Source organism: Aotus nancymaae, unplaced genomic scaffold (genome assembly GCF_030222135.1).
Source record: "Aotus nancymaae isolate 86718 unplaced genomic scaffold, 86718_ANA_hifiasm-v0.15.2.pri h1tg000015l_0, whole genome shotgun sequence".
NCBI lineage: Eukaryota > Metazoa > Chordata > Mammalia > Primates > Aotidae > Aotus > Aotus nancymaae.
In genome coordinates this window covers 10,586-270,922 of record NW_026988426.1, presented here as the reverse complement: position 1 = coordinate 270,922, position 260,337 = coordinate 10,586, and the positions used below count along the sequence as shown (strand labels likewise).

The window sequence follows — 260,337 nt, the reverse complement described above, 5'->3', positions numbered from 1 at the left end:
GAGCCCCGGGCCGCCTGGGAACGCAGTGCGCGGCTGCAGCGGCGAGTTAGGGGGCTAGCCGGCGTCGAGGGCTGGAAGGGAGTTGAGCGACTGCTAGAGGCCAGTGCGCTGGCAGTTGTCGCAGCTGAAGGGACGGGGGGACCTCCGGCTGTGGAGGCTCTGCAGGGGGTCTCAGGACCCCCAGGCTGGGGCGGGCGGGGGCTTCCCAGAGCCTGAAGACGCCCAGCTGGAGGAGGGAGGGTGTAGGTGCATCGTTACACGGTCTGCCGTCTGTCCCGAGGAGCTCCCCTGGACAGGAATGGAGAAGGGACTAGACCTGGGGATTTTAGAGGCTTAGAAAGGATATCAACGCCTAGAACACACCCTTGGTGCTACGAATGCAGAAACTGAGGCAGAGGGAAGTTGATGCGTTAGCAAGAGCGAACAGCAAATCCTGACAGCTGGCCATAGAAACCAGGTCTCTGGAACCTCCACGCACAGCCCTTTCCCCCTCCCTCAGTTTTCACAAAGGATTTTTTTTTTTACCTCGCTCCCTCCCTTCCTCCCTTCCTTCCTCCCTTCCTTCCTCCTCCCTCCCTCTTCCTTCTTTCCTTTCTTCTCTTCCTTTTCTTCTGTCTTTTTTTAAATTAAAAAGGTCTGGTTCTGTTGCCCAGGGTAGAGTGCAGTCGTGCAATGATGGTTCATTGCAGCCTTGAATTCCTGGGCTCAAGGGATCCTCCCGCCTCAGCCTCCCAAGTAGCTGGGATCACGGACGGCACCACCGCGCCTGGCTAATTTATTTTTATTTTTTGTAGAGATGGGGTACCGCTATGTTACCCAGGCTGGTCTCAAACTCTTGGCCTCAAGCGATCTCCTGCCTCTGCCTCCCAAAGTACTGGGATCACAAGCGTGAGCCACCACACCCGGCCCTCAGTGGGCTTTTTGTTTCTTTTGAGACAGAGTTGCTCTGTTGCCCAGGCTGGAGTGCAATGGCTCGATCATGGCTCACTGCAGTCTCAATCTCCCACCTCAGCCTCTGAGTAACTGGGACTACAGACATGCACCACCATGCTGGCTAATTTTTGTATTTTTTGTAGAGACAGGGTCCTACTATGTTGCCCAGGCTGGTCTCAAACTCCTGGGCTTAAGCAGTCCTCCCACCTCGGCTTCCCAAAGTGCTGGGATTATAGGCGTGAGCCACCACACCTGGCCCACAGTGGCCTTTTTCTGTTCACAACCTCTCGTTTGCCTCCTGGGGTGAAATGGAGTGGATAAAGGGGACCTAAACACAAGAGGAATGAAAAATACCTTTCTGTCTACTTGGAGATCTTAACTTCCTTTCTAGTGGCATAAGTTCCTAATGCAGTCCCCTTCCTATGTGGTGGGTTGCCCAGAAACAAGTCACTGAAGTTGCTTTCTCCTACATTTATATCTCAGAGGTTGATATTCCTGAATAGTTGTTATTTAAATTCCATTTTAGGCATCCCAGCCTAGCTATGGCTAGGCACCATACATAAGGGAATTTGGGTGGTCAGTCTGGTGCAGTCAGTGAATGGGTCTGTGACACTGTGCAGTGAGGGCTGGTGGTGTGGCAGGACAGGACTGCTTTGAGACCCTGCAAGAGCCAGCCACTCCTTGGACTTTTTGGTGTAGATCTGACCCAATCTGGACAGACACAACCCCAACCCCTGCAGTTTCTCCTCATAAATGTCACCTCACATAAGACAAAGCTAGTATCAGAGACCCTGGGAGAAATCCTAAGCTTTCAGTGGAAATCCATCCCTTTCTCCCACCTTAATAGGTTGTTCTTTATACATGCAATGATGTTACTGTCCCCACGAAAGCAAAAGCAGTCTGCTTTTCTTTGTTTCTTTTCTTTTTTGAGATGGAGTTTTGCACTTGTTGGCCAAGCTGGAGTGCAATAGCACGATCTTGGCCCACTGCAACCTCCGCCTCCTGGATTCAAGCAATTTTCCTGCCTCAGCCTCCCTAGTACCTGGGATTACAGGCATGCACCACCATGCCCGGCTAATTTTATATTTTTAGTAGAGACAGGGTTTCTCCAAGTTGGTCAGGCTGGTCTTGAACTCCTGACCTCAGGTGATCCACCTGTCTCAGCCTCCCAAAGTGCTGGGATTACAGGCGTGAGCCACTGTACCAGGCCTTTTTTTTTGTATTTTTGTTTTGAAACTGGGTCTCATTCTCACCCAGGCTAGAGCACGGTGGTGCTATCCTAGCTCACTGCTGCCTTGAACTCCTGGGCTCAAGCAATCCTCCTGCCTCAGCCTCCTGAGTAGCTGGAACTACAGTGGTGCACCACCATGCCTGGCTAATTTTTAAGTTGTTGTTGTTTTAATAGAGATAGGGTCTCTCTATGTTGCCCAGACTGGTCTTGAACCCCTGGCCTCAAGCCATCATCGCACTGTGGCCATCTAAAAGTGCTGGAATTTCAGGCATGAGCCACTGGCACCCAGCCATGGTCTCCTTTTGAATGTGTTTTTCAGGAGACTAAAAATTCTGCTGAATCATTTGTGAGCTAAGCAATTAGCAGAGTCACCTCTCCATCTCACCTGTCAAACTGAGTTTATAGTTTTTTGAGTTTATACTCTTGAGCTACCGACCAATCCCTGGAGGCCTTGGCCTGCTGAGATGTGAAGAATTCTCCAGTGTTTCTCTACAGAGTTAGTACTAAAAGGGCCTCAAGTGGGAAAACCTCTTGCACCCTGAAATAAACATGTCATCTACCAATAATTCACACTTTATTTCTCCAGTAAAATGCATTTCCCTTGAGCCATTGATGGTTAGAACTGAGCTAGAACCCAGGAGCTGTTAAGAGATGGGCCCTGGGCAAGATTAAGGGGAATAGGTCACAGTGGCTGAACAGTGATGTCACACAGAGGTTTGTTGGCCACAGACTTCATGGGGGAGGGGCCTAGGAGGCAGAGGGGCCCCAGAGGTCACCCAAGCCTAGGCAGGGGACATGGTATGGGAAAGCCAGCAGGAACAGGGGGCCAAGGGCCTAGGAGACAGGAGGGCAGGAGCAGGGAGAGGGCAGCCAGGATGATGAGGAGAAGCCAGAGACGGAAGCTGCAAAAATTCACCGGGCTATGCAGATGGGAGGAGGGGCTCTGGGTGAGGGGGGCTGGCTGCAGGAGATGGGGAGGTTTTATTTGGAGAAGTTAGGGATGGGTCTGGGGAGAGACGAGGACATGACTGCACCGAGCTGGAGTCAGATGAGCCCCAAGATAGGCGGAGAGAAGGGAGAAAAAGATGTGGGAACCCTATGCACCCCTTCTCGGGTAGGTGAAGAGAAGCTGCCCTTCTTGTGGCCCGGAGCTTGGGGGTGAAGAGAAGAAGGGACGAGGGAATCCGATTTCTGTCCAGTTGTTCTCCCCAGAGCTGGTGAGTCCTTGGGGAGGTGGGTTGAGAATAATAGGACTGGGGACCAGACCACCAAGGGGCCACCGATGACCCCCCCACTTCTTCCCTCCTCCCTCCCAGGTGGAACATATCATCTCATTCCTCCCAGTCAGAGACCTTGTCGCCCTCGGCCAGACCTGCCGCTACTTCCACAAAGTGTGCGATGCGGAGGGGGTGTGGAGAGTCGTCTGTCACAGGCTGAGTCCGCGCCTCCGAGATCAGGGTTCTGGAGTCCGGCCCTGGAAGAGAGCTGCCATTCTGAACTGTACACCTTCCCCAGAACCTCCCATTCTCCTTGCCTCTGTCCTGCCTTAGCCCTCCTACTCTTAAAGTCCCCTGATGACCTCCACACTCCTAACAGTGCTTCCGGGGCTCCTTTCTCCGGAAGAAACGGGTCCAATTCAAACATTTTCCCTTGAGTACGTCCTCCAAGTCTTCAGAATCCACCCACAGTTCCCATTAGCGGCCTTCCTGCCAAGTCTCTCTCTATACAGACACTTCCCGCTCTTTCCCTAGAGGCATCCTCACTCCCCAAACCTGGAGTATTCTCTTCTCTAACCCAAGGCTTCGGAACTCACTATTGATATTTTGGGCAAAATAATTCCTTGTTGTGGGGGCTCTCCTCTGCATTGTAGGATGTTTAAGCAGGAACCCTGGCCTCCACCCACCAGATGACCAGCAGCACCCCCCTTAATTGTGACAACCAATGTTCCTGAAGGACAGAATCGCCCCCAGCCTGAGAACCATGCCCTAGACCCTATTCCCCTCCAGGGATCCTCTATGCAGTTACTTCTTACATCCACTAGGAGATTAGGGGGACCCAGAAAGCAGATCCAAAGCTGGGGTGAGGGAGGGTGACCGGCCTTCATCCATCATGCCTTTTCACTCCTTTTTCTGCCTCTTTTCTTTTGTTCCTTCCTTTCTTGAGACAAGGTCTTGCTTTGTCACCCACGTTGGAGCACCCATGTGATCTTGGCTCACTGCAACCTCTGCCTCCCGGGTTCAAGTGATTCTCATGCCTCAGCCTCCCAAGTACCCAAGTAGCCGGGATTATAGGCGCCCGCACCCACACCCAGCTTATTTTTGTATTTTTAGTAGGGTTGGGTTTTTGTCATATTGCCCAGGCTGGTCTCAAATTCCTGGGCTCAAGCGAACCACCCACCTCAGCCTCCCAAAGTGCTGGGATTACAGGCATGCAAAAATTCACAGGGCTGTGAGGATGGGAGGAAGGGCTCAAGGTGAGGGGGATGCTGCACCCGTCCTCTGTGTCTTTATTCTTATAGTTTTCCTTGACATCACTGATGCAAGGTTGTGCCAAAGAATTACTCATTAAGAAGCACATGTTTGACCCTGGGCTGAGGTGGGGTGGAGACTGAAGTTCACATGTCTGGTATAATCTAAGCTTATTTTCCACATCTCCTTTATAAGGGGTCTGTTCCCCTATCCTGGGGATAGGGAGGAGCTACAAACCAGGGTGTCTGAGAAATCTACACAAGCTCTGACTCATCACCCTGGTGTCATCCCATCCCTTGAACCTTCAATCTCCTTCCCTCCTCCAGACACGAAGGGCCTGTATTTCCAGGCATTTGGAGGCCGCCGCCGATGTCTCAGCAAGAGCATAGCCCCCCACCTAGCCCATGGCTACCGCCGCTTCTTGCCCACCAAAGACCATGTCTTCATTCTTGACTACGTGGGGACCCTCTTCTTCCTCAAAAATGCCCTGGTCTCCTCCACCCTCGGCCAGATGCAGTGGAAGCGGGCCTGTCGCTGTGTTGTGTTATGTTGTGGAGCCAAGGATGTGAGTAGCAGAACCCTGGTAGGGCCACCTGTATTCCATTTTCATGCTGCTATAAAGATGTACCTGAGGCCAGGTGCAGTGGCTCATGCCTGTAATCCCAGCAGTTTGGGAGACGGAGGTGGGAGGATCACCTGAGGCCAGGAGTTTGAGACCAGCCTGGCCAACATTGCGAAACCCGTCTCTACTAAAAATACAAAAAATTAGCTGGGTATGGTGGCGGATGCCTATAATCCCAGCTACTTGGGAGGCTGAGGCAGGAGAATCACTTGACCCTGGGAGGTGGAGTCTGCAGTGAGTTGAGATCACGCCATTGCAGTCCAGCCTGGGCAAGAAGAGCAAAACTCCGTCTCAAAAAAAAGACATACCTGAGACAGGGTAATTTATAAAGCAGAGGTTTAATTGACTCATAGTTCTGCATAACTGGGAGGTCTCAGGAAACTTGCACTCATGGCCGAAGGAGAAGAGGCACGTCTTACATGGCAGCAGGCAGGAGCGCACAAGCAAGAGCAGGGAAAACTGTCTTAATAAACCCATAAGACCTCATGAGAACTCACTATCATGAGAAGAGCATGTGGGAAACCGCCCCCATGATCCAATCACCTCCCACCTGGGGATGACAATTCCAGATGAGATTTGGGTGGGGACACACAGCCTAACCATATCGCCACCCCTCTTTTGGGGGCCTAGGGCCCCATCAGTCCCTAGGCATCTTTCCTATGACCTCTGCCCTTCCACATAGGAACTTTAAAGCAGGGGCTCATTTCACAACCCTGGATCCAAGCATCTCACCTCCCACTCCAGGATCCAGCTGCCCCAGCGTCATCCGTTTTTGAAATCCTAGATCCCATACACCCTTCATCTTTTTCCCCAGTTTGCCTCGGACCCAAGGTGTGACACAGCTTACCGAAAATACCTCTATGTCTTGGCCACTCGGGAGCAGCAGGGAGTGGTGGGTGCCACCAGCAGCCGGGCCTGTGACTGCGTGGAGGTCTACCTGCAGTCTAGTGGGCAGCGGGTCTTCAAGATGACATTCCACCACTCCATGAGCTTCAAGCAGATCGTGCTGGTTGGTCAGGAGACCCAGCGGGCTCTACTGCTCCTCACAGGTGTGGTCCAAAGCAGTGGCTTTTGCAAACTGTTTCCTGCAGACTCCCCAGGCCCTGCTGCAGGGGAGGAGGAGGGAGGCCCCTCAGAGCCGGTTCCATATGCCACCTTATCCTAGTCTCCATCTAAACAGCTCTGCTTTTTTCTGTCTCCCAGTCTAGGATTCTGCTTAATATTTTACATGAATAAAAGGCCCAGTCTGGATGCAGTGGCTCATGCCTGTAATCCCAGCACTTTGGGAGGCTGAGGCAGGCAAATCACCTGAGGTCTGGAGTTCGAGACCAGCCTGGCCAACATGATGAAACCCCATCTCTACTAAAAATACAGAAATTAGGTTGGGTATGGTGGCTCACACCTGTAATCCTAGCACTTTAGGACACCAAGGTGGGAGGATGACGAGTTCAAGAGATTGAGACCAACATAGTGAAACCCCATCTCTACTTAAAAAAATACAAAAATCAGGCTGGGTGCAGTGGCTCACGCCTGTAATCCTAGCACTTTGGGAGGCCGAGGCAGGTGGATCACCTGAGGTCATAAGTTTGAGATCAGCCAGGCCAACATGGCGAAACCCCTAGTAAAAATACAACTATTACCCAGGTGTGGTGGTGTGCACCTGTAATCCTAGTTACTCAGAAGGCTGAGGCAGGAGAATCACTTGAACCCAGGAGGTGCGGAGGTTGCAGTGAACTGAGACTGTGCCATTGCACTCCAGCCTGGGAGACAGAGTGAGACTCTGTCTCAAAAAAAAAAAAAAAAAGAATAGCCAGGTTGGTGGCACATGCCTGTAGTCCCAGCTACTTGGTAACCTGAGGCAGGAGAATCGCTTAAACCCAGGAAGTGGAGGTTTCAGTGAGCCGAGATCGTGACACTGCCTTCCAGCCTGGGGGACAGAGCGAGACTCTGTCTCCAATACAAGAAAAAGGCCCTGCTGCCAAAAACCAGTTTGCAAACCACTATTCTAGTGAACACCTGATTTTAAAAAGTTTGATCTTGGGCCGGGCACAGTGGCTCATGCCTGTAATCCCAGCACTTTGGGAGGCTGAGGCAGGTGGATCATGAGGTTCGGAGATTGAGACCATTCTGGCTAACATGGTGAAACCCCGTCTCTACTAAAAATACAAAAATTAGCTGGGTGTGGTGGTAGGTGCCTGTAATCCCAGCTATTTGGGAGGCTGAGGCAGGAGAATGGCTTGAACCCAGGAGGTGGAGATTGCAGTGAGCTGAGATCGTACCATTGCACTCCAGCCTAACGACAGAGTGAGACTCCATGTCAAATAAAACAAAACAAAAGAAAAACAGAGTCTGATCTTGGCAGGGCATGGTGGCTCACGCCTGTAATCCCAGCACTTTGGGAGGCTGAGACGGGCAGATCACTTGAGGTCAGGAGTTCAAGACCAGACTCGCCATGATGGTGAAACCCCATCTCTACTAAAAAAAAATATATATATATATATATATATATATATATATATATATATATATATATATATATATAAATTAGCCGGGCATGGTGGTGGGCACCTATAGTCCCAGCTACTCAGGAGGCTAAGGACTGAGGGCTGAGACAGGAGAATCACTTGAACCTGGGAGGCAGCGGTTGCAATGAACTGAGATTGTGCCACTGCACTCCAGACATGGGTGATAGAGCCAGACTCCATCTCAAAAAACAAAAAAAGGCAGGGCGCGGTGGCTCACGCCTGTAATCCCAGCACTTTGGGAGGCCAAGGCAGGCAGATCATGAGGTCAAGAGATCGAGACCATGTGGCCAACATGGTGAGATCCCCATCTCTACTAAAAATACAAAAATTAGCTGGGCATCGTGGCACATGCCTGTAGTCCCAGCTACTCAGAAGGCTGAGGCAGGAGAACTGCTTGAACGCAGGAGGTGGAGGTTACAGTGAGCCAAGATTGTGCCACTTCACTCCAGTCTGGCGACAGAGTAAGACTCCCTCTCAAAAAAAAAGAAAAAGAAAGAAAGAAAGAAAAATCTGATCTCTCCAGCTTCCATGCCAAGCACCTCATTATACTCCAAACTGCTCCCTACTTTCCCAGTGTCCTCTATACTTAAGCCCTAGGCCTGAGACCCTCTAGACTTTTTCTTTCTTTTTTTTTTTTTTGAGGCGGGGAGGGGACTGAGCCTGACAAGGCTGCAGGGCTTCAAAGCCGCGCCCCACAAGACTTTTTCTTAAATAAATTTTTTTGGAGGTGGGTAGAAATTGGGTCTTGCTATGTGGCCCAGGCTGGTCTCAAACTCCCAGCCTTAAGTGATCCTCCTTGGCCTTCCAAAGTGCTGGGATTATAGGTGTGAGCCACCACACTTGACCACTTCTAAACTTCTGAATGCCAGGCAGGACTCTCAATCACCAGACCTCTCACTCAAATTGGATTCTACCAAATCTGCTAGATTTTTCTCTCCACTTGTCTCTCATGCTGAAGTACTTCCCTGACTTATTGTGGAGGCTGGAGTCTGGGGGACTTGGGGTCTCTCTTCCCTTATTTCTTTCTTGCCCTTTTTCTCCCAGCCCCACTCTAGGGCAGTAAATGTGTCACCTGTATGGTTTAGGGAGTCTCTTGGGACATTTATGCGGCTATTGGAGAATCCTCTCCCCAGCTAACTGTCTCCCTCCCCTACCCCCAGAGGAAGGAAAGATCTACTCTTTGGTAGTGAATGAGACCCAGCTGGACCAGCCACGCTCCTACACAGTTCAGCTGGCCCTGAGGAAGGTGTCCCACTGCCTGCCTCACCTGCGCGTGGCCTGCATGAGTTCCAACCAAAGCAGCACGCTCTACATCACTGGTATGGATCCCCACCGCACCGCAAGCCCCCAACCTTGGTTAGACCCTCCAAACACCAACACCCCTCACCCTTACTCCAGCTAGATGATGAACCCCTGAGGGCATCCTAGTGAAAAGATGTGTTTAGGGCTGGGTGCGGTGGCTCACACCTGTAATCTCAGCACTTCGGGAAGCTGAGGCGGGCAGATCATCTGAGGCCCAGAGTTCGAAACCAGCCTGGCCAACATGGCGAAACCTCTTCTCTACTAAAAATACAAAAATTAGCTGGGTGTGGTGGCAGGTGCCTGTAATCCCAGCTACACCAGAGGCTGAGGCAGGAGAATCACTTGAACCGGGAGGTAGAGGTTGCAGTGACCTGAGATCATATCACTTTGCTCCAGCCTGGGCAACTGAGCGAGACTCGGTCTCAAAAATAAAAGATGTTTTCGGTTCCCAGACATCATGGCTGATGCATTCCTAGTGGGTGTGAGGACTCCCAGGCTCCTGTAGCTTTCATCCAGGTGGGGCCTTATCCCTAGGAAATGGGTGCCCAAAGCTGCTGAGCTGAAGGCTCCTGACCCCCCAGAACAGGGGGGAGTATATTTTGAGGTGCATACCCCAGGGGTGTATCGTGATCTCTTTGGGACCCTTCAAGCCTTTGACCCCCTGGACCAGCAGATGCCGCTTGCTCTCTCACTGCCTGCCAAGGTAGGCTCTTGGAGGGATGGGGCAAACCAGAGGGGTGGGGCCATAGGGACTGGAAGGTCTGAAACATGAGCAGGAATCAAATGATTGATCCAGAGGGACAGGGGATCCCCAGGGAGAGGGCCATGCAAAAAGAGATAGCTTGGGGCTGGGCACAGAGGGAGGCTGAGGAGGGAGGATCACTTGAGCCCAGGAGTTCAAGGCAGCCTGGGCAACATAGCGAGACCCCATCTCTTAGACAGATAGATAGATAGATAGATCAGCTGGGGATGCCAGGTTAGTGGTTGGGAGACTCTGGAGCTCAGAGTTCCTCTGGAGAGAACAGAATGCCTATCTCCCCTTTCTGTCTTGCACTCTAGATCCTGTTCTGTGCTCTTGGCTACAATCACCTTGGCCTGGTGGATGAATTTGGCCGAATCTTTATGCAAGGAAATAACAGATATGGGCAGCTAGGAACAGGGGACAAAATGGACCGAGGGGAACCCACACAGGTGAGATTGTTTTCCAGCAATTCTTCCCAACCCCCTTCCTCCAATCCCTGAACCCCCAGATCTGTCCACTTCTCCAACTTCCATAGAATCCAGTTTCTGTTCCTCTGAGAAATTAAGCCTATCAGTATGTAATGCCAGTGGTGGTACTGGCCCATGTCTTACCTAGGGTTGACACTATGAGGTCGATTCTCTGCAGTGAACACTGCAAATGTAATAGAAATTTAGTGAAGGGGTAGAGTGGGTGACCTGAGTGAGCTAGAGTAACTTCTAGAAGAGGTATAAGCAGGGGCCGGGTGTGGTGGCTCATACCTGTAATCCCAGCACTTAGGGAGGCTGAGGTGGGTAGATCACTTGAGGTCAGGAGTTCGAGAACAGCCTGGGCAACATGGTGAAACCCTGTCTCTACTAAAAATATAAAAATTATCTGGGTGTCAAGGTTTGGTGGTGGCCCATACCTATAATCCCAGCAGTTTGGGAGGCCAAGATGGGTGGATCACTTGAGGTCAGGAATTCAAGACCGGCCTGGCCAAGATGGTGAAACCCTATCTCTACTAAAAATGCAAAAATTAGCTGGGTGTGGTGGCAGGCACCTGTAATCCCAGTTACTCAGGAGGCTGAGGCAGAGAATTGCTTGAACCCAGGAGGCGGAGGTTGCAGTGAGCTGAGATCATACCATATCACTCCAGCCTGGGTGACAGACAAGATTCTGTCTAAAAAAAAAAAGAAAGAAAAAAAAATTAGCTGGTACGTGCTTGTAATCCCAGCTACTCGGGAGGCTGAGGCAGGAGAATCTCTTAAACCTGGGAGGCCGAGGTTGCAGTGAGCCAAAATCATGCCACTGCACTCTAGCCTGAACATCAGAACGAGACTCCGTCTCAAAAAAAAAAACAACGATGTGAGCAGGGCCTCGTAGGTTACATAAGACTTAGGTATGGGTAGAGAAGGCATTCTGTGTGATGAGGTGGGGGATAGGCACACAACTTGCACATACCTGGGACAGTGACAAGATGAGTCTCACTAAAGCACAGAAGGCATTGGGAATCACTGAGGTATGAGGTGGTACAGGTGGGCAAGAGTCTGGAGAGGTGTGGATTTGGGGAAGAGTCACTGCAGGTTCTGGAATGGGAAAAGGCAACCCGTAAGAGCTAATAGAACATGTCAGCCAGCCTTGTGCAGAGGAGGCCAAGGTGGGGAGCCTGCCAGGAGGCTGTTGAGTGACAAGGGCCTCGCGCTGCCGCGAGAATGGGAAGGAATGGATATAGGAGATACTTGGGAAGAAAATGAATAGGCCCTCGAAACTGTTTAGATGTAGAAGAGTGAGGTATAAGACAGAGGTGGCTCTGGAAGAAAGGTAATATCTCCCACCTGTAATTCCAGCACTTTGGGAGGCGGATGCGGGCAGATCACTTAAGCCCAGGAGCACGAGATCCGCCAGGATAACATGGTGAAATCCTGTCTCTAGAAAAAATACAGAAATTAACCGGGCCTGGTGGCATGCACCTGTAGTCCCAGCTACCTGGAAGGCTATGGGGTGGGAGGATCGCTTGAGCCCAAGTAGAGATTGCAGGGAGCTGAGATTATGCCATGGCACTCCAGCCTGGCCAACAGAGAGACCCTGTCTCAAAAAGAAAAAGAAAAAAAGAAAAGAAAGAAAGATGGTATTACCAACAAAGTGAGAGTTAAAAAGGAATACTGGTTTAAGGAAGAAGAGAGTGTGAACCTAGACCTCTTGCAGTGAGAGTAGAACACTCAACTGGAGGCTGGGCAGGGAGGCTCATGCCTGGAATTCCAGCACTTTGGGAGGCCAAGGTGAGCTGATCACTTGAGGTCAGGAGTTTGAGACCAGCCTGGTCAACATGGTGAAACCCTGTCTCTACTAAAAATATAAAAAAATTAGCCAGGTGTGGTGGCTTGTGCCTATAATCCCAGCTACTTGGGAGGCAGAGGCATAAGAATTGCTTGAACCTGGGAGGCGGAGGTTGTAGTGAGCCAAGACTGCACCACTGCACTCCAGCCTGGGCGACAGAGTGAGACTCAGTCTCAGAAACAAAACAAAACAAAAACCCACACTCAATTGGAAACGTCTAGCTGGCAATTACATTCTACCTGGGAACATGGTTGAATGTACAGAAGTAGAAACTGAAAAGCATCTCTAGAAAGCAGGCCCCGTGGTAGGCAGTGGTTGAAGAAGAGATGCCTCTGAGACAGGCCATGCACCCTTCTAACACCTGTCCCAGAAGCCACGGGAGAAGGAAGTTTCATATGGGATGGGTGGCAGGGTGGTTAATGGTGATGGTGTGACAATGTAAGATACAATATAAGTACTGACATGGAAAAGACAGTCATGCCATATTTTTAGGTTAAAAAAATTTATGAAATAGTTTACATCGTACCATTTATTTTTATTTTTATTTTCAAGACACAGTCTCTCTCCATCTCCCAGGCTGGAGTGCAGTGGCACGTCTTGGCCCACTGCAACCTCTGCCTCTCTCAGGTTCCAGTGATTTTCCTGCCTCAGCCTCCCAAGTTGCTGAGACTACAGGTGCATGCCACCACGCCTAGTTAATTTTTGTTTTTTTAGTAGGGACAGGGTTTCGCCATGTTGGCCAGGCTGGTCTCGAACTCCTGACCTCAGGTAAGCCACCTGCCTCCGCCTCCCAAAGTGCTGGGATTACAGGCATGAGCCACCGCACCCAGCCCCTTTTTATGTTTATTATTACGTTTTTGAGATGGGGTCTCACTGCTTCCCAAGCTGAAGTGCAGTGGCATGATCATAGCTCACTGCAGCTTCCAACTCCCCCGCCTCAACCTCCCAAGTAGCTAGGACTACAGGAATATGCCACTACGCCTGGATAATTTTTTTTTTTTTAATAGACAAGGTCTTGCTCTGTTGCCCAGGCTTATATTGAATTAATGGCTTTAAGCAGTCCTCCTACCTCAGACTCCCAAAGTTCTGGGATTACAGACGTGAGCCACCACACCTAGCACTATCTCATTTTTTGTTTAAAAATACACAACTTGCCCGTTCTGGTGGCTAGCATCTGTAATCCCAGCTACTAAGGATGCTGAGGCAAGGGGACTGCTTGAGGCCAGGAGTTAGAGGCTGCAGTGAGCTGTGATCGCACCACTGTACTACAGCCTGGGTGACACTGAGACCCTCTCCCTAAAAAAAATATACAACTTATGTATATTTATTTGTTTAGCCAACAGTAAAGAATATCTAGCAAGATGTTAATAGTGGGTGGTGGGATTTCCAGTGATTTTAAAACTAATTTTTGCTTGCCAATGTTTCATAATTTTTCTAGGATGACCATAAATTACTTACCAGTGTCTTTAGAATTAAAGCGCTAACAGGCTCAGGAGAAGGAGCAGGCAGAAGAGGCCCTGGGATTTAGCTGCTGAGAGGCCAAGTGCCTTTAGAGACAGCATGTCAGTAGTGTAATAGAGAGAAAAGCCAGATCCCTGGGAGTTGCTGGAAAGACTCGTTGTGGGAAGGAACAACAGTGTGGTCAAGCTCAGATCGGTCATGTAACCAACTCTGCTGCTTGAGAGAGAGAGGCAGGAAGCAGCAGGAAGCAAGTAGAAGCGTTTTTTTCAAAAACAGGGTGGCCATTTTGGAAGAGAACTATGTGATAAGTTGAAAATACTAGGCCGGGCGCAGAGACTCATGCCTGTAATCTTTCACTTTGGGAGGCCGTGAAGACCAGCCTGGCCAACATGGTGAAACCTTGTCTCCACTAAAAATACAAAAATTAGCTGAGCATGGTGGTGCACGCCTGTAATCCCAGCTACTTGGGAGGCTGAGGCAGGAGAATCACTTGAACCTGGGAGACGGAGGTTGCAGTGAGCCGAGATTGCGCCACTGCATTCCAGCCTGGGCATCAGAGTGAGAGTCCATCTCAAAAAAAAGGAAATGAAAATGCTAGAATGCTGGTGGGGCATGGTAGCCCACGCCTGTAATCCCAGCACTTTGGGAGGTTAAGGCAGGTGGATCACCTGAGGTCAGGAGTCTGAGACCAGCCTGGTCAACATGGTGAAACCCTGTCTCCACTAAAAATACAAAAATTAGCTGGGCGTGGTGGCAGGGACCTGTAGCCCCAGCTACTTGGGAGGCTGAGGTGGGAGGATCATTTGAACCCAGGAGATCGTGTCATTGCACTCCAGCCTGAGCAACAGAGTCAGACTCCATCTCAAAAAAAGAAGAAAGAGAAAAAAGAAAATACTAGAGCAGAAGGGAGGGACAGTGGAAGGAAAGTCCTTCCTTGGGGTGGCGTGGCGGGCTACCCTGGAATTGCACAAGGAGCAAGTCTCCCCGAGGTTGGACTGGCACAGACGTGTGGGCTGACAATGAGGGGTACATAGCAGGCCCAGGGCTCAGGCAAGGAGCTGGTTTGCTGGGGGGCATAGATGAGGTACTAACAGAAGAACAGGACCCCATGTGACCAGTTAGAGTATGGGGGCTGCAGGGGTCAGCAGGGCAGACCTAGGGTGCAGGGCAGTGCTGGCTCCCATTTCATCACCCCCATTTCACATCCTCCCGGAGCCTTCCAGTCAACCTTTTCCCACCCGGCCCCCCAGTCCCTTGGTGCTCCCCGCTCAGGGCCCCTGGCCGTGTGTCCCCAGGTTCGTTACCTGCAGCGGCCCATCGCCCTGTGGTGCGGCCTCAACCACTCCCTAGTGCTGAGCCAGAGCTCGGACTTCAGCAAGGAGCTGCTGGGCTGCGGCTGCGGAGCTGGGGGCCGCCTCCCCGGCTGGCCCAAGGGGAGTGCCTCCTTCGTCAAGCTCCAAGTCAAGGTCAGATCGGGGTCAGGGGAGCGGGTACCCAGGGAGGACGAGAGCCCTGAGCCAGGAAGCCCACAAGAGTGTAGCTGGAGCTCCTGTAGGGACATAGGGAGTCCCATTTCCCCAGCACCACCCCACCTACTTCCTCTGCCACATAACATGCACTCTGCTCTGTCCCTTAGCAGACTGTGCTGGCCACAACGCCCCTGGGACTTAGCAGGCTCAGGGCTGGTGTGAGAGAGAAGAACACAGATTAGCCCAGGCTCCCTGGGAACCCCTGCAAGGAAAGTACCACTCAGCCCCACCCCTTTCTCACCTCCTCCAAGGTCCCTCTGTGTGCCTGTGCCCTCTGCGCCACCAGGGACTGTCTCTACATGTTAACCAGCCATGACATTGAGGAGCACACCTCCTATCGCGACCTGCCGGCCAGCAGGGTGGTGGGGACTCTGGAGCCCAGCCTAGGGGCCGGAGCACCCCAGGACCCCGGGGGGATGGCCCGGGCCTGCGAGGAGTACCTCAGCCAGATCCACAGTTGCCACACGTTGCAGGACCGCATGGAGAAGATGAAGGAGATCATAGGGTGGATGCCCCTGATGGCCGCACAGAAGGACTTCTTCTGGGAGGCCCTGGACATGCTGCAGAGGGATGTGGGAGGTGGGGGTGGTGGCCCCCAGCCCCTGAGAGCTAATCCCCCTCATGCTAGCCCGACCCCTGGAGGGAGTCTGCCCCAGCCAGGGGCTAAGGAGCAATGACCACTATGCGCATGTGTGTGCGATGGGGTTGCTAGGGGCTGGGGACCACCAGCCAGGGTAGGGCAGGGAATTGTTTTGTAAAATGTTCAGGGGGCTGTCCAGGAGGGGCCCCCAACCTGACTATCATGGACAAGAAATTTGATGGATAGAATAAAAGGCTGCAGCGAGGCCTGGTGTGGAAGCCTGGGGGGTTGGAGGGCCAGGGGCAGGGATGGAGGCCTGCTGCCCGGCTTAGTGGGTGTGGGAGGGCAGGAGCCCAGGCAGGGGCAGGCAGCACAAGCAGCTCCAGGTCTCAGGTGCTGCAGAGCTGATGGCGTCTGAAGCCATCACGTTGCTGTCCACTCCCTGCTCCTGAGAGCCTACCCGGTTGTTGGAACTGGGAAGTCCCAGCCCACCTTCTGGAACAACTCTATGCACAGATGCTCTTGGCTACCCCACTGGGATTCCCTGTCTACCAAACTTATCTCCATCCTGAGGCAGCAGGTTCCTCCTGATGCTCGAAAGCTTCCCACCCATATCCCTTTGACCTGAAGCCAGCCCCTCCTCTCTTCCTGCTGTTTACCTACTGGGTCTGGGCTCATTCGTCCTTTTCCCTCTATTTTCTACTCCTTGCACCTCTTCCTCAGTAATAGAGACACTCCCTTTGTCCACACCCCACACCTCCTGTCTCGTTTCCTGTACCTTCAAGTATTTGGAAGAGGTCATTTGGAAAAATTCCTCCTCCTTGGCCTAGCCTGGCCTAGGTCTGGAGAGAAGGCAGTAGAGAGTTGAAGTGAAGGCCGGGCGCAGTGGCTATGCCTATAATCCCAGCACTTTGGGAGGCTGAGGCAGGTGGATCACGAGATCAGGAGTTCGAGACCAGCCTGACCAAGATGGTAAAACATCGTCTCTACTAAAAATATAAAAATTAGCTGGGCACAGAGACGGGTGCCTGTAATCCCAGATACCTGGGAGGCTGAGGCTGGAGAATCGCTTGAACCCAGGAGGCAGAGGTTGCAGTAAGCCTAGATCGCACCACTGCACTCTAGCCTGGGCACAGAGCAAGACTCTGTCTCAAAAAAAAAAAAAAAAAAAATACAAAAATACAAAAATACAAAAATTAGCCAGACGTGGTGGCATGCCCCTGTAATCCCAGCTACTTGGGAGGCTGAGGCACAAGAACTGCTTGAACCAAGGAGGTGGAGGTTGCAGTGACCCAAGATCGCACCACTGCACTCTAGCCTAGGTCACGGAATAAGACTCTGTCTTAAAAAAACAAACAAACAAAAAAAAACACAAAAAACAAAATTTTAAGTGGAAAATGAGCTAGCAGGGGTGGTCAGGCAGGGGGTGAGCAACGAGGGATCCTGAGCTGAGGAAGCAGGGGCTAGGGGTTGATGGGGGATAGGGAATCCTCAGAAGGTCCCCAAGATGCTCCCTCACTGGATAGAGTGGGATTCCTGATGGCATTACTTGAGGCCTGGGTGATGGCCTCTGCCCCTCACTACTGCTCCTCCTTCTTAGGTCAATATTTATGTGTCCTAGACCTAGAGAGGTCCCAGGACGCTTCAGTGTCCCGCCTTCCCCACCGCCCGCCCCACTGGCCAGTCCCCACGCCCACACACCCGAGGCTGCCCCATCTGGCGCTGATCATCCTGCTGCTGCTGCCGCCGCCACTGCTGCTCTGCAAAATTCAGCTGCTGCTTCCGTCTTGAGGACCCCACCGCCTTTCCCCCGGGCCATGCTGCCTGCAGCCACAGCCTCCCTCCTGGGGCCCCTCCTCACTGCCTGTGCCCTGCTGCCTTTTGCCCAGGGCCAGACCCCCAACTACACCAGGTAGGTCTCTTGGCATCTTCCAGCAGCTCCAATGAACTTCAGACTCCCGATTCCTGGGGGTTATGCCTGGGCATATTTTGGGTTCTGTGGCTGACACACCACTCCCCAGATTCCCCACCACCTCACTCTTCTCTGGCCCCCAACTGCTCCACATCTGCTTCAAGACCTTGGTCTCTCACAGGCCATCACTGCTCCCATTCCCCCACTTTCATCCCCTGGTCTCTTAAGTCTCCCCACCCATCCAGATCCTTGGCTCCCCATAGAACCCAAGAGAGAGCCCAGTTCCTGAACTTGCCTGGTAGCTGGATTCCAGGAAGGAATTAGAGAGGTATTGTAGGGGGAGGAGTGGGCAGCGAGTGGAGACGTGGGAGTCAGATTCTGAAGTAGTTAGGAACAGGGGCAGGGCTAAGGTGAGGAGCTCGGGGAGCCTGGCCTCCAGGCTCACTGTGAGGGCCATCGCCACTGCCGCTTCCTCCATCTCCCCCCCCATCGCTTCGTGGCTGTGTCCACATCTGGAAGTAGTTAGGCGGCTCCTGTCCCTGGACTGCCAGGCAGAATGAGCGGGGGAGTCAGGAAGGGGGGCGGAGGAGGATTCCGGGAATTCCTGTTGGGGTGGGGGTGGGGTTGCAGGGATGGTCGAGTTACCAGGCCCACTTTGCCCTTATCTTCTGTTGGAGTCTGGGACACCCCAGCCCTGTCCTGGCTGGTGGAAGCTGCCCAGGTCTCTCAAGGCTTTCCATTTCATCCTCTGGCTTCCCTCCCTGGAGTTTCATCCTCATGACACCATCCCCTCTCGTTCCCACCTTTCCCTGCTTTTTTTTTTTGAGACGGAGTCTTGGAGTCTCTCTCTGTCGCCCAAGCAGGAGTGGTGAGTGGCGCAATCTCAGCTCACTGCAACCTCCACCTCCCAGGTTCAAGCAATTCTTCCAACCTCAGCCTCCTGAGTAGCTGGGACTACAGGTGTGCACCACCACACCAGGCTAATTTTTGTATTTTTAGCCAGGCACAGTGGTTCACGCCTGTAATCCCAGCACTTTGGGAGGCTGAGGCAGGTGGATCGCCTGAGGTCGGAGTTCGAGACCATCCTGACCAACATGGCAAAAACCCTGTCTCTACTAAAAATACAAAAAATTAATCAGGCGTGGTGGCAGGTGCCTGTAGTCTCAGCTACTCAGGAGGCTGAGGCAGAAGAATTGCTTGAACCCAGGAGGTGGAGGTTCCAGTGAGCCAACTGCACTCCAGCCTGGGCGACAGAGTGAGACTATGTCTCCAAAATTTTTAGTAAGAGATGGGGTTTCACCATGTTGGCCAGGATGGACTTGAACTCCTGACCTCAGGTGATCTGCCCACCTCAGCCTCCCAAAGTACTGAGATTATAGGCGTGATCCACCTTGACCGGCCCTGCCCCAGGTCTCTTAAGGCCTTTCCATTTCATTCCCTGGCTTCCCTCCCTCCTCATCACCCCATTCCCATCTTGCCATTGCTCCCCCACCCCACCTGTCCCTGCTCTTTTCTGACCTCTCCTCTGTTCTCCAGACCTGTGTTCCTGTGCGGAGGGGATGTGAAGGGGGAATCAGGTTACGTGGCAAGTGAGGGGTTCCCCAACCTCTACCCACCTAATAAGGAGTGCATCTGGACCATAACGGTGAGAAGCCCTTCTGGGCACTATCCCTTGTCAAAGAGGCAAAGGCCTGACTGTGAAGGGACCCCCACCTCCCCCAGCACCACCTTCTCAACCTGGGGCAGCTCCTTTCCCTCTGTCACTGAAGGCATCATTCCCAAGCAACAAGCACTCTCTTAACTATTCCCTCAAATTATTCTCCAGCCCCCAATCCTCCCTCCTCTTCCAAAGCCTCAGCTCTTGTCCCCTGCACAGGCCACCAGCAGAGCTGCAGAGACCAGGCCCTCTGCCCTGCACTCACATGCAGGTCCCTTCCTGTTCAGTCCGTTTCTGCAAGAAACGCTTGGGCAGGGGAGCTGCCCTCTGGCTGGGTTGTGTGGGGCCTGACTCTGTGGGTCCCCACCTCTGTCCCCGCCATCAGGTCCCTGAGGGCCAGACTGTGTCCCTCTCATTCCGAGTCTTCGACCTGGAGCTACACCCTGCCTGCCGCTACGATGCTCTGGAGGTCTTCGCTGGGTCTGGGACTTCGGGCCAGCGGCTCGGACGCTTTTGCGGGACCTTCCGGCCTGCTCCCCTAGTCGCCCCCGGCAACCAGGTGACCCTGAGGATGATGGCAGACGAGGGCACAGGAGGACGAGGCTTCCTGCTCTGGTACAGCGGGCGGGCCACCTCGGGCACTGGTGAGACCTCCCTCACCTCCGCCTTCCCCCCTCCAGGCCCCGCCCCGGGCGCAGCCCTGCCCCCAGCCCTAACCTCCGTCCCGCCCACCCCGCGCCCCAGCGCCTAGGGCCCCTTACCTCCCTGACCCATTTTCCTCACTAACCGCCCCTTCAGTCCCTCCTCCCCGTCTTCTCTCCCCCCCTCCCGCACCCACCCGTCCCCTCTTCCAGGGCCCCCCCCAGGCGCGAGGCGGAAATGGGTCACCGACCCGCGGGTGGAATGGGCGGCCTGGGGTTACTGGGACGGTGAGTAACTGCCCGCCCCCGTCCGCAATCGGGCTCCCTCCGACGGGCGCGAGGGGGCACCCCAGGGCTGGGGGACTAGGTTCCTCCGACTCGAGGGGGGGCCCCCTCTACACCCAGCCCTGGGCTCCCGATTGCGGTCCCATCACCCACTCCTGGCGGCAGAAGTTTCCCTTGCAATGTTTCAGGCGGGACCTCCGCAAAGGGGGCCTCGGGGGCTGTGTCCCAAGTCGAGGACACCCTCTTCAGCCTGAAAGGGGACTCTGCTGCCTGGCCGGGGAGATGGGATCTCCTAGGGGAAGAGGCGCGGCGCGGCCGCGGGTCGGGGAGGGGCCAGAAGGGGGCGTCCAGCCAGTTCCTCCTACCGCTTCCACCGCTCGCCTGTGCGCCCTGCGGCCCCAACTTTCCCCGAGCCGCGCTCCTCCCGGTCACTCTCTGCTAACCTGCCCCCATCTTACCTCCCCTTCTTCTCGTCCCCTCATCCTGAGCCCCAGACATTCAAGCTGCCTGCCAGGGCTCCCAGCCTGGAGCTCTCCTAGAGCTGACCGAGGGTCTCCACTGCCCCCCACCCCCGCTCCTCTCTCCCCTCCCCAGAGCACCAATTTTGCGGGGGGCGGCTGGAGAAGGCCCAGGGAACCCTGACCACGCCCAACTGGCCCGAGTCCGATTACCCCCCGGGCATCAGCTGTTCCTGGCACATCATCGCGCCCCGGGACCAGGTACCGACCCTCCTCCCCGGGCTGCCCTCGGGGACCCAGACGGCGCCCACCGGCTTGCAGCCAGCAAAGATTTATTGAACTGCGCTTGCGCTGGTGGGATCCCCAAACTGCCTCAGCCCCTGCATGCACGCAAACAAAAATATAAAAATTGCAACTGAGATAAGTCTCAGGGGAGGGAGGTACAGGGTGCTGGTATAACACACGGGTCTGTCCCTTGTGAGTGCGCCAGGACTTGACCTTGCCAACGACGACGACCGACGCCCTTGCAGGGTCCCATGGGTGTGTGGTCCTCCTTGCTGTGGTGTGAACGCCTTCAGGAGGGGGCCCAGGGGACGCGGGAATGGGGGCTGCTGCAGGCACCCAGTAGGAGGTGAGGTGCCGGCGCCCAGGGGTGTCCCGCCGCACAGCCCCCGCCTCCACCCGCCACCAGGTCATCGCGCTAACCTTCGAGAAGTTTGACCTGGAGCCGGACACCTACTGCCGCTACGACTCGGTCAGCGTGTTCAACGGAGCCGTGAGCGACGACGCCCGGAGGCTGGGGAAGTTCTGCGGCGACGCGGTCCCGGGGTGAGGGGCGGGACCAGGGTGGACGGCGAATCCGGGTGAGAGAGTGGGGGGGATCGCGCACGCGGCTGTTTGGAGGGGGCGGGGCTCACCTAAAGGGATGGGATCTGAACCCCAGGGCTCCAAACCTGCGAGGGAAGCAGTTTCGAGGCCAAAGAGGAGGTTTGACCCTGGATCTAGGGTCTGCGGATAGAAAGGCGAGTCAGGCTCTGCCAAGTTGGGATGAAGTTAAAAGGCTACCGGGCCAGGTGTAGTGGCTTATGCCTGTAATCATAGCACTTTGGAAGGATGAAACGGGAGGATCGACTGATCTTAGGAGTTCGAAACCAGCCTGGGCAAAATGGCGCAACCCTGTCTCTACTAAAAATACAAAATAATTAGCTGGGCAATGGTGGTGTGCCTGTAGTTCCAGCAACTTGGGGAGCTGAGGCAGAAGGATTGCTTAAATCCAGGAGGTTGAGGCCACAGTGAGCCTAGATCGAGCCACTGCACTCAAGCCTTGGGGGACAAAGTGAGACCCTGTCTCAAACAAGATCACGGGGCTGGGTAGGGAGTGTGATGCACACCCTGTCCTGACATTGTTGGTGGCCGCCTGCAGCTCCATCTCCTCCGAAGGGAATGAACTCCTCGTCCAGTTTGTCTCAGATCTCAGCGTCACCGCTGACGGCTTCTCAGCCTCCTACAAGACCCTGCCTCGGGGCGCTGCCAAAGAAGGGTCAGGCACCAGCCCCAAACCAGGAACTGAGCCCAAAGTCAAGCCACCTCCCAAGCCCCAACCTCCAGAGAAAACTCCCATTGCCCCTGGTGAGTCTGGGATGGGGGAGAAGGGGAAACAGACGAAAGGACCCATTTCAAAAAGTTCTGACCTGTGCTGGGGCTCACGCCTATAATCTCAGCATTTTGGGAGGCCCAGGCAGGAGGATTGATTAAGTCTGGGAATTCAAAATAAAAAAGTAGGACGGGCTGGTGGCTCACACCTGTAATCCCAGCACTTTAGGAGGCCAAGGTGGGTGGATCACCTGAGGTCAGGAGTTTGAAACCAGCCTGGCCAACATGGTGAAACCCCATCTCTACTAAAAATACAAAATTCTTTGTCGCCAGGGCTGGAGTGCAATGGCACGATCTCGGCTCACTGCAACCTCCACCTACTGGGTTCAAGTGATGCTCCTGACTCAGTCTCCTGAGTGGCTGGGACTACAGGTGCCCACCACCAGGCCTGGCTAATTTTTTTGTATTTTTAGTACAGACGGGGTTTCACTATGTTGGTCAGGCTGGTCTCAAACTCCTGACCTCGTGATCCACCCACCTCAGCCTCCCAAAGAGCTGGGATTATAGGCATGAGCAAAAAATTAGCCAGGCATGGTGGTGCACACCTGTAATCCCAACTACTTGGGAGGCTGAGGCAGGAGAATCAATTGAACCTGGGAGGCGGAGGTTGCAGTGAGCCGAGATTGCACCTGGGCAACTAAGTGAGATTGTCTCAAAAAAAAAAAAAAAAAAAGAAAAAAGAAAGAAAATTAGCCAGGCATGTGGTCATAGCTACTTGTGAGGCTGAGGTGGGAGGATCACTTGTGCTGGGGAGGTTGAGGCCTCAGTGAGCCATGACAGTGCCGCCGCATTCCAGCCTGGGCAACAGAGCAACACTCCATCTTACACAAACAAACAACTTCTTCCTTGGCTGCATTCACTTATTGATTCATCTGGTACTCACTGGTGCCTCCTTTCTGCCAATGGCCCTTACTGGGTGCTGGGACCAGAAGCCGACAGAGCTCTGAACAGTTCAAGTCAATGAGACTGTTATGGGGACAATGCTCCCTCCTACCTGCTGAACAGGTCACCCTCAACCCCCCTTCCTCCTAGATGCACCCACTGTCACCTGCCCAAAGCAGTGCCGCCGGACAGGCACGTTGCAGAGCAACTTCTGTGCCAGCAGCCTGGGTAAGAACACCCCCTCACCCCGGTCCAGCTCCTCAAACCACCTTCTGGTTCCAGTCCTGTCATCTGGAACCTCCCATCTCCTCATCTCTCACTCCCATTCTCCCACAGTGGTGACTGCAACAGTGAAATCCATGGTTCGGGGCCCAGGAGAGGGCCTCACCGTCACTGTTAGTCTTATTGGTGCTTATAAAACTGGAGGACTAGACCTACCTTCTCCACCCACTGGTGCCTCCCTGAAGTTTTACGTGCCTTGCAAGCAGTGCCCCCCCATGAAGAAAGGTAACAGAGATGTGGGGAAATGGGGATGGGACGAGCTAAGCCACACTGAAATGATCAAGTGTGGAATCTGAGTGAGAGGGTGTGCTGACAGGTGTCAAGAATATGAGATCTTAACCCCTCCCTCCCCTCCCTGTTCCAGGAGCCAGTTATCTGCTGATGGGCCAGGTGGAAGAGAACAGAGGTCCCGTCCTTCCTCCAGAGAGCTTCGTGGTTCTCCACCGGCCCAACCAGGACCAGATCCTCACCAACCTAAGCAAGAGGAAGTGCCTCTCTCAACCTGTGCAGGCTGCCGAGTCCCAGGCCTGAGACACAGGCCAGCCCCGGCCCCCAGCCCTCAGGCCTTCTTTCTTATCCAAATAAATGTTTCTTAACTGAGGAAGGGGTCAGATCTCCATGCTTACGGTATTGGGTCCATCTTGAGGATTTCTTTTCATTCATTCATTCATTCAACACATATTTACTATACAGAATAATCTTTTAAGAATGTACCAGTTGTAGTGACTCACAACTGTAATCAGGACTTTGGGAGGCTGAGTCAGGAGGACTGCAGAGCTCAGGAGTTCAAGACCAGCCTGGGCAACATGGTAAAACCCCCTCTCTACAACAAATACAAAAATTAGCTGGACGTGGTGGTGCACACCTGTAGTCCCAGCTACTTAGGTTGAGGTGGGAGGATTGCTTGATCCTGGGGAGGTAGAGACTGCAGTGAGCTGTGATCATGCCACTGTACTCCATCCAAGGAACAGAGTAAGACCCTGTCTCAAAAAAAAAAAGATGTAAGTCACAGGTCAGGCACAATGGCTGATACCTGTAATCCCAGCACTTTTTTTTTTGAGACAGAGTCTTGCTCTGTCACCAGGTGCCAGGCTGCAGTGCAGTTGCGTGATCTCGGCTTACTGCAACCTCCGCCTCCTGGGTTCAAGCAATTCTCCTGCCTCACCTTCCTGAGTAGCTGGGACTACAGGCACCTGCCACCATGCCTAGCTAATTTTTGTATTGTTTAGTACAGACGGGGTTTCACCATGTTGGCCAGGATGGTCTCAATCTCTTGAACTCGTGATCTGCCCGCCTCAGCCTCCCAAAGTGCTGGGATTACAGGCGTGAGCCACTGTGCCCAGCAGTCACAGCACTTGAGGTCAGAAGTTTGAGACCAGCCTGGGCAACATGGCCAAATTCTGTCTGTACAGAAAATAATTAGCTGAGCATGGTGGTACTCACCTGTGGACCCAGCTACTCAGGAGGCTGATGTGGGAGGCTTGCTTGAGCCCAGGAGTCTGAGGCTGCAGTGAGCTTTGATCACACCATTGTAATCTAGCCTGGACAACAGAGTAAGACCCTGTCTCTAAAAAAGTAAAAAGAAAATATGTCACATCTTGGCTGGGCACAATGGCTCATGCCTGTAATCCCAGCACTTTGAGAGGCCGGGGCAGATCGTTTGAGGTCAGGAGTTTGAGACCAGCCTGGCCAACATGGTGAAACCCTGTCTCTACTAAAAATACAAAAAAATTAGCTGGGTGTGGTAGTGGGTGCCTGTAATCCCAGCTACGTGGGAGGCTGAGGCAGGAGAATCTCTTGAACTCAAGAGGTGGAGATTGCAGTGAGCCGAGATTGTGCCACTGCACTCCAGCCTAGGCAACAGAGCAAGACTCTGTCTCAAAACATAATATAAAAAAGAAAAGAAAATATGTCACATCTTTGTTTTTTGAGACGGAGTTTTGCTCTTGTTGCGCAGGCTGAAGGGCAATGGCACAATCTTGGCTCGTGACAACCTCCACCTGCTGGATTCAAGTGATTCTCCTGCCTCAGTCTCTTGAATAGCTGGGATTACAGGCATGTACCACCACACCTGGCTAATTTTGTATTTTTAGTAGAGACTGGGTTTCTCCATGTTGGTCAGGGTGGTCTTGAACTCCTGACCTCAGGTGATCTGCCCACCTCTGCCTTCCAAAGTGCTGGGATTACAGGCGTTGAGCCACCATGACCAACTGATATGTCACATCTTGTCCTTTACTCAAAACTTTCCTGTAGTTTCCCAAGTCTTACCAAGGGTTCAAGACTGTACATCATCTACATTCTCTCTCCTGCCTCGTAGCTTCATGTCTACTGTCTCCCACGTACCATCGGTTCCAGTCACATTGGCAGCTTGTTGCCCATTTCTAGTGCACTTCTGTTTTAGGCCTTTGCTGTCTCCTCTACCCAGAATTCTCTCCCATAGATATATCTCACGGCTCACTTCCTAAATCCAGTCAGATCTCTGCTCAAAGTTCATCCTAGTCACTCATTCATTTGTTCATTCCAAATGGCAGGCACTGTCATAAGTGCTAAATATACAACAGAAAACTAAACAAAGTCCCTGCTCTTGTGAAAAGGAAAGAACATTCTATTGGAGGAGAGAGAAACAATAAAGTAGGAGGCCAAGTATCACTATAAGTGCTATAAAAAAAACAAATGCAATTTGCCGGGTGTGGAGGTGCGTACCTGTGGCCCCAGCTACTCAGAAGGCTGAGGCAGGAGGATTGCTTGAGCCCAATCAAGCAGGTGGAGGCTGCAGTGAGCTATGATTGAACCACTGCCCTCCAGCCTGGGTGACAGAGCAAGACTGTCTCCAGGAAAAAAAAAAAAAAAATGTACAGGGGGATTCTATGTAAGATGTTCAGAGGAGAGTTTCAGAAAAGATCGACTTTGTCTTTGCTCCATTGCTAACAGGGAGCCCTAAGATAAGATTCTTCACCTTATCCAGGCTGTAAAAGGAGTTGGAGATTCAATGCATTTAAAGTGGCAGGGTTTAGCAAATCCTTTTTGAAAATATATAATTACTCGAACAACGTGGGTTTGAAATTAGCAAATCTTAATTCCCTATGCAAATGTGAGTGATTTCCCACGTCCCTTACAGGAAAGTAAGAAACAGGAGGCGAGACTCAGGCTGGAGTCCCAGATGGGTGGAACCTCCAACCAGTGCCATAGAAAACGGACTTTGGGCCTGGGGGAGGGACAGTGGCTCTTGCACTTTCGGAGGCTTAAGTGGGAGGATCGCTTGAGCCCAGGAGTTCCAGACCAGCCTGCACAACACAGCGAGATCGTCTCTACAAAAAGTTACAAAACTTAGCCAGGCATGGTGGTGCATGCCTGTAATCCCAGGTACTCGGGAGGCTGAGGCAGGAGGCTAGCTTGAACCCAGGAGTTGGAGGCTGCAGTGAGCAATGACCACACCATTGCACTCCAGCCTGGGCAACAGAGTGAGACTCTCTCTTTTTAAAAAAGCAAAAAAGAGGCTGGGCATGGTGGCTCACGCCTGTTATCTCAGCATTTTGGGAGGCTGAGGCGAGTACGGTCAGGAGTTCGAGACCACCCTGACCAACAAGGTGAAACCGTGTCTCTACTAAAAATACAAAGAATTAGCCGGGCGTGGTTGCGCACGCTTGTAATCCCAGCTACTCGGGAGGCTGAGACGGGAGAATCGCTTGAACGCGGGAGGCGGAGGTTGCAGTGAGTTGAGATCCGTGCCATTGCACTCTAGCCTGGGCGACAGAGCGAGACTTAAGTCTCAAAAAAAGAAAAAGCAGAAAAGAAAACAGGCTTTGATTCCTGCAGAGGCTTCTAAGGTAGCCTGGAATTGAAGAGGAGGAAAAGAACTTCCCGGTGGGAGATTGACTTTGACGGTCTCAGAACAGGGAGAAGAAACAAAGCCCAGTTCGAAGCCCCGCCCCCGTTTCTCTGAATTACTTCAGGGCTCGAGGTCGAGCCAGTAAAATTGTTACGTTACCGGAATCCAGCCAATCGCAGGCGACAGAAGGAGGGCGTTCTGTTTGGTCTTTCAACGCACCAATCGGCGTATAGTTATGGCGGAAACAAAGACGCTCTGGCCAATAACAGAAGTCGTACGGCGGAAGTGCAAAAAGGGACTCTTGGGAACATGGCATCCTTAGTGTGACCACAATCTGACTGGCAGGTGCTTCGAACACAAGGCGGGCAGCCTAGCGCGAGCGGCCGTTTCTAGGCAGAAGCCCCATCGGGCCCGTGTCCGACTTTAGGGAGGGGCCGGAGACACAAACACAGGTCTCCCGGGAAGCAGGAGGCGTCAGAGGTTGCTCCGCAGGCGGCCGCTGCAGTGGGCGAAGTCTGGCCGGAGAGAGGAGGCAGGCGTCCGGGAACGCCCGGAAAGGGCGAGGCCAGCGGCGGGGCGGGGCTTATGGAGATCGCGAGCCGGGCCTGTGGAGAAGGCCGGGTTGGGAACTGTGAGGGGCCGGGTTTAGTGGGGTGGGCGTGGCTGTCGAGGTGGGGCTTCGCAGGTCCAAAGGAACCTGGGGCAGAGCTGGAAGAGGGAAGGGCTTGGGGACCCTGGGCCTGGATCTGCGGGAGCCCCATCTAGCGGGGTTTCGAGGCGGCAGCGGCGGCGTCAGTCCAGGCCCTGCCCCGGGAGCTCATCTTGTCCCCTTTCACCCCTCACGCCCCCCAGCTCTCGACTCCAGGCCCTGTCCCCTGAGCTCTGCCCTCGGATGTCCAACCGCCCAGAGCCTGCATGCGCCGTGGGGCGCCCCAGGACCAGGAGCTGGTGGGTCTGGGGTCCCCTGGGCGGGGGTCCCGGGGCGCCCCTCCTCCCTTGGGACCCGTTGTCCCGGTCCTGGTCTTTCCCCCGGATCTAGTATTCAGGGCGGACCAGCGGAGCGGACCCAGACAGCTGCTGACCCTCTATAACCCCACAGGAACAGCGCTTCGCTTCCGAGGTAAAGGGATCGGCGCCTCGTGCAAGGGATCTGGGGGCTGGCGGCCGGACACTGGGGGGCTGTGTTGGCTGGAGGAGTCAGATGGGTAGGGTCGGACGTCCAGCTTTGGCGGATTGGGAAAGTCATGTCCAGCCTCCGGGGCAGAAGGTAGAGGGGACCCAAATGACCCACATGGCAAGGATTGTCTGTGTGTGTCTCTATCCCCCAGTCCTGTGCACAGCACCTGCCAAATACACGGTGTTTGACGCAGAGGGATATGTGAAGCCTCAGTCTTGCATTGACATGTGAGTGAGCTGGGAGGGTGAGGATGCTGATGGAAGCCAGGGATCGCTGCCACCTGTTGTCTTAGGTCTGAGACCTTGCCCTCTTTAACCTGTTTTCCCTACCCTCTGTCTGTGCCCCTAAGGGAGAGACTTCTGGGGGGAGGCCCGGATTTCCTTGGATTACTGCCTCTCACTCACTTCACCCCAATGGGCTTCTGTCTTACCTTGGGACCAGTGTGATTCGCCACGTGGCACCCATTCCCAGCCACTATGATGTCCAGGACCGCTTCCGCATTGAGCTGTCTGAGGAAGGAGCTGAGGGCCGAGTGGTGGGACGCAAGGACATTACCTCAGTTCTGAGAGCCCCAGCGTACCCCCTTGAGCTTCAGGGACAGCCGGACCCACCGCCCCACCCCGGGCCTCCTACTGGGACACCACCACCTACGGCCAGACACTTCCAGGAGCGTGAGTTGGGAGATAGGGATCTTGAGTTCTGCAGGGAGGGAGGAAGTAGCATTTCCCTAGAGATGAGCTAAATTGGATTTGAAGAAGTCTCCTGGTTCAGTCTTTTGCCTTTTGGTGGAAGCATTCCTAGGAGTTGAGATTTTATATCAGATGAGAGGGAAAAAAGACTACAAGTTTCCTGGTTTCTGACTTCTACTTAGAGGAAAAAGTTCTTCCTTGACTCTAACCGCAGTACTTCCTATCATGTGGTAGCTCAGTTCAGTTCAATAAGAAACCTGTATTGAGCAATTAACCCTGTACCAAGTTGCGTGCTGGGTATGGAAGGAAGAGAGGTCCCTACCTGTCAGATAGGTCCACAGAAGAGAGAAAATGAATGCTGAGGGACTGGAGAAGAGAGTTTCTTTTTTTTTTTTTGAGACAGAGTTTCATGCTTGTTGCCTAGGCTGAAGTGGAATGGCAGGATCTCAGCTCAGCACAACCTCCTCCTCACAGGTTCAAGCAATTCTCCTGCCTCAGCCTCCTGAGAAGCTGGGATTATAGGAATGCACCAACACGCCCTGCTAATCTTGTAGTTTTAGTAGAGACGGGGTTTCTCCATGTTCATCAGGCTGGTCTCAAACTCCCAACCTCAGGTGATCCTCCTGTCTCAGCCTTCCAAAGTGTTGGGATTACAGGTGTGAGCCACCGCGCCTGGCCTGAGAGTTTCTTGTGGTGGTGGGGACAGAGGCTCTGGGAAGAAGACACTTGCAGTGTAGCCCTGGAGGGCAATATAAAGTAGATACAGGGCGCAGTGGCTCACGCCTGTAATCCAAGTGCTTTGGGAGGCTGAGATGGGCAGATCACCTGAGGCCAGGAGTTCAAGACCAGCCTGGCCAACATGGTGAAACCCTGTCTCTACTATACGTGGTGGCCCACACCTGTAATCCAAGCTATTTGGGAGGCTAGGGCAGGAGAAATACTTGAATCCAGGAGGTGGAGGCTGCAGTGAGTCAGGATCATGTGGCTGCACTCCAGCCTGGGCAAGACAGAGCGAGACTCTGTCTCAAAAAAAAGTAGATGTAGATACAGGGTGTGGTGGCTCACGCCTATAATTCCAGTGCTTTGGGAGGCTGAGGTGGTGGGAGGATTGCTTGAGACCAAGAGTTCAGGATCAGCTTGGATGGGCAACATAACGAGACCCTCTACAAACAATTTAAAAATTAGCCAGGCGTGGTAGCATGAACCCATAGTCCCAGCTACTCAGGAGGCTGAGGCAGGAGAATCACTTGAGGCCAGGAGTTCCAGAACAGCCTGGGCAACGTAGTGAGACTCCATTTCTACAAAAAATAAAAAATGGCCGGGCGCAGTGGTTCACACCTGTAATCCCAGCACTTTGGGAGGCCGAGGCAGGCGGATCACAAGGTCAGGAGATCAAGACCAGCCTGGCTGACATGGTGAAATCCCTGTCTCTACTAAAAATGCAAAAATTAGCTGGGCATGGTGGCCCCCGAGTAATCCCAGCTACTCGGGGGGCTGAGGCAGGAGAATCGCTTGAACCCAGGAGGCGGAGGTTGCAGTGAGCTGAGATCGTGCCATTGCACTCCAGCCTGGGCAACTAGAGCAAAAACTCTGTCTCAAAAAAAGAAAAAAAATAATAATAATAAATAAAAATAAAAAATAATTAAAAAATAAAAGTAGATACATCTCCTGTGTTCAGGCTTCTCCCTGGAGGACCTGGGCTGGGCAGGAGTTGGGGCTGCAGCATCTGACAAGTCTTGTTTCTCAGACCCCCGCCAGCAACTGGCCACCAGCTCCTTCCTCCTCTTCTTGCTGACGGGGATTGTCTCTGTGGCCTTCCTGCTGCTCCCACTCCAGGACGAGCTTGGCAGCCAACTGCCTCAAGTCCTGCACGTCTCCCTGGGACAAAAGTTGGTGGCCGCCTACGTCTTGGGTGAGGACACTAGTGGCCAGAGATCCAGGCCCCAGGAAAAAGGGAAAAGGGACGGGAGGAAAGCTAACAGAGCCCCAGGGCTGCTCATGCGACTCTGTTCTTTCTTTGTCCCCTCTCCAGGCCTCCTCACCATGGTGTTCCTCCGTACCTGAGCTCCCTGCTCAACCCCCAGCCCACCCCACCCTCCCTGGGCAGGGTCTTGAGGCAGCCACTGTGATGCTCATACCTTACCTTGCCTCCTACCCTCTTCTCTTTCCTGCCTATTCTCCCCTCCTCCCCGCCAAAAAAATACCCAGGGATTTGTACTCATTTTCCAAGTCAAATAAAATAAATTTTTAAAATGAAAATGAGAGATGTAGGGTGCTTGCCCCTGTCTTCCCACTTCTTTCTTGGTACTCAAGACATCATCCAGTTCCTCCTGCCCCTGTTCCCAGGGGACCTGGGCCCTTGGGGAGTGATGAGGCCCAGAGAGGATTTAGAAGACCTGGGTCACTCCTGGTGCTTGCGTCGAAAAACCGTGACCATGAGCAAGTCATTTAATTTCTCTGAGCGGCAGGTTCGACCTACAAAAGGAGGGATTGGGCAAGTTGACTCTTAAGATACACTTTAGCCCTGGAATAAGATCTTTTCTTGTTTGTTTGTTTGTTTGTTTTTGTTATTGTTGTTGGAATAAGATCTTGTCCCTAAGCCAATGTACCCAACCTAAAAAGAAGTGAACAAAAATACTACCTAATCCTGCCTGCAGTTGAACTCCTGTCTCATCATCTGGAGGCAACAAAGCCTCTTGCCAGGGTTGCCTGGGTGTTTACAACCCCTAGAATCCTTTTCTGCCTTTTGGACCCTCTGTTTTCCTCTGTTTCTTCTTTATGACTTTAACTCCTTTGGCCGGGTGTGGTGGCTCAGGCCTGTAATCACAGCACTTTGGGAGGCCGAGGCAGGTGGATCACTTAAGGCCAGGAGTTTGAGACCAGCCTGGCCAACATGGTGAAACTCTGTCTCTACTAAAAATACAAAAAGTAGCCGGATATGGTAGTGGGCACCTGTAATCCCAGCTACTCAGGAGGCTGAGGTAAGAGAATTGTTTTAACCTGTGAGGCAGAGGCTGCAGTGAGCCAAGATTGTGCCACTGCACTCCAGCCTGGGAAACAGAGCAAGACTCCAGCAAAAAAAAAAAAAAAAAAAGGCTTTGCCTGACACAACCTCATCTTACCAGGCAAAGAGCTAGGGCACAGGAAAAGAATAACTTCATAAAACACAGGGAGAGTGGTTCGGCTCAGCGGCTCGCATCTGTAATCCCAGTGCTTTGAGAGGCCAAGGTGGGAGGATCACTTGAGCTAAAGAGTTCAAGACCAGCCTGGACAACATAGCAAGACCCTTCTACAAAAAAATTAAAATGAAGAGTGAGAGCCAGTGACACTGGGCAGATGTTTGACTGGGAACAAAGATCAGTAAGATAATATTAAGACGGGCGCGCAGTCTTCAGCCCCAATTTCTACATGCACCAGAAGATGGAGGTCCTCTTTCCTTGCCTAATGCAGCCATGGTTGGTGGTCCCAAGAAGCATCTGAAGTGGGTGGCAGCTCCAAAGCACTGGATGCTGGATAAATGGACCAGTGTGCTTGTTCCTCGTCCATCCGCCAGTCCCCACAAGTTGAGAGTGTCCCCATCATCAATTTCCTAAGGAACAGACTGAAGTATGCCCTGACGATGAAGTAAAGGAGGAGATGAAGTGAAGATTTGCATGCAGCGGTTCATTAAGATCACGGGCAAGGTCCAAACTGATATAACCTACCCTGCCAGATTCATGGATGTCATCTGCATTGACAAGACGGGAGAGAATTTCCGTCTGATCTATGACACCAAGGGTTGCTTTGCCGTACATCTTATTACACCTGAGGAGGCCAAGTACAAGTTGTGCAAAGTGAGAAAAATCTTTGTGGGCACAAAAGGAATCCCTTATCTGGTGACTCATGATGCTCTCACCATCCGATACCCTGATCCCCTCATCGGGGTGAAGGATAGCACTCAGATTGTTTTGGAAACTGGCAAGATTACTGATTTCAGCAAGTTTGACACTGGTAACTTGTGTATGGTGACTGGAGGTGCTAATCTGGGAAGAACTGGTGTCATTACCAACAGGTAAGTCTCGTAGGATCCAGAGAGGAGCACCCTGGATCTTTTGATGTGGTTCACAAGAAAGATGCTAATGGCAACAGCTTTGCCACTTGACTTTCCAACATTTTGTTATTGGCAAGGGCAGCAAACCATGGATTTCTCTTCCCCTAGGAAAGGGTATTTGCCTTACCAATGCTGAAGACAGAGACTAAAGACTAGTGGCCAAACAGCAGTGGGTGAAATGGGTGCTGGGTGACGTTAAATCTTTGTACGTAATTAAAAATAATGTGTCCAGGCACGGTAGCTCACACTTGTAATCCCAGTACTTTGGGAGGCCGAGGTGGGCAGATCACCTGAGGTTGACGGTTTGAGACCAGCCTGACCTACATGGAGAAACGCCATCTCTACTAAAAATACAAAATTAGCTGGGCGTGGCGACGCATGCCTGCAATGTCGGCTACTTTGGGAGGCTGAGACAGGAGAATTGCTTGAACCTGGGCAGAGGCAGAGATTGCGGTGAACCCAGATCACGCCATTCCACTCCAACCTGGGCAACAAGAGTGAAACTCTGTCTCCAAAAAAAAAGTAGCATGATTAATAGCAACCACAACCACAACAACAACAACAACAAAAGACAGACCTGGTCTGTCACAGCACTGGAAGGTTATTGGTTGTTCCAGCTTTACTTTGGGGGCATTTGGACCTGCTCCACTACCCTGGGAGTCTTCTCCCTCTCATACCCAGAGCTGGCCCCAGTGGGGTGTGGCCCTGATATTGCATGGAGAGTGACTGTGTAGTTTGTGTCCAGGAGTCTGGGGACAGCTCTTGCCACAGCCCGGGAAACCCCTTTTGCCAAATGACATATGTATGAAGGATAACCATTCACAGCTGGATGCACCCAGGTCCCCAAAAGGAATTTCAGATGCCACATAGGTTAATGGTCCTGTGAGTACTTGTGAAAAGACCTCGTTACTGGTGTGGTCAAGAAGGCTTTCTGAGGGGCTAGGTGCAGGGGCCCAGTGCTTGTAGAGGCCAGAGCAGGAGAAGAGCTTGAGGCCAGAAGTTCAACACTAGCCTGGACAATATCGAAAGATCCTGTCTCTAAAAATTTTTTTTTTTTTTTTTTTTGAGACGGAGTTTCACTCCTGTTACCCAGGCTGGAGTGCAATGGTGTGATCTCAGCTCACTGCAACCTCCACCTCCCAGGTTCAAGCGATTCTGCCTCAGCCTCCCTTGTAGTTGGGACTACAGATATGCACCACCATGCCTGGCTTATTTTTATATTATTAGTAGAGACAGGGTTTCGCCATGTTGGCCAGGCCGATCTCAAACTCCTGACCTCGGGCCTGCCTCGGCCTCCCAAAGTGCTGGGATTACAGGCATGAGCCACCGTGCCCAGCAAAAAATTTTTTTTAATTAGCTGGGCATGGTGGCTCACACTTGCAGTCCCAGCTACTCAGGAGGCTGAGGTGGGAGGATCTCTCAAGCCCAGGAGTTTGAGGCTGCAATAAGCTATGATTGCAGCACTACAGACATGCCTGAGCCACATATCGAGACTCTGTCTCTACAAAACACAAACTTAGCTGGGCATGGTGGCTCCCATCTGCAGTCCCAGCTACTCTGGAGGCTGAAGAAGGATCTATTGCTTGAGCCTAGGAGTTGGAGGCTGCAGTGAGCCGTGATCACGTTAGTGGGCCACAGAGCAAGACCCTGACTCAAAAAAAAAAAGATTCTTTTTTTAAAAAGCTTAAATGCAAATTTAAAATTTCCCATAAGTAAGGAAACAAACAAAAAGATGCTTAATTTACCCATGTCAAGATCACATCTGCAATGTGTGTTTTGGGGACATGATTCACAGGTTTCAGGGATTAGGATGTGGACATCTTTGTCCAGATCATTATTCTGTCTACCACAGGGAGCAACGGACAGAGCAAAAAAGGGTTGAGAAGGTGTTTTAGGACACTCGTCTGGACTGTATGTCAGGGAAGCAAATGGCTCAGGAGGTTTCTGACTCTAATTCAGAGTTCTGAGAACCCAACAAGTTAAGCTTAGGGGGCTGAGGAGGGGACAGTTTCATCCTGAAACCCAGGGCCCTGTGGCATCCCAAGCCTTAAACCAAGAGGCTTTTACTTCTCCGTATCTTGAAGAGCTGTCAGGACCACAGCCTCCTGAGGCTGTGATTAAAGGTACATGGTGCCAGCAGCACTTAGAATTCCCTGCCTCAGGTAGCTTACGCTTCAGTGTCTCTACCCTCACTGGACAAAGACTGGTAAAAGGGGATCCTGAAGAATGTTCCAGGCAGGGCCAATCTAATGTGTGTAACCATTGTTGCAGTCTTACAGGGCCCCAAGCTCAGGAAGGGGCTCTGTGCTTGGGGTTTAATGCTCCGAGGTTGTCATTTTGAAATTCTTTTTCTGTTTTTTTTTTTTTTGAGACAGGATCCCACTCTCCCACTCTGTCACCCACGCTGGAGTGCAGTGGCATGATCTTGGCTCACTGTAACTTCCCAGGCTCAAGTGATTCTTCTACCTCAGCCCCCTGGAGTAGCTTGGACTACAGGTGTGTGCCACCATACCCGGCTAATTTTTTTAACTTTTTATAGAGGCAAGGTTTCTGCATATTGCCCAGGCTGCTCTGGAACTCCTGTGCTCAAGCAATCTGCCTTCCTTGGCTTCCCAAAGTATTGGGATTACAGGCGTGAGCCACTGCGCCGGCCTTGAAATTCTTAATAATTTTTTTTTTTCTCCAAGACAGAGTCTTGCTCTGTCACCTAGACTGGAGGGCAATGGTGCAATCTCGGCTCACTGCAACCTCTGCCTCCCAAGTTCAAGCATGAATTTATGTTTCGAAAGTGTGTACCCATGCCCAAGGGAGTGCAATATTAAATAGCAAATAAAAGAATACCACAACAGGTTGAGAAATTGTAGCAAACAAAAACAAAAAAAGCTTTGTTCCTGCCTTTTTTTTTTTTTTTTTGACGGAGTCTCACTCTGTTGCCCAGGCTGGAGTGCAGTGGCATGATCTCAGCTCACTGCAACCTCTGCCTCCCAGGTTCAAGCGATTCTCTGCCTCAGCCTCCCGAGTAGCTGGGATTACAGGCACACGCCACCACACCTGGCTAATTTTTGTATTTTTAGTAGAGACGGGGTTTCACCATCTTGGCCAGGCTGGTCTTGAACTCCTGACGTCGTGATCCACCTGCCTCAACCTCCCAAAGTGCTGGGATTACAGGCGTGAGCCACCGCACCTGGCCCCCTGCCTTTTTTTTTTTGTTTTTTGAGACAAGGTCTCATTCTGTCACACAGACTGGAGTGCAGTGGCTCGATCATAGCTCACTGCAGCCTGAAACTCCTGGGCTCAAACGATCCCTGCCTTGACTCAGCCTCCTGAGTAGCTGGGACTACAGGTACACACTACCATGCCCAGCTAAAGTTTTTCACTATTTGTAGAGACAGGGTCTCACTATGTTGTCCCGGCTGGTCTTAAACTCCTGGCTTTGAATGACTTTTCCACCTCAGCCTCCCAAAGCACTGTGATTATAGGCATGAGCTACCAAGATCCGCTTGTTTCTGCTTTTGAACAAGGGCACTGCATTTTCATTTTGCAGCAGGACTTGCAAATTATGTAGTCATTCCTCATCCCAGGATAAGATATGGGTTGGGTGTGGTGGCTTACACCTGTAATCCCAGCACTTTGGGAGGTCAAGGCAGGCAGATCACCTGAGCTCAGGAGTTTGAGACCAACCTGAGCAACATGGTGAAACCCCCATCTCTATTAAAATACAAAAAAATTTAGCTGGCCGTGGCGGCATGTGCCTATAGTCCCAGCTACTCAGGAGGCTGAGGCAGGAGAATCTTTTGAGCCTGGGAGGCAGATGTTGCAGTGAGCTGAGATTGCACCACTGCACTCCAACTTGAGTTACAGAGTGAGACTCCATCTCAAAAAAACCCAAAAAACAAAACAAACTCACCTGCTTTATGGTGGTCTTTGGAGAATGGGCCTTCAGTATGTTCTTAGGCAGTTTCCTTAGGTGATAAAAACAGCCCAGTTTTCCCCGTGGAGAGAGCATTCCTGTGAGCATCCTCTCTGATCCCTTCTCTCCAATCCTTCCCTAGGTCTCCAGGAAGGGATGATGGGATGGGATTGGGATGAGGATGAGGAAGAAGCATAAAGGCGCTTATTGACAACAGATGTCACCAGGTGGTTTATTGACATCAGGTGGTTTATTGACATTGAAACTCCATGCTCCTTCCACCACAGACCACCTGTTGGCCATAAGGCTCTGGTGCCAGCGATCTCTCTCACTAAGAGAGCTGGCCAGGCCCCACAGCCTAGCAAACCTCCCTGAGTGGTCTCTAGGTATACAGGGCCCCAGAAAGGGGAGGTGGCTGTGATTTACTGAAAGGATGCAGCTGTCTGATTGACAGTATGACCGTCACATTAGGGTCAGCTACACTGCAGGGCTGGGGTGTGTGGATATCTGTTCTAGGGTCTGGGCCCCATGGAGAGATGTGTAGGGGTAATGAGAAATCGATCAGCAATAAGACGTGGACTCTGAGCCACCTCCCTGACCCTGAATCATTCAAGCGAGGAGCAGAGGAGTTCCCGACAAGGGGACGGGGCATGTGAGGGTCCCCAGGGCCTCAGAAGTTGTTATCAATGTTCCAAACGTCCCCACTAAGCGCATTGGCCGCCCCCTGCAGCGTCCAGGTGAGCAGGGCTAGCTGGCGCCGGAAGCGGCTCTCCTGGAAGCCGGAGGAGGAGGGGGCCCCGGGGGTCCGGGAGCTGTTGGAGCGTAGCAGCCGCAGGTGGTCCAGCAGGGCGCCCAGCGTGTGGTCTCCGCGGCCCAAGAAGATGTGGCGGAACGGGGAGTCGGCTGGCGACACGTACTGGGAAAGGAAGTAGAACTCCACCTGCTCGGAGAGGGGGATCAGGTCAGGGTTGGGGGGGCTCTGGCTCAGGAGCAAATGCCCGGATCATCCTTGGCGCCTACCGGCCTTTTTCTTTTCCTTTTTTTTTTTTTTTTTTTTTTGAGACGGAGTCTCGCTCTGTCACCCTGGCTGGAGTGCAGTGGCGCAATCTCGGCTCACTGCAACCTACGCCTCCCGGATTCAAGCGATTCTCCTGCCTCAGCCTCCCAAGTAGCTGGGACTGCAGGCGCGTGCCACCACATCCGGCTAATTTTTGCATTTTTAGTAGAGACGGTGTTTCACCATGTTGGCCAGAATGGTCATGGTCTCGATATCTTGGCCTCGTGATACGCCCGCCTACAGGCGATTTTCTAATCCAGCTTGAGACCTACTACCTGCTCCATAAATACGAGTTGGAAGCTCCCTGAAGTCCCACCTCCCTTTGGTTGCCCAATCAGGAATAGCCATCCTGTGACGTCAGGAGTAGCTGGGTAGGATACGTTCACCAGCTGTGCCTCTGTTTTTCTTTTTGTGTTTGCTTTATTTGCATAATTACTATGCCAGTAACAAAACTGCACCAGCTATACTTCTTTTTTTTTTGAGACAGAGTCTCGCTCTGTCGCCCAGGCTGGAGAGCAGTGGTGTGATCATGGCTCACTACAACCTCCACCTCCCGGGTGCAAGCGATTCTCTGCCTCAGCCTCCAGAGTAGCTGGGATTACAGAGGTGCACCACCACGCTCAGCTAATTTTTGCATTTTTAGTAGAGAAGGGATTTTACCATGTTGCCCAGGCTGGTCTCAAACTCCCAACCTCAGGTGATGCACCTGCCTCAGCCTCCCAAAGTGCTGGAATTCCAGGCATGAGCCACCACGCCCGGCCTCCCCTTCTTTATATCTCTAGAATCTGCAAGCCTGCATCTAGGTCTCCCCAGTCTTCCTTCCTCACCCATTCAGAGAATGCCCAAAGCCTCAAAGAACAATCTACTGCCCTGCTATCCCTCTTCTTCATACCACACCTCCCTACACCGAGTCATTCTCCTCCACCTCTGCCAATGTCCACAGCCCAGAGACAAAGGTCAGGGGACAGGCCCGTCCTCATGAAGAGCCTGGTTCTCTTCCTTCTGACGCAGCTGCTGTTCCTTCTTTCCTGAGACAGCTTTGCTCCTGACCTAGTTTCCTCCCTCCTTTCTGCCAGCCTCTCTGATTTCTTCTGCATCCACCTGTGGGCAGGTCTCAAAGTTCCACCTCCCTTTTCTCAGTACCTATTAAATTATCATTACCTGGGCACCACCCCAGTAAAATCAAAATCTCTAGGGGTAGTCTCAGATGCTCACTTCTTTTTAGAGACAAGTTCTCACTGTCACCCAGGCTGGAGTGCAGTGGTGCAATCGCAGCTCACTGCAGCCCAAACCCCCGAGGTCAAGTGATCCTCCTGCCTCAGCCTCCTGAGTAGCTGAGAGTGCAGGCACGTGCCACCATGCCCAGCTAATTTTCAGATGCTCACATCTTTTTAAGGCCTCCATCATTCACTCACAGAGCTCATCTGGGCTCCTGATGTCAACAGGATCTCTTTGGGGAAAGACGCCAAATCTCCTTACCCAATGACCCACTGGATTCCTGCCCTCCAGCCATCTGGACCTCCCTACTGGGTTTGGGAGCGCCTGGACATGTCAGTACCAATCTATTCCCAAGCCTGGGCTTTGGGCCCACACTCATGAGGCCCATGACCTTCTGCAGGTGCCAAGCTGTCATCCTCAAAGGGCAGTGAGCATGGGGTGAGTATAGGCTTTGAGGGTAGACTACCTGGTCTCTAATTTCGGCCCTTCCACTTATTAACTATATGATTTCAGGTAAGTTACTTAGCCTCTCCTAGCCCCAGTTTCTGCAGATAATATAGCAACTTCACAGCGCTGGGGGGAGTCCTATCAGAGCAAATGAAGTAAGTTCCCTAGCACATGGTAGCCTTCTATAAATGGCAACTGCAGCCGGGCACGGTGGCTCATGCCTGTAATCCCAGCATTTTGGGAGGCTGAGGTGGGTGGATCACCTGAGGTTAGGAGTTCAAGACCAGCCTGGGCAACATGGTGAAAACCTGTCTCTACTATAAATACAAAATATTTAGCCAAGGTGTGGTGGTGTGCCCCTGTAGTCCCAGCTACTCAGGAGGCTGAGGCACAAGAATCGCTTAAACTTGAGAGGCAGACGGTTGCAGTGAGTCAAGATGATGCCACTGCACTCCAGCCTGGGCGACAGAGCGAGACACCATCTCAAAAAAAAAAAAAAAAAAAAAAAAAACACAACTGCCATTTTATTATTCTTCTGTGACAACTATCATTATTATTCTCCTCCTCTTCCCTCAAACTCAAACACACACACACACACACACACGGCAACTGCTATTTTATTCTTCTTCTATTCTATGACAACTATCATTATTATTCGCCTCCTCCTCCCTCAACACCAAATCTGTCCATTTCTCTTCCAAATGCCTAACATTGGTCCAGTCCCCACCTACAAGCCTCTGCTGCTACCTGCCACTCTGAAGACATTTGCAATCTAACCAAAATCACTCCTAAAAACTCCACTTTGTTATCGAGCATGGTAGCTCATTGCGTGTAATCCCAGCACATTGGGAGGCCAAAGGTAGGAGGGTCACTTGAGCTCAGGAGTTCGAGACCAGCTTGGGGAACATAGGGAGACCCTTGTCTCTATGAAAATAAGAATAAAAATTTACTGGGTGTGGTGGTGTGTGCCTATAGTCCCAGCTACTCAGGAGGCCAAGGTGGGAGGATCACTTGAGCCCAGGAGTTCAACACCATTCTGGGTAACACAGTGAGACCCCATTTCAAAAACGCAAACTCCCAGCCGGGCACAGTGACTCACGCCTGTAATCCCAGCACTTTGGGAGGCTGAGGTCAGCAGATCAGTTGAAGTCAGGAGTTTGAGACCAGCCTGGCCAACATGATGAAACCTCTTCTCTACCAAAAAAAAAAAAAAAAAAAAAAAAAAATTAGCCAGGCATGGTTGTGGGCACCTATAGTCTCAGCTACTCAGGAGGCTGAAATGGGAGAATCACTTGAACCCAACAGGCAGAGGTTGCAGTGAGCCTGGATCGCACCACTGTACTCCAGTCTGGGTGACAGTGAGACCCTGTCTCCAAAAAATAAATAAATAAAAATAACTCCCCTTTGCTTACATCACCTCTCTGCTCAAAAACCTCCCTAATTTCCTTGATGCCAAGACTCTCTTTTTTTTAAAGATGGGGTTTCACCATATTGGTCAGGCTGGTCTCGAACTCCTGACCTCAGGTGATCCACCTGCCTCAGCCTCCCAAAGAGCTGGGATTACAGGCGTGAGCCACTGCGCCCAGATGCCAAGGATTTTAACATCCAAACTTCTAGTCCTGGTGTTCAAGGTTCCCCATGGCTGATTGATAACCCCCTTTGGTGCTCCCCTCCCCTCTGCCTCTCCATGGGGCCCCTATTCTGGCTCTGCTGGTCCACACCCTGCTTCCAAGTAAAACCAGACTGATTTCACTACCACACCCGAATTCCGGGTCTCTCCACCCTGAAACATCCTCTTTACTTTGCATTAACCCACGTCCTGCCTGTTCTTCAAGATCCAAGTCACAATCTAAAGCAGAGGTCAGCCAACTTTTTCTGTGAAATGCCAGATAGTAAATATTTTAGGTTTTGCCGGCCATGCTGCTTTTATTGCAACTACTTAATGCTGCTATTACACAAAAGCAGCCATAGAGAGCATGAAAACCAATGAGCATGGCTGTGTTCCAATAAAACTTAATTTACAAAAACAGGCAGCAGCCAGGTGCAGTGACTCAAGCCGTAGTCCCAGCACTTTGGGAGGCAGAGGCAGGCAGATCACAATGTCAGGAGTTCAAGACCAGCCTGGCCAGCATGGTGAAACCGCATCTTTACTAATACAAAAAATTAGCTGGGCATGGTGGCGTATGCCTGTAGTCCCAGCTACTCGGGAGGCTGAGGCCAGAGAATTGCTTGAACCTGGCAGGTGGAGGTTGCGTTGAGCCGAGCCACTGCACCCCAGTCTGGGCGACATAGCAAGACTCCGTCTCAACAAAACAAAACAAAACAAAACGACAGGCATCAGAGCCTCATGCCTGTAATTCCAGCACTTTGGGAAGCTGAGGTGGGAAAGTCACTTGAACCCAGGATTTCAAGACTAGCCTGGACAATATAGTGAGATCCCATCTCTACAAAAAATTTTAAAATCAGCCAAGTGTGGTGGTGTGTCCTCGTAGTCCCAGCTACTCGGGAGGCTGAGGTGAGGCGAGAGGATTGCTTGAGCCTGGGAAGTGGAGGTGGCAGTGAGCCCAGATCATGCTATTGCACTCCAGCCTGGGCAACAGAGCGAGACCCTGTCAAAAAAAGAAAGAAAGAAAAGAAAAGAAAAAACAGAAACAACAAACAAACGACAGTTTGAATTTGGCCCATGGGCATTAGTTCACCTCTGCTCTAGAGCCACAAAATTCACTGGGTCTGGCCCAACCCTGTATTGCAGGCTCTGAAGTCCCGTCTTTCCCTCTCCATCCCTGAGCCTGAGTCATGCATCTTACACACAGGTCCCTTTTATCCCTGGTGGGGACAGGGGTGTGGCAACTTTGAAAGTGTCTTTACATTCTGAACCCTGACTGACATAGCTGAGGTTAAACCAAGATCCATGAATGAGAATGAACCGTGCCCAACCTATTGCCTCACCCCAGTCACCCGTGTCCCAGTAGAGAAGACAAAGGGAAAAGGAGAATGAACAGGGAAAGAGAAATGAGAAGGAGAGGAGAAGGCTGGGTGCAGTGGCTCACGTCTGTAATCCCAGCAATTTGGGAGGCCAAGGCGAGAGGATCACTTGAGCCCAGGAGTTTGAGACCAGCCTGGGCAACATGGAAAACACTGTCTCTACAAAAAATACAAAAATTAGGAGAGAGATCCAAGATGGCTGATCACCAGCAGCTCAGGATTGTAGCTCCCAGTGAAAGCGCAGAGAACGAGAGGACGCCACACTTTCAGACGAATTTTTGTTGCTCACGGACCAGGAGATTCCCAGCGGAGGAGCCCCACGGGTCACCAGCGCGACTCTTGTGGCTGGTGCAGTGGTTTCGCCAGCGCCTCGGCACGGCGGTTCTTGGTGCAGAGTAAGCGGGACTGGGTCCCCTTTTGGCTGACGTTTGGAGCTCTGGGAAGGCAGAGTCGCCTATTCAGCTGATTGAAGGACGGACTCAAGAAGGGAGCCAGACCAGAGATTCCTGGGCAGAAAAGCACCATCAATCTTAACACTGCTGTTTTGGCAGGTGCAGTGGATTGCTCAGATTTCGGTGCTGGGAATCAACAAGTTGGATGTCCACTCAGAGACCTAATTAGAAAGTCGGTAATTACAAAGACGACAGATGGATAGATTTATAATGAAGGGAAGAAACCAGCCTAAAAAGGCAGAGAATACCCAAAATCAAAATGCCTCTCCCTCTACAGGGGATCACAGTTCCTCATCAGCAACGGAACAAGGCCTGATGGAGAACGAGTGTGTTCCATTAACAGAAGTAGGCTTCAGAAGGTGGATGATAAGAAACTTCTGTGAATTAAAAGAATTTCTTCTAACCCAATGCAAAGAAACTAAGAACTTTGGAAAAAGGTTTGATGAAATGCTAACGAGAATGAACAATTTAGAGAGGAATATATGTGAATTGATGGAGCTTGAAAAACACAACACGAGAACATCGTGAAGTATGCACAAGTTTTAACAGTTGAATTGATCAAGCAGAAGAAAGGATATCAGAGGTCGAAGATCAACTTAATGAAATAAAACGAGAAGACAAGATTAGAGAAAAAAGGATAAAAAGGAATGAGCAAAGTTTCCAAGAAATATGGGACTATGTGAAAAGACCTAATCTACGTTTGATAGGTGTACCTGAATGTGATGAAGAGAATGAATCCAAGTTGGAAAATACTCTTCAGGATATTATTCAGGAAAACTCCCAACCTAGTAAGGCAGGACAATATTCAACTCCGGGTAGTACAGAGAACACCACAAAGATACATTGTGCTTAACAATGGAGACAGGAAGGAATAAGGGAAGAAAATAACAATCAGGCATATAATCGCCAGATTCATTAGGGTTGAAATGAAGGAGAAAATAGTAAGGGCAGCCAGAGAGAAAGGTCAGGTTACCCACAAAGGGAAGCCTAACAGACTTACAGCAGATTTCTCAGCAGAAACCCTACAAGCCAGAAAAGAGTGGGGGCCAATATTCAACACGCTTAAAGAAAAGAACTTTCAACCCAGAATTTCATATCCAGCCAAACTAAGCTTTACAAGCAAAGGAAAAATAAAATCTTTTGCGAACAAGCAAGTACTTAGAGATTTCACCACCACCAGGCCTGCTTTACAAGAGCTTCTGAAAGAAGCACTACACATATAAAGGAACAACCAGTATCAGCCTTTCCAAAAATATATCAAAAAGCAAAGAACATTAACATAATGAAGAATTTACATCAACTAATGGGCAAAACAGCCAGCTAGCATCAAATGGCAGTATTAAACTAACATATATTATTATTAATCCTAAATCTAAATCGAGTACATCCCCCAATCAAAAGATGCAGACAGGCAAACTGGATAGAAAGCCAAAACCCATCGGTATGCTGCATCCAGACCCATCTCGCATGCAACGATACACAAAGACTCAAAACAAAGGGATGGAGGAAGATTTACCAACCAAACGGAGAGCAAAAATAAATAAATAAATAAAAAGCAGGAGTTGCGATTTTCGCCTCTGATAAAATAGATTTTAAAGCAACAAAGATCAAAACAGGCAAAGAAGGACGTTACATAATGGTGAAAGGATCAATGCAACAAGAAGAGCTAACAATCCTAAATATATACGCACCCAATACACGAGCACCCAGATACATAAGACAAGTTCTTAATGACTTATAAAGAGACTTAGACTCCCACACAATAATAGTGGGAGACTGTAACATCACATTGTCAATATTAGACTGATCAACAAGACAGAAAATTAACAAGGATATCCAGGACTTGAACTCAGACCCGGAACAAGTAAACTTAATAAACATTTATAGAACTCTCCACTTCAAATACACAAAACATACATTCTTATCAGTACCACATCACACTTATTCCAAAAGTGACTACATAATTGCAAGTAAATCACTCCTCAGTAATTGCATAGCATTTCATAGGTTTAAATGAAATATTGGTTGGCTGCTTGTTTGTTATTTTCTTCCCTTATTCCTTCCTGTCTCCATTGTTAAGCACAATTATTGGCATAAAAGAGGTTTTCAATTCCCATTTTTAGACTGCATTCTAGGCTGGGCAATAAAGCAATACTCCCGTTCTCGCTCCCTCTTTCTCTTCCTTTTTCTTCTTCTCCTTCATTAAAAAAAAAAAAATTAGCCGGGCGAGGTGGCACATGCCTGTACTCCCAGCTACTAGGGAGGTTGAGGTGGGAGGCTGGCTTGGGCCCAGGAGGTGGAAGTTGCAGTGAGCAGAGATGGAGCCACTGCACTCTAGTCTGGGTGAGGGAGAAAGAGCAAGAGCAACAGGTTTGGAAATGGAAAGAAGGAACGAGTAATACCAAGGAGGACAGGCAGAGGGCGCAAGCAGGAAAATGCAAGGAGGAGGAAGAACATGAGCCTCTAAGGGATAACCATGCTCACTCTGAAAACCATGAGAGTGTGTGCACACGTGGCTCTGTGTACATTGCAGTTCCCAGCTCACCCCACACTCACTGAGGACGATCTTGTTTACTATTTTGCCCTGCAGACCTTTTCCCATGGCCACAGTCCCTACTCACCCATTTCCTGAGATCAAAGGGTTGAGGGGTAGAGTTCTTGGAGTGAGGAAATGGAAGGAAGAGGAGTTGGAACTGGAGGTGGGGTACGGGCTGCAGCTGCAAAGATTTCGAAGCTAAGCAGAAAGGATTGGTGAGGGAATAAGCTCTTGTTTTTCACGTGACAACCCCTCCAGGCAGCCTTCCTAGATTTCACCCATTTCATTACCAGAAGGAAAACACTTCTTTATACTCTGAATATCTTTAGCCTTTTGAACTTCCCAGGCTGTAACCTTGTACGGTGGACCAGTGTGGACATGCTTTTTCTTTCCAGAAGTGTTGGGGAGGCAGTGGAAGCTATAGGAGGGGAGCCAGCAGGGAGGGGCAGAGGAGGGTGGGTTGTCCCAGTTCTGCCAGGTGTAAGCCAGGCGACTGTGGCCAAGGGGCTGGCCTTCACTGTCCATGTCATCACTTTGATCGCTCGGGTCCTCCAGCCCGACCAATCTATGAGCATCGTGTGTCCAGGACTGGAAAGAGAGCACCCAGAGGACTGGGACTGTGTAGGCGGGGAGAGAGAGGAGCGCGCAGGTGGGGCCAGGGCCAAGGGGCAGATCGCCGGGGGCGAGGCGGGGTACCAGGGGCGGGGCCTCACCCGCATGATGCGCACGTTGTACATGCGTGTCAGTCGCTCATCTCTCTCCTCTGAGCTGTAGATCTCCTGCCGCAGCTTCTCCGCCGCCCGGATGTAGTCCCCCCGTGCCGAGTACACCCACTGCAGGGTCAGCCCACGGGCCTGGGGGTGGAGGCGTGGGCTGGGGCCGGTGGCAGGGGCCAGGACCCCTGCCTACTATGGGGAGAAGGGCCCTGCCTAGAAGACCCTGCACCTGCCAGGTTGGGAGATGGCATGTACTGGGGGCTTGGGAGGGTACGAGCTGGGTCTTGGGGGCTTAGGAGACTGGAGGCAGGGGGGTCAAAAGGCTGGATTGCCAGAGAGGACCTAGATCCCAGGGATTGCGGAGAGACGGGGCCGGACCCCCTGGCCTGGGCAGCACCCCCCACTCCCAGAGGCCAACAGCCGGGTGGGCCTCTTGAACCTTGAGTTCCCCAGAGAACTCATTGAGGTTCCCGATGTGCCTGAGGACGACGTCCCCGTAGCGGCCAAAGTCAAGGGGCAGCAGGCGATCGTGGCTGAGCCGGATGAGGAGCTGTCCCGCGAGCTGGGCCACAGCCTGGACCACGGCGGGCAGGCGGCCTTGCAGCACCTTGTGCAGTTTCTCGTAAGTGTCCTCCTTTGTGTGCAGGAACGGGTAGGCCTGGTCCTCCTGCCGGGACAGGGTGGGTGCTGGGGCGAGGACAGACAGGCTGAGGGACTAGCGCTGTGTCTGGGGCAGGGGGAGGACGTCTCACCTCCATAAAGGAGAACTCAACAGCAGGGACCCCCGCAAAGGCGGTGAAGGAATAGGCACTGCTGTCCATGGGTAGGGGCCGAATCCTGGGGGCAGACGGATTGGAGGGATCTGTGGGTTCAGGCCCACCCATATCCCTCCCCAACTCTCCTCATCCCCCCAACTTACACCTCAGCATCCCAGATGGGATTGGTGAACACCACCTGTTCATAGAGCGTCTGCCCACTGTGGTTGGGTGAATCCACCTGGGGGCAGGGTGGGGGGCACTGATCAGGCTCTGCTCCTCCCCCTACTTACTCCCTTGCACCCCCTATTCCTGGGGTGCTCTTGCCTGCTTCAGGACACTCTCAATGAGGCTGGTCAGAAGGGGGCTGGTCTTGGCATGAAACTTGTCATCCCCTGGAAAAAGGGGAAGGGAGGGATGGCAGGTTCAGGGCTTAGCCCCAGAGGCAAGGGTGGATCCCAGGCGGCCAGCTGGTGGCACTGCCCCGGCTCACCCAGCACTGCGTTGTCCAGGCTCACGTAGACTACAGCTTTGAGGTGCAGCACGCTGAGGTAGCCCTGCGTGACCAGGGTGGAGTGAGAACCCCCTGCCCTCACCTCTCCCCACTGCCTAACGACCTGCCCAGGACCCCACATCACCTCTAGCCACTCCGTGGAGCCCACACTCCCAAAGTCACCGCCATCCCAGCTGATGAAGAGGAGACTTCTGCGGGGCCGGAAGCCTGGGGACAGAGGGGAAGGAGGACAGGCTCAGCAGGGGCCAAGCAAAGACCCTCCCCTTGTCTTCCTCTGCCCTGGTCCCCCAGGGTCTCTGCTTCTCTCTCTCTCTCCCACTCTGAGACAGGGTCTTGCTCTCTCACCCAGGCTGGAGTACAGTGGTGCAATCATAGCTCCATGCAGCCTTGACCTCTCAGGTTCAAGCAGTCCTCCTGCCTCAGCCTCCCACGTTGTTGGGATTACAGGCATGCACTGCTAAGTCCAGCCAAATTTTTTATTTTTTGTAGAGACGGAGTCTCCCTATGTTGCCCAGGCTGGTCTCAAACTTTTGGCCTCCAGCGATTCTCCTGCCTTGGCTTCCCAAAGTGCTGGGATTACAGGTTTGAGCCATCACGTCCAACCCAACCTGCTTAATCTTGACACAGACCCATGGACTACGATTATCATACCACTTTCTTTTCTTTTCTTTTCTTTTTGGTTTTTTTTTTTTGAGGTAGAGTCTCATTCTGTCGCCCATGCTGGAGTGCAGTGGTGTGATCTTGGCTCACTGCAACCTCCGCCTCCTGGATTCAAGCAATTCTCCTGCCTCAGCCTCCCTAGAAGCTGGGATTACAGGTACCCTCCACCACACCCAGCTGATTTTTGTATTTTTGGTAGAGATGGGGTTTCACCATGTTGGCCAGGCTGGTCTCCAACTCCTGACCTCAGGTGGTCCACCCGCCTCGGCCTCCCAAAGTGCTGGGATTACAGGTGTGAGCCACCACGCCCGGCATCACTTTCATTTTTGGTGAGGAAATAGAGGTGAAGTGACTGGCCCAGGGCCACTCAGGTACGATGTGGATGCCAAGGTCCAAGTGACCACTGGTCAGTCTGTTCCTCACTGCCTCTCTGCCCTATCCTCCTCGGGCCACAGGGCCAACACTGCCTAGCCCAGGCCCAGGCCCTGACCTTACCATTGTTCACCATGGAGGCAAAGGTCCGGACCAGCTCCAGGAGTATGGCTGTCCCCACAGCAGACTTAGCTGCTCCTGGGCCCCACGCATCCCTCTGGGCTCCGATGACAACGTAGTGATCTGGGGAGGGGATGTTTGGGACCCACTTCTGACACTAGCAGTCCCCAAAGTCTCCCCCCTGCACCCTGGGGCAGCCTCCATCAGCCTCTATCTCTCAGCCCTTCACACTGGGGCAACCCCACCCCTGTAGTCCCTCCTGTCCCTAAAGAGAGCTCCCCTCCCCGCTTGGCTCTCCCTGGATGACGCGCTCCTTCAGCTAGGTGCCTGGGGTCATTCTGGACTTACAGGGTTTCTGTCACTCAGGCTGGAGTGTACAGTGGTGCGTTCATAGCTCACTGCAGCCTCAAACTCCCCGGCTCAAGCCATCCTCTTGCCTCAGCCTCCCAAGTAGCTGGGACCACAGATGTGTGGCACAATACTCAGCTAATTTCTTTTATTTTTAAATTTTTTGTAGAGACAGAGTCTTGCTATGTTGCCCCACCTGTCAATTACCTACTTTGATTCCCCACTGCCATCCATGTCTAGCTATGCTTGAAAAAGGGCCATTTATCTATCTATCTAATCCGATCTCTCGCTCATGCTTCAGTTTCTTTCTCTTTTTTTTTTTTTTTTTTTTTTGAGACTAAGTCTTGCTCTGTTGCCCAGGCTGGAGTGCAATGGCACTATCTTGGCTCACTGCAACCTCCACCTCCCGGATTGAAGCAAGTCTCCTGTCTAAATCTCCCGAGTAGCTGGGATTACAGGCATGTGCCACTACTCCCAACTAATTTTTGTATTTTTAGTAGAGACGCGGTTTCTCATGTTGGCCAAGCTGTTCTCAAACTCCTGACCTCAAATGATCTATCTGCCTCGGCCTCCCAAAGTGCTGGGATTACAGGCGTGAGCCACCACTCCAGGCCCATGCTTGAGTTTCTATTACAACACCATCCAACATAGGCTTGCTCACCTCCAGTGCTGGGGAACTCACTACTGGGTAACAACCCCCTTCCGTCACTGGATAGGCTGGAAGATGAGGTCTCTTCACTGCTGCCACCATCAGACCCAGTTCAGCCTCAACTTGCCAGCCTCCCTCCTCTGGGCACCACTCCTGTCCCCTCTCTGGGGCCTCCTGCACGAGCCTCCTATCTTCCCAGGGTGTATGGGCAGAAACTCCTCCGCATCCACCACAAGCTGTGAGTGATACTGGACACACAGCCCACCTGGCTCTGAGCGGCCTTCGATGCAGCCAAAGATGTTGTTGATGGGGGTGGAGGTCCTGTGGTTGTTGACCTCTAGCCTCATGCCTGGCCCAGGGCCCAGGTGATAAGGGGAGCCTAGGAGGAGCCCCTGCCATTCCTGGGGGGCCATGGGGCCTTTGAGCTTCCTGGTGAGAAGGAAGATAGATAGGGTTAGAAGTTGCAGAGAGACACAGAAGAGCCCAAATCACTCTCTTCCTTCTTTCTTTCCCTCCCACCATTTCTGGCTCCAGATTGCTGCCTCTGTAGCCCCTGCCTAGGTGGGGCAGTGCAGTCAGGGCTGCCTTGGATGGTTGTGCTGGTTGTATACTGCTCAAAGGTTCTCAGCTGAGGTAGGTGTGCAATCCGATCACCAAACAGTGGACCCTGGAGAGAGCCTATGTCCACCCAGAAGAGTCACTTTTTATTTTTTTTGAGATAGATTCTCACTCTGTCGCCCAGGCTGGAGTGCAGTGGCTACATCTCAGCTCACTGCAACCTCTGCCTCCTGGGTTCAAGCAATTCTCCTGCCTCAGCCTCCCAAGTTGCTGGGACTACAAGCACCCGCCGCCACACCCAGCTAATTTTTGTATTTTTAGTAGAGACAGGATTTCACTGTGTTAGCCAAGATGGTCTTGATCTCCTGACCTTGTGATCCACCCGTCTTGGCCTTCCAAAGTGCTGGGATTACAGGTGTGAGCCGCTGTGCCGGCCTTTTTGTTTGTTTTAATACAGAGTCTTGTTCTGTTGCCAGGTGCCAGGCTGGAGTGCCGTGGTGCGATCCTGGCTCACTGCAACCTCCTCCTCCCGGGTTCAAGCAATTCTCCTGCCTCAGCCTCCCCAGTGGCCAGGACTACAGGAGCATGCCACCACACCCAGCTAATTTTTGTATTTTTTAGTAGAGATGGAGTTTCACCATGTTGGCCAGGATGGTCTTGATCTCTTGACCTTGTGATCCACCTGCCTCGGCCTCCCAAAGTGCCGGGATTACAAGCGTGAGCCACGGTGCCCGACCCTCCCTTTTTTTTAAGACAGGTCTCGGTCAGGCAGGTGGCTTCCACCTGCAATCCCAGCACTTTTGATGCCAAGGTGGGCAGATCATGAAGTCAGAAATTCAAGACCAGTCTGACCAACATGGTGAAACCCTGTCTCTACTAAAAATACAAAACTTAGGCTGGATGAAGTGACTCACCCCTGTAATCCCAGCACTTTGGAAGGCCAAGGTGGGCAGATCACGAAGTCAGGAGATTGAGACCATCCTGGCCAACATGGTGAAACCCTGTCTCTACTAAAATATAAAAAATTAGCCAGGTGTGGTGTCCTGTGCCTGTAGTCCCAGCTACTTGGGAGGCTGAGGCAGGGGAATTGCTTCAACTGGGAGGTGGAAGTTGCAGTGAGCCGAGATCACATCACTGTACGCCATCCCAGTGACAGAGCAAGACTCCATCATCTCAAAACAAAAGAAAACAAAAATTAGTTGGGTGTGGTGGCGGACACCTGTGGTCCTAGCTATTTGGGAGGCTGAGGCAGAAGAATCACTTGAACCTGGGAGGTTGCAGTAAGTTGAGATGGAACCGCTGCACTCCAGCCTGGGTGAGAGAGCAAGACTCTGTCTCAAGGGAAAAAAAAAAAAACAAAAAAACGAGTCAGGGTCTCTCTCTGTCTCCCAGGCTGGAGTGCAGTGGTGTGATCATGGCTCACTGCAGCCTTAAACAAGAGTCACCATTTTCTAGTTCACCCACAGGCACCTTGTGGCCTCGCTGCAGCCTCCCTCTCTCTGCCTCCTCTTCTCCTGGTCCCCAACACTTCCCTCACCTCAGCAGGCGGGAGGCAATGTCTGCACTGATGGGCTGGGCTGGGATGCTGGGGAGGCCTGATGATGCGACTGGAGGGAACTGGGTTTGATTGAAGGAAGGGAAGCCAGGCGTGTAGGGGTCTCCAGTTCCCAGGTGCACCTTCGGGGAAAGTGGTGCCCACATGAAGCTGCAAGCTGGGCTTCCAGGAAAAACGTGCCAGCCCCAACTGAGCAAGACGGTGTGGCCCTGGGACCTGGGAATGGCATGGCCAGCCTCCCCGGACTCACGTGTCCATACACAGCCTGCTGGCTGGACAGGCTCGGCTTGTGTGGGTCCTGGGAGAAGTCCGCTGGCTCCGGGTATATGAGCACTCCTCGAGCCCCGAAGTCCTGAGCATTGGTCACCTGGGGACGAAAGTGACTAGAGGACTCCTCCCAGAAAAAAGAAAAACCGATTCATAAGGGCAGGAGAAACCAGGAAAAGTGAAATGGCAAGTCCTTTGCTTGCAACTGTCCATCCCACGGAGAGGGTGTGGGGGCACCACCTGGCCTGTTTCTTCCCAACCTCAGCAGCTCCTGGGCAGCCCTCAAACCCCACCGAGCCCCATGGTACCCCATGTTTCTGTTCTGTGGCCCAGGCTGGAGTGCAGTGGTGCGATCATAGCTCACTGCAGCCTGGAACTCCTGGGCTCAAGCAATCCTCCTACCTGAGCCTCTGGAGTAGCTGGGATCACAGGTGCATGCCATTAGCCCAACTAACTTAATTTTTTTTTTTTTTTTTTTTTTTTTTTTTTTTTAGTAGAGAGGTGATCTCACTATGTTACCCTTTAACTCTTGGCTTCAGGAGATCCTCCTGTCTTGGCCTCCAAGTGGTGGGATTGCGGGTGAGAGCCATTGTGCCTAGCTTATATTTTCTTACCATCCACAGGGATCTTTGCTGTCTTCCTCTCACAGCCCCTGGACGATTCCTACTGGCAGTTCGACCCTCCGGTTCCCCAGCCCACGCCCTCCCTCTATCCAGGGGCACTTACCTTCTGGGCAAAGCTGATCACCCCCACGCGCACCAGCAGCAGGAGGCCCGCCGGGTCCACGCCCCTGGCCCGCAGCTCCTGCAGGTCTTCAGGCCGCCCGTAGTGGGCGTACACCAGCTCTCCCTGGGGACACGAGGACGGTGAGGCGCACTCCCCGCGTCTGTCCTCCGAGACCCAAGAAAGGGCTCGTGCCTCGCCTCATCCTAGGAGCGGGCAGGGGGCGCTCACCGTGACGTTGCCGATGGCGCTGTAGGGGCAGTAGACGTCGGGGTCCTCCAGCGGCAGCTGCTCTCCGACCTTCCCGGCCTCATCGACCCAGTGCAGGGTGTTGGGGTGAGCACTGGGAAGCGGGGCTGGTGAGCACCCCAAGCCGCGCCCCCCGCCCCGCGAGGCCCCCGGGATCCCCGCCCGAGCGCTCACTCACAGGTCCGGGAACTGCAGCCCCACGTAGTGCGTGTCGGTCCACACGTGGTCCAACTTCTGGCGGGAGAACGCCACGCGGATGTCCTGAGTTAGAGCGGCCATCCCGGCCGAGCCTGCCACTCGTTCCCGAAGGCTGGTTTGCCTGAGCGGGAAGAGGTGGAGATTTTTCTGGGTGCTCCCCCCAAAAAAGGATACCAAACACCTGGGGTCGCCCGCGGCAGGGGCAGCTTGCTCCCCGTGGACTTTTTTTTTTTTTTTTTTTTTTTTTTGATACAGCGTCTCGCTTTGTCGCCCAGGCTGGAGTGCAGTGGCTCGATCTCAGCTCACTGCAACCACTGTCTCCCAGGTTCAAGCGATTCTCCTGCCTCGGCCTCCTGCGTAGCTGGGATTACAGTCGGGTGCCACCATGCCCGGCTAATTTTTATATTTTTAGTAGAGACAGGGTTTCACCATGACACCAGGCTGGTGTCAAACTCCTGACCTCAGGTGATCCGCCCGTCTCGGCCTCCCAAAGTACTAGGATTATAGGCCTGAGCCACCATGCTCTGCCCTCCGTGGACTCATTTTCTCCCATCACCACCAGGGCGGTGCCCGAGGGTCTCAGGACCTCCCTCTGCTTAAAACCTGAGTTTGCATTGCTGGGGGTCCTGCCCATCATCCTGTAGGTTCTTCCTGGCTCAAGCCAAACTCTCTCCCGCTAACCCCATTCCCCCGACGTCAACACACACACACACATCAGGCATCCAAACACTTTTCTTCCAAAGAGCTAACTGGGCAGGCAGCAGACCCTCCTCATCTCCCCCATCCTCCACGTGGGCCTCCTGGAGACACTTTACACCAAGGTACCCAGGGGAATCGCTGGTTCCTGGGCTCAAGCCATCCTCCCGCCTCAGCCTCCTGAGCAGCTGGGGCTATAGGTGTACGCCACCAACTGGTGATGTTTTAAAATGTTTTTTGTAGAGAGGAAGTCTCCATATATTGCCCAAGTGGGTCTTGAATCTTGGCCTGAAGCGATTCTCCTGCCTTGGCCTCTCAAACTGCTGGCACTACAGGCATGAACCACAGTGACCTGCCCTATATGTGTATTTAAAGGCACACATCAAAAGCATGAGATGAGGTGCTTATAGGGAGGGAAGTGGGGAGGATCACTCAGAGATGACAGGAAAATTAAATGGGAAAGGAAGGTACTCTCACTGACCCATGAGTACACTGTACTATGGTCTCAGGAGTATGATCAACTCCATTCTTTACACCTAACCTTAAAAAAAAGTCCCCCCAATCTAATCATGATACTCTATTGTTCAAAACACTCCAGGCTTCTCTTTTCCCTCTTACAATGAAATTCAAGTGGCCAGGTACAGTGAGTGGCTCACGCCTGTAATCCCAGCACTTTGGGAGGCTGAGGCTGGCAGATCACGAGGTCAAGAGATCGAGACCATCCTGGCCAACATGAGGAAACCCCGTCTCTACTAAAAATACAAAAATTAGCGGAGTGTGGTGGCATGTGCCTGTAATCCTAGCTACTCGAGAGGCTGAGGCAGGAGAATCGCTTGAACCTGGGAGGCGGAGGTTGCAATGAGCCAAGATCGTGCCACTGCACTCCAGCCTGGGGACAGAGCAAGAGTCTGTCTCAAAAAAAAAAAAAAAAAAAAAAAAAAGAGAGAGAATGAAATTCAAAATAGTTAAAGTAGCCAGTAAGGCCCTTTAGGGTCTGAGCTACATCCACCTCACAGGCCACATGGACCATCTTTCCCTTCCTCCAAGAGGCTACTATCTTCACATTTCAGACCCTTCTCAAGTGGTGACTCCTGGCCTGAAGGCTTTTCCTCAGTCTCTTTGCCTGGCAGTCTTGACTTGTCAGTTCCTCAAGGAAGACTTCCCTGAACTGCAATCTAAATCAGGCCCTCTGGTTATAGTCTTTCTTTGCACCCTTTCTTTTCTTTTCTTTTCTTTTCCCTCCCCTCCCCTCCCTCTCTCCTTCCTTTCCTTCCTTTCTTTCTTTTCTCTCTCTCTCTCTCTCTTTTTTTTTGATGGAGTCTTCCTCTGTCGCCTAGGCTGGAATGAAGTGGTGCAATCTCAGCTCACTGCAACCTCTGCCTCCTGGGTTCAAGTGATTCTCCTGCCTCAGCCTCCCAAGTAGCTGGGACAACAGGTGCCCGCCACCGTCCTCAGCTAGTTTTTCTATTTTCTTTTTTTCTTTTTAGCAGAGACAGCGTTTCACTGTGTTGGCCAGGCTGGTCTGCAACTCTGGGCCTCAAGCGATCTGCCCACCTCAGCCTCCCAAAATCCTGGGATTACAGGTGTGAGCCATGGTGCCTGGACCCTTTTTTCTTTTTTTTTTTTTTAGAGATAGGGACTTGCTCTGTCACCCAGCCTAGAGTGCAGTGGCATGACCATAGCTCACTGCATGCAACCTTCAACTCCTGGGCTCAAGTCATCTTCCTGCCTCAGCCTCCTGAATAGCTAGGACTCTAGGCAACGCACCACCACACCAGGCTAATTTTTTATTTTTATTTTTTAAAATTATTGTTATTATTTTTGACGTGGAGTTTCAATCTTGTTGCCCAAGCTGGAGTGCAATGGCACAATCTCATCTCACTGCAACCTCTGCCTCCCAGGTTCAAGCGATTCTCCTACCTCAGCCTGCTGAGTAGCTGGGATTATAGGTGCCTGCCACCATGCCCAGCTATTTTTTTTGTATTTTTAGTAGAGACGGGGTTTCACCATGTTGACCAGGCTGGTCTCAAACTCCTGTCTGCAGGTGATCCACGCGCCTTGGCCTCTGTGGCATGGATTACAGGCATGAGCCACTGTGCTCAGCCAAATTATTATTATTTTTTAAAAAGACAGGATCTCTCTATGTTTCCCAGGCTGGTCTCACACTTGGCTCAAGCAATCCTCCTGCCTCTGCCTCCCAAAGTGCTGGGCTTACAGGTGTGAGCCACCACACTGAGCCTTACATCCTTTGCTTTTCTTTCTTTCTTTTTTTTTTTAATTTATTTTTTATTTTTTTTTAAGACGGGGTTTCACCATGTAGGTCAGGCTGGTCTTGAACTCCCGACCTCAGGTGATCCGCCCGCCTTGGCCAAAGTGCTTGGATTACAGGTGTGAGCCACCGCACCCGGCCTGCTTTTCTTTCAAAGCAATGATTTCGGTCGTAATTACATAGTCATGAATGATTGTTAGTTTAGTATCCGTTTTCTCCAGTGGATTGTAAGCACCATGAGAACAAAGTTAATGTGTTAGTCTCTGCTATCTCACCACCACCTGCTTAGCTTGGTACCTGCCACATAGTAGGTGCCCCAAAACATTTGTTGGATTAATGAATTAATTACCTCATCATTGTCACTTCCAGTCCAGCCACTCCACTTCCCTGGTCACACCCTGTATTTTTTTTTTTTTTGAGACGGAGTCTCTGTTGCCCAGGCTGGAGTGCATCGGCACAATCTCAGCTCACTGCAATCTCCGCCTCCCAGGTTCAAACAATTCTCCTGCCTCAGCCTCCCAAGTAGCTGGGATTACAGGTGCTCGCCACCAGGCCCAGTTAATTTTTGTATTTTTAGTAGAGATGGGGTTTCACCATATTGGCCAGGCTAGTCTCGAACTTTTGACCTCAGGTGATCCACCCACCTCGGCCTCCCATAGTGCTGGGATTACCAGCTCCCAAAGTGTGCCAGCCCACATCCTGCAAGCTGTGATTACCCGCACTCCATCTCTGGAATACTTATCCATTGAGGATCTATTGAACATCTAGTAAGTGGCAGGCACTGTGGTAGGTGCTGGAGACTCTGAGATAGATAAGACTTATGTATCAGGAAGTTTTTGAGATTCCAGAATCCCACTCTCTGAGTAGACCTTGTCAGGTCCCAACTCCCCCAGTTACCCTTGCTGTACCTGCTCTTCAACCCCATTGAACATGACAAATGTCCTATAACTCCACGTCTGTCATCTCTCCCCGCTTTCTCTTCCCTCTCCATCCCATCTAGAGCCACGTATTCATTCCTTGCTCTCGCCCCAAAACTGCTACCTGTCTCGCCTCAGTGTCACACCTGGCTTCTAGACCTGTCAAACTACCTGTACCCAGACGACCAGGTACTGCTCAAAAAATAAATAAATAAATAAATAAAGGCCTGAACAGCCCGGGCACGGTGGTCATGCCTGTAATTACAACACTTTGGGAGGCCAAGGCGAGTGGATCACGAGGTCAGGAATTCGAGACCAGCCTGACCAACATAGGGAAATCTCATCTCTACTAAAAATAGAAAAACTTAGCTGGGCGTGGTGGCAGGTGCCTATAATCCCAGCTACTCAGGAGGCTGAGGCATGAGAATCACTTGAACCTGGGAGGCAGAGGTTACAGTGAGCTAAGATCACAGCAGTGTACTCTAGCCTGGCAACAAAGTGAGAATCAGTTGCAAAAAATAATAATAATAAAAATTAAATAAAAAATAAAAAATCCTGTCTCTAAAAAAAAATAATTTTGAAAAAAGAAAAATTAGCTGGGACTGGTGGCACCTGCCTGTAGTCCCAGCTACTTGGGAGGCTGAGATGGGAGAATCACCTGAGCCTGGGAAATCGAGGCTGCAGTGAGCCCAGATTGCCTTATTGCATTCTAGCCTGAGTGACAGAGCAAGGCCCTGTCTCAAAAAGTATTAATGTAATTTAGTTTAAAAGCCCTGAACAGGCTGGGTGTGGTGCCTCATGCCTGTAATCCCAGTATTTTGGAAGGCTGAGGTGGGAGGATTGTTTGAGGCCAGGAGTTTGAGACCATCCTGGACAACATAGGGAGACCTCATTTCTACTAAAACATAAAAAAATTATGCTGAACTCGGTGGCTCACACTGTAATCCCTGCACTTTGGGAAGCCAAAGTGGGTGGATCACCTGAGGTCAGGAGTTTGAGACCAGCTTGACCAACATGAAGAAACCCTGTCTGTACTAAAAATAGAAAATTAGCTGGTGGTGGTTACCTGTAATCCCAGCTACTTGTGAGGCTGAGTCAGGGGAATCGCTTGAACCTGGGAAGTGGAGGCTGCGGTGACCCGAGATTGCACCACTGCACTCCAGCCTGGCAACAAGAGTGAAACTCCGTCTCAAATAATAATAATAATAATAATAATAATAATTAGTTGGGCACAGTGGTGCACATCAGTAGTCCCAGCTACTTAAAAGGCTAAGACGGGAGGATCACTTGAGTCCAGGAGTTGGAGGCTGCAGTGAGGTATCATCTCTCCATTGTCTGAGTGACAGAGTGAAGCCCTATCTCAAAAAAATAAAGAGCTGGCCGGGAGAGGTGGCTCACATCTGTGATCCCAGCACTTTGGGAGGCTGAGGTGGGTGGATCATGAGGTCAGGAGTTTGAGACCAGCCTGGCCAAAATAGTGAAACCCTATCTCTAATAAAAATACAAAAATTAGCTGGGCATGACGGCGTATGCCTGTAATCACAGCTACTTGGGAGGCTGAGGCAGAAGAATCGCTTGAACCCGGAAGGCAGAGGTTGCAGTGAGCTGAGATTGTGCCACTGCACTCCAGCCTGGATGACAGAGTGAGGCTTCGTCTAAAATAATAATAATAATAATAATAAAGCACTAAACCTTGTTGATTCCACAGATTTAAGGTCTTTCAGCAGGTGAACCAGCAACATATCAAAAGAGTAATCATACACCTTGATCAAGGCTGGCGTTGAGCTCATGAAGATAAGGAAATCTATTAACACAAATTAGTATATAAACATTAAAGAAGAGGCCAGGCTCAGTGGCTCAGGCCTGTAATCCCAGCACTTTGGGAAGCAGAAGTGGGCAGATCGCTTGAGCTCACGAGTTGGAGACCAGCCTGGGCAACATGGCGAAACCCTGTCTCTACTAAAAATACAAAAATTAGCTAAGCATGACAGCGCACGCCTGTAATCCCAGCTACTCAGGTGGCTGAGGCAGGAGAATTGCTTGAACCCGGGAGGCGAAGCCTGTCGTGAGCCAAGATTGCACCATTGCACTCTAGCCTGGGCGACAGAGCAAGACTCTATCTCAAAAAATAAATAAATAAATTTTAAAAAGTCTCAGTAAGCTAGGAATAGAAGGAAACTTCCTTAATTCAATTTGGAAAAGCTGTTTGAAGCATAGCAAAGTTCATTTAATCGCAAACTATTATAAAAGAATTGCTATTAAAGTCAGGACATAGGCAAGGATACCTACTGCTACTGTTACCTTAAGTTCATGCACTCTCAGATGCAATAAGAAATGAAAAAAAAAAAAAAAACTTAGAAGGTATAAGCATTGGAAAAAAGACTCTCCAACTCCTACTATCTGTAGCTTAGCTGATTGCCTACTTAGAAAAGCCAGGCGAATCCACTGAAAAACTACTCCTGTCCCAAAAGAGGGCTATGGGTGGACCTAGCTTCTGGACAGGTCTGAGCAGCTTCTCCCCAGTAGAAGGTGACTTCAGCAGGATGACAGACGCAAGCCTGTGTGTGTCTAGCTAGCATCCTCATGATGCAGATGTGTGTGTGTGTGTGTGGGGGGCGTTCTGCACCCACAAAGCATTTGCTTGCTTGTTTTTCTTTTTCTTTTGTTTTTGAGACAGGGTCTTGCTCTGTCTCCCAGGCTGGAGTGCAGTGGCATAATCTCAGCTCACAGAAACCTCTGCCTCCCAAAGTAACTGGGTGATCCTCCCCTGTGAATCTACCAAGTAACTGGGACTACAGGTGCTCGCCATCATGCCCAGCTAATATATATATATATTTTTGAGACAGTCTCGCTCTGTCGCCAGGCTGGAGTGCAGTGGCCCGGCTCACTGCAACCTCTGCCTCCCGGGTTCAAGCAATTCTCCTGCCTCAACCTCCCAAGTAGTTGGGACTACAGGTGTGCACCACCACGCCCAGCTAATTTTTATAGTTTTTAGTAGAGACGGGGTTTCACCATGTTGGCCAGGATGGTCTTGATCTCTTGACCTCGTGATCTGCCCGCCTCAGCCTCCCAAAGTGCTGGGATTACAGGCGTGAGCCACCGCACCCGGCCCTGTATTTTCTTTAGTAGAGACAGAGTTTTGCTGTGTTGCCCAGGCTTGCTTGCTTGTTTTTCTTCCCTAGAATGTGCCTTCTCAGAACCCCTCAGCGCGCTCCCTGCTGCTGGCCCAGGTCCAGATGTAGGCGCCTGGGTGCGGCATTCAAGGCTTTTCTGGGTCTACTGTTGGATGCTGGACCCCTCTAATCTCAGTCAATTCCATCACGTCCCAACTATGCCACCCTCAGAGCCTCAGTCTCCTGGAACCTCAGCTCCGAATGCTTGCCACCCTTCCCAGGACCGCTGAACAGGGGGTTCAGGAAGGCAGGTGGGAGGACTCACGAGGGGGACCTGAACACCACCAGCCTGGGCGAGGAGGCAGGGAGGCCCAGTCTGAGCAGATTAGGGGAGGGACACTTGAGGCCAGGATAGGAGCAGGGCTGTCCCTACCTGATGGTGTCTTCCAGGCGCCCCTCCCCCAGGAACCGCAGGAACATGGCCTGGAGGTCGTTCCAGTACAGTGTGCCCCCGTGGGAATCCAGGCCAGTCTCATAGTTGACGTCCTCACTGACCACCAACACGGAGTCCCCGCACGTCTGGCAGGACCCTCGGAAGGCGACATAGCCCAGAAGGAAGGCTGGCGGGTGGCAAGATGGGGATTCTCTTTGTGCCCACCTCTGGACCCCAGAAATCTCCCCCAGCCCAGGCCCTTCGCTCTGAGGGAGGGGAAGACTCTTACCCCCAGTGAAGATCAGCAGGGCCGTCAGGAGCAGGTAGGGGGCAGCCCTCCGTCCTGCTGCCGCCCAGGGAATGAGGTTTGGCTGCCCAGGTCTAGAGCCCAGGGACTCAGGGCCCTTCAACTCCATGGGGCAGAAGTGGGCCAGTGTCTCCGCTCCCTCCTCCCTGTCTTCCTCTTCCTCCTCCAGGCGCCCCTTCTGGGGGCCTTCCACACGCTGGTAGACGGTCTGAGAGGATCTTGGGGACAGTTGTTGCTGTGCAGGAGGGGTGGGCATGAGATTAGGGCAAGAGGCCTGGGGGGCGGGGAGGCATCTGGCAATAATGAGGTCAGTGACTTGGGGGTGTCAAGTGAGCATGGGGGTGGGGATGTGGGGGAGGGACTGGGGGGCAGGTTGGAGGGGACAAGCAGGGGTGGGAAGAGGTGAGGTCAGGACATGGGCCAGGAGGGGCCAGCCTCAGGGGCTTGGGAGGGGGCTGAGGGACTTGGAGAGAAAGCCTAAGGGGTCCTCCCAATCCCACTGGTCTTACCGCTCTCTGGAGTAGACCCCAAAGCCGCTCCATGCTTGCGCCCCCTCCTGAAGCCTGCAGGCTGTCCCCCAGAGATAAACCGTTTGTGGGAGCCCCAGGAGGGCCCCTTATCATCCCAGACAGGCAGCCTGAGCCCAGGCTGGTCCTCACCACCCCCAAGGGTCGGGGCACAGTCCTGGCCTCAGTCCAGCCTTCCAGACGTGGCCCCCCCCAGCCCAGTCCAGAGCACAAGGAAGTGCTCTCCCCTGCCAGTCCCTCCGCAGCCCCACACCTGCCTCCTCCCTGCAAAACAATCAGTTTTTTGACCTTGGGGTGGACTTTGGCCTCCTAGTTCCCATCAGGAGTGGGGGAAGGGGACCGATAGTGGGGGAGGGCAGAGACACGGTGCCCCCTCCCCTCTCCTGCTTCTACCCCTCCCTGCATCCTGGGGACCTCTTCCTAAGTCCCCCACACCCAGGTGGAAGATTCAACCTTAAGACACCTGGCTTTCACTCCTCCTCATCTGGCTTTCAGAGTCCCCAAATGCCCAGGTCCTATGACATATCAGCTTTCCTCCCTGCCCTGACACTTGCCCCAGCAAGATTCTAAGCTGGAGGTGCCACAGTGGTGTGACGTGGGGGTTTGGTCTGGTGGTGTGCATGTGTGTCTCTTTTGAAAGGTGGTTCTCAGACTGCCGCTGGCTGCTGGAGAGGTAGGGGCACGGGTGGAAGAACAGGTTCAGATGAGGCCAGCGAGTGCTCCCTGATAGGGGTCCTGGGATCAGGGATCTGTGTGGGTCAGGAATCTATGGGTCAGTGGGGAGGAGTGATCAGAGTCCCTGCCAAGGTGTGGGCAGAGCTAGGCGACCTTGGACAAAGGCATGGTCCTCCCTGGGCACTGGTACCTGTCTGGTCACCAAAGGACTTGGATTATGTGATTTTCTATTTCTTTGGGGTCTGAGGCCCTCTGAGAGTCTGATGAAAAGCCAGTTAGCCTCACCCCAGAAACACATCACAGGCATAAACTGCTGAACAGGCAGGGGGGTGCAGGTTCCCAAGCCCTTCCGAGGGGCCCAGGACAAGTAGCTCTGAAGAGGAGGGTTCACGGTCCCACCAAGTTCCCCTTTGGGAGTCTCCCCTGGGAAACCTCAGCTTCTACTCAGGTCCAGAGAAGTTCTGAGCTGCTGGGATGCACCAGTGTCCTAGTCCTTGCCCCATGCCTGTCACCACCAAGAGCCCCAGGAAGGAAGGCATAGCGCAGCTCACCTGAGCGCAGGTCCTGGGGTGCTCGGGCGCGCTCCTCCCCTGAGACCTGAGGCCCACGCTGAGGCCCCGCCCACCAAGCCCCACCTCCTGCCCCGCTCACCCAGGCTCCACCCCCTGCTCCGCCCAACTTCTGCCCCACTCACCCTAGGCTCCGCCCCTCCGCTGCACCCTGCAGCTCCTCCCAACTCCCACCACAACTCTGTTTCCCCCTAGCAACTCCCCATCGCCCCTGGTCTTCGTCGCGTGGTCCTCCCTGGATCACAACCCCTCGGAAACCTGAGGAATCGATGGCACCTGGGGCTGTGTCCCGGCGCCCATTGTGGGATCGGCGTAAGTGTAGAAGTAACCCTCCCTTCCCTCACCTCCCTCCAGACCCCTGCGCCCACTCCCCACCCCATGGAGGCCAAACTCTTTTTTTCTTAAAACGTTTTTACTTCTTTCAACCCAGAAACATCACCATTTACGAGGACAAGAGGGAAGGAGGAGGGGAGTGATGTGGCAATGGGGGTTAAGGGACTGAGCTTGGGAGCAGGTGCGTAGGGAGGGTTGCCATCAGGGGCACTTTCGCTCCACGCATTGCTTTCCGCCCTCCTCATATTCCTGCTTGGAGATCCACATCTGCTGGAAAGTGCCCTGGGTGGAGGAGGCAACATGAGGATCAGGGTGACCTTGGAGGGAGGTGTGGACGGGCAGGTGCAGCCCCTGGGAACCCTCCAACAGGCCCCAACGGCCCCTTGGGTCCACATCCCTCTGAAACCCCTCCCCATCTCAGAGGGAGAGTATCCTCTTCATACCATTCAATCAATCATTCATTCATTCAAGTATTTATTGAACAGCAGTCTTTGCCTTGAGCTAAGCCCTGTTCCTGAGCTGGGGGGGTGGCACATACAGCCCCAGGCCAGCCAACCTGCACGCAGCACCCAACACTCACTACGCACACACAGTCCTCCCCCCAGGTGTCCTCTCCCCACTCCCTCGGGGCTACCAAACACAGCAAGTCTCCCTTCTTTTGCAGGAGGATGTTCCCTCCACCTCACCATTCCAACGCTGTGGCACCCCATCTGCAGCCTTCACCATTACAACATGCCTGTGAGTATTCCTGCAATGAGCAAGTCAATGTCCCTTCTCTCTCTCTCTCTCTTTTTTGAGATGGAGTCTCACTCTGTCACCCAGACTGGAGGGCTGGAGTGCAGTGGTGCCATCTTGGCTCACTGCAACCTCCACTTCCCAGGTTCAAGCAATTCTCCTGCCTCAGCCTCCCAAGTAGCTGGGACTACAGGTGCCTGTAACCATGCCTGGCTAATTTTTATTTTTTATTTTTAGTAGAGACAGGGTTTCACTATGTTGGCCAGGTTGGTTTTCAACTCTTGACCTCGTGATCCACCTGCCTCGGCCTCCCAAAGTGCTGGGATTACAGGCGTAAGCCACAGCTCCCAGCCCTCTCTATTTTTTTAATCTTTATTTTTCGTAGAGATAGGGGTCTCGCTATGTTGCCCAGGCTGGTATCAAACTCCTGGGCTTAAGTGATCATTCCACCTTGGCCTCCCACAATGTTGGGATTACAGGCGTAAGCCACCACTCCTGGGCTTCTTTGATCTTTCTCACCCTGTACACATGTGCTGTCCAATGTAGTGGCCACTGGCCTCCTGTGGCTCACCAGTCCTGCTCCAAATTGAGATGTGCTCTAAGTGGAAAACAGACATCGATTTTTTTTCTTTTTTGAGACAGGATCTCCCTCTGTCACCCTGGTTGGAGTGCGGTGGCACAGCTCACTGTAGCCTCAACCTTCCAGGCTCAAGTGATTCTCCAACCTTGGCCTCCTGAGTAGATGGAACTATGTGCATGCACCACATTGCCAGCTGCTTTTTAATTTTTTTGTAGAGACAAGGTCTCGCTTTGTTGCCCAGGCTGGTCTAGAAATTTTGGGCTCAAGTGATCCTCCTACCTCGGCCTCCCAAAGTGCTGGGATTACAGGCATGAGCCACTCCACTTGGCCAGGATATATTATTAATACTTAATTTTGAGCTGGGTGCGGTGGCTCATGCCTGTAATCCCAGCACTTTGGGAGGCCAAGATGAGCGGGTCACTTGAGGTCAGGAGTTTGAGACCAGCCTGGCCAACATGGCGAAACCCCATCTCTACTAAAAATCCAAAAATTAGCCAGGCATGGTGGTGCATGTATGTAATCCCAGCTAGTCGGGAGGCTGATGCAGAAGAATCACTTAAACCCAGGAGGTGGAGCCAAGATTGCTCCACTGCACTCTAGCCTGGGCAACAGAGTGAGACTCTCTCTCTCAAAAAAAAAAAAAAACTGTGTGGCTGACATGCTCCAGCCCTGAGCTAAGTTCCAACTGCCAGCCTCTGTCTTTCTGATCCTGGTTTCTGTCTCCCCGGAGGACTTCCCTTCTCGTGAATGTCCTCCTTGTCTGTCATGGCCCCACTGTCCCCTCTGTGTGGCTGATACCCTCCAGATGCAGTTTGCAACTCCAGCTCCCTGCTCAGTACCTTCCTTTGACCCCGGCAACAGATCCAGACTGAACTCACCACCTCCTTCCCCAGAGCCAATCTGCCTGCCTCTTTTGCTAGTTATCCCTTGCTGTCCATCCAATCCCCACTGCTATCCATGCTATGACTCCAGGACAATTGAAACAGCCTCCTTGCAAGGTCCCCATGACCCCAGCTCACACGCTGATCCCAAAGACTCATGCCTGGCAGTGTTCCCAATGCCTGCATTACCACATCACTCCCTTGCCCCAAACCATCAGGGTCTCTCCTGTGATGACTAAGCACAGTAGATGTCTCGCCAAAATCTCATCCTGACCTCATGTCTCCAGCTACCTGTCCCCCTACTCCCAATTGTTTTTTGAGAGAGAGAGTCTCGCTCTGTCACCCAAGCTGGAGTGCCGTGGTGTGATCTTGGCTCACTGCAATTGCTGTCTCCTGGGTTCAAGAGATTCTCATGCCTCAGCCTCCTGAGTAGCTGGGATTACAGGCATGTGCCACCATGCCTGGCTAATTTTTGTATTTTTAGTAGAGACGGGGTTTTACCATGTCGACCAGGCGGGTCTTGAACTCCTGACCTCAAGTAATCCGCCCACCTAGGCCTCCCAAAGTGCAGGGATTACAGGTGTGAGCCACCGTGCCCAGCCTCTTCTCTCCAATTTGTAAAAGTAGAGATGGGTCTTGCTATGTTTCCCTGCTGGGTCTCGAACTCCTGTCCTCAAGTTATCTTCCTACTTTAGGTTCCCAAAGTGGTGGGATGACAGGTATGGGCCACCGTACTGGGCCCCTGCTCCCCGATTTGTGTCCTGTTCATCCTTCTGGGAACACTTATTGACCTTTCTCAAAAATAAATGTTGAATGAATGAATAAGTGAGTGAATGAATGAATGAATGAAGCAGGCAAAATGGTGGGCGCTGTCTGGGTCTCCCGTCTCCCCCACAGTCAGTGCTAGGCCAGGTCCCCTTCCTCTCACCAGTGAGGCGAGGATGGAACCTCCGATCCAGGGGCTGAACTTGCGCTCCATGGTGCTGTTGCTGGCGATGAGTTTCAGACGCATGCTCTGGGGGTAAAAAGGGGCTGGGGGAAGCAGACACCTAGGTTCTGGGAAAGGACAGGGCTTGGGGGGGGACAAGGGAAGACTTGGGAAGCCACAGGGGCAGGGGTGCTGCTCTGGTGGCCAGAACAGAAGGAAGGATGTGGGAAGGATGAAGGGACTCAGTCCTGGGCAGCTGAGCCAGGATGGGCGTCCAGGGCCCTGGGTTAGGGGTGGTCTCCTACCGGTGGGGTCTTCTGGGAAAGCTCTCGATTGAGCCTGTCAGTGAAGCCCTGCAGCAGTGTGTTCCCACCGGTGACAATGACACTCCCATACAGGCCCTGAGAGCAGGGAGAAGGAGTGAGCCGGCAGGGGACAGCCCCCTCATCCCACCTCCCCACTTTTCCTGGGCCCCTTTGCCCAGCCTCAGCCCCGGCCTGGCCTCACCGGGCGAATGTCAATGTCACACATGCCGATGCTGGTGGTTACCACGTGGCCCACGCCCAACATGGTGTTCCCCGACAGGCCCTGCAGAGAGAGGTGACTGGGCTGTGGGATCTCTGCCCCTTCCCCCTAGACCCTTGCAATCCTTCCCAGCCTACCCCATGCCCCAGGATCCAGGGACTCCAGTCAGCACCCGCCCCAGTCCTTGCCGCCTGGCCAAACCTTGACGTTTGAGGGATCAAACAGGCCCTCGGGGATGCGGAGTCGCTCGGCACCGTAGTCTGTGTTGTAGCCATTGGGCATCTCGTAGTGCACTGTGGGCATTTGCGCAGCCACCCTGCCCAGAAGGGAACAGGGCTCTTCTTGGGGTGCTCAAGAAGGATCAGTGGGTGGCCAGCACCAGAACCCCTCAGCCCACCCCCAGAGTCCTGGTTCTGCCCTCTCTCCCACCCCCCAGCCCCGAGCCACACTCACTGTTCATCGTAGGGGGAGTCCGAGACCTGGAGCACGGAGGCCTGGAAGTCCTGGATCACCTCCTAAAATTCCAGCGGGGGTGGTGAGGGCCTGGCTTCCTCCTGAGCAACACCTCCCCCACCCACTCCCCCTCACATGCAGGGCCTCTGCCCGCCCCCATTCATGGCAGGGGAGGGTGGTTTCAGGGGGTCCTCCCCAGAGGCTCACGTTACACATGTAGTTATGCCAGGACTTGGAGACCTGGGGTAGCTTCTCCTTCTTCTTCCAGTTTGGGGGTGCGCCCTCCCGGACAGGCTCCTGTAGGGGCACAGCATAGGAACACCCTTTCCCAGCCCACCCTAGCCACCCCCCGACCTTCCTGGCATTGTTCCTGGCTCTGTAGCTAACTGGAACTGGACGCTGTGCTGTGCTGCCTGCAAGAGGGGTTTCTCACCCTTCCCTGGTGGAGAGGAGAGAGAATGGGGCATGCCTCTCTCCCTATGTGCCCTTCATGTGGTGGGTGCGGCTGATCTGAAGACTACGGGGAATACAGTAGAGACAGAACCTCAAGGGAATGGCCTTCTAGGGGGCCACGCTCCGTATGAGGGCCCAGGACAGAGCTGAGCACGCAGTGTCACTTCATACTCACAGCACCCTGGCTACTGCCTACTGCTGTTCCACTTTACAGAAGAGGAAACTGAGGCCCAGGGAGTTTTGATATCATGCTGTTACTCACACAACTCTTTTTTTTTTAAACGTAGTCTCGCTCTGTCACCCAGGCTGGAGTGCAGTGGCGCAATCTCAGCTCACTGCAACCTCTGCCTCCCGGGTTCAGGCGATTCTCCAGTCTCAGCCTCCCAAATAGCTGGGACTACAGGCATGCACCACCACGCTCGGCTAGTTTTTGTATTTTTAGTAGAGACATGATTTCACCATGTTACCCAGGCTGATCTTGAAGTGAGCTCAAAGTGATCTGCCTGCTTCAGCCTCCTAAAGTGCTGGGATTATAGGCGTGAGCCACCTGCCTACTGGTCGGTCCCACAGCTCTTAGATGGCAGAGGCAGAACTTGAACCTGGGTCTATATTGGACCTCAGAACCCACCACACTGGCCCTTACACATCCCACTGTCTGCCAGCTGGTTCCATGACCTCAGTGTATCCCTCAGCCTGTCTGGATTTTGAATGCCTCAATTATAAAAGGAGAAACTGGGGCCGGGCACAGTGGCTCATGCCTGTAATACCAGGACTTTGGGAGGCCAAGGTGGGCAGATCGTGAGGTCAGGAATTCGAGACTAGCCTGGCCAATATGGTGAAACCCCATCCCTACTAAAAATACAAAAATTAGCCAGGCACCTGGTGGCATGCACCTGTTATCACAGCTACTCAGGAGACTGAGGCAGAAGAATCACTTGAACCTGGGAGGTGGAGGTTGCAGAGAGCCAAGATCACACCACTACACTCCAGCTTGGGTGACAGAGTGAGACTCTGTCTCAAAAAAAAAGAGGAGGAACTGAAGCCAGGATCCACTGGGGAGCCTGCTGCTCTCTGCTCTGATATCTCATGTGTCAGTGCGTTGAAGGCCATGGGGCGAGTGGCCAGGACTCTAGTGGCAGCTCCATATCCTCAGAGACCCCACCTTGGCTGCAATCATGTAAGGTGGGATGATGTCGATGGCCATCTCCTGGAACAGCTCCCGGCACTGCATGGAGATGAAGTCCCCTGCCAGAGGGGACTTGACGATGCCTGGAAAGGGAGGCACTGTCAGGACCTGGTCCTCCTGGGGTGCCCCCGCCCCCTGCTGAGGCCCCACCTTGCTGCAGGACATAGCCATCATGTACTGGAATGGCCGTAGTGTGGGTGGCCCCGCTATCCAGCACGAGGCCCGTGGAGCGCCCATTTGCAAAGCTGGCATCGGATGAGTAAGTCAAAGAGACAGCAGTGGCAAGTGAGGGGCCTGGGACTCCCTCTGCTCTGGCCACTCTCTGCTCTGCCATCTCCAGTCTGCAAATCTCTCCTTCTGGTGAGGACCCATGTATATTCTTTACTAATATACACTTTTTGAAACGGAGTCTCGCGCTGTCACCTAGGCTGAAGTGCAATCACGTGATCTCAGCTCACTGCAACCTCCACCTCCGGGTTCAAGGGATTCTCCTGCCTCAGCTTCCCAAGTATTTGGGACTACAGGCGCGCACCACCATGCCAGGCTAATTGTATTTTTAGTAGAGATGGGGTTTTGCCACATTGGCCAGACTAATCTCGAACTCCTGACTTCAAGTGATCTGCCCACCTCGGCCTCCCAAAGTGTTGGGATTACAGGCGTGAGTCACTGTGCTTGGCCAGCCACAGTGCCCAGTCCCTATATTTTTGGTTGTGTCTTACAGACTCCCTGAAATTAGGGGTTGCTATCACTCCACTGCGTAGCACAGGGTTCAATGTAAGGCAGATCCTTTAAAAAGTCAGTGTTTAAAGGGGTTCTTGGGAAGGGACTGCCGCAGCGTTCTACACGTCTCCCTCCTCTGTCCAGCTCCAGCCCCTGGCCCAGCTCACTGTCTGCTCAGCCTGATCCAGGGAATGGAAAGGGGCCACTGATCTGGCCACCCCAGGGTCAGAGGTGTTCAGCCCACTGGGCCCTCTGCACTAGTGGGGTGGAGGGAGGTGTCTGCCCATTCGGATACTGATCTTCAAAGAACCAGGCCTGGGCCCCCCAGCTGAGCTCAGCTGTGCTCATCACAGGCCCCACCCGGGGCCCTCCACCCAGTCAGAGCAGCTCAGCCCAGAGGATACGCGGTGAGCACGGCCGTCTTGCATAAGAAGAAAGCAGGAATGTTGTACTGCTCGAACATCAGCTCTGTCAGTTTCTCCCGCTTGGCCCGTGTGTTCCACTGTGGGGAAAGTGCAGGAGGGGAGGATTCAGGGAGAGGCACAGACCCACACACATGCAACACAAACACACATACACTCACGGTTGCACACACATGCATTCAAATACTTGCACACACACAAACACGCTCAAAAACACATATGCTCATACAGATACACACATAAACACACACACTCATACATTCACACTATGCATATATTCAGTCACACATACATGCATTCAAACACACTTTGACACTCACAAAATCACACTCACACATACATACACACACAAACTCACACTTTCACATACACAAATATTCACACTCATAGTCACACACATATGCATTCAAAACACTTGCACAGGCCGGGCACCATTGCTCATGCCTATAATCCCAGCACATTGGGAGGCTGAAGTGGGAGGATTGCTTGAGCCTAGGAGTTTGAAACTAGCCCGGACAGCATAGTGAGATGCTGTCTCATTAAAAAAAAAAAAATTTTAAGTAAAGAGCTTGTGGGAATTAAAACTACGTGAACAGAAATTAAAAACTCAGTAGAAGGACTGGAACATAAAGTGGAGGGAATATCTTGGAAATGATATTTCCAAGTGTGAGACTCTATCTCAAAGGAAAAAAAATATGAACACAGGTTTGTTTTTTTTTTCCAGTTCTAGGAAAACAAAAAGTTGCACAAGAAAGGAAAAGTAATAATAGTGTATCTCCTGTGTCAGGCCTGATTAGTGTACATAGTAATAAGAGTGTAAATATTGGGCTGGGTACAGTGACTCATGCCTGTAATTCCAGCAATTTGTAAATTGAGGTAGAAGGATCGCTTAAGCACAGGAGTTTGAAGCCAGCCTGGGCAATATAACGAGATCCCATCTTTACAAACTATTCTCTTAAAATTATTTCTAATTTAAAAAGAGTCTAAATACTGAATACTGATTTCTTTTAAAGTCTAAAATACAACTGGTCTGGATGCAGTGGATCTCACCTGTAATCTCAGCAATTTGGGAGGCTGAGGCAGGCAGGTTGCTTGAATTCAAGACCCAGGAATTCAAGACCAGCCTGGACAACATGGTGAAGCCCTGCCTCTACAAAAAATTTAAAAATCAGCTGGGCGTGGTGGCTCATGCCTGTAGTTCCAGCTGCTCCCGAGGCTGAAATGAGAGGGTCACTTGAACCCAGGAGGTCAAGGCTGCAGAATCGTGCTGCTGCACTCCAGCCTGGGTGACAAAGTGAGAGCCTGTCTCAAAAACAAACAACAAAACCCCAAACAACCACAACAGAACCCACTGTACTTAAAGGTGGGCGATGAGAAATATGTGTGGTATAGGCTGGGGAGGAAAAGAGAGCTAAGTGATCATTTTCTAAAGTGGAAAATTCAAAGATAATACCTAAAACAAAAAACTCCACAGGCTGCAATTTAAGCATGATATTAGAGATATGGAAGAAAATACTCCAAAAATTAGCTAAAAAGGGAGGAAAAACAGTTGCTTTTATACAGGGGGAAATATAAGGAGGCAGGTAAGAACATTTTTTAAAATGCAGTTGTTTTTGTTGTTGTTGTTTTGAGATGGAGTCTCGCTTTGTCTCCCAGGCTGGAGTGCAGTGGCACGATCTCAGCTCACCACAACCTCTGCCTCCCGGGTTCAAGTAACTCTTCTGCCTCAGCCTCCTGAGTAGCTGGGATTACAGGTGCACACCACCACACCCAGCTAATTTTTGTATTTTTAATAGAGATGGGATTTCACCACATTGGTCAGGCTGGTCTAGAACTCTTGACCTTGTGATCCATCTGCCTTGGCCTCCCAAAGTGCTGGGACTGAAGACGTGAGCCACTGTGCCCGGCCTAAACTGCAGTTTTTAAAATTTTTATTGTTTTAATAAAAGAGATGGAGTCTTGCCATATTGCCTAGGGTGGTCTCAAACTCCTGGGCTCAAGTGATCCTCCCATCTTGGCCTCCCAAAGTGCTGGGATTACAGATGTGAGCCCACATCCCTAGCCTACCAATGTTGATCCAAATAATAAGTTAAAAGGTCAAAAAAGGACTTGGAGGCTGGGTGCAGTGGATCATGCTTGTAATCTCAGCACTTCGGAAGGCCAAGGCAGGTGGATCACCTGAGGTCAGGAGTTCCAGACCAGCCTGGCCAACATGACGAAACCCCATCTCTACCGGCACCCGCCATCAAGCCTGGCAATTTTTTTGTAAAAATACAAAAAATTAGGCATGGTGGCAGGTGCTGGTAATCCCAGCCACTTGGCAGGCTGAGGCAAGAGAATTCCTTGAACCTAGGAGACAGAGGCTGAGATCTCACGATTGCACTCCAGCCTGGGCAGCAGAGCGAGACTCTGTCTCAAAAGATTAAAAAATTAAAAAGGACTTGGAGACAGAGAAGAGCAGCAGAGTAGATAGAGCAGGAAGAGAGCAGGAGGGCTGGAGACTTAGCCATGAAGGAAAGAAAGTGGTGAAGATGGATGAGGTGAGTCTGAAAAGGGTCAAGTGGCTGAAAGTGGTGGCTTGAGGGGAGAGGAGGAGAGGTGGATGGTGGGAATGAGGTTCGGTGGAGATCAGGGCTGGACGTGGAGGTATGGAGTAGGCACTCACCGGAGCCTCGGACATGAGCACTGGGTGCAGGTTTGGCTCAGACTTGACGTGTTTGCTGTAGGTGTGATCCAGGATGGCTCGGAAGCACTCCCAGTCCTCGACTGGGGCCAGAAGAGCAGCACGGAGACGCAAGAGGGCAGGCAGGGGTCAGGGACAGGAGGAAAAGGAGGGAGGAAGGCCAAGCCCAAAGGAGGGTCAGTGAGTCCAGCTCCAGGGGAACACCCTCCTTCCCAGAAACCTGATGGGACCCTGGGCTGGGAACAAGGCAGCTCGGGGAGGCAGTGAGAAGAACCCTGGGACTGCAAGGAAGAATCCGTGGGGAGTTGGGGCTGCTATGTCCCAGATCGTGGAGAGTGAGCTCCCTGTCTGTGTCAGGAGGTGATGAGTGAGGGCCCCTTACTCATGCCATTCTTCAGGGGCGACATGACCTCCGCTCCATCCCGAGGCACGTGCAGGGCATTGGTGTCGATGTGAAAGATCTTCCCTTTCTTCTCTTTGTCCCCCTCCAGCTCCAGCCCGCCCCCCTCCTCCGCGGCCAGCAGCCCCACCGTGGTGGGGAAGTCAGCCTGGTGGGGAAGGGTTGGGGGAGGATCGGCAGGGAGAGGGGTCACCTTCTTGCCCCTGTCCAGCCCCACAGCAGGGTCCTCAGCCCGCCCCTGGGTTTATTCCCACATTTCAGCTCAGCAGAGCTTCTGGGCGATCTGGGAGAGCCCTGGGTCACTGGAAAGGCTGAAGAAGGGTTCAGAGCCCCTAGGATTTGGGGAGGAGACTGAAAGGCTCACCTTGGGGCAGTCCTCCCCAGCGTACCCAGCTCGGACTGAGAAGGAGCCAATGTCAAAGACCAGCGCCCCCACCTCATCTGTGCGGGGAGACAGGCCTGTAAGGGGACTTCCCCCGAACTCTCTCCCGCTAGGTAGCTACGAGAGGAAGTCAGGGCAGAGCCACAGTCTCACTACTTTCATCACCAGTCTGGGGCAGGTGGGACTGGAGTCCGAGGTCCTGGGACTGGGGGCAGGGGCATCACACCGCCAGGATCCCTGCTTGCCCAGTGGCCTTGCTCAGGTCGCTCTCCCGACGGGAAAGGAAGGGGCCGGGGATCAGGTGGAGGTGGGTTGCAAGGTAGAGAGGTTGGGCCCTGTGCGCGCGAGGCGTGCAGGGAGGACCGAGCGCAGGAGTGGCGGGAGACCCAAGCCTGGGACCGGACCCATTCGTGCACGGAGGTGACAGGCCCCGGGGTGCCCAGAGCTCGGATCGATGGCGCGGGTTCGGAACGCAGGGCTGCGGGAGCCCGGGGCCCAAGGCTCGCTCACCTCCGCCGTAGACGCCCCCGCTCATAGTGCCCTCTGCGCGGCTCGAGGCCCGTGGGCAGCGGCGGGATCAGCACCGAGGCGGCCGGACAGCTCCCGGGATCCCGGGAGGGGCGGGGCACGAGGCGGCCAATCGGGAGGCCGGATCCCCCGCCCCCAACGGCGCCTCCGATTGGCTGCCAGGAGAGACAATGACCCAGACGGGGGCCGCTGCTTTAAAGGGAAAGACGTCCCCGGTTAGGCGGCCGGGAAGAGATGGGGCAGGGGGCGCTCAGCAGGGACTTAACCGTCCCTAAGGAACGCGTGGCAGAGAGGAGAGCAAGAAAGAGGAGGAGACCAGGACTCTGTAGGACGACTGATGAGGTCCTTACCCCCTTGCTTTATAGTTTTATTATTTTAATTTTTTTGGTAGAGATGGAGGTCTTGTTATTTCGCCCAGGCTGGTCTCGATCTCCTGAGCTCAAGCGATCTTCCTCAGCCTCCCAAGTAGCTGGGATTACAGGCAGGTGCCAGCACGCCTGGCTAATTAATATATATATATATATATTTTGTAGAGATGGGGTCTTGCTCTGTTGCCCAGGTTGATCTCTAACTCCTGGCCTCAAGCGATCCTCCTATCTCAGCCTCCCAAAGTGCTGGAATTACAGTCATGAGCCACCTCGCCGCTCCTCTATCCCCTTACCTTTTAAAGCAGGGTTGGGGAGAGAGCTCCAGTACCCAGAAGGGTCATCTATCTTCAGGCTGCTCTGAGCCCGGTTCTGCCAAACCCAGGCCTAAATGGAATCACTGAGAGAGGGAGGGAAGGGAAGATTGAGAGAGGGACCAGAGGGGGTGTGTCTCCCTCTCTCCCTGTTTTTTCCCTCTTTTTTTTTTTTTTTTTTTTTTTTTTTTTGAGACAGACTTTGGCTGTGTCGCCCAGGCTGGAGTGCAGTGGCGCGATCTCGGCTCACTGCAACCTCCGCCTCCTGGGTGTTCACGTGACTCTCCTGTCTCAGCCTCCTAAGTAGCTGGGTCTACAGGCGCGTGCCACCACGCCCGGCTAATTTTTTGTATTTTTAGTAGACACGGGGTTTCACCGTGTTAGCCAGGATGGTCTTGATCTCCTGACCTCGTGATTCACCCACCTCGGCCTCTCAAACTTCAAAGTGCTTGGATTACAGGCGTGAGCCACTCAGCCCGGCCCCTCTTTTTTTTTTTTTTTTTTAGGAGATTGAGTCTTGCTGCATCGCCCAGGCTGGTCTTGAACTCCTGGCCTCAACATCTCAAAGTGCTGGGATTAAAAGCATGAGCCACCACGCCCAATTGCCCTCCTTTGTCTTTCTCCTGGCCCCTCTTGCTCCGCACCCCCCCACCCCAGTACCTGGGCCTTATACATGTGTCTCATGCTTACACACGTGTACATATATTCACACAGCAGCATTCAGCTCACCTTGCTTCAGCTTCCTTTCTCCATCTCTCTCTCTCTCTTCAGCCCCTGTTCTCCTGAGGAGGCATTTATCAACAAGAGGGTTTTCGTTTCTTATCTTTTTGAGTTGGGGTCTTCTATGATCATGCAGTGGCATGACCATAGCTCACTGTAACCTCGAACTCCTGTAATCTGCAACATCCTGGCCTCAAGCGATCCTCCCACCTTGGCTTCCTGAGTCATTGGGATTACAGGTGTCAGCCACAGTGCCGGACTAACAAAAGATTTTCTACTGCTTGGATCCAAGGTTCTTCTGGGCTCCTAGGACCACAGTTTTGGTAGCAAAGACGAAGAAGCAGCTCTGACACCTTGGGGTAGCTGAGGGACCCTTCTGTGAGGGTGTGTGTGTCTGTATGTATGTGTCTATGTGTGTTGGCATGTATGTACATGTGCACATCTGAATGCTTGTGTGTGTTGACTATGTGCCCGTCTACTTGTTTGGGGGTGAGGGAGCTTTGAGACCAGAGATGGTACAGGAAGAGGGTACTTTGTGAGGTCAACATGCCCCTGAAGCTTCTCTGCTCACCACATGCCCACCCTGGAAGAGACTCCACCCCTCCCCGGCCAAAGGACAGATGGCTTGAGCTGGCTCATGGATTACCTACTGATGATCATGACATTTCAATGCCTAGGACTGGTTCTGAGTTCAGACTTCGCTTCTAAGACGGAAAGGGTCCAGGTTTCAGCAGGAGGGGTGAGCTGTAGGGGAAAGGGCTGACTCAGGAGGTGGGAGAGTGAGATTTTCCAGAGTGACCCTAGGTCAGTCCATTTGAGGCTGGAGGAATTGAGTGGATCTCTTAAAGTGCTTACATTTCTTTTTTTTTTCCTTCTTCTTTTTATTTATTTATTATATATTTTTTTAATTGCATTTTAGGTTTTGGGGTACATGTGAAGAACATGTAAGAAGGTTGCATAGGTACACACATGGCAGTGTGGTTTGCTGCCTTCCTCCCCATCACCTGTATCTGGCATTTCTCCCCATGTTATCCCTCCCCAACTCCCCGCCCCCCGCTCTCCTTCCTCTATTTCCCCCCTACAGACCCTGGTGTGTGATACTCCCATTCCTGTGTCCATGTGTGCTCATTGTTCAACACTTTCTTATGAGTGAGAATATGCGGTGTTTGATTTTCTGTTCTTTTTTTTTCTTTTTGAGCTAGAGTTTCACTCTGTTGCCCAGGCTGGAGTACAACGGCACAATCTTGACTCACTGCAACATCCGCCTCCAGGTTCAAGCAATTATTCTGCCTCAGCCTCCTGAGTAGCTGGGGTTACAGGCATATGCCACCACTCCTGGCTAATTTTTTTTGTATGATTATTTTATTATTATTATTATTTTCAGATGGAATCTTACTCTGTCACTCAGGCTGGAGTGCAGTGGCGCGATCTCGGCTCACTGCAACCTCCGCCTCCCAGGTTTGAGCAATTCACCTGCCTCTGCCTCCTGAGTAGCTGGGATTACAGGCATGCACCACCACGCCGGGCTAATCTTGGCTCAATCACTCTGCCTCCTGGGTTCGAGTGATTCTCCTGCCTCAGCCTCCTGAGTAGCAACTACAGGCACCTGCCACCACGCCCGGCGAATGTTTTGTATTTTTAGTAGAGACAGGGTTTCATCGTATTAGCCAAGATGGTCTTGATCTCCTGCCCTTGTGATCTGCCTGCCTTGGCCTCCCAAAGTGCTGAGATTACAGACTTGAACCACCATACCTTGCCTTGTATTATTTTTAGTAGAGACGGGGTTTCACCATGTTGGCTAGGCTGGAACTTCTGACCTCAGGTGATCTGCCTGCCTCAGCCTCCCAAAGTGTTGGGATTACAGGCATGAGCCACCATGCCCAGCCAAGTGCTTGCATTTCTTGTTGTTTAAAATGCTGAGGTGAGGATGAAAAGAATGCTGGGGTGGAAAGTGAGTCTATTCATGTTATCCCTCTCCTTTTGTTGACATTTAGTAATGTTGCCTCACTTACTCTGAAGTTCACCTTGCCAATTCCTACTACCCCTTCTTTCCTCCCCACCACCCCAACCATCTCAGATTTAGAAGACTTGCCCAGGCAGGGCATGCAGTGGCTCATGCCTATAATTGCAGCACTGTGGGAGGCCAAGGTGGGAGGATCGCTTGAGGCCAGGAGTTTGAGACCAGCCTGGGCAACAGAGAGACCCCATCTCTCAGAATAAGAAGAAGGAGAAGGAAGGAACAAGACGAAGAAGAAGAAGAAGGAAGAGGAGGAGGAAGAAGAAGAAAGAAGAAGAGGAAGAAGAAGAAGAAGAAAGAGGACTGGGTCTTGCTACATTGCGTCAGGAGTTCAAGACCAGCCTGACCAATATGGTGAAACCCCATCTCTACTAAAAACACAAAAAATTAGCTGGGTGTGGCGGCATGCACCTGTAATCCCAGCTACTCAGGAGGCTGAGGCATGATAATTGGTTGAACCCAGGAGGCGGTGAGCTGAGATCATGCCACTGCACTCCTGCCTGAGTGACAGAGTGAGACTCTGTCTCAAAAAAAAAAAAAAGGCCTGGAGAAGGCAGGGCCTACCCATCTCAGAATCCAGGAAGGCTTCTAGAAGTGAAGTTGGAGCTAAACTGTGAAGGATGAGGCCAGGTACTGTGGCTCACGCCTGTAATCGCAGCACTTTGGGAGCCCAAGACAGGTGGATCATCTGATGTCAGAGTTCAAGACCAGCCTGGCCAACATGGCGAAACCCTATCTCTACCAAAAATACAAAAAGTTAGCTGGGCGTAACGGTGGGCGCCTGTAGTCCCAGCTACTTGGGAGGCTGAGGCAGGTGAATCACTTCAATTCGGGAGGCAGAGGTTGCAGTGAGCTGAGATCGTGCCACTGCACTCCAGCCTGGGCAACAAGAGTGGAGCTCTGTCTCAAAAACAAACGAACAAACAAAAACTGTGAAGGCGGAATAAGAGCTTATAGGTGAAGAAGGTGGGAAAGATAGTCCACAAAGAGAACAGCATGGACAGAGGTCTAGGGACACAAAAACTGGAATATGTAAAAACAGGAGTTCAGTTTAGAAGGAGGGTTGGACATGAGCTGCTGACAGGGGTCAGTGTCAGCAGGAGATGAGACTGGAAGTAATTAATGACCAACTGGAGGAGGCTGAGGCTGCAGTGAGCTGTGATCACACCACTGCAGCCTAGGAGACAGAGAAACACTGTCTCTTAAAAATAAAATAAAATAAGACCAATGGGTTCATGCCTATAACTGTTTTTGTTTGTTTTTCTTTCTTTTTAGAGAGAGAGTCTTGCTTTGTCACCCAGGCTGGAGTGCAGTGATGCACCACTGCAACCTCAAACTCCTAGGCTCAGATGACCCTCCCACTTTGGCTTCCTGAGTAGCTGGGACCACAGGCAAGTGCCACCATGACTGGCTAATTTCTTTTTTCTTTTTTTTTTTTTTTGGTAGAAACGGTCTTGCTTTGCCCAGGCTGTTTATTTTTTTGAGACGGAGTCTTGCTTTGTCTCCCAGGCTGTAGGACAGTGGTGCAATCTCGGCTCACTGCAACCTCTATCTCCTGGGTTCAAGTGATTCTCCTGCCTCAGTCTCCTGAGTAGCTGGGATTACAGGCATACACCACCGTGCCCAGCTAATTTTTTGTATTTTTAGTAGAGACAGGGTTTCACCATGTTGGCCATGCTGGTCTTGAACTCCTGACCTCTCTCCTCTCTCTCTGTCTCTCTCCCTCTCCCTCTCCCTCTCCTGTCTCTCTCTCTGTCTCTCTCCTCCTTCTCTCCCCGTCTCTCCTCTCTCTCTGTCTCTGTCTCTCTGTCTCTCTCTCTTACCCACCTCGGCTTCCCAAAGTGCTGGGATTACAGGCATGAGCCACTGGGCCCGGCCTCAAACTGTCTTTTTTTTTTTGAGACAGAGTCTCACTCTGTCACCCAGGCTGTAGTGCAGTGGCACGATCTCAGCTTACCGCAATGTCCACCTCCTGTATTCAAGCAATTCAATGTCTACTTCCTGTATTCAGGCAATTCAACGTCCACTCCTGTATTCAAGCAAATCCCTGCCTCAGCCTCCCGAGTAGCTGGGATTACAGGTACCCACCACCACACCCGGCTAATTTTTGTATTTATAGTAGAGACGGGGTTTCACTATATTTGCCAAGCTGGTCTTGAACTCCTGACCTCAGGTGATCCGCCTGCTTCGGCCTCCCAAAGAGCTGGGATTACAGGCATGAGCCACCGCATCTGGCCTCAAACTGTCTATTTTTATTTAACAGACCCAAAGTGTCTACTGTGTGCCAGGCACTATTATGAATGCTTTACATACATCACCTCATTTAGTCCTTCTAACAACTGGATTATTATCCCCATTTTGCAGGGGAAACAAAGGCATCGACAGATTGAGAAACTTGCCCAAAGTCACTCAGCTGATAAATGACAGAGCTGAGATTTGAACCAAAGTATGTGAAAAGTGCTGATCCTGGGGCAAATGTCAAGTTTTCATTCATTCCGAAAATGTTCTCTATGTGCCTGATAGACACTGGGAATAATGGCTCACAGAACTTGATGCGACTCTCACAGAATTTAATATCTATCACAGAAGACGGATGATTAAACAATTCATTCAATAAAGTGATCTGGAGAGCCTCACATTTCATGGCCACGTTCAGGTTGGCCAAACTTGAGCCTGGTGGTGATGTCCGAGGTGCTAGGGCCAGGCCTAGGCACCACAGACCCCACATCTTAGAAATGATTTGGCATTTTGTGAGGGTCTGTTCCTTGGTCCTGTTCTCAGCCTTCTTTTTTTTTTGAGACAGAGTTTTGCACTGTTGCTGGGAGTTAATGCAATGGCGCGATCTCGGCTCACTGCATCCTCTGCCTTCTGAGTTCACATGATTCTCCTGCCTCAGCCTCCCGAGTAGCTGGGATTACAGGTGCACACCATCACACCCAGCTAATTTTCTGAATTTTCAGTAGAGACAGGCTTTCACTATGTTGGCCAGACTGGTCTCAAACTCCTGACCTAGTGATCCGCCTGCCTCGGTCTCCCAAAGTGCCGTGATTACAGGCATGAGCCACCTTACCTAGCCTCAGCCTTCTTTTAATTGTTCTCTTTTCTTTCGTTTTTTTTTTTTTTTTTTTTTTTTGAGACAGGATTTCACTCTGTCATGCTGGCTGGAATGCAGTGGCTTGATCACAGCTCACTGCAGCCTCAACCTATCGAAGTCAAGCAATGCTTTTGCCTCAGTCTCCTGAGCATCTGGTACCACAGGCACATGTCACCACACTCAACTGATTTATTTTTTTTCTGAGATATAGTCTTGCTCTGTTGCCCATGCTGGAATGAGGCGGCATGATCTTGGCTCACTGCATCCACTGCCTTCCAGGTTTAAGCGATTCTCCTGTCTCAGCCTCCTGAGTAGCTGGGACTATAGGCAGGCACGACCACGCCCAGCTAATTTTTTATATTTTTAGCAGAGATGGGGTTTTGCCATGTTGGCCAGCCTGGTCTCCAACTCCTGACCTCAGGTGATCCACCCACCTTGGCCTCCCAAAGTGAGCCACCACGTCTGGCCTTTTTTTTGTTTTTTTTGCAGAGATGAGGCTTCGCCACGTTGCCCAGGCTAGTCTCAAACTCCTGGCCTCAAGCAATCCTCCTGCCTCAGCCTTGAAAGGTGCTGGGATCATCTTCTGCCAGATAAACCAAGTGCCTTGGCTTCACAGGGAGCCCTGGGTCCAGGGTGGATGGCAAGTGCCCAGAAATACACAGTCCAGTGAAGGCTTCAACAGGAATGGAGCCAGCACTGCAGTGGGGCACAAACAACGTTGTGGTCAGGGAAGCAATATTTAAACTAAGCCCCAGGAAATGGCCTGGATTTTTCTGGCAGACAAGGAAGTAGAGCTGGAGGAGGGGTGAAAGGCATTCTGATTTGAGGGGACAAGACCTGGCCTTTTCGTCATGCAAAGAAATTGGCTCTTCTCCTGGAGTCCACTGCGAGCTACTGCAAGATTTCGAACAGGAGGGTTATTGATCCAATTGACATTTTAGAAAGATGTCTCTGGCAGCCATTTAGTAGACTGATTAGAAAGGAACTAAGCTAGAGGCCAGGAAATGAGCAGGAATCAAGGTAATAGTAATTGGCACACCGTAGAAGGGCTGGATTTAAGCAGTATTCAACAGATAGCATTGGGCTGGACATGGTGGCTCATGCCTGTAATCCCAGCACTTTGGGAAGCTGAGGCAGGAGGATCACTTGAGGCCAGTGTTGGAGACCACTCTAGGCCACGTGTTGAGACCCCATATCTAAAAAAATGTATACATATATATTTTTTAATTAGCCAGTTGTGGTGGTGCATGCCTATAGTTCCAGCTTCTCAGGAGGCTGAGGCAGGAGGATCACTTGATCCCAGGAGGTTGAGGCTGTCAAGAAAATAAAAAGAAAAAATAGAGATATTGACACAATGGATACACCAGGCATGGATTGATACTCTCAGACCACTTCTCATTGCCTTGCTTTATTATTATCATCATCAATTATTTTTTATTTTTTTGAGACAGAGTCTTACTGTCACCCAGGCTGGAGTGTAGTGGTGCAATCAGAGCTCACTGCAGCTTCAATCCCCTGGGCTCAGAGAATCATCCCCCCTCAGCCTCTTGAGTTGCTGGGACTACAGTCACCAACCACCGCATATGGCTAATTATTTATTTTTATTTTTCGTAAAGACGAAGTCTTGCTATGTTGCCCAGGCTGGTTTCAAATTCCGGAGCTCAAGCAATCTTTCTCCCTGGGCCTCCCAGAGTGCTGAGATTACAGGTGTGAGTCACCATCCCCAGCCTATTTTATTATTTTTTGTTTTTTATAGAGACAAGTTCTCACTATGTTGCCCAGGTTGGTCTCGAACTCCTCCTGCCTCGGCTTCCTAAATTGCCTTCTTTGTTTATTAATAGTGTTTTAGGCCGGCACTTTGGGAGGCTGAGGCAGGCAGATCATGAGGTGAGGAGATCAAGACCATCTTGGCTAACATGGTGAAACCCTGTCTCTACTAAAAATATACAGAATTAGCCTGGCGTGGTGGCAGGAGCCTGTAGTCCCAGCTACTCAGGAGGCTGAGGCAGGAGAATCACTTGAACCTGGGAGGTGGAGGTTGCAGTGAGCCGAGGTCACACCACTGCACTCCAGCCTGAACACAGAGCAAGACTTCATCTAATAATAATAATAATAATAATGTTTTAGGTGGGTACATGGATAGAAACTACATTTCCCTGCCTTCCTTGCATCTGACCAAATTCTTGTTTTCATTTTAATTTATTTTTTATTAGAAATTTAAATAATAGAGATGGGGTCTCACTATGTTGACTAGGCTGGTCTCGAACTCCTGGCCTAAAGCGATCCTTCCATCCTGGCCTCCCAAAGCACTGGGATTACAGGCATGAGCCACTGTGTCCAGTTGCATCCATACAACTTCTGAGCAGGTTAGTGGTGTCCTTAATCAGGAAAGGACCTGTGTTTCCCACTTTACCTCCCTTCCCGCATTCAGATATGATGGTGATTTCTGCCTAGGCCCCATGGAACAGAGAGATGGAAGCCACATGTTTAAGATGGCAGAGACTGGCAGTGGCTCACGCCTATAACCTCAGCACTTTGGGAGGCCAAGGTGGGCAGATCACTTGAGATCAGGAGTTCAAGACCAGCCTGGCCAACATGGTGAAACCCTGTCTCTACTAAAAATACAAAAATTAACCGGGTGTGGTGTCACACACCTGTAGTACCAGCTACTCGGGGAGGACAGGAAAATCGCTTGAACCCGGGAGGCGGAGGTTGCAGTGAGCCGAGATTGCACCACTACACTCCAGCCTGTGTGACAAAGTGAGACTCTGTCTCAAAAAAGAAAAGAAAATTAAAAAATATATATATATCAGCTGGGCACGGTGGCTCACTTTGGGAGGCCGAGGCAACCGAATCACCTGAGGTTTGGAGTTCCAGACCAGCCTGGCCAATGTGGTGAAACCCCGTCTCTACTAAAAATACAAAAATTAGCCAGGCGTGGTGGCTCTTGCCTGTAATCCCAGCTACTTGAGGCCAAGGTGGGGGGATCACCTGAGGTCCGGAGTTCAAGACCAGCCTGACCAACGTGGTGAAACCCTGTCTCTAATAAAAATAGCAAAATTAGTTGGGTGTGGTGGCACACGCCTGTAATCCCAGCTACTTGGGAGGCTGATGCAGGAGAATAGCTTGAAACTGGGAAATGGAAGTTACAGTGAGCTGAGATCTCGGTGCCACTGCGCTCCAGCCTGGGTGACAGAGTGAGACTCTGCTTCAAAAGAAAAAAAAAAAATTTTTTTTTTTATTTTTCTGTAGAGACAGGGTCTCTACAATCTTTTTGTAGAGATGGGATCTTGCTATGTTGCCCAAGCTGGCCTCAAACTCCTGGCCTCAAGTGATCCTTCTGCCTCAGCCTCCAAAAGTAGTACTGGGATGACAGGGATGAGCCAACACATCCAGCCTAAAAAAAAAAATCTTTTTTTTTTTTTTTTGAGATGGAGTTTCACTCTGTCACCCAGGCTGGAGTGCAATGTCACCCAGGCTGGAGTGCAATGGCATGATCTCGGCTCCCTGCCAAGTGAGTTCAAGCAATTCTCTGGCCTCAGCCTCCTGAGTAGCTGAGATCACAGGCGGGCACCACCATGCCCAGCTAACTTTTTGTATTTTTAGTAGAGACGGGGTTTCACCATGTTAGCCAGGCTGGTCTTAAACTCCTGACTGCAAGCAATCCTCCTGCCTCAGCCTCCCAATAATGCTGGGATGACAGGCATGAGCCACCACCCCCAGCCTAAAAAACCCCAACTATCTTGATTCCACTTCCTCTCCTCATTGCTGTGCCAGCTTTCTACATGGCCCCCAGCCAAGGCGAGATACCCAAAGTCTGGTCCACGTTGTTTTTCTCCACTGCCTCATTCCCGCTCACCCATTGCAAACGCCTGAGGCAAAGCTAGCAGTGGCTTCTTCCCAATCCTCTGCACACTTCTCAGTAGTCTTGCTTCATTTCTCTGCAGCATTCAGCACAGTTTCCCATTCCTTTTTTGGAACACTCTTTTCTTTTGGGTTCCAGAAATCCGCATCCTTCTGATTTTCTTCTTAGTTTGCTGGCTTCTTTGGCAACTTGTTCTCCCCTAACCTCTAAATGTCAGAGTTCCTCAGAGCTTGGTCTTAAGCCATCTTGCCTTTTCCCCACACCTCTTTATGACGTCATCAGCTAGAATGTGCCACTCACTCTTGGGGCTCTATTCCAACCTAGATTTCTCTGCTGAACTCCAGAACTATGTCTACAGCTGCCTATTAAACATTTCTCCTGGATTTCTCAAGGAACTAAAAATAGAACTATCATTTGACCCAGCAATCCCATTATTGGATATTTACCCCAAAGAAAAAAATCATCCTACCAAAAACAAATATACACTTGTTCCTTGCAGCACTATTTGCAATAGCAAAGACGGTGGACTGGATAAAGAAAATGTGGTACATATATGTCATGGAATACTACGCAGCCATGAAAAGAAAGAAAATCATGTTATTTGCAGCAACATGGATGCAGCTAGAGTCCATTATCTTAAATGGATTAGAGCAGAAACAGAAAACCAAATACCACATGTTCTCACTTGTAAATGGGAGCTAACATTAGGTACTCATGGACATAAAGATGGCAGCAATAGACACTGGGGACTACTGTGGGGAAGAGGAAAGAAGAGGGGCCAAGGTTGAAAAACTATTAATACCTATTGGGCCAGGCACGGTAGCTCATGCCTATAATCCCAGCACTTTGGGAGGCTGAGGCAGGCAGATCATTTGAGGCCAAGAGTTCAAGACCAGCCTGGCCAACATGGCAAAACCTTGTCTCTATTAAAAATACAAAAATTAGCGAGGCATGGTGGCATGCACCTGTAATCCTAGGTACTCAGGAGGCTGAGGCCGGAGAATCGCTTGAACTCACGTGGCAGGGAGTGGCACACGCCTGTAATCCCAGCTACTTGGGAGGCTGAGGGAGAAGAATCGCTTGAACCCAGGAGGCAGAGGTTGCAGCAAGCTGAGATCATTCAACTGTACTCTAGCCTGGGCAACAGAGTGAGACCCTGTCTCAAAGAAAAAAAAATAAAAAGCTACCTATTGAGTACTATGCTTACTACATGAGTGATGGGATTAATTGTATTCAAACCTCAGTGTCACACAATTTACCCATGTAACAAACCTGCACATGTACCCTGTGAATCTAAAATAAAAGATGGAAAAAAAAAAAAAAAGGGACAAATGTGGTGGCTTACACCCATAATTCCAGCACTTCGGGAGGCTGAGGCTGGAGGATGACTTCAGGCCAGGAGTTTGAGACCAGCCTGGGCAACATGGCAAAACAACGTCTCTACAAAAAAACACAAAAAATTAGCCAGGCATGGTGGTGTGCACCAGTAGTCCCAGCTACTGGGGAGGCTGAGATGGGAGGATCATCTGAGCCCAGGAGGTCGAGGTTGCAGTGAGCTGTGATTGCACCACTGCACTCCAGCCTCGGTGACAGAGTGAGACCCTGTCTCAAAAAAACAAAAACAAAAACAAAAACACCAAAAAAATGTTCTCCCTAGGCACTTCAAACCTAAAACCTCCCAATCTTAAATTTTTGATCTTCCTCCCAAAATGTGTCCCATCTCAAATGTTCTGCTTGAAGTAAATGGTACCTCCAGGCCATCAGCACTAATTGTTATTTCTTGTTTCTTGTTTATTTATTTATCTTATTTTATTATTATTATTTTTTAGATGGAGTCTCGCTCTGTAGCCCAGGCTGGAGTGCAGTGGCAAGATCTCAGCACACTGCAACCTCCAGGTCTGGTTCAAGCAATTCCTCGCTCTCAGCCTCCCAAGTAGCTGGGATTACAGGCACGAGCCACCATGCCCAGCTAATTTTTGTATATTTTAGTAGAGACAGGGTTTCAACTTGTTGGCCAGTCTGATCTTTAACTCCTGACCTCGTGATCTGCCTGCCTCGGCCTTCCAAAGTGCTGGGATCACAGGCGTGAGCCACCACACCTGGCCTATTTAATTTACTATTATTATTTTTTGAGACGGAAACTCGCTCTGTTGCCGGGCTGGAGTGCAGTGGCACTATCTCAGATCACTTCAATCTCTGCCTCCTGGGTTCAAGCGATTCTCCTGCCTTAGCCTCCCGAGTAGCTGGGACTATAGGCGCGCACCACCATGCCCAGCTAATTTTTCTATCTTTAATAGAGACGAGGTTTCACTATTTTGGCCAGGATGGTCTGAATCTCTTGATCTCGTGATCCGCCCACCATGGCCTCCCAAAGTGCTGGGATTACAGGCATGAGCCACTGTGCCTCACCCGGCCTGTTTTTTGTTTTTGAGACAGGGTCTGGCTCCATTACCCAGGCTGGAGTGCAGTGGCACAGACTCACTGTAATCTCTGCCTCAGGAGTTCAAGTGATCTTCCCACCTTAGCCTCCCAAGTAGCTGGGACTATAGGCGCACGCCATGTTTTTTTTTTGGTAGGTTTATGTTGCCCAGGTTGGTCTCGAACTCCTGGACTCAAGTGATCCACCCACCTCAGCCTCCCAAAATGCTGGGATTACAGGTGTGAGCCACCACGCCTGGCCCTAATCCTTATTTCAATGCCCATCTGCTTCCTCTGTAGATTGCAAGCTCCAGGAGGAGGGTGCACCTGTCATTCATGGTTACATCCTCATTGCGTAGGGCAGTGCCATCATCCGGCTCAGTAAATATCAATGAGTTAAAATAGGAAAGCTTATTAGCACAGAAACCAAAGCAGAGGAAGCAGTACAGATGCCCTTTCGAGACTGACAAAATTGGGCTGTAGTCCTAGGCTGCTGGTGGTCTAAGTGATTTTAGGGAAGTCACTGTGGCCATCTACAGATTGAGGAAATTGACATAATTATCGCTGAGCTCCCTCCCAAATTCTAATGTCTAGTTGACATCTATTATCTATTGCTTATATGTCACTGAATTGGTAGGTACTCATAAATAGAATTTGTGCCTAACTACGAATGTGATTGTTTATATTTGCTTTAAAAAAACTGTGCTTTTAGCTTTGCGCAGTGGCAGTATCGTAGCCAAGGAGGTTTATCCGAGGCGGGATTATTGCTAATTGAAAACTTTTCCCAATACCCCGCCATGACGACTTGCAATACAGTCGGCACTGGCAATTTTTGACAGTCTCTACGGAGACTTAAAAAAAAAATGTGCTTTTGTTTCTCATATTGAGAGCCCTGTCATGCCACTGTTTAATTTTTCCCAAGATTTTCCCCCAGCCCACCTTCGAACTCTGCTTCCTTGGACAGATTTGGCAATAGCTTTATAAGCGATGTGGACATAATTGCCTACAATAATGAAAACCTACAGGATTCCTTTTTCATTTTCCTTTTGGCATGTTTAGTATTTCCCCTCCCCCACCAGGCAGCTCACTCCGAGTGTGTGTACACATTACAAAGACAACTACCATGTTAATAACATATTCAATTTGAAAAAAAATTGCCTTTGAAAAACAATTTGTAATGCCTTTCACAGAGACTAAATGAAGAGTCTGTTTCCATACTTAAAAAAAAATTCATCCTTTTAGATTCAGATTCATGTGCACATGAATATACCCGTTACACGGGTATATCTCGTGATGCTGAAGTTTGGGATACAATTGATCCCGACACCCAGATAGTGAGTACTGTACTCCATAGGTAGTTTTTCAACCCTTTCCCCCTACCTTCCCTGCTCTAGTAATCCCCCGTGTCTGTTCCTATCTTTTTGTTCATGAGTACACAATGTTTAGCTCCTACTTATAAGTTAGAACATGCAGCATTTGGTTTTCTGTTCCCGCATTAATCCACTTAGGATAAAAGCCTCTAGATGCTTCCATGTTGCTGCAAAGGACATGATTTCTCTTTCTTCTCTTTTCTTACCTCCCTCCCTCCCTTCTTCTTTCTCCTTCCTTCCTTCTCTCTCTTTCCTTTTTCTTTCTCCTTCCCCTCCCCTTCCCTTCCTTCTCTCTCTCTCTCTTCTTTGTTTCCTTTTTCTCTTTCTTTCTTCTCTATTTCTCTTTCTTTTTATTTTTTATTTTTATTTATTTTTATTTTTTATTTTTTTTTTCTGAGACGGAGTTTTGCTCTTGTTACCCAGGCTGGAGTGCAATGGCGCAATCTCAGCTCACCGCAACCTCCGCCTCCTGGGTTCAGGCAATTCTCCTGCCTCAGCCTCCTGAGTAGCTGGGATTACAGGCACGTGCCACCATGCCCAGCTAATTTTTTGTATTTTTAGTAGAGATGGGGTTTCACGATGTTGACAAGGATGGTCTCGATCTCTTGACCTCGTGATCCACCTGCCTCAGCCTCCCAAAGTGCTGGGATTACAGGCGTGAGCCACCGCGCCCGGCTTCTCTTTCTTTTTAATTTGAATCGGAGTCTTGCTTTGTTGCTCAGGGTGGAGTGCAGTGAGTGGTGCGATCTCAGCTCACTGCAACCTCTGCCTCCCGGATTCAAATGATTCTCCTGCCTCAGCCTGCATGCACCACCACGCCCAGCTAATGTTTGTACTTTTAGTAGAGACGGGATTTCACCATGTCAGCCAGGCTGGTCTCAAACTCCTGACTGCAAGTGATCCACCTGCCCCAGCCTCCCACAGTGCTGGCATTACAGGCATGAGCCCTGTTTCCTTCTTTCTGATGGCTGCGTGTTTTGATACTTTTAATTCACAACGACTCAGTGAAGGCTATTCGTTGACTTGAACTTTCCAACGCATTTTCACAATCGATGGGGTTCTCAGTAACAATCCGAGACTTGGCTGGGCACCGTGGCTCACCCCTGTAACCCCAGCACTTTGCGAGGCCAAGGTGGGCGGATCACGAGTCAGGAGATAGAGACCATCGTGACCAACATGGTGAAACCCGGTCTCTACCAAAATACAAAAAATTAGCTGGGTGTCGTGGCACAGGCCTGTAGTCTCAGCTGCTCGGGAGGCTGACAGGTGAATCGCTTGAACCCGGGAGGTGGAGGTTGCAGTGCGCTGAGATCGCGCCACTGCACTCCAGCCTGGTGAGAGAACAACACTCTGTCTCAAAAAACAAACAAACAAACAAAACCACCAAAAAAACAAAAACCAAACGTAAAAAACCAAGAATCTGAAATTGCAGGGCAGATGGCTGTCAACACCCCCATTTAACAGATGTGGAAACTGAGGCCTATATCTACATTCTTGTCCCTTTCCCTTTACAGGCAAGGTCCCTGGAGGAGAGAGGTTCATCTAGAGGCTCCTACAGATATTCTGGAATGCACAGTAAAGTTTTGGCTGCCTGGGTTCATATCTAAACTCTGCAGTCTCAGGTCTCTTTCCACTACTAGAAGATGGGGAGAAGGCTGGGTGCAGTGGCTCACACCTGTAATCCTAGCACTTTGGGAAGCTGAGGAGGACGGATCACCTGAGTTCAGGAGTTCGAGACCAGCCTGGCTGACATGGCAAAACCCCATCTTTACTAAAAATACAAAAAAAAAAAAAAAAAAAAAAAAAGCCAGTCATGGTGGCAGGCGCCTGTAATCCCAGATACTCTGGAGTCTGAGGCAAGAGAATCGCTTGAACCCAGGAGGTGGAGGTTGCAGTGAGCCGAGATCGTGGCCCTGCACTCCAGCCTGGGCAACAGAGTGAGACCCTGTCTCTCTCCAGCACCAAAAAAAGAAAGAAAATGGGGAGAATGGCGGAGCACAGTGGCTCACGTTTATAATTCCAGCACTTTGGGAGGCCAATGCGGGCGGATCACGAGGTCAGGAGTTTGAGACCAGTTTGGCCAACACAGTGAAACCCTGTCTCTACAAAAAATACAAAAATTAGCTGGGCGTGGTGATGGGCGCCTGTAATCCCAGCTACTCGGGAGGCTGAGGCAGGAGAATCGGGAGAACCCGGGAGGTGGTTACAGTGAGCCGAGATTGCGCCACTGCACTCCAGCCTGGGCGACAGAGCAAGACCCTGTCTCAAAAAAAAAAAAGAAAGAAAATGGGGAGAATGTTAGCACTTAACTTCCCAGTGCTGTGAGACTTAACATATGTCAGTCTGGGCAGCATAGCAAGACCCCATCTCTACCAAAAATTTGAAACTTAGCTGGGCATGGTGGCTGTAGCACGCCTGTGGTCCCAGCTACTAGGGAGTCTGAGTAGAAAGATTGCTTGAGCCCAGGAGGTTGAGGTGGCAATGAGTTACGATCATATCACTCTACTCGAATTTAAAAATAAGTGTGGAACTCATATGAGTTGTTATTACAGTGGCAAGCCCTGAAAGGGGGCCGATGGAAGCCCAGTGGGCGAGGCTGAGGAACTGCCTGAACATGACCCTTCTCATGGCATTGCCAAGGGCGCCCGCATCAGACTCTACCCACGCCCACTCCAGGACTTTCTCGGAATCGCGCCCCTTCTTCCAGACGCCTCGAGGCGGGCCCCGTCCAGGTCACTTTAGCTCCGCCCCCTGAGTAGGGGCGTGGCCTCCTCAGGGCCGGGGCGTGGCCCAACCGGGAACTAGGCCGTTGAACTCTCCTTCCCAGTCTGGAGCCACCCAATCCGGGCGTGGCGGGAGGCCGATCACGTGACCAGCGAGCGGCCTCGGCCTCCCAATATGCCAGTACCATCTCCGCCAGTCCCAGAGGGGGGATGTATTAATCCTTTCCGGGAGGCAAACCTATATTTGAGTCCTGTTTGCATCCACATGCCGTGGGGTGAGATCCTGGGGGACTACTGGGCCAGTCTTTGCCCCCTCGGTGGGGTTTTGTCCCCTGGCTTCCCCCCGCGTGAGGCAGTTGGTCTCGCCCAGCTAGGTCCTGGGCGCGGCGGCGGCAGCCGCGTCACTGGCGGGCGGGATCCCTCCGCTCTGGGGAGGCAGCGCTGGCGGCGGGGCTGGGGCCACTGAGGAAATCCATCCGCGCCGCCGCCGCCGCCGCCGCCGCCTCCGCCGCGGAGGAAGACAGCGCCGCCCGCGCGCCGCCAGCGACCTCCGCAGCAGAGTCCCACCGCCACAGGTACCTCCGCTGGCAAAAGGAGTCCTCGCGCCCCCCAGCCCCAATTTCCCCCGGGGGAACCTCTCTTCCTTCTGTCTCCCCGGGCTGGCCTCCTGGGAGCGGACGTAACTCCCCAGACCTCCCCTCCCTTCCTCTCTGGCCCCGTCGCTCCCAAACCCGGAAGGGAACTGGGGGGGGACCCTCGCCCCCTACCGTGCGTGCGGGTCCCCGCACCATCAGCGAAGTTTTTGCCCGACCCCAGACCCCAGCTCAGCCCCGCCTGCCTCTTGCTCCCATGGAAGTTGGGGGTCTAAATTCCGGGCTTCATCTAGGCCCCGCCCCGCCCCTTTTCCCCACCGCCACCCTCCCGCCTGCCCCTTGGGAGCACCCCTCATGTCCTCCACTGTCGCACCTCTGCCGGCCCTCGCCTTGCAAAACTCCAAAATCAGGGAGAAGCAGGCAAGGCCGCGAAGCCACCCTTCTCTTCGTCTCCACCCTACCCCTCATTTGGGTTCTGCCCGTGGTTTCTGGCCCCACTCCCCGAAACCGGAGCCCTCGGTGCCCTACTCCCTTTACAGATCCTCACCCCAAGCCCAGCTCCCAGGCGCCCGCCCCCCGCCCAGCTTTCTTTTGGGCAAAATGGAGGTCGTGGGGGCTGGAGGGCCAGGCCCACTGCGCTTCGCAGCGCCTCACCAGCCCGCGCCGCACGAGCTGCCAGATCCGGGGACCCTCCCGTCACCTCTCTTGTGCCCGGCCAGACCTGCGGAGGCGGTGGCACCCCCATTTCTCTATGGAGCCCCAGCTGCTATATCCCCAGAATCTGGGGGCTGCTGAGGGCACTGGGAGGTGATGAGGACCGAGGGCTGAGAGCGTCGCCCCCGCCCCCAGTGGCTTCCTCCTCCTGCCCTGCTTCCTTCTGCCCCGGGCCTCCGGCGGTGCCGCCAGGCCTGGGCTGCTGATACCTGGACCAGGCTTTGTGCGGGCCTGGGGGTTGGGTGGAGTAAGGAGTTCTGCCCGCGCCCCCCACTCCCGGATTTTGAGGAGCACCCCCTGGCACTGGCGTAGAAAGCTGAACTTACAAGGAGGGGAAATGTCAGTGGGAAAGAGGAACCTGGGGGAAGTGGGAGCTGGGTGGGGGACGCCTGGGCCGGCCCAGTGCAGTGTGCGTGGCCGGATCACACAGGTGTCCGGGGCAGGGCGGGGGAACAGGACTCTGGCGCCTGGAGCGGAGCAAGCCAGGTCCCTGGGGCCCCGGCGCCGAGCCCGCGGGCTGGGCCCTTAGGGTGCCCAGGGCGCTGGGGCCCGGCCGCCTGGGGCCGCCTGCCCGCGCCTGGGAGAGAGCAGCTCCGCGCCTCGGGGCCGGGGACCTCGCCGCGGAGCCGTAATTACTCGAGAGCGGCCCCCACGGGCTTTCTGTGGGCGCGGCGGGGCGGGCGGCCTCGGCGCTGGAGGGAGCAACCGCTCCGGGCTGCCTTCCCCGCCGCTGTCGCCCCTACCCGCGGCGGACGGCTAATGGGGCGCAGCCGGACCGGGGATTATCCGGGGTGAGCCGTCCAGAACCTATTAGCGCCCAATCGGCTTTTCCCAAATCCTGTAAACAGCCACCCGGGCCGGTTCTGGGGAGGGGCGGGAGGCTGGGTCGGGCGGGGGCGATGGGGCCGGGGGTGGGGTCACCCACCCTACAGGTCTCTGCCGTGGATGCGGTTGCCTTGGTAACGGGGCTAGGGTGGGGGCATTTCACCAATGAGGTGCTCTCGGTCCGGGTGACGGTTGCCTAGGCAACCCCACGAACAGCCCAGCTTTCCCCTCTGGTCTCCCCCCCCCCCACCCGCCACTGTCGAAGCTGGGGGTGTGTGTGGAGGGTGTGCGGCATGTGGGAGTGAATTTCAAGAGGCACCGCCCCTTTTAAAATTAGGTGCTTGGAGGGCGGTGCCTGTGCGGGCTGGGGCAGACGCCAGGTCTGTTTTCGAAGGGACACCCCCCCTCTCCAGTTCCTGCTGCGGGTGTCCCGCCCGGGCTGTGTCCGAGGGAGGGGTTTCCCCTGCGCTTCCTCTTGCACTTCCCGCTCCGTTTCCGGGGGGCGGGAGGAAGATTGGGGAGGTCGGCTCTTACTCGGCGACGTCTCCGGTGCCGGAGACCCTGGTTGTGCCCGGGGACCGCGGCCGCGCCGCCCCTTCCCCCTCCCCGTGATTACCCCTTCCGGGCCGCGCTGCAACCCCGCCTTTCCCCCCACTTCCCCGGCGGCCTCGGGCCTGACGTCAGCCCTGCATCCCCCAGGCCTCGGGCCAGCGGCCAGGAGCTGCCTCCCCCAGCCCCCGTCCCGCGGCCCCCAGCCGCCCCCAACCCCGCCCCACGGGCCCGGCGCCATGAGTGAGCTGGAGCAATTGAGACAGGAGGCCGAGCAGCTCCGGAACCAGATCCGGGTGAGGGCCTGCCGCGGGGTGGGTGGTTTGTGTGTACCCCGCCGGGTGCCCTGGACTGGGCTGGGTTTGGGTTTTTCTGGGGGTTGGTGGGGGGCAGGGGGAGGGAGGCTTTAGTGGCTCAGAATCTGACCCTGCCCACCCGTCTTCTGTTCTCTTCCCTCCTTCCCTTTCCAACCTGCCTTTTCTCGAATCTCTCTGGCTCTGCCACCCTCTACAGGATGCCCGAAAGGCATGTGGGGACTCAACACTGACCCAGGTGAGGGCACTCAGTGGCCGGGGGTGACTAGAGGTTGGAGGGGTGAGGATTGGAGGGTGCTGCTCTCTGCAGTCCTGCTGCCTGGGCCTCCCCGAGCCCATTTTGTCTACACCTCCAGATCACAGCTGGGCTGGACCCAGTGGGGAGAATCCAGATGAGGACCCGGAGGACCCTCCGTGGGCATCTGGCAAAGATCTATGCCATGCACTGGGGGACCGACTCAAGGTGAGTGTGTGTGTGTGTGTGTGTGTGTGTGTGTGTGTGTATGTGTGTAGATACGGGCTGGCGCTGTGAGCTGGCTTTGTAGCAGGCTGTGGGGGCAGCCTCAGATCTGGTGGGGTGAGCAGGCTGCCAGAATAGCCAGAATGTGTCTGGAAAGATGGTGACTCCCAGACATGCCTGCCAGACCTGGATAGGCAGGATCATTTCAGAACTTGTCGGGTACAGCCAGAGATTGTCTCTCAGGTGGCTCATGCCTGTAACCCTAGCACTTTGGGAGGCCAGGGCAGGATTGCTTGAACCCAGGAGTTTGAGATCAGCCTTGTAGTCCCAGCTATGTTGGGGAGGCTGAGGTGGGAGGATTGTTTGAGCTTAGGAGTTCCAGGCTGCAGTGAGCTGTGATGGCACCACTGTACTCCAGCCTGGGCAACAGAGAGGGGTGTGTGTCTTGCTTTCAAGCCACAACCCTCTGCTCTCCCCGAACTGTTCCCCACCAGGCTGCTGGTCAGCGCCTCCCAGGATGGGAAGCTCATCATCTGGGACAGCTACACCACCAACAAAGTAGGGTGGCACGGGCTGCGGGGTGGGGTGGGGGCGCAGGGCCCTGGCTGGCTCTGACCCGGGCGCTGCCCCTGCTCCGCAGGTCCACGCCATCCCGCTACGTTCCTCCTGGGTCATGACCTGTGCCTACGCGCCCTCAGGGAACTTTGTGGCCTGTGGGGGTTTGGACAACATCTGCTCCATCTACAGCCTCAAGACCCGCGAGGGCAACGTCAGGGTCAGCCGGGAGCTGCCTGGCCACACCGGTGAGGGGCCTGACCTGGCTCGGGCCCTTTTTGGGGTAGGGGGGTACACTGCCCTCCATGTGGAGACCTGGCTGACCAGCTCCTTCCCCAGGGTACCTGTCGTGCTGCCGCTTCCTGGATGACAACCAAATCATCACCAGCTCTGGGGATACCACCTGGTGAGGCTCTGCCAGGGCTGGGCAGTCTGGGGGAACCCACACTTCCTGCCTCGGGGCCACTGTCCCAGTGCTCAGCACACAGCTTGCACCATAGCCTCCCTCTCCTGGTGGGTGATAAGGGGGTCAGGGAGGAATGCATCCCCCCCACTTAAGGTTCTGACAAGAGCCTCCTTGGATCCTTCCACAGGACTGGGCTCACGTGGTGGGGCGGGGAGAGCAGGGACTCTGTCCTTTGCTCTGTCTCTTATCTTTTCCTTCTTCCTGTCACCTCTCCAGTGCCCTGTGGGACATTGAGACAGGCCAGCAGACAGTGGGTTTTGCTGGACACAGTGGGGATGTGATGTCCCTGTCCCTGGCCCCTGATGGCCGCACGTTTGTGTCAGGCGCCTGTGACGCCTCTATCAAGCTGTGGGACGTTCGGGATTCCATGTGCCGACAGACCTTCATCGGCCACGAATCTGACATCAACGCAGTGGCTGTGAGTTCCGGGGCGAGCTGGGCCAGGCCTTCCCCAGCAGGCTCCCAACCCTGCCCCTTGCCCTCACCCCACCCTGGTCCTCTGTCCTGCAGTTCTTCCCCAACGGCTACGCCTTTACCACTGGCTCTGATGACGCCACGTGCCGCCTCTTCGACCTGCGGGCCGATCAGGAGCTCCTCATGTACTCCCACGACAACATCATTTGTGGCATCACCTCTGTTGCCTTCTCTCGCAGCGGCCGGCTGCTGCTCGCTGGCTACGACGACTTCAACTGCAACATCTGGGATGCCATGAAGGGTGACCGTGCAGGTGAGAGCTGGGGTCCCAGACTGACAGGCAGGGACCTGCAGCCTGTGCCAGATTGGTTCTGACATCTCCCTCCTCCCTCACAGGAGTCCTCGCTGGCCACGACAACCGCGTGAGCTGCCTCGGGGTCACTGATGATGGCATGGCTGTGGCCACAGGCTCCTGGGACTCCTTCCTCAAGATCTGGAACTAATGGCCCCACCCCTGCTAGGCCCAGGCCGGGAGGGACCCTGCCCATGCCCACACTACACTCCGGGGCTGTGGGGCTGGGGGCACTCCCAGTCCCCTTCCCTGGGCTACGGGGCCTTGGGTCCCTGCCGTCCCACCCAGGTTTGGTTCCTCCCGGGGCCCCCACTGTGGAGATAAGGGGATGGAATGGGGGAAGAGGAGGGGCAGGAGGCCCTCATCCTTCTGCTGCCCTGGGGTTGGGGGCCTCACCCCTCTGGAGGGCCAGAGGCAGGAGGTGAAAACCCCAGGGGCTGGCTTTTTTAAAACTGGTTTTATTTTAATTTTTATTATATTTTCAGTTTTTCCATAAAGGAGCCAATTCCAACTCTGTACCTGGTCTCTGCCCTTGCTGTGTTCTTGTTTCTGGTCTTTGCTGGTTGAGGGCTGCCAGGGGAGGGTAAACCAAGCAGCTGCCGGGGCAGGGGGGAGGGGGGTCTCAGTCTCTCTCAGAGCAAAGCCAAAGCCCCAGGCCAGAGCCTTCCAGAGATTCTCAGATAAGCAGGCAGGGCCAGGGTGTTGACCAGAGTGGGCCCTCCTTGGAGCTCCTAGTTCCCCATTCCCCTCCCCATATAAGGAACAGTGGAGGCAGAACAGGAGAACACACACCAAGTTTTATTGGGAGAAGGGAGTATTTACAGGAGCAGGTAAAAGACAGGGAAGTCACACGGGGTGGAGACGGGGTGGGGAGATTGTGGGTACAAGGCAGACAGGGAACACAGTGACCCCTGCACCCACCCCAACCCCACGAAGGGCAGGGGAGCAGCGAGGGCCCAGGAAGACCAGGACTGGGAAGGACAGTAACAGAGTCTGAGTCCCTGGGCAGGGGACTCAGGGGCTTGTAAACATTGACCACTCTCAGAAGGGGATGGGGGTGGGAAAGGGCTCCCCCTTTTCTTCCTCACAGGGTTAAGGCCTCTCCAGGCTCATGGGCCCCCTAAGTCCAAAGTCTCTTTAGCTGGGGAGAAGGGGCAGGAAGAGACAGGAAGAGTGCCCCCCCTTCCCCTGCATTGGCTGTGGCAGGGGCGGGGGGCTTACATTCAGTCACAACAGGAGTCTCCCCCACACCTGGCAAGAGGGAAGGGGAGCTGGGGGCCAGCAGCAGCAGACACTCCCCCCAGCCCATCACCCCTTATTGCTTTAGAGAATATTGTCTTTTCAGGGACGCTAACACTGTGGGAACCAGGGAGAGGCAGGTGGGGGCTCCCCACCCCGAGGCCAGCTTGATCCCCCAACACTGACCCAGTTGCCACTTTGGTGCAAAAAAAAAAAAAAGCAACAAAAAACAAAACACCATCATCTTTCTGGGGCTAGATGGGGAAAGAAATGGGCCACTCCCCATGTCCCCAGGGCAGGAGGGAGAAATACATTCATGGAGGGAGGCAGTGGCAGAACCTTGCCCTAATACTGCACTCTGAGCAATGAGGTCAATGGGAGGAGCTGGATGAGAAACCCAAAAGACAAAACTTACAAAACCCAAAATGGGTAGAGACGAACCCAACTAGGGGATCGGGAATAAGAAGTCGGTGAGCAACAGAAGGGGCAGTCTCCCCCGACCCAGGAGCCGCACACTTCTCTTCACCCCAACCTTACCCAACGGTAAAAAGCGCATCGCATCAGACCAGGGAGGCCGCCCGCTCCTCTCCCATTTGGTCAGTAGAGGGATCAGGTGCAGAACTGGGTGGTCCACACCCCATGAGCTGGCTACAGGTTGGGGCCCCGGGTAGCAGCCCCTCCACTGCAACCCTAAGCCCAAAGCCACCCACTCCTTGCCTTCAAGGCCCCTCCTGCCCCCCTTCACTGGAGGAACAGCTCAGCCTTCTCTCTGCAGCCTCTGGAGCAATCATCCACCCCCGCCACTTGCAGGGGTGAGGCAGGAGCCAGGCAGGGGTGAGGCGGGGGCTTGTGGCCCAAAGAATACATTCACGTGGCAAGGCAGAGAGCTGGGGCTTTCGGGTTCAAACACAGGGCATCCCCCAAAATGGCAGCGGTGGGGGATGCCCCTCACCAGGGCCACAGTCAAGAATCCTGCAGCCCCACCCTGCCAGCCAGAGGTTGGCAAGGCCCGTCTCCTCCTATTCCTCAGTCAGCACAGGATGGTAGCCTGGGGAGCTGGGGCTGCTCTTCCAATTTGTGCAACTGTCCCCCAAAGCAGCAAAGCCAAGGGGCTACTTTGGCCCCACCCCGGACACCTCAGCCCAGCCCCAGCTACGGAAGCTGCTCACAGCGGGTCTGGCAGGCAGAGCTCAGATAGGCCTCCTGTGCAAACTGCTGGCCCCGAGCTTCCAGTTACCCCATGGCCCGCCTTCTGGTGGGGGTAAGTGTGGCCTTGGGGGCCAGGCAGGACAGGTCCACAGGGCCTGTATCCCCAACTGCCCCAAAATAACAGTGTGTTTTTTCTTTCAGCCTCCTAATAATTTTTTTTTTTCATTTTTCATCTTTTTTCTTAAAAAAAAAAAACAAAAAAACCTCTGTGGACCTTCCATTGTCACACCCACTATCCCCACAGCGGGAAGGGGTGTTTAGAGTCTAGTTAACAATATTTTTGCTTCTCCTACATTTTCTTCAAAGTCGTTTAAAATTAAAAAAAAATAAAAAGAAAAACCCCCTCCCCCAGTCTGTAAAGTGCCTCGTGGTGGGTGAGTTAAGGTGCATCGTGTGTTTGTAACAAGTGCTGGGGACCCCGCCCCTGCTGCCTCCTCTGCTCCCTGCAGGAAGCCTGCAGGCTGGGACCCTTAGGTCCATGCCTCCGCTGCCGCCCTGGCCTACAGCCCAGGGGCTGGGGGTCCGGGCTGGTCAGTAGTCATCCACGCTCTCGATCTCACCAGAAGATCCGTGCAGGGAGTACCCTGAAGCCGGGGAGAAGCTGGGTCTGAGCTCTCTCCTGGGCTCCTCCTGCCCTGTGCCAAGGAAGTCCCGCTCCTGCCCCAGCCCAGCTCACCCAGGATGCTGGGGTCTGAGTGCAGCATCAGCGCCCGCCTCTTGGCCTTGCTGCCCTCTCCAGGGCCAAGTTTGGTGCTGTGGTTGGCCTGGAAGGCCGTCTGCAGGGAGGTGCTGCTCAGCCATGCCTCCTAAGGCAGTGGAGAGGAGGGCGAAGGTCAGGAGGCGCCAGGCAAGGCCACCCCAGCAGCGAGCACCGGGGCCTCACCTGCTGCTGCTGCCGCTGCTGGCTGGCTTTCTGCTTGGCCCTCCGCTCCAGGAATTGTTTGGCAAATTCTTTGGCTTCCAGCGTGTCCCCCAGGCAGGAACGGATATAGTCGTGGACATCATAGGGGGATTCCACCTCCTTGAGGATCGCTACAACCATGGGCACTGTGGGATAGGTGAGGGCTGTCAGGGCTCCCTGGCTAGGTTAGAAGCCCCATGCCCCGCCCAACTCCTGGGAGCCTGGCTCGCACCATCCAGGCTGCCCGTGGCGCTCAGCGTGTGCAGCATCTGCTCGCACCACTGGGTGAAGCCGTCCTGGGGCCTGGGGATGCCCTGCAGCAGCTTCAGCAGCTTCTCTTCTTCCTCTGTCTTTTTGCGAACGGGCCGACCGGACAGGTGACTGTACGAGTCGCTGAAGGGGGTGGGTTGAGTTAGGATCAGAAATCAGCTGGGTGGAAAGGGGGCGGGGAGGACCTGCCACCTTCTGCCCCAGGCCCGCCGTGGAGCCTCCAGGTGCCATGCCCACCTGAGAGATGGGCTGCTCCGGCTGTTCTTCATGCCGAGGCCTCGGACCAGGCTCCCGCCACTCTTCGGGGTGTCTTCCCAGAGCCCCAGGCTGCTGCCGCCCCCACTCTTGTCTGGTCCGCCCCACAGCGGCCCAGCCTCAGACACCCACTGGTTCAGGGGGCCAGTGCCCAGGCCCCCAAGCTGCTACAGATGGCAGAAAGACAGAGTAGTTCAAACAAAGGCACTGCCAAAATGCAGATGGGGAGGCTTGCTTAGATGGCAAAGGGAGAGGGGCGAGGCAGGGGCCACAAGAGCCGTCGCCATCACAGGAGGGGCTGGGGCTTGGGCTGCACAGGTCTGGGCTCAGCAATCCCCTCCCTGTGCCACGCTGGAAACTGCATTGGGGGGCCCAGGAGGTTCCTGGCCTGCTCACCACTCGGTGGTTGGGGGCCTGGGCCCGAGCTGGCTCCCGAGGCGGGGGCTGCTTGTGCAGCTGCCGCTCGCCCTCCAGCTGCAGCTCCAGCAGTGTCTTCATAGACAGCCCCTGCTTGGCCAGGCCAGCCCACAGCGGGGGCGGGGAGCTGGGCGCAGGGGGCACGGGGACTGACTGCTGCTGCTGTAGCAACTTCAGCAGCAGCTCCTGCTGCCGCACCTAAGAGGGGGACATGGTGAGGGTACACAGTGAGGAGACCCAGTGAGGGCTCTCGCCCTGACCAGCCGAGGCTGGGCAGCACCCACCTGCTTGCGCCGAAACAGCTCTTCCTCCTCCTGCCGCCGCTTCTGCTCCTCCTGCTGCTGGCGGCGCTTCTCCTCCCGGCGCTTACGCTCCTCCTCCTCCCGCTTCGCCCTGAGCTCCACTTCTCTGCGCTCCTGGAACTGAGACCAGTGGCCGATCAGAGGGGAGAGCTGTGGGGACAGCCTGGGGCGCTCCTTGGTCTGCCCTTCACTCCCAGGGCCTCAGCCCCAGGACACCTACTCACTTTATGTTGCAGCTGGAGTTGTTCTAGAATTGGACCCTGAGTCGAAGAGTTAATTGGTATGTCCCAAAGACTGGCCTCACCACCTGCAGGGGGCAGAGGCAGCTGCAGGTGGGCGCTCAGGCCCAGTGGTCTTATCCAGCCACAGCAGTGGCCTCCCCAGCCAGAATGGCAGCTAGGGCTGCATGTGAGGGTGGGGAGCAGACCCTGGGCCCCAGCTCACCCAGAGACTGCCTGGGGGTTGGGGACCAGGCAGGCCACACACCTGACTGTGATGAGGCTGAGGTATGTATGTCCCAGAGGCGGCCCGAATCCGGCACCGACAAGGATCGGCTTATCGTCGGGAGCAGGTTCTGGTCCCCGCCTCTGAGGGGCAAATCATGGATGCTTAGCACCCCACATCTATCTCTGGTCCGCCCCCGTCCCCCTGCCCTGTATCCTGAGAGTTGCATGGCCACGCACCTGGGGGGTTTGAGCGCCTGCTGCAGGAATGCCGTGAGCTGCTGCTGCTGTTGCTGCTGCTGCGGTGGCGTCAGGTCCCCCAGAGCTGCCTTTTCCCGGAGTGTGCACTGCGGGAGCTGGCGGCTGCCAACGGGACAGCAGGGGTGATGGGCCACAAAGCCAGTGCCTGGCCCTCTCCCAGCCCACCCCGGGCCCCCCATACCTGCTGACCAGCTGGAGAAACTGCTGGTGCTGCAGCTGCTGGTACAAGGCCGCCGCAGCCAGCTCCTGCTGCTGCTTCTTCAGCCGCTCCTGGTCCATGTTGCCCTGCTCAGGCGACAGCTGAGCCAGTGCCTGAGGCACGGAGGAGGGGGCTCCGCTGGGCTCCTGCCCACCCCCTCCACCGCACCCCATCCCTTCATGCAGCAGAGAAGCGGCTCACCAGCAGTGGGGGTGGCGAGGGCCCTGGGGCGAAGGGCACGCGGCCCCACATTTTGATCACCTCGCCCAGTGGCTGGAAGCCCTCATCACAGCCCCGCTTCACCAGCAGCGACATGGAGAAGTAGCCGGCCTGGAACCACTCTGCCATCTCCTGTGTTGTGAAGGGGCCTGGACAGAGAACGAGGGAGCAGGAGAACCACTGGGGTCACGGGGTACGCCAGAGACACCCTGAACCAGAAGGGCCCTGAGCAGTCCTCCTGCCCCACGCAGGTACCTTGGATCTCGCCCTGCGGGTCCTTGTAGAACCACTTCCGGGCAGCTCCGTGGCTGAGCGGGAGGGCAGTGGCGGCTGCAGAGTGGCGCAGGCCCTGGGTCTGCATGGCAGCCGTGAACTGCTCCTCCTCCAAGGAGCTGTCCTGCAGGGAGGCCACCAGCTTCTCCGCCTCCTGGAAGCCCAGGAAGAGAAGCAAGGTTCAGCTGCCAATCTCAGCAAGATCGGGATAGGGATGAGAAGGAGCTAGAGCCAGGCAGTTTGGAAGGTCAGGAGCAGTAGGAAGGGTCCCTCCAGCTTTCTCAGCCCCACACCTGCTGCAGGTGCTTCAGGCCTTCATCATCCTCCAGATCTCCGGGTAGGCCAGTGGGGGAGCCCACCCCGGGATTCAGCTGGATCCCCCGAATATCATCTGGAAGGCATGAAAACAGGAGGTGGAAAGGAAGGCAGGGAGGAGACAGCCCCCACCCACCCCCCACCCACCCTTACTCCAGAACACCATGCTCTTGTCATGGCTCCTCGATGTAAATGCCCTGTGTGCCCACCCTGATGGGAGGTGAACGCCTTCCCGTGCAGCCCCAGGGTACCTGGGAGGTAAGCCATCCTCCCTTCCTACCATCGGCCGCTGTAGGGTCTTTCTCCACAGCTTCGTCCCCATCCCCGTTTGTCCCCCAGAGTGGGCCCAAGGTGGGCAGCGGAGACGGAGAATTGGGCTTCTCCTCCTGAGGAGGCAGTGAGGTCAGCTCCTTCCCACCTAGAAGACGGAGATGACCAGAATTCAGAAACAAGGGCTGGGCCTGCCACACGAGTTAGCACAAGCCCTCGAGTGTGGCTGGAACGGAGTCACAGCCCCCTGGGCTGAGTCCACCACTTCACTGGAGTCAACTAGCAGCGCAGCAGGAATGCGGTGCCCTGACCCTTGCCTCCACGTTGCCAGATACGGCAGAACACATCACAAAGCTGCACAACACCACACAGCACTGCACACTTCAACCCCAAGTTCTACAGCTTTTTCTTTTTCTGAGTCAGGGTTTTACCATGTTGGTCAGGCTGGTCTCGAACTCCTGACCTCAGATGATCCGCCCGCCTCGGCCTCCCAAAGTGCTGGGATTACAGGCGTAAGCCACTGTGCCTGGCCTTCAAGGGACGTTCAAACGTCATTTTGATTATGCCTTCAAAGGTCATTTTGATTATGCCTGATTTTTATCTGGCACACTGCCTTGAAGACAGGGCTCTGCTGTCCCCTGCTTCCTCTCCACCTCTCAGCACTCTTCTTCCGATTCGAAGCAGCCTGGCCTGATCCTACAGGTAAGGTAGGTGGGCAGCCAGCACCCAACCTAGCAAAGAACCCAGGTGCCCACCCGGCCCAGCCCAGCCCCAGGCCCGATGGCTGCCCCGAAGGCTCACCCGCCTCAGACCCTTCCTCCTCTAGCCCTTCGGAAGGCTGCTCCTCCTCCTCCTCCTCCAGTCCCTGGAAGTCCAGCTCCTGCTCCTCAGGAATGGGCTCCTTGGGGCCTTTCTGCATGGGGCAGGGAGGGGTCAGAGAACAGCTGGGTGGGCAGAGAGGAAGAGGACCCCGAAGGGCCGGTTCCCACCCTCGTCTCTTCACAGATACCTTGAGAGGCAAGAAGGCCCCAGAGGCGTCAAAGGTGCCCATTTCTTCATCCTCATCGTCCAGGCACCACTCTGGGAGCCCATCCTTGTCCTCCTCAAAGCCGTCGGTCGCTCGGCACCGCCGCAGGTGAGAGCTGCCTCCCCCTCCCCGCCCCTCCTCTTCACCACACCCTCCTCGATCCCCTCGCAAATCAAATTCAAACTTGCGCCTCCGTTCCGCATGTTCCCGCCAGCCAGCAGAGCGGGGACCACCATCTGCACAGGAAAAGTTGGAGAGGAGAGTGGGTACCCGAGTGAAGCTGGTGGCCACTCTCCTGCAGCTCACCAGGTGGCCCAGGAACTACCCTCACCTCCAGGACTGCTCTCCCGGCCACTCCATACCAGCCAGCCTCTGCTCCCTATCTCCCTCCCCACAGGAGCCCACCCTCTCATGACAGTTCCTGGCCCCTACTGCCCCCACCAAAGCCACCGGGCCCCAAGCTTACCAGGGCTGGCGGAGCGCCAGCGGTCGCCATCTCGCCGGGACCCTGCCCCAAGCCTCCAGCTGCCCTCTTCCTCCTCCTCCTGCTCCTCCCTTAGGGAGCGCCAGTTCTCGCTGTCTGAGCGGGCATGCTCCTTCCTTGGGCCAGATCCTCCCTCCTCAAACCCACATCGTGCTGGGGAACAGGGAGAGAGAAGCAGTTATCAGAAAGACAGCACAGCGCCTGGAAGACCCTTAGGAAACATGGGGGGCCAGCTCCAGGCCCTCCTGCCCCAGAACCTCCCGAAATAAACACCTCCCGACTGGGCCACCCATCTTGGTCATCCCTGCTGCCCTGGCCGCTGCCCTCAGCAGCCTCGTACCTCCATCCCTCCTTGCTGACTTCTCAAACCGCCTCTCGCCTCTGCAGCAGGGAAAGGTGTGGGTCAAAAACAGTACAGCCGCCCCCCAACCCTGCACAACCAGTGTGCCTTGTCCATTGTGCCCTGAGGCAGCAGAGGGAGGGAGGGAAGGGGGAACGTAGGAAATCAGGGGTCCTCAGGAGCAGAGGGATCTCTGACAGTGCTTATCTGGTGGGCCTCTGTTAACCCTCCAGCGATAGGACCCAGGCCTCCCTCCATGGCCTGCCCTGCTCTGCGCCGCACCCCTCCTGGCCCCACCTGTCATCCCAGCTCTGGCTGCGCTGGATCTCCCGGGGGCTTCGTCCAAAGGCCCCATCGCCTTCTTCGATGCTTCTTTGGTAAAAGCAGCTGTCACCGCGGCCACGGCCTAAAGAAAGGGTGAGACGCACGTTGAAACCTGCTGCACGTCCTCGAAGCCGGGGGCCTGGATCTCCCCGCCCCCAGGACACGCCATCACCCCTTTACCTCGGCTCCGAGTACTGCCCCTGCCTCGGGAGGTGCCAGCCAGGGGGGGACCAGCCCCTTTCCCCATCAGCCTCAGCACAGCCACGCTGTTCACTGACAGGGAGAAGTTTCTCTGAGGAGGGAGCCGGGGCGTGAGTGAGGACCCAGACACCCCACCCCCCCCCACCCCACAGCACCCTCCAGGCCTGTCTCCCCAGCGCTGGCCCCTCTCCCAGCCCCACCCATGACCTCCCCTCCTGGCCCGCATGGCCTCAGCTCCTAGCCCGGCCCCACCTGCTCCTCCTCAGTCAGCGGCTCCAGGGCCAGGGGCTGCAGCGGCTCATCCTGCAGCACTGCGGCAAACTCCTTGTCCTGCAGCTCTTCAGGGACCTGGCAGTGGGGTGGGATGTCCAAGACACCACATGCTGCTGGGTCCCCTCCATGGGCCACGGTCATCACAGCCAAACCCCTTCACCCGTGCACCCACCTTGTTCTCCTTGACATAGAGGGCCAGCATCTCCTCTCGCCCGTAGCGGTAGTCAGCCAACTTGTATTTGGGCATGGCAGGAGACGAGGGAGGGGAAGCCACGCTGCCACCTCCAGACAGGGCCCTGAGCCTGGACACATCACAGAGGGAAAAGGACAGAAATCAGGGCAGGCTGACTGTGCTTCCCCGAGTCTCCACGGCAGCTGAGGCACACGTCACTCACCACTCAGGCCCAAAGTTGAGCGTCTCTGCTGCCATCGTGGGGCTGGGTGTGTTTCTGAGGCTGGGGGTAGGCAGGAGGGGGCCTGGCGTTCTCTCTCCAAACACCTGTCGGGAAACAAGGGCCAGGGAGAATAACACACTCAGGAGACCTCTACAGCGCAGTGGCGACACCCTGGGGGACATCCTGGTGGGCATGGCAATGGGCCCCGGACGAGCCAGTGAGTTACCTGGGGTCTAAAAGGACTCACCTGAGCCAGCCACAGGGCCACTCACACCATGAGTTACCCAGAGATGAGTCAAGATGAGGAAAGACCTGGGGGAGGCGAGGAGATGGGAAGCTCGAGTCCTTCCAGCCTCCACGGGGCAACTTCCCTCGGCCCGGGGCTCACCTGGCAGCCTGGCCCAGGAAGCAGGAGGACAGGCACTGGTGCTGGAGTAAACGAGGGTTCCCAAGCCACTGGGAACTGGTCTAGCCTCAGTAAAGCCCGGGAGGGACCTTCACATCTGGGAAAGACCCTTAAGGAGAGCAGGGGGAGGAGGCGGGGTTCAGGTCATGGCTCTGCCAGCAGCCCTGCCCTGCCCTGCATGACAGAGAGGTCCATCCGCCGAGGGTGGTCTCCGGGCATCAGCACCCTCTCTGGGAGGCTGAGACAGGAGGCCCAGCACAGAACTTGGGGAGGGAGGTGGCTGAGGCCAGGATGGATATTCAGGGCAAAGATAAAACAAATACAAGCAAGCAAGCAAAAACCACTGGAGCCACAAACAGCGTACAGAGAAAGGCCAGTTATGGAGAGAAGGATTAGAAATAAATCAGGGAGCAAAATTCTTTCTCTAATAAAAAATCCACAGTTGGCTGCTCAGAGAGTCAAATCCAGGGGCTTGGTCTGGGGAGAAACCCAGTGTAAAGGAGCAGGAGGTGACTCCAGGGCCATAGACGGGTACACACCAAGGACTCCAGGCAGGCGAGCCTGGGCCAGGGCACCTCAGGCTGGTTTCCCCCACAGGAATCACACCCAGACCACCGCCCCCAATTCAGAATGGAGGCTCAAACAACCAAGCCACCAAAGGAACAAGGATCTTAGGATACCGGCTGGGAAGCAGCCTCTGGCACCATCAGGTGGAAATAAGGTCAGGGTAACGGAGGCTGGTGGGAGCTCGGTGGCAGCCTGTTCCTCTAAGGGACGAAGGAGGGGACTCTCAGGAGGAGGCGCATCCCTGGGGCCCAGGGCAGAGGACACGGGCGGGTGGTCTGGGTCCAGGTGCTGCAGAGGTGTAGTCACTGGCTGGGAGGGAGGCTGGCCTGGCACGGTGCTGCAGCTCCCATCAACTCCAGGATGCCGCAGTCTGGGAAAGAAGAGGAAGAGGGTTCCACTAGAGGGAAAGGCTGTCACCTCGGCTGAAGCCGAAGCCCACGACAGGCTGAGGCCTGCTCGGAGTCCCAGCACCCCTGGGGGAATCACGGTGCTCAGAGGCACCCCAGGCCAAGCTGGCCTCCCCTGGGACCTCTCCCTCCTCAGCCTCAGCTGGACACCGTGGTGGAGGTGTGCTCCATGCCATGCAAAGCCACCAGCCTGACACTGACTGCAGGTGGCCTCCTTGAGCAATCTGGGGACTGGATGAGCCTTGAGGACGTGACGCTAAGTGAAACAGGCCAGCCACAGAGGGAGAGCTACCGCTTACTTCTCTTTCGTGAGGTCTCTAGAGCAGTCACACCCATTGCGGGCGGAAGGTAGAAGGGTGGCTGTCAGTGGCTGAGAGGACAGGGAGCTGCTGCTGAAGGGTCCAGAACTTCAACTGAGGAGGGGAACCAGGGGCCACTGGGGGTCCTGGCTGCACTTCAGTGTAAGTGTGCTCAGTGCCACAAAACAGCACAGTTAGAGATAAAGTCTCCAAATTTTCTTGTGTACTTTACCACAATAATCACTTTTATAAAAGCTTTAAGGAATAAAAGGTATCCGGAGATAACCACTGCATACTTAAGTTTTCCCCACTCCAAGAAAAACACCCCACATTCCTTCAAACCAGCCTCAGGAGAGGCCATTTTGAGCCTCCTCCAGTTCATTTTTTTTTAGAAGGCCAGAAGCCTGTCCTGAAGTCATGAAGGTGGGAGAGGGCAGAACAGAAAACGGACCGCCTGGCCAGCACAATGGCTTATGCCTACAATCCCAGCACTATGGGAGGCTTGAAGAGAGGAGTTCGAGACCAGCCTGAATAACAGAGCAAGACCACCACTCTACAGAAACAATTCTAAACGTTTCTTTAAAGAGAAAAAGTAGCCGGGCGCGGTAGCTCAGGCTTGTAATCCCAGCACTTTGGGAGGCCGAGGCGGGCGATCACCTGAAGTCAGGCATTCGAGACCAGCCTGGCCAACGTGGCAAAACAAAATTTTGCTAAAATACAAAAATTAGCCGGGCATGGTAGTGGGTACCTGTAATCCCAGCTACTCAGAAAGTTGAGGCAGAATTGCTTTGACCTGGGAGGCGGAGGTTGCAGTGAGCCGAGATCGCACCCCTGCACTCCAGCCTGGGCGACAGAGCGAGACTCTGTCTCAAAAAAAAAAAAAAAACTCATTAAAGTGATGGCCTCACCCCCCCCGACCCACCCACCACCAGGCGCAGCAAGGGCAGCTCTTCTGGGTGCCCTGGGCTTCTTGAGTCAGCCATCCCAGCTGTGTCTTGGCTGCAAGGGGCACACAATGGGGGAGTGGATCATGCAGCCTGAGTATGGCAACACCAAGACAAGGGAGAGGCAGGCGGGGAGAAAGCAGGCTGAGGGCAGGAAAAAGCCCATGCTGCCCGCCTTCTCAGGAAGAAACCACGAGAGTGAGGGTAAGTTTCTGGGCCCCCTCCACGGCAGGGTCTGGTGCCAGAAGCTGGTGGTGCCTGGGCCCTTCCTTGGACTAAAGGAACTAGGGACGCAGATACAGGCCACCATGGGGCTCCCACCCTCCAAAAGGTTCTGGACTTGGGGCCCCTCTGCTCCTCAGGGGGCTTCTGGCCAAGTCTGGAGACTTTCTGGGCTGTCACGACTAGCCAGGGTACACAGGGCAGCCCCACAGCCAAGAGCTATGTAACTCCAGATACCAAGCGCGCCAGTGCTGAGGTGCCCGCCTCTGCGCCACGAGCAGGGGCAGAGCCCACTGGGGTCTATGGGGCCAAGGGGAAGGCAAGGGAAGCCACGTGTGTGCGTGCTGGGTCATTCTCCTCTCTGAACAGCAGGGACACCATTCCCTAATTACACCGTCCCACAAGGGAAATCTGAAATCCTGCTAGGAGTAAATCTTTGAGAAAATAATAGATTTCTTTGTTTTCAAGAAAACCTGCCAAAGTTTGTCTATCACAAACTCTAAAAGCCAGGCATATGATCCCTGTGTAAGGAAGGCAAGAGTGGAAGGTGGCGGGGGCTGGGGGACTGCCACCCGCCCGCCTCAGCTTTCCCCACTGGGCTTTCCCCGCTTGGGGTCTCCTCCTTACAGGCCCCTTCCAGCCTATCTCCTGCTCTGGCCCTGCCCAGAGTCTCGGCCTACCTTGGCTCCCCGTCCCCTCCCCACCCCTTCTCTTTCTCAGGCCTGTCTACCCTCACTCCCCAAGCATGTGAATCAATGCTTTTGAAAGACTGCCCCCTGCCGGAGACAAGGGGCAAGGACATGCTGGGCCCCAGTGCTCCAACAGGCGCCAGGGAGCGGGAAGAGAGCCTGCTCTCTGGGGCTCAGAACTCAAGCGAGAAGGAAAAGACGGAGAACAGGCGGTCCCAGTGCACATTCAGCTAAGAACAGTATCTCCTCACTCCATTACCCCTAAAATTAGCTCCAACACGGGGCACTGTGCCTTGGCACAGAACAGCGCCACTTATTCACAGAAGCAGAGTCCCTAGTTCCCCAACACTGGAGTGACTGCCCAGCCCCAGGCCTGCTGGAGGGGACTTGGCCCTTTCTCAGGATGGAGAGTCTCCAAGCGTGGTAGGGTGAGGACGCTGAGGCTTAAAAAAGAGATGCAAGCCTGCATTCCTCGAGGCTGGTCAGTTATCCCAGCTTTCTCCTGAGCCATCCGAGCAAATCACACCACCACTTGGCAACTGTCTACAAGTTAACCGTTTTCAAAGCATTTTCCCTCTTTACGTCCTGTGATTCCCTTTTGCCCACTTGCCCAGCCTTGGGATCTAGGCAGGGAAAACAAGGAAGGGAAGCTGCTCCGACAGTGTGCCGCGACTTCCCTGACACTCTATCCAAGTCTGCAGAAGGTACACACGGTAGCAATCATCCCAAACTCTCAAAGCATTATTTTCTAAGTCTGAAGCCATTTTACATTTGTTAGACTTTCAACATCCTTCACCTAGCCTCCTCTTCTCACCTTCTCTCAAGTGGGGCTTTTTTTTTTTTTTTTTTTTAAACTCCTTCTCCCTTGAGTTCTGAGCCCCCAACTCCAACCGCAGATACAGAAGTTGGGGCTAACCTATCAGACCACACACAAGACCAATGGGTCCAACAGCTGAAAAACTCAGTCCAAGAAGTTTAAGCAGCCGGTCCAGTTGACTAACCACCACATGGGACTCTCAGGGCCCCTGGTCCCCAGGCAATGGCAGGGACACAAAGTCCAGGTCTACTCCCAAATCCTTCCCAATGGCATGACGGACTGCCAGGGAACCAAGACCCACAATCTAAGAAAAGCAGATTGGAGCTGGCTAGCCTGGTGGAGGGCGGCTAGCCTGGGTCTGCAAAGGGCACAGGAGAGATGGGAAGGAGACAGAACCCAAATCCTCCTGTCAGCAGCAAAGGAGAGACCCTTACTGGTACCACCGATGGTGTTTCCATGCCAAAGGCCAGGAGTTGGCGGGGGTCTAAGTTGAAACTGCTATGTGGACTCGGAGGGCAGTGCAGAGAGGATGAGAAAGCTGATGATCTTCCAGAAGGACACTTTGAGAAGCAGGAGGGAAGAAAGACTGGGTGGCTGGGAAAAAAAAAAATCCAATCCGGCCAACAAGTCTTTATGTAGCATCTCCCAGTGCCTGGCCCTAGGATGCAACAGATCTGGAGGCTGACTGGGAATGCGAGTAATGACAGCATAACGGAGGAGAGAGCCGAGGGGCTTTTAAAAAGTTACTTGGAAATTGTTTTTTCTTTTAAAGGCAAAGTGTGAGCGCTGTGGCCAAGGAGCTGCTGCACGGAGGGGCATGAGCTGGAAAGAGCCTGGCCTGGGGACGGGGAGAGCAAGCAACCCCTGCTAAAGAAGGTGTTTCCCGCGGCCAGGCAACTACGAAAAGGCAGACCCCAATGACCCAGCACTAAGGTCGCCGGAGGGAAAGGAAACAGAGGTGGAGGACCCAGACGAGGTGCCTGGGTGGAGGAGAAGGCTTCCATGTTGGCCAAAGTCGTGGAACGCTTGGACTTGGGGACCTGCAAGGCCCAGCACGTTCCGAGGGGAACCCAGAGACGCGCTGGGGAGACCTCCAGCGAACGCAGGGCCCAGCCACCCCTGGCCTCTGGGGTCGGGGGCCCCCAGGCGGGCGGGAGCAGCCACGGGCAGAGCTTGGCAAGGGGCCGGGGCGACCGTTAGGAGCGCGGGGGTGGAAGGCGGCGGGCCGGCCCCGGAGGACGGCGTGCCCTTCAGGAAGGGGCGCCAGGTGCGCGGGGGGCCGGCGGTCGCCCCCCAAGCCGGGCGCCGGCCTCCCGGGGCCTCCCCGAGGCTAGCCGGCTCTAAGGGAGGGTCCGGAGGCGGGGAGGGGCCGGAGCGGGCGGGAGGGCGGGCGGACGCACCAGGCGGCGGCGGCGGGCGGCCTCGGGGAGGAGACGGGGGAGGGTCCTCGCCAGCGGCCCGCGCGCTGACTCCGGCGCTTCGCTCGCTCGCGGGCTCGGCGCGGCCGCCGCGGCGTCGGGGGCGGGCCTGCCCCGGGGCCGGCTGCGGGCCGGGGGCCGCGGGGCCGCCGGGCGCTTACCGCGGGCGGCGCGAGGGTCAAGTCCCGGGGCGTGGGCGGCGCGCGGCGCGCGGCGGGCGGGGGCCGGGGGCAGCGGCGGCGGCGGGGGAGGGGGCGCTGGCGCTCCCGCGGCGGCCGCTCCTCTGTGTTTGTGTTTGTAGCAAGATGGCTGCCCGCCTCGCACCACGTGATGCGGACGCGGGGCCGCCCCCTCCGCCACCGCGGCCGCCGCTGCCGCCGCCTCCGCCACCTCCCTCCGCCGCTCCGGCCCGCTCCGCCTCGCCTCGTGTGCTCCTCGCGTGCCCCGCTCGCCGCGGCCGGGACGCCCGTCGCCCACGACAGCACCCCCCCTTCCAGCCCGGACACGTGACCCGGGTGCCCGGCTGGTCACGTGACGGGGGGCCCCAGATGCGGGCGGCGTCGGCCCGGTCGACCCCGGAGCGGCCCCCTCTCCCCTACCTCCACCGGCCCCGCGACGCGCGAGCCTCGGGACGGAGGCCGAGGCCTCCCTGGTGGTCGGCTTCCTCCAGGAAGCCCCGCTGAATGGCAGGAAACAATAAAATCCAGAACTCTTCATCAGGCGTCCTGGGATGTGTGAAATAAGTGGCTCAGGCGGATGAGTTGCCTCTCACGAGCCTCTTTAGTTTTATTTTTTAAATTATTGAGACAGAGTCTCGCTCTGTCGCCCAGGCTGGAGTGCAGTGTTGCAATCTCGGCTCACTGCCATCTCTGCCTCCCGGGTTCAAGTGATTCTCTTTCAAGTGATTCTCGTGAGTAGCTGGGTTACAGGCGCACACCACTACGTTCGGCTAATCGTATTTTTAGTAGAGACGGGGTTTGCCATGTTGGCCAGACTGGTCTAGAACTCTTGACCTCAAGTGATCCGCCTGCCTCCCCCTCCCAAAGTGCTGGGATTATAGGCGTGAGCCAGCATGCCCAGCCCCTATTTATTTATTTTTTTGAAGCAGGGTCTCACTCTGTTGCCCAGCTACAGTGCACTAGCCCCATCTCGGCCCACAGCAGCCTCCAACTGCAGTGTCTCAAGCGATTCTCCCATCTCAGCCTCCAGAATTGATGGAACTATGGGTGTTCACCACCATGCCCAGATAACTTTTTTATTCTCCGTAAAGATGGTGGGTGGGGGGGTGTCTCATGACATCGCCCAGGCTGGTTTTGAACTCCTGGCCTGAAGCGATCCTCCTGTCACAGCCTCCTGAGTAGCTGGGGCCACAGCTGTGCACCAGCACACCCTAATTTTTAAAATTTACTGTATTTTTTGTTTGTTTTCCAAGACAGAGTCTTAGTCGCCCAGGCTGGAGTGCAGTATGGTGCAATCAAAGTTTACTGCATCCTCCATCTCCTGGGCTCAAGCAATCCTCCTGCCTCAAGCACCCTGAATAGCTAGGACTATTGGGGCACACCACCACGCCCAGCTAATTTTTGTAATGTTTTTGTAGAGACAGGTTTTCCCCCATGTTGCCTAGCCTGGTCTTGAACTCCTGAATTCAAAGGATCCTCCTGTGTCAGCCTCCGAAAGTGCTGAGAATACAGGCGTGAGCCACCACACCCCGCCCCCTTTTTTTTTCTTAATGGCAGATTCCTCTCCAGTGTTTTACTTCGATGAAATGCAAGGAGAGGGCCAGGTGCGGTGGCTCACACCTGTAATCCCAGCACTTTGGGAGGCCAAAGAGGATGGATCACATGAGGTCAGGAGTTGGAGACCACTCTGGCCAACATGGTGAAATCCCGTCTCTACTAAAAATACAAAAAATTAGCCGGGAGTGGTGGAGGTCGCCTGTAATTCCAGCTACTCGGGAGGCTGAGGCAGAAAATTGCTTCAACTGGGAGGCAGAGGTTGCAGAGAGCCGAGATCGTGCCACTGCACTCCAGCCTAGGTGACAGAGCAAGACTTCTTGTCAAAAAGAAAGAAAGAAATGCAAGGAGATAAGGACTGTCTTGTTGTCCGATTGGTTTATTATGGAGCTTGTCTTCACCCACCTAAATTGCGAGCCTTAATATTTATCTGGATATCTGAGTTTGCAAAACATATTTTAGGTACCACAAAAAGACACACGACCTGAGTAATGAAGTGATAGCTCATAAACCGCGCTTATTGTTAGTTATCAGACATAATGGGTCTTAAAATTAATTTATTGCATTTAGAATTACTTTTGGCCCTGAGCTAAGTTCTTTGCTCAACCAAACATAACTGCATTTTAAGTCACCAGTGACCTCCACATTGTGAAATCCACTGGTCTGTTATCTTATATGACCTGTCACCAGTCAGTGACACAGACGGTCGTTCCCTCCAGAAATGCTGTCTTCACCTGGCTCTCAGGACATTATACTCTGTTGGTTTTCTTCCCACCTCACTAGCTGCTATTTCTCAGACTATTACTGATTCCTCCTCTTCTCCCCATCCTCCCAGAGCTCAGTCCTTCAACACCTCCCCATTGGAACAGGATATGGGTTGGGCACAGTGGCTCACATCTGTAAAACCAGCACTTTGTGAGGCCAAAGTGGAAGGATTGCTTGAGTCCAGGAGTTCAAGAGCAGCCTGCACAACATGGTGAAACCGCATCTCTACAAAAAATGCAAAAATTAGCCAGGCGTGGTGGTGTGTGCATGTAGTCCCAGCTACTCGGGAGGCTGAGGTGGGAGGATTGCTTAAGCCAGGGAGGCGGAGGTTGCAGTAAGTGGAGATCAAGCCACTGCACTCCAGCCTGGGTGGCAGAGTCAGACCCTGTCTCAAAAAAAAGGGAACAGCCTGGGTGCAGTGGCTCACACCTGTAATCCCAGCACTTTGGGAGTCCGAGGCAGGTGGATCACAAGGTCAGGAGTTCAAGACCAGCCTGACCAACAGGGTGAAACCTCATCTCTACTAAAATACAAAAATTAGCTGGGTATGGTGATGGGCACCTGTAATCTCAGCTATTCAGGAGACTGAGGCCTGAACCTGAGAGTCGGAGGTTTCAGTGAGCTGAGATCATACCACTGCACTCCAGCCTGGAGAACAGAGCAAGACTCTATCTAAAAAAAAAATAAATGCTATGGATGTTTATGTACAGGTTTTTAAATGCCAAGAAATATTCTTGCTGGGTCATGTGGTTAGTGTACATTTAATTTTAGAAGGAACTGCCAAACTGTTTTCTAGGATGGCTGTATGATTTTACACTTCCACAAGCAGCATATCAGAGATCCAGTTTCCCTGCATTCTCATCCACACTTGGTATTGTCAGGATTTTGTATTTCAGCCATTTCAATACCTGTTATTGGTAGCTCCTCATGGTTTTCCTGTGTATTTCCTTAATGGCCAGTGATATTGAACATCTTATGATGTACTTATTTACCACTCTTATACTCTCACTGAAATGTCCATTCAAGATTTGCCCATTTTCTTTTTCTTTCTTCTTCTTCTTCTTTTTTTTTTTTGGAGACAGAGTTTTGCTCTGTTGCCTAGGCTGGAGTATGATGGTGTGATCTCAGCTAACTGCAACCTCCACCTTCCAAGTTCAAGCGATTTTCTTGTCTCAGCTTCCCGAGGAGCTGGGATTACAGGCATCCACCACCACACCCAGCTAATTTTTGTATTTTTAGTCGAGACGGGGTTTCACCATGTTGGCCAGGCTGGTTTCAAATTCCTAGCCTCAAGTGATCTGCCCACCTCTGCCTCCCAAAGTGCTGGGATTACAGGTAAGAGCCACCATGTCTTTCTTTCTTTCTTTTCCTTTTTTTCTTTCCTTCCTCTCTCTCTCCCTTTCTTTCTGTCACCCTCTTTCTTTTCCCTCCCTCCCTCTTTCCTTCCTTCTTTCCTTTCCTCTCTTCTTTCCTTTCTGTCTTACTTTGTCACCCAGGCTGGAGTGCAGTGGTATGATCACAACTCACTGCAGAGTCATCCTCCTGGGCTCAAGCAATCCTCCTGCCCCAGCCTCCTGAGTAGCTGGGACTATAGGCACACACCACCATGCCTGGCTCATTTTTAAATTTTTCGTAGAGACAAGATCTCACTATACTGCCCAGGCTGGATTTGCTCATTTTCTAATTGGGTTGTTTGGTTTCTACCTCTTGAGCTTAGAGACTGCTTTATATATGCTGGATACAAGTCCTTTGTTGGATATATGATTTGCAAATATTTTCTCCCAGTCTGTGGCTTCTCTTTTCATCTTATTAATGTGGCCTTTCAAACAGCAAATGTTTAAAATTGTGATGAAGTCCAGTTTATCAATTGTTTTTCTTTTATGGATTGTGCTTTTGAAGTCATATCTAAGAACTCTTCACCTGACCCTACATCATAGATATTTCTTTCTAGATCTACTATCCATTTTGTATTAACTTTTTGCATAGGGCTGAGGCTCATTTCTTTGTGTGTTTGTCCAATTGTTTCAGCACCTCTTGAAAAGATCATCCTTTCCCCATTGAATTGCTTTTGTACCTTTGTCAAAAGTGAATTGGATGGCAGTGGCTCACGCCTGTAATCTCAGCACTTTGAAGGGGCTGAGGCAGGAGGATTGCTTCAGTCCAGGAGTTCAAGACCACCTGGTGATCATAGCGAGACCTTGTCTCTACAAAATATAAACAAGGCCGGGCGCAGTGGCTCACACCTGTAATCCCAGCACTTTGGGAGGCTGAGGCGGGTGGATCACGAGGTCACGAGATCAAGATCATCCTGGCCAACATGGTGAAGCCCTGTCTCTACTAAAAAATACAAAAATTAACTGGGCATGGTGGCACACACCTGTAGTCCCAGCTACTTGGGAGGCTGAGGCAGGAGAAATGCTTGAACCTGGGAGGTGGAGGTTGCAGTGAGCCGAGATCATGCCACTGCACTCCAGCCTGGTGCCTGGAGACAGAGCCAGACTCTGTCTCTAAATAAATAAATAAATAAACAAAATTAGCTGGGCATCTTGGCATGTGCTGACAGTCCCAGCTACTTGGGAGGCTGAGGTGGGAGGATGACTTCAGCCAGGGAGATTGAAGCTGCAGTGAGCCAAGATTGTGCCACTGCACTCCAGCCTGGGTGACAGAGTGACTCTGTCTTATAAACAACAACAATTTTTTTTTAAAAAAGAGAGAGAGTTGGCTGTACTTGTGTACACGAGTCTATTTCTGACCTCTCAGTTCCATTCTATTGACTTTTGTGTCTATCCCACTGGGGAGACCATACTTTCCTGATAACTGTATTTATATAGTAAGTCTTAAAATTAGGTAGTGTGATTCCAGCAACTTTTTCAAAGTGGTTTTAACCATTCTACTTCTTTTGCCTTTCCATATATATTTTAGAATAAACATCTATATTTAATACAAAAAATTATTGCTGGAATTTTTGTAGGAATTGCATTACACCTATAGATCAATTTGGGTTTTTGTTATTGTGTGAGCTGGAGTTCTCTCTGTCACCCAGGCTGGAGTGCAGTGGCATGATCTCAGCTCACTGCAACCTCTGCCTCCTGGGTTCCAGATATTCTCCTGCCTCAGCCTCCTCAGTAGCTGGGATTACTACCAGGCCCCTGCCACCACACCCGGCTAATTCTGTATTTTTAGCAGAGATGAGGTTTTACCATGTTGGCCAAGCTGATCTTGAACTCCTGACCTCAAGTGATCCACCCACCTTGGCCTCCCAAAGTGCTGGGATTAAAGGTGTGAGCCACCTCACCCGGCCCCTATAGATTAATTTGAAGAGAATTGGTGTCTTTACTATAATATGTTGGACCTTCCAATTCAACCCCAATCTTGTGGTTAATGAAATAATCTGAAGTAAAGAACTACAGGATTGAGATGGTGCTGGGAGCAGACTTCTCTGGAATCTGAATTCTCTTCAACCTTTGATCAAATGGGGTCAGATGCCATCCTAGGCAACTGAGAAGCATCTAGGAGACATAAATATGCCAACTCATCTGTGTAGGTTTACAGTTTACAAGATTACCTTGGGTTTCACAACTCAACTACAAGACAGGAATTAGCATCCCCTGCCCTTTTTTTTTTTTTTGAGATGGAGTTTCCCTCTTGTTGCCCAGGCTGGAGTGCAATGGCTCGATCTCTGCTCACTGCAACCCCTGCCTCCCAGGTTTAAGCCATTCTCGTGCCTCAGCCTCCCCAGTAGCTGGGGTTACAGGCATATACCACCATGCCTGGCTAATTTTTGTATTAGTAGAGATGGGGTTTCTCCATGTTGGTCAGGCTGGTCTCGAACTCCTGACCTCAAGTGATCCGCCCCTTCCATCTCAGCCTCCCAGAGTGCTGGGATTACAGGTGTGAACCATGGAGCCCAGCCTTCCTTTTTTTTTTTTTTTTTTTTGAGATGTAGTTTTACTCTTCTTGCCCAGGCTGGAGCGCAATGGTGCTATCTCAGCTCATTGCAACCTCTGTCTACCGGGTTCAAGCAATTCTCCTGCCTCAGCTTCCCAAGTAGCTGAGATTACAGGCATTCGCCACCATGCCCAGGTAATTTTTTGTATTTAGTAGAGACAGGGTTTCACCATGTTGGTCAGACTGGTCTGAAACTCCTGACCTCAGGTGATCCATCCACCTCAGCTTCTCAAAGTGCTGGGATTATGGCATGCACCACAGCGCCCGGCCAGCATCCCCATTTTTTTTTAAACCAGTGTTTTGATATCCTTTATTCACAAGTTAGTATATTTGTCTTTTTTGTTTTTCAGTCTCCGTAGAGACTGTCAAAAATTGCCAATGCCGACTATATTGCAAGACGTCACGGCAGGGTATTGGGAAAAGTTTTCAATGAGCAATACTTGTGCCTCAGATAAACCTTGCTGGCTACGGTACTGCCACTGCGCAAAGCTATGCTTGTCCATTTGAATGTTACATGTATGATAAAACAGATTATGAAAAGTATACTTACAATGAGAACATGTTGTTTTATATAACTGATCATTGAATATGCCACCTTTTGCAACAACAACCTAATGAACCCAACTCTGCCCTCCAAATGGACCAATTTTATGATTCTCCTAAAAAGTTTTGAGTTGGGTACAGTTTCTTGTTGCTTCTGCCTGTGATCCAAGGCTTAAAAATGAGGCTGGGCACGATGGTTCATGCCTGTCATCTCTGCACTTTGGGAGGCCAAGGCAGGCAGATCACTTGAGATCAGGAGTTTGAGACCAGCCTGGCTAACATGGTGAAACACCGTCTCTACTAAAAATATAAAAATTAGCCAGGTGTGGTGGGTATATGCCTGTAGTCCCAGCTACTTGGGAGGCTGAGGCAGGAGAATCGCTTTAACCTGAGAGGTGAAGGTTGCAGCCAGCTGAGATCGCGCCTCTGCACTCCAGCCTAGGTACGGAGTGAGACTCTGTCACAAAAAAAAAAAAAAAAAGAAAAGAATGAATCTCTGGAAACTAGCAATTAGAGCCAGACCTCCCCAGGATCAAGGAGACAGGAATCAGGGGAAAGGACACTACAGATGATGCCCCCAGTCTCAAGCACTGGGCCATATTCTTGACTTGAGAGCATTCCAGCACCCAAGGTCAAGTATGGAGCCATCTATATATCCTGTCATCGCAAATGCCCATGACTGCTATCATTAACAGGGTACGGGAGAAAGGAGGCACATCATATGTGGAGGAATGAATCAGTCCCAACAATTATGTGAGCATTTTGAAAATTTCAATACTAAGGATTAACTTCTAAAACACAACTTATTACATGCTGGTGCATGCCTGTAGTCCTAGCTATTCAGGAGGCTGGGGCGGGAGGATCACTTGAGCCCAGGTTGAGGCTGCAGTGAGCTGTGATCACACCACTGCACTCCAGACTGGGCAACAGACTGAGACCCTGTCTCAAAAAAAAAAAAAAAAAAAAAAAAAAAGACAAGTTTAGGCTGAGCACAGTGGCTCGAACCTGTAATCCCAGCACTTTGGGAGACCAAGGTGGGAGGATTGCTTGAGCCCAGGAGTTTGTAACTAGCCTGGGCCACAAAGTGAGACTCCATCTCTACCAAAAAAAAAAAAAAAAAATCAAAAAAAAAAAAAATTAGCTGTGCATTATAGCACACCCCTGTGGTCTCAACTACACAGGAAGCGGACACAGGATGATGGCTGGAGCCCAGGAGTTCAGGGCTGCAGTGAGCCGTGTTCACACCACTGCACTCCAGCCTGGGTGACAGAGTAAGACCCTGTCTCAAAAAAATGAAATAAACTGGCTAGGCGCACTGGTGTGCACCTGTAATCCCAGCTACTCAGGAGGCTGAGGCACAAGAATCACTTGAACCTGGTAGGCAGAGGTTGCAGTGAGCTGTGATCATACCACTGCAATCCAGCCTGGGCAACAGACTGACAGACTGAGACCCTGTCTTTAAAAAAAAAAAAAAAAAAAAGTTTAGGCTGAGCACTGTGGCTTACACCTGTAATCTCAGCACTTTGGGAGGCTAAGGTGGGAGGGTCGCTCGAACCCGGGAGTTCTAAACCAGACTGAGCCACAAAGCGAGACTCTTCCTCTACAAAAAAAAATTTAAAAAATCAGCCGTGCATTGCGGCGCACACCCCAGCTACACAGGAAGCTGACACAGGATGATCTCTTGACCCTAGGAGTTCAGGGCTTCAGTGAGCCGCATTCATGCCACTGCACTCCAGGCTGGGCAACAGAGTAAGACCTTGTCTCAAAAAAATGAAATAAATTGGCCTGGTGCAGTGGCGTGCACCTGTAATCCCAGCTACTCAGGAGGCTGAGGCACAAGAATCGCTTGAACCTAGTAGGCAGAGGTTGCAGTGAGCTGAGATCACGCCACTGCAGTCCAGCCTGGGCGATCGAGTGAGACCCTGTCTCAAAAATAAATAAATAAATTCTAAGTTTATAGTCAGAGTCTATACAACTAGCCATTCAATAAAATGCATGTGCAAGACAGTGGAGGAGCTTGTGGCCATCCCCATTTGAATGCTGGGGAAACAAACAGGGGAGTTCAAGGTCCCCAATGCAGCAGGATCTACTCATTTCAGAAGGGAACTCTGACGAAACTGTGCTCGCCACTGGTCTGGAGAGCCACGAATCCAGCGCGCGTCCTCCCCACCTTGCCCGCCAGGGGGCGGCAAGCCCCTGCTCCCCAGTCGTGGGCCGCAGAGTTGGTGGGAGGTGGTTGAGGGGCGTGGGAGCGTCAGCGTTCTTTGGCGACCCGTGAAGCCTGGGCTTAGAGCTCACAGCGTGGGTCCCCAGCAGAGACAGAGGCGGCGAACAGCTTCCCGTGAACTGCAGGGGAGTCCTGGGACGCTGTCCTCAAGCGAGGTGGAGACCGGCCATGTCCCTCAGTTCCCCCTTCGGTCCTCGGGACATGGGGACCTTAGACTGGGGGTGTTAGCTCTACCAGCCCTGCCTAGGCCTCTTCTGACCAGAATAGCTGTGACGGACGCGGAGTCCAGGCTGGGGTTCAGGCCCCTTGGCGACTGCGGTCTCCTGAGCTCGACCCCCTCCCTGCTCCCATGGGGAAGACCCTCGCCCCTAGAGCAGTCTCCCCTCCAAGCGTCTCCCCTTCGGGACCCCTCCGCGAGCTGGGGACTCAGCCAGGCCTATGGAGGCCGACCCTACCTCTCCTAGCTCCTCCCCTGCTCGGATCTGGTCCCCGCCCTCGGCCGCCCGCCAGTCCCCGAGGCGTACACGTAGTAGATCCCGTCACGCCCGGAAGTCTCGCGTTACTCAAACGCCTCGCGCAGTCGCACTTGCGCTCAGGGAAGGTGGGGCGAACGGAAGCCGGGAGGGCGATTCGCGGATCGCGGGGTACGGGCGCGCGTGCGCACTCCGCAGCCCGTTCAGGACCCCGGCGCCGCAGGGTGTTCACGAGCCGGCGAGCCGGTGAGCCGGTCGCGCCCTCTTTCCTTCTCTTCCCTTCCCGGGACCCGGGGTCGTGGTTACTTGGGTTGGCCGGCGAATCCTTGAGTGACCTGGCGTGGAGCGGGCCTGGTACGCTTGGAAGGCCCTGTGGAGCGGAGAGTAGGCACGGGAGGGGCGGCGGAGGGGCGCGAGGTTGGGGGCGACCCGATGAATGAATTGGAACGCGGGGCGGGCAGACGCGGGAGCTGGAGGTGAGTGGGAGGGGACGAGGGGCCAGAAGGAAACATGTACGTCCTCTCTCCGGTACACCCTTTCTTTGGGCTTTTTTTTTTTTTTTTTTTTTTTTTTTTTTTTTTTGAAACAGCGTCTTGCTCTGTCTCCCAGGCTAGAGTGCAGTGGCGCGATCACGGCTCACTGCAGCCTCGAACTCCCGGGCTCAAGCGATCCTCCAGCCTTAGCCTCCCAACTAGCTGGGATTACAGGCGGGCACCACCAGGCCCGGCTAGTTTTTAAAAATTATCTTAAGACAGGGGCTTGCTAGGTTGCCCAGGCTGGTCTCAAACACCCGGGCTCCAGCGATCCACCCGCCTCGGCCTCCCAAAGTGCTGAGGTTACAGGCTTGAGCCACTCCCCGGCTGGGTGTACCCTTTGTACAGGAAAAGGGGTAGGGCTTCGAGGTCACTGTGATCCCTCTGATCGCGTCCCTTTCCCATGCTAGGGCACACAGCATGGCAGAAAACCGAGAGTTCCGCGGTGCCATGGAGGCTGAACTGGATCCGGTGGAGTACACCCTTAGGAAAAGACTTCCTAACCGCCTGCCCCGGCGGCCCAATGACATTTATGTCAACATGAAGACTGACTTTAAGGCGCAACTGGCCCGCTGCCAGAAGCTGCTGGACGGAGGGGCCCGGGGTCAGAACGCGTGTTCTGAGATCTACATTCACGGCTTGGGCTTGGCCATCAACCGAGCCATCAACATCGCGCTGCAGCTGCAGGCGGGCAGCTTTGGGTCCTTGCAGGTGGCTGCCAATACCTCCACTGTGGAGCTTGTTGATGAGCTGGAGCCAGAGACGGATACACGGGAGCCGTTGACTCGGATCCGCAACAACTCAGCCATCCACATCCGAGTCTTCAGGGTCACACCCAAGTAATTGAAACGGCACTCCCCCACTTATCCCCTCCACGGTGTGGCTCCTCTCATACTGGACCTCGAACCAGAGCCATGGAAGAAAAGGCCTGTTCCCTTGAAACCCAAAGGACTCCGTATTGAGGGTGGGGATAATTGTCTCAGTGGGCCCAGTTAGTGGGTCTTCCTGAGTGTGTGTGTGTGTGTGTGTGTGTGTGTGGTAACTATTGTCATGTAAATAAAAAATACTGTTGTACTAGTGTCCTGCCACCCCACTGCCACTGACTCTTCCCTTTATAAATTCTGTATGTGCCTGAATAAGGATGGTAGGAAATGCTACAAGTATCTAGGTGAAAGGGAACCCTAGTGTTTCTTGCCTCTGTAGAGAGCTTAGATTATCCTATGAACAGTGTAACAAAACAAACCGTTAGTACAGTGCAGAAGCCTGGTCATCCCAATGTTCGCTTTAAAGATTTTCATTTTCTAGTTGGGTGCTGTGGCTCCAGCTTGTAGTCCCAGCTACTGGCGGAGGCTGAGGTGGAAAGATCGCTTGAGCCCGGGAGTTTGAAGGTGCACTCCAGTCTAAGTGATACACTGAGACCCTGTCTGTGCAAAAGATTTTTTTTTTTCTGAGATGGAGTCTCGCTCTGTCACCCAGGCTGGAGTGCAGTAGTGCAATCTTGGCTCACTGCGATATCTGCCTCCTGGGTTCAAGTGATTCTCCTGCCTCATCCTCCCCGGTAGCTGGGATTACAGGTGAGTGCCAACCACACTAATTATTTCTGTATTTTTAGTAGAGACCAGGTTTCACCATGCTGGCCAGGCTGTTCTCAAACTCCTGACCTCAAGTGATCTGCCCTCCTCAGCCTCCCAAGTGCAAAAAAATTTTGAAAACTAGTTGGGTGTAGTTGCTTGCACCTATAATTCCAGCTACCTCATTGGCTAAGGCAGGAGGATCACTACAGCCGCGGAGTGACAGGCTGCAGTGAGCTGTGATCACTGCAGTACACTTCAGCCTGGGTGACAGAGCAAGATCATATCTCAAAAAAAAAAAAAAAAAAAAAAAGGGAAGCAAACTAAGACTTCAGGACCTTCTTAGTGTCAGGCTCTGTGGTAAAGACTGACAAGTGGCTTCATTTAATTCCTGGACCTACAGGGCCTGCCTAATGACACTCCAGCTTTCAGGTACAGGGCTCTTCAGATCCCCCCCTTTTTTTTTGAGAGTTTCACTTTGTCATCTTCATCCAGGCTGGAGGGGAGTGGTGCGATCTCAGCTCCCTACAACCTCCACCACCCGGGTCAAGGGGTTCTTCTGCCTCAGCCTCCCAAGTAGCTGGGACTGAGTCTCAGACTGTTGCCCCAGCTGGAGTGTAATGGTGTAATCTCAGCTCACTGCAACCTCCGCCTCCCAGGTTCAAGAGATTCTCCTGCCTCAGCCTCTCAAGTAGCAGGGATTGCAGGTGCCTGCCACCACACCCAGATGATTTTTTGTATTTTTAGTAGAGATAGGGTTTTACTATGTTGGCCAGGCTGGTCTCGAACTCCTAACCTCGTGATTCACCCGCCTAGGCCTCCTAGAGTGCTGGGATAACAAGTGTGAGCCACCACGTCCAGCCTATTTTTTGTATTTTTAGTAGAGAAGGGGTTTCACTATGTCAGCCAGGCTGGTCTCAAACTTCTGACCCCAAGCATTCCATCCTCCTTGGCCGCCCACAGTGCTGGGATTACAGGGGTGAGCTGCTGTGCCTGGCCTTCAGACCCTTCTGACTGGGCTGCTCCAGTGGCAAAGAATTAATTACTGGGTACACAGGTAATAATACTTTCTGGGTATTTGTGGGGTGACCTGATTTTTCATATTTATCAAACGAGTCAACTAAAGCAATGTTTATCAAAGCAGGTCGTGACCCATTTGTGGGCCTTTAGATCAATGTACTGGATCACAGCTTCTTTAAAAAAAAACAAGGCTGTGTGCGGTGGCTCACACCTATAATCCCAGCACTTTGGAAGGCTGAGACAGGCCCATCTCTTGAGCCCAGGAGTTTGAGACCAGCCTAGGCAACATGGTGAAACCCCATCTCTACAAAAAATATAAAGAATTATCCAGGCATGGTGGCACAATCCTGTAGTTCCAGCTACTTGGGAAGCTGAGATGGGAAGATCACCTGAACCCAGGAGGCAGAGGTTGCAATGAGCTGAGATCACACCACTGCACTCCAACCTGGATGACAGAGCAAGACCCTGTCAAAAAAAAAGGAAAGAAAAATAAAAAAAAAAACCCAAGTTAAAAAAAAAAAGTGCAACTTAAATGGTGCTTTATTGTAGATTTTTTTGTTTGTTTTTTTGAGGTGGAGTCTCTGCCACCTAGGCTAGAGTTCAGTAGTGCAATCTTGGCTCATTGCAACCTCTGTCTCCCAGGTTCAAGCAATTCTGCCTCAGCCTCCTGAGTAGCTGGTATTACAGGTGTGTGCCACCATGGCCAGCTAATTTTTGTATTTTAGTAGAGATGGGTTTTCACCATGTTGTCCAGGCTGGTCTCAAACTCCTGACCTCAGATGATCAGCACACCTCAGACTCCCAAAATGCTGGGGTTACAAGCGTGAGCCACCAGGCCTGGCCAGCAAATTATTCAGTTAGATATGTGTATGTACATATGTGTACTATAATAGGATGTAAACTGTGTTTTTTACCGTTTGAGATCTGTCCCATGTGGTTTGTTTTGGCAGTTCCTCTGATTTATGGGTTAGGAACAGAATTTCACTCTAATTCAAGTGAAGATGGTTTGGTTTGGAAGTCTGAAGATCAGGCTTCTAATTCACCAAAATCCATTTCTCTGGCATCCACATATGAAATGGTCCCACTTTTAAGGAGATCACCATCTAATTGGGAACGTGGACACATCATTTTTTGTGAATGAGTAAGATGTGTAACATGTAAGGGTAGCAATGATAAGGAAATGTGGAGATGGAAAGGGCTAGTAAATTCCTGGTGGGAAACAAAATGGTTTCACTCACTTTGGATCTGGGTGTTGAAGGATGAATAGGAGTCTGCTAGGCAAAAAAGAGGGAAGACGGCATATTTGGCAGAGAGATCACAGCAGGGTGGGGAGGTGGGTGGATTTGGCTGGGAATGGTGGCTAATGCCTGTAATCCCAGCACTTTGGAAGGCCGAAGAGAGAAAATTGCTTAAGCTCAGGGGTTTGAGACTAGCCTGAGCGATCGAGTGAGACTTCGTCTCTGTAAAAAATTTAAAAATGAGCTGGACATTGTGGGAAGTAAAAGTTCCTTTTTAAAGTTTCCTTTCCTCTTAAAGAATAAATCATAAGTGTGGTAATAAGTCTTTGTTACGCCCTATCCTATGTAGCTATTAGACATGTTCACAGGCACCTGGTACATTCTATGTCCTCGTACTTTAACTAAAATATCTGTGCTGGACGTGCTCACAGGCATGTTCCAGCTCACAGCCTATGCCCCTTCCTTATTTAAACTTCTCTATTACTGTTACCTGATTAGAAAAGTTTTCAGTTGTTAGCCAATCGGGTTTTAGTTTAGATTGTGAGGTCCGGCTCCAGCCAACAGAGATCAGACACAGCAGTAAGGATGACCCCAAGTGCACAAGAGATAAATACGTCTGCTTTTCCTTTGTCCATTGTACTCTTGTGGCAAAATGGCTATCAAGGGTACCCTTCCTGCAGGAAGTAAAAATTGCTTTGCTGAGAAATCCTTTGTCTCAGTGCTGATTTTTCTTTGCAGCACTGAACATCTGTTTCCAACAGCATGGTGGCATGTGCCTATAATCCCGATACTCAGGAGGCTAAGGGGGAGGATTGCTTGAGCCCAGGAGGTTGAGGCTGCAGTGAGTCATGACTGAGGGCTTGTGACACAGCACGACCCTGTCTCAAAAAACAATGGGCCAGGAGGGGATTAATGAATAGGCAGATGTCTTCTGGGACTGGAGGGACTCGAGGTGGCTAGAAAGCAGGAGGTACTGGGACACAAGGCTGTGGACATTTCTCTCTCTCTCTCTCTCTCTCTCTCTCTCTCTCTCTCTCTCTCTCTCTCTCTGTGTGTGTGTGTGTGTGTGAGAGAGAGAGAGAGAGAGAGAGAGAGACTCACTCTGTTGCCCAGGCTGGAGCACAGTGGTGCAATCTTGATTCACTGCAACCTCCACCTCCCAGGTTCAAGCCATTCTCCTGCCTCAGCCTCCTAAGTAACTGAGATTACAGGCATCTACCACCATGCCCAGCTAATTTTTGTATTTTCAGTAGCGACAAGGTTTCACCATGTTGGCCACGTTGGTCTTGAACTCCTGACCTCAAATGATCTGCCTGCCTCAGCCTCTCCAAGTGCTGGGATTGCAGGCGTGAGTCACTATGCCCAGTGGCTGCAGACATTTCTCTCGGGCCACATCTCTTCCATCAGCCTGACTGCAAAGCTCCCTTGCCCGGGAGCCCCCCGGTAGCTGAGCGGGAGCCGGCAGGAAGCTGGATGGAACTGTGTCTCCCTGCACGTATGTGCTCCGGGCCTGAGCCCAGCAGAGGTGGTGGCAGGCAGCCTGTCCCATGTGGTTTGTTTTGGCAGTTCCTTCCTGTAGCCTATTTGTTTGTTGTTTCTACTCCATGTTTTCTCGCTGCTTGCCAGTGAGGCTTCCCTCAGTGGTAGTTCTGCAGAAACAGACCTAGACGTTGCCACCGAAGTAAGAGTGGGGCCCGAGGCTCACCCTTTTGTGTGTGGGGGGCCTGAGCCAGGCTCCTGTATCTACTAGAGTCCATGCACTGTAGGTAGGGCAGGGAACCCTGCCTGCAGGCCCCTCCGTAGGGAGGCTGGCTCCAGCCTCTGTTCTCCTCCCTCTACTGGCTTTCCAAAGTGACTTCCATCAAAGTTTGGGAGGCCAGGAACAGTGGCTCATGCCTGTAATCCCAGCACTTTGGGAGGCTGAGGCAGGCGGATCACCTGACGTTAGGAGTTCAAGACCAACTGTGTTGGCCTGGCCAACACGGTGAAGCCCGTCTCTACTAAAAATACAAAAATTAGCTGGGCATGGTGGCACGTGCCTGTAGTTCGTGCTACTCAGGAGGCTGAGGCAGGAAAATCACTTAAACCTGAGAGGCAGAGATTGCAGTGAGCCAAGATTGCACCACTGCACTCAGCCTGGGCAGTGGAGTGAAACTGTGTCTCAAAAAAAAAAAAAAAAAAAAAAAAAAAAGACCGGCCAGGCGCGGTGGCTCACGCCTGTAATCCCAAGCACTTTGAGAGGCTGAGGTGAGTGGATCACTTGAGGTCAAGAGTTCGAAAACAGCTTGGCCAACATGGTGAAACCCCATCTCAAAAAAAAAAAAGAAAGAAAAGAACAGAAAAAAGCCTGGGAAAACAGGGGAGAGGGGTGAGGAGATGGGGTTAGAAGGTATATGCAAATGCAGTGCCCCACCCTCCTTCTTACATTTTATTATATTTATTTACTTATTTTAGAGACAGGGTCTTGCTTTGTAGCCTAGGCTGGAGTGCAATGGTGCAATCACAGCTCACTGCAACCTCGAACTTCTGGGCTCAAGCAATCCTCCTGCCTCAGCCTCCCAAGTAGTTAGGACTACCTACTCAAAAAAAAAAAAAAAAAAAAAAGAGCTACTGTTTTCTATGTTTGTTTGTTGTTACCCAGGCTGGAGTGCAATGGTGCGATCTCAGCTCACTGCAACCTCCACCTCCTGGGTTCAAGCGAGTCTCCTGCCTTAGCCTCCAGAGTAGCTCGGACTACGGGTGCCTGCCACCATACCCAGCTAATTTTTGTATTTTTAGTAGAGACGGGGCTTCACCATGTTGGCTAGGCTGGTCTTGAACTCCTGACCTCAGGTGATCCTCCCACCTCAGCCTCCCAAAGTTTTGGGATTACAGGCGTGAGCCACCACACCCAGCCAAGAGCTACTGTTATTTAGTATGAAGCCATTTTGCTAAGAAATGGTTTTAGGCTTCTTAATAGGATGAGGAGACATGAAGGAAGGCAATTTTGTGTGTGTTTAATTCACAAGTCTGAGTTATTAGTTCCTCCAGACTTTCAGCTGAGGTTCGCATAGCAGGGAAGAGGACAGCCTTGGACATGTTAAGTGGTTTGGTTGGGCTGATGATCCTGCTAGAGAGGCCCAGCATTTGTCCCAGGTGAGTTTCTGGTACTTGATCAGGAGTTGGGGGAAGGATGGTGTTTCACAAACCCTCAAACCACAAGAGAGGTTGGACAAGAACATGTCAATTGCAGTCCCGTAGGAAACAGATGTCCAACTGCACAGAGATTTGAGATGAGGCAAAGGTCGTCCTACCAGAAAGAAGTCTGTGAAAATGGCCAGTTAAGGTCTCATCTTCCTAATGACATTATGGGCATTTTTCAGTTTATGTGTTTGACTTTAGCTCTGTTTTCTAAAATGTTCATTACAAAAGTTTTATAAAGCCTATTCCTGACCAATCCTTTGTTCTCTAGGTAAGGTGATCAGGAGTTAGTTATCAAACTGATAAGGGGCCAGGTGAAGTGGCTCACACCTATAATCCCAGCACTTCGGAAAGCTGAGGTGGGAGGATCATTTGAGGCCAGGAGTGCAAGACCAGCCTGGGCAACACAGTGAACCCTGTCTCTATAAAAAATAAAGAAGTTAATCAGGCATAGTGGTGCATGCTTGTAGTCACAGCTACTTGGGAGGCTGAGGCAGGATGATCATTTGAACCCAGGAGGTCGAGGTTGCAGTGAGCTATGATCATGCCACTGCACTCAAGCCTGGGCAATGGAGCAAGACCTCATCTCTAAATAAATAAAAATAAAACTGATAAGATACCTCAAGAAGTGATTTTATCGCTCAATCCAGTAACTAATAAATATCTGATGAATAAATGGGTCAATGCAAACATGAATGGTGCAGAGGAGAACGGCTTGCTGTCTCCTCTATAACAAGCCTCTGCTCCCTTAAGAAACAGCAAACGTCTTGTCACTGGAAGTATGCAAACAGAGGGTGGACTTTCACCTTCACAGGACCTGCTACATTCCTTCCAACTCTATCTATTAGTCTTGTTTGCTGTAAGACAAATACACTTCCTGAAAAGGGAAAAATTATTTGCTGGTTGATGAACTAAGACATGAGCAGAATAGCTCACTTAACCCAGGAGAAGTGGCTCACGCCTGTAATCCCAGCACTTTGGGAGGCCGAGGCAGGGGGATCGACTGAGGTCAGGAGTTTGAGACCAGCCTTACCAATATGGTGAAACCCCATCTCTACTAAAAAAATACAAAATTAGCCAGATATGGTGGTGTATGCCTGTAATCCCAGCTACTTGGGAGGCTGAGGCAGGAGAATTGCTCGAACCTGGGAGGTGGAGGTTGCAGTAAGCCGAGATCTCGCCATTGCACTCCAGCCTGGGTGACAGAGTGAAACTCCATCTCGAAAAAAAAAAAAAGAATTAAATTAAATTTAATTTAAAAAATGTATAGACACCCAGAGATACCTCTCTCCACCCCACTATTCTGACAACCCTTTTTCAGTGAGTTGCTTGGTAGGGGCAGCTATAATTCAATACCCAAGGTAAAGTGCCATGATCTGTCCCTGGCTCCCCAGAGAAACAGGAGACGATGCTGGAGGAAGGCTAAGGAATACACTGCACGTTTAGTCTTCAGGCCTCCCAAGAAACAACAATAGGAGAAATAAAAAAGTGGGGAGTAGGGCAATAACAGCTAGTGTTTATTGATTACCACGTGCCAGGAGTTACATAATCCCACCACCGCTGTATTTCCACCTCCCCTACTCTGCAAAAAAGGCTCAGAGATAAAGTCACCTGCCCAAGTTAGGCGCCTGGCAAATCAGTGGCAGAACTCATGCCAGCAGGTCTGGCGCGGTGGCTCATGCCTGTAATCCCAGCACCTTGGGAGGCTGAGGTGAGTGGATTACGAGGTCAGGAGTTCAAGACCAGCCTAACCAAGATAGTTAAACCCTGTCTCTACTAAAAATACAAAAATTAGCCGAGTGTGATGGCGTGTGCCTGTAATCCCAGCTACTCAGGAGGCTGAGGCAGGAGAATCACTTGAATCCGGGAGGCGGAGGTTGCAGTGAACCAAGATCGTGCCACAGCATTCCAGACTGGGCAACAGAGCAAGACTCTGTCTCAAAACAACAACAACAAAAAAAATTCAAGCCACCAATCTGAGCACTCCTGGTTACCAGACAAGCAACTCCTTGAAGCCACCAGGCCACAGATCTGTTTGCTAGAACTGAAACCTGGATGTCTGGTTCTATCGATGATTTTCTGGACAAGCAAGTAGCCCTTGCCTCAAGGTCTCCGAATTGACTTTGGCAAAGGATTGTGCTTTGGTTCTCCATCAGGAATCTCTTGAGCATTTTTTCTTTTAAGAAAGAGTGTTGTTCTGTTGTCCCAACTGGAGTGCACTGGCACGATCATAGCTCACTGCAGCCTCCAACTCCTGGGCTCAAGCAATCCTCCCGCCTCAGCCTCCCAAGTAGCTGGGACTTCAGGCATGTGCCAGCACACCTGACTAATTTTTTGTAGGGACAGGTTCTCACTATGTTGCCCAGGTTGGTCTCAAACTCCTGGGCTCAAGGGATCCTCCCTCCTTGGCCTCCCAAAGTGCTGGGATTTTAGGCACGAGCCACCGCGCCCAGTCTTCCAGCATTCTTGCTTCCTTCCCAGTTCCCCAGAGGTCACCCAGCAAGGTCCCCAGCCACCTCCCCTCCCAGCACGGAAGGTCTTCTGGGCCTCTGGCTGAACTCAAGCTGAGCTGAGAAGCCACTGCTTGGAAATGAGGAGCAAAAGAGAAGGCGGGAGGCGCCCCCCCGCCAAGTCTGACTCCAGGCAGCTGGGGCTTCGTGCTGCCGGGGGTCTGGTAAAGCTCAGGGGGGCTGTAAATTTGCTTCTCCTTGGACTTCCAGTCTGAATCAGCTGCCAGGAGGAATCTGTGAAGCAGAGCCTGCCTCCACCCCCACCATCCTCCTGTCACAAATGGAGGAGGATGACAAACCCTGCCTCAGTGTCTGCCTGCTCAGGAAGTGCATGGAAGCTTCGAATGCCCCAGGATCCCAGGGAGCTGGATTGACCAGGGATGGCTTAGTGCCCCCTCTAGGCTGGCCCTTCTCCAAGCATGTGGTGGAGGGACCACCTAACGCAATCCACACATGGGACCACAGAAAAGCAATATGCTGGATGCTTGGTAGACACAAAAGTGCATGAGACCTTCCATAGGCAGCTCTTCACTTTCTTTGATGATCAGGGCACCTGCACTGCATGACTCCAGATGGCACCATTCCCATCAGAGTCTCTGCGGACGCCCCCGGGAGTTGTGCAGTGCTCAACTTTGACAGCTGTCCATGGTAGCCCTGCCAGTGAAATGACTAAGACATGTACATAAATGATGGCAGTGCTGGGGAAGGAGATGATTTCCTGCTGGGAGATCAGGAAAGGCTTCATGGAGGAGATGATGCACAGATTTGGGCTTTGAAGAAAAGGGGGAGATGGTGTGGGAGGGTAATCCAGGATGAGCCAAGGGCAGGAAGGCACAAACCATCTCCTGTGGTGGAGGGAGTAGGAATCAGAAAAGTAGGAGAAAAGGCTGGAATGTGAGGCGGGTGGTGGATCTTGGAGGGTCTCATGGTCCCTCCAAGGGGACTATGGTGGGTTCCTGCTCAGGGAACTGGCATAAATGAGGCTGTTCAATGGGAAAGTTAATTGAGCAGCAGGGTTAGGGATTAGCTGGAGGTGTCAGTGAGGAGACTCTCTGCAGTGGTCCTGGGCCTGGGGGTCAGCATCATGCTAGAAGATGAAGAGCAGGGGTGGAGGGCACTGGGCAGGGGCATGGTGGGCATTGGATGGGGAGCCCCAAAGAGCTTCTTGTTTTCTTCCTGTTCCTCAAGGAAGATGAATGGACCCTGCTGTGTGCAGTATCCAAGAGGCTCTGGGTTCCAAACCAGCCTCTTCCCTCTTAGCAGAATTACTATGACTTCAGGCTAGGTGCAGTGGCTCATGCCTGTAATCCCAGCACTATGAGAGGCCGAGGTGAGCGGATCACTTGAGATTGGGAGTTCGAGACCAGACTGGCCAACATGGTGAAACCCCGTCTCTACTAAAAATACAAAAATTACCCGGGCGTGTTGACAGGCGCCTGTAGTCCCAGCTACTTGGGAGGCTGAGGCAGAGGAATCACTTGAACCAGGGAGGTGGGGGTTGCAGTGAGCTGAGATCGCAGTCTTACTCCTGCAATAGAGTAAGACTCCATCTCAAAAAGGGAATTACTGTGGCCTCAGATTGGGTACGAGGCGGACCAAGAATCTCTCCTCCCTCCCAAGATGCAATGACAACTCTTTCTCCAAAAGCGTCAGGGGACAAGGCAGTCACCACTCCTATCCGGCAGGTTCCAGCATTTAGAGGTTGGTGCCCCTGGCCATCTCCCTCTCCTCCTCTACTGCAGACAAGGATGTAGGGACCCCCAAGAAGCTGTATGAGAGGAGGGGCAGGTCCCTCAGCCCAAAAGGCTCCTCCTTCTCCAGCTGTGTTCATCCCACCCCCAAATCTGTCCCCGGCCCCCTCTCCATGGTCAGGTCAGGGCATTGACGCAGGAGTCAGGGGCCTGGGAGAGCAGAGGCTGGGGAAGGGGGCCAGCCAAGACAGAACGCACGTGTGGCTGTGTAAGGATGTGAGTGTGTATGTGCACGTCCCAGGACTCTGGAAGGGAGCAGAACCAGAAGCCAAGTGGGGCTGTGGGAGCTTGGACAGCAGGTCTGGGAAGGCTCAAGGTGAGCTGCGGATACAGGGGAGCAGAGTTTGAGGGAATCGGGCCAGCCAGAAGCATACCAGCCTCTGTCTCCTGACCCCCACCCATCCATCTTGACAAACCACTCTTATTTATTTATTTACTGACACAGGGTCTCCCTCTGTTGTCCAGTCTGAGTGCAGTGACATGATCATAGCTCACTGCAGCCTCGACCTCCTGGGCTCAAGGGATCCTCCTACCTCAGCCTCCTGAGTAGGTAGGATTACAGGTGTGCACCACCATGCCCAGCTTGTTAAAAAAAAAAATCATAGACATGGGATCTCACTATGTTGCCCAGACTCCTGGCCTCAAGCAATCCTCTTGCATCAGCCTTCCAAAATGTTGGGATTACAGGTGTGAGCCACCACACCCGGCCCAAACCCCTCTCCCATCATGCTCTTCACCCCACCACACCCTCATGGTCCCTCACTCCTGACAGGTCTTTATTCAAGCCACCTTCTCAGCCTGGTGTCTCTCACTACCTTATTTTAGCTACCCTTGCCTCTGACTTTTCTCCTTAGTTCTTCTGGCTGTTTGAAATCCTCTATCTTTTTTTTTTTTTTTTTTGAGACAGGGTCTCACTCTTGTTGCCCAGACTGGAGTGCAGTGGCGCAACCCCAGCTCACTGCAGCCTCAACTTCCTGGGCTCAAGTGATCCTCCCACCTCAGTCTCCCAAGTAACTGGGACTACAGGTACACACTCTCAAGCCCAGCTAATTTTTGTATTTTGTTTTGTAGAGATGAGGTTTCACTATGTTGCCCATGCTGGTTAAGCCAACTCCTGGGCTCAAGTGATCCTCCTGCCTCAGCCTCCCAAAGTGCTGGTATTACGGGCATGAGCCACCTTACCCGGCCGAAATCCTCTGTCTCGTACTCATTTTTGTGTTCATCATCAGCAACCCCACTAGAATAACAGCTCCACCAGGACAGGCATCCCTGGCTGAGTCATTTTCTGCTCTATCCCCAAGTCCTTGGCCAAGGGCAGATAGGAAGTCCACAAATATCTTTTGAATGAATGAGTGAATGTTTCCCATTCTTTCTAAACAAAATCCTAATTCTTTAGAGTGGCATTCAAAGCCCTAGACATCCTGGCTCCTCCCTAACCAGCACCCTGGCCTCCTCGTCCACCTCTCTCTTCTCCACTCTCCCTTCTGCACACCTGGCTCTCCATTTGCTTTGCCAAATTGACAATCCCCCAGCCAACTCACACCTCTTCACATTGACGACCTAAATCCCGTCAAGGCTGAAGTCATTGTCACATCCTCCATCAAATCCTTCTTGATTTCTCCCAGCTAGTGGTGAGCTCTCCCTCTTTCAAACTCTTACAGCTCAGATCTGCACATTCCAATCTTTTTTTATTTTTATTTTTTGAGACAGAGTTTCACTCTTGTTGCCCAAGTTGGAGTGCAATGGCACAATCTTGTCTCATGACAATCTCTGCCTCTTGGGTTCAAGTGATTCTCCTGCCTCAGCCTCCCAAGTAGCTGAGATTACAGGCACCTGCCACCAAACCTGGCATTTTTAGTAGAGATGGGGTTTCACCATCTTGGCCAGGCTGGTCTCAAATTCCTGACCTCGTGATCCACCTGCCTCGGCCTCCCAGAGTGCTGGGATTATAGGCGTAAGCTGCCCTGCCTGTCCCTTTCCTGTTTTATGAAACTTTAGTGAGGTAGGCCGGTAGTTTCATCACACCCATTTGACAGATGAGGACATCGAGGGCTCAAGGACAAGGTCACTTTCTAAGGTGCAAGAGGCCAGCTAGCCTTGGTCTCCTGCTCTGGGAATCTCACCCATCTGCTGCAGGGCTTCCAGAAGCCATAAAACCTGAGCTGTAAATCCCAGCCCCCATCACTCTTGGTGTTAGCTGTATTTCAGCGTTCTTAAGAACTCGGCCATGCAGCCTGGCTAACCTACACCACAGGTCAAATAAACAGATGTCAAGGTGCATGTGTGTCCTGCACAATGGACTGTGTGCTCTGTGCACTAAAAGGTAAGTGTCTGGGGTGGGGGCTGGGCATGGTGGCTCACGCCTGTAATCCCAGCACTTTGGGAGGCTGAGGAGGGAGGATCGCCTGAAATCAAGAGTTCGAGACCAGTCTGGCCAACATGGCAAAACCCTATCTCTACTAAACATACAAAAAATAGCTGGATGTAAAGGTGCGTCTGTAATCCCAGCTACTTGGGAGGCTGAGGCAGGAGAATTGCTTGAACCCAGGGGGCGGAGGTTATAGTGAGCTGAGATTGCGCCATTGTATTTCAGCCTGGGTGACAGAGCCAGGCTATGTCTCCAAAAAAAAAAAAAAAGTTAAGTGTTTGGGTTTGCAGAGTCCAAGACGGCGAGGAGTGGAGTGGGGAAGAAGAACTCTAAATTTCTTGCCCTATTTGCCCCCATCAAATTCCTCAATATGGTCAACGTTGTTTCTAAAACCTGTCCTGGGATTGTGGGAAGGGAGGCCACCCATTTGTCCCTCCCTGAAGCTTCTGGGCTTCCAGACCCAGTTACTTTGTGGGAATCCAGCAACCCAGGTATCTCTGAGTCTCCGCCCAAGACCGGATGCCCGCCAGGAGAAGTGTCCGGGAGCCCAGTCTTGCCCAGACAACACACTCCGCCCATCCCTCGGGTGCGCACCCAGCTCCACTCCCCTCTTGGGCCCCGGGTCCCCGGGGCAGCCCCCATGACCCGCACGCGCGCCTGCAGCAGTCCCGCTCCCGCCCCGGCGAGCCTCGACCCAGGCGTCCTGCCCCCTGCTCTGACCCCGGGTGGCCCCTACCCTGGCGACCCCTCACGCACACAGCTTCTCCCCCACCCCCACACGCGCACGCACACATGCAGATAACAGCCCCGACCCCCGGCCGGAGCCGCAGAGTCCCTGGGCCACCCCGGCCGCTCGCAGCGCTGCGCCGCACTGAGCTGTCCTCCCGGAGCCGGACCGGGGCCACCGCTCCCGCTCTGCTCCAACCCCGCGCCCACTGGACAGCCGCCCTCTCCTCCAGGCCTGTAGGGCTGGCCCTGCCCCGCCGAGCTTCCCGGGATGAGGGCTCCCGGTGTGGTCATTGGGCGCACCTCAGGTTGCTGAGGGACCCCGGCCAGGCGCAGAGATGGGGGTGCGCGGTGAGTACTCGCGGGCTAGGCGCTCCCGCCCTCCCGGTCCCCGTTTGAGCGGGGATTTAGCGCCCGGGCTATTGGCCGGGAGGTGGCCGGGTTCAAGGACCAGCGACTTGTCAAGGACCCCGGAGGGGGGAAGGGGGTGGGACAGCCTCCACGTGCCAGTGAGGACTTGGGGGAGTCTCTGGGGATGGCAAAAACCTGACCTGTGACGAGGACAAAGTTTGGGGGTTGAGGGGAAGAAAGTTTGGGGGTTCTGCTGTGCTGGTGGGCGGAGAGGAAGCTGACAAGCTGATAACCTGGGCTCTGGAGCCACCACGGATCTGCCAGAAGGGAAACCTCTGTCACACCAGGATTGAAGTTTGGCCGGAGAAGTGGATGCTGGTAGCTGGGGGTGGGGTGTGCTCACGGCAGCGGGATTGACTGGAGGCCAGGCAGGCAGCACCTGAGTGCTTGCACGGTTGGGGACAGGAAAGATGAGCTTGGGCAGAGGCGACGGGGATGAAGGAAGCTGTCCTCCCACAGCCACCCTTCTCTTCCCTCCCCACCTGACTCTCAGTCTGACTATGTCTTCTAGAATGTCCTGCCTGGCTGTGGCTTCTCCTGTCCCTGCTGTGGCTCCCTCTGGGCCTCCCAGTCCTGGGCGCCCCCCTTCACCTCATCTGTGACAGCGGAGTTCTGGAGCGGTACGTCTTGGAGGGCAAGGAGGCCGAGAATGTCACGGTGAGACCCCTTCCCCAACACACACCACAGAACTCATGCTCAAGGCCAAGGGGGCTCCTCCCAGATCCAGGAACCTGGCACTTGGTTTGGGGTAGAGGTGGGAAGCTAGACACTGCACCCCTACATAAAAATAAGGCTGGTGGCCCTCAAACCATACCTGGAAACTAGGCAAGGAGCAAAGCCAGGGGGTCTACCACCTGTGGGCCAGGGGACAAAGCCCTCAGGGACCCTTGACTCCCCTGGTTGTGTGCATTTCAGATGGGCTGTGCCGAAAGCTGCAGCTTGAATGAGAATATCACCGTCCCAGACACCAAAGTTAACTTCTATGCCTGGAAGAAGATGGAGGTGATTTCCTTTCTTATGATAACTTTCTTTTGGGGAATCTCATTTTTGGAGCCTGATAGGATGGAAGTAAGAATGATCCAGGGAGAGGTAAATGGAGCAGCAGAGATGAGGCTGCCTGGGTGCGGAGGCTATGCCTGTAATCCCAGGACTTTGGGAGGCCAAGACAGGAGGATTGCTTAAGCCATGGAGTTCCAGACCAGCCCGGGCAGCGTAGTGAGATCCCCCATCTCTACAGACATTTAAAAAAATTAGTCAGGTGAGGTGGTGCATGGCGTAGTCCCAGATACTCGGGAAGCTGAGGCGAGAGGATGACTTGAACCCAAGAATTCGAGGTTGCAGTGAGCTATGATGGTGCCACTGCACTCCAGCCTCAGTGACAGAGTGAGACCCTGTCTCGAAAAAAAGAAAGGTATGAGGACTGTATGGAATACATTTATTCATTCACTCATTCATTCATTCAACAAACCTTATTGCATATCTGCTGTTTGCTCAGCTTGGTGCTTGGAGCTGCTGAGGGGCAGGAGGGAGAGGGTGGCGTGGGCCACTGACCCCAGAGTCCCTTCCCTCTAGTTTGGGCAGCAGGCTGTGGACGTCTGGCAGGGTCTGACCCTGCTCTCGGAAGCTGTCCTTCGGGGCCAGGCCCTGTTGGCCAACTCCTCCCAGCCAAGGGAGCCCCTGCAGCTGCACGTGGATAGAGCTGTCAGTGGCCTTCGCAGCCTCACCACTCTGCTTCGGGCGCTGGGAGCCCAGGTGAGTAGGAGCGGACACTTCGCTTGCCCCTTCTGTAAGAAGGGGAAAAGGGTCTTGCTAAGGAGCACGGGAACTGCCCCTATCCCTTCCCGTTCTGTGCCACTGCAGTGACCTCCTGTTTTCTCCTTGGCAGAAGGAAGCCACCTCCCCTCCAGATGCAGCCCCCTCGGCTGTTCCACTCCAAACAATCACTGCTGACACTTTCAGCAAACTCTTCCAAGTCTACTCCAATTTTATCCGGGGAAAGCTGAAGCTGTATGCAGGAGAGGCCTGCAGAACAGGGGACAGGTGACCAGGTGCATCCAGCTGGGCACATCCACCACCTCCCTCACCAACATCGCCCGTGCCACACCCTCCCCCGCCACTCCCAACCCCCATCAAGGGGCTTGTAGCTCAGTGCCAGCCTGTCCCACGGACACTCCAGTGCCAGCGTTGACATCTCAGAGGCCAGAGGAACTGTCCAGAGCACAATCTGAGATCTAAGGATGTCACAGGGCCAGCTTGAGGGCCCAGAGCAGGAAGCATTTAGAGAGCAACTTTAAAGTCAGGGACAGAGCCATGCTGGGGAGATGCCTGTGCTCACTGGGTGCCCTGCAAAATTTGATGCCAGGACACGATTTGGAGGCAATTTACCTGTTTTTTGCACCTACCATCATCGATGGGATGACCTGGAGAATTTAGGTGGCTAAGTGTGACTTTTCCAGGTCTCACGGCCACTCCCTCGGTGACAAGAGCCCCCTGGACACTGGGGTGGTGGGAACCGTGAAGATGGGATGGGGGCTGGGCTCTGGCTCTCATGGGGTCCAAGTTTTGTGTATTCTTCAATCTCATTAGCAAGAACTGAAACCACTGATATGTCTCTTGGCTTTTCTGTGTTCCTGGGACCCTCCAAATCCCCTGGCTCTGCCCCACTCTTGGCAGCAGTGCAGCAGGTCCGGGAAACGAGGGATGGAGGGGGTTGGGCCCTACGTGCTGCCTCACACAGCCTGTCTGACCTCTTGACCCTGCCGGGCCTGAGGCCACAAGCTCTGCCCACACTGGTCAATAAGGTGGCTCCATTCAAGGCCTCACTGCAGTACGGCAGCTGCCAACCCTGCCCGGGGCGAGCCTGCAGTGTGCTGAGATTGCCATCAAGGAGAGGGAGCCCAGAAGACGGGCCCCACCGGGGACTTTGGGAGCTGGTAGCAGCTGCCAACCCTGGTGACTGGGTCCTTGTTAATTTCTGCCTCTTCTTTTGTCTCTTCGGCTGATGCCACACTCCCAGCATCAGCCTCCCGCCTCAAGACACATTGCCCCTAAGTCCAGCTGCCTCCTTTACTCACCTGGGTACTGTCACCATGAATGCTGTCCTCTGAAATTCACAAAAGGGGCAGTAGACACAGGTGAAGTTGGAGCCAGCTAATAGGCAGCATCTGCTCAGGGACAAGTGCCACTCTCGGTGGTCCACTTATATATTCGTGGGTTTTTTTTTTTTTTTCTTTTTTTGAGGCAGAGTCTTACTCTGTCTTCCAGGCTACAGTGCCATGGCGCAATCTCAGCTCACTGCAACCTCCGCCTCCCGGATTCAAGCAATTCTCCTGCCTCAGCCTCCCAAGTAGCTGGGACTACAGGCGCATGCCACCATGCCTGGATAATTTCTTGTATTTTAGTAGAGACAGGGTTTCGGGCTGGTCACGAACTCCTGAGCTCAGGCAATCTGCCAGCCTAGGCCTCCCAAAGTGCTGGAATTACAGGTGTCAGTCACCACGCCCGGCCGGATTTGTTTTGTTTTGTTTTTAGAGACAGTGTCTTGCTCTGTTGCCCAGATTGGAGTGCAGTGGTACACTCATGGCTCAGTGCAGCCTCGAACTCCTGGGCTCAAGTGATCCTCCTGCCCCAGCCTCCCAAGTAGACGTGACTATAGGCACACATCGCCATGCCCTGCTAATTTTTTAGTTATTTTGCTTTTTTTAGAGATGGGGTTTTGCTATGTTGCCCAGGTTAATCTCAAACTCCTGGGCTCAAGTGATCCTCCTCAGCCTCCCAAAGTGCTGGGATTACAGGTGTAAGCCATTGCACTTGGTTTATTCCTTCTACCTAATCCCTACCTGCTCCCTTGCTCCCTGGGGTGGGGGCCATGGAACAAATGAACTCTACTTCCACTCTTGATTTCTCCTTCTCATTTTCTGCTTTACTCTGACCACAACTTCAGATTCCTTCTCCGAAATAATGCTTCAGCTGGAAAGCACCACCCAGGAGGGACCTGAGCAGACAGCAAAAGCTGTCATAAAACTGTATGGGAGGCCAGCCGTGGTGGCTCAAACCTGTAATCCCAGCACTTTGGGAGGCCAAGGCAGGTGGATCACCTGCGGTCGGGAGCTGGAGACCAGCCTGGCCAACATGGTGAAACCCCACGTCTACTAAAAATACAAAAAATTAGCCTGGTGTGGTGGTGGGGCGCCTGTAATCCCAGCTATTCTGGAGGCTGAGGCAGGAGAATCACTGAACCTGGGAGGCAGAAGTTGCAGCGAGCCGAGGTCGTGCCGCTGCACTCCAGCCTGGGCGACAAGAGCAAAACTCCATCTCAAACACACACACACACACACACACACACCCCAACAACTGTATAGGACCCCTATCCTGGTTGTTATCCCATGTGTGGGGGCCAGTCATATGCAAACGGGAGAGAATCTTTTGCAATCTGCAGCAGGAAAAATTACGGCAGATATTGGAGGTTGGAGGGTACTTGACAGGTGTGTGGGGAGCCAGGAGGTAGGGGAGGAGCTGGGATGCAAGGCGTCTCCAAAGGGGAGGACCCAAGAGAATTTTCCCTCTGTTGTTCTAACCGGCTCCTGGGCTACAGTGCCCTCTTCAGGTCTTATTAGGAACTGCTAGAGAAACCTACAAATCCTCTAGGGCTCTGACCTTGACTTGACTTTTCTTTTTTCCTTTCTTTCCCTCCCTCCCTCCATTCCTTCCTTCCTTCCTTCCTCTGGACTTGACTTTTCTTTTCTTTTTTCCTTTCTTTCCCTCCCTCCCTCCGTTCATTCCTTCCTTCCTTCCTCTTTCTTTCTTTCCTTCTTTTTTTTTTTGGCGATGGAGTCCCACTCTGTCACCTAGGCTGGAGTTCAGTGGCGCGATCTCGGCTCACTGCAACCTCTGCCTCCCGGGTTCAGGCGATTTTCCTGCCTCAGCTTCCTGAGTAGCTGGGACTACACATGCCTGCCACCACACTTGACTAAGTTTTTGTATTTTTGGTAGAGATGGGAGTTTGACCATGTTGGCCAGGCTGGTCTCGAACTCCTGAGCTCAGATGATCTGTCTGCCTTAGCCTCCCAAAGTGCTGGGTTTACAGGTGTGAGCCTCTGTGCCTGGCCGTGACCTTGTACATTTCAATACATATTTGTATTGTGGTTTCCACAGATGGCATTTGATTCTTGTACCACAAGTGCTGTGAGTCAGTAAAGGAGAAATATCCCTCTTAGGCTGCTGACATTGGTGCTAAGAGGCTTGTTCTTAAGTCTAAGGAATCTGGCTAATAAGAGACTGAGCTAGGACCTGAGCACAGGATTTAGGACTCGTAACCCCAAAGCCTGTCCACCTCTTAGCCTGATTTGTAGCCTAAGGCTCAGATAGCTCATCAATGAGTAATTCGAGTTTTCCTCCCTCCTCTCCCTCTGCAGGAGTCAGGGCCACTCATCTTATTCCTCACCTCTCTTCAGACTTCTTACTGCTTTCAGTTTCTAAAAAATAAAAAGAAAAAATTAGTAGTTATCAGCCACGGATGGTGGCTTATGCCTGTAATCCCAGCACTTTGGGAAAGCAAGGTGGGAGGATCCCTTGAGCTCAGGAGTTTGAGACCACCCTGGGCAACATAGTAAGACCCCCATTTCTACAAAAAATTTAAAAGAATTAGCTGGATGTAGTGGCATGCACCTGTAGTCCCAGCTACTCAGGAGTCTGAGGTGGGAGAATCACTTGAGCCTGGGAGGTTGAGGCTGCAGTGAGCTGTGATCACACCACTGCACTCCAGCCTGGGACACAGAGCAGGATCCCATCCCCACCCCCACAAAAAGAGTAGTTATCACACTGAACTGTCTGACCACTCCTAAGACAGATGTGAGAGGTGAGTATCTTAGGAATATTTAAAACATTATTGATTCCAAGTTTATCGGATGGCTACTGTGTACCAAGGCTTTGCCTTCAGTGCTAGGAAAAATGAAATGACACTCATGGCCCCTGAGGGCAAAAAGACAGACACACATTAATTCATTTTATTTTGTTTTATTTATTTATTTATTTATTTATATTTTTTAGACAAACAGCTTTATTTGAAAGATGGGAACAGCCGGGTCCCCTTGACCTCGCAGTCCTGGTGATGTCAGTCTCAGGCGTGGGAGAACCAGTGTTCCTGGGTAGAGAGACTATTTATTTTTTGAGACAGGGTCTTGCTCTGCCACCCAGGCTGGAGGGCAGTGGCACAATTTCGGCTCACTGCAACCTCCACCTCCTGGATTCAAACAATTCTTGTGCCTCAGCCTCCCAAGTAGCTTAGATTACAGGCACATGCCATCATACCAGGCTAACATTTTTGTGGGTTTTTTTTTGTAGAGATGGGGTTTTGCCATGTTGGCCAGACTGGTTCGAACTCCTGACCTCAGGTGATCCGCCCGCCTTGGCCTCCCAAAGTGCTGGGATCACAGGCGTGAGTGACCGCACCTGGCCTTGATACATATTAATTCAGACACAGTCATTTTGGTATGGGACGGAGTGCTAAGCTGTGCAATGCCAAGAGGCTGGGGAAGGGAAGAACCGCAGCAGTTAGAAGAACTAAGTGAGGCCCAGAGTCTGTGCTGAGAAGCAGATTCCCAAGGAGGGTGTTGCCAGATTTTTGGAGGTTCTTTGAGTGCCGTCCAGGAATGGGAACTTTCCTCTGAGCTATGATTATGGTTATAATTAACAACACATTCAATCTCTGACATCTGCGATTCTCACCCAAACTCCATGAAGCAGGAGTACAATGAGTATCATCCCCATTTGTCAGACGGGGAGCTAAGTTCTGCTGGGAAGTGACAGAACCAACTCTTTTTTTTTTTTGAGATGGAGTCTTGCTCTGTCACCCAGGCTGGAGTATAGTAGCGCGCCATCTCGGCTCACTGCTACCTCCGCCTCCTGGGTTCAAGTGATTCTCCTGCTTCAGCTTCCCAAGTAGCTGGGACTACAGGCGCCCATTACCACGTCCCGCTAATTTTTTGTATTTTAGTAGAGATGGGGTTTCACCGTGTTAGCCAGAATGGTCTCGATCTCCTGACCTCGTGATCGATCCTCCTTGGCCCCCCAAAGTGCTGGGATGACAGGCATGAGCCATTGCACTGGCCAGAGCCAACTCTTTTGACTTTCTGTGGGGGAACAGAAACCAGCAAAGACCAATTCTGAGTCAAGGGGTTACATAATTGTTTAAAGATGATGCCTTCTGTTTGTGGAGAGCTTGGCTATTTACATGAAAAGCATGTGATTTCCTGGGCATGCTTTTCATTTGCTCTCCTAACCCCAAGAGGAAGGCAGGGATGGTAGAGGGTCCCCATTTTGCAGAGGAAACTGAGGTCCAGAGAGATTATAGGCCTTGCCCAGGTCATAAAACACAGAGACGGGGCTGGACAAAGTGGCTCATACCAGTAATCCCAGCACTTTGGGAGGCTGAGGCAGGAGGATAGCTTGAGCACAAGAGTTCCAGACTGGCCCCAGAAACATAGGGAGACCCTGTCTCTAAAAAAAATTTTTAAGTAGTGGGTCGTGATGGTGTGCACCTGTAGTCCCAGCTACTGTAGAGGCAGAAGTGGGAGGGATCACTTGAACCCAGGGATTTGAGACTGCAGTGAGCTATGATTGTAGCACTGCACTCCAGCCTGGGTGACAGAGCAAGACCCTATCTCAAAAGAAAAAACCAAAAATCTAGGTGGGGTGGCTCAGGTCTGTCATCCCAGCACTTTGGGAGGCTGAGATGGGTAGATCACTTGAGGTCAAGAGTGTGAGACCAGCCTGGCCAACTGGTGAAACCCCATCTATACTAAAAGTACAAAAGGTAGCTGAGTGTGGTGGTGTGCACGTGTAATCCCAGCTACTCGGGAGGTGGAGGCACAAGGATTGCTTAACCCTGGGAGGCAGAGGTTGCAGTGAGCTGAGATGGAGTCACTGTACTCCACCCTGGGCAATAAGATTGAGATTCCGTGTAAAACAAAACAAAACAAAACAAAAAAAACGCAAGTCCCTTTTCTTTCTGACACAGGATCACCAGGGAGAGGAAAGAGAAGAGATGGAGTGAACAGAACAGCCGTGGTCAGCAAGGCCTGTCCATCCTCTGCTACCCACTCCTTCCCATTCAATCCCCTGCAGCACCAGGCCGAACAAAGACCTGTCCCCACCTCACAGGTCACCTAGGATTCTACTGGAACTACTGAGTCTGGTGATCTCACCACAGCAGGGCTTGTTCCTGGAGTTGCATCAGCTAAACAGGGTCTTATAGACACTGGAATCTAAGCTGGATGCTAATTATATTATTTCAAGCTGATCAAAGCTAATTCTACTAAAATTCCATCATAAAACTGTGGCATTGTGAACGATGTTGGCAACAAAAGAAGGTAGACAGTAGTATAGTTTCCCAACTTATGGGAGTCATGCCCAAATGTCTCTCTTTTTTTTTGAGACACAGTCTGGTTCTGTTGCCCAGGCTGGAGGGCAATGGCTCAATCTCAGCTCACTGCAACCTCCACTTTTCAGGTTCAAGCGATTGTCTTGCCTCAGCCTCCTGAGTAGCAGGGATTACAGGCACGCACCACTACGATGGGTAGTTTTTGTATTTTCAGTAGAGATGGGGTTTCACCATTTTGGTCCGGCTAGTCTCGAACTTCTGACCTCGTGATCTGCCCGCTTCGGCCTCCCAAAGTGCTGGGATTACAGGCATGAGTCGCTGTGCTCTTCTTTTATTTATTTGTTTTTAGAAACAGGATCTCCTTGTGTTGCACAAGCTGGAGTGCAGTGGTGCAATCATAGTTCACTGCAGCCTTGAACTCCTGGGCTCAGGCGACCCTCCCACCTCAGCCTCCTGAGTAGCTGGAACTACAGGTGCACACCACCGTGCTTAGATAATTTTTGTATTTTTAGTAGAGAGGGGGGGTTTCGCTATGTTGCCCAAGCTGATCTTGAACTCCTGGGTTCAAGCAATCCTCCTGACTTGGGCTTCCAAAGTGCTGAGATTACAGGCATGAGCCACCGTGCCCAACCGTATTTCTTAATATGATCCAATCACATGCCTACTGATAAATATTTATCATGATAACTTTTCCTGTTGTAAACAATGTTGCAATTAACATCTTTAGGTAGGCACAAATTTGTGCAAAGTGCATGTATTTCTGTAGCAAGATTCCTAGAAAGGATATGGTAGGTCAAAGATAGACACATTTGACAGTTCAATGGTCATTGTCAAATGCCTTCTAAGAAGTTTTTTGGGGACAGACGCAGTGGCTCACACCTGTAATCCCAGCACTTTGGGAGGCCAGGGCAGGCGGCTCACCTGAAGTCAGGAGTTTGAGACCAGCCTGACCAACATGGAGAAACCCTGTCTCTACTAAAAATACAAAAATTAGCTGGGTGTGGTGGCACATGCCTGTAATCTCAGCTACTCAGGAGTCTGAGGCAGAATTGCTTGAACCCAGGAGGCAGAGGTTGCAGTGAGCTGAGATCGTGCCATTGCACTCCAGCCTGGGCAGAGTAAAACTCCACCTCAACAACAACAACAACAACAACAACAAAATGACATTTTCTGGCCAGGCACGGTGGCTCACGCCTGTAATCCTAACACTTTGGGAGGCCAAGACAGGTGGATCACCTGACGTCAGAAGTTTGAGACCAGCCTGACCAACATGATGAAATGCTGTCTCTACTAAAAATACAAAATTAGCCGGGTGTGGTGGCACATGCCTTTAATCCCAGCTACTCGGGAAGCTGAGGCAAGAGAATCGCCTGAACCGGGGAGGCAGAGATTGCAGTGAGCCCAGATTGTGCCATTGCTCTCCAGTCTGGGTGACAGAGCAAGAGTCCTCCTCAAACAAACAAAACAAAAAAACAGAAAACAAATGCCTTTTAAGAAGTTTTCACCGGCAGGGCACAGTGGCTCATGTTTGTAATCTCAGCACTTCGGGAGGCTGAGGCAAGTGGATCACTGTAGCCCATGAGTTTGAGACCAGCCTGGGCAACATAGTGAGACCCTGTCTCTAAAAAAACAAAAATACAAAAATTAGCTAGCCCTGGTGGCTTATACTTGTAATCCCAGCTGCCCCAGGAGGTGAGGTGGGAGGACTGCTCGAGCTTGGGAGGTTGAGACTGCAGAGAGCTGTGATAGCGCCACTGCACTCCAGCCTGTGCAACGGAGTGAGACTGTCTAAAACAAAAAAAGGTTTTCACCAACATTCTTTTTTTGTTTTGTTTTGAGACAGGGTCTCCCTCTGTTGCTCAGGCCAGGGTGCAGTGGCTTGATCATATCTCGCTGCAGCCTCAAACGCTTGGGTCTTTCTACCTCAACCTCCCAACTAGCTGGGACCTACAGGCGCATACTGCCATGCTTGGTTAATTTTTTAATTTTTTTATAGAGACAGGGTCTCACTGTTTTGCAAAGGCTGGTCTCTAATCTCAAGCAGTTCTACCATCTTGGCCTCCAAAAAGCACTTGGGATTACCAGTCACTGCACCTGGCCACCAACCTGCAGTCTTATCATCACTGAGTTCGTGTCTACCTGCATCCTGTCCAATACTCCGTACCACTAATCTTTCAAATTTTTCTTGGCTGGGCACAGTGGCTCACGCCTATAATTCCAGCACGTTGGAAGGCCAAGGCAGGCAGATCACTTGAGCCCAGGAGTTTGAGACCATCCTGGGCAAACATTATACAAACACTATACAAAAATTAGCTGGGCTTGGTGGCACGTGCCGGTAGTCCCAGCTACTCCAGAGGCAAAGGTGGGAAGATCACCTGAGCCTGGGAGGTTGAGGCTGCAGTGAGCCAAGATTGTGCTGCTGCATTCCAGCCTGGGTGACAGAATGAGACCCTGTCTCAAAACAATTCTTTTTTTGTTTTTTGTCAATATTCGAGTCATAGTTTTGGTTAGCATTTCCCTTATTACTAGTGAAGAAGAACATGTTTTGGAATGTTTGCTGGCTGTTTGTGCCTCTTCCTCTGTGACCTATCTTTCTCAATGATTTGCCAATAGGCATTTGCAGTTCGTTCGTTGGTTCTTTCGTTCTTTCTTTCCTTCTTTCTTTCTTTTTTCTTTTCTTTTCTTCTTTCCTTCCCTTTCCTTTTTTTTTTTTTCATGGAGTCTCTGTCACCCAGACTGGTGTGCAGAGGCACGATCTCGGTTCACTGCAAACTCCGCCTACCAGGTTCAAGTGATTCTCGTGCCTCAGCCTCCTGAATAGCTGAGATTATGAGTATGTGCCACCATGCCTGCCTAATTTTTTGTATTTTTAGTAGAGACAGGATTTCACCATATTGGCCAGGCTGGTCTCAAACTCCTGACCTCAAGTGATTACAGGTGTGAGCCACCACGTCCGGCCATTTGCAGTCCTTTCTTCACCTAACTCTCCAGTTGCTATTGTTGCCAGTTATAGAATTTTAGGTTTGAAATGGTTTTCTGTTGGATTCTGTAGACAGTGTTCCACTGCCTCTGAGACTCCATGGTTGCTAGTGAAAAGCCGGGTGCCATGTTGATTTCTGATCCTTGGTATATGTCCTGTTATTTTCTTTCTGAAAGTGTTTCAGATCTTCTCTTCACCCCTGATATTCTGAAATCCAGTCACTCCATGGGTCGCTGTGCATTTACCATCCTAGATACCTTTTTAATCTAGAGACTCATATATTTCAGTTCTGGACATTTGCTTGTGTGTTTTTCTTTTTAAAATAATAATTTCTTCTCCTTTGTTCTCTTTTTTCGAACTTTTGTTTGAGGTTAGACTCCGTAGATTGATCCTCCAAACCTGTTTCTTTTTCTTTCTTTCTTTTTTCTTTTGTTTCCTTTGCTCTACTTTATTTCCCTTGATTTCAATCTAAGATGCTTCTACTGGAAAGTAAATTTTAGCTGTTATAGTTTTAATTTCCTAGAACTTTCTGTGTTTCTCTGGAAGGATGCCAAGCTAGGGAGATCAGGGGCATATAAAAGTGGTCTGGGCCCCTGATCGTGCCCTTCCCCTTTTCCCTGAGAGCTACCGCTGAGGTTCCTCGTGGTTCCTCCGGTCTGGACTCTGGTGCTGCTGGTGGGGGCTGCCTGGGGCCAGGGCCACACGTCTGCTCCTCTCAGGTAAGCTGGGCCCAGGGGGTAATGATAAACCGGGGTAAGTTGAGAGTGGCTCTAAAGAATGTGGAAGGGCAGAACTGGAGGGGGCGAGCAGACTAACTGCAAAAGACCTGGAGAGTGGCCGGGCGCGATGGCTCATGCCTGCAATCCCAGCACCTTGGGAGGCCGAGGCAGGCGGATCATGAGGTCAAGAGATTGAGACCATCCTGGCCAACATGGTGAAACCCCGTCTCTATGAAAAATACAAAAATTAGCCAGGCATGGTGGCTCACACCTGTAATCCCAGCACTTTGGGAGGCCAAGGCAGATGGATCATGTGGTCAGGAGTTTGAGACCAGCCATGAGCTCAGGAGTTTGAGACTAGCCTGGCCAACATGGTGAAAGCCTGCCTCTACTAAAAATACAAAAATTAGCTGGGTGTGGTGGTGCACACCTATAATCCCAGCTACTGGGGAGGCTGAGGCAGGAGAATCGCTTGAACCCAGGAGGCAGAGGTTGCAGTGAGCTGAGATCATGCCATGGCACTCCAGCCTGGGTGACAGAGCAAGACTCTGACTCAAAAAAAACAAAAACAAAAACAAAAATTAGCTGGGCGTGGTGGTGTGCACCTGTAGTCCCAGCTACTCGGGAGGCTGAGGCAGGAGAATCACTTGAACCCGGAGAGGGAGGTTGCAGTGAGCTGAGATCGCGCCACTACACTCCAGTCTGGCCTGGAGACAGAGCGAGACTCCATCTCAAAAAAAAAGAAAAAAAGACCTGGAGAGGAAGGTGGGAGCCCAGTGGGATGGAAAGAGGTTGATCTTGACCAATGAACAGGAATGGGGAGAGCTGCACAGCCCCAGAGCCTGGAATTAAAGAATGGGTTCTGGGAGCAGGACAGAGCTACAATGTGAGGAGGGACAAAGGAGGTGTAGAGCTGGAAGACAGATCTAAGGCTAGGAGAGAAGGATAGGAGGGGTCAGGCCCTTAGGAAATGGACAAGACCCAGGGTAGACCCGGCTGATGAGAGAGACTTCAAGTACAAGGCAGCAAAGAAATAATGGATGCCAGGCCAGGCACGGTGGCTCATGCCAGTAATCCCAGCACTTTGGGAGGCCTAGGTGGGCAGATCACCTGAGGTCAGAAGTTCAAGACCAGCCTGACCAACATGGTGAAATCCCATTTCTACTAAAAATACAAAAGCAGCTGGGCATGGTAGCTCATGCCTGTAATCCCAGTTACTTGGGAGGCTGAGGCAGGAGAATCACTTGAACCTGGGAGGCGGAGGTTGCAGTGAGCCGAGACCACATCATTGCACTCCAGCCTGTTCAACCAGAGCAAAACTCGGTCTCAAAAGAAAAAAATGATGGATACCTTGGTGTCCTGCACCGCGTTTGGGAGGATTTAAACAAACAGAACTTCAACAACAAAAATAGGATGGCTGTGCGCAGTGGCTGTCACCTGTAATCCCAGCCGTCTGGGAGGCCAAGGTGGGAGAATCGCATGAGGCCAGGCATTCAAGATTAGCCTGCACAACGTAGAAAGAACCCATCTCTACAAAAACTAAAAATAATCCCAGCTACTTGGGAGATGGGAGGATTGTTGGAGTTCAGAGGTTTGAGGCTGCAGTGAGCTGTGATTGCACTACTGCACTCCAGTCTGGGTGCCAGGAAAAAAAAAGAAAAAGAGAAAAAGTCAAGTTGCATACATTCACTGCATAAACACTGGTCATCCTTATGAGACCACTCAGAAAACTTAAAATCATTGAGTCTTATAATTCTTGATAATGACAAAGGTTGCATTTTTGCTTTCTCTCAACCACCCTCAAGGAGAGAGACGCCTCCGGACCAGAAGCTGCTTGTTCACAGCTCTAGGGACAATGGTGAGTTGGAAACCAGGAGTGCTAAGATTTCTTCTCCCTCCTCAGAACCCACGTTCTGCCACCAGAACGCCAGTCCCTGAGTTCCTAGCCCAGGAGCGGCCATTTCCAGTCCCCTCTGAGCATCAGCCAGAACTACAACACGGGTCCTGCCAGGCCAAGTCCAATCCTCCAGCCTCAGTTCATGACCCCTGACCTTGTCATTTCATCCATTCTCCCAGCCCCAGATTTCTCCTAAAAGATTCTTTCAAATATCTGCCTGGGCTGGGCACTGTGGCTCATACCTGTCATCCCAATACTTAGGGAGGCCGAGGTGGGAGGATGGCTTGAGGCCAGGAGTTTGAGAGCAGCCTGGGCAACATAGTGAGACCTCATCTCTACAAAAAATGAATGGTCTCTGTTCTGGACTCCAAGTCCGAAGACAGCTTTTTCTTTTCTTTTCTTTGAGACGGAGTCTCCCTCTTTCGCCCAGGCTGAAGTGCAGTGGCATGATCTCAGCTCACTGCAATCTCCTCCTCCTGGGTTCAGGCAATTCTGCTGCCTCAGCCTCCCGAGTAGCTGGGATCATGCGTGTGCACCACCACACTGGGCTAATTTTTGTATTTTTGTATTTTTTATATATTTAAAAAAAAACATGGAATGCTTCACAAATTTGTGTGTCATCCTTGCGCAGGGGCCATGCTAGTCTTCTCTGTATCGTTCCAGTTTTAGTATATGTGCTGCCGAAGCGAGTACTAATTTTTGTATTTTTAGTAGAGATGGCATTTCACTGTGTTGGTCAGGCTGATCTCAAACTCCTGACCTCGTGATCCACCTGCCTCGGCCTCCCAAAGTTCTGGGATTACAGGTATGAGCCACCACACCCGGCCTTCTCTCTCTCTCTCTCTTTTTTTCTTTTTGAGATGGAGTCTCAATCTGTTGCCCAGGTTGGAGGTCAGTGGCTGGATCTTGGCTCACTGCAACCTCTGCCTCCCAGGTTCAAGCGATTCTCCTGCCTCAGCCTCCCAAGTAGCTGAGACTACAGGTGTGCGCCACCACACCCAGATAATTTTGTGGTAGCTTTCTCTAAGCTTAGCAATCTTGCTACTTCCATCTCCCCATGTGACTCTGGGCCCTGCCCCGCCCTCTCTGAAACCTCAGTGACCCATTCTTCCTAGACGTCCTTACCCAGTGTGATTTTGAAGATGACACCAAACCTCTCTGTGACTGGTCCCAAGTGTCTGCAGATGATGGAGACTGGGTTCAAGCCAGCGAGCTCTCTCCTGCCGGCACCACTGGGCCCCCCGGGGGGTACCCCAATGGAGGTGAGGCACTCGGGTCAGTGAGCAGGGAGGTGGCTGGGAGGTAGGGGTGGCAAGAGAAGTGGATAGGTGGGGGCAGCCCTCTGGGGTGGCTGGGCCTTAGGGTCATGGGCTCTGCCTCCCGCACAGGGCAGCTATCTGCATATGGAATCGAACAATTTTCACCGGGGCGGAGTGACCCGCCTGTGCAGCCCTGATCTGTGGGAGCAGGGACCCCTCTGCGTGCGCTTTGCCTACCACATGTTCGGGCTGTCTTGGGGTGCCCAGCTCAGGCTGCTGCAGCTCTTGGGTGAACAGGGCCACCGCCCCCACGTGCTCTGGAAACACAGGAACACCCAGAGACCCTCCTGGATACCCATTAGTGTCACTGTGCCTGCAGGGTTCACTCTGCCCACCCGGGTAAGGCCAGGGGCAAATCATGGGACCTTGGGGGGGAATCTGGCTGTTGGGGAGTCTGGGGCTGGGGATGTGGCAGAAGGGGATTGTGGGGGCCAGGCCGTCTGAATTCAGGAAGGAAACTAGGGGCCAGGGTCCCCTTACCCTTCTCTTGCAGCTGATGTTTGAAGGAACACGGGGTAGCACTGCCTACCTGGACATCGCCCTGGACACCCTCTCTATCCGCTGGCTCCTGCAACCATGGTGAGTCCCTGTCCCTCCTCCTCCCACCCGCCCTCGGACCCTTTTCTCTCTACCCTTGCACAACCCAGAGTGGCAGGAGCGGCTCATGGGCCAGGATTCTGGTTGCTTCCTCTGACTCTGCCCTCCACAACTTTGACTATGGAAGCAGCCACGCCTAAAGAGAAAGAGATCTCAGCCCAGCACAGTGGCTCAGGCCTGTAATCCCATCTCCTTAGGGGGCCAAGGTGGGAGGATGGTTTGAGGCCAGGAGTTTGAGATCAGTCTGGGCAACATAGTGAGACCCCTGTCTCTACAAAAAAAAAAAAAAATATATATATATATATATATATATATATTTTGAGATGGAGTTCGCTCTTGTCAGCCAGGCTGGAGCGCAGTGGCGCGATCTTGGCTCACTGCAACCTTCGCTTCTCGGGTTCCGTGATTCTCTTGCCTCAGCCTCCCAAGTAGCTGGGATTATAGGCACCTGCAACCACGCCCAGCTAATTTTTGTATATTTAGTAGAGATGGGGTCTCACTGTGTTGGCAAGGCTGGTCTAGAACTCATGACTTCACGTGATCCGCCCACCTCAGCCTCCCAAAGTGCTGAGATTACAGGCATGAGTCACTGTGCCCGGCCAAACAATTTTAAAATTAGCTGGGCATGGTGGTGCACACCTGTTGTCCCAGCTACTTGGGAGGCTGAGGTGGGGGGATTGCTTGAGCCCAGGAATTCGAGCTGCAGTGAGCTATGATCACACTACTGCACTCTAGCCTTGGTGACAAAGACCCTGTCTCTAAAAAAGAAAAAAATATGTATCTTCCCTTCTTTCTTTCCTCTCAGTCTGTGTGATGCAAACATGCAGCTTTGACATTCCAAATGACCTCTGTGGCTGGACCTGGATCCCAACTGCCTCTGGGGCCAAGTGGACTCAGAAGAAGGGGCCGTCGGGAAAACCAGGAGTGGGGCCTGATGGCGACTTCTCTAGCCCTGGCAGTGAGTAGCAGCCATGCTTCTGTCCCTTGACTTTCTGAGTGCCACACACCCTACCATAATTGCCGTGGAACAGTCTGGCATGAACCCCTACAGCTTCAAGCCTCTTATCAGCTGAAGTTTCACTCAGGAAGCCGATTCCAAGCACCCAGCCAGCCTCCCCTATCACCATCCTGCAAGTGCTACCTAGCAGACCCAACACAGCCATTTTCTCATCTCCTTTTCCTGGTACCTTTCCTCCTCCTCCTCTTCCTCTTCCTCCTCCTCGTCCTCCTCTTCCAACTCCTCCTCTTTTTTCTGAGGCAGAATCTTACTCTGTCATTCAAGCTGGAGTGGAGTGGCACGATCTTGGCTCACTGCAACCTCTGCCTCCGGGGTTTAAGCCCTCCTACCGCCTCAGCCTCCTGAGTAGCTGGGACTGCAAGTGTATACCACCACACCTGGCTAATTTGTGTAATTTTGGTAGAGACTGGGTTTCATCATGTTGGCCAGGCTGGTCTGAAACTCCTGACCTCAAGTGATCCAACTTCCTCAGCCTCCCAAAGTGCTAGGATTATAGGCTTGAGCCATCACCTCCGGCCCCTTTCATTCTTCATTCATTCAAGAAATACTGAGTGCCTGCAGTGTGCCAGGTGCTGTCCCAGTCACCTGAGATACACCAGTGTACAAAACAGACAAGGAGGAGTAGGGCAGGTAGCGGGGGACAGTTACCAAAACAAATAAGTAAATACAGTGATAAGGTGAGCGGTGCTATTGGGAAAATAAAAAGTCGAACAAAGTTGGAGCCATGTGCAGTGGCTCACACCTGTAATCGCAGTCCTTTGGGAAGCTGAGACAGGAGGATCACCTCAAGTGATCTGCCCACTTTGGCCTCCCAAAGTGCTGGGATTACAGGCATGAGCCACTGCCCCCAGCCGTGAGTTATCAATTATTTATTTATTTATTTTTTGGAGACAGAGTCTTGCCTTGTCACCCAGGCTGGAGTACAGTGGCTCAGTCTTGGCTCACTGCAACCTCCACTGCCTAGGTTCAATTGATTCTCCGACCTCAGCCTCCTGAGTAACTGGGACTACAGGTGTGTGCCACCATGCCCAGCTAATTTTTAAAATTTTTAGTAGAGATGAAGTTTCACCATGTTGGCAAGGCTGGTCTAGAACTTCTGACCTCAGGTGATCTGCCCACCTCGGCCCCCCCAAGTGCTGGGATTACAGGTGTTGAGTCACTGTGCCCGGGCAAGTTACCAATTTTAAATAGGCTGGTCAGAGTAGGTCACATTCGGGACACATTTGAGCAGGAACTTCGAGGAGGTGAGGCAGTGAGGCCTGAAAATTATCGGGGGTAGCGGAGGACATTCCAGGCCAAGGGGCCAGCTGTGCAAAGACCCTGAGGTAGCAGTGGGGCTATTGAGGAAGGATGGGATTGAGGCACAGCAAAGAGTCATGTGGCTGGGATGAAGAGGGTGAGCTGAGACCCACATGAGAGGCAGATCACATAGAGCCTTGAAGTCCCTTGTCAGGACTGTGGCTTTTCTATTCTGTGTGAATGGGGAGACTTTGCAGGATTTTGAGCAGTGACTTGATCTGACTTTTTTTTTTTTTTTTTTTTTTGAGACGGAATCTTGCTCTGTCTCCCAGGCTGGAGTGCAGTGGTGTGATCTTGGCTCACTGCAACCTCCACCTCCTGGGTTCAAGCGAGTTTCCTGCTTCAGCCTCTCGAGTAGCTGGGATTACAGGCGCCCGCCACCACACTGAGTTAATTTTTGTATTTTTAGTAGAGATGGAGTTTCACCAGTTTGGCCAGGCTGCTCTCAAACTCCTGACCTCAGGTGATCCACCCACCTCGGCCTCCCAAAGTGTAGGATTACAGGCATGAGCCACCGTGCCCAACGGATCTGACTTATTTTAAAAGGATTTTTTTTGTGTGTTGAGGATCCAATTAGGAGAACAGGCAAGGGTCAGTATAGAGAGAGGCTGTTGCAAAAATCCAGGCGATATTCTTTCCTTCCTTCCTTCCCTCCCTCCCTCTTTCATTTTCTTTTCTTTTTTCTTCCTTCCTTCCTTCCTTCCTTCCCTCCTTCTTTCATTTTTTCTTTTCCTTCCTTCCTTCCTTTCTTCCTTCCTTCCTTCCCTCCTCCCTCCCTTCCCTGCCCTTCCTTCCCTTCCTTACCTTCCTTTTCTCTTTCTTTTCGATGGAATCTCCCTCTGTGGCCAGGCTGGAGTGCAGTGGCATGATCTCGGCTCACTGCAACCTCCACCTTCTGGCTTCAGGCGATTCTCCTGCCTCAGCCTCCTGAGTAGCTGGGATTATGGGCATGCGCCAGCAAGCCTGGCTAATTTTTATTTATTTTTCTTATTTTTAGTAGAGATGGGGTTTCACCGTGTTGGCCAGGCTGGTCTCAATCTTCTGACCTTGTGATCCACCCACTTTGGCTTCCCAAAGTGCTGGGATTACAGGCATGAGCCACTCCGCCCGGCTGATATTCTTTCTTTCTGTGCACTAAAATCTCTCTCTAGCTTCTTTCCACCACCTCCCTGTGCTCTCAGCTGAGCTTCTCTTTCTCTTTCTACTGTTGACTTCTTCCTTTTCTCTCTCACACAGCATTCACTTTCTCTCTCAATGTTCTCCACACACCCCACATTTCCAGCTCTCACTGAGCCAAGCATTGTATGTCAAGCATAGAGGGTCCTGCTCCCTAATTTCCTTTCTGAGTTTATACTTCTTATTTTTGAATTAAAAAAAAAATGTTTTAAAAAATTAGGCCAGGTGCGGTGACTCATGCCTGTAATCCCAGCACTTTGGCAGGCCAAGGTGGGCAGATCACTTGAGGCCAGGAATTCAAGACCAGCCTGGGACATATAGTGAGCTCTCGTCTCTACAAAAATTACAAAATTAGCCCGGCATGGTGGTGCACACCTGTGGTCCCAGCTACTCAAGTAGGCTGAGGCGGGAGGATCAGCTGAGCCTGGGGAGGTTGAGGCTGCAGTGAGCCATGATTGCGCCGCTGCACTCCCGCCTGGCGACAGAGCGAGACTCCCAAAAACAACAACAACAAGTTAGCACCCAAAAGACAGACTTCTAGTTGCTACTTGGGAGAGGGTGCCCGTGTTTTCCATGGCAGTGCCGAGTCCTTCCCCAGCCCAGGCATTTCTGGGAAAGTTGAAGACCTCGGTCTGCTGGGACAGGACCACCTCGGTGCTGCCTGATTGTAGGCTGCTGTTTGGGCTCCCCAGGGACAGTCCCCAGCCTCCTCAGGGCCCTATCTCTGCTGCCATCTTCCCTCAGTTCCCTCCACCCCAGTTCTCCTGCCTTTTCCTTCACAGGTGGCTACTATATGCTCCTGGACCCAAAGAATGCAAGACCTGGGCAGAAAGCCATCCTCCTGAGCCCCGTGAGCCCGTCCTCTGGCTGTCTGAGCCTTTCCTTCCACTACATCCTCCGGGGCCAGTCTCCTGGCGCAGCACTCCGCATTTACACTTCAGTCTTGGGTTAGAGCGGATAATTCGTGGGATTTACACTGAGCTGCGCACATCTCCCAGGGTTGGCTTGTTGCGAAAACGGGGCATCCCTCAGGGTCTAGGGAGGTCTGGAATATGTGCGAGATTATTCCATGATTTATTCCATGAAGTGGAAATAATGACTGGGAGAGCACTGAATTCTGGCAAAATAGATAAGTAGGTTGTGTTGGCCAGGCACGGTGGCTCACGCCTGCAATCCCAGCACTTTAGGAGGTCGAGGCGGGTGGATCACCTAAGGTCAGGAGTTCGAGACCAGCCTGGCCAACATGGCAAAACGCTGTCTCTGCTAAAAATACAAAAATTAGCCGGGTATGGTGGCACACGCCTGTAATCTCAACTACTCAGGAGGCTGAGGCAGGAGAATCACTTGAACCTGGGAGATGGAAGTTGCAGTGAGCTGAGATTGCACTACTGCACTTCAGCCTGGGCAACAAAGCAAGACTCCATCTGAAAAAAATAAATAAATAAAATAAAGAGGAAGGTTGTGCTTTCATTTGGTTTTAATATTCCCCAACTATACCTTCTCATCCTCATCCTCCTGGGTATAGTTCGAAGTCATTTCCCAGTCCTGTTAAGCTCACTTCTCTCCAATTCCTTCCCTGCAGGAAGCATATGGAAATATACTCTCTTCTCAGGACATCCTGGACCCAACTGGCAAGCTGTTTCTGTCAATTACACAACTGTGGGACGGATACAGGTACGGAAAAGCAAGGGGTCGGGTCCTTGCACACGGTAGGCACCCCACTGTTGAAATAAATTGAGGGGTCCAGTGCTGTGTGGCTCATGCCTGTACTCCCAATACTTTGGGAGGCTGAGGGGGGAGGATTGCTTCAGGGCAGGAGTTCAAGATCAGCCTGGGCAACATAGCAAGACCCCATCTCTAAAAAAAAAAATACGAAAATTGGGCAGGCATAATGATGTGCACCTGTAGTCCCAGCTACTCAGGAGGCTGAGGTGGGAGGATCACTTGAGACCTGGAGGTCAAGGGTTCAGTGAGCTATGATTGTACCACTGCACTCCAGCCTGGGCAACAGAGCAAGACCCTGTCTTGAAAAAAGAAAGAAAGAAATGAATTGAGAGTCTGGGCACAGGGAGTAGGGGTTCTGGGACCTGACACGGAGTCAAGTCACATCAGGGGCTTGGGGGTGTGGGGTGTATGTTCACTCCTGGCCCACTCTCCGTTTCTCTCCAGTTCATCGTGGTGGGCATTTTTGGAAAGATCCCAGAGCCAGCTATGGCAGTTGATGCAATCAGCATTGCTCCTTGTGGGGGTGACAGTGGGCCCTGGGAGGCCCGGATCTCACAGAATCTGGGGTGGGTTGGGGGAGGGCTGGAGAGAGTCACTCAACTTGCTCAAATCTCCTATTTTGATCCCCCAGAGGGCTTTCCTCAGTGTGACTTTGAAGATAGCGCCCATCCCTTCTGTGACTGGGTCCAGACTTCCGGGGATGGTGGACATTGGGTCCTCGGACATAAAAACATCCATCCATGGCATGGGCCCCTCGGGAGATTTCCCTAGTGCAGGTAAGGAGATTGAGGAGCACTCACGCCAAGGAATTCACTGAATCTGCTCCCAGGTAGGGGGCTGGCTGCTGTGATTGATGGGAGAAGTTGTTTCAGGTGGTGGGACGATTAGTCCACAGGTGTTTGTTCAGAAACTGCCATGAGTGGGGACTGTGGAGATAGCAGAGTAACTTAAGGATTCTCAAGGCTGTGAGGTCACTGGAATTCTTGAGAAAACCCAGGCATCTCACTTCATGGAGCCCCAGGCTTCAAAACCCACCACCTCATTTTCAGTCTAGACATTTATGAGGGGCTTATGCCTGCAATTCCAGCACTTTGTGAGGCTGAGGCAGGAGGATTGCTTGAGCCCAGGAGCTTGAGCTCAGCCTGGGCAACACAGTGAGAATTGCATCTCTACAAAAAAAGAAGTTTTTTTTTAAATTGTTCTTTCTTTCTTTCTTTTTTTAAAGAAAGAAAGAAAGAGAAAGAGAAAAGGGGAGAGAGAACAGGAGTCTTGCTCTATTGCCCAGGCTGGAATGCAATCTAAAAATAGGTATTAAAAACCTCTTTTATGCCGATAATTGTGCTTAACAGCGGAGACAGGAAGGAATAAGGGAAGAAAATAACAAACAAACAGCCAACCAATATTTCATTTAAGTCTGTGAAATGCTATGCAAATGCTGAAGAGTGATTTACTTCCAATTATGTGGTCACTTTCAAAATAGGTGTAATGTGATACTGAGAAAAATGTATGTTCTATGGACCTGGGGTGAAGAATTCTATAAATATTCACTGAGTTTACTTGTTCCAGGTCTGAGTTCAAATCATAGATGTCCCTGTTAATTTTCTATCTCGTTGATCCGTCGAATATTAACAATGTGGTGTCAAAATCTCCCGCTATTATTGTGCAGGAGTCCAGGTCTCTTTATAAGTCATTAAGAACTTGTCTTATTTATCTGGGTGCTCCTGTATTGAGTGCATATATATTTATATGATCATTAACTCCTGTTGTTGCATTGATCCTTTTGCCATTATGTAATGTCCTTCTTTGTTTCTTTTAGTCTTTGTTACTATTAAAGTCTGTTTTGTCAGAGACGAAAGTTACAGCTCCTGTTCTCCTGTTTTTTTTTGCTCTCCATTTGATTGGTAAGTCTTCCACCAACCCTTTGTTTTAAGTCTTAGTGTGTCCTTGCTTATGAGATGGATCTGGATACAGCATACCGATGGGTTTTGACTTTTTATTCAATTTGCCTGTCTGTGTCTTTGACTGGGGCATTTAATCCATTTAAATTTAGAATTAATGTTAATATTTGTGAGTTCAATATTGTCATTTAATGCTAGCTGGCTATTTTTCCCACTAGTTGATATAGATTCTTCATTATAGAGATACTCTTTACCTTTTGGTAAGTTTTTGGGATGACTGATACTGGTTGTTCCTTTCTGTATAGAGTGCTTCTTTCAGAAGCTCTTGTAAAGCAGGCCTGGTGGTGATGAAATCTCTGCTTGCTTGCTTGTGAAAAATTTTATTTTTCCTTCATTTATGAAGCTTAGTTTGGCTGGATATGAGATTCTGGGTTGAAAATTCTTTTCTTTGAGGATATTGAATATTGACCCCCACTCTCTTCTAGTTTGTAAGGTTTCTGCTGAGAGATCTGCTGTAAGTCTGATAGGCTTCCCTTTATGGGTAACCTGACCTTTCTCTCTAGCTGCCCTTAATATTTTCTACTTTATTTCAACTCTGGTGAATCTAACAATTATGTGTCTTGGGGTTGCTCTACTTTAGGAATATCATTGTGGTGTTCTCTGTATTACCTGGAGTTGAGTATTGTCCTGCCTTACTAGGTTAGGAAAGTTTTCGTGAATAATATCCTGATGAATATTTTCCAGCTTGGATTAATTCTCTTCATGACATTCAGGTACACCTATCAAACATAAATTAGGTCTTTTCACATAGTCTCATATTTCTTGGAGACTTTGCTCATTCCTTTTTACTCTTTCTTCTCTAAGCTTGTCTTCTCGTTTCATTTCATTAAGTTGGTCTTCGACCTCTGATATCCTTTCTTCTGCTTGATCAATTTGACTGTTAAAACCTGTGCATAATTCGTGGAGTTCTTGTATTGTATTCTTCAGTTCCATTAATTCACTTATATTCCTCTCTAAATTGTCTGTTCTCGTTAGGATTTCGTCAAACCTTTTTTCAAGGTTGTTCGTTTCTTTACGTTGGGCTAGAACATGTTCTTTTAACTCACAGAAGCTTCTTATTATCCACCTTCTGAAGCCTAATTCTGTTAATGGAACGCACTCGTTCTCCATCAGGCCTTGTTCGCTTGTTGATGAGGAACTGTGATCCCCTGTAGAGGGAGAGGTATTCTGATTTGGGGTATTCTCAGCCTTTTTACGCTGGTTTCTTCCCATTATTGTAAATTTATCCACCTGTCGTCTTCGTAATTACCAACTTTCAAATTAGGTCTCTGAGTGGACATCCAACTTGTTGATTCCCAGCGCTGGAATCTGAGCAACCCACTGCACCAGCTAAAACAGTGGCGTTAAGATTCATGGTGCTTTTCTGCCCGGGAATCTCCGGTCTGGCTTCCTTCTTGAGTGCCTTTTTCAATCAGCTGAACAGGCGACTCTGCCTTCCCAGAGCTCCAAACGTCGACCAAAACGGGACCCAGTCCCGTTTACTCTGCACTGGGAACCGCCGTGCTGAGGCACCAGCAAAACCTCCGTGCCGACCACAAGAGTCACGCTAGCGACCTGTGGGGCTCCTCCGCTGGGAATCTCCTGGTCCGTGAGCAACAAAAATTCGTCTGAAAGTGTGGCATCCTCTCGTTCTCTGCACTTTCACTGGGAGCTACAATCCTGAGCTGCTAGTAATTGGCCATCTTGGATTCTCCTCCTATTTATTTATTTCTTTTGAGACAGAGTCTCGCTCCATCGCCAGGCGCCAGGCTGGACTACAGTGGCATAATCTCGGTTCACTGCAACCTCTGCCTCCCGGGTTCAAGCAATTCTCTTGCCTCAGCCTCCCGAGTAGCTGGGACTACAGGCAGGTGCCACCATGCCCAGCTAATTTTTTTAAAAAAGTTTAAAAAAAAAATTAGCCAGATGTGGCTGGGCACAGTGGCTCACGCCTATAATCCCAGCACTTTGAGAGTCCCGGGCAGGCAGATCATGGTGTCGAGAGATCGGGACCATTCTGGCCAACATGGTGAAATCCCATCTCTACTAAAAAAATAAAAAAATTGGCCAGGCGTGGTGGCTCACGCCTGTAATCCTAGCACTTTGGGAGGCTGAGGCAGGCAGATCATGCAGTCAGGAGTTCCAGACCAGTCTGGCCAACATAGTGAAACCCCATCTCTACTAAAAATAGAAAAAATTAGCCAGGCGTGGTGGTGTGCACATGTAATCCCAGCTACTTGGGAGGCTGAGGCAGGAGAATCCCAGGAGGCAGAGGATGCAGTCAGCTGAGAGCACGCGATTGCACTCCAGCCCAGGCAAGAGTGTGAGACTCTGTCTCAAAAAAAAAAAGAAAATTACAAAAATTAGCTGGGCGTGTTGGCATGTGCTTGTAGTCCCAGCTACTCAGGAGGCTGAGGCAGGAGAATCACTTGAACCCTGGAGGTGGAGGCTGCAGTGAGCCGAAATCATGCTGCTGCACTCCAGCCTGGCGACAGAGCAAAACTCTGTCTGAAAAAAAAAATTAACCAGATGTGGTGGCATGTGTTTGTGGTCCCAGCTACTTGTGAGGCTGACGTGGGAGGATTGCTTGAGCTCAGGACATAGAGGCTGCAGTGAGCTGTGATTGAACCAATGCATTCCAGCCTGGGCAACTGAGTGAGACATTGTCTCTTAAAAAAAAATAGGCCAGGCATGGTGGCTCACGCCTTTAATCTTAGCATTTTGGGAAGCCAAGGCAGGTGGATCACTTGAGGTCAGGAGTTTGTGACTACCCTGGCCAACATGGTGAAACCTTGACTCAACTAAAAAAAAATAATACACAAATTAGCTGGGAGTGGTGGTACGTGCGTGTAGTCTCAGCTACTTGGGAGACTGAGGCAAGAGAATCTCTTGAACCTGAGAGGCAGAGACAGCAGTGAGCTCAGATCGCACCACTATACTCTAGCCTGGGCAACAGAATGAGATTCTGTCTTAAAAATATATAAAATAAAAAGCCAAATTTTTTTTTTAACGACAATAATGAGGGCAGGGCGAAGTGGCTCACTCCTGTAATCTCAGTGCTTTGGGAGGCTGAGGTGGGTGGATCACTTGAGGCCAGGAGTTCAAGACTAGCCTGGCTAACATGGTGGAACCCTGTCTCTACTAAAAACACGAAAATTAGCTGGGCGTGGTGGCACACACCCGTAATCCCAGCTACTTGGGAGGCTGAGGCAGGAGAATTGCTTGAACCTGAGAGGCGGAGGTTGCAGTAAGCTGAGATTGCAGCACTGTACTCCAGCCTGGGCAACAGAGCAAGACTGCATCTCAAACACACACACGCACACAGACATACACACGATATTAACAAGCGCAGTCAGCAGTGGAGTCTAGGTTGCTGGTTTGTGTTTCCCTTTCTAACCCCCGCCTTCTTTAGCTAGATGTCTAAAATGAGCAGAAAAAATAATGCTATGACCTGGAGAATTTGAGTGTTTGCTCAGATCACTGCTTGGAAAGCAAAGTGTTGCTAAAGCAGCAGCTGGTGTGCCCTGTAAAGGCTTCTCGTCTTGCCCATTCACTTCCTTTGCCCAGGTGGTCACTATATCTACCTTGAGACTGACAAATTCTCCTGGGCAGGGCGGTCAGTCAGACTGCTGAGCCGGCCCTTCTGCGTCCCGGGTGACATCTGCGTGGAGTTTGCATACCACATGTATGGCCTTGGGGAGGGTACTACGCTCAAGCTCCTCCTGGGAAGTCCTGCGGGGAGGCCCCCAATTCCTCTCTGGAAATGCATGGGGTCCCAGAGCCCTTATTGGCAGAATACCTCTGTCACCATCTCTTCAGGACATCAACAGCCCATGCAGGTAAGAGATGGAGACGGGGGCCCTGACTGTGTGGGGTAAGGGGCAATGGCTGGGGTCTAGGGGTGCCACCAGGGCTGAAGAGGTAGAAAGCTGGAAAGAGAGCCGAGAAAAGGGCAACTTCATGTTACGGAAAATGAGAAAAGGGGTTGGAACGGGGCTGAGCCGTTGAGGCAGAGGACAGACTCTGTGCCCAGTGGAGTCACAGAGTTGCTGGAGGTTCATTTTTGTTTCTCTCTCCGTCTCTCTCCCATGTTGCCTTCAGCTGATTTTTAAGGCCATCTGGGGCAGCAATACAGCCTTTGTGGTTGCTCTGGGTTTCATCTTGATCAATCCTGGGACTTGTCTAGGTAAGCCCAAAGCCAAGGCTCCAGGAAGGAGGTCGTGCACTGAGATATTATTCCCCAGGTTCTCTCTATGAACTGCTTAAAATGCAAGTCCTCCCTGGAGCCTGAAAGCCTGAATTCTCATCCAGCTGGCCTTGTTTTCCATCTTCTTTTTTTTTTTTACTATTTTTATTTTGAGATGGAGTCTCACTCTGTCGCCAGGGTAGAGTGTGCATTGGCTGAATCTCAACTTACTGCAACCTCTGCCTCCCGGGTTCAAGCGATTTCTCCTGCCTCAGCCTCCCGAGTAGCTGGGACTACAGACATGCGCCACCATGCCCAGCTAATTTTTATATTTGTAGTAGAGGGGGGGTTTCACCATGTTGGCCAGGATGGTCTTAAACTCCTGACCTCAAGTGATCCGCCCTCCTCGGCCTCCCAAGGTGCATGGATTACAGGTGTGAGCACCACTAGCCTGTTTTCCATCTTCTACCTACCTGTCCCTTCTCTATGCTTTGGGATGTTTGCCTGGGTGAATGTGCTTGGATATCATGGATTTTGGGGGCTCATCCAGAACCTCTTTCCCTGCAATCTTGAAGGCAGGACCCATATCCTATTCATTTCTGGGTTTCTCGTACCTGGTACAATATCTGACATACATTAGTGTTTGTTGAATGAATAAAGGTTGGGGGTTGGAAGTGGAAAGAGAGGTGTGAATAAGTTGCCCCTTGGAGCCTACCCACTCCAATTCGATGGCAGTGAAGAGGATGGTGGGACGGTTTTGGCTAAACTCCAGGGATTCTTTTCTTCTTTGCAGTAAAAGTGCTACCAGTGCTTCCTCCTACGTCTCCAGCTTCTTCCACTGTCCCTTCTGACACCACTGGCCTCACAGAAAACCCTACAATCTCCACACAAAAACCTACAGTTTCCACAGAAAAGCCCACAGTCCCCAAAGAAAACCCCACCATCCCCACGGAAAAGCCCAGCATCCCTACTGAAGAGCCCTCTATCCCCACTGAAAAGCTCACAGCCCCGATGCCACACCGTCCCAGTCCCACAGCCGTTGGACCGGCAGCCTCATTGATGTCTCCACATGCTCCAAGCGCCCCTGTGGCCAGTGTGATCCTGGGCACTACCACAACCCCAGACCCACTCCAGGTATGAGGTGGACGGAGCGTTGGCCGAGGCTGACGGAGACAGTGATTAGGAGAGAGTGGGAAAGGGATGCTTCTGGTAGAAAGCTAGATGCTTCTGGCTATCTCAGGGGAGAGCTGAAGCAGTCCATAGTGACTTCGGAGGAAATGGGGAGGACTGCCCAGAGCAAGAGGGATGGCAGGGTTGGAGTGGATGGGGGTGTTGGAACCCAACTATGAGGCTTTCTTCTCCTTGTTCGTTATTGAGATATAATCCATATTTCATAAAATTCATGCTTTTAAAGTGTATACAATTCTAGGTTGGGCACGGTGGCTCACGCCTGGAATCCCAGCACTTTGGGAGGCCAAGACAGGGGGGTTGCTTGAGCTCAGGAGTTTGAGACCAGCCTGGGCAACACAGCAAGACCTCTGTCTTTATTTTAAAGTACAAAAAAAAAAAGAAAAATTAGCTGTGGGTGTGGTGGTGCATGCCTGTAGTCTCAGCTACTTGGAGGGCTGAGGTGGGAGGATCACTTGAGCCTGGGACATTGAGGCTGTATTGAGCCATGATTGCATTGCTGTACTTCAGCCTGGGCGACAGAGTGAGACCCTGTCTCAAAAAAAAAAACAAAAAACAAAAGCAATTCTGTGGTTTTTAGTATATTCCCAAGGTTGTACAACCATCATCATTTTCTAATCAAACATTTTCATCACTCCAAAAAGAAACCCTGTTTATTAGCAGCCACTCCCCCTCTGCCTTCCCTTAGCCCCTGGCAACCACAAACTTCTTTCCTATATCCATGGATTTGCCAGTTCTGGAGAGTTCATACAAATGGAATCACACAATACGTGGGCCTTTGTGTCTGGCTTCTTTCACAGAGTGTAATGTTTACCAGGCCTTTCATACTGTAGCATGCATTAGGACGTCATTCCTTTAAAAAAATTATTTTTTATATTTTCGAGACAGGGTCTCACTCTGTCGACCACACTGGAGTGCAGTGGCATGATCTCGGCTCACTGCAACCTCCACCTCCCTGGGACAAGTGACTATCCTGCCTCAGCCTCCTGAGTAGCTGGGGCTACAGGCCTGAGCCACCACGCCCAGCTAATTTTTGTATTTTTAGTAGACATGGGGTTTTGTCCTATTGGCCAGGCTGCTCTTGAACTCCTGGCCTCAAGTGATCCGCCCACCTTGGCTTCCCAAAGTACTGGGATTACAGGCATGAGCCACCGCACCCGGCCTAACATTTTTTTATTTTCAAATTTGTTTCATAGTGATGGGATCTCACTGTGTTGCCCAGGTCAGTCTCAAACTCCTGGCCTCAAACGATCCTCCTGCCTCAGCCTCCCAAAGTGCTAGGATTACAGATGTGAGCCACCGTGCCCAGCCTTCAGGCCTTTTTTTTTTTTCCCCTTGCCACATTTAAGCTAATTCAGGCCATTTTGTGGCTGAAAAATATGGTCCTGTTTCCTAGAGAAGAACTTGAGTTTGGGGGTAGAGGAGAGACAGGGAGGCTCCCCGAGAAAGCCACAGAGTGAAAGTGTGACAAAGGCTGTTTCCCGTTAGAGCACTGCTCACCAAATGCTCACTATGAATCCTGTGCTTGTCCCGCTTCGTGCAAGAGCCCGAGACCCAGCTGCGGGCCCCTCTGTCAGGGAGGCTGTGTCTGTGACCCAGGCTTTTTGTTTACTGACAACCACTGCATCCAGGCCTCTTCCTGCAATTGCTTCTACAACAACAACTACTATGAGGTAAGCCCCCTGCGATGCCGGGGTCCTGTGAGGGGACGGATGACAACACCTGGGTTCCAGCTCCATCTGCTCCCCAGGTGAAGCGACCTGGGATCACCGGATAGTCCCAATGGGTTAGCTGAGACGCAGTGGTTACACAGTGTCTAAGTTACTCATCCAATCTTTTGTTTGTTTGTTTGTTTGTTTTTGAGATGGAGTCTCGCTCTGTTGCCCAGGCTGGAATGCAGTGGTGCGATCTCAGCTCACCGCAACCTCTGCCTCCTGGGTTCAAGTGATTCTTCTGCCTCAGCCTCCCGAGTAGCTGGGATTACAGGTGTCCCCCACCACGCCCGGCTAATTTTTTGTATTTTTAGTAGAGGCAGGGTTTCCCCATGTTACCAGGATGGTCTCTATCTCCTGACCTCAGGTGATCCATCTGCCTCGGCTTCCCAAAGTGCTGGGATTATAGGCGTGAGCCACCGTGCCAGCCACTCTCACTCTGTCGCTCAGGCTGGAGTGCAGTGGTGCAATAGCGGCTCACCGCAGCCTCCACTTCCTGGACTCCGGTGATGCTCCCACCTCAGCCTCTCCAGTAGCTGGGACTACAGGTGCCTGCTACCATGCCCAGCTAATTTTTGTATTTGTGGTAGAGACAGGGTTTCTCCATGTTTCCCGGGCTGGCCTCAAAATCCGGAGTTCAAGCAATCCTCCTGCCTCAGCCTCCCAAAGTGCTGGGATTATAGGCGTAAGACACCGTGCCTGGCTGGGCACGTTCCTTTGCCTCTTTAAATCTTTTTTCCATATTTATAAAGTGTACACAATAAGATTTTCTCCCTCATATCAGATTATTGTAAGGATGAAATTAGGTCCTGACACATACAATTACTTAATAAGTATTAATTATTATCATTAGCATCTTATGATAAATATATGCGACCTACTAATTAAAAGTGCATTAAAAAGCCTGGCGGGTGACTAATACCTGTAATCCCAACACTTTAGGGGCCGAAGTGGAGGGATTGCTTGGGCCCAGGAATTTGAGGCTACAATGAGCTAGGATTGTACCACTGCACTCCAGCCTGGGCAACGGAGTGAGACCCCGTGTAAAAAAAAAAACAACTGCATGAAGCTGCTCATTAATGTCCAGTGCCTCTTAGCTCCAGGCGTTCTTCTCACTGACATCAGAGCTTCTGTGTGTCTCTTTTGGGACTGTTACTTCCTTCCCCAGCCCCCTTTAACCAGTCTCCTGGGTCTCCCTGAGTTGCTACTGAGATTAGCTTCAGCCACAGCCTGAGCAGAAAGATCTGTCAAAGTCACCAAGAATCTCTTCCCCCTGCTCGGAAAGGCACGTATTCACTTCTGATAGATTCATTTATGCATTCAACAAATGTTTATTTAGTACTTTTTACAAAGATTTTTGTTCTGTTTTGTAGAGACGAGGTTTTGCCATGTTGATAGACTGGTCTTGAGCTCCTGGGCTCAACCCATTCTCCCACCTCCGCCTGCCAAAGTGCCGGGATTACAATTGTGAGCCACCACACCCAGCTTACTTCGTACTTTCTACTCTCCTGGCATTGGGGTCACCATGAATAGGTCATGCTCCTTGCCTTCATAACGCTCTCAGATTCAGAGAGACACACGGGGTCTTGGTTTACTCCTTCATTCAGCAAGTATTTATTGAATGAGAGTGCTCATGGGAGGGCTAAGATGTTGGGTAAAGACAGACATTGGCTGGGCGAGGTGGCTCATGGCTGTAATCCCAGTACTTTGGGAAGCCGAGGTGGGCAGATCACCTGAGGTCAGGAGTTCAAGACCAGCCTGGCCAACATGGCAAAACGCCAACTCTACTAAAAATACAAAAATTAGTCAGGCATGGTGGTGGGCACCTGTAATTCCAGCTACTCAGCAGGCTGAGGCATGAGAATGACTTGAATCTGGGAGGCGGAGGTTGCAGTGAGCTGAGATTGTACCACTTCACTCCAGCCTGGACAACAGATCGAGATTCCGTCTAAAAACAAAACAAAACAAAACAAAACAGACATAAGGCTGTGTGTGGTGGCTCACACCTGTAATCTCAGCACTTTGGGAGGCCAAGGTGGGAGGATCACTTGAGTTCAGGAGTTCAATGACAGACAGCCTAGACAACATAGCAAGACTCCATATCTAAAACACATTTTAAAAAAAAAGTCAGGCATGATGGAGTGCACCTGTAGTCCCAGATACTTGGGATTTGAGGTGGGAGGGAGGATGGTTTTAGCCCAGGGATCAAGGCTGTAGAGAGCCATGATTGTGCCACTGCACTCCAGCCTGGGCAACGGAGTGAGACCCTGTCTCTTAAAAAAAAAAAAAAAAGTGGGAGAAGAGCATTTTGAGAGGAGAGAAAAGCACCTGCAAATGTGCTGTGGTGGTGGGAATATCAGGTAGGTGGTGGGGGGAGGAGAGGAAGGTCAGGTCTGCATGGGAGAGCAGCTTCTTTCCCGGGCACGGCAGAGGGAGTCAGGCACCGTGGCTCACACCTATAATCCCAGCACTTTGGGAGTCCAAGGTGGGCAGATCACCTGAGGTCAGGAGTTCGAGACCAGCCTGGCCAACATGGTAAAACCCTGTCTCCATTAAAAATACAAAAAATTAGCTGGGTGTGGTCGTGGGTGCCTGTAATCCCAGCTACTTGGGAGGCTGAGGCACGAGAATCACTTGAATCTGAGAGGCAGAGATTGTAGTGAGCTGAGATCACACCATTGCCCTCCAGGCTGGGTGACAGAGTGAAACTCCATCTCAAAAAAAAAAAGAAAGAAAGTAAGAAAAGGCCAGGCATGGTGACTCACACCTGTAATCCAAGCTCTTTGGGAAGCTGAGGCAGGCGGATCACCTGAGGTCAGGAGTTTGAGACCAGCCTGGACAACATGGAGAAACCCTATCTCTACAAAAAAATACAAAAAATTAGCTGGGGCTGGTACTATGCACCTGTAGTCCCAGCTTCTTGGGAGGCTGAGGCAGGAGACTCACCGGAGCCTGGGAGGTGGAGGTCACAGTGAGCCGAGATCGTGCTACTGCACTCCAGCCTGGGCGACAGAGTGAGACTCCATCTCAAAAAAAAGAAATGAAAAGGGAAAAGGGAGGACTCTAAGAGCTATGTAATTGTGTGACCTCAGATTCCTTTCTCCCAGCCTGGGGCAGTGGTTCAGCCCCAACTGCACAGAACGTTGCCGATGCTGGCCGGGCAGTCGGGTCGAGTGCCAGATCTCTCAGTGCGGGACACACACCATGTGCCAGCTTAAGAATGGCCAGTACGGATGCCACCCCTATGGTGAGAGCTCCTCCCCATACTATCCCTGCCTGCCAGCCTGTCGGAGTGGATGTGACGCCAGGATCCCAGTCTCTCGCTTGAGCAGTAGAATAGGGACCTGTCACTGGGCAATGGGTGGGCCGCTGTTCGGGGTCCGTGGAGGGGCCACAGAAGCAGCTTTTCCTGTTCTCCTTTTCTGTCCCAGCAGGCACTGCCACCTGCTTGGTCTACGGAGACCCTCATTATGTCACCTTTGATGGGAGGCACTTTGGCTTCATGGGCAGGTGCCCTTACATCTTGGCCCAGCCCTGTGGCAACTTGACAGGTAGGCCCTGGAGATGCCACCACAGCCTGGGGGAAGGGTCTGTGGGCAGTACTGCTGGGCATGGGGGCACGGTGGGTGGCAGGAAGGGGCAGGGTGCAGATGGGGGAAGAGGCAAAATAGGAACAAGTTCTGTAAGGTGAGGTTTGAAGGCCAGGCACAGTGGCTCACACTGGTACCTCTACACTTTGGGAGGCTGAAGCAGGAGGATCGCTTGAGCCCAGAAGTTTGAGACCAGTCTGGGCAACATAGCAAGACCTCATCTCCAGGAAAAAAAGAAAATTAAAAATCAGGCTGGGCTTAGTGGCTCAAGCCTGTAATCCCAGCACTTTGGGAGGCTGAGGTGGGTGGATCACCTGAGATAAGGAATACAAGACCAGTTTGGTCAACATGGTGAAACCCCGTCTCTACTAAAAGTATAAAAAATTAGTCGGCCATGGTGACGGGTGCCTGTAATCCCAGATATTCGGGAGGCTAAGGTGGGAGAATTGCTTGAACCTGGGAGGCAGAGGTTGCAGTGAGCCAAGATTGAGTCACTGCATTCCAGCCTGGGCAACAAGAGCGAAACTCCATCTCAAAAAATAAAATAAATAAATAATCAGCCAGGTGTGGTGGAACATACCTATAGTCCCAGCTACTTGGGAGGCTGAGGCGGGAGAATCACTTGCGCACAAGAGTTGGAGGCTGCAGTAAGCTATGATCACACCATTGCACTCCAGCCAGGTAGCAAAGCAAGACACTGGGTAAAAAAATATGTACACGCATACATACATACATAAAGTTTAAAAAAAAAAAGAAGGCAGTGGTTAGGGAGCACAAACACCCTGGAAGATGTTCAGCCACTCAACGGAGACAGACATGTGGCAATCGCAGGCTCTTTGGGAAGGGGCAGTCGTGGTCTGCTCCCATGTGGGTCTGGCCTCTCTTACTGGACTTTGGGGCTGGTGTGTCTGTGGCCCTCATCTATTCCTGCAACGCTGAGCTCAGGGCACTGCTCACGGCGGATGTTCAGAAATGAGCCACTGGGCTCTTTTCATTCCTCTCCCCACCCAGACCCATTCTTCAGGGTGACAGCCAAGAATAAGGAGCAGGGACTAGAAGGCGTGTCCTGCCTGAGCAAAGTCTACATGACCCTGCCCAAGACCACCGTCACCCTGCTCAAGGGCAGACGCACGCTGGTGAGCCCCATTCCACCACCACCACCCTTGCAGAGTCTGACTGTGTGTCCTGGCCGGCACCTCCAGGCCCAGAACCCTTCCACGGACGAGATTGAACAAGACAGTGGCCTGCAATCCCAGCTTTTCAGGAAGCTAAAGTGGGAGGATTGTGTGAGGCCAGGAGTTTGAGGCCAGCCTGGGCAATATAGCAAGACCCTGTCTTTTAACAAATAGAAAAAATTAGCCTGGTGTGGTGGCACTTGCCTGTGGTCCCCTCTACTCCAGAGGCTGAGATGGGAGAATTGCTGGAGCCTGGGAGGCCGAGGGTGCAGTGAGCTGCAATTGCACCATTGCACTCCAGCCTGGACAACATAGTAAGACCCTGTCTCTTACAAAAACAGAAACAACAAAACAGTGGTGGGGAAGCTCCAGTCCACTCCTGGTGGATGAGATTGTTAGGCCGCTGTGGATGGTGTCCTGCCTTCCAGCCACGGAAATGGAAGTCTACTGGGGTCCTCCTTGATCCCAGATCTGTCTCTCTGTCTCTTGCCTCTGCCCTGCCTTCCAGGCTTGGGGGTCAGCGAGTTACCCTCCCAGCTATACCCTCCAAAGGCGTCTTCCTGGGTGCAAGTGGGCGATTTGTGGAGCTGCAGACGGAGTTCAGTTTGCGGGTGAGATGGGATGGTGACCAGCAGCTGTATGTTACTGTGTCCAGGTGAGGCAGTGTCCCGGCCAGGCAGCTGCCACTTCTTCCTGCTCTCTGCCCCGTCCACTCCCCTTCCATCCCTGGCACCACTACTTGATCACTGACGCATCTCCCGACGGGTGGGAAGCACTGTGCTTAAGTGGCAGGGCTTCCTTTGGACCAGGAGAAGGAGAAAATGGTTTTGGGGCACATGATAGATAGTAGGATGGAGGTACATGCTTTGGGAACGTGCTAGAAGGAGGCACTAGTGAGCTCTGGAGCCTTTCAAAAGGGCAGTCACTTGGTCCCATTCTTTAAGGAAGAGTGGCTCCCCAGATGGACAAAACAAGGGAAAGAAAGACTTTTTTTTTTTTTGAGACAGTGTCTCACTCTGTTGCCCAGGTTGGAATGCAGTGGCGTGATCTCGGCTCATTGCAACCTCCACCTCCTGGGTTCAGGTGATTCTCCTGCCTCAGCCTCCCAAGTAGGTGGGATTACAGACATGTGCCACCACACCCAGCTAATTTTTGTATTTGTATTTGTATTTTTTTTTTTTTTTTTTTGAGATAGAGTCTCGCTCTGTCACCCAGGCTGGAGTGCAGTGGCACGATCTCAGCTCACTGCATCCTCTGTCCCCTGGGTTCTAGTGATTCTCTTGCCTCAGCCTCCTGGGTAGCTGGGATTACAGGCGCATGCCACCACACCTGGCTAATTTTTGTATTTTTAGTAGAGACAGAGTTTTGCCATGTTGTCCAGGGTGATCTTGAACTCCTGACCTCAGGTGATCCACCCGCCTCGGCCTCCCAAAGTGCTGTGATTACAGGCATGAGCCACCGTGCCTGGCCTAATTTTTGTATTTTGAGTAGAGATGGGGTTTCACCATGTTGGCCAGGCTGGTCTCAAACTCCTGACCTCAGGTTATCCTCCTGCTTCGGTCTCCCAAAGTCTTGGGATTACAGATGTGAGCCACTGCGCCTGGTAAAAGAAAGACTTTATAGAAATACTTTATAGAAAGCAGGTGCAGGGGTTCCTGCCTGTAGCCCTGAACTCTGGGAGGCCCAGGCGGGAGAATCCCTTGGGGCCAGGCATTCCACACCAGCCTGGGCAACACAGTGAGACCCTATCTCTACAAAAAAATTTAAACATTAGCCAGGCATAGTGGCCTGCACCTATAATCTCAGCACACTGGAAGGCTGAGGCAAGAGGATCGCTTGAACCCAGGAGTTCCGGATCTGCCTGGACGATGTAGTGAAATCCTATCTCTTAAAAAAAAAATTTGCTGGTCATGGTTCGCACCTGTAGTCTCAGCTACTCAGGAGGCTGAGGGGAGGATCATTTGAGCTCAGAAGTTAGAGGCTGCAGTGAGCTGATCACATCACTGCACTTCAGCCTGAGCCACAGAGGGTGACTCTATCTCTAAAATAAATAAATAAATAAATAAAAAATTTGGCCAGGCAAGATGGCTGACACCTGTGATCCTAGCACTTTGGGAGGCCGAGGCAGGCAGACCATCTGAGGTCAGGAGTTCTAGACCAGCCTGGCAAACACGGTGAAACCTCGTCTATACTAAAAATATAAAAAATTAGCTGGGCATGGTAGTGCGTGCCTGTAATCCCAGCTACTCAGGAGTCTGAGGCAGGAGAATCGCTAGAACCCGGGAGGCGGAGGTTGCAGTGAGCCGAGATCACGCCACTGCCCTCTAGCCTGGGTAACAGAGACTCCATCTCAAAAATAAAATAAAATAAAATAAAATAAATAAATAAAGCAGGAGTGTTTTAGGGCCAGCAAGGGGTTTGCTATGGCTGGACAATGAACAGAGGGGAAGGAGGCTCGGGGGAGGGCCATGGGGTCCTCTTGTCCAGTCCACACCTCTTCATCCTCCTCATCCCCTCTGCTTTGGGATGCCAGCTCCTTGCCTTCTCTGCCACTGCCCCTCAAGGACCGAGGCTCCTTCTTTCCATTAATGCCAGCTTCTCTCTCATTCCCCCAGCACCTCCTCTGGTAAACTCTGTGGTTTGTGTGGAAACTATGATGGCAACAGTGACAATGACAACCTGAAGTCGGATGGCAGCCCAACAGCAGACAAGGAGGAGCTGGGGAACAGCTGGGAGATGGATGAGGATGAGGACCAGGAGTGAGCAAGGAGCCCTCCCACTGGGATCCCCGGAGGGTCCCGTCCCCTTCCTGGCACTCTCTCTCTCTTTTTTGTTTTTTTGAAGGGGAGTTTTGCTCTTGTTGCCCAGGCTGGAGTGCAATGGTGTGATCTCGGCTCACCGCAACCTCCACCTCCCAAGTCCAAGCGATTCTCCAGCCTCAGTCTCCCAAGTAGCTGGGATTACAGGCACGCGCCACTACGCCCAGCAACTTTTGTATTTTTAGTAGAGACAGAGTTTCTCCATGTTGGTCGGGCTGGTCTTGAACTCCCAAGCTCAGGTGATCTGCCCACCTTGGCCTCCCAAAGTGCTAGGATTACAGGAGTGAGCCACCACACCCAGCCTGGGCCCTCCCTTTAAAAAATGATTGGTATTGCCCCTTTCTCCTCTCTGCCCTGGAGACTTCAAGTTGTTCTTTCAATTGCTCAATATTCTTTTTTTTGTTTATTTGTTTTTAGAGACAGGGTCTTGCTCTGTCACCCAGGTTGGAGTGCAGTGGTGCAATCACAACTCACTGCAGCCTCCAACTCCTGGGCTCAAGTGCTCCTCCCACCTCAGCCTCCTGAGTAGCTGGGACTATGGACGTACGCCACCAAACCCAGCTAACTTCATATTTATTTTTGTAGAAATGGGATCTCACTGAGTTGCCCAGGCTGGGCTGGGACTCCTGAGCTCAAGCCATTCTCCTTGCCTCAGCCTTCCACAGTGCCTGGCCAGGGATCAGTGTTCAAATGTCCTCTGGGAGGGGTTTCCCGGCCTGCCAGTCTTGCTGCCTGATGGGTTAGGGCTGAGCTGGAAGCGAGCCTTTGTCCTTAGGGCATTTGGGGTGGGTCTCTTGCAGGTGTCAGAAGAACCAGGTGGTGAATCCCCCGTCTTGTGATTCATCCCTGCAGAGCAGCATGTCAGGGCCAAGGTTCCGTGGACGGCTGGTTGACACCCGTGGCCCGTTTGAGTATGGAGGGCAGGCAGGGTCGCACAGGGGCGCTGCTTGGCACCTGGGGTCCTCCAAGGCTCTGTCCCCACCCGCCCCATTCCCCCTGACCTGGTTTTTTCCCTCAGGACGTGCCTGCTGCACATGAAGGCCGCCTCCTTCTTCAACAGCTGCAGGTTTGATACGTGCAACTTCCAGGGACTGCAGCACCTGCTGTGCACACACATGTCCACCATGACCTCCGCCTGCCAGGATGCGGGCTACGCTGTGAAGCCTTGGAGGGAACTCCAGTTCTGCCGTGAGTCGTGCCAAAAGCAGGGGAGAGGCCGGACGTGGTGGCTCAGGCCTGTAATCCCAGCACTTTGGGAGGCTGAGACAGGTGGATCACTTGAGGTCAGGCGTTCGAGACCAGCCTGGCCAACATGGCAAAACCCCTTCTCTACTAAAAATACAAAAATTAACCAGGCATGGTGGCAGCATATACCTGTAATCCCAGCTACTCTGGAGGCTGAGGCAGGAGAATCACTTGAACCCAGGAGGTGGAGGTTGCAGTGAGCCAAGATCGCACCACTACACTCCAGCCTGGGTGACAGAGTGAGACTTCATCTCAAATAATTAATAAATAAATAAATAGAAGAAATAAATAAAAATACAAAAATTAGCTGAGTGTGGAAGTTGGCTCCTGTAATCCCAGCTACTCGGGAGGCTGAGGCAGGAGAATCGCTTGAACCCGGGAGGTGGAGGTCGCAGTAAACTGAGATCACGCCACTACACTCTAGCCTGGGCCAGAGTGAGACTCTTTTTTTTTTTTAAGTGTTTCTGTGCAGCCCAGGTCATCACATGTGGGCACATGGTACAGGCCCTAGGCAGGGGAGGCGACAAGGTTGCCTCCCAGCTCCTGGTGTGGCCCAGCCCTTTGGGGAAGCTGTTTAGGGCAGGTCTATCCCCTGAATCAGACCTCACAGGTGGCCCCAGTCCCCTGCGGGCCAACAGCTCACCTGGGGCATGTCTACACAGCAGCGCTGCCAGTGGTGAGTGATGGATCCATCTGCTCCTGCCAGCCAGGCTCCTTGGGGAAGCTTTTCGCAGTCACTCTCTCTTCTCGAGATTGGCCAGAAGCCTGGAGCTGGGGCCTGTCCTTCCTGTTTCCCACCCAGCCCTGTGGCTTGTTGATATCCTTCTCACCCAAGCTTCTCCCTCCACCAGCAATGGCCTGCCCACCCAACAGCAGGTACTCCCTGTGTGCCAAGCCGTGTCCTGACACCTGCCATTCAGGATTCTCCAGCATGTTCTGCTCAGACCGGTGTGTGGAGGCCTGTGAATGCAATCCGGGCTTCGTCCTCAGCGGCCTAGAGTGTGTACCTCGCTCCCAGTGTGGGTGCCTCCGTCCCATAGGCAGCTACTTCAAGGTGAGTGGCTGCATGGACCTCTCATTCCCTGCAGCCAGAAAGGGCCTGCTCCCTGCTGTCATATCCCCTGCAGGCTCTATCTTTTCTTTTCTTTTTCTTTTTTGTTTGAAACAGAGTCTTGCTTTGTTGTCAGGCTAGAGTGCAGTGGTATAGTCTTGGCTCACTGCAAACTCTGCCTCCCAGGTTCAAGCGATTCTCCTGCCTCAGCCTCCCTAGTAGCTGGGACTACAGGCACATGCCACCACACCCAGCTAAATTTTTTATTTTTAGTAGAGATGGAGGGGTTTCACCATGTTGGCCAGGATGTTCTTGATCTCTTGACCTCATGATCTACCCGCCTCGGCCTCCTAAAGTTCTGGGATTACAGGCGTGAGCTACTGCACCCAGCCTCTTTCTTTCTTTTTTTTTTTTCTTTTTTTTGAGACAGACTTTCACTCTTGTTACCCAGGCTGGAGTGCAATGGCGTGATCTCGGCTCACCGCAACCTCCGCCTCCTGGGTTCAAGCAATTCTCCTGCCTCAGCCTCCCGAGTAGCTGGGATTACAGGCGCGCGCCACCAGGCTCGGCTAATTTTTTGTATGTTTAGTAGAGACGGGGTTTCATCATGTTGACCAGGATGGTCTCAATCTCTTGACCTCGTGATCTACCTGCCTCGGCCTCCCAAAGTGCTGGGATTATAGGCGTGAGCCACCGCGCCTGGCACACCCAGCCTCTTTCTTTCTTTTTTTTTCTTTTCTTTTTTTTTTTTTTGAGTGCAACTGTCACCCAGGCTGGAGTGCAGTGGCGCGATGTTGGCTCACTGCAACCTCTACCTCCCAGGTTCAGGTGATTCTCCTACCTCAGCCCCTGAGTAGCTAGGATTACAGGCATGCACCACCATACCAGGCTCATTTTTGTATTTTTAGTACAGATGGAGTTTCTCCATGTTGGCCAGGTTGGTCTCAAACTCCTGACCTCAAGTGATCCGCCTGTCTTGGCCTCCCAAAATGCTGGGATTACAGGTGTAAGCCACCACACCTGGCCTCAGATAGATTAGTTTTGGCTGAAGTGATGAACAGACACAGAAATGATGGAGTGACTGAAGCAGTGAATGGATGCTGAGCTCTTGCAGTGAATCTCGGAGCTTCTGGAAGAGAGGATGTCTCCCCACGATTTGCCAGTGATCTGAACAGCTCTGGTGGGCTCTGGTGTCAGATCTGGGGAAAAAAAAAAAAAAAAGCCAAACACTTGTCGGGTGCGGTGGCTCACACCTGCAATCCCAGCACTTTGGGAGGCCGAGGTGGGCGGATCACCTGAGGTCTGGAGCTCGAGACCAGCCTGGCCAACATGGTGAAACCCCCATCTCTACTAAAAACACAAAAATTAGCTGGGCATGGTGGCGGGTACCTGTAATCCCAGCTACTTGGGAAGCTAAAGCAGGAGAATTGCTTGAACCCGGGAGGCAGAAGTTGCAGTGAGCCAAGATTGTGCCACTGCACTCCAGCCTGGTCGACAGAGCAAGACTCCATCTCAAAAAGAAAAAAACAAAAAACACTTTCTCTTCCTTTCCTGCTGTCTTCCCCAAGGCAGGGGAGCAGTGGTATAAGCCAGGTTGCAAAGAGCTGTGTGTCTGTGAAAGCAACAACAGAATTCAATTTGCTGTCAGCCCTGGAGGTGTAAGGCCCAGGAGTTCTGTGGCCAACAGGATGGCGTCTATGGCTGCCATGCCCAAGGTGAGCCGTCAGGGTGGAAGGTGAGCCGGGGGCTGCCAGGCAACCCCAGGCAAGGTGATGGGTCATGCGCAAAGCAGCTTCCCCAGACAGCTGAATCTCCACCAGGGCCTGGGAGCAGGCGGCATTTTCAAGGACCCAGTGGGTGAGGTTGGGGACGGCAGTGCTTCTCTTCAGCACCTCCAAGCCAAGCCAACCACACTTCCTAGGGAAACACCACGTCTGTGGGTGGACCGTGGGGACCATGCCAATGTGGCCTCACCAGGATGGCAGCTCTGGGTCAGAGCTTCCAGGGCATGGAGCAGTGAGACTATGAACTCCATCTTCTCCTCGAAGGTGCTGCCACCTGCACGGCCTCAGGTGACCCCCACTACCTGACCTTCGACGGAGCCCTGCACCACTTCATGGGCACCTGCACCTATGTCCTGACCCGGCCTTGCTGGTCCAGGTCCCAAGACAACTATTTTGTTGTGAGCGCCACCAACGAGAACCGAGGGGGGAACTTGGAGGTCTCCTGCGTCAAAGCCGTCCATGTGGCGGTGTTCGGCCTCAGCATCTCACTGCTCGGAGGCCGCAAGGTCTTGGTACGTGTCTTCCTCCTGCCTCCCGGACCCCGAACACCTAGCCTGTCTGCTTCTCTCCTGGGCCCCTCCTTGCCCACACGCCCACCTCTCTGGCTCCTTGGAATACCCGGGAGGCACCTGCAGCTGACCCAGACCCTTTTCCTTGCACCCCCTCCTCTGTCTGTGAAATACTGACCAGCACCAGCCCCTCCTGCTCTCAGTTTTTTGCCCTCATCCTTTTTTTTTTTTTTTTTTTTTTTTTTAAATTTTGAAACAGGGTCTCGCTCTGTCACCCAGGCTGGAGTACAGTGGTGCAGTCATAGCTCACTGCAGCCTTGACCCCTTGGGCTCAAGTGATCCTCCTGACTCGGCCTCCCAAGTAGCTGGAACTACAGACATGTACCACCATGCACGGCTAATTATTTTAATTTTTTGTAGAGACAGGGTTTCTCCATGTTGCCCAGACTGATCTCGAAATCCTGGCCTCAAGTGATCCTCCCGCCTCGGCCTCTCAAAGTGCTGGGATTGCAGGAGTGAGCCCCTGTCCTTGTCTTTATCCTGAGTTCCTTCTTGACTCTCCTTTCTTCATCCTCCCTGCCTCTGCAGCTGAATGGCCATCGGGTGGCCCTACCTGTGTGGCCTGCACGAGGCCAGGTGACCATAAGGCTCAGCACCTCCTTTGTTCTCCTCTACACGAACTTTGGGCTCCAGGTTCGCTACGACGGGAGCCACTTAGTTGAAGTGACAGTCCCCTCCTCCTATGGTGGCCAGCTCTGCGGGCTGTGTGGTGAGCTTCCTGGGCACCTGCGGGGAAACCTGGGACAATGAGTAGGAGTATGACCTGGTCCCAGTTCCCCCCACATCACTGTGAGGTGTTCTAAATGCTTTTTTCTTTTTTCTTTTTATTTTGAGGTGGAGTTTCGCTCTTATTGCCCAGGCTAGAGTGCAGTGGCACGATCTCAGCTCACTGCAACCTCCGCCTCTTGGGTTGGGTTCAAGCGATTCTCCTGACTCAGCCTCTTGAGTAACTGGGATTATAGGCATGTGCCACCACGCCCAGCTAATTTTTTGTATTTTTAGTAGAGATGGGATTTCTTCATGTTGGTCAGGCTGGTCTCAAACTCCCAACCTCAGGTCATCCACCCGCCTTGGCCTCCCAAAGTGCTGGGATTACAGGCATGAGCCACCGTGCCTGGCCTTCTAAGTGCTTGTTAACTGATTAATTGATTGAGGACATTAGGCATGAAGGTAGGTATTAAGGGAAGATGGAGATGAAGAGACAGAAAGGGGTGCGGGGCGGTGGCTCAAGCCTGTAAATACAGCCCTTTGAGAGCCCAAAGAGGGTAGATCATCCGAGGTCAGGAGTTCAAGACCAGCCTGGCCGACATGGTGAAACCTCATCTCTACTAAAAATACAAAATTTAGCCAGGCGTGGTGGTACATGCCTATAATCCCAGCTACTCAGGAGGCTGAGGCAGGAGAATTGTTTGAACCCAGGAGGCAGAGGTTGCAGTGAGCTGAGATTGCGCCATTGCACTCCAGCCTGGGCAACAGAGCAAGACTCCTATCTCAAAAAAGAAGAAGAAAAAAGGCCAGGAACAGTGGCTCAGGCCTGTAATCCCAGTACTTTGGGAGGCTGAGGCAGGTGGATCATGAGATCAGGAGTTTGAGACCAGCCTGTCCAACATAGTGATATCCTATCTTTACCAAAAATAGAAAAATGAGCCGGGTGTGATGGCACATGCCTGTAATCCCAGCTACTTGGGAGGCTGAGACAGGAGAATCGCTTGAACCCAGGAGGCAGAGGTTGCAGTGAGCTGAGACCACGCCATTGCACTCCAGCCTTGGTGACAGAGTGAGACTCTGTCTCAAAAATAAATAGATAAATAAAAGAGTTGACCTTGCTATGTAGAGTGAAGAGTGAGGATGCCGCTTCTGGTTAGGAGGATGGTGGCCTTGGGGCCTGGCCTGCTGGAGGGCCCCTTGTTGCCTGTCTTAACGATTCCCTCCTCCAGGGAACTATAATAACAACAGCTTGGATGACAACCTGCTCCCCGATAGAAAGCTTGCAGGCTATTCTCTGCGGCTGGGGGTGGCCTGGAAGTTACCCGAAGCCTCTGAACCTGGGTGAGCTGGGGGTGGAGGAGCCAGGCAGGAGGAGCTGAGCCTGGGGAAGGGCCTCAGTGGGGGGCAGCTTGGAAGTGTCCCCTCTCCCTCCGTGCTGTACCTCCCTACTGGCAGAAACCAGCCAATCTCTCCCGTTTAGTCTCTCTGAGATATGAGTTGGTAAGAAGTTCTGACGTCCCACACCCACGCCTGCTGATTTCTCTCATGTTTAGTGATCCCTTTGGAGGGCCCACTTGGGAAGTCCACCCTGAGGTCTAGCCTTTTTCCTTCCTGCTGCGTCTCCTGGCCTTCCTACTTGAGGGCACCATTTTGTCCTCTTCTCCTGCATCCCTCTCTGTTCCTGTCCACTTTTTGTTTTGTTTTGTTCTGCTGTGTTTGAGGTAGAGTCTTGCTCTGTCACCCAGGTTGGAGTGCAGTGGTATGATCTCAGCTGACCAGATTCAAGTGATTCTCCTGCCTCAGCCTCCTGAGTAACTGGGATTGCGGGCGCCCGCCACCACACCCAGCTAAATTTTGTATTTTTAGTAGAGATGAGGATTCACCGTATTGGCCAGGCTGGTCTCAAACTCCTGATCTCAGGTGATCCGCCTGCCTTGGCCTCCCAAAATGCTGGGATTCCAGGTGAGAACAACTGTGCCCAGCCCCTGTCCACTTTTGTTCTGGTTTGGGAGACAGTTCCTCAGGCCCTCAGTCTTTTCTTTGAGACAGAGTCTTGCTCTGTCGCCCAGGCTAGAGGGCAGTGGTGTAGTCATAGCTCACTGGAGCCTCCAACTGCTGGGCTCAAGCCATCCTCCCATCACAGCCTCCCAAGTAGCTGGGACTACAGGCACATGCCACCACGCCCGGCTAATTTTTTTTTTTTTCTTTGAGACAGAGTCTTGCTCTGTTGCCCAGGCTGGAGTGCAGTGGTGAGATCTTGTCTCACCACAACCTCTGCCTCCTGGGTTCAAGCAATTCTCCTGCGTCATTCTCCTGAATAGCCGAAATTATAGGCATGTGCCACCATGCACAGCTAATTTTTTAATTTTTAGTAGAGAGAGGGGTTTCATCATGTTGGTCAGGCTGGTCTCAAACTTGTGACCTCGTGATTCACCCACCTTGGCCTCCCAAAGTGCTGGGATTACAGGCATGAGCCACCACGCCCAGCTGTAGTTTGACTACTTTTAAAAAATTTTGTGTAGAGATGGGATCGGGGGCTGGGGGACTAGAGTAGGGATAGCATTAGGAGAAATACCTAATGTAGATGATCGGGTGATGGATGCAGCCAACCACCATGGCACGTGTATACCTATGTAACAAACTTGCATGTTCTGCACATGTACCCCAGAACTTAAAGTACAATAAAAAAAAATTTTGTGTAGAGATGGGATCTCACTGTGTTGCCCAGGCTGGTCTTGAACTCCTGGTCTCAAGCAATTCTCCTGCCTTGGCCTCCTGAAGTGCTGGGATTACAAGCATGAGCCTGTAGCCCTCAGTTTGTATCCTCTCCTCATTCAGCTGCTTCCCTGTGGGTGGCAAGCCCTCTAGCTGCCAGGAGAACGGCATGGCAGACGCCTGGAGCAAGAACTGTGTGATCTTAATAAACCCTCAGGATAAGACATGTCCCTGCTGGCCCTTTTTCCTCCCTGAAGGACAGGAGGCTGGGGAGGGAGTCTGGTCAGGGAGGGAGAAACAAGACCAGAAACAGATAGAAAGGCACGAGGAAGGCAAATGGGAGCACAGGGGCAACCAGCAGTCACCTTCTTGGGACCTATGACTGGCTGGTCTGTCTTTGTGTCTCAGGCAGTAGATATATCTGGGATTTTTTTTTTTTTTTTTTTTTTTTTTACATGGAGTCTTGCTTTGTCATCCAGGCTGGAGTGCAGTGGCGCAATCTCGGCTCACTGCAATCTTGGCCTCCCGGGTTCAAGCCAGTCTCCTGCCTCAGCCTCCTGAGTAGCTGAGACTACAGGTGTGCACCACCATACCTGGCTAATTTATATATATATATACATATATATATATATTTTTTGAGATGGAGTTTCGCTCTTGTTACCCAGGCTGGAGTGCAATGGCGCGATCTCGGCTCACCGCAACCTCCGCCTCCTGGGTTCAGGCAATTCTCCTGCCTCAGCCACCTGAGTAGCTGGGATTACAGGCACGCGCCACCATGCCCAGCTAATTTTTTGTATTTTTAGCAGAGACGGGGTTTCACCATGTTGACCGAGATGGTCTCGATCTCTTGACCTTGTGATCCACCCACCTCGGCCTCCCAAAGTGCTGGGATTACAGGTTTGAGCCACCGCACCCGGCAATTTTTATATTTTTAGTAGAGATGGGGTTTCAGCATATTGGCCAGGCTGGTCTCGAACTCCTGACCTTGTGATCTTCCACCTTGGCCTCCCAAAGTGCTGGGATTACAGGTGGGAGTCACCACACCTTGCCTTTTTTTTTTTGTTTTTGTATTTAAAATGTTTTTTTTTTTTTGAGACGGAGTTTCGCTCGTTACCCAGGCTGGAGTGCAATGGCGCGATCTCGGCTCACCGCAACCTCCGCCTCCTGGGTTCAGGCAATTCTCCTGCCTCAGCCTCCTGAGTAGCTGGGATTACAGGCACACGCCACCATGCCCAGCTAATTTTTTGTATTAGTAGAGACGGGGTTTCACCATGTTGACCAGGATGGTCTCGATCTCTTGACCTCGTGATCCACCCGCCTCGGCCTCCCTAAAATGTTTTAATAGAGATGGAGGAGTCTCACTATGTAGCCCAGGCTGGTCTGGAACTATGGACCTCAAGGGATCCTCCCACCTCAGCCTCCCAGGTAGTTGGGATGACAGGCATGATGAGCCACCACTCCTGGCTGTTTTTTCTTTTTTCTTGTTTTTTAGAGACAAGGTCTCACTCTGTCGCTCAGGCTGGAATGCAATGGTATGATCACAGCTTACTGCAGGCTTGAACTCCTGGGTCAAGTAGTCCTCCTGCCTCAGCCTTTGGAGTAGCTGGGAACACAGGCATGCACCACCATGCCCAGCTAATGCTTTTGTTTTTTTTTTTTGAGACAAGAGTCTAGCTCTGTTGCCCAGGCTGGAGTGCAATGGCGCGATCTTGGCTCACTGCAACCTCTGCCTCTTGGGTTCAAGCTATTCTTCCACCTCAGGTTCCCGAGTAGCTGGGATTACAGGCCTGTGCCACCACACCTAGCTAATTTTTGTATTTTTAGTAGAGACAGGGTTTCACCATGTTGGCCAGGCTGGTCTTGAATGCATGACCTCAAATGATCTGCCTGCCTTGGCCTCCCAAAGTGCTGGGATTACAGACGTGAGCCACTGTGCCTGGACTAATTTTTTTTTCTTCAAAGTGCATGAAGTGAACTAAGTTTTTAATATTTTGTACAGATGGGGACGTGCTATGCTGCCCAGGCTGGTCTTGAACTCCTGGGCTCAAGTGATTCTCCCACTTTGCCCTCCTAAAGTGCTGAGGTTACAGGTGGGAGCCACCACACAAATCTGGGTTTTGTTTGTTTGTTTTGTTTTTTTTCAGACAGGGTCTTACTCTGTCGCCTAGGTTGGAGTGCAGTGGCACAATCACAGCTCATTCTACTGCCTCAGCCTCCCGAGTAGGGGGATACAGGTGTGTGCCACCATGCTTGGCTAATTTTCATATTTTTTGTAGAGACAGAGTTTCACCATGTTGCCTAGGCTGGAAAATCCAGGGTTTTTTTTTTTGTTTGTTTTGAGACGGAGTCTCGCTCTGTTGCCCAGGCTGGAGTGCAGTGGCACAATCTCAGCTCACTGCCACCTTTGCCTCCCAGATTCCAGAACTTCTCCTGTCTCAACCTCCCGAGTAGCCTGGACTACAGGCACGCGCCACCATGCCCCCCTAATTTTTGTATTTTTAGTAGAGATTGGGTTTCGATATGTTGGTCAGGTGAGTCTCGACCTCCTGACCTCAAGTGATCTGCCCACCTTGGCCTCCCAAAGTGCTGGCATTACAGGTGTGAGCCACCGTGCCTGGCGGGAAAATCCAGGTTTTGATTGAAGTGGATGTCCAGTCAGCCCCAGGGAAGCCACATGGCCCTGCTCCTTCCTGGCCCCTCCCCTGGCTCACCTGCCTTGTCTTTTCCTGCAGGACCCTTCTCTCAGTGTCATCAGGTGATGCCCCCTCAGTCCATCTTCGCCAGTTGCGTGCAAGGCCAGTGTGGGACCAAGGGTGACACTACGGCCCTGTGCCACTCCCTGCAGGCCTATGTGTCCCTGTGTGCCCAGGCTGACCAGGCCCCTGCCTGGTGGAACAGAACCTTCTGCCGTGAGTGAGCTGGCACCTATTCCCACAGCCCACAGGAACCCTCCAGAGCCCTGCCCTCCCTTTCTTCCTCTAAATTCTTTTTCTTTTTGAGACGGAGTCTCGCTCTGTTGCCCAGGCTAGAGTACAGTGGTGTAATCTCGGCTCACTGCAACTTCCACCTCCTGTGTTTAAGCAATTCTCCCACCTCAGCCTCCCGAGTAGCTGGGATTACAGGCATCCCCCACCACACCTGGCTAATTTTTGTATTTTTAGAGGACATGGGGTTTCACCATGTTGGCCAGGCTGGTCTCAAACTCCTGACCTCGTGATCCGCCACCTTGGCCTCCCAAGGTGCTGGGATTACAGGTGTGAGCCACTGCGCCTGGCTTCTTCCTCTAAATTCTGTGCCTCTGCCCTTCTCTGCACAGCCTGGCTCTCAGTGGACATGTTTTGCTTCCTCCATCCTCCATTCCAGCCTCTCTGCAAGCCCAGCTCCATCTTCTACGGATCTCCCAGGGCCCTCCATCGCATTCTCACCTTCCCCAAAGTTCTGTCTTTACTTGGTTAATGTCTCCTTCTGCTTTTACCTGGGCTGGGCTCGTTCCCTTCCTTTCTTAACCAGGAACTCCTTTTTTTTTCCTTCAAAGTTGTGGTAAATTTGGGAGGCTGAGGCAGGAGGATCACTTGAGTCAAGGAGTCTGAGAAACACAGCAACATCCTGATCTCTACAAAAAAGTTAAGGAATTTGGCTAGGTGTAGTGGTTCACGCCTGTAATCCTAGCACTTTGGGAGGTCAAGGTGGGTGGATCACTTGAGGTCAGGAGTTGGAGATCATCCTGGCTAACATGGTGAAACCCCATCTCTACTAAAAATACAAAACATTAGCTGGGCATGGTGGCGGGTGCCTGTAATCCCAGTTAATCAGGAGACGAGGTTGCAGTGAGGCAAGGTCAGATCAGTGCACTCCAGCCTGGGTGACAAGAGCGAAAAACAAAACAAAAGAAAATGTTGTGAATGGATGATGGTAATGGCTGCCCAGCAACGTGAACGTACTTAGTGCTGTTGAAGGGTACATTTAAAAATGGTTGGTCGGGCGCGGTGGCTCACGCCTGTTCATCACAGCACTTTGGGAGGCCGAGGGGGGCAGATCACCTAAGGTCAGGAGTTCAAAACAAGCCTGACCAACATGGAGAAACTCCATCTCTACTAAAAAAAATACAAAATTAGCCGGGCATGGTGGTGCATGCCTGTAGTCCCAGCTACTCAGGAGGCTGAGGCAGGAGAATCACTTGAACCTGGGAAGCGGAGGTTGCGGTGAGCCAAGATCACGCCATTGCACTCCAGCCTGGGCAATAAGAGCGAGACTCCGTCTCAAAAAAATTAAAAAAAAAAAGAATAAATAAATAAAAATGGTTAAAATGGTAAATTTTATGTCTTTTTTTTTTTTTTTTTTTGAGACAGAGTTTCGCTCTTGTTACCCAGGCTGGAGTGCAATGGCGTGATCTCAGCTCACCGCAACCTCCGCCTCCTGGGTTCAGGCACTTCTCCTGCCTCAGCCTCCTGAGTAGCTGGGATTACAGGCACGCACCACCATGCCCAGCTAATTTTTTGTATTTTTAGTAGAGACGGGGTTTCACCATGTTGACCAGGATGGTCTCGATCTCTTGACCTCATGATCCACCCGCCTCAGCCTCCCAAAGTGCTGGGATTACAGGCATGAGCCACCGCGCTTGGCTGTTTATTTTTGAGAGTCTCGCTGTCCCCAAGGCTGGAGTGGAGTGGTCTGACCTCGCTCGCCTCACTGTAACTTCTGCCTCCCAGGTTCAAGCGATTCTCATGCCTCAGCTACCTGAGTAGCTGGGAACTACAGGCATGTACACCACACCCAGCTAAGTTTTGTATTTTTAGTAGAGATTTTTTTTACCACATTGGCCAGCCTGGTCTCAAACTCTCAACCTCAGGTGATCCGCCTGCCTTGACCTCCCAAAGTGCTGGGATTACAGGCATGAGCCACGTGCCCGGCCACTGCTAGGAGCTTTTGATGCCCTAAGGTTTGGGAGCTGAAGATGCCACCCCCCGCTCTTCCTAATGCTTTCATTTTCCTTAGCTACGAGGTGCCCACCTGGCAGTAGCTACAGCCCCTGTGCCAGCCCCTGCCCAGTCACCTGCAGCAGCATAAACACCCCGAGGGACTGCCCCAAAGCACTGCCCTGTGCTGAGGGCTGCGAATGTCAGAAAGGCCACATCTTGAGAAGAACCTCATGCGTGTCCCTCTGCCAGTGTGGCTGCGCCGACCCAGCGGGCTCCTACCACCCGGTGAGAGGCCAGCTAGCAGGGGCCCTGCCCAGGCTCAGGAGAGGCAGGAGGAAGGCTCAGAACCTGGGAGGGGCAGGGCTGGCCAATACTTGGGGGCAAGGAGGAAGGCCAGATCCTGCAGCCAGCTTCGGCCAGGGCATCAGCCCATCTCCTGATTCCAAGTTTCTGTTGGCTCTGCCAATCCCTGTGGCCCACAGGTTGGGGAGCGCTGGTACACAGAGAACACCTGCACCAGGCTCTGCACCTGCTCCATCCACAACAACATCACCTGCGTCCAAAGCACCTGCAAACCCAACCAGATATGCCGGGCCCTGGATGGGCTGCTCCGTTGTCGGGCCTCAGGTAAGAGGACCACGGTGATGGGGGGACCCCACAGCCCTGAGGCCAGCTGTCTCAACTTCCCAGCAGACTCCCTGCTGCCTGTAGCACTCGGATTCAGATTTTGGCTTTTTTTTTTTTTTTTTTTTTGCTTTTTCTCAAGAGGGGAAAGTTTATTGCAGGTTGGGTACACTTGTAAAAGGCAAAATCTAACAATGAGAATGAACTAATGAAGAGCTTCGGGTGGGAAAGGTGACCTCCAACTGCTGAGAAGGGGGCCTTGGGGCTCACCCAACCTTCCCCTGTAGCAGCCACCAACTTAGATGGGGTATTATAAATCCTTTCTGGGGCCGGACGCGGTGGCTCACATTTGTAATCTTTGCACTTTGGAAGGACAAGCCAGGTGGATCAATTGAGACTGGGAGTTTGAGATCAGCCTAGCCAACATGGCCAACGTGGCTAAACCCCATCGCTACTAAAAATACAAAAATTAGCCAAGCACTATCGCGGGTACCTGTAATCCCAGCTACTTGAGAAGCTGAGTCAGGAGAATCCTTGAAACCAGGAGGCAGAGGTTGTAATGAGTGGAGATCGCACCATTGAACTCCAGCCTGAGCGACAAAACTCCATCTCTAAATAAATAAATAAATAAATAAATAAATAAATAAATAAATCCTTCCCTGGAGGCTGGGCATGGTGCTCACACCTTTAATCCCAGTGCTTTGGGAAGCTGAGGTGGGATCACTTGAGGCCAAGAGTTCAAGACCAACCTGGGCAACATAGCAAGACCCCATCTCTACAAAAAATAAAAACTGCAAAATTAAAAACAAAAATTAAAGACATCACACCTGTAGTCTCAGCTCCTTGGGAGGCTGAGGTAGGAGAATCTCTTGAGCTCAGGAATTAGAGTCTGCAGTGCACTATGATCTTGCCACTATACTCCAGCCTGGGTAACAGAAGACCCTGTCTCTTAAAAAAAAGTTTTTTTAAAAATTAGTTGAACAGGGTACTTCATGCCTGTAGTCCCAGCTACTCTGGAGGCTGAGGTAGGAAGATTGCCTGAGCCCAGGAGTTTGAGGCTACAGTGAGCTATAATCATGCCACTGCATTCCACCCTGGGTGACAGAGAGAGACAGTGTCTCAAAAAAGAAAAAAATAATCCTTCCTCTGAAAAATCATGCTCCCCTCCACCCATAAACCTCATGCCTCCCAGCCCTGGCCCCAGGGTCTTTTTTTTTTAATTTTTTTTTTTTGAAACAGAGTCTCTGGTGCTCAGGCTGGATGCAGTGCACAATCTCGGCTCACTGCAACCTCCATCTCCCTGGTTCAAGTGATTCTCCTGCCTCAGCCTCCCAAGTAGCTGGGATTACAGGTGCACATCACCACACCCTAGTTTTTCTGCATTTTTAAAGTAGAGATGGAGTTTCACCATGTTGGTCAGGCTGGTCTCATACCAGCCCTCCTGGGCCTCCCAAAGTGCTGGGATTACAGGCGTGAGCCAATAGGCATGGCCAGACCTGGGGTCTTGACACTTTTCTGGAAGGCAGGGGAACCCAGGACTAGTTTCCCAGGGACCCTGTACCTGCCAGAGGGAGGGCCATAGCTCAGCTGTCTCTCTGTCCTCCCAGGTATGGGAGTGTGTCAGCTCCCAGGGGAGTCCAACTATGTGAGCTTTGATGGCAGTAACCATTCTATTCCCGACGCCTGCACTCACATCCTGGTGAAAGTGTGCCACCCCGCCATGGACTTGCCCTTCTTCAAGATCAGTGCAAAGCATGAGAAGGAGGAAGGTGGGACTGAGGCTTTCCGCCTTCACGAGGTCTACATTGACATCTACGATGCCCAGGTGACCCTGAAGAAGCGCCACCATGTGTTGGTGAGCAGGGTGTGGCAACCGGGGTTGGGAGGGAGTGCTGGGGAGGGGACTCCAGTCCCTCCTCCTACTGACTGTCACTGCCCTTCTGTTTAGATTAACAGCAAACAGGTCACCCTCCCCGCGATCTCCCAGATCCCCGGGGTCAGCGTCAAGTCCAGCAGCATCTACACGATTGTTAACTTCAAGATTGGCGTGCAGGTCAAGTTTGATGGGAATCGTCTCTTAGAGATTGAAATCCCCACAACCTACTATGGAAAGATGAGGAAAACATCTGGCTCTGTTCACAGGGTAGGCAGCACCAGGAAGACTGGTGGGCGGCAGGGGTGGGAGGCAGTGTTCACATCCTGCCTGCCCAAAGAGGCCACTCCTCGGGATGGAGCAGGGCAGCAGAGGAGTGTGCCTCTGTGTAGGATAGATGACAATGTTCCCAGGAAAAACCACTCTCAGCTGGGCATGGTGGCTCATGCCTGTAATCTCAGCACTTCGGGAGGCTGAGGCAGGTGGATCATCTGAGGTCAGGAGTTCAAGACCAGCCTGGGCAACATGGTGAAACGCTGTCTCTACTAAAAATAATAATTAAAAAAAATTAGCCAGGCATGGTGGTGCATGCTTGCAATCCCAGCTACTCGGGAGGCTGAGGCAGGAGAATCGCTTGAACCCCAGAGGTGGACGTTGAAGTGAGCCAAGATTGTGCCACTGCACTCCAGCCTGGGTGACAAGAGCAAAACTCCATCTCAAAAAAAAAAAAAAGGAAAAGAAAGAAAGAAAAACAGGTCTCGTGCTTCCCCAGCACCGAAAAACCACTCTGCCCTCAGCACCGAAAAACCACTCTGCCCCCAGCACCGAAAAACCACTCTGCCCACCCAGGTCTGCGGCGTGTGTGGGAACTTCAATGATGAGGAAGAGGATGAACTGATGATGCCCAGCGACGAGCTAGCCCAGAGTCACAGCGAATTCGTGAATGGTTGGAAAGATAAGGACATTGACCCAAGGTAGTGGTCCCCTGAGACCCTGTAGCTTTTCTCTTTTCCATCCCTCCCTTCCCGCTTCCCATCACTCTTCCCCCTTCCCCCTTCCCCCTTCCTTCTTTCACTGAGATGGTTTCACTCTGTCACCCAGGCTGGAGTGCAGTGGCATGATCTTGGCTCACTGCAACCTCTACCTCCCGGGTTCAAGCCATTCTCCTACCTTAGTCTTCTGAGTAGCTGGGATTGCAGGCACCTGCCACCATGCCTGGCTAATTTTTGTATTTCATAGCAGAGATGGGGTTTCACAATGTTGGCCAGGCTGGTCTCAAACTCCTGACCTAAGGCAATGTGCCCGCCTCGGCCTCCCAAAGTGCTGGGATTATAGACATGAGCCAACCCTTCTAGCTTTTCTTTTTCATTTTTTTCTTTTTTTTTTTTTTTTGAGATGGAGTCTTGCTCTATAAGCCAGGCTGGAGTGCAGTGCCACAATCTTGGCTCACTGCAACCTCCACTTCCTGGGTTCAAGCAATTCTTGTGCCTCTACCTCCCGAGTAGCTGGGATTACAGGTGCATGTCACTATGCCCCATGCTCGACTCGGCTAATTTTTGTATTTTAGGTAGAGAAGGGGTTTCACTATGTCCAGGCTGGTCTCAAACTCCTGAGCTCAAGTGATCTGCCCACCTCAGCCTCCCAAAGTGCTGGGATTCCAGGCTAGAGCCACCTCGCCTGGTCACCCCTCTAGCCTTTCATAGCAACGTGACATGGGGAGCTAGACTATAGGGTACACCTGGGGCAGGAAGACCAGAATGTTTATTTTTTCTTCTTCTTCAGTTTTTTTTGTTTGTGTGTTTTGAGACAGAGTCTTGCTCTGCCACCCAGGCTACAGTGCAATGGCATGATCTCAGCTCACTGCAACCTCTGCCTCTTGGGTTCAAGCGATTCTCCTGCCTCAGGCTCCCGAGTAGCTGGGATTACAGGCACGAGCCACTATGTCTGACTAATTTTTTTATTTTTAGTAGAGATGGGGGTTTCATCATATTAGCCAGGCTGGTCTCGAATTTCTTGACCTCAAGTGATCCACCCACAATGGCCTCCCAAAGTGCTGGGATTACAGGCCAGAATGTTGCTTTGTGTGTCTGATTTGAGGGTGATGGCTTCTGGACATTTTGGGGTGATGTGTGTAATTGATCCATCTCAAGGCTGCTAGAACCCAGTTAGAGAAATATGGAAGTCTTCCTTTCCTTACTTGGAAACCTTGGAGGAGGGGCAGGAGCAATGACTCATGCCTGTAATTCCAGCACTTTTGGAGGCCAAGACTGGAGGACCACTTGAGGCCCCGAGTTTGAGACTAGCCCGGGCAACACAGCAAGACCCCATCTCTACAGAAAAAAAGAAAAGAAAAGAAAAATAACCAGGTGTGGTTAGTCCTGGCTACTCACGAGGCTGATGCAGGAGGATCCCCTGGGCCTGGGAGATTGAAACTGCAATGAGCCTTGATCATGCCGCTGCACTCCAGCCTGGGCAACAGAGCAGGAAGGAAAAAAGAAAAGGGAACCTGGAAGGAGACAAGGCCAATGGAAGTTGGCCAAAGCTCAGACCAGCTTCCCTGTGAACACCAGAGGGATTAGGAGGGTGAGGAGTCCCTGAGAGCTCTCTCTGGGTCATTTGGGAGCACCAATAGGGCCAGGTGTGGCAGCTCAGGCCTGTAATCTCAGCACTTTGGGAGGCTGAGGCGGGTGGATCACTTGAGGTCAGGAGTTCAAGACCAGCCTGGCCAACATGGTGAAACCCCATCTCTATCAAAAATACAAAAATTAGCCTGGCTTGGTGGTGGGCACCTGTAATCCCAGCTATTCAGGAGGCTAAGGCATGAGAATCACCTTAACCTGAGACATAGAGGTTGCAGTGAGCCAAGATTGCACCACTGTACTCCAGCCTGGGCCACAGAGTGAGTTTCTGTCTCCAAGAAAAACCAAAAACAAAAACATTGGCCAGGCGTGGTGGTGGGTGCCTGTAGCCCCAGCTACTCAGAAGGCTGAGGCAGAATAGCTTGAACCTGGGAGGGGAAGTGGAGGTTGCAGTGAGCCGAGATCACGTCATTGCACTCCAGTTAGCCTGGGCGACAGCAAGACTCCCTCTCAAAAAAAAAAAGAAAAAATTCGTGTCGTAGCAGGGGGACAGCTGTCCCTAGATTGATTCCTTTCTTTTTCCTTCAGTTGTCAGAGAAACTCCTGGTGGATGAGCAGCAGATCCCAGCGGAACAGCAGGAGAACCCGAGTGGAAACTGCAGGGCTGCCGACCTCCGCAGGGCTCGGGAAAAGTGTGAGGCAGTGCTGCGGGCTCCCGTGTGGGCGCAGTGCGCCTCTCGCACAGACCTCACACCCTTCCTGGTGGGCTGTACGAACACCTTCTGTGAGTTCGGAGGTCTCCACCACGCCCTCTGCGAAGCTCTGCAAGCCTTCGGGGCCGCCTGCCAGAGCCAGGGGCTCAAGCCTCCACTCTGGAGAAACAGCAGCTTCTGCCGTGAGTGTGCCCCGTGGTCACCCCCAAACCACTCCCAAACCCCATTTCCCTCTCTGCTTCCCTGAGAACTCTGTCACCCTCCTTCCCGTTTCCTCCTGATTCAGCCCTCATTGACTATTTGACGAGGACTATTTTTTAATTAATTATTTATTGATTGATGTAAATTTTTTTGCCAGACGTGGTGGCTCACACTTGTAATCCCAGCCCTTTGGGAGGCCGAGGCAGGTGGATCACAAGATCAGGAGATCAAGACCATCCTGGCTAACATGGTGAAACCCTGTTTGTACCAAAAGTGCAAAAAAAACTTAGCTGGGTATGGTGGAGAGCGTCTGTAGACCCAGCTACTCGGGAGGCTGAGGCTGAGAATCGGTTGAACCCGCAGGCTGAGGTTGCAGTGAGCTGACGTCATGCCACTGCACTCTAGCCTGGCAACAGAGGGAGACTCTGTCTCAAAAAAAAAAAAAAAAAAAAAAAAATTGCTGGGCACAGTGGTTCATGCCTGTAATCTCAGCACTTTGGGGGGCCAAAGTGGATGGATCACCTGAGATCAGGAGTTCAAGACCAACCTAGCCAACACAGTGATACCCCGTTTCTATAAAAAACACAAAATTGGCCGGACACGGTGGCTCACGCCTGTAATCCCAGCACTTTGGGAGGCTGAGGTGGGCGGATCACTAGGTCAAGAGATCGAGACCATCCTGGCCAATACGGTGAAACCCTGTCTCTACGAAAAATACAAAAAAATTAGCCGGGCGTGGTGGCACACGCCTGTGGTCCCAGCTACTCGGGAGGCTGAGGCAGATGAAGCACTTGAACCCAGGAGGCAGAAGTTGCAGTGAGCCGAGATTGCGCCACTGCACTCCAGCCTGGTGACAGAGCAACACTCCGTCTCAACAAAACAAAACAGAAAAACCCACAAAATTAAGCCGGGTGAGGTGGCTCATGCCTGTAATCCCAGCACTTTGGGAGGCCGAGGTGGGCGGATCACGAGGTCAAGAGATAAGACCATCCTGGTCAACACGGTAAAACCCCGTCTCTACAAAAAATACAAAAAAATTAGCCGGGCGTGGTGGCAAGTGCCTGTAGTCCCAGCTACTTGGGAGGCTGAGGCAGGAGAATTGCTTGAACCCAGGAGGTGGAGGTTGCAGTGAGCCAACATCCCGCCACTGCACTCCAGCCTGGTGCCTGGTGACAGAGCAAGACTCTGTCTCAAAAAAAAAAAAACACCACCACAAAATTAGCCGGGTGTGGTGGCCCACGCCTGTAGTCCTGGCTACTTGGGAGGCTGAGGCATGAGAATGACTTGAACCTGGCAGGTGGAGATTGCAGTGAGCATTGACCCTCCAAAGTGCTGGGACTACAGGCATAAGCCACCTCACCTGGCTTTTGAGAAAGATCTCGGCACTGCAACCTCCGCCTCCTGGGTTCAAGCCATTCTCGTGCCTCAGCCTCCCAAGTAGCTAGAACTACAGGCATAGGCCACCACACCCGTAATTTTTGTGTTTTTATGGAGATGGGGTTTCACCTTGTTGGCCGGGGTGGCCAGAAAGCTTTCTTCTTTCCTCCTGGCAGACAACTGGGCAAACTTCTGTAGCATTTTACTTAAAAAAAAAAAAAAAATTACTGAGATTATTCCCATAGCATACTATTCACTCTTTTTTTTTTTTTTGAGACGGAGTTTCGCTCTTGTTACCCAGGCTGGAGTGCAATTGCGCGATCTTGGCTCATTGCAACCTCCGCCTCCTGGGTTCAGGCAATTCTCCTGCCTCAGCCTCCCGAGCAGCTGGGACTACAGGCACGCGCCACCATGCCCAGCTAATTTTTTGTCTTTTTAGTAGAGATGGGGTTTCACCATGTTGACCAGGATGGTCTCGATCTCTTGACCTCGTGATCCACCCGCCTCGGCCTCCCAAAGTGCTGGGATTACAGGCGTGAGCCACTGCGCCCGGCCTATTCACTCTTAAAAGTGCCTTTTAGCTGGGTGCGGTGGCTCATGCCTGTAATCCCAGCACTTCGGGAGGCCGAGACGGGTATTGGAAACTACCCTGGCCAACATGGTGAAACCCCATCTCTACTAAAAATACAAAAAATTAGCTGGGAGTGGTGGAGGGCACCTGTAATTCCAACTACTCGGGAGGCTGAGGCAGGAGAATCACTTGAACCTGGGAGGCGGAGGTTGCAGTGAGCTGAGATCACAACATTGCACTCCAGCTTAGGCAACAAGAGTGAAACTCCATCTCAAAAAAAAAAAAAGTGTCTTTTAGTATTTTCATAAAGTTGTGCAACTATCACTACTATATAATTCCAGATCCTTTTACAATTTAAAACAGGAATTTTGTAGAGATTTTTTTAATATGTAACACATTCACAGGATTCAAAAACTTATAAAGGATTAAAAATTTTAAAATACTTTTAAAATATTAAAAAACACCCAGTTGGTCAGGTGCAGTGCTCATGCCTGTAATTCCAGCAATTTGGGAGGCTGAGGTAGGTGGGTGGATTGCTTGAACCCAAGAGTTTGAGACCAGCCTGGGTAACATAGTGATACCCCATCTCTACAAAAAATTACCAAACTAGCCAAGTATGGTGGTTCATGCCTGTGGTCCCAGCTACTTGCGGGGCTGAGGTGGGAGGATCACTTGAGCCCGGGAGGTCGAGGCTTCATTGAACCATGATTACACCACTGCACTCAAGTCTAGGTGACAGAGTGAGACCCTATCTCAGAAAAAAAAAAAAAATCTCCCCCCAAAACCAAAAAAACAGATAACCAGTGTATGGTCTCCCTCCCACCCTCATCCCATGGGCCCGCTTCACGTCTCAGTATTTTTCTCCAAGACCATTTATTTATGCATATACAAACAAATTCAAATTTATATTCTTGGCTGGGTGCAGTGACTCACACCATAATACAAGTACTTTGGGAGGCCAAGAAGCTTGAGGCCAGGAGTTTGAGACCAACCTGGGCAATATAATGAGACCCCTGCATCTCTACAAAAAAAAATTAAAAAACAAAAGACAAGAAAGCTATATGCTTTGTGCTTTTGGAGTTTTGCCAATCTGAGAAGTGAAAAACAAGTCTTTTTTTTTTTTTTTTTTTTGAGATAGAGTCTCACTCTGTCATCCAGGCTGGAGTGTGGTGGCATGATCTTAGCTCACTGCAACCTCTGCCTCCCAGGTTCTAGTGGTTCTCCTGCCTCAGTCTCTGAGTAGCTGGGATTACAGGTATGTGCCACCACACCTGGCTAATTTTTGTATTTTCAGTAGAGACAGGGTTTTACCATATTGGCTAGGCTGGTCTTGAACACCTGACCTCAGGTGATCTACCTGCCTCAAGCCTCCCAAAGTGCTGGGATTACAGGAGTGAGCCACCTCACCCGGTCATGAAAAATGTCTTAATTTGAGTTATTATTATGAATGAAGTTGGACGTTTTTTCATGTGCTTAGGAACGCTTTGAATTTCCCTTTCTGTAAACTATCTGCTCATATCCGGTTGCCATTTTTACACTGAGTCGTTGGGTCTTTATTGAACTATTTAATGAAAGTCCTTTTCTATTATGGAAAATAGACCTTTATTAGTGCTCCGACTTACACAAATTTTTCCAGTCCTTTTTGTTTTCATCTTTTGACTTTTTTTTGTCATGCAGGAAAAAAAAATTTTATGGGGTCAAATATGTTAATCTTGTTCTACGTCTTCTCCATCTTGAGCAATAGCTATAAATGCTAGCCCCACAGAAGCTACAAAAAAGTTTGCTGATTCTTTGCTCTAGAAATGTTGTTTGTTTGTTTGTTTGTTTGAGACAGAGTCTCACTCTGTGACCCAGGCTCCAGTGACTCGATCTCAGCTTGCTGCAACCTCTGCCTCCCGGGTTCAAGCAATTCTCCTGCCTTAGCCTCCTGAGTAGCTGGGATTACAGGCATGCACCACCCCTGGCTAATTTTTTTGTATCTTTAGTAGAGATGGGGTTTTACCATGTTTGCCAGGCTGGTCTCAAACTCCTGTCCTCAAGTGATAAGATGTCCTCAGCCTCCCAAAGAGCCACCCTGGCCTGCTTTAGGACTTTTATGGTTTCATTTTTTTATGTTTAAGTGGGTTATTTTTGGTGTATAAGTTTTTGATGCATGAATATTTATCCTGGTATGTAAAATGAGGTATGAATCAACCTTGTTTTTATTTTTCTCCAGAAGGCTAGCCAGCTATTCCAACATTATTGAATGACGAATCTGTCTTTGCCCAGGGACTGAGATGCCACAATTTATCATATACTAAATTCCTGTATATATTTGGATCCATATCTGAGCTTTATCCTCTGTTCTGTCTGTCCATCTGTATCTGCATGTAGCAGTAATACAAAGTTGTAATCACTAAGAGGTTAAAATGAGCTTTGGGCCCAGCACAGTGGCTCACACCTATAATCCCAGCACTTTGGGAGGCTGAGGTGGATGGATCACCTGAGGTCAGGAGCTCAAGACCAGCCTGGCCAACATGGTGAAACCTCATCTCTACTAAAAATACAAAAATTATCTGGGCATGGTGGTGCACGCCTGTAATCCCAGGTACTCAGGAGGCTGAGGCAGGAGAATCACATGAACCCAGGAGGTGGAGGTTGCAGTGAGCCAAGATCGTGCCATTGCACTCCAGCCTGGGCAACAAGAGCAAAACTCTGTCTAAATAAAATAAAATAAAATAAGTGTTGACTTATGGTAGGGACATTCACTACTCATGGCTCTTTTTTTTAAGAGATTTCCTGGCTTTTTTGGTTTGCTTATGTCTTCAGCTCAACTTTGAAATCATCTTGTCCTATTAAAAGCACACACTCATATAAAATACTTTTGCAGCCAGCTGCGGTGGCTCATGCCTGTAATCCTAGCACTTTGGGAGGCCAAGGCGGGAGGATCCCTGAGGTCAGGAGTTTGAGACTGGCCTGGCCAACATGGTGAAATACTGTTGCTACTAAAAATATAAAAATTAGCCAGGCATGGTGGCGCATGCCTATAATCCCAGCTACCTAGGAGGCTGAGGCAGGAGAATCACTGGAACCTGGGAGGTGGCGGCTGCAGTGAGCCAAGATCACTCCTGGGCATCAGAGAGAGACTCCATCCTCCCCACCAAAAAAAATACTTTTGGTATATTTTATTGAGATCACATTAAATGTGTACATTCACTAAGGGAGAAATAATATCACTGTGTTGCTGAACCTTCCTATCCATGAACATGGTATGCATTTCCATTTGTTCACACTATTTTTGCTTAAGGGCCTTTCTTTAACTCCCCCAACAGAATTAATACCTCCCTGCTCTGTGCCTCCATCTCACCTTGTATACTCTTGCGTGTGAACCCACCTACTGATCATGCACATCAAGGTCATGCTGCAGCTGCTGTGTCACCTTTGTCCCCCATGCTTACTTGGGAGAGCCATTCTTGTTCCTTTCTTTACCCAAAGCCTGGCCACAATCCACACTCAGTAAATGTTTGCTGAATGAATAACAAAAGAAAAAAAAATCTCCCCGAGCCTTGTTGGTCATCCATCCATAGCCTGGTTTCTACAGCCCTTGCCTATAGGGTCCAGCCCTACAGGGTTCTGTGAACCCCTGCCTGTTGGTGCCTAACAGCAGGCACTTAGCCAGCACTGGTACTGCCCCACAGCCAAGGTGCCCTCTAGCAGCCCTTATGTGGGCGTGACAGAGGGCTTAGAGCATCTTGCCTTAGGATCACTTTGTTCACAGTGTCACCTCAGTTCCATGCTTCGTAACCCAATAATCATTAATAAAATAAAGTGTATATTGAGTATCTATCTTTATGATTATAAGTGAGTAAACTATAAGATTATATATGATTATATAAAGGAATAACTATGTGCCTACATTTCTAATTCTTTTCTAAATCAGTATTTATATGGGAACAGACTGAAGCTTCAGACCCTTGCCCCGGCACTTGCGGGGTTTCCCCCCTACATCTGCCCACCTTGGCCCCCTCTGACCCTCTCCGCCGACCCACTGTCTCCTTCACCCACAGCTCTGGAATGCCCTACCTACGGCAGCTACACCAACTGCCTTCCCTCCTGCTTACCTTCCTACTGGGACCTGGATGGCTGGTGTGAGGGCACCAGAGTCCCCTCTGCCTGTGCCAAGGGGTGCATTTGTCAGCCCGGCTATGTGCTGAATGAGGACAAGTGTATCCCCAGAAGTCAGTGCAGCTGCAAGGATGCCTATGGTGGCTCCATCCCTGTGAGTAGGGATGGGAAATGGGAGGACTGGAGGCAACGCACCTGAAGGGTGGTGCTTTCTCCTTTTCCCTGCCTCTCTCAGCCTGGGACACCCATGACTTGACAGCTGGCCTTGGGGTGCAAAGGCTGCTGTGGGTGACGCATTGATCTCCAGCCAGGTCTGGGCTGATGGCGCATGGCTTGGGTGTATCTGAGGAATCCACCCAAACAAGCAGCACATGGCATGGTATAGTGGAAGGACCATGCCTCATTTCAGGCTGACCTAAGTTTGAATCCTGATGGTGCCACTGATGAGTCAGATGACATCTATTATCTCAGTTTCCTCACCTGTAAAATGGGTTTGTAGTGTCTCTTTCACAACATATGTAAGACACCAAGCACAGTGGTTTTTTATTTGTTTGTTTGTTTGTTTGAGGCGGAATCTCCCTCTATCACACAGGCTGGAGTGCAGTGGTGTGATCTCTGCTCACTGCAACCTCTGCCTCCCAGGTTCAAGCAATTCTCCTGCCTCAATCTCCTGTGTAGCTGAGATGACAGGCAAGCACCACCAAGCCTGGCTAATTTTTGTATTTTTAGTAGAGACAGGGTTTCACCATGTTGGCCAGGCTGGTCTTGAACTCCTGACCTCCAGTGATCTGCCCGACTTGGCCTCCCAGAGTGCTGGTATTTACAGGCGTGAGCCACCTCACTTGCCCCGCACAGTGTATTTTGGATGTCCAATTGGCACTGTGGCTGCCTCTGGCCAGCATCAATTAAGCCATTCAGATGGTGGACTAGGCTGCTGGGGTAAGAGGAAGGAGAACCGGCACTTTTCTCCTCACTTTCTCTTTTTTTTTTTGAGACAGAGTCTCGCTCTGTCACCCAGTCTGGAGTGCAGTGGCGTGATCTTGGCTCACTGCAACCTCCACCTCCTGGGTTCAAGCAGTGCTACTGTGTCAGCCTCCTGAGTAGCTGGGATTATAGGTGTGTGCCACCATGCCCAGCTAATTTTTGTATATTTAGTAGAGACAGGGTTCACCATGTTGGCCAGGCTGGTTTCGAACTCCTGACCTCAGGTGATCCATCCATCTTGGCTTCCCAAAGTGCTGGGATTACAGGCGTGAGCCACCACACCTGGACCCTTTCTTACTCTCTTTCTCTTCTGGTGACTTCTACAGCCGGACAAGAGCTGGGTCTCCAGTGGTTGCATAGAGAAGTGTGTTTGCACAGCAGGAGCCATTCAGTGCAGGGACTTCCGATGCCCCTCTGGATCCCACTGCCAGCTCGGTTCCGACAACAGCAACAGCAACTGTGTCTCAGACAGTAAGGGGAGCGACCAGGGTGGGTGGAGAGGGGAGCACTTGGGGCCAGGGCAGAGCTGGGGGAAGAGGCAGGCCGGTAGGGGCTTAGCCTGAACCCGCGCACAGGCAGGGTTTGGGGCGGGTGACTGAATCAGGAGGTCTGGTCTCCAATCTGGCTTTTGCCAACTCTGTGGCCATTTGCCAGGTCCTGATCCCCTCTGGGACCCTGCACCTGTAGGGCAAAAAGAGGGGACTGGTCAAAGAGATCCTCCAAGGTTTTCGTTTGCTTGTTTGGTTGGGTTTTTTTTTTTTTTTTTTTTTTTTGAGTCTCACTCTGTCGCTAGGCTGGAGTGCAGTGGCGTGATCTTGGCTCACTGCAACTTTCGACCCTCTGGTTCAAGGAATTTTTCTGCCTTAGACTCCCAAGTAGCTGGGATTACAGGCACTCACCACCACGCCCAGCTAATTTTTTTATTTTTAGTAGACATGGGGTTTCTTCATGTTGGCCAGGATGGTCTCTATCTCTTGACCGCTGAGCTGGGGGAAGAGGCAGGGCAGGAAGGGGTTTAGCCTGAACGGCGGGCGACTGAATCAGGAGGTCTGGTCTCCAATCTGTCTCTTGTCAACTCTGTGGTCATGTGCCAGGTCCTGATCCCCTCTGGGACCCTGCCGGCCTTGACCTCCCAAAGTGCTGGGATTCCAGGCATGAGCCACTGTGCCTGGCTGCTTGTTTGTTTTTTGAGACTGGGTGGGTCTTGCTCTGTTGTCCATGCTGGAGTGCACTGGCACCATCATATAGCTCGCTGTAACCTCAAATGCCTGGAATCAAGTGATCCTCACATCTCAGCCTCCCAAGTAGCTGGAACTGCAGGCATGCACCACCACACCCAGACAATTTTTCTATTTTTTTGTAGAGATGGGGTCTTGCTACGTTGACCAGGATGGACTTGAACCCATCTCAAGTGTTCCTCCTGCCTCGGCCTCCCACAGTGTTGGGATTACAGGCATGAGCCACTGTGCCTGGCCTCTCTAAGGTTTTTAATCGGCCCAGGAGAGGGAGAAAGTTGAAGATCAAGGATCCAGGGAGGCTGGGCATGGTGGTTCATGCCTGTAATCCCAGTACTCAGGAGGGCGAGGTGGAAGGGTCACTTCAGCGCAGGAGTTCAACACCAGCCTGGCCAACATAGAAAGACCCTGTCTCTACAAAAAATTTTAAAATATTAAAAAATTAGCCAAGTGTAGTGGCTTGTGCCTATAGTCCCAGCTACTTAGGAGACTGAAGCAGGAGAATTGCCTGAGCCCAGGAGTTGGAGGCTGCAGTGAGCCATGATTGTGCCACTTGCACTTCAGTCTGGGTGACAGAAGGAGACCCTGTCTCAAAAAAAGAAAAAATAAATAAAAAAGAGAAAAGAAAGGATCCAGGGAGCCTAAGAGGGTGGCCACAGGGGACGTCACCTTGGGGGAGTGACTTTGGGGACCATTACACCTGGGCAGGGTCCCTTCTCACTCTTTTTGTTTTTGTATTTTTTGAGATGAAGCCTCACTCTGTCACCCAGGCTGAAGGGCAGTAGCGTGATCTTGGCGCTCACTGCAACCTCTGCCTCCCGGGTTCAAGCAATTCTCCTGTCTCAGCCTCCCAAGTAGCTGGAATTACAGGCACACACCACTGCACCTGATTAGTTTTTGTATTTTTAGTAGAAATGAAATTTCTCCATGTTGGCCAGGCTGTTCTCAGACTCCTGACCTCAGGTGATCCACCCGTCTCTGCCTCCCAAAGTCCCTGGATTACAGGCCTGAGCCACCACACCCAGCCCCTTCTCACTGACTTCTTGGCAGAGTCTGAACAATGCTCAGTCTACGGGGACCCCCATTACCTCACGTTTGACGGCTTAAGCTACCGCTTCCAGGGCCGCATGACCTATGTCCTGATCAAGACTGTGGACGTGCTGCCTGACAGGGTGGACCCCCTGCTTGTGGAGGGACACAACAAGATGGATCCACCCGGGAGCTCCATCTTCTTGCACAAGGTGATTACCAGCGTATATGGCTACAAAGTGCAGTTCCAAGCTGGTCTGGAGCTTGTGGTAAGTTCTGGGCCTGGGCCTGGTGGGTATGGGGAGGCAGCTGGACCAGGTAGGCCACCTGGAGGAGGAGAAGTCAGGGGTCCCTGTTCCCTGGGACGTTGGTGGCAGGGGCGGGCGGGTTGTAAAATGGGAGTCAGCAGGACACAGTGGTTCATGCCTGTAATCTCAGCTACTCAGGAGGCTAAGACAGGAGGATCACTTGAGCCCAGAAGTTCAAGACAAGCCTGGGCAACATGGCAAGATCCCACATCTCTGCAAAAAATTTAAAATGAGCTGGGTATGGGGGCGCACACCTGTAATCCCAGCTATTGGACAGTCTGAGGCTGGAGGATCGCTTGAGCCCTGGAGTTTGAGGCTGCAGTGAGCCAAGATCTTGCCACTGCACTTTAGCCTGGGTGACAGAGAGAAACGGTCTCAAAACCAAAAACAAATCCAACAACAAGCTCACTGCACATGGGGAGGCAGCAGAGGCTGGCAAGAGACAAGAGGAAGAGAGGAGGTGGAGGAGGGCAGAGCATGAGGTGTATGAAGGTCAATCCCAGGCTGAAGAATCAGTGGCATCCACTACACCAATGTGGGTTTGTTTTGTTTTGTTTTGTTTAGACAGAGTCTTACTCTCCGACCCAGGCTGGAGTGCAGTGGCACCATCTCAGCTCACTGCAACCTCCGCCTCCCAGATTCAAGTGATTCTCCTGCCTCAGCCTCTCGAGTAGCTGGGACTACAGGCGTGCGCCATCACACCTGGTTAATTTTTGTATTTTTAGTAGAGACCAGGTTTCCCCATGTTGGTGAGGCCGGTCTCGAGCTCCTGACCTCAAGTGATCCATTCCTCTCCGCCTCCCAAAGTGCTGGGATTACAGGCGTGAGCCACTGTGCCCAGCCTCACTGCACCAATTTTTTGCAAGGAAGGACTTGGGCTGGGAAGGGGGCAGACCTCACAGAGGCTTCTGCCACGTGGAATAGCAAAGCCCCCACATTCCCCTGTCTTCACAGAGACGTATGGACATGCCTGGGAAAAGCAAAGCCCAGGCAGGAGAGGTACCAGGTCAGGCAGATTCAGCCCTCCATGCCGCTCCTGTCTTCCCTCTTTAGGTCAACAACCAGAAGATGGCCGTCCCCTACAGGCCAGATGAGCACCTGCGCGTCACCCTGCGGGGCCAACGGCTCTACCTGGTCACCCACTTTGAGCTGGTCGTCAGCTTCGGTGGAAGGAAAAATGCAGGTAGCGGAAACAGGGCAAAGAAGAGCTGAAGGGCCATTTCTGAGAAGGGGTAGGGAAAATCCTAAGACAGGCAAATCCTGGTGAGAGGACCTCTGCCTGGATGTGGGGCACCTGGCTCCAGAGGAGGACCAGCAGGAGGTGGAGTGAGGCCAGTTGGAGGGCAGAGGGCAGAGCCTTGGTTGGGTGCTGCGGCACCGGCCTGTAATCCCAGCACTCTGGGAAACTGAGACATGGGATTGCTTAAGGCCAGAAGCTCAAGACCAGCCTGGGGAACATAGTGAGACCCCCGTCTCTATAAAAAAAATTTTTAAGGCCAGGTGTGTGGCTCATGCCTGCAATCCCAGCATTTTGGGAGGCCAAGGCGGGCAGATCACCTAAGGTCAGGAGTTCAACACCAGCCTAGCCAACATGGTGAAACCCCATCTCTACTAAAAATACAAAAATTAGCTGGCCGTGGTGGCAGGTGCCTCTAATCCCAGCTACTCGGGAGACTGAGGCAGGAGAATCAATTGAACCCAGGAGGTGGAAGTTGCAGTGAGCCGAGATCATACCATTGCACTCCAGCCTGGCAACAAGAGCAACTCTGTCTCAAAAAAAAAAAAAAAAATTAAAATGAGCCAGGTGTGATGGTGTGTGCCTGTAATCCCAGCTTCTGGAACTGGAGAGGCCAAGATGGGAGGATCGCTTGAGCCAGGCATTCGGGACCAGCCTGGCAACATAGCAAGACCCCATCTCTGCAAAAAATCAAAATAAAAAATTAGCTGGGTATGATGGTGCACACCTGTAGTCCCAGCTATTGGAGAGACCAAGGAGAGAGGATTACTTGAGCCCAGGAGTTGGAGGCTGCAGTGAGCCATGCTTATGCCACTGTACTCCAGCCTGGGCAATAGAGCAAGATACTGCTTTTAAAAAAAAGTTAATTAAAAAAAAAGAGAGGGTCGGGCTTGGTGGCTCATGCCTGTAGTTCCTGAACTTTGGGAGCCCAAGGTAGGTGGATCACTTCAGGTCAGGAGTTCTAGACCAGTCTGGCCAACAGGGTGAAACACCATCTCTACTAAAAATACAGAATTAGCCGGGCATGGTGGCATGTGCCTGTATTCCCAGCTACTTGGAGGTTGAGGCACAAGAGTCACTTGAATCCGGGAGGTGGAGATTGCAGTGATCTAAGATTGTGCCACTGCACTCCAGCCTGGGCAACAGAGTGAGACTGTGTCTCAAAAAAAAAAAAAAAAAAAAAGCGAGGAGTCTCACTTTTGGGGGCCCCCTTCCTCCCTCAGTGATCTCCCTACCCAGCATCTACAGGGGGCTCGTGCATGGCCTCTGTGGGAACTATGATGAGAACCGCAAGAATGAGATGATGCTGCCCAGTGGTGCCCTGACCCAGAACTTCAACACATTCGGCAACAGCTGGGAGGTGAAGACCGGGGACGCCCTCCTCCGATTCCCCAGGTGTGTGGCCTGGAAGGGATGCAGCTGGGGAGATGAACAACTCTGCGCCCAGTGGCCGCTGGCCCTCCTGTCCTCAGCAGAGGATGAAACTCCAGGGAGAGGGTGCAGAGACATCTGGATCCTCCTGATTCTGTCATTCCCTCTCATCTGACTGTGGGGGCACCCACTCAGTGGAAATCCCAGTCTGTGCCCCCACCCTACCCTCAGCCTGCCTTCCCAGTTCTTCTTTTTCTAAAAATCTTTCTTAGAGACAGGGTCTTGCTCTGTCGCCTAGACTCGAGTGCAGTGGTGTGATCCTAGCTCACTGCAACCTCTGCCTCCCAGTTTCAAGTGATTCTGCTGCTTCAACCTCCCAAGTATCTGGGTCTACAGGTGCCCACCACCATGCCCAGCTAATTTTTATATTTTTAGTAGAGATGGGGTTTCACCATGTTGGTCAGACTGGTCTCGAACTCCTGACCTCAAGGGATCCACCCACCTCAGCTTCGGCCTCCCAAAGTGCTGGGATTACGGGTTTGAGCCCCAATTGTTCTTCTTTCTTTTTTAGAAAAATCTTTTTTAGAGACAAGGTCTTCCTCTGTTGCCCAAGCTAGAGTGCAGTGGTGTGATCTCTGCTCACTGCAGCCTCTGTCTTCTGGGCTAAAGTCATCCTGTTGCCTCAGCCTCCCGAGTAGCTGGGACTACAGGCAGACACCACCACACCCAGCTAATCAGTTCTTCCCTCACTTCACCTTCATTGTGGCCTCACCTGACCCTGTGGCTGTCTCTGTTGCAGGGCTGTACCAGCGGAGGAGGAGGGACAAGGGGCAGAACTAGGCTTCCATGTGTCTGAATGTAGCCTGGAGCAGCTGGCGAGCAACAGCACCCAGGCCTGTAGGGTGCTGGTGGACCCCCAAGGCCCCTTTGCTGCCTGTCACCAGCTGGTGGCCCCAGAGCCCTTCCAGGAGTGAGTCATGGGCCCAGGACTTGTGGGAATGGCCCAGGTACCTGCTCTGATCTTTCCCTGGGACCTCCTGCCAGCTTTCTGACCCAAGCTCTGTCTGGTTCACTCCTCCGTTCTCCCTGTGGCCTCGTTTCCTTGTGACCCTCCCTGGACACCGACTGATGTCTTTCTATTTGGGGTTCCAGGCTCTCTTTTGCAGGGGTGGGTCTCCTAGCCTCCCTAAACCTGACTGCGCCCTTCCTGTCCCCTCTCCACCCCAGGCACTGTGTGCTGGATCTGTGCTCTGTTCAGGACCCCAGAGAGCAAGAGGAGCTGTGTTGCCAGGTCCTCAGCGGGTACGCCATCCTCTGCCAGGAGGCGGGTGCTGCCCTGGCCGGCTGGCGGGACCACACCCTCTGCGGTGAGGCACTGCCCCTCCCCTCTGCTGTCCACCTCTGCTGAACTCTCTTCCCACCATTGCCTCATCTCCAGCTGTCTTAGTCCCAGCCTCCCTCAACTTTCTTAGTCCCATGTCCAAGTCAGTACAACCTGCAGCCTGACTCCTTCTCTGACCCTACCTGGGAGCCTCCCGACCCCATTCCCCATCCCATTCCTTCCTGCCAGGGTCCACCTTTGCTCAGCCAGTTCCTTCAAATGCTCTAATGTTGCAGACAAAAAGACCCTGGATAGGCTGGGCATGGTGGCTCACACCTGTAATCCCAGTGATTTGGGAGGCCGAGGCTGGAGGATGGCTTGACCCCAGGAGTTCAAGGCTGCAGTGAGCCATGACTGCACCACTGCACTCCTGGGCAGCAGAGCAACATCCTATCTCAAAAAAAAAAAAAAAAAAAAAAAAAGGCCAAGCACGGTGGTTCACACCTGTAATCCCAGCACTTAGGGAGGCTGAGGTGGGCAAACCACAAGGTCAGAAGTTTGAGACCAGCCTTGCCAACATAGTGAAACCCACTCTCTACTAAAAATACAAAAAGTAGCTGGACGTAGTGGCAGATGCCTGTAGTCCCAGCTACTTGAGGGACTGAGGCAGGAGAATCGCTTGAACCTGGGAGGCGGAGATTGCAGTGAGCCAAGATTGCACCACTGCACTCCAGTCCGGGTGACAGAGTGAGACTCCATTAAAAAAAAGAGAGAGAGAGAGAGGGAAAGGAAAGAAAAAGAAAGAGAAAAAGAAAGAAAGAGAAAGAAAGAAAAGAAAAGAAGGAAGAAAAGATGAGACAGGCTGGGTGTGGTAGCCCACACCTGTAGTCCCACCGCTTAGGGAGGCTGAGGCAGGAGCATCAGTTGAAGCCAAGAGTTTGAGACCAACCTGGGAAACATAGTGAGACCCCATCTCTATAAAAATTTCAAACAAATTAGCTGGGTGTAGTGGTGCATGCCTGTAGCTCCAGTCACTGGGGAGGCTGAGGTGGGAGGATCACTGGAACTCAGGAGTTGGAGGCTGCAGTGAGCTGTGATCACACCACTGCACTCCAGCCTGGGCAACAGAGTGGGACTCCGTTTCTAAACAAAAAAAAAGGAAAAAAAGACCCTAGATGAAGCCGTGATGTGTTCTGGCTTCCTGCCTGTAAGCATCTCTGAGTTTTATTAGGTGACCTTGCCCCTGTTTGGCCTGCCCAGCCCCAGCCAGCTTCTGACCATGACTCTACCCCCAACCATGGAGTGCCCAGCAGGTACCATGTACCAGAGCTGTATGACGCCCTGCCCAGCATCCTGTGCCCACCTGATGGACCCTGGGGACTGCGAGGGCCCCTGCGTGGAAGGCTGCGCCAGCATCCCAGGCGACACCTACAGCAGCACCCAGAGCCTCCCGCTGGCTGACTGTGGCTGCACCGGCAATGGCATCTACTACCAGGTCCGGGCTGGCAGTGGGAGGCCCCGGGGAGCAGAGGTGCCAAGGGGAGCCAGACCAGGGATGGAACCGGAGCGTCTCCTCCTGGCCTTTCCCTTTTCTAGCTGGGTGACATCTTCGTGACCGAGGACTGCTCTCAGCGCTGCACCTGCGCCAGCTCGCAGATCCTGCTTTGCAAGCCCTTCAGCTGCAGAGAGGGGGAGGTCTGCATTCTGGGGAACCACACCCGAGGCTGCTTCCCAGATGAACCTGCACCCATGCTTGCTTCCAAGCTGCCCCATGCCCTGGAGCATCCATGCACCAAGGATCATCCCCTCCCTTTCCTTGGGACTCTTCCACATTGATTTCAGGATGTCTGTCCCTGCCTTTGTGGAGAGGGACAAAGGACAAAGATCTCCCGTTTCCTGAGCATCCATGAGCTGCTGGATCCTTTCCTAGCCTGCCTTCCTGTTCCTCCTCCAGTCCTCACTTCAGTCCTGGTGGTTAGCACAGCACTCCTATTTTATATGTAACAAACATGGAGTGCGGCGAGGTTCAGCCATGTCCTGCCGGGTGTAGGGGACTCCTGCCTGTAATCCTGGCATTTTGGGAGGTGAGATGGGAGAATTGCTTTGAGCTCAGGAATTCAAGATCAGCATGGGCAACAGAGGGAAACATCGTCTCTACTAAAAATTAAAGAAAAAAAAAAGCTGGGTGTGATGGTGCATACCTGTAGTCTCAACTACTTGGGAGGCTGAAGTGGGAAAATCACTTGAGCCCAAGAGATTGAGGCTACAGTGAGCCATAATTGTGCCACTGCACTCCAGCCTGGTGACAGTGAGATCCTGTCTAAAAAAAAAGGAGAAGATGCCGGGCAAGGTGGCTCACGCCTGTAATCCCAGTACTTTGGGAAGCCGAGGCAGGTGGATTACAAGGTCAGGAGTTTGAGACCAGCCTGACCAACATGGTGAACCCTGTCTCTACTAAAAATGCAAAATTAGCCGTGCATGGTGGCCCATGCCTGTAATCCCAGCTACTCAGCTACTTGAGAGGCTGAGACAGGAGAATCGTTTGAACCTGGGAGGCGGAGGTTGTGGTGAGCCGAGATCCCGCCATTGCACTCCAGCCTGGGCAACAAGAGTGAAACTTCCTCTCAAAAAAAAAAAAAAAGATGGGGCCGGGTGTGGTGGCTCACGCCTGTAATCCCAGCACTTTGGGAGGCTGAGACGGGTGGGTCACAAGGTCAAGAGATCAAGACCATCGTGGTCAACATGGTGAAACCCCCTTCTCTACTAAATATACAAAAAATTAGCTGGGCATGGTGGCGCGTGCCTATAGTCCCAGCTACTCAGGAGGCTGAGGCAGGAGAATTGCCTGAACCCAGGAGGTGGAGGTTGCGGTGAGCCGAGATAACGCCATTGCGCTCCAGCCTGGGTAACAAGAGCGAAACTCCGTCTCCAAAAAAAAAAAGAGAGAGAGAGAAGAGAAGGGAGGAGGGGATGGGAGGGGAGGAGGGGAGGGGAGGAGAGGAGAGGAAAGGAAGGAAGAGAGGGGAAGGGAGAGGAGAGGAGGGGAGAAGGCGGGAGGAAGGGAGGAAAGGAGGGAGGGAGGAAGGAGTTTTGAAGGAAAGAAGTTTCCCCAAAACCCAGGGGTAGTGAGGCAGGGTTGGGAGCCAGGCTGGCTGGCTCCTGGCCAGTCTCTGGCAGCTGCTGCTTTCTCCCCTGGCGTCCCAGCCCCCAGTCAGTCCTCCCCTGAGGTGGGAGTGTCCTCTCAGGGCCCCTCCCACAACCCTCTCTGTCCTGCAGAAAGCCCCTGTCTGCAGAACCCCTGTCAGAATGACGGGCAGTGTCGGGAGCAGGGAGCCACCTTCACCTGCAAGTGTGAAGTTGGTTACGGAGGAGACCTCTGTACAGAGCCTCGAGATGTGCCACCTCCCAGAAAACCAGGTACATCCAATGCCCTGTACCCTCGCAGCATGTCAACCTGTCAGCCAGGCCGACAGCCACCACAGAATGATTCTATGTGTATTACATTCACATATAGAATGATATCTATTATAATATATGTTATAGATATTATATATTGTTATGTAAATGTATTAATGTTATATATTATATAACATAATTATATATTATATATTTTATAGATATTATATATTAATATATGTCATGGATATATTATAAACATAATATCAATTCATAGATGTAATGGACAATATATTATTAATATATTAATATGTTATCTATTAATAAATGTTTATATATTATATTATTATAGTAGGAATCATGTTATAATATAATCCCTAGAAATTAGCAGGACAAGCATCCTCAAAAAACCAATCCTGGCCAGGCACAGTGGCTCCCACCTGTAATCTCAGCACTCTGGGAGGCCGAGGTGGGCAGATCACCTGAAATCAGGAGTTCAACAGCCTGATCAATATGGTGAAACCCCGTCTCTACTAAAAATACAAAATTTAGCTGGGCGTGGTGGTTCACACCTGTAATCCCAGCTACTCTGGAGGCTGAGACAGAAGAATCGCTTGAACCTGAGAGGTGGAGATTGCAGTGAGCCAAGATTGTGCCACTGCACTCCAGCCTAGGCAACTTAGTGAGACTCCATCTCCCCCCACCAAAAAAAATCACAAAACTTAACTGGGTGTGATGGCATGTGCCTATAGTCCCAGCAACCTGGAAGGGAGGCTGAGGCAGGAGGATTGCTTGAGTCCAGGAGTTCAAGACTGCAGAGAGTTACGATCACACCACTGCACTCCAGCCTGGGCAACAGAGCCAGACCCTGTCTAAAAAGGCTTATGGGAAACAGAAAACATTGCAAGAGGTGGGGGTGGCACTAAGGCCTTGGAGTCCCTGGAGGTGAGAGCCTCCTGGAGGGAGAAGCGGACACACCTAGCGATTTAGAGAGATGAGGTCCCTTTGGGTAGCAAGCGATGTCCAAAAGGGAGTGCCCCTGAGTCCCCACCCTTCCTGTCTCACATCCCTGCATCTCTTCCCTGCACCCAGAAGCATCTAACCCAGTGGCCATCCTATTGGGACTGCTGGTGCCTGTGGTGGTTGTAGTACTAGCAGTGACCGGAGAGTGCATTTGCAGAACGAGGAGGAAGAGGTGAGTTCTGGGAAGGGGAGAGGAAGGGCGGGTAGGGTGTGCAAACGGGGGAGCAGCCGGGCCCGTAAAGGGCTACTTGGGGAACCATGTCTGTTCCCCTCCTCCTTCTAGAGAGAAAACGCAGAGCCAGGAGGGAGATGGACTGGCCAGGCTGGTGGACACAGGTGAGAACCGACCCCACAGCCTGGGGCCTGGAGTCTCCTCTCCTCTCACACACGGTTGTCTTGCTTTCTCCTCAGATATTGCTCTGGACTGTGTCTTTTAAATTGCTCGGTTGTGAGTTGTCTTCAAACAAGAAGATTGAATAAATGTATGTATTTGTTTATTTGAGACAGGGTCTTGCTCTGTTGCCCAGGCTGGAATGAAGTGGTGCGATCAGAGGTCACTGCAGCCTCGACCTCCTGGACCTCCTGCCCCGGCCTCCCAGGTAGCTGGGACTACAGATACACGTCACCATGAGAGCTAAATTTTATTTTTTTTGTTTTTGTAGAGACGAGGTGGGGGTCTCATTATGTTGCCCAGGCTGATCTCAAACTCCTGGCCTCCAGCGATCCTCCCGTCTTGGCCTTCCAGAGTACTGGGGTTTACAAGCATGAGCCAGGGCATCTGGCCAAAAATATTTATTTTTTTTTTGTTTTTTTTTGTTGAGACAGAGTCTTGCTCTGCCACCCAGGCTGGAATACAGTGGCGTGATCTCTGCTCACTGCAATATCCGCCAACTGGGTTCAAGCAATTCTCCTGCCTCAGCCTCCTGAGTAGATGGGATTATAGGTATGTACCGCCTCACCCAGCTAATTTTTGTATTTTTAGTAGAGACAGGGTTTCGCCACATTGGCCAAGCTGGTCTCAAACTCCTGACCTCAAGTGATCCACCCACCTCGGCCTCCCAAAGTGCTGGGATTATAGGCATGAGGCACCATGCCCAGCCCAGAATTATTTATTTTTGAGATGTGAATGTCTACATGATCATGGTGCAGGAGGTTGGGTCTCGGAGGGAGGAAAATGAGGGAGAAAGGCATGTGGAGGCCTAGGTAGGGCTGGGTTCTGTGCAAAATGAGGTGAGAGGAGCCTAGGTTGAGGTGAGGGTGTTGTCCCTTAGAGAAAGCCACATGGGGGTGGCCCATTCAGTCCTGCGGACATCACTAGAGGAGACAGAAGGAGCAGGTGGGAAGCAGCCCCAGACCCTTGGCTTCTGATTTAGGAGAAGACTTCACCCCAGGAATCTGAGTTCTTAGAGAACGTGGCCTCTGGCTTTCCACCAAGGTGATTCTGAGAACTTGTACATGTCAAGTAGAGGCTAAGGCTGGGGAATATGGCTTTCTCTTTCTTTTCTTTTCCTTTCCTTCCTTTCTTTCTTTCTTTCCTTTCCTCCCTTCCTTCCCTTCCTTCATTTCTTTGTCTTTCTTTATTTCTTTCCTTTCTTTCTCTTTCTTTCTTATCTCTCTTTTCTTTCCTTCTTCTTTTCAGGGTCTTGCTCTGTTGCCCAGGCTAGAGTGCAGTGGTACACTTATAGCTCATGGCAGCCTTGACCCCTGGGGCTCCACTGATCCTCCCACCTCAGCCTCCTGACTAGCTGGGACTACAGGCATGCACCACTACACCTGGCTAATTTTCATATCTTTTTGGAAGAGAGGAGGTCTCACTATGTTGCCCAGGCTGGTCTTAAACTCCTGGGCTCAAAGAGAACATCCTGGCTCCACCTCCCAAAGCACTGGGAATACAGGAGAGCCACCACACCCAGCCAAATGTGGCCCTTCCTTCCTTTTTCCCTCTCTTCCTGCCTTCCTCCCTCCTTACCTCCCTCCCTCCCTTCCTCTCTTACTCCTTCGTCCCTTCTACTTTTCCCTCCTTCACTCCCCCGCTTCTTTTTCTTCTTTCCTTCCTTCCTTCCTTCCCTTTCTCTTTCCCTCTTTTCCCCTCCCTCCCTCCTTTCCTCCCTCCCTTCCTTCCTTTTTTAGAGACAGGTGCTTCCTCTGTTGCCCAGGCTGGAGTGCAGTGGTGCGATCTCAGCTCACTGCAACCTCCTCCTCCTGGGTTCAAGTGATTCTCCTGCCTCAGCCTCCTGAGTAGCTGGGATTTCAGGTGTGCACCACCATGCCCAGCTAATTTTTTTTTTGCATTTTTAGTAGAGACGGGGTTTCACCATGTTGGTCAGGCTGGTCTCAAACCAGGTGATTCCCTCTGCCTTGGCCTCCCAAAGTGCTGGGATTGCAGGTGTGAGCCACCACACCCAGCTTAGAAATGTATTATACTCTATGATCATCCTCTGGGATGACCAGCCCTTGGGGTCCCACCTTCATGGAAGGAAGCAAGATCCAGCCTGGGTAAGGAAAGGGCCCCAGGAAGGGAGAGTCCTGTCCAGCGAGACTCTCCCTTGCCCTAGCAGGGAGAGCACTCACACTGGAGAGCTGGATGTGACAGGAAGGCTCAGGGCAGCCTGGAGTTGGATTGGATCTCAGGGGGTTTCCGCAGCCCCCTGCCCTCACCTCAGCTCCCTGCACTGGGTCTTCACTCTTGGCCTCTCTGCTGTGCCTCTGAAGTGCCCCTAAAGTTTTCTTCTTCCAGCTATCAGCTCTCTAGGACATTGTATCTAGCCCCGATGTCTGGTTGGGAGAGGAAGAGGGTGGGTCTGGGCAGCATCCTCTGAATGGACCCCAAGTCCCTCCCACACCTCCTTGAGGGTACAAAACATGGGTGATGTGTCACCAAGGGAAGTGGAGACAGAGGACTCAAGAGCCCGAGGAACTCCAGAAGAGGGTTGTAGAGTTGGGAAATTGAGGACAAGCCTCCCTGGGCCGGGAAGGGTCCAAGCTGATTTGGGATCCAGCATTGACCCATACATGTCAACAGGGGGCGACTGAAGTGCAGAAATAGAAAAGGCCCATTGGGCCGGTAATCCCAGCACCCTGGGAGGCTGAGATGGGAGGATCCCTTGCCCCAGCAGTTCAAGTCATTCCACTGCATTCCAGCCTGAGAGACAAAGTGAGACCCTGTCTAAAAAAAAAAAGAAAAAGAAATGGACCAGGCTAAACCAGCCTGATCCTTGTCAAGACCTGCAGGTCTCAGCAGGGGAGGCCAGAAAGATCCCCAGAGGAAAGGACACAGAAAATGGTGAGAAAGAAAAGAAATCGAGGTATTTAGAGTGGGGATTGACCCTGTCTTCCTCTTCCTATTTGGGAAGAAGCTGGGGAAAAACACGAGGTTCCCCTCCCCTTCCCAAGAGGCTGGGAGAACCTGCCTGGGCAGCATCTTGAATGGGGGAATTGTCCTCGGTCCAGCCATGTGTGTGTGCGCGTGTGTGAATGCATGTGCCTGTGTACACAAGTGGGGGGGGGTCCCTTCTTCCCTTCCCCCACAGCCAATGCAGACACTCTCCCCAAATTGCCTCTAAATCTACCTCAGCTGTCAACATCTGGCCCCCATCTGTCTCCTTCATCCAACCAGACCCCCTGCTCCAGCTCCTGCCACCTCCTCCCTCTCCAGTGGCTGCAGGGCAGGCTGTGGGCTCAAGGCTTCCCCTCCCTCCCGCAGCAGCCCCTGGCCAGGGCTGAGGAACCAGGACAGGGAAGGGAGGGGACAGCCCCACCCCGGAGGTGCCCCAGGCTCTTGGCAGAGCCAGCTGGAGCCGTTGGAAGCAGCTGCGAATGACTCATCTTGCTCAGCCCCCACCCCACCACCTCAAACACACCCTGGAGCTGAGAACCAAGCTCCAGCCCCCCATAGTCCTGCAGCCTCCAGACCTCTGACCCCACTCAGCCAACCACAAAGCCCTCCCTACCCAGCCCCACTCTCCTTAGAAATCTAGTCCATCACCTCCCATCACCCCCGGAGCTGGGACTCGTCCCATTTTCTTTTATTTATACAAAAAGTTATTTTTTTAAAATATAATTTAAGAACCCCCATCCAAGCACCAGCGTCAGTTTCTGGGTTCCACCACCACCTACCACCCCTTTCACTACCTCAGCCTGTACCCCTTTATGGACACAGCTTGGGGGTCCCGGGGGAGTCTGGGGAGGTGGCATGACCAAGGCACTCTTTTGGAAACAGACAAGATGGGTCCCTGTTTCAACGTGGGAAAGGAGGCGATAGTGAAACAGTTTCCCTCCAACACAAAGTTAGGACAAGGACCATAGGAAAACGAAACGAGAAAACAAAAAGGGGCGGGGAGAAAAATTAAGAGCAAAAACAAAACTCAAAAAACCTTCAATATGAAGGCAGCCGCTGGGGGAGGGGCATTTACAAGGGAGAAAAAATGATTGTTTGGTAGTGACAGCAGCAAGTTGGGACTACAAACCCCAATGATTTCGTCACTAGGGCCTGACCCCCCTTCTTGCCCCTGGGACAGCCCCCCACTCTGGAGCTGGCAAGGGAGTCACGCTCTCTTTGGTCTGCGGGAACGCACCCGTCAAGGTGAGTGGGGGGCACCTGGGGAGGCCGGGAGATGATGGGTGTTCCTTTTCCCTCTGGTCACACCCAGTCCCCAGGGAAAGGTGCCCTCAGCCTTGGTCTGGAGTTCCCCAAGGGGGATGAGGGGTGATGTTCCACTCCAGTATGGCAGAACCCCCAAATCCTGTCTCTCCAGATTGCCAACTCCCCACCCCACGGGTTCAAAGTGCAATCCAGCGGGGCGCAGGGCTGGGGGCCTCTAGGAGTCCCCATTCTGCCCCAGAAAGATGGGGAGGCCGCGTCCTTGGGGTGGGGAGTTCCTGCAGGTCAGTACTGCGTGGCTGGTCCTCCTGTCCCACCCGGGGCTCCCGGCTTGGCCTGGGACTTCATGTGCTGGACACTGGCCAATATTTTCTTCTGGTGGCCCGCCAGAGTGACTCCGATTCGGAGCAGGTCCCTGTGGAAGGAAAGGAGAGCTCGGTGAGACCCTGGGGTCCCCGTGGCCGCTCTCCACGCTCGGCTCCTCATCGGGTCCCAGCCTCAGGATTGTCAGCCAATCAGAAAAGCCAGCGGGGGAGGGAGAACCGAAGTCAACAATTGCCTGGCAGTTTTAGGAGCCAGGCAGCCATCCTTTGCGCAGCCGCAGTAAAGGGTGAGGCTGGAGGCCAGAGGTGGGGGCTTTGGCTTGCGTGCCCGGGAAGCAAGGAAAAAAAGAAAGAAAAGCCCGAAAAATAAGATTGGGGGAAGAGGCCACATAGATTGCTGTAGAGGGGAATGGAGACGTAGAGGGGAATGGAGATGTGAGAAAGAAAAGGCCAAACTGGGAGAGGAAGAGCTGGGTGGCGAGGAAGAGGAGATTGCTGATGGCTGGAGGCTGAGATGGGGGAAAAAAAGAGAGGATGCTCCCCGGGTCAGAGAGAGGCTGGGAAGACTTAGGGAGGGATGTGCCCAGGCCCCACGTGGCAGGGGCAGACTGGCCAGGGACCCTCTGGCTCTAGCCTCCCGAATAGCTGGGACCACAGGCATGCAACACGTGCTCAGCTATTTTTTTTTTTTTTTTTTTGGTAGATACGAGGTTTTGCTATGTTGCCCAGGCTGCTCTCAAACTCCTGGGCTTAAGCCAGGTCCACCTTGGCCTCCTTAAGTACTGGGATTACAGGCATGAGCCACCGCCCGGACTTCAGATTTCTTTTTTTTTTTGAGATGGAGTTCCACTCTGTCGTCGAGGCTGGAGTGCAGTGGCTCAATCTCGGCTCACTGCAACCTCCACCTCCCAGGTTCAAGCAATCCTCCTGCCTCAGCCTTCTGAGTAGCTGGTATTACAGGCACACGCTATCATACCCAGCTAATTTTTGTATTTTTAGTAGAGATGAGTTTTACACCAAGTTGCCCATAATGGTCTCGAACCCCTGACCTCAAGTGATCCGCCTGCTTCGGCCTCCCAAAGTGCTGGGATTACAGGCGTGAGCCACCGTGCCTAGTCTTTAGATTTCTATTCCTTCTATTTCTGTTATTCAGCCTGGGGTGAGAGGAGACCTTGGAAGAGAAACGGGAAGGCAGGAAGGGGGAGTAACAGACAAAGGCCGAGCAGGGATACGCTGCCTTTGGGAGGCGAGGAATCATAAAACCATTTCACATAAAAGCTGGAGAGGAGCTCCAAAACCTAGCCCAATCTTCTCCTTTTATGGGTGGAAAAAGAGAACCCGAGTTGACACGTAGTTACTGTGAGAGCCGGGCCTGGAATGCAGATAGATGTACAGATAGATAGGGTATGAGAGGCGGAAGCGCGATGGCCCAGGGCCGTGATGGCAGGAGATGAGACGGGTCCTCAGCTCCAGGGGCTGTTACTACTCCTCTGGGGCCCTTCTAGGCATGGCATGAACGTAGTGCAAGAAGACAGCGCTGGCACCCAAAGCTGACCCCCAAAGCCCCTGCAGACCCTGTGGGCCTGATGCCAGCCGCCAGCTGCCCTGCTCTCCCTGCCCTCCCTGCCCCGCTCCAGTTCCTGCTGCCACTTACTCGGCAGAGATCTGGCTAACCAGCTCGAAGGAGCCAAAGCCAGCGGCTGCAAAACTTTCTTCGTATCTTCCCATCTTGATGGCCCGAAGCCACTCGCCCACAGAACCAAAAGCTGAGTAGTGAGGCTGCCGCTGGTCCAGGAGAGGGTGTGAGGCCCTGGGGGGCAAGGATGGGGAGGAATGCTGAGTACCAGGCCCCGGATCAGGGTGACGAGATGGAGCCCACCCTTGGAGAGGTGGACAGAGACCCCCCCCCCGACCCAACACCAAGGGATGGACCCTTCTGGGCGAGGAGTGGGGGCAGAGAGCAGGAAGAAGGGCCTATTCCTTGCCATCCTCACCCGCCGTTCTCCCGGGCCACGATTTTGAGGCTGGCAGGGTTCCGGATCATCTTGTCCAGGGCACTGACCACCTGGGGGAAGCGGGGCCGGGCATTCCGATCTTTCTGCCAACAGTCCAGCATGAGCTGGTGGAGGGAAGTGGGACAGTCTGGGGGCGGGGGCAGCCGGTAGTCCTGTTCGATAGCATTGATCACCTGGAAAGAGGGGAGGAAGCTCTGGTGAGGCTGTCCAGGGAGAGTAGAGACACTAACAGGCCCAGGAAATGGTGACTTGGCAGATGGCAGGATAGGAGTCACAGCCCCCCCACAAAAATCACAGATCCAGGAGTCCTACTAGCCAGAGCTGAGGTTATCTGTGGCTGGAGGTCCCAGTAGCTCTTAGGCTATGGTATAGGCATGTTACCTTCCAACCCTGCCCTCCATCTCTGCATCCTTCTGTGACCCAAATATGCTATATCCAACTCTTTAAAATTTATTTATAGAATAGTAGGAGCTGGCTATGTTGCCCAGGCTGGTCTCAACTCCTGAGTTCAACTGATTCCCCCTCCTCAGCCTCCCAAAGAGCTGGGGTTACAGGCATGAGCCACCGGGCCTGGCCCTGTACCCCAGGCTCTTTGATACAAAGATCGCTTCTTCTTTCTGTCATCTCCATGGTCTCAAGGACCCAGCAGTGATGACTGTGAACCCACCCTTCACCCCAAATCCCAGGTGAGAGAACGTTCCAGGAAAGCTTGGTACCACCATGGGGCACTCACATCCTGATTGCTCATGTCCCAGTATGGCCGCTCCCCAAATGACATCACCTCCCACATCACAATCCCATAACTCCAGGCATCACTGGCGGAAGTGAACTTCCGGAAGGCAATGGCTTCTGGGGCTGTCCATCGGATGGGAATCTTTCCTCCCTGCAGAAGGAGGAGAAAGGTGAGCCTGGGGACTCACTGAGGAACTCACCAGACCCAGCATATTGTCCCCCCAGCCTCCCACCACCTCTGACTTTTTCCCCCTAGCTCAGGCCCCAAGCAGCCTCCCACCCACCTCTGCTTTTTTCCCCCAGCTCAGGCCCCAAGCGTCCTACTCTCCAAATTTTTTTTTTTTTTTTTTTTTTTTAGTTGGGAGTTTCACTCTTTTTACCCAGACTGGAATACAGTAGCAAGATCTTGGCTCACTGAAACCTCCACCTCCTGGGTTCAAGCGCATCTCCTGCCTCAGCCTCCTGAGTAGCTGGAATTACAGGCTTGTGACACCACGCCTGGCTAATTTTGTATTTTTAGTAGAGACAGGGTTTTATCATGTTTGCCAGGCTGATCTCGAACTCCTGACTTCAGGTGATATTCCCGTCTTGGTCTCCCAAAGTGCTGGGATTACAGGCATGAGCCACTGTGCCCGGCCACTGTTCTTTTTTTTTTTTTGAGCTGGAGTTTCAATCGTTTTCCAGGCTGGAGTGCAATGTCATAATCTTGGCTCACTGCAACCTCCGCCTCCTGGGTTCAAGCAATTCTCCTGCCTCAGCCTCCCAAGTAGCTGGGATTACAGGCATGCACCATCATGTCCAGGTAATTTTTTGTATTTTTAGTAGAGACAGGGTTTCTCCATGTTGGTCAGGCTGGTCTCAAACTCCTGACCTCAGGTGATCCACCCATCTCAGCTCCAACTGTTATTTTCCTACACACCTGGAAGTCGGCTTCCTGGAGCTGACTGTCTTCCACCCACAGCCTGCTCCTTTATCCTCTCCCTGGAGCAGGGCTGCCAGTCGCTCAGCCTCCCACCTTTCCAACCTGCCCTCCCCACCTGGCCCTAAGAGGCTCACACCCGTGGTCCCCAGTGTTACCAGAGAGCTTGTGTAGGTGGGATCGGAAGAGTTCTCCTCCAGGAATCGGGAAAGGCCAAAGTCAGACACTTTGCAGACAAGGTTGCTGTTGACTAGGATGTTGCGGGCAGCCAGGTCTCGGTGCACGTAGCTCATCTCGGCCAGGTACCGCATGCCCGAGGCGATGCCCCGCAGCATGCCCACAAGCTGGATGACTGTGAACTGTCCATCGTTTAGCTGCAGAGCAGAAGGAGTGGAGGCTTGGTGAGGACAGCCCACCCATTGTTCCCCCTCCCAGCCACTTCTTTTTTTTTAAGAGACAAGATAAGGTCTTGTTCTGTAGCCCAGGTTGGAGTGCAGTGGTGCCATCGTAGCTCACTGCAGCCTCAACCTCCTGGGCTCAAGTGATCCTCCTGCCTCAGCCTCCTGAGTAGCTGGGACAGTAGGCACATGCTACTATACCTGGCTAATTTTTTTTTTGAGATGAGTTTCACTTGTTGCCCAGGCTGGAGTACAATGGCACTATCTTGGCTCACTACAACCTCTGACTCCCAGGTTCAAGCGATTCTCCTGCCTCAGCCTTCTGTGTAGCTGGGATTACAGGCATGCACCACCACACTGGCTAATTTTTAGTAGAGACAGGGTTTCTCCATGTTGCTCAGGCTGGTCTCAAACTCACGACCTCAGGTGATCCACCCACCTTGGCCTCCCAAAGTGCTGGGATTACAGGCATGAGCCACCGAGCCCAGACTAATTTTTAAATTTTTAACAGAGATAGGTTCTCACTATGATGCCCAGACTGGTCTTAAACTCCCGGCCTGAAGCCATCCTTCTGCTTGGGTCTCCCAAAGCGCTGGGATTACAGGTGTGAGCCACTGCACCCAGCCTCCCATCCACTTCCTAAACTATCTGTCACTTCCAGACCCACCTCACAACTCACCTGCAGGGCAAGCCCCCACAACTCTCCCAGGTGAGCCCTCCTTCTTTTTCCAAGTTTTCTCAGCTCTTGCTACAGTATCATAACACACTGCTTACAGTGGTTCCTATTTCAATGATAAGGATTCAATCTCTCCCAATTAGATTATCATTTGAAACCTATTTCAACTTTTCCTTCTGTTTAACCTGATGTACTGCTTTACACCCAGTAAAATACTCAACAAATGCTTTTCTGTTTTTAGTTTTTTAGACACAGGGTATCTTTCTTTCCCCTAGGTTGGAGTGTAGTGGCATGATCATAGTCACTGCAGGCTTAAACTCCTGGGCTCAAATGATCCTTCTGCCTCAGTCTCTTAAGTAATAAGTAGCTGGGATTACAGGTGCACACCACTGCACCTGGCTACTTAAAAAAAACTTTGGCCAGGCACAGTGACTAACACCTGTAATTTCAGCACTTTGGGAGGTTGAGGTGGGCAGATCATGAGGTCAGGAGTTCGAGACCAGCCTGACCAACATGGAGAAACCATGTATCTACTAAAAATACAAAAATTAGCCCAGAATGGTGGCAGGCACCTGTAATTCCAGCTACTTGGGAGGCTCAGGTAGAATTGCTTGAACCTGGGAGGCGGAGGTTGCAGTGAGCTGAGACTACACCATTGCACTCCAGACTGGGTGATGGAGCAAGACTGTTGCAAAAATAAAAAATAAATAAATAAATAAATTTTTTATACAGATGGGGTCTCACTGTGTTTCTCAGGCTGGTCTTGAACTCCTGGTTTCAAATGATCTTCCCAACTTGGTCTCCCAAGGTGCTGGGATTAGAGGAATGAGTTACCTTAGTGACCTATCTGTCTACAGGTGGAGATGCATTGGTGCTGATGCAACCACAAAATGGTTCAGCCCTCTTAGATTAGCTGTGTGTGGATTTTGCAAGAGACCAGTGAGGAACTGGAGTATGACCAATGCTCAGTGCAAAAACCAAGGTCTGAAGCCCAACCTTGACCTTTAAAGGGTTTGCTCTCACCAGGGAAACCAACAAGTCACAGACAGTAAACAAATCCCATCTTCTGGGTTCAGCTAAGATTTGGGAGACCGTCTGCAGTCCTGCAGAGTCAGGGACAGACAGTCCAAAAACTGAATTTGGAATCCATCGCCCAGATCTGCAGCTGCCCTGGAAATCCCCCCAGTTCGTGGCAACACCACTACTTGCCAGATAGTCAGGGTATAGACCTCAGAGTCTCCTATGACCTCCTTTTCTCCCTCACCAGCCACTTACAATCCATCAGCAAATTCTGCTGGTGATGCTTCCAAGATATGTCCCAAATCCAAACCCTTCCCTTCACCCCACGACCTAGATGCTGGCAACAGGCTTCTGCTGCAGGCTTCTCCAGGCTCCTGCTCTTGTTCCCCAGCACCCAGCAAAGAGGTTTGTTTTTTTATTGAAACAAGTCTCGCTCTGTTGCCCAGGCTGGAGTGCAGCGGTGTGATCTTGGCTCACTGCAACCTCTGCCTCCCAGGTTCGAGTGATTCTCCTGTCTTAGTCTCCTGAGTAGCTGGGATTACAGGTATGCACCACTGTGCCTAATTTTTGTATTTTTAGTAGGGGTTTCACCATGTTGGTCAGGTTGGTCTCGAATCCTGAGCTCAAGTGATCCAGCCTGGCTTGGCCTCCCAAAGTGCTGGGGTTATAGGTGTGCACCACCATGCCCCGCTGGGATCCTCTTAAACCACTCTCCTGCCCAAGCCCTCCAGTGGGTTCCCATCACGTTACCCAGTGCAGGGTCTACCATCTCTCCTCTGTTCACCAGGTTCACCAGCACTGGCCTTCTCATCTCTTTTTTTTTTTTTTGAGACGGAGTTTCGCTCTTGTTGTCCAGGCTGTAGTGCAGTGCCATGATCTTGGCTCACTGCAACCTCCACCTCCCGGGATCAAGCGATTCTCTTGCTTCAGCCTCCCAAGTAGCTGGGATTAGAGGCATGCCCCACCATGCTCAGCTAATTTTGCATAATAGAGATGGGGTTTCGCCATGTTGGCCATGCTGGTCTCAAACTCCTGACCTCAGGTGATCCACCACCTTGGCCTCCCAAAGTGCTGGGATTACAAGCGTAAGCCACCGAACCTGGCCCCCTTCTCTCTCTTCTTTAAGAGATGGGGTCACCCAGGCTGGAGTACAGTGGTACATGATGACTCACTGCAACCCTGATCTCCCAGGCTTAAGTGATCCTCCCACCTCAGCCTCCTGAGTAGCTGGGACTACAGATGTGCACCATCACGTTCTGCTCATTTTTGTATTTTTTGCGGGGACGAGGTTTCACCATGTTGCCCAGGTTGATCTCGAACAACTGACCTCAAGCGATCGGCCAACCTTGGCCTCCCAAAGTGCTGGCATTACAGGTGTCAGTCAGGGCACTCTTTTTTTTTTTTTTTTTGAGATGGGAGTCTCGCTATGTAGTCCAGGCTGGAGTGTAGCGGTGTGATCTGAGCTCACTGCGACCTCTGCCTCCCGGGTCCCGGTTCAAGCAATTCTGCCTCAGCCTTCCAAGTAGCTGGGATTACAGGCACGAGCCACCATGCCCGCTAATTTTTGTATTTTACAGTAGAGATGGGGTTTCACCATGTTGGCCAGTCTGGTCTTGAACACAATCTGCCCGCCTTGGCCTCCTAAAGTGCTGGGATTACAGGCGTGAGCCACTGCGCCCGGCCAAGCTAGGGCACCTTTAAGACCCTTTCTGTCTCTTTGGCCGGGCATGGTGGCTCACGCCATGAATCCCAGCACTTTGGGAGGCCAAGACAGGCGTATCGCTTGAGGCCAGGGTTTTGAGATCAGCCTGGCCAACATGGTGAAATCCCGTCTCTACTAAAAATACAAAAATTAGCCTGGCATGGTGGCATGCACCTGTAATCCCAGCTACTTGGGAGGCTGAGGCAGAAGAATCATGAACCTGGGAGGTGGAGGTTGCAGTGAGCTGAGAGCGTGCCACTGCACTCCATCCAGGGCAACAGAGACTCCATCTCAAAAAAAAAAAAAAAAGAGAAGAAAAAAAAATACGCTTTCTGTCTCTTAAACATGCTGAGTTCCTGCCCACTCTGGGTCTCTACTTTGCTCCAAACATACTGTCTTCTCATGACAGGCTCTTTATCATCTACCCAAATGTCATCTCTTCTCCCCACTCCCTGCAACTGGACCTCTGTGCAGATTCCTGCGTCCACAAGGCTATCCCCATGTAACTCCAGGGTCTGTGTCAGCATCACTCACAGCGGCAGACCGACAGTATGTGTCTACAGATGGGATCTGCCTGAGGTACATAGCACCTGCCATGTAGTCTAGTGACAAACGTTGAATGTTGGATTCAACAAAATACCAAATAGTTTCAGGTGATGGTTACCCTAAAGCCCTGTGCTATCTATGCATGTAACAGAATTGCACTCATACCTCATCATTTTTCTGGGGAGAGAGTATTGCTATGTTTCCCAGGGTGGAGTGCAGTGGTGAGATCTTGGCTCAGTGCAAACCTCCACCTCCTGGGTCCAAGTGATTCTCCTGCTGCAACCTCCTGAGTAGCTGGGATTACAGGTACCCCCCCCACCACACCCACCTAATTTTTATATTTATAGTAGAGATAGGGTTTCGCCATGTTGGCCAGGTTGGTCTCAAACTCCTGACCTCAGGTGATCTGCCCACCTCAGCCTCCCAAAGTGCTGGGATTACAGCACTGTGCCTGGTCATTCTCCATAAATTTATACCCAATAAGTGATTTTAAAAAAACACATCAGGGTGGGAGTGGTGGCTCATGCCTGTAACCCCAGCATTTTGGGAGACCAAGGCGGGCAGATAACTTGAAGTCAGGAGTTTGAAACCAGCCTGGCCACTGTGATCCCACATGAAGAATCTCATAAATCCAGAAACCAAGACATTCAGGGGAACAAGGGACCCAACCCTTCGGCATGTCAGTGTCATCATAAGGAACTGCACAGGATTTAGAGAAGCTTGAAAATATAATAACCAGCAAGGCGGAAGTGGCTCATGCCTGTAATCCCAGTACTTTCGGAGGTTAAGGAGGGAGGATTGCTTGAATCCAGGAGTTTGAGACCAGCCTGGGCAAAATAGCAAGACCCCATCTCCACAAAAAATTTAAAAATTAGCCAGGTATTAGCCGAGTGTGGTGGCTCACGCCTGTAATCCCAGCACTTTGAGAGGCAGAGGTGGGCGGATCACCTGACGTCAGGAGTTCAAGACCAGCCTGGCCAACATGGTTAAACCCTGTCTCTACAAAAGTACAAATACAAAAAATTAGCCCGGCATGACGATGGGTGCCTGTAATCCCAGCTTCTCGGGAGGCTGAGGCAGGAGAATCGCTTGAACCTGGGAATCAGAGGTTGTAGTGAGCTAAGATCACACCACTGCACTCCAGCCTGGACAACAGAGCAAGACTCTGTCTCAAAAAAAAAAAAGCCAGGTGTGGTGATGTGCACCTGAAATTCCAGCTACCCAGAAAGCTGAGGCAGGAGGATCACCTGAGCCAAGGAGTTTGGAGGCTGCAGTGAGCTATGATCGCACCACTGCACTCCAAATCGGGTGACTGGGTGAGACCCTGTTTCTAAAATCAATAAATAAAATATATAATAACCAGGTACAATGCCTGGTCCTGAACTGGATCCTGGTTGGAATAAAGCAGCAGAAAAGGACATTTTTGGAACAACTAGAGAAACGTGAAAATCAACTGGGTATTCAGTGACGCTAGGGAATCACTGTAATTCTGTTCAATGCAATGTTATTTCGTTACATAGGAAAATGTTTTGATTTTTTAAAAAAGATGCCTAGGCTGGACGCGATGGCTCATGCCTGTAATCCCAGCACTTTGGCAGGCTGAGGTGGGTGGATCACTTGAGCCTAGGAGTTCAAAACCAGCCTGGGAAACATGGTGAAACCCTGTCTCTACTAAAAATACAAAAATTAGTTGGGCATGGTGGTTCATGCCTATAGTACCAGCTACTTGGGAAACTAAGGCAGGAGAATTGCTTGAACCCTGGAGGCAGAGATGGCAATGAGGTGAGATTGCACCACTCCAGCCTAGGCAACAGAGCGAGACTCCATCCCCAAAAAAATAAAAAATGAAAAAAGGCAGAGGAGTAGGGCTTAGCCCAAGAGGAAAAGGATGGAGGAGATGACATGGGACCCACTGTCTGCCCTGGCTTCTTAGCCCAAGTGGCCTCTGGGTGTAGGTGGGAGCTCCAGGTGGCCGCAGAAGCCAGGGTTGGTGCTCACCCGCAGGAAGGAGTCCAGGGCACCATTCTCCATGAACTCCGTGAGAATCATGACGGGCATGCTGTTGGTGACCACACCCTCCAGGCGGATGATATTGGGGTGCTCAAACTGGCCCATGATGGAGGCCTCGCTCAGGAACTCCCGCCGCTGCCGCTCCGTGTAGCCGCCCTTCAGGGTCTTGATGGCCACACAGCTCTCCTTCTTCCCCGGGGCCTTGAGCCGGCCCCGGCACACCTCACCAAACTCACCTTCAAACAAGGACACAGAGGTCATCAGCTCTCCTCCCACCGCGGTGTGGTCCTGCCCTCCTGCCTGCCCACCCCCACTTCGTTCCCAGGTGCCTGGGCAGCCTTATGTTCTCACCTGCGCCAATCACCTCTTCAATCTTAACGTAGGAGACATCGATCTCTTTTGCAAATTCCCTCACAGCCTCATTAGGGTCTTCATAAGTGAAGGGGTCGATGTAGACCTTAGTACCTGAGAATCAGGTAGGGCCTCATTAGCCGGGAATTAACTCCCAGGTGACTCAGAGGCTACGCTCACAGGTCTTGCCCCCACGCTCCTAGTTCTTTCTTTTTTCTTTGAGATGGAGTCTTGCTCTGTCGCCCAGGCTGGAGTGCAGTGGCATGATCTTGGCTCACTGCAACCTCCACCTCCTGGGTTCAAGCGATTCTCCTGCCTCATCCTCCCCAATAGCTGGGATTACAGGTGCCCACCACGCCTGGAAAATTTTGTATTCTTAGTAGAGAAAGAGTTTCACCATGTTAGCCCGGCTAGTCTTAAACTCCTAACTTCAAGTGATCTGCCCACCTACACCTGCCAGGTTCAAGCGATTCTCCTGTCTCAGCCTCCTGAGTAGCTGGGATTGCAGGTACCCAGCACCATGTCCAGCTAATTGTATTTTTAGTAGAGAAGGGTTTCACCATGTTGGCCAGGCTGATCTCACACTCCTGACCTCAGGTGATCTGCCCACCTCTGCCTCCCAAAGTGTTGGCTTTATAGGCGTGAGCCACTGCACCCGGCCCCAATCCCCTATTTCCATCAACTTAGGGCAACCCACCGTGCCCGATGAGATACTGTCCGTGTTTGTCCGAATATTCTGCTTCTCTCCCGCTGCTCTGCTTCCTGTAGCCAAGGGGAAAGGAGCAAAAGGTAAACTGAGTCACATATCTCTATGAGGCACACAGCGAAGGGAGGAGCAGGAATTGGAGAAGATTCTAAGTAAAAAGAGGCTGGGGGCACCCAGAAAGGCTTGCCCTGTAGCAACCAGGCAACTGGTCATCGGCTCAGGCTTCCTGAGGCCTCCGGATGTCAGAGTCCTTACCTGAGGCAGAGAACAGCGACCACAATGACCACCAGGACCAGCACCACACCCACAACTGCCGTGCCCGCGATCAGGGCCAGCTGCTCCCGCCAGCCCTCGCTCTCTGCGGGAGGAAAGATTGCTGATCAGGAGAAACTGACAGCCCTGTAGGAGTCCCCAGCCCCAGCTTTGAGCAATGAGCTGTGATCTCCTGAGAACAGGTCCCCAGTACAGGGGACACGTGCAAGGAGAGAACACAGGCAGGCAAGGTCAGGGAACAAACAGTGGGTTTCAAAAACTGTCCTCCAGGGGCCAGCAGGCTCCTCTGAAGTCCCTCAGGGCAAGGAAGGAAGTTTCTCAATCTTTTTACTGCCAGAGTAGTTTTTTGTTTGTTTGTTGAGACAGAGTCCCTGGCGCCCAGGCTGGAATGCAGTGGCACAATCTCAGCTCACCGAAACCTCCACCTCCCTGGTTTAAACAATTCTCCTGCCTCCGCCTCCTGAGTAGCTGGAATTACAGGTGTGCACCACTGTGCTCGACTAATTTGTATATTTTTAGTAGAGATGGGTTTCACCATGTTGGCCAGGCTGGTCTCGAACTCCTGGCCTCAGATGATCTACTCATCTCAGCCCCGCAAAGTGCTGGGATTATAGGCATGAGCCACCGTGCCCAGCCGCCAGAGTGGTTTTGATTTGGTTCTAGTATAAATACCAGAGTTCACAAAAAATCTCCTTTGAATGAAGCGTTCTAAAGATAAAACACTTTCAGGTTTTTATCCAAAAAGTAGAAACAACTGGAATGTTTACCAATAAATAAAAGAATGAACAAAATCAGCTATTTCCATACAGCTGATTATTACATTTCCAGAAAAAGAAATGAAATACTGGCCAGGCGCAGTGGCTCAAAATGCCTGTGATCCCAGCACTTTGAGAGGCTGAAGTGGGAGGATTGTTTGAGGCCAGGTGTTCAAGACCAGCCTGGGCAAAATAGCAAGACCCCATCTCTACAAAATAATAATAATAATTAGCCGGGCACGGTGGTGAGCACATGTGGTCCCAGCTACTCAGGAGGCTGCGGTGGGAGGACTGCTTGAGCCCAGGAGTTTGAGGCTGCAGTGCACCGTGATGACATCACTATACTCCAGCCTGGGTGACAGAGCAAACCCATATCTAAAATAATAATAATAATTAAAAAAAAACAGCAGGCTGGGTGCAGTGGCTCATGCCTGTAATCACAGCACTTCGGGAGGCTGAAGTAGGCAGACTGCCTGAGCTCAGGAGTTTAAGACCAGCCTGGGCAACATGGTGAAAACCTGTCTTTACAAAAAATACAAAAAAATTTTAAAAAAGAAAAATAAGCCAGGTATGGTGGCTCACACCTACAGTCCCAGCTACTGGAGAGGCTGAGGTGTGAGGATCACCTGAGCCCTGGAGGTTGAGGCTGCAGTGAGATATAATTGAACCATTACACTCAAGCCTGGGTGACAGAGCAAGATCCTGCTTCCAAAACAAACAAAACAAAACCAAAAAACCCACAGATATATACTACAGCATGCATAAACCTTGAAAACATTCTGCTTGGTGAACAGTCACAAAGACCACACTGGAGGATTTCATTTTTATGAAATACCCAAAACAGGCAAATCCATAAAGACAGGAAGTGGATTAGTGCTTGCCAGGGGCTGAGGCAACAGAAGGATCTGTGTCAGGGGTGATGGCTAAGGGCTATAGGGTCCCCTTTGAGGGAGCTGAAATTTCCCAAAATTACTTGTGGTGGTGACTGCACAATTCTGTGAATGTATCAAAAGCCATCGATATTATACTTTGAATGGGTGAATTGTATGGCAGGGGAACTATATCTCAGTAAAGCTATTATAGAAAATTACAAGGTTTAGAGAGCCGCTGGTCCAAAGCTGGGGTGCCGCAGCTCATGCCTGTAATCCCAGCACTTTGGGAGGCCGATGTGGGAGGATTGCTTCAGGTCAGGAATTCAAGACCAGCCTGAGCAATATCGGGAAACATAGAGCTCAACAAAAATTTTAAAAAATTAGCTGAGCACGGTGGCACACAGCTGTAGTCCCAGTTACTTGGGAGGCTGAGATGGGAGGGTTGCTTGAGCTCGGGAGTTGGAGGCTGCAGTGAGCTATGATGGTGCCATTGCACTCCAGCCTGGACAATAGAGAGAGACTCTGTCTCTTAAAAAACAAAGTTAAAAAAAAAAAAAGCAGCAAGCCACTGACCCAGCATATTAAAAATAATCTGTTACCTCAAATCCTCAAAGTCCTGCAGGAAGGTTCATGATATTCCCATTTTACTGGATGAGTAAATGGGGGCCCAGGGGTCAGGTTGTTGCCAAATGTTGAGCCTGCAGTGAGCTGTTTTGTTTTGTTTTTTGAGACGGAGCCTCGCTCTGTCACCCAGGCTGGAGTGTAGTGACACAATCTCAGCTCACTGCAACCTCCCCCACCCAGGTTCAACCAATTCTCCTGACTCAGCCTCCTGAGTAGCTGGGATTACAGGCATGCACCACCATGCACAGCTAACTTTTGTATTTTTAGTAGAGATGGGATTTCACCATGTTGGCCAGGGTGATCTTGAACTCTTTTATATATTTATTTATTTATAATAGAGACGGGGTTTAACCTTGTTGGTCAGGGTGGTTTTGAACTCCTGACCTCAGGTGATCCACCCACCTCAGCTTCCCAAACTGCTGGGATTTCAGGCATGAGCCACCCTGCCAGGCCAGATCTTGAACTCTTGACCTCAAATGATCTTCCTGTGTTGGCCTCCCAAAGTGCTGGGATTACAGGGTAAGCCACCGCACCCAGCTATGCAGTGAGCTTTGATCACGCCACTACTCCAGCCTGGGGGGACAGAGTGAACCGGGCCGGACTTCACACTCAGCTGTTGGTTTTAGTGTCGACATCCTACGTTCTCTCCTCTTTAGGGTGTGCCATGTGATTGACAGAAGGGAGGACATGAAGATGGGACTTTGGCCGGGCACGGTGGCTCATGCCTGTAATCCCAGTACTTTGGGAGGCCGAGGCGGGCTAATCATGAGGCGAAACCTGGTCTCTACTAAAAATACAAAAAATTAGCTGGGCATGGTGGCGCACACCTGTAGTCCCAGCTACTCGGGCGGCTGAGTCAGGAGAATCGCTTGAACCCAGGAGGCAGAGGTTGCGGTGAGCCGAGATCACGCCACTATACTCCAGCCCGTGCAAGACTCCGTCTCAAAAAAAAAAAAAAAGGCACTTTGGAGTCTTTCCAGCAACTTTGGGGGTCTTTCCAACCCCCCACCCTCACCCCCTTCCCCAGGCTTACCATCCAGTTGGGTCTGGCTGTGATGCTCCTGGCCGAAGGGCCCGTAGCCAGCCTCAGAGCGTGCCCGCACCTGCACCAGGTAGCTGGCTCCCCGCTTCAGCCCCCGCAGCTCTGCCCGGTTTTCTGATGTCTTCAGGAACCGCATGCTGCTGGGACCCTCGGCGCCCTGTCCAGGAGAAGGAGGGTACTGGCTGTCACCCAGGGCCCAAGTTCCTGCTGCTCTTCTTGCCTCCTCCCCTCACCCTGTGCTCGCATCACTAGCCTGCCTGGCAGCTGGTGAGGCCTTTGGGAGAACTTACATGTGCAAGCCATGTGCTGTGCATTCATAATATCTTTTTTTTTTAAAGACAAGGTCCCACTCTGTCACTCAGGCTGGAGTGCAGTGACCCAAACACAGCTCAATGCAGCCTCAACCTCCTGGGCTCAAGTGATATTCCCACCTCAGCCTCCTGAGTAGCTGGGACCACAGGCACATGCCACCATGCCTGGCTAATTTTTTTTTGGTACAGAGTCTCACTCTGTTGCCCAGGCTGGAGTGCAATGGTGCAATCCCGGCTCACTGAAAACTCTGCCTCTTTCGTTCAAGTGATTCTCCTGCCTCAGCTTCCTAAGTAGCTGGGATTACAGGGACCCACCAGTGCGCCTGGCTAATTTTGGTATTGTAGAGATGGGGTTTCACCATGTTGGCCAGGCTAGTCTCGAACTCCTGACCCCAGGCGTTCTACCTGCCTCGGCCTCCCAAAGTGCTGGGATTACAGGTGTGAGCCACTGTGCCCAGTCTAATTTTTTTTTTTTCATTTTAAATTTTTTATAGACATGAGGTTTCACCATGTTGCCCAGGCTGGCCTCAAACTCCTAGGTTTAAGCAGTCTGCCCGTCTCGGCCTCCCAAAGTGCTGGGTATTACAGGCGTGGCCACCACACATGACCTGAGCCACTGTGCTGACCATGTGTGCCTGGTACTGTTACAGTAACTATTATATAGATGAGGCGTCTGAGGCTCAGACAGGCCAAGGGGCTTACCCAAGGCAGCCCCGAGAATCCATGGCAGAGCTGGAATTCAAATGCCTGCCAGGCATCTGCAACACAGATATCCCAGCCAGGAGAGCACAACCCACTGCCCACCCACTCCCAGGGGCATCGGTTGGCCTCACCTTCTCATGGTATTTGACCTCGTAATCCAGCACAGCTCCACTGGGTGCCCGGGGAACAGCCCACGCCAAGCTCAAGCTGCTGGGTGAGGACCGCATCACCCGGATGTCAGATACTGCAGGGGGTACTGTGAGAGGCAGAGACACAGAACCCTTATGCATACATGTCTGTCCTTTATCTTTTTAAATTTTTGTTTTCTTTTTTTTCGAGACAGAGTCTTGCTCTGCCACCCAGGCTGGAATGCAGTGGCACAATCTTGGCTCACTACAACCTCCACCTCCCAGGTTCAAGCAGTTCTTCTGCTTCAGCCTCCCAAGTGGATTACAGGCACCCACCACTACACCTGGCTAATTTTTTTATTTTTAGTAGAGATAGGGTTTCACCATGTTGGCTAGGTTGGTCTTGAACTCCTGACCTCAGGTGATCCACCCGCCTTGGCCTCCCAAAGTGCTGGGATTACAAGCGTGAGCCACTACGCCTAGCCCTAAATTTTTTATTTTTAGTAGAGACGGGGTTTCACCATGTTGGCCAGGCTGGTCTTGAACTGCTGACCTCCTGATCAGCCTGGCCATGTCCCTTATCTTTCCCAGCACTTTCTCTGCTGGATACGCTTGTCTGTTTCCCCCTGGCTGTTTCAAGAATTCCTTCTGATTCTCTCTGCCCCCAGTCCCATTTGCAGAACTCTCCTGCCCACCTTTCCGTCCTCCTTACCCTCTCTTTCTTATTCGTTTATTTTGAGAGAGGGTCTCACTCTGCGCCCAGGCTGGAGTGCAGTGGGGTGATCATAGCTCACTGCAGCCTCCAACTCCCGGGACTCAAGTGATCCTCTCACCACAGCCTCTTGAGCAGCTGGGACCACAGGTATGGATTGCCTCACCTGGGTGATATTTTTATTTTTTGTAGAGACAAGATTTTCCTATGTTTACCAGGCTGGTCTTGAACTCCAGGGTTCAAGTGATCCACCTGTCTCAGCCTCCAAAAGTGCCGGGATTACAGGAGTGAGCCACTGTGCTCACCCCTTGCCCCCAAAGCCTTGACCGCTCACATTTCCTGGGAACCCCACTTCACGGCCCCTACCTCTCCCCTTCAGGCTCTCAGTGACATCCCTCCCGCCGGACCACCAGCTGCCCCAGCCCCTAAGTCTCACCCTCTCGGTCCGTGGTGACATTGACAGGCTCAAATGGGACGGGCCCCGTGGCTAAGGAGGACACCCCATTCAACGCGGTGACCTCAAAGGCATAGGTGAAGTCAGGACGCAGGCCTCGAACCATCACCCAGGGCTCCACCAGGTCTCGGGGACCCGGATCGAAGGTCAGGTCTCCCCCGCAGGGCGCGCAGGAACCTCCGGGTCGGCACTCCCGACAGCGGAGGGCGTAGGTGAGGTCCTCTCGGCCGCCTGACTCGAGGGGGGCGCTCCATTCCAGGTGCAGGGAGGAGCCGTTCAGGTGGGAAACCACGCTCCGTGGAGCCGAGGGAGGGGCTGTGGGAGACGGGGCGGGGGGGGGGCGGGGGGGGTCAGGCAGAGGCCGACCTGCTCCACGGTGGTGGGGAGAGGGCAGTGGAGGGGCCAGCAGCCATGCTGGCCTCTTGCCTTGGAGACAGCGGGCTTCACCTTGGAGCTAGGGAGCAGCATGCCAGAGGCAAAGGGAGGAAGTCCAGGGAGGATGGGGACCATGTCGGGGTCCGCCTCAGCGGTCTCTGATCCCTCCCCAATGAACTGCACCTGGGTGCTGGTCACTTACTGGTGCAGGGCACACCCCGGGGGTCTGTGCGTGCCCGGAAGTACCCAATGCGGCACTGGCAGACAGCTGATCCGATGGTGTTAGAATGGCTGTTGGCTGGGCATGGCTGGCAGGACCCTTCTCCAGACAGGGGCTTAAAGGTGCCCTGGGCACAAGCTGAGAGAGAGAGAGAGAGAAAGAGAAAGAAAGCATTCATCAACAGTATGCACAAAAACATCCATCTGCACGGTGGGCCTGGTGGCACAAACCTGTAATGCCAGTGCTTTGGGAGGCTGAGGCTGGAGGATCGCTTGAGCCAAGGGGTTCAAGATCAGCCTGGGCAAGGGTCAGGTGCAGTGGCTCACACCTGTAATCTCAGCACTTTGGGAGGCCAAGGTGGGTGGATCATGAGGTCAGGAGATCGAGACCATCCTGGCTAACACGGTGAAACCCCATCTCTACTAATACAAAAAATTAGCTGGTGTGGTGGTGGGCGCTGGTAGTACCAGCTACTTGGGAGGCTGAGACAGGAAAATTGTTTGAACCGGGAAGCGGAGTTGCAGTGAGCAGAGATGGCGCCACTGCACTTCAGCCTGGGCAACAGTGTGAGATCCCATCTCTTAAAAAAAAAAAAAAGACTAACCTTGGCGACAGAGTGAGACCACATCTCTTAAAAAAAAAAAAATCCAGCTGCTTTTAAGGCTGATGAAGTGCTAAGGTGGGAAAATGGAAGAAAGATCTCAAAACCTCACCTCTTAAGAGAAGAAAGGAGACTCTCTCCCCGGAGAAGCGGTCCTAACCTTTTGTGACCCTGATCTTGGCAGTCTGGTGAAGCCCACAGAAAGACCTCTACTCCAAATTATGACTTCAAACGCACACCACAAAATACATAGCAATACCAGGGAAACCAATTAAGCTGAAATGCAATGATTGAAACATGAAGAAAACAGTGTGGGCTACAACATTTGTGTTTCTTTATTAAGATGTAGCAGCAGGTCTCCTAACCTCTGCAGTACTGAAGTCATCATGAGCAAAAACAATGTTTTGAGATTCTCGAGGCACTTGGAATGGGCTGTAAATACCTGTGATTTTTTTTTTTCCTAAGGAGGAGGCTGAGGTGGGCAGATCACTTGAGGTCAGGAGTTCAAGATCTACCTGGCCAACATGGTGAAACCCCATCTCTACGAAAAACACAAAATTAGCTGGGCATGGTAATGCACTCCTGTAATCCCAGCTATTCGGGAGGTTGAGGCAGGAGAATCACTTAAACCTGGGAGGCAGAGGCTGCAGTGAGCTGAGATTATGCCACTCACTGCACGCTAGCCTGGGCGACAGAGCAAGACTCTGTCTCAAAAAAAATAAAATCATTTTTTTTTCTTCCACCAAAGTTCACAGATTCCCTAGAAAACCAGAGGGTAAGAAGCCCTTGTCTAGAGGGAAGGCTACGTGAGAATTCAGTATCAGCAAATTAGAGGAGACTCACAATGAACAAGTGGGGAGAACTTGATGGCTTTGTCCGGACACCAGCAAGGTCCCCCCACAGGACAGTCCTGAAGCCCAGGCCAGCCTCCCATGGTCGGCAAGCAGGGAAGTTGGCCAGGCTTCCAGAGAAGTCTGGAAATGAGAAAGAGCCCAGAAAACAAATGCACCCTCTAGTAACCTCAGAAGAGGGAAGAGCATTTAAAACGGAAACTTGGCCGGGTGTCGGCTCACGCCTGTAATCCCACTTTGGGAGGCTGAGTCGGGCAGAACCCGAGGTCAGGAGTTCGAGACTAGCCTGCTTAACATGGTGAACCCAGTCTCTACTAAAAATACAAAATTAGCTGGGCGTGGTGGTGTGCGCCTGTAATCCCAGCTACTCCGGAGGCTGAGGCAGGAGAATCGCTTGAACCTGGTTGCAGTGAGCCAAGATCGCTCCACTGTACTCCAGCCTAGGTGACAGAGGGAGACTCCATCTCAAAAACTAAATAAATAAAATGGAAACTTAAGAAATGGGTCTGGGCTAGGCGTGGTGGCTTACGCCTGTAATCCACCACTTTAGGAGGCCGAGGCTGGTGGATCACGAGGTCAGGGGTTTGAGACCAGCCTGGCCAACATGGTGAAACCCTGTCTCTACTAAAAATACAAAATTAGCCAGGCATGGTGGTGGGTGCCTGTAATCCCAGCTGCTCGGGAGGCTGAGGTAGGAGAATTGCTTGAACCCGGGAGGCGGAGGGTGCAGTGAGCCTAGACTATGCCATTGAATTTCAGCCTGGGCGACAGAGCAAGACACGGTCTCCAAAAACAAACAAACAAACAAACAAACAAACAAACAAACAAACAAACGTGGGTCCAAGAGTGGAGTTCGTGGCGTTCCTTCAGGACTCTCCCCCACCCTGGATGAGCAGCATTCTCGGGGGAAGCTCCAACTCTCACCTCGGCACTTGGTGTTCCCCTCAGCCGCCTCGAACCCTGGAGCACAGCTGCAGCCCGTGACCGGCTGCTCGGCCCACTGGCCATCCTCACGGCAGTAGAGGCTGGGACTGGGGCCAGGGGCGGGGACGGCGTCCACCACGCAACTCCCAGCCACGGGCACGACCAGCTCCCGAGGCACAGTCTCCGGGAAGCGGGTCAGGTTCACAGTCAGCTGGGCACACTTCTTGTAGAAGAGGTGCAGTGACAGCAAGGCCATGCAGGCGCCCTGGTCCTGGAAGGCCAGGTAGAAGCCGGCCTTGCTGAGTGGTCCCAGGCGCAGCGTCTTCACATTCACCTTCCCGGTGGCCTCGGCCCCAGGGCGCTTCCGGGTGAGATGCTCGGCGGCCACCGTGTCCACCTGCCAGGGTGGGAGAGCCACACCGCTGCTGTCCCACTCCCTAAGGACCCAGAGGACTGTCATGTGCTTCCCAGCTCACCCTCCCGGACGTCCTCCATTCCTGTTCCAGAACCTTCCCCCACCTTCCCCAGGACACACTTTCTGCAGGCCCCCACACTGTCCATTCATCCTTGCAAAGCTCCTGCAATGTGCCCAACCTCCAGTCTGCCCCCTGCCCTTTTCAGTCACTTGTTCTACAAACATTTACTGACAATGATGCCATGCCAGGCTTTGATCTCAGAGTCAAGGAGACAGAAATAAATAAATCCTAGGGAAGTTATAAGTATTGGGATACTTATAACTTCCCTAGGATTCACAGGCCTGAGGCCGGGCGTGGTGCCTCAGGCCTGTAACCCTAGCACTTTGGGAGGCCGAGGCAGGAGAATCGCTTGAGCCCAGGAGTTCGATACCAGCCTGGGCAACATAGCAAGACCCCATTTTAAAAATATAGATATAAAATAAAAATAAACAGGCGAGGCACGGTGGCTCACACCTGTAATCCCAGCACTTTGGGAGGCCAAGGTGGGTGGATCACCTGAGGTCAGTTCAAGACCAATCTGGCCAAGATAATGAAACCCCATCTCTACTAAAAATGCAAAAAAGAATTAGTGGGGCATGGTGGTGTGCACCTGTAATCTCAGTGGGGCTGGGGCAGATAATTGCTTGAAAGAGGAAGGGAGGTGGAGGTTGCAGTGAGCCAAGATTGAGACACTGCACTCCAGCCTGGGTAACAGAGTGAGACTCCGTCTCAAAAATAAAAAAAAATTAAAACAAAAGTTAATAAAGTGAAATGAGTGCCGAGACAGACAGGTGGGCAGAGCTCTGCAGGACCGCAGGGAAGAATCTGCCAAGGCAGCACAGGCAAGATCTTGGAGCTGGAATCTGGAAGACAAGTAGGGCTGTGAGAGGCAGAGAGAAGGCCCCTAGGTGGAGGCTGCTGCAAAGTCCGGAGCTGGAAACCAGCCAGGGGCAGTCAGGGAACGGAGCAGCTCAGCGTGGCTGGAGCGTGGTGGGGTAGGGTGGCCGAGGTGACTGGAGGCCTCAGGCCTGGGTCTCCCTGTGGGCCTGGCCAGGCAGCCCCCAGATATTCTGCTGCTCCACCCAGAAGACCACCTGCTTCCCTCTCCATAGCTCAGCCTCCTGCTTCCAGCCCCCAGTGCCCTGACCAGAGGCCTGGGAACCGCATCGGCTGCCCTGTAGGCCATGGGCGTGCTCACTAGAAATCCCGCCTTGGCTGTGGCTGAGCCCCAGAGGCGCCCGGGTACCTTGATGTAGGGGTTCTCCATCCAGGCGGGCGTGAGGGCTGTGGCCGTGTCCGCGTCGCTCTCATAGTAGAAGACGGTGAAAGTCTCTTTGCAGGAGCGCCCGGCCCGAGGCAGGGACAGACACTCCAGCATGGTGAAGCGCAGCGTGGCGTACACGTGGACGGCGCCCCGCCGCGGGACCCAGCCCGTGCGGAGCCAGTGGGCCTGGCCCGGGGGGCGCTGCACATCACACACCTCGTAGGTGCGCACGCTGTGCTGCTCCTCATCCAGGCCGCTCAGCTCCTCCCACTGCAGAGAAGGGGGTCAGGTCGGAGGCCCGCCAGGGAGAAGGCTGCATGGGGTGAACCCCATAAAGTGAGAGGGACTGAGGAAGGGGCCGCTGGTACTGTTTGGAGGGCGCCTCTGAGGGCAAGGGCTCAGATGACACTGCTTGGGCCGCTGTCATCTGGGGGACAGGGGTGAGGAGTGGTACACAGAAAGCAGGCGGCAAGGGCACCCCATCCTCCCTTAGTTTCCTCCAGAGCTCCAGCTCCTGGGCCCAGCTCTCACCTGCCCATCCACCTGAGGGAACGTCACCCACTTCAGATCAGCAGTTTCCAATTTTGTATTCAGCAAGGTCTCTGAGACAGAGAGAGAGACAAAGTCAGTGCTTGGGGTGGGGAAGGGAGGTCAGGAACACCAGATCCCTGGAAACCAAGGCAGGTGGATCCTCTTAGCTCCGAGCTGGGGTTAGCGGGGAGAGGGGAGCAAGCCCTGCCCTCTACACCCGAGTCTGATTTCTGGCCTCTTTTGCTAAGTGCCAACCCCAACCCCAACATCTGGCACGCATGGGGCTGCCTCGGGATACCCTAGATCTAAGCCTCCCTGGAGGAGGGAGGGAGAACAAAACGTACTGGGAGAAGGGGCGGCAGCTCAGAAAAGGTTAAAATGAGAGCCCTGCCCAGGTCCTGACCCCATGAGAAGAGGCTGCTGGTGCTGGCGTGTGAGGCCCCAAAACTTCACTCTCTGTCCAAGACCCCTCCCTGCTTTCAGACCAAACACCTCGTCCTTCTCTCCTGGAAGGGGGTGCTCTGTGCCTGGGGCATAGCCCTGACCCCAACCCCAGCACCTCCTTCCCTGGTACCAAGAGCAGGAGGCGCTGGAGGGAGGGAAGCTAGGGTTCCCACTGTGGCTCCCGCAGAGGCCTCACATCTGGATTTGGTTACGGGAAGGCAAAGGGGAGGAGATTCTGGGGGGGTGGTGTGAATGGGAGGGATGAACACACCTGGCTTGGCTCAAATCATCAGGGGAGGGGACAGGCACTGGAGGAAGGGAGGAGGATTAGGAAAAACTGCTCAGCCCCTGGCAGTGGAGAGAGGAGGAGGGAGGGTAGGGGAATCCCCTTGGGGGCTGGCAATGTGGGGGGCAGCGGGTGCTGGGAAGGGAGGAGGGGAGCCAGGAGAACACCTGGAACTGACTCCCACCCCACGGGGGCTGCAGGACAGAAGGGAAAGAGGGTGGGTGAGGCAGCCTCTTCCCGGGGACCAAATGATGTCCTCCCACCGGGGGTCAGATGGGAACCCAGCCAGCTTGAGGTGAGAGGTGCCGGGTCCCCATGGATGGCAAGAGACAGCCCCGCTCACTGGGGACAGGATGCCCGGGTTCTGGGAAGGGGGTGGATAGAGGCTGCCGTCTCCACCCTCCATTGTTCCAGCCGGGATAGTGTTTTCCTGTCTCCAATTTACACACTGTCTCTGCCTCGGGTAGTCCACAGCCCGGAGCGAGCGCCGGCTCGCTCTCCGCATCCCAGCTCGGCCGCAGCACGCTTGGATCTGTCAGTTCTCGCGCCTCTCACTTCTCTCTCCCTCACTCTCTGTCCACCTCCATTTCTCTTTCTGACAGTCACCATCTCTCCTTCTCTTTCTGCCTCCACTGCTCGGCGTTCCTTGGGGCACAGGGCCTTGGATAAACTACTTAACCTTAATAAGCCCCAGCCTCCTCATCTGAAAACTGAGGCCAATGACAGCGCCCACCCTCAGTGTTGCTGGAGGGGTGAAATTAACATTTGTAAGGTGCTCAGCACAGGCAGGATGCTTGCCAGCGCTCAGGTAATAGGTGTCACAATCACCATTTTCTCTTTGCCTGTGTCTTTTCTTCTCACCACACCTCGTCCTTGTGATTTTCCCAACTCTTCCTCTTCGCCTCTTCCTTCACGTTTTTTTCCCCCTTCTCCTTTCTCTGAGCTGGCAAGCCTCCCCTCACTCCCACCCCACACCCAGCCTTTGATCCTCAGCCCAGAGCAGTCCTCCCCAGCCTGGGGGAGAGGGTTTTTCCAACACCCCTGAATCCTTCCATAGCCTATCCCCCGCCAGAGACCCCTTTCAAACCAGATAGCGAAAGGGAGGTGTTGGCAGCTCACTTAAAGGAGATTAGGGACGTAGAAGGAGGGTTTCTAGGGCTCCTGGCTCCCCTCTAGGGGACCAGGAGGGATAGCGACCATGGCCGAGGAAACACTTGGAGAGACCAAGAGGCTGGAGCTAGACTGGGTTAGGGCGACGTGGGGGGCCGTGTGGGTCAGTTTCTATTGGCTCCTAGGTCTCCAGGGAAGCCCGGGGCTCACCTGAGGCGGAGGTCTAGACGGCATTTAAAGGGATGGGGTGCAGCCTGTAGAAACCAAGGGGCCACTCTAGCAGGGGCGGGGCAGTGGGCTGGAGAGCAGTTTGGGTGTTTGGGGTGTGAATGCAAAGGAGGCCATCCTGTTGCAGGAGTGTGGAACTGTAGGATCAAGGTGTGATCGCTAAGGAATTAGCGGCAGGGGTCGTTTTAGGGCCCAGCACCAAATTCTGCCTTGTCTGCTGTTGCTCCTCCAGAAACGTTCCCTCACGTAGGGCGGGAGGTGGGAGTGAGACAGAAACTTTGCAGAAGTTTTGAACAGTGGGGTAAAGAGGAAAGGAAAGGCTGCCAGGGGCGTCTGGAGTCAGCAGTGAGAGTTTGGGGAGCCCGGGTAGGGGAATGCCCCGGGTCGCAGCCAGACTCCATCTCTTTCCCAAACAAAAGAAAACTCCACTCCCCGCCGGGCGCCTCTTCCCCGCCCCCCTCCCGTTCCAGCACTATTGGTTCGAAGTGTTTGGGATTGGGGTGCCCGGGTAGGGATAGAGAGAGGACGGCCTCTCCGCTCCGAGGCCCAGATGTGGGGGAGAGGTCTCAGGAGTGACGGGGTGCCCCCCAAGGAAACTCACCTTCCAAAGCGGCGGCCAGGGAAGCCCAGCAGAGCAGCGCCCGGAGCTCCATGGCGCCGCCTCACTCGGTTAGGATCCGATCCGAGTTTGGGGGGGCCCTCGCCCCCCCAGCTCTGATTCTCCCTGGGCGGGTGAATGCCGATTCTCCGCGCGGGACTTTCCTTCGGGGCCCTCAGCGCGGGCCCATGCGAGCGCGCAGGGCACCGGGCGAGGCGCCCAAGTGTGGCCCCGCGTCTGCCCCGCGCGCACCGGCGGCGGGCCCGGGGCGTGCTGGCAGTGGCCACGCCGGGCCGGCGCGCAGCGAGACGTGGCTGGAGTTGGGGTCCCTCCGGGGCCTCAGGGTCCCGCCCCGGCTGGCGGGGGCTGAGCCGGCCGCTCGCGGTCTCCCCCTCTCCCAGGAGTGGCGCTGTTCGCGCCGCCGGGCCGAGTGCTCTCCTCGCGGGCGGGGAGGGTGGGAGCCCGAACGGGGACAGAGCGGGAGGGAGGGAGACTGCGGCGCGGGGCCGGGCGGGCCGGGCCGGGGCTGAGCAGCGCGGGGACTGGGCCGGGCGGCGAAGGGCCCGGGAGGAAAGGAACGCGCGGGGGGCGGGGGCAGCTCCCCCTACGCCGGGGCTCGGCGAGGGGGCCCGGGGAGCGCTGATTGGAGCTCACGCTACTGAATAATTCATGAGGGAAGCGGAGAGGGGCGCCGAGCGGAGCAGGTCGGGAAGTTGGGAGAAAGTTTGGAGAAGGGGGAGGGGCGGCGGGCGTGGAACCCCGGGACCGCCCAGTTGTGAGCCGAGGCAGTGCGCCCTTTCCCGGACGGAGCATGTCGGGGCTGGGGCCCAGGGACCCCCAGGACAGGCCCGAACCCGGCTGGCACCAGGGAGCAGAGAAAATACACACCCAGCAGCAACACAGGGGGCCTCCCAGGCGTGCGGGTAGATGTTCACCGCGCACACAAAGCCCGCTCTGACCTTGCTGCGGACTCCAGATGCCGCTCTTGGATGCGCCCACCACCCTCTAGTGGGCGCAGGGACTGCGTTTCGGCGGGGGGAGAAGGGAAGGAAAAGGGGGCAGAAGCTTTGGAGGATGGAGAGCTGCCCAGGGGGTCCGAAGGAGGAATCCTAGTTTGGAAAACCTTGCAGTGAACGTTCACACAGTCACCCCATAAACATTAAGTGTTGGGGACCTACTGTGCGCGCAACCGAGCCCTTAAAAATGTCGAGGGGGGGCCGGGCGCGGTGACTCACACCTGTAATCCCAGCACTTTGGGAGGCCGAGGCGGGTGGATCACGAGGTCAAGAGATCGAGACCATCCTGGTCAACATGGTGAAACCCCGTCTCTACTAAAAATACAAAAAATTAGCTGGGCATGGTGGCGTGTGCCTGTAATCCCAGCTACTCGGGAGGCTGAGGCAGGAGAATTGCCTGAACCCAGGAGGCGGAGGTTGCGGTGAGCCGAGATCGTGCCATTGCACTCCGGCCTGGGTAACAAGAGCGAAACTCCGTCTCCAAAAAAAAAAAAAAATGTCCAGAGGGGGCGTGCATTAAGCTGACCTGGGGATAAGTAGAGAAAAATCGAGGAAGCAACGGTAAAGAAAAGGTGGGTGTGGCCGGGGGCAATGGCTGACGCCTGTAATCCCAGCACTTTGGGAGGCTGAGGCGGGCGGATCACGAGGTCAGGAGTTCAAGACTAGCCTGGCCAACATGGTGAAACCTGGACTCTACTAAAAATACAAAAATTAGCTGGTCATGGTGGCGCGCGCCTGTAATCCAAGCTACTCGGGAGGCTGAGGCAGGAGAATCCGGGAGGCGGAGGTTGCAGTGAGTCGAGATTCCCCCACTGCATTCCAGCCTTGGCTACAGAGCAAGACTCTCTCTCAAAAACAAAACAACAACAAAAAAAAAAAAAAAAAGAAAAAGAAAGAAAGAAAAAGTGGGTGTGTCCGAGAGGGTGAGGGGTCTGGGTAGATCTCCAAATAGCCCTTCTCACTCTCACTCTCGTGTTTTGGGGGGGGCTTCCCCTCCTGCCTGCAGCCACGACCCCTGAGGCTGGGGCTGCGGCGGCTGCTGCTGTCTTTCCTGAGCTGTTTCCTGTCTGGCTCCTGGGGGCCCTCGGGATGGCTGGGAGGGGCCCTTCCTCTCATTGCCAGCTCCCCCAACCCTCCCATCAGTTAGCGGGGAGGGTCCAGCACAGTGGTGCTCCTCCCACCAACCCCCCTCCTACTTCTATGGGTTACTGGGTGGATGGATTGTAGGAGGTGCTGCTCCAGGAGTCAACCCCTGCAAGGGGCAGAAGAAAAGGACTTAGACTCTGAAAGGAATTAACGAGACAGAATCGAGCTCTCTCTCTCTTTTTTTTTTGAGATGGAGTCTCTGTTGCCCAGGCTGGGGTACAGTGGCACGATCTCAGCTCACTGCAACCTCCGCCTCCCGGGTTCAAGCCATTCTCCTGCCTCAGCCTCCCAAGTAGCTGGGATTACAGACGCCTGCCACCACGCCTGGCTAGTTTTTCTATTTTTAGTAGAGAGAGGGTTTTACCATGTTGGCCAAGCTGGTCTTGAACTCCTGACCTCAAGTGATCCACCCACCTTGGCCTCCGAAAGTACTGGGATTACAGATGTGAGCCACCGCCCTCGGTTGGGAGACAGAATCTTGAAGAGTCCAGCAAGAGAGACGTTGGAGTCCAGGATGTTTGGGGGGCTGCCAGGGCCCTTACATCCCAGAGAGGACAGCGGGCCTGTGATAACCTCTTGTCCCGGCTTACTTATCTTCCTGCTGCAAGAGGTGTTCCCCACACCACTGCCCTTCCTCACTGTTCTGCCTGGGTCCTTGGCCAGGGTTGGGGGGTGGGTCACCGAGGGCAGGAAACAGCCGGCTTCGTTGGAGCCAGGCAAATCAGGCAGGAGCTGGGAATTCCCTCCTCCCTTCCCATGCAGGCCTAGTCTCCCCTCCTCTTATTCAGCTTTTCCCTTGGGGTTCTCTGCAACCCACTCCCAAACTGCCCTGCCTTTTGCTGCTGTCACTCCGTACCCAGATCCTGGAGCCTCTAAAAGTTATGTCTTCTAGCTGGATGCAGTTGCTCAGGTCCGAAATCTCAGCACTTTGGGAGGCCGAGGTGGGCAGATCACCTGAGGTCAGGAGTTCGAGACCAGCCTGGCCAACATGGTGAAAACCCTTCTCTACTGAAAACACAAAAATCAGCTGGGTGTGGTGGTGCACACCTGTAGTCCCAGCTACTAGGGAGGCTGAGACCCGAGAATTGCTTGAACCCAGGAGGTGGAGGTTGCAGTGAGCAGAGACTGCACCACTGTGCTCTAACTTGGGAGACAGAGCAAGACTCTCTCAAAAAGATATGTAGGCTGGGCGCGGTAGCTCACGCCTGTAATCCCAGCACTTTGGGAGGCCGAGGCGGGAGGATCACGAGGTCAATAGATCGAGACCATCCTGGCCAACATGGTGAAACCCCGTCTCTACTAAAAAATACAAAAATTAGCTGGGTGTGGTGGCACACGCCTGTAGTCCCAGCTACTCGGGAGGCTGAGGCAGGAGAATTGCTTGAACCCGGGAGGCGGAGATTGCAATAAGCCAAGATCTTGCCACTGCGCTCCAGCCTGGCGCCTGGCAACAGAGCAAGACTCTGTCTCAAAAAAAAAAAAAAAAAAAAAAAAAAAAAAAAGATATATAAAGTAAGTAAGTATTCCCTGGGGAGTACAAAGAAAAATAAAGAAAAAAAAAAAGTAGCGGCCGGGCGCGGTGGCTCACGCCTGTAATCCCAGTACTTTGGGAGGCCGAGGCGGGTGGATCACGAGGTCAAGAGATCAAGACCATCCTGGTCAACATGGTGAAACCCCGTCTCTACTAAAAATACAAAAAATTAGCTGGGCATTGTGGCGCGTGCCTGTAATCCCAGCTACTCGGGAGGCTCAGGCAGGAGAATTGCCTGAACCCGGGAGGCAGAGGTTGCAGTGTGTCGAGATCACGCCATTGCACTCCAGCCTGGGTAACAAGAGTGAAACCCCGTCTCAAAAAAAAAAAAGTAAATAAATAAATAAATAAATAGCTTGGGAGTGGTGGCTCATGCCTGTAATCTCAACACTTTTTTTTTTTTTTTTTTTGAGACGGAGTTTTGCTCTTGTTACCCAGGCTGGAGTGCAATGGCGTGATCTCAGCTCACCGCAACCTCCGCCTCCTGGGTTCAGGCACTTCTCTTGCCTCAGCCTCCTGAGTAGCTGGGATTACAGGCACGCGCCACCATGCCCAGCTAATTTTTTGTATTTTTAGTAGAGACGGGGCTTCACCATGTTGACCAGGATGGTCTCGATCTCTTGACCTCGTGATCCACCCGCCTCAGCCTCCCAAAGTGCTGGGATTACAGGCGTGAGCCACCGCACCTGGCCCACTTTTTTTTTTTTTTTTTTTTTTATTAACCTTTGGTCTTTGAAATCCCAACACTTTGGGAGGCCGAGGTGGACAGATCACTTAAGTTCAGGAGTTTGAGACAGTGAAACCCTGTCTCTAACGAAAATACAAAAATTAGCCAGGCGTGGTGGTGCAGGCCTGTAGTTTTAGCTATTCGGGAGGCTTAGGCAGGAGAATTTCTTGAACCCCGGGAGGCAGAGGTTGCAGTGAACCAATATCATGTCATTGCACTCCAGCTTGGGCAATAGAGTGAGACTCTGTCTCAGAATAAATAAATTAATTAATTTTTTTAAAAAATAGAAAACACTCATCTCAGTGGGCACAGTGACTTACACCTGTAATGCCAGTACTTTGGGAGGACTGTTTGAGCCCAGGAGTTTGAGACCAGCCTGGACAACATAACGAGACCCTGTCTATGGTGGAAAAAAACAAAAAAGAAAAAGAAAAGAAAAGGAAGAAAATTTTCTATCCCATGCCAGGTTGTCAGCCCACACCCCACCCCAGTCTGTAATTCATTCCTGCCATCTAGTGTATGCCACTCACAAAATGAATAAATGAAGTCTTTCTTGAGTATCTACTATGTTCCAAGTGATCGCGTTGCTAGTTTTCAAGAATTGTTTTTTTTTTTTTTTTTTTTTTGAGATGGAGTTTCGCTCTTGTTACCCAGGCTGGAGTGCAATGGCATGATCTCGGCTCACTGCAACCTCTGCCTCCTGGGTTCAGGCAATTCTCCTGCCTCAGCCTCCTGAGTAGCTGGGATTACAGGCATGCGCCACCATGCCCAGCTAATTTTTTGTATTTTTAGTAGAGACAGGATTTCACCATGTTGACCAGGATGGTCTCGATCTCTTGACCTCGTGATCCACCCGCCTCGGCCTCCCAAAGTACTGGGATTACAGGCGTGAGCCACCGCGCCCTGCCCTAGTTTTCAAGATTTGTAAAACATGGCTCCTGGGCTCAAAGAAAATCTGGTAAAAATTAATATAGTTTTATATGTCGTCTAATGAATTATGACCTGGTAAAAAAAAAAAATCCCATGATTTCCACTTTTTGTGGAGATGGCATCTGAGATTTTCACTTCAATTCTCAGTAATCACCCTTGGTGTATCCTGTGTGTGTGAAGTCATGTCCTCCACCCTCAGACCACCCAGAACCGCTTTCCAGGTAAGCGAATTCAGTATCCACTGAATTACAGAAGGTGGGTTAGCATTCACGTTACTACCTGAATCCATGCCTGTTCTGCAAAAAAAACACATTTCAGGCCCTCCCTTCCTCATTATTAGAGCACTTTGCTGTTCCCTACCCAAAATATTAGGCTATCGCCTTTGTTCCCGGCCCAGAGCAATACACTGCTATCACACATTGCATAGTCGGTACTTGCGAATAGCATCCTCGAACAACTAGGAGAGTTTTCTTCTTTTCTTTCTTTCTGTTTTTTAGAGATAGGGTCTTGCTCTGTTGCCCGGGCTGGAGTGCAGTGACACAGTCATGGCTTGCTGCAGCCTTGACCTCCTGGGCTCAAGCAGTCCTGCCTTAATCTCCTGAGGAGCTGGGGCCCCAGGCTGGGACCATGCCCGGCTAATAAGCTTATTTTTTCTTTCTTTCTTTCTTTTTTTTTTTTTTTTGTTGTTGTTGAGACGGAGTTTTACTCTCATTGCCTAGGTTGGAGTGCAATGGCATGATCTCGGCTCGCTGCAACCTCCACCTCCTGGGTTCAAGTGATTCTCCTGCCTCAGCCTCCCGAGAAGCTGGGATTACTGGCACCTGCAACCATGCAAAAAATACAAAAAAAAAATTTGTATTTTTAATAGAGACAGGGTTTCACTGTGTTGGTCAGGCTGGTCTCAAACTCCTGACCTCAGGTGATCCACCTGCCTCGGCCTCCCAAAGTGCTGGGATTACAGGCGGGAGCCACTGCGCCTGGCCGAGTTTACTTTTTCTTGTCCACATCGTGACAGTTGTTTTGAGTAATCCTGGAGTTAGAGCTTTTCCTATCGTAAGAAATAACAAGGAACAAATCATCCTGTTCTCTGTAAATTGTTGAACTTCTCATTACTTTTCCACATCCCAGTCTCGCCTCTTCTGGGCCACCTAACTATGTCAGGTCCAAAGTTCAGGTTTACCCCAAAGTTCATGAAGTTTAAGCTGCGGCACCTCTCACCTGCCTGGCTTCTTCCACAGCCCTGGTTAATAAGTGCCATCCATTTAAACAGTTTTGAAGGTGAGAACACTTGAAATGACCTGACATCTAACAACTCTATTATGAAAGGAATTTGATAGAGCTTTCAACATTACCAATAGAGTTGTGAAGCTCAAATAAATGTGTATAAACAATAATGAAAATTTAAAAGCTTACCCAGGCTACTTGGGAGACTGAGGCAGGAGAATCACTTGAACCCGAGAGGCAGAGGTTGCAGTGAGCCAGGATTGAGCCACTGCATTCCAGCCTGGTGACAGAGCAAGACTCTGCCCCCCTCCCAAAACAAACAAACAAAAAAACTTGCCAGGCACTGTGGCTCACACCTGTAATTCCAGCACTTTGGGAAGCCAAGGCGGGAGGATTGCTTGAGTCCTGGAGTTTGAGACCAGCCTGGGGAACAAAGTGAGACCCCTGTCTCTATCAAAAAATTGGCTGGGCATGGTGGCACGTGGCTGTGGTCTCAGCCACTGGGGAGGCTGAGGTGCAAGGATCACTTGAGCCTGGGAGGTCCAGGCTGCACAGAGCCTTGACTGCACCACTGCATTCCAACCTGGGCAACAGAGTGAGACTCCATCTCAAAGAAACAAATTAACTAGCCATCCTAGAGAAAAGACTGAGGAAGAATAGAAAATAATATTACAAAATCTTCATATGAAGAAGTGGTCAAAGAGTAACACATACATCTAAGAAAAAAGCAGGAAATGCAAGCATTCCAGCACTACGTCAGTCTTATTTACTATAAGTATTGTGATTTTTCTAGATTGTGTAATATTTATAATATTTGTCATATTTTAAACATTTGAGGTCAGTTGTGATTTCTTTTCTTTGTTTGTGTTTTTGTTTTTTGAGATAGTCTCCCTCTGTTGCCTAGGCTGGAGTGCAGTGGTGAAATCTCGGCTCACTGCAACTTCCATCTCCTGGGTTCAAGCAATTCTCCTGTCTCAGCCTTCTGAGTAGCCGGGACTACAGGCTTGAGCCACCATGCCTGGCTAGCTTTTTTGTATTTTTAGTAGAGATGGGGTTTCACCATATTGGCCAGGCTAGTCTCAAACCCCTGACCTCGTGATCCACCCGCCTCAGCTTCCCAGAGTGTTGGGATTAAAGGCGTGAGCTACTGCTCCCGGCCATCAGTTGTTTCTTTTCTCAATACAAGACATTAATTTTTACACCTAATTTTTTTTTTAAGAGACAGGATCTCCCTTTGTCTCCCATGCTGGAGTTCAGCGGCGTGATTGTGGCTCACTGCAGCCTCGAACTCCCAGACTCAAGAGATCCTCCTGCTTCATTCACCCTCCCAAGTAGCTGAGACTATAGGCGTGTGCCACTATGCCTAGCTAATGTTTTTAATGTTTGTGGAGATGGGGTCTCACTATGTTGCCCAGGCTAGTCTTGAACTCCTGAGCTCAAGTGATCTAGCCTCAGCCTCCCAAGGTCCTATGGTTACAGGTGTGAGCCACTGCACCTGGCCTGGCTAATTTATTTTATTTTAATTTTTTGTAGAGATAAGGTCTTAGGTCTTGCTATGTTGTCCAGGTTGGTCTCAAACTCCTACTTGATTCCAGCACTTTGTGAGGCCAAAAAAAAAAGTTTAAAACATGGGCGTGGTGCCTCATGCCTGTAATCCCAGCACTTTGGGAGGGCAAGGCAGGAGGGTTGCCTGAGGTCCGGAGTTCCAGACCAGCCTGGCCAGTATGGTGAAACCCCGTCTCTATTTAAAAAAATACAAAAATTAGTTGTGCGTGGTTACAGGCACCTGTAATCCCAGCTACTCAAGAAGCTGAGGCAGGAGAATCGCTTGAACTTGGAGACGGAGGTTGCAGTGAGCCAAGATCACGCCATTGCACTTCAGCCTGGGCGATAGAGTGAGACTCCGTCCCAAAAAAAAAAAGTTTAAAAAAGGCTAGGCAAGGTGGCTCACGTAAGCCTGTAATTCCAGCACTCTGGGAGGCCGAGGCAGGCATATTACCTGAGGTTGGGAGTTCACAACCAGCCTGGCCAACATGATGAAACCCTATCTCTGCTAAAAATACAAAAAATTAGCTGGGTACAGTGGTGCGTGCCTGTAGTCCCAGCTACTCAGAAGGCTGAGGCACAAAAATAACTTGAACCTGGGTGGGGGTTGCAGTGAGCCAAGTTCGCGCCACTGCACTACAGGCTGGGCAACAGAACGAGACTCTGTCTCAAAAACAAAACAAAACAAAAAAACAGACAAGGTATAGTGGCTCTCGCCTGTAATCATAGCACTTTGGGAGGCCAAGGTGGGAGGATTGCTTGAGCTCAGAGTTCCAGGCCAGCCTGGGCAACATAGTGAGACCCCATCTTTAAAAACAAAAAATAAAATAAAATAAAAATTGAAAATGGAGGACACCAAGTCATTCTCTACCTTCCAGGATTAGACAGGTCAGGGACAGAAACAGCCATGGACCTCACCAGCATCCAGGTGGCTCAGCGCCGAGCATAAGTGGTGGTGCTCAGAGGACCCTACAGGACCACGCAGGAAGCACAGCTGATGTAGGTTTCAGGTGAGCTTTCTGCAGCAGGTCACACTGCCTGAGTTAGTCCTATAGGAGATGCGCAGGAAAGAAGTTTAAAGGCAGAGTTGTGTCCGGGCACGGTGGCTCACGCCTGTAATCCCAGCATTTTGGGAGGCTGAGGTGGGAGGATCATGAGGTCCGGAGATCGAGACCACCCTGATTAACACGGTGAAAGACTGTCTCTACTAAAAATACAAAAAATTAGCCAGGTGTGGTGGCACATGCCTGTAATCCCAACTACTTGGGAGGTTGAGGCAGGAGAATCACTTGAACCCGAGAGGCAGAGGTTGCAGCGAGCCGAGATCGTGCCACTGCACTCCAGCCTGGTGACAGAGCAAGACTCTGCCCCCCTCCCAAAACAAACAAACAAAAAAACTTGCCAGGCACTGTGGCTCACACCTGTAATTCCAGCACTTTGGGAAGCCAAGGCGGGAGGATTGCTTGAGTCCTGGAGTTTGAGACCAGCCTGGGGAACAAAGTGAGACCCCTGTCTCTATCAAAAAATTGGCTGGGCATGGTGGCACGTGGCTGTGGTCTCAGCCACTGGGGAGGCTGAGGTGCAAGGATCACTTGAGCCTGGGAGGTCCAGGCTGCACAGAGCCTTGACTGCACCACTGCATTCCAACCTGGGCAACAGAGTGAGACTCCATCTCAAAGAAACAAATTAACTAGCCATCCTAGAGAAAAGACTGAGGAAGAATAGAAAATAATATTACAAAATCTTCATATGAAGAAGTGGTCAAAGAGTAACACATACATCTAAGAAAAAAGCAGGAAATGCAAGCATTCCAGCACTACGTCAGTCTTATTTACTATAAGTATTGTGATTTTTCTAGATTGTGTAATATTTATAATATTTGTCATATTTTAAACATTTGAGGTCAGTTGTGATTTCTTTTCTTTGTTTGTGTTTTTGTTTTTTGAGATAGTCTCCCTCTGTTGCCTAGGCTGGAGTGCAGTGGTGAAATCTCGGCTCACTGCAACTTCCATCTCCTGGGTTCAAGCAATTCTCCTGTCTCAGCCTTCTGAGTAGCCGGGACTACAGGCTTGAGCCACCATGCCTGGCTAGCTTTTTTGTATTTTTAGTAGAGATGGGGTTTCACCATATTGGCCAGGCTAGTCTCAAACCCCTGACCTCGTGATCCACCCGCCTCAGCTTCCCAGAGTGTTGGGATTAAAGGCGTGAGCTACTGCTCCCGGCCATCAGTTGTTTCTTTTCTCAATACAAGACATTAATTTTTACACCTAATTTTTTTTTTAAGAGACAGGATCTCCCTTTGTCTCCCATGCTGGAGTTCAGCGGCGTGATTGTGGCTCACTGCAGCCTCGAACTCCCAGACTCAAGAGATCCTCCTGCTTCATTCACCCTCCCAAGTAGCTGAGACTATAGGCGTGTGCCACTATGCCTAGCTAATGTTTTTAATGTTTGTGGAGATGGGGTCTCACTATGTTGCCCAGGCTAGTCTTGAACTCCTGAGCTCAAGTGATCTAGCCTCAGCCTCCCAAGGTCCTATGGTTACAGGTGTGAGCCACTGCACCTGGCCTGGCTAATTTATTTTATTTTAATTTTTTGTAGAGATAAGGTCTTAGGTCTTGCTATGTTGTCCAGGTTGGTCTCAAACTCCTACTTGATTCCAGCACTTTGTGAGGCCAAAAAAAAAAGTTTAAAACATGGGCGTGGTGCCTCATGCCTGTAATCCCAGCACTTTGGGAGGGCAAGGCAGGAGGGTTGCCTGAGGTCCGGAGTTCCAGACCAGCCTGGCCAGTATGGTGAAACCCCGTCTCTATTTAAAAAAATACAAAAATTAGTTGTGCGTGGTTACAGGCACCTGTAATCCCAGCTACTCAAGAAGCTGAGGCAGGAGAATCGCTTGAACTTGGAGACGGAGGTTGCAGTGAGCCAAGATCACGCCATTGCACTTCAGCCTGGGCGATAGAGTGAGACTCCGTCCCAAAAAAAAAAAGTTTAAAAAAGGCTAGGCAAGGTGGCTCACGTAAGCCTGTAATTCCAGCACTCTGGGAGGCCGAGGCAGGCATATTACCTGAGGTTGGGAGTTCACAACCAGCCTGGCCAACATGATGAAACCCTATCTCTGCTAAAAATACAAAAAATTAGCTGGGTACAGTGGTGCGTGCCTGTAGTCCCAGCTACTCAGAAGGCTGAGGCACAAAAATAACTTGAACCTGGGTGGGGGTTGCAGTGAGCCAAGTTCGCGCCACTGCACTACAGGCTGGGCAACAGAACGAGACTCTGTCTCAAAAACAAAACAAAACAAAAAAACAGACAAGGTATAGTGGCTCTCGCCTGTAATCATAGCACTTTGGGAGGCCAAGGTGGGAGGATTGCTTGAGCTCAGAGTTCCAGGCCAGCCTGGGCAACATAGTGAGACCCCATCTTTAAAAACAAAAAATAAAATAAAATAAAAATTGAAAATGGAGGACACCAAGTCATTCTCTACCTTCCAGGATTAGACAGGTCAGGGACAGAAACAGCCATGGACCTCACCAGCATCCAGGTGGCTCAGCGCCGAGCATAAGTGGTGGTGCTCAGAGGACCCTACAGGACCACGCAGGAAGCACAGCTGATGTAGGTTTCAGGTGAGCTTTCTGCAGCAGGTCACACTGCCTGAGTTAGTCCTATAGGAGATGCGCAGGAAAGAAGTTTAAAGGCAGAGTTGTGTCCGGGCACGGTGGCTCACGCCTGTAATCCCAGCATTTTGGGAGGCTGAGGTGGGAGGATCATGAGGTCCGGAGATCGAGACCACCCTGATTAACACGGTGAAAGACTGTCTCTACTAAAAATACAAAAAATTAGCCAGGTGTGGTGGCACATGCCTGTAATCCCAACTACTTGGGAGGTTGAGGCAGGAGAATCACTTGAACCCGAGAGGCAGAGGTTGCAGCGAGCCGAGATCGTGCCACTGCACTCCAGCCTGGTGACAGAGCAAGACTCTGCCCCCCTCCCAAAACAAACAAACAAAAAAACTTGCCAGGCACTGTGGCTCACACCTGTAATTCCAGCACTTTGGGAAGCCAAGGCGGGAGGATTGCTTGAGTCCTGGAGTTTGAGACCAGCCTGGGGAACAAAGTGAGACCCCTGTCTCTATCAAAAAATTGGCTGGGCATGGTGGCACGTGGCTGTGGTCTCAGCCACTGGGGAGGCTGAGGTGCAAGGATCACTTGAGCCTGGGAGGTCCAGGCTGCACAGAGCCTTGACTGCACCACTGCATTCCAACCTGGGCAACAGAGTGAGACTCCATCTCAAAGAAACAAATTAACTAGCCATCCTAGAGAAAAGACTGAGGAAGAATAGAAAATAATATTACAAAATCTTCATATGAAGAAGTGGTCAAAGAGTAACACATACATCTAAGAAAAAAGCAGGAAATGCAAGCATTCCAGCACTACGTCAGTCTTATTTACTATAAGTATTGTGATTTTTCTAGATTGTGTAATATTTATAATATTTGTCATATTTTAAACATTTGAGGTCAGTTGTGATTTCTTTTCTTTGTTTGTGTTTTTGTTTTTTGAGATAGTCTCCCTCTGTTGCCTAGGCTGGAGTGCAGTGGTGAAATCTCGGCTCACTGCAACTTCCATCTCCTGGGTTCAAGCAATTCTCCTGTCTCAGCCTTCTGAGTAGCCGGGACTACAGGCTTGAGCCACCATGCCTGGCTAGCTTTTTTGTATTTTTAGTAGAGATGGGGTTTCACCATATTGGCCAGGCTAGTCTCAAACCCCTGACCTCGTGATCCACCCGCCTCAGCTTCCCAGAGTGTTGGGATTAAAGGCGTGAGCTACTGCTCCCGGCCATCAGTTGTTTCTTTTCTCAATACAAGACATTAATTTTTACACCTAATTTTTTTTTTAAGAGACAGGATCTCCCTTTGTCTCCCATGCTGGAGTTCAGCGGCGTGATTGTGGCTCACTGCAGCCTCGAACTCCCAGACTCAAGAGATCCTCCTGCTTCATTCACCCTCCCAAGTAGCTGAGACTATAGGCGTGTGCCACTATGCCTAGCTAATGTTTTTAATGTTTGTGGAGATGGGGTCTCACTATGTTGCCCAGGCTAGTCTTGAACTCCTGAGCTCAAGTGATCTAGCCTCAGCCTCCCAAGGTCCTATGGTTACAGGTGTGAGCCACTGCACCTGGCCTGGCTAATTTATTTTATTTTAATTTTTTGTAGAGATAAGGTCTTAGGTCTTGCTATGTTGTCCAGGTTGGTCTCAAACTCCTACTTGATTCCAGCACTTTGTGAGGCCAAAAAAAAAAGTTTAAAACATGGGCGTGGTGCCTCATGCCTGTAATCCCAGCACTTTGGGAGGGCAAGGCAGGAGGGTTGCCTGAGGTCCGGAGTTCCAGACCAGCCTGGCCAGTATGGTGAAACCCCGTCTCTATTTAAAAAAATACAAAAATTAGTTGTGCGTGGTTACAGGCACCTGTAATCCCAGCTACTCAAGAAGCTGAGGCAGGAGAATCGCTTGAACTTGGAGACGGAGGTTGCAGTGAGCCAAGATCACGCCATTGCACTTCAGCCTGGGCGATAGAGTGAGACTCCGTCCCAAAAAAAAAAAGTTTAAAAAAGGCTAGGCAAGGTGGCTCACGTAAGCCTGTAATTCCAGCACTCTGGGAGGCCGAGGCAGGCATATTACCTGAGGTTGGGAGTTCACAACCAGCCTGGCCAACATGATGAAACCCTATCTCTGCTAAAAATACAAAAAATTAGCTGGGTACAGTGGTGCGTGCCTGTAGTCCCAGCTACTCAGAAGGCTGAGGCACAAAAATAACTTGAACCTGGGTGGGGGTTGCAGTGAGCCAAGTTCGCGCCACTGCACTACAGGCTGGGCAACAGAACGAGACTCTGTCTCAAAAACAAAACAAAACAAAAAAACAGACAAGGTATAGTGGCTCTCGCCTGTAATCATAGCACTTTGGGAGGCCAAGGTGGGAGGATTGCTTGAGCTCAGAGTTCCAGGCCAGCCTGGGCAACATAGTGAGACCCCATCTTTAAAAACAAAAAATAAAATAAAATAAAAATTGAAAATGGAGGACACCAAGTCATTCTCTACCTTCCAGGATTAGACAGGTCAGGGACAGAAACAGCCATGGACCTCACCAGCATCCAGGTGGCTCAGCGCCGAGCATAAGTGGTGGTGCTCAGAGGACCCTACAGGACCACGCAGGAAGCACAGCTGATGTAGGTTTCAGGTGAGCTTTCTGCAGCAGGTCACACTGCCTGAGTTAGTCCTATAGGAGATGCGCAGGAAAGAAGTTTAAAGGCAGAGTTGTGTCCGGGCACGGTGGCTCACGCCTGTAATCCCAGCATTTTGGGAGGCTGAGGTGGGAGGATCATGAGGTCCGGAGATCGAGACCACCCTGATTAACACGGTGAAAGACTGTCTCTACTAAAAATACAAAAAATTAGCCAGGTGTGGTGGCACATGCCTGTAATCCCAACTACTTGGGAGGTTGAGGCAGGAGAATCACTTGAACCCGAGAGGCAGAGGTTGCAGCGAGCCGAGATCGTGCCACTGCACTCCAGCCTGGTGACAGAGCAAGACTCTGCCCCCCTCCCAAAACAAACAAACAAAAAAACTTGCCAGGCACTGTGGCTCACACCTGTAATTCCAGCACTTTGGGAAGCCAAGGCGGGAGGATTGCTTGAGTCCTGGAGTTTGAGACCAGCCTGGGGAACAAAGTGAGACCCCTGTCTCTATCAAAAAATTGGCTGGGCATGGTGGCACGTGGCTGTGGTCTCAGCCACTGGGGAGGCTGAGGTGCAAGGATCACTTGAGCCTGGGAGGTCCAGGCTGCACAGAGCCTTGACTGCACCACTGCATTCCAACCTGGGCAACAGAGTGAGACTCCATCTCAAAGAAACAAATTAACTAGCCATCCTAGAGAAAAGACTGAGGAAGAATAGAAAATAATATTACAAAATCTTCATATGAAGAAGTGGTCAAAGAGTAACACATACATCTAAGAAAAAAGCAGGAAATGCAAGCATTCCAGCACTACGTCAGTCTTATTTACTATAAGTATTGTGATTTTTCTAGATTGTGTAATATTTATAATATTTGTCATATTTTAAACATTTGAGGTCAGTTGTGATTTCTTTTCTTTGTTTGTGTTTTTGTTTTTTGAGATAGTCTCCCTCTGTTGCCTAGGCTGGAGTGCAGTGGTGAAATCTCGGCTCACTGCAACTTCCATCTCCTGGGTTCAAGCAATTCTCCTGTCTCAGCCTTCTGAGTAGCCGGGACTACAGGCTTGAGCCACCATGCCTGGCTAGCTTTTTTGTATTTTTAGTAGAGATGGGGTTTCACCATATTGGCCAGGCTAGTCTCAAACCCCTGACCTCGTGATCCACCCGCCTCAGCTTCCCAGAGTGTTGGGATTAAAGGCGTGAGCTACTGCTCCCGGCCATCAGTTGTTTCTTTTCTCAATACAAGACATTAATTTTTACACCTAATTTTTTTTTTAAGAGACAGGATCTCCCTTTGTCTCCCATGCTGGAGTTCAGCGGCGTGATTGTGGCTCACTGCAGCCTCGAACTCCCAGACTCAAGAGATCCTCCTGCTTCATTCACCCTCCCAAGTAGCTGAGACTATAGGCGTGTGCCACTATGCCTAGCTAATGTTTTTAATGTTTGTGGAGATGGGGTCTCACTATGTTGCCCAGGCTAGTCTTGAACTCCTGAGCTCAAGTGATCTAGCCTCAGCCTCCCAAGGTCCTATGGTTACAGGTGTGAGCCACTGCACCTGGCCTGGCTAATTTATTTTATTTTAATTTTTTGTAGAGATAAGGTCTTAGGTCTTGCTATGTTGTCCAGGTTGGTCTCAAACTCCTACTTGATTCCAGCACTTTGTGAGGCCAAAAAAAAAAGTTTAAAACATGGGCGTGGTGCCTCATGCCTGTAATCCCAGCACTTTGGGAGGGCAAGGCAGGAGGGTTGCCTGAGGTCCGGAGTTCCAGACCAGCCTGGCCAGTATGGTGAAACCCCGTCTCTATTTAAAAAAATACAAAAATTAGTTGTGCGTGGTTACAGGCACCTGTAATCCCAGCTACTCAAGAAGCTGAGGCAGGAGAATCGCTTGAACTTGGAGACGGAGGTTGCAGTGAGCCAAGATCACGCCATTGCACTTCAGCCTGGGCGATAGAGTGAGACTCCGTCCCAAAAAAAAAAAGTTTAAAAAAGGCTAGGCAAGGTGGCTCACGTAAGCCTGTAATTCCAGCACTCTGGGAGGCCGAGGCAGGCATATTACCTGAGGTTGGGAGTTCACAACCAGCCTGGCCAACATGATGAAACCCTATCTCTGCTAAAAATACAAAAAATTAGCTGGGTACAGTGGTGCGTGCCTGTAGTCCCAGCTACTCAGAAGGCTGAGGCACAAAAATAACTTGAACCTGGGTGGGGGTTGCAGTGAGCCAAGTTCGCGCCACTGCACTACAGGCTGGGCAACAGAACGAGACTCTGTCTCAAAAACAAAACAAAACAAAAAAACAGACAAGGTATAGTGGCTCTCGCCTGTAATCATAGCACTTTGGGAGGCCAAGGTGGGAGGATTGCTTGAGCTCAGAGTTCCAGGCCAGCCTGGGCAACATAGTGAGACCCCATCTTTAAAAACAAAAAATAAAATAAAATAAAAATTGAAAATGGAGGACACCAAGTCATTCTCTACCTTCCAGGATTAGACAGGTCAGGGACAGAAACAGCCATGGACCTCACCAGCATCCAGGTGGCTCAGCGCCGAGCATAAGTGGTGGTGCTCAGAGGACCCTACAGGACCACGCAGGAAGCACAGCTGATGTAGGTTTCAGGTGAGCTTTCTGCAGCAGGTCACACTGCCTGAGTTAGTCCTATAGGAGATGCGCAGGAAAGAAGTTTAAAGGCAGAGTTGTGTCCGGGCACGGTGGCTCACGCCTGTAATCCCAGCATTTTGGGAGGCTGAGGTGGGAGGATCATGAGGTCCGGAGATCGAGACCACCCTGATTAACACGGTGAAAGACTGTCTCTACTAAAAATACAAAAAATTAGCCAGGTGTGGTGGCACATGCCTGTAATCCCAACTACTTGGGAGGTTGAGGCAGGAGAATCACTTGAACCCGAGAGGCAGAGGTTGCAGCGAGCCGAGATCGTGCCACTGCACTCCAGCCTGGTGACAGAGCAAGACTCTGCCCCCCTCCCAAAACAAACAAACAAAAAAACTTGCCAGGCACTGTGGCTCACACCTGTAATTCCAGCACTTTGGGAAGCCAAGGCGGGAGGATTGCTTGAGTCCTGGAGTTTGAGACCAGCCTGGGGAACAAAGTGAGACCCCTGTCTCTATCAAAAAATTGGCTGGGCATGGTGGCACGTGGCTGTGGTCTCAGCCACTGGGGAGGCTGAGGTGCAAGGATCACTTGAGCCTGGGAGGTCCAGGCTGCACAGAGCCTTGACTGCACCACTGCATTCCAACCTGGGCAACAGAGTGAGACTCCATCTCAAAGAAACAAATTAACTAGCCATCCTAGAGAAAAGACTGAGGAAGAATAGAAAATAATATTACAAAATCTTCATATGAAGAAGTGGTCAAAGAGTAACACATACATCTAAGAAAAAAGCAGGAAATGCAAGCATTCCAGCACTACGTCAGTCTTATTTACTATAAGTATTGTGATTTTTCTAGATTGTGTAATATTTATAATATTTGTCATATTTTAAACATTTGAGGTCAGTTGTGATTTCTTTTCTTTGTTTGTGTTTTTGTTTTTTGAGATAGTCTCCCTCTGTTGCCTAGGCTGGAGTGCAGTGGTGAAATCTCGGCTCACTGCAACTTCCATCTCCTGGGTTCAAGCAATTCTCCTGTCTCAGCCTTCTGAGTAGCCGGGACTACAGGCTTGAGCCACCATGCCTGGCTAGCTTTTTTGTATTTTTAGTAGAGATGGGGTTTCACCATATTGGCCAGGCTAGTCTCAAACCCCTGACCTCGTGATCCACCCGCCTCAGCTTCCCAGAGTGTTGGGATTAAAGGCGTGAGCTACTGCTCCCGGCCATCAGTTGTTTCTTTTCTCAATACAAGACATTAATTTTTACACCTAATTTTTTTTTTAAGAGACAGGATCTCCCTTTGTCTCCCATGCTGGAGTTCAGCGGCGTGATTGTGGCTCACTGCAGCCTCGAACTCCCAGACTCAAGAGATCCTCCTGCTTCATTCACCCTCCCAAGTAGCTGAGACTATAGGCGTGTGCCACTATGCCTAGCTAATGTTTTTAATGTTTGTGGAGATGGGGTCTCACTATGTTGCCCAGGCTAGTCTTGAACTCCTGAGCTCAAGTGATCTAGCCTCAGCCTCCCAAGGTCCTATGGTTACAGGTGTGAGCCACTGCACCTGGCCTGGCTAATTTATTTTATTTTAATTTTTTGTAGAGATAAGGTCTTAGGTCTTGCTATGTTGTCCAGGTTGGTCTCAAACTCCTACTTGATTCCAGCACTTTGTGAGGCCAAAAAAAAAAGTTTAAAACATGGGCGTGGTGCCTCATGCCTGTAATCCCAGCACTTTGGGAGGGCAAGGCAGGAGGGTTGCCTGAGGTCCGGAGTTCCAGACCAGCCTGGCCAGTATGGTGAAACCCCGTCTCTATTTAAAAAAATACAAAAATTAGTTGTGCGTGGTTACAGGCACCTGTAATCCCAGCTACTCAAGAAGCTGAGGCAGGAGAATCGCTTGAACTTGGAGACGGAGGTTGCAGTGAGCCAAGATCACGCCATTGCACTTCAGCCTGGGCGATAGAGTGAGACTCCGTCCCAAAAAAAAAAAGTTTAAAAAAGGCTAGGCAAGGTGGCTCACGTAAGCCTGTAATTCCAGCACTCTGGGAGGCCGAGGCAGGCATATTACCTGAGGTTGGGAGTTCACAACCAGCCTGGCCAACATGATGAAACCCTATCTCTGCTAAAAATACAAAAAATTAGCTGGGTACAGTGGTGCGTGCCTGTAGTCCCAGCTACTCAGAAGGCTGAGGCACAAAAAT

The 260,337-nt window shown here is 52.0% G+C and overlaps 11 protein-coding genes, 3 non-coding genes and 1 pseudogene across 30 annotated transcripts; 9 read left to right on the top strand and 6 right to left on the bottom strand.

The window, feature by feature from the left end:
* The first annotated feature begins 2,169 nt into the window (after positions 1 to 2,169).
* FBXO24 (F-box protein 24) lies at positions 2,170 to 15,974 on the top strand. The gene is given in 12 exon segments (XM_021671586.2): positions 2,170 to 2,981; positions 2,984 to 3,111; positions 3,283 to 3,381; positions 3,481 to 3,664; positions 4,959 to 5,197; positions 6,069 to 6,303; positions 8,940 to 9,098; positions 9,663 to 9,784; positions 10,141 to 10,272; positions 14,896 to 15,066; positions 15,381 to 15,717; positions 15,720 to 15,974. Coding segments are annotated over 12 exon segments (1,851 nt in total). The 5' UTR covers positions 2,170 to 2,959; the 3' UTR covers positions 15,743 to 15,974.
* Positions 15,975 to 17,402: 1,428 nt separating this feature from the next.
* On the top strand, positions 17,403 to 24,079 carry PCOLCE (procollagen C-endopeptidase enhancer). The gene is made up of 9 exons (XM_012474764.3): positions 17,403 to 17,621; positions 19,158 to 19,266; positions 19,664 to 19,922; positions 20,799 to 20,923; positions 21,354 to 21,490; positions 22,086 to 22,291; positions 23,348 to 23,425; positions 23,534 to 23,704; positions 23,844 to 24,079. The coding sequence occupies exons 1-9, from the start codon at positions 17,527 to 17,529 to the stop codon at positions 24,008 to 24,010; spliced, it is 1,347 nt and encodes a 448-aa protein (XP_012330187.2). The 5' UTR covers positions 17,403 to 17,526; the 3' UTR covers positions 24,011 to 24,079.
* Positions 24,080 to 27,601: 3,522 nt separating this feature from the next.
* Positions 27,602 to 31,430, top strand: MOSPD3 (motile sperm domain containing 3). Of its 3 annotated transcripts, none has more exons than XM_012474792.2 (6): positions 27,602 to 27,840; positions 28,161 to 28,428; positions 28,637 to 28,712; positions 28,927 to 29,156; positions 30,922 to 31,086; positions 31,207 to 31,430. In XM_012474792.2, exons 2-6 carry the CDS (start codon positions 28,224 to 28,226, stop codon positions 31,236 to 31,238), a joined length of 708 nt encoding a protein of 235 aa, XP_012330215.1. In that variant the 5' UTR covers positions 27,602 to 27,840; positions 28,161 to 28,223; the 3' UTR covers positions 31,239 to 31,430. The 3 variants fall into 3 exon arrangements, with proteins under 3 accessions (XP_012330215.1, XP_012330214.1, XP_064232419.1); XM_012474791.2 differs by lacking the exon at positions 27,602 to 27,840 and adding an exon at positions 27,901 to 27,939; XM_064376349.1 differs by lacking the exon at positions 27,602 to 27,840 and having other exon boundaries at positions 27,968 to 28,428.
* Positions 31,431 to 32,310: 880 nt separating this feature from the next.
* Positions 32,311 to 33,450, top strand: LOC105732587 (small ribosomal subunit protein eS4-like; annotated as a pseudogene).
* A 3,955-nt stretch (positions 33,451 to 37,405) lies between these two features.
* TFR2 (transferrin receptor 2) lies at positions 37,406 to 63,086 on the bottom strand. Of its 4 annotated transcripts, none has more exons than XM_012474789.2 (19): positions 63,042 to 63,086; positions 61,798 to 61,858; positions 61,271 to 61,523; positions 60,982 to 61,168; positions 53,534 to 53,674; positions 53,338 to 53,449; positions 53,110 to 53,232; positions 52,367 to 52,483; positions 52,099 to 52,238; positions 50,269 to 50,432; positions 49,010 to 49,129; positions 47,979 to 48,061; positions 47,834 to 47,897; positions 47,668 to 47,735; positions 47,505 to 47,581; positions 47,338 to 47,422; positions 47,025 to 47,252; positions 46,583 to 46,723; positions 44,131 to 46,457 (listed from the first exon to the last, which is right to left on the bottom strand). In XM_012474789.2, exons 2-19 carry the CDS (start codon positions 61,828 to 61,830, stop codon positions 46,137 to 46,139), a joined length of 2,457 nt encoding a protein of 818 aa, XP_012330212.1. In that variant the 5' UTR covers positions 61,831 to 61,858; positions 63,042 to 63,086; the 3' UTR covers positions 44,131 to 46,136. The 4 variants fall into 4 exon arrangements, with proteins under 4 accessions (XP_012330211.1, XP_012330212.1, XP_012330213.1 ...); XM_012474790.3 differs by lacking the exon at positions 63,042 to 63,086 and adding an exon at positions 62,269 to 62,345; XM_012474788.2 differs by lacking the exons at positions 44,131 to 46,457; positions 63,042 to 63,086 and adding an exon at positions 37,406 to 38,114 and having other exon boundaries at positions 61,798 to 62,065.
* A 366-nt stretch (positions 63,087 to 63,452) lies between these two features.
* Positions 63,453 to 74,365, bottom strand: ACTL6B (actin like 6B). Of its 2 annotated transcripts, none has more exons than XR_001111017.2 (14): positions 74,251 to 74,365; positions 73,723 to 73,799; positions 73,341 to 73,506; positions 72,941 to 73,041; positions 70,258 to 70,355; positions 69,284 to 69,378; positions 69,110 to 69,216; positions 67,702 to 67,791; positions 67,495 to 67,556; positions 67,243 to 67,357; positions 67,024 to 67,104; positions 66,822 to 66,917; positions 66,517 to 66,620; positions 63,453 to 63,674 (listed from the first exon to the last, which is right to left on the bottom strand). XR_001111017.2 is itself a non-coding variant. In XM_012474794.2 (14 exons), the coding sequence occupies exons 1-14, from the start codon at positions 74,273 to 74,275 to the stop codon at positions 63,594 to 63,596; spliced, it is 1,281 nt and encodes a 426-aa protein (XP_012330217.1). In that variant the 5' UTR covers positions 74,276 to 74,365; the 3' UTR covers positions 63,453 to 63,593. The 2 variants fall into 2 exon arrangements, 1 of the variants encoding a protein (XP_012330217.1); XM_012474794.2 differs by having other exon boundaries at positions 66,517 to 66,603.
* A 13,406-nt stretch (positions 74,366 to 87,771) lies between these two features.
* Positions 87,772 to 87,912, top strand: LOC135275118 (U4 spliceosomal RNA). The gene has a single exon (XR_010342835.1). It is a non-coding gene; the product is annotated as a U4 spliceosomal RNA (small nuclear RNA).
* Positions 87,913 to 93,985: 6,073 nt separating this feature from the next.
* GNB2 (G protein subunit beta 2) lies at positions 93,986 to 96,912 on the top strand. The gene is made up of 9 exons (XM_012474782.2): positions 93,986 to 94,131; positions 94,349 to 94,387; positions 94,506 to 94,612; positions 95,104 to 95,167; positions 95,250 to 95,412; positions 95,504 to 95,570; positions 95,847 to 96,048; positions 96,141 to 96,357; positions 96,441 to 96,912. Exons 1-9 carry the CDS (start codon positions 94,075 to 94,077, stop codon positions 96,545 to 96,547), a joined length of 1,023 nt encoding a protein of 340 aa, XP_012330205.1. The 5' UTR covers positions 93,986 to 94,074; the 3' UTR covers positions 96,548 to 96,912.
* A 261-nt stretch (positions 96,913 to 97,173) lies between these two features.
* On the bottom strand, positions 97,174 to 112,084 carry GIGYF1 (GRB10 interacting GYF protein 1). 8 transcript variants are annotated; one of them, XM_064376378.1, is made up of 27 exons: positions 107,100 to 108,435; positions 106,402 to 106,528; positions 106,261 to 106,325; positions 106,014 to 106,117; positions 105,791 to 105,920; positions 105,598 to 105,693; positions 105,325 to 105,436; positions 105,118 to 105,226; positions 104,821 to 104,861; positions 104,463 to 104,633; positions 103,979 to 104,232; positions 103,771 to 103,882; positions 102,980 to 103,117; positions 102,678 to 102,775; positions 102,367 to 102,538; positions 102,094 to 102,260; positions 101,875 to 101,978; positions 101,673 to 101,795; positions 101,476 to 101,576; positions 101,214 to 101,296; positions 100,972 to 101,109; positions 100,667 to 100,885; positions 100,253 to 100,437; positions 99,978 to 100,138; positions 99,728 to 99,891; positions 99,521 to 99,650; positions 97,174 to 99,428 (listed from the first exon to the last, which is right to left on the bottom strand). In XM_064376378.1, the coding sequence occupies exons 4-27, from the start codon at positions 106,046 to 106,048 to the stop codon at positions 99,376 to 99,378; spliced, it is 3,096 nt and encodes a 1,031-aa protein (XP_064232448.1). In that variant the 5' UTR covers positions 106,049 to 106,117; positions 106,261 to 106,325; positions 106,402 to 106,528; positions 107,100 to 108,435; the 3' UTR covers positions 97,174 to 99,375. The 8 variants fall into 8 exon arrangements, with proteins under 8 accessions (XP_064232448.1, XP_064232444.1, XP_064232445.1 ...); XM_064376374.1 differs by adding an exon at positions 111,765 to 112,084 and having other exon boundaries at positions 97,174 to 99,650; positions 106,402 to 107,356; XM_064376375.1 differs by having other exon boundaries at positions 97,174 to 99,650; positions 107,100 to 108,436.
* Positions 112,085 to 118,578: 6,494 nt separating this feature from the next.
* LOC135275120 (U4 spliceosomal RNA) lies at positions 118,579 to 118,719 on the bottom strand. The gene has a single exon (XR_010342837.1). It is a non-coding gene; the product is annotated as a U4 spliceosomal RNA (small nuclear RNA).
* Positions 118,720 to 121,660: 2,941 nt separating this feature from the next.
* Positions 121,661 to 123,438, top strand: POP7 (POP7 homolog, ribonuclease P/MRP subunit). Of its 3 annotated transcripts, none has more exons than XM_021671576.2 (2): positions 121,661 to 121,855; positions 122,415 to 123,438. In XM_021671576.2, the coding sequence occupies exon 2, from the start codon at positions 122,425 to 122,427 to the stop codon at positions 122,845 to 122,847; it is 423 nt and encodes a 140-aa protein (XP_021527251.2). In that variant the 5' UTR covers positions 121,661 to 121,855; positions 122,415 to 122,424; the 3' UTR covers positions 122,848 to 123,438. The 3 variants fall into 3 exon arrangements, with proteins under 3 accessions (XP_021527251.2, XP_064232418.1, XP_021527250.2); XM_064376348.1 differs by having other exon boundaries at positions 121,699 to 121,717; XM_021671575.2 differs by having other exon boundaries at positions 121,728 to 121,825.
* A 12,756-nt stretch (positions 123,439 to 136,194) lies between these two features.
* On the top strand, positions 136,195 to 139,381 carry EPO (erythropoietin). The gene is made up of 5 exons (XM_012474694.2): positions 136,195 to 136,719; positions 137,291 to 137,436; positions 137,695 to 137,781; positions 138,352 to 138,531; positions 138,665 to 139,381. Exons 1-5 carry the CDS (start codon positions 136,707 to 136,709, stop codon positions 138,821 to 138,823), a joined length of 585 nt encoding a protein of 194 aa, XP_012330117.1. The 5' UTR covers positions 136,195 to 136,706; the 3' UTR covers positions 138,824 to 139,381.
* A 9,406-nt stretch (positions 139,382 to 148,787) lies between these two features.
* Positions 148,788 to 211,870, top strand: ZAN (zonadhesin). The gene is given in 54 exon segments (XM_064376342.1): positions 148,788 to 148,858; positions 150,664 to 150,716; positions 151,871 to 152,017; positions 152,074 to 152,075; positions 152,144 to 152,413; positions 152,568 to 152,635; positions 152,637 to 152,653; positions 153,477 to 153,629; positions 156,947 to 157,111; positions 157,747 to 157,838; positions 158,334 to 158,412; positions 158,521 to 158,620; positions 158,622 to 158,665; positions 163,394 to 163,665; positions 163,928 to 164,012; positions 164,806 to 165,105; positions 166,689 to 166,873; positions 169,864 to 169,871; positions 170,020 to 170,159; positions 170,344 to 170,463; positions 171,514 to 171,639; positions 172,188 to 172,332; positions 174,293 to 174,436; positions 175,297 to 175,407; positions 175,515 to 175,684; positions 176,593 to 176,795; positions 178,361 to 178,432; positions 178,435 to 178,507; positions 178,841 to 179,088; positions 179,674 to 179,854; positions 181,083 to 181,194; positions 182,692 to 182,784; positions 185,299 to 185,477; positions 187,564 to 187,772; positions 187,970 to 188,114; positions 189,719 to 189,966; positions 190,060 to 190,245; positions 190,834 to 190,958; positions 192,351 to 192,355; positions 193,159 to 193,458; positions 199,472 to 199,683; positions 200,840 to 200,984; positions 202,799 to 203,046; positions 204,139 to 204,268; positions 205,546 to 205,717; positions 206,493 to 206,663; positions 206,921 to 206,995; positions 208,310 to 208,463; positions 208,465 to 208,509; positions 208,611 to 208,746; positions 210,288 to 210,431; positions 211,506 to 211,605; positions 211,717 to 211,769; positions 211,845 to 211,870. Coding segments are annotated over 50 exon segments (6,969 nt in total). The 5' UTR covers positions 148,788 to 148,858; positions 150,664 to 150,716; positions 151,871 to 152,017; positions 152,074 to 152,075; positions 152,144 to 152,158.
* Positions 151,342 to 151,448, bottom strand: LOC135275123 (U6 spliceosomal RNA). Its single transcript, XR_010342840.1, has one exon. It is a non-coding gene; the product is annotated as a U6 spliceosomal RNA (small nuclear RNA).
* A 3,554-nt stretch (positions 211,871 to 215,424) lies between the features above and the next one.
* EPHB4 (EPH receptor B4) lies at positions 215,425 to 241,735 on the bottom strand. 2 transcript variants are annotated; one of them, XM_064376369.1, is made up of 18 exons: positions 241,195 to 241,339; positions 238,526 to 238,596; positions 237,977 to 238,264; positions 236,276 to 236,672; positions 233,882 to 234,037; positions 233,287 to 233,619; positions 232,142 to 232,266; positions 230,989 to 231,154; positions 230,783 to 230,896; positions 227,687 to 227,789; positions 227,423 to 227,487; positions 226,726 to 226,839; positions 226,363 to 226,610; positions 220,181 to 220,396; positions 219,105 to 219,254; positions 218,351 to 218,544; positions 218,011 to 218,166; positions 215,425 to 216,448 (listed from the first exon to the last, which is right to left on the bottom strand). In XM_064376369.1, exons 1-18 carry the CDS (start codon positions 241,244 to 241,246, stop codon positions 216,319 to 216,321), a joined length of 3,078 nt encoding a protein of 1,025 aa, XP_064232439.1. In that variant the 5' UTR covers positions 241,247 to 241,339; the 3' UTR covers positions 215,425 to 216,318. The 2 variants fall into 2 exon arrangements, with proteins under 2 accessions (XP_064232439.1, XP_064232440.1); XM_064376370.1 differs by lacking the exon at positions 230,783 to 230,896 and having other exon boundaries at positions 241,195 to 241,735.
* Positions 241,736 to 260,337: the final 18,602 nt, after the last annotated feature.

Bases quoted from the DNA above. Each gene is read 5' to 3' on its own strand.
- PCOLCE (XM_012474764.3), top strand. From the start codon at position 17,527: ATGCTGCCTGCAGCCACAGCCTCCCTCCTGGGGCCCCTCCTCACTGCC. The intron at 19,923-20,798 runs GTGAGACCTCCC...TCCCCTCCCCAG, and splicing joins GCGGGCCACCTCGGGCACTG to AGCACCAATTTTGCGGGGGG. The intron at 21,491-22,085 runs GTGAGGGGCGGG...GGCCGCCTGCAG, and splicing joins TGCGGCGACGCGGTCCCGGG to CTCCATCTCCTCCGAAGGGA.
- MOSPD3 (XM_012474792.2), top strand. From the start codon at position 28,224: ATGCGCCGTGGGGCGCCCCAGGACCAGGAGCTGGTGGGTCTGGGGTCC. The intron at 29,157-30,921 runs GTGAGTTGGGAG...CTTGTTTCTCAG, and splicing joins GGCCAGACACTTCCAGGAGC to ACCCCCGCCAGCAACTGGCC. The intron at 31,087-31,206 runs GTGAGGACACTA...TCCCCTCTCCAG, and splicing joins GGTGGCCGCCTACGTCTTGG to GCCTCCTCACCATGGTGTTC.
- TFR2 (XM_012474786.2), bottom strand. From the start codon at position 61,911: ATGATAAGGGGCCCTCCTGGGGCTCCCACAAACGGTTTATCTCTGGGG. The intron at 61,169-61,270 runs GTAAGAGTCTTC...GCCACCCGCCAG, and splicing joins CCTGCTGATCTTCACTGGGG to CCTTCCTTCTGGGCTATGTC. The intron at 46,724-47,024 runs GTTCAAGAGGCC...CTCCACCCCCAG, and splicing joins AGTTCTCTGGGGAACTCAAG to GCCCGTGGGCTGACCCTGCA.
- ACTL6B (XM_012474794.2), bottom strand. From the start codon at position 74,275: ATGAGCGGGGGCGTCTACGGCGGAG. The intron at 73,507-73,722 runs GTGAGCCTTTCA...CTTCCCCACCAG, and splicing joins CTGGGGAGGACTGCCCCAAG to GCTGACTTCCCCACCACGGT. The intron at 69,379-70,257 runs GTATCCTCTGGG...ATCCGATGCCAG, and splicing joins AAGACGGCCGTGCTCACCGC to CTTTGCAAATGGGCGCTCCA.
- GNB2 (XM_012474782.2), top strand. From the start codon at position 94,075: ATGAGTGAGCTGGAGCAATTGAGACAGGAGGCCGAGCAGCTCCGGAAC. The intron at 94,613-95,103 runs GTGAGTGTGTGT...GTTCCCCACCAG, and splicing joins CACTGGGGGACCGACTCAAG to GCTGCTGGTCAGCGCCTCCC. The intron at 96,049-96,140 runs GTGAGTTCCGGG...TCTGTCCTGCAG, and splicing joins CTGACATCAACGCAGTGGCT to TTCTTCCCCAACGGCTACGC.
- GIGYF1 (XM_064376371.1), bottom strand. From the start codon at position 106,207: ATGCCCACCAGGATGTCCCCCAGGGTGTCGCCACTGCGCTGTAGAGGT. The intron at 102,776-102,979 runs GTAGGAAGGGAG...CATGCCTTCCAG, and splicing joins AGACCCTACAGCGGCCGATG to ATGATATTCGGGGGATCCAG. The intron at 100,438-100,666 runs GTGAGCAGGCCA...TGCCATCTGTAG, and splicing joins AGGCCCCCAACCACCGAGTG to CAGCTTGGGGGCCTGGGCAC.
- POP7 (XM_021671576.2), top strand. From the start codon at position 122,425: ATGGCAGAAAACCGAGAGTTCCGCGGTGCCATGGAGGCTGAACTGGAT.
- EPO (XM_012474694.2), top strand. The intron at 137,782-138,351 runs GTGATTTCCTTT...CCTTCCCTCTAG, and splicing joins ATGCCTGGAAGAAGATGGAG to TTTGGGCAGCAGGCTGTGGA. The intron at 138,532-138,664 runs GTGAGTAGGAGC...TCTCCTTGGCAG, and splicing joins TTCGGGCGCTGGGAGCCCAG to AAGGAAGCCACCTCCCCTCC.
- EPHB4 (XM_064376369.1), bottom strand. From the start codon at position 241,246: ATGGAGCTCCGGGCGCTGCTCTGCTGGGCTTCCCTGGCCGCCGCTTTG. The intron at 226,611-226,725 runs GTGAGAACATAA...CCTTGTTTGAAG, and splicing joins TGAAGAGGTGATTGGCGCAG to GTGAGTTTGGTGAGGTGTGC. The intron at 219,255-220,180 runs GTAACACTGGGG...CTCCTTCTGCAG, and splicing joins CCACCTACACAAGCTCTCTG to GGAGGAAAGATTCCCATCCG.